The sequence below is a fragment of the Triplophysa dalaica genome, chromosome 10, assembly GCF_015846415.1.
Source record: "Triplophysa dalaica isolate WHDGS20190420 chromosome 10, ASM1584641v1, whole genome shotgun sequence".
Lineage (NCBI taxonomy): Eukaryota > Metazoa > Chordata > Actinopteri > Cypriniformes > Nemacheilidae > Triplophysa > Triplophysa dalaica.
The window spans coordinates 10198618-10482664 of NC_079551.1; the positions used below are offsets into that span (position 1 = coordinate 10198618).

The following is a 284047-nucleotide window of genomic DNA, read 5'->3' on the forward strand; positions in this document are numbered from 1 at the left end:
GATTGATGCTACAGTGTACCTGCTCAAATGTGACTGTTCTCTTCGCCCAGCCTCCCTCATTGTTAGACCATGGTTGACCACATGATCAACCAAAGTGGCTCGGATCTCATCAGAGATTACGGTCATTGGCCTTCTTCATCCTCGTACTTGTACTCCCCGTCCTCCTCCTCCTCCTCTTACTCTTACTCCTCAGGCTCTGACTCTGTTTCCAATGTTGGTATCCATTGCTCCAAAACAGAAGAGCGCACATATTGCCCTTTTATGCTAAAGCTCTGATTGCTAATTGTAAATCTGTGTGACGGGTGTTTGCCCTTGTGATAAGTCAGTGTGCATATTTGAATGGCAGTGTGTTCCTTATGAAAACAAGATATTTTCTGCATGAAAATTGTGCCAAAAGCAGAGAATTGTGTGTAGTGTTTTGAAAAAAGTGTGTTTTAGAACTGCAATTTGAGTGTAAAGAAGGAACTGTGCTTGTAGTTTAGCAGAATTGGTTCATGGGGTTGGTGAATTAGTTACATGTTGTGGTCATTGTGTCTCAAGTACCAGAATTTGTGTGTAAACAATTGAGAAAAACTGTAAACGATTTGTGAGTTATCGCAGATGATGTCTAAAACCTACTTTCGCGAACTAGTCGTTGGTTTTTCGACTTAACGGAACCAAAACAATGCAGATGACTTCTGTGGAGAGTGATTGTAAATAATTATCGAAAAAAAGCAGAAATTTCCTTTCACGGTCCCTTAGGGGCGGCCAAATTTAAAAATGGGAGGAGCCTATCACATTTAAATGGCCATAAATCCAGAACGGCTTAACATATCATCATGGGGCTCGGGAAATATGTGTATACCATCACTCCAAGTTCACCTACAAAATAACGTGGCATTTGCACACTAGGTGGCGCTATAACAGTAAAAATGGTAAAATTGTTGCGTATTTCATTGCTTAAGCAGTTGTGTATCACGTGACATTTGTCATTTACACAAACTAATATAATCATATGATAGTTCTCCTCATTCAGAACAACTTTGCCTCTTGATCCATTGATGTCAATCAAACAGTTCGCAAGTTATTGGTGATGATGTTAAAGACGTACTTTTGCATACTAATTTTAGGTCTTTCAAGCAATTTCCAAATTTTCACCACAGTACAATTCTCTGGACTCTCTAGATAATTTATGATCAAGGACATGTTGAACTTTTTCATAAATGTGACCATAACAGAGTCCTTTATTATATTAACCTCAAAAGTCTACCTGAAAGCTTGCTGCTCCTTAATGAATAATCCAACTGACTTGCCATATAGTACTATTATACATATTATGACACAAAAAAAGCATGCAAAATGTGAAGGTCATCGGAAGAGGCATGCCTTCATAACAGACAAAAAAGTGAAATATAATTAATTTCAATGGCTTTTTTAGAGTCACCAGATCACAATGTGTGTATTTATGGATATTATGTCTCTCTGTATAATAAGAGTGTGCATGTACTGTATAGTTCTGTGTGTCATGTGTGATCGAGACTGTGCATGTGTGTGGAATGAAATGTGTCTCACAGGAAGACAGTGTTAGAAATAAAATGTATTACACATTAAACGTTGCTCCATAATTACACATCTATAAATACAGCACATGTCTGGCTGCTTTTATGATGCTGTGTTGATATATATATATATATATATATACAACACACCTTTATTAGGTACACCAGTTTAATTGCATGTAAACCCAAATTGCTACTAAGCCAGTCACATGGCAGCAACTCAATGCATTTAGACATGGTAAACATGACTTCCTGAAGTTCAAACCTTACATCAAAATGGGATATACTGTATAATGTGTGTACAAAATAAGCACAATTTAAATGGCACGGCATTCTAGACTATTATGAATGGGAATCAATGTATCTATTTAAGATGCTCCTGGCCATAAGCCTTAAGCTTTTTTTATACATGTCTATCATAATGTATGGCAGGTGCCATGCCACATCCATAGCAACTAAACATGTTAACTTAGCAACCATTAAGCTAGACCTATATCTCTGGAACTGAACATCGTAGAGACATGAGAATTGGTTAATTTCACTCGCCCCTCAGGTATTATCGGTTTACACCTGTTTTTGCATATGAGTGTAAGCATGCGTGGTCTGTATTAACCGTTGATGACCATTTCTTTCATTTTTCTGGTTATGGGTAAGTGTCATCCCTTGCGGATGTGTTATGGTCCGATTCCTGACCGTAGTCAGCGAAGGCAGTCGACCTTAGTCCCCTTAGACTGCTCGAACCCGATGATTGCTGCTTGCAGCTATATTGTTATTTATAATTGCTCACAGAGCAGATTTTTCCCCCTAAAACTGATCGTGCAGCCCAAACCGTAAGTCCTAGAGACTTGATACTTGGTCAGATGGTTGTACTCCTGTTGGCTACTCGGAGACAGAAAGACAGCCAAATCGGCCGTTAGGGGGCGCTACAGCGATGACAAACGCGTTTAGGCTTATAACTCCTAAACCGCTTGTCGTACACCCAAGTGTTTGGTATCATTGGAATTGTTGGCTAAAGCCGAACAAAACGTATATCTCCGTTTTTATTTGCGCCCGGAAAAGTTTTCCGCTAATTAGCATTTTATGCACCTAACACGTTTTCAAACTAGTCCCTGGTTTTTCGCCCGATTGGAACCAAACCAACGCTGATGAATTCTTTGGAGTGTGAATGTACATAATTATCGAAAAAAAGTTGAAATTTCGATTCATGGTTGCAAGCAGGCGCAAATAAATCAAACCAGGAAGTGGCATTTTTTAATGAAATAGCCATAACTCAAGAACTATTTGAGATATGTTCGTGGGGCTTGGAATATATGTGTAGGACATAACTCCGATATTACGTGTAAAAGAAGGCGGGGTTTGGACACTAGGTGGCGCTATAACACCAAAAATGGCAATATTGATGCGTTTTTCAGTGCTTAAACAATTGTGAATCACGTGACATTTGACATTTACGCAAACTATTGATATCGTATGATAGCTCTCCTCATTCCGAACAACTTTGTCCCCAGAAACATTTTTGTCTATAAAAAAATATAAAAAAACGGAGTTTTCTCTTTTTGAATGAAACTCTTCATAAATACAATTGTAAATCATTATATTGTCACTAAAAACATATGAGCAATAATAGGTGTAAGCTCAATCATTGTTCATGATGGATTTTTAAATAATTTAAAAAAACTCAAGTGTGACTTTTATTTTAAAACTGGCGCTTGTTTGACGTCGCTTCACTTCACTGATTTGAGATGGAAGTTTACCGCGAGCAGGTGATTTCTTTCAGCAAAGCGGATTAAAAGGCAAATATAACTACCATGCTTGTTTAAAGTGCATGAATGATGTTTTATCTAAAGTTGTAACACTTGTGTAAAAGTTATCTGGGTAATTTTATCGTGATGGTTGATGATATTGAAGCTGGTGATGTGTGTTTGGACATTCAGAAATCTGATGTGCTTTATTGATTCCGTGTTGAAACTGATAATTTGATGATTAAGTATTATTTCAGGATCAATTTCTTAATCAATTTAAAGCTTTAAGTGTTTATGTTGTGTTCCTTGAGAATTTACATGTGTATTTTCCCTTGTTTTACTAGTATAGCGCGATCTGCCTGTCTCCGTTACTTTAGTCATGTAGTACCGGCTCACGTGATGTATGCGGAAGTCTTTCACGCAAGCGGCAGTGGTAGCAGCAAACTGCGAGTGCTCTCAGTCTTCCGTTTCTAAAACGATCTCTTTTTCTTTTCTCCTCTTTGCTAAGCAACGTCTGTGAGTACTTCTTATCATTTAATATTAAGGTAGTCTCTATTTTGTTACCGGTAAAGTTGTGGCTAAGTTAGCTTCATGCCTATTACTGCCGATTGTTTATCAGCTCGATTGCATCTAATGACGTAGATTACCCCTGTTGTTTTTGACACTTGTATTTAATATCAATATGTAGAATTAACTCTTCTGTATTGTATTGCAGTTTCATAATAATCTCAGTAAACTTTATGGAAATTAATCATCCGCGTCGTGCAGTTTTTTTGGATTGTTTAAACTGATTGGAGCACAGTCCATGAAAGTTTACATTGGATAATATACATATACTAGCAACAATTGCTGATCACACTATAAACCCAAACGGAAATGTTTAAATCTGAATGTCATATTTACATGGGGGTTGATTTATCCTTCATTCTGGCATAAAGTATTTGATCTATAATCAATTGACAACTGCCAGTCCACTCCAAAGCAACCAAATAGCACACATTAGAAACCGCTTTGCAAGCTCCATGTAGATGCATCATAACATCATAGAGACTTGGTGTATGGATTGTTTCACTTATTGGTCGGTGAATAATTAATTGGCAGCTACAATCCACTGCCTAGCAACCAAACAGAGTACATTAGCAAACACTTAGGTAGACCTACATCTCTGCTTCAGAACACAAAGGAGACAATAGGGCTGTTTCGTTTCACTTGTGACATGCGTATTATACGTTGGAAGTTGCAAAGCCTCTCCCTAGCAACCAAACAGAGCACCTTAGCAACCATTTACCGAGACCTATATCTCTGCTTTAGAACATTGTAGAGACACAGGGGCTTGGTTTGTTTGACATGTGGCTTAGCGTGTTATCAATTGTCTGGTGTCATGGCACACCCATAGCAACCAAACATATTACCTTAGCAACCGTTTAGACAGACCTGCATCTCTGCATTAGAACATCGTAGAGGCACGGGGTTTAGTTTGTTTCAGTTGTGGCTTAGTGTGCTATCAATTGGCAGGTGCCATGCCGCAACCAAACAAGTTAGTTCAGCAACCGTAAAGCAAGATCTATATCTCTGGAAAAGAACATCGTAGAGACACGAGAATTGATTCATTTCACTCGGCCCTTAGGTATTATCGGTTTACACCTGTTGTTGCATGTGAGTGTAAGCATGCGTATTCTTTATTAACCGTTGATGACCATTTCTTTCATTTTTCTGGTTATGGGTAAGTGTCATCCATTGCGGATGTATTATGGTGCGATTCCTGACCATAGTCAGCGAAAGCAGTCGACCTTAGACCTCTTAGACTGCTCGAACCCGATGATTGCTGCTTGCAGCTATATTTATTCTTATTATTATTATTTTTCCGCCTTAAAACCGGTCGCCCAGCCCAAACCGTAAATCGTAGAAACTTGAGGCTTGGTCAGTTGGTTGTATCTGTGCAGGTTACTCAGATACAGTGACCCAGCCAAATCGGCCCATAGGTGGCGCTACAGCGATGCGTAACGCGTTTGTGCTCGTTACTCCTAAACCGTTTGTCGCACACCCAAGTGTTTTATATCATTGTAATCATTGGCTCAAAACCTAAAAAACGTATATCCCCGATTTCATTTCCGGTATGCAAATTTTCCCGCTAATTTGCATTTTAGAAAAAAAAAAAAAAATGAACTAGTCCCTGGATTTTTGCCCGATCGGAACCAAACCAACGCTGATAAATTCTGTGGAGTGTGAATGTAAATATTCATTGAAAAAAAGTTGAAATTTCGATTCAGGGTCGCTAGGGGGCATCAAAACGTCAAACCCGGAAGTAGCCTATTTCATTAAAATGGCTATACCTAGAGAACGGTTTGAGATATCTTCACGGGGCTTAGACCATATGTGTCGACCCTCAGTCCGGGGTCACAATAAAAAAAACTCGGTGTTTGGCCACTAGGTGGCGCTATAATAGCAAAGAACTCGAAAAGGGCTATAACTAACCAACCGTTTGCCCGATCGACTAATTATTTGTTATGGTGTGTCTTTGTGTCATGAACCTTGACTGTATAAAAGGACTTTGGCGTTTCTCAAAAATCATGTCTGCCAACGGTCAACGAAGTTTGAGCACTCATTAGACCGGGTTAACTGAGGCCGATCGAAACGACACTTGCTGGACTTGTTCGACTCATGGTCCTGAAGGTCTATAAGAAACGTGAACTTATTCGGCCACCGGGGGGCGAAATAACGCTTTTGGAGTGCATAAACAACTGTGTATCACGTGACATTTGACATATACAGAAACTATTGGTATCATATGATAGCTCTTCTCATTCTGAACAACTTTGCTTCTTGACACGCTTCTGTCAATCAAACGGTTTTTGAGTTATCGCTGATGATGTCAAAACCTACTTTCGCGAACTAGTCCTTGGTTTTTCAACCAATCGGAACCAAACCAATGCAGATGACATCTGTGGAGTGTGAATGTAAATAATCATTGAAAAAAAGTTGAAATTTCCTTTCACCATTGCTTAGGGATGCCAAAACTTAAAATGGGCGGATCCTATCACATTAAAATGGCCATAAATCCAGAATGGCTTAACATATCATCATGCGGCTCGGAACATATGTGTAGACCATCACTCCAAGGTCACGTACAAAAGAAGGTAGCGTTTGGACACTAGGTGGCGCTAAAACAGTAAAATTGACGTGTATCTCATATCTTAAACAATTGTGTATCACATGACATTTGACACTTACACAAACTAATGATATCATTTAATAGTCCTCCTCTTCATTCTGAACAACTTTGCCTCTTGATTCATTGATGTCACACAAACGGTTCACGAGTTATCGGTGATGGTGTTTAAAACTGACTTTTGCTAACTAGTTCTTTGATTTTTTTTAAGCAATTTCAAAATTCTCTATTGCAGGTACATTATAATTGATCATAAAGATTATGAAATGACCATGCCAGTAAACATTCATAACATTTAGTTTGATAATTATTCAAGGGAATGTATTCAATTATACAACAAATCTCTTAGATGGTGTGTGACTATGTTCCACATTATAAATGTGGTAGCGAAATGGCCAGGCTCTGTGCACGACTCAAGTATCTTCAGAGAGTTATGCACATTATTTGGACGTGACAAGTCAAATAGACTTTACAAACTAACTGGATTACTAATTTTGGGCCTTTTTGGGCCTAACAGAACTGCACTTTTCTATTATACAGGTGACTATGATGGAATCCTGCTAGGGGACAAAGGCTACACCTGCAGGCAGTATTTTATGACACCATTACCTGACACCAACCAACTTTGAATAAGTTTATTTTGTTGTTTTTATTAAGGGAAAACAGCTAGTCATGAGTGTATAATCATGCAACGCTACTTTGAGGTGATACTGATCATTTCTATAATTTTTCTGTGTGTGGGACTTTGATCCATCGTGGGTTCATTGGGGTTTGACCCCTTAGCCTGTTCGTGGATGCATAACTGCATTGAATGGCGCAAATTCTCGAAACCCGCTTAAAGGCTGCTTGCAGCTTTAATTAGGGTTCGAGCCCGAAGGGCTAGAAACCTATTGTATTTGTTGGTTTTATTATTATTATTATACTTCTTCCCTAGAACTGATACTGCAGCCCAAACCGTAAGGCCGACAGGGCTGAGACTTGGTCAGATGGTAGTAGTCCTTGTCGCTACTCAGATACACGGAGCCAGCCAAATCGACCCATAGGTGGCGCTACAGCGATAAAAAACGCGTTTACGCATGTTACTCCTAAACCGTTTGTTGCACACCCAAGTATTTTATATCAGAGTAATCACTGGCTCAAAACTTAAAAAATGTATATCTCCGAATTCATTTCCGGTATGCAAATTTTTTCGCTAATTAGCATTTTATGAAAAAAATAAAAAATGAACTAGTCCCTGGATTTTTGCCCTATTGGAACCAAACCAACGCTGATGAGTTCTGTGGAGTGTGAATATGAATAATTATTAAAAAAAAGTTGAAATTTTCATCCCCCATCGCTAGAGGGCGCAAAAATGTCCAAAACGGAAGTAACATATTGAACTAAAATGGCCATAACTCCTTAACTGTTTGAGATATCTTCATGGGGCTTGGAACATATGTGTAGACCCTCAATCCGGGGTCACAGTAAAAAAAATGCTGCGTTTGGCCACTAGGTGGCGCTATAATTTGAATGAGCTAGAAAATGGCCATAACTACGCAAAAGTTTGCCCGATTGACTTATTAGTTGGTATGGTGTGTCTTTGTCTCATTCTACATGAATATCTAAAAGGACATTGGCGTATTTTAAAAAACATGGCCGCCATTGGCCAATGAAGTTTGAGCACTTATTAGACCGGGTTAACGGAGGCCGAACAAAACGACGCTCGCTGGGCTTATTCGTCTCATGATCTTTAAGGTCTGTAAGAAATGTGAACTCATTCGGCCACCGGGGGGCGAAATAACGCTTTAGGAGTGCTTAAACAATTGTGTATCACGTGACATTTGACATATACAGAAACTATTGGTATCATATGATAGTACTCTTCTTTCTGAGCAACTTTGCCTCTGGAACAACTTCTGTCAATCGAATAGTTTGTGAGTTATCGCTGATGAGGTCAAAAACCTACCTTCGCAAACTAGTCGTTGGATTTTCGACCGATCGGAACCAAAAGAATGCAGAAGACTTCTGTGGAGTGTGACTGTAAATAATCATTGAAAAAAAGTAGAAATTTCCTTTCACCATTGCTTAGGGACGCCAAAACTTAAAATGGGTGGAGCCTATCACATTTAAATGGGCATATATCCAGAACGGTTTAACATATCAGCAAGGGGCTCAGAAAATATGTGAAGACCACCACTACGATGTCACATACAAAATAACGTGGCGTTTGGACACTAGTTGGCGCTATAACAGTAAAAATGGCTAAATGTACATGTCTTTTGGTGGCCTAGACAACTGTATGTCACGTGACATTTGACTAATACACAAACTATTGATATCAAACGATAGAACTCCTCATTCATAACAACTTTGCCTCTTGAACCATTGACGTCTATCAGAAGGTTTGTGAGTTATTGGCATGATGTAAAAAACCTACTTTTGCAAACTTGTTTAAGGATTTTCAAAGAATTTCAAAATTTCCACCACAGTGCATTTCTCTGGACTCTCTAGGTCAATAATCATCAAAAACATGTTGAGTTTTTTTTGTTTTGTGACCATAACAGGGTCCTTTATTATATTAGCGTAAACCGAGTACGGTGAAGGTCGCCACTCCTTAATAAATAATCCAACTGAATTGCCATTAAGTACTATTACACATATTATGACACTGAACAAGCATGCAACATGTGATTCTTATCGGAAGAGGCATTCCTTCACAACAGTCAAAAAGGTGAAATATCATACATTTAAATTACTATTTTAAACCTGTCTTTAATAAATATATCATTTGCTAATCAAATTGCTAATCAGCCAGTCACATAGCATAAACTCAATCCATTTTGGCATCTAGACGTGGTAAACACACTTGCTGAAGTTCAAACCGAGCATCAAAATGGAGAAACAATTGGATATATGGTATGGGATATATTAGATAACACATACCACCTGAGGATTGTTGCCAACCATGTCCATGTTTTGATGGCTACTTCCAGCAGTAAAAAATGGACCATGTCAGAAAGCTCTAATGATCTCAAACTGGTTTCTTGAACATGACAATGAGCTCACTGTACTCCAATGGCCTTCAGAGTCACCAGACTCAACCAAATAAGCATCAGTTAAATGGCAAGGTCTTCTGGAATATTGTTGCAGACCATGAATGTGAATCAATTATCTACTTAAATTGGTCTTATTTTTTTTAATCAATTTTTCAGAACACAAAATGAGCTATTTTGAAGAATGTGCATTGTATTAACAAAAAAGACCTATATATGTGCAATAGAATGTTTTAGAGACACAGGAGTTGCTCTGTTTTGCTAATGGCTTCGTTCTTTATCAATTGACAGCTGCCAAGCCACACCCTTAGCAACCAAACAGATTAATTTTTGTGCTACCGTCTAGCCAGACCTACGTCTCTGCAGTAGAATATTATAGAGACACGGGGCTTGGTTCGTTTGACTTGTGGTTTGATGTGTTATTAATTGACAGGTGCTATTCCACACCCATGGCAACCGAACAGGTTAGCTTAGCAACCGTTTAGCCAGATCTATATCTCTGCAACAAATCATCGTAGAGACATGAGAATTGGTTCATTGCACTCGTCCCTTAGGTATTATCGGTTTACGCCCGTTTTTGCATACGAGTGTAAGCATGCATGGTCTGTATTAAAAGTTACCGACCGTTTCTGTCATATTTCTTGGTGTGGAAGAGTGTCATTCGTTGTGGATTTGTTACGGTGCCATTCCTGAGCCTAGTTGACAATGGCAAGGCCAATAGAGGCCTTAGACTGCTCGAACCCGCTAAATGCTGCTTGCAGCTTTAATTATTATTATTATTTTTCCGCCATAAAACCGGTCGCCCAGCCCAAACCGTAAGTCGTAGAAACTCGACACTTGGTCATTTGGTTGTATCTGTGCAGGCTACTCAGATACAGTGACCCAGCCAAATCGGCCCATAGGTGGCGCTACAGCGATGAAAAGCGTGTTTGCGCACGTTAACGCTCGTTACTCCTAAACCGTTTGTCGCACACCCAAGTGTTTTATATCATTGTAATCATTGGCTCAAAACCTAAAAAACGTATATCCCCGATTTCATTTCCGGTATGCAAATTTTCCCGCTAATTAGCATTTTATGAAAAAAATAAAAAATGAACTAGTCCCTGGATTTTTGCCCGATCGGAACCAAACCAACGCTGATAAATTCTGTGGAGTGTGATTGTAAATATTCATTGAAAAAAAGTTGAAATTTCGATTCAGGGTCGCTAGGGGGCATCAAAACGTCAAACCCGGAAGTAGCCTATTTCATTAAAATGGCTATACCTAGAGAACGGTTTGAGATATCTTCACGGGGCTTAGACCATATGTGAAGACCCTCAGTCCGGGGTCACAATAAAAAAATTGCGGCGTTTGGCCACTAGGTGGCGCTATAATAGCAAAGAACTCGAAAAGGGCTATAACTACGCAACCGTTTGCCCGATCGACATATTATTTGGTATGGTGTGTCTTTGTGTCATGAACCTTGACTATATAAAAGGACTTTGGCGTTTCTCAAAAAACATGTCTGCCATCGGCCAATGAAGTTTGAGCACTCATTAGACCGGGTAAACAGAGGCCGATCAAAACGACACTCGCTGGGCTTATTCGTCTCACGGTCTTTAAGGTCTGTAAGAAATGTGAACTCATTTGGCCACCGGGGGGCGAAATAGCACTTTTGGAGTACATAAACAATTCTGTATCACGTGACATTTGACATATACAGAAACTATTGGTATCATAAGATTGCTCTTCTCATTCTGAACAACTTTGCCTCTGGACACGCTTCTGTCGATCAAACGGTTCGTGAGTTATCGCTGATGATGTCAAAAACCTACTTTCGCGAACTAGTCCTTGGTTTTTCAACCAATCGGAACCAAACCAATGCAGATGACTTCTGTGGAGTGTGAATGTAAATAATCATTGAAAAAAAGTTGAAATTTTCTTTCACCGTTGCTTAGGGACGCAAAACTTAAAATGGGCTGAGCCTATCACATTAAAATGGCCATAAATCCAGAACGGCTTAACATATCATCATGGGGCTCAGATGATATGTGTAGACCATCACTCCAAGGTCATCTACAAAAGAAGGTGGCGTTTGGACACTAGGTGGCGCTAAAACAGTAAAAATGGCAAAATTGACGTGTATCTCATATCTTTAACAAATGTGTATCACATGACATTTGACACTTACACAAACTAATGATATCATTTAATAGTCCTCCTCTTCATTCTGAACAACTTTGCCTCTTGATCCATTGATGTCACTCAAACGGTTCACGAGTTATCGGTGATGGTGTTTAAAACTGACTTTTGCTAACTAGTTCTTTGATTTTTTTAAGCAATTTCAAAATTCTCTATTGCAGGTACATTATAATTGATCATAAAGATTATGAAATGACCATGCCAGTAAACATTCATAACATTTAGTTTGATAATTATTCAAGGGAATGTATTCATTTATACAACACATCTCTTAGATGGTGTGTGACTATGTTCCACATTATAAATCTGGTGGCGAAATGGCCAGGCTCTGTTCACGACTCAAGTATCTTCAGAGAGTTATGCACATTATTTGGACGTGACAAGTCAAATAGACTTTACAAACTAACTGGATTACTAATTTTGGGCCTAACAGAACTGCATTTTTCCATTATATAGGTGACTATGATGGAATCCTGCTAGGGGATAAAGGCTATGCCTGCAGGCAGTATTTTATGATACCATTACCTGACACCAACCAACTTTGAATTAGTTTATTTTGTTGTTTTATTGAGAGAAAACAGCTAGTCATGAGTGTGTAAGCATGCAACGCTTCTTTGAGCTGATACTGATAATTTCTATAATTTTTCTGTGTTGGTGGGAGTTTGATCCGTCGTGGGTTCGTTGGGGTCTGACCCCTTACACTGTTCGTGGATGCACTGCTCCATTGAATGGCATAAATACTCGAAACCCGCTTAAAGGCTGCTTGCATTTTCTGTAAGAAATGTGAACTCATTTGGCCACCGGGGGGCGTAATAACGCTTCTGGAGTGCATAAACAATTCTGTATCACGTGACATTTGACATATACAGAAACTATTGGTATCATAAGATTGCTCTTCTCATTCTGAACAACTTTGCCTCTGGACACGCTTCTGTCGATCAAACGGTTTGCGAGTTATCGCTGATGATGTCAAAAACCTACTTTCGCGAACTTGTTCCTGGTTTTTCAACCGATCGGAACCAAACCAATGCAGATGACTTCTGTGGAGTGTGAATGTAAATAATCATTGAAAAAAAGTTGAAATTTTCTTTCACCGTTGCTTAGGGACGCAAAACTTAAAATGGGCTGAGCCTATCACATTAAAATGGCCATAAATCCAGAACGGCTTAACATATCATCATGGGGCTCAGATGATATGTGTAGACCATCACTCCAAGGTCATCTACAAAAGAAGGTGGCGTTTGGACACTAGGTGGCGCTAAAACAGTATGTTGACATGCATCTCATTTTTAAACAATTGTGTATCATATGACATTTGACATTTACACAAACTAATGATATCATTCGATAGTCCTCCTCTTCATTCTGAACAACTTTGCCTCTTGATGCATTGATGTCAAACAAAAGGTTCACGAGTTATCGGTGATGGGGTTTAAAACTGACTTTTGCTAACTAGTTCTTTGATTTTCAAGCAATTTAAAAATTCTCTATTGCAGGCACATTATAATTTATCACTAGAGATTAAAAAATGACCATGCCAGTTAATATGACGCGATTGTCTCCCGGCTTCCCTAATGTGATTGGTGCCATAGACTGCACACACATTGCCATCAAGGCACCCCCAGGCCACAATGAAGGGGATTTTGTGGCCCAAAATGGGGTTCACAGTATAAATGTGAAGGTGAGTTTCATAACATTTAGTTTGATAATTATTCAAGGGAATGTATTCAATTATAAAACAAATCTCTTAGATGGTGTGTGACTATGTATCATATTATCAATGTGGTAGCGAAATGGCCAGGCTCTGTGCACGACCCAAGTATCCTAGAGAGTTATGCACATTATTTAAACGTGGCAAGTCAAATAGACTTTACAAACTGTGATAGACTGTGCATGTGTGTGGAATGAAATCTGTCTCACAATACGACAGTGATAAAAATTAAATGTATTAAACATTAAACATTGGTCCTTATTTATACATTTATAAATATAGCACATGTCTGGCTGGTTGAAAGATGCTGTATTTATGTACATAACAAACGTTTATTACGTACACCAGTTTAATTGCATGTAAACCCAAATTGATACTCAACCAGTCACATGGCTGTCATTGTTCCGTCATTTTTCTTGGTGTGGGAGAGTGACATCCGTCGTGGATTGTAATGGTGCGATTCCCGAGCCTAGTCGACCCCTTAGACGCCTTGGACTGCTCGAACCCGATGATTGCTGCTTGCAGCTATATTTCTTCTTATTAGGGTTCGAGCCCGAAGGGCTAGAAACCTATTGTATTTGTTAAGATTTTTATTAGGGTTCGAGCCCGAAGGGCTAGAAACCTATTGTATTTGTTAAGATTTTTAGGGTTCGAGCCCGAAGGGCTAGAAACCTATTGTATTTGTTGGTTTTATTATTAGGGTTCGAGCCCGAAGGGCTAGAAACCTATTGTATTTGTTGGTTTTTTAGGGTTTCGAGCACGAAGTGCTGAAAACCTATTGTTTTTGTAAGGATTTTTATTAGGGTTTCGAGCACGAAGTGCTGAAAACCTATTGTTTTTGTAAGGATTTTTATTAGGGTTTCGAGCACGAAGTGCTGAAAACCTATTGTTTTTGTAAGGATTTTTATTAGGGTTCGAGCCCGAAGGGCTAGAAACCTATTGTATTTGTTGGTTTTATTATTATTAGGGTTCGAGCCCGAAGGGCTAGAAACCTATTGTATTTGTTGGTTTTATTATTATTCTTATTATTATTCTGCCCTAAAACTGATGCTGCAGCCCAAACCGTAAAGCCGACAGAGCTGAGACTTGGTCAGATGGTAGTAGTCCTTGTCGCTACTCAGATACACGGAGCCTGCCAAATCGGCCCATAGGTGGCGCTACAACGATAAAAAGCGCGTTTGCCCCCGATACTCCTAAACCGTTTGTCGCACACCCAAGTGTTTTATATCAGAGTAATCATTGGCTCAAAACTTAAAAAATGTATATCTCCGATTTCATTTCCGGTATGCAAATTTTTCCGCTAATTTGCATTTTATGCAACAAAAAAGAAAATGAACTAGTCCCTGGATTTTTGCCCTATCGGAACCAAACCAGCGCTGATGACATCTGTGGAGTGTGAATGTAAATAACTATCAAAAAAAAGTTGAATTTTCCACTCACGGCCGCTTGGTGGCGCTAAAACGTCCAAACCGGAAGTGGCATATTTAGCTAAAACGGCCATAACTCGTAAACCATTTGAGATATCTTCATGGGGCTTGGAACACATGTGTAGACCCTCAGTCCGGGGTCACAATAAAAAAACTGCGGCGTTTGGCCACTAGGTGGCGCTATAATTTGAATGAGCTAGAAAATGGCTATAACTACGCAATCCTTTGCCCGAATGACTTGATATTTGGTATGGTGGGTCTTTGTCTCATGCTACATGAATAACTAAAAGGACATTGGCGTATCTCAAAAAACATGGCCGCCATTGGTCGATGAATTTTGAGCACTCATTACACCGGGTTAACAGAGGCCGATCAAAACGACACTCGCTGGGCGTATTCGTCTCATGGTCCTTAAGGTCTGTAAGAAACATGAACTTATTCGGCCACCGGGGGGCGTAATAACGCTTTTGGAGTGCATGAACAACTGTGTATCACGTGACATTTGACGTGCGATTCCTTAGCGTAGTGACCAAAGGCAGTCGACATTAGTCCACTTAGCCTGCTCGAACCCGATGATTGCTGCTTGCAGCTATATTTATTATACTTCTTCCCTAGAACTGATACTGCAGCCCAAACCGTAAGGCCGACAGAGCTGAGACTCGGTCAGATGGTAGTAGTCCTTGTCGCTACTCAGATACACGGAGCCAGCCAAATCGACCCATAGGTGGCGCTACAGCGATAAAAAACGCGTTTACGCTTGTTACTCCTAAACCGTTTGTCGCACACCCAAGTGTTTTATATCAGAGTAATCACTGGCTCAAAACTTAAAAAACGTATATCTCCGATTTCATTTCCGGTATGCAAATTTTTTCGCTAATTAGCATTTTATGAAAAAAATTAGAAATGAACTAGTCCCTGGATTTTTGCCCTATCGGAACCAAACCAACGCTGATGAGTTCTGTGGAGTGTGAATATGAATAATTATTAAAAAAAAGTTGAAATTTTCATCCCCCATCGCTAGAGGGCGCAAAAATGTCCAAAACGGAAGTAACATATTGAACTAAAATGGCCATAACTCCTGAACTGTTTGAGATATCTTCATGGGGCTTGGAACATATGTGTAGACCCTCAATCCGGGGTCAAGGTAAAAAAAATGCTGCGTTTGGCCACTAGGTGGCGCTATAATTTGAATGAGCTAGAAAATGGCCATAACTACGCAACAGTTTGCCCGATTGACTTATTATTTGGTATGGTGTGTCTTTGTCTCATTCTACATGAATATCTAAAAGGACATTGGCGTATCTTAAAAAACATGGCCGCCATTGGCCAATGAAGTTTGAGCACTTATTAGACCGGGTTAACGGAGGCCGAACAAAACGACGCTCGCTGGGCTTATTCGTCTCATGGTCTTTAAGGTCTGTAAGAAATGTGAACTCATTCGGCCACCGGGGGGCGAAATAACGCTTTAGGAGTGCTTAAACAATTGTGTATCACGTGACATTTGACATATACAGAAACTATTGGTATCATATGATAGTACTCTTCATTCTGAGCAACTTTGCCTCTGGAACAACTTCTATCGATCGAACGGTTCGTGAGTTATTGCTGATGATGTCAAAAACCTACTTTCGCGAACTAGTCGTTGGATTTTCGACCAATCGGAACCAAAACAATGCAGATGACTTCTTTGGGAAGTGTTTGTAAATAATTATTGAAAAAAAGTTAAAATTTCCTTTCACGGTCGCTTAGGGGCGCCAAAATAAAAAATGGGTGGAGCCTATCACATTTAAATGGCCATAAATCCAGAAAAGCTAAACATATCATCATATGCCTCGGGAAATATATGTAGACCATCACTCCGAGGTCACATACAAAATAACGTGGCGTTTGTACACTAGGTGGCGCTATAATAGTAAAAATGGCTAAATGTACATGTCTTTTGGTGGCCTAGACAACGGTGTGTCACGTGACATTTGACTAATACACAAACTATTGATATCAAACGATAGATCTCCTCATTCATAACAACTTTGCCTCTTGAACCATTGATGTCTATCAAATGGTTTTTGAGTTATTGGTGATGATGTAAAAAACCTACTTTTGCAAACTTGTTCAAGGATTTTCAAGCAATTTCAAAATTTCCACCACAGTACATTTCTCTGGACTCTCTAGGTCAATAATCATCAAAAACATGTTGAGTTTTTTTTGTTTTGTGACCATAACAGGGTCCTTTATTATATTAGCGTGAAACGAGTACGGTGAAGGTCGCTACTCCTTAATAATTAATCCAACTGACTTGCCATTAAGTACTATTATACATATTATGACACAAAACAAGCATGCAACATGTGATCCTTATCGGAAGAGGCATGCCTTCACAACAGTCAAAAAGGTGAAATATCATACATTTAAAATTACTATTTTAAACTTGTCTTTAATAAGTACATCATTTGCTAATCAAATTGCTAATCAGCCAGTCACATAGCATAAACTCAATCCATTTTGGCTTCTAGACGTGGTAAACACACTTGCTGAAGTTCAAACCGAGCATCAAAATGGAGAAACAATTGGATATATGGTATGGGATATATTAGATAACACATACCACCTGAGGATTGTTGCCAACCATGTCCATGTTTTGATGGCTACTTCCAGCAGTAAAAAATGGACCATGTCAGAAAGCTCAAATGATCTCAAACTGGTTTCTTAAACATGATAATAAGCTCACTGTACTCCAATGGCCTTCAGAGTCACCAGACTCAACCAAATAAGCATCACTTAAATGGCAAGGTCTTCTGGAATATTGTTGCAGACCATGAATGTGAATCAATTATCTATTTAAATTGGTCGTATTTTTTTTATCAATTCTTCAGAACACAAAATAAGCTATTTTGAAGAATGTGCATTGTATTAAAAAAAAGACCTATATAGTTGCAATAGAATGTTTTAGAGACACAGGAGTTGCTTTGTTTTGCTAATGGCTTCATTCTTTATCAATTGACAGCTGCCAAGCCACGCCCTTAGCAACCAAACAGATTATTTTTTGCAATCGTCTAGCCAGACCTACATCTCTGCAGTAGAATATTATAAAGACACGGGGCTTGGTTCGTTTGGCTTGTGGTTTGATGTGTTATTAATTGACAGGTATTAATTGACACCCATGGCATCCGAACAGGTTAGCTTAGCAACCGTTTAGCAAGATCTCTATCTCTGCAACAAATCATCATAGAGACATGAGAAATGGTTTATTGCACTCGTCCCTTAGGTATTATCGGTTTACGCCCGTTTTTGCATACGAGTGTACGCATGCATGGTCTGTATTAAAAGTTACCAACCGTTTCTGTCATATTTCTTGGTGTGGAAGAGTGTCATTCGTTGTGGATTTGTTACGGTGCCATTCCTGAGCCTAGTTGACAATGGCAAGGCCAATAGAGGCCTTAGACTGCTCGAACCCGCTAAATGCTGCTTGCAGCTTTAATTATTATTATTATTTTTCCGCCATAAAACCGGTCGCCCAGCCCAAACCGTAAGTCGTAGAAACTCGACACTTGGTCATTTGGTTGTATCTGTGCAGGCTACTCAGATACAGTGACCCAGCCAAATCGGCCCATAGGTGGCGCTACAGCGATGAAAAGCGTGTTTGCGCACGTTAACGCTCGTTACTCCTAAACCGTTTGTCGCACACCCAAGTGTTTTATATCATTGTAATCATTGGCTCAAAACCTAAAAAACGTATATCCCCGATTTAATTTCCGGTATGCAAATTTTCCCGCTAATTTGCATTTTAGGAAAAAAAAAAAAAATGAACTAGTCCCTGGATTTTTGCCCGATCGGAACCAAACCAACGCTGATGAATTCTGTAGAGTGTGAATGTAAATATTCATTGAAAAAAAGTTGAAATTTCGATTCAGGGTCGCTAGGGGGCATCAAAACGTCAAACCCGGAAGTAGCCTATTTCATTAAAATGGCTATACCTAGAGAACGGTTTGAGATATCTTCACGGGGCTTAGACCATATGTGTAGACCCTCAGTCCGGGGTCACAATAAAAAAAACTCGGTGTTTGGCCACTAGGTGGCGCTATAATAGCAAAGAACTCGAAAAGGGCTATAACTAAGCAACCGTTTGCCCGATCGACATATTATTTGGTATGGTGTGTCTTTGTGTCATGAACCTTGACTGTATAAAAGGACTTTGGCGTATCTCAAAAAACATGTCTGCCATCGGTCAATTAAATGTGAGCACTCATTAGACAGGGTTAACTGAGGCCGATCGAAACGACACTTGCTGGACTTGTTCGACTCATGGTCCTGAAGGTCTATAAGAAACGTGAACTTATTCGGCCACCGGGGGGCGAAATAACGCTTTTGGAGTGCATAAACAACTGTGTATCACGTGACATTTGACATATACAGAAACTATTGTATCATATGATAGCTCTTCTCATTCTGAACAACTTTGCTTCTTGACACGCTTCTGTCAATCAAACGGTTTTTGAGTTATCGCTGATGATGTCAAAACCTACTTTCGCGAACTAGTCCTTGGTTTTTCAACCAATCGGAACCAAACCAATGCAGATGACATCTGTGGAGTGTGAATGTAAATAATCATTGAAAAAAAGTTGAAATTTCCTTTCACCATTGCTTAGGGATGCCAAAACTTAAAATGGGCGGATCCTATCACATTAAAATGGCCATAAATCCAGAATGGCTTAACATATCATCATGCGGCTCGGAACATATGTGTAGACCATCACTCCAAGGTCACGTACAAAAGAAGGTAGCGTTTGGACACTAGGTGGCGCTAAAACAGTAAAATTGACGTGTATCTCATATCTTAAACAATTGTGTATCACATGACATTTGACACTTACACAAACTAATGATATCATTTAATAGTCCTCCTCTTCATTCTGAACAACTTTGCCTCTTGATCCATTGATGTCACACAAACGGTTCACGAGTTATCGGTGATGGTGTTTAAAACTGACTTTTGCTAACTAGTTCTTTGATTTTTTTAAGCAATTTCTAAATTCTCTATTGCAGGTACATTATTATTGATCATAAAGATTATGAAATGACCATGCCAGTAAACATTCATAACATTTAGTTTGATAATTATTCAAGGGAATGTATTCAATTATACAACACATCTCTTAGATGGTGTGTGACTATGTTCCACATTATAAATCTGGTGGCGAAATGGCCAGGCTCTGTTCACGACTCAAGTATCTTCAGAGAGTTATGCACATTATTTGGACGTGACAAGTCAAATAGACTTTACAAACTAACTGGATTACTAATTTTGGGCCTAACAGAACTGCATGTTTCTATTATACAGGTGACTATGATGGAATCCTGCTAGGGGACAAAGGCTACACCTGCAGGCAGTATTTTATGACACCATTACCTGACACCAACCAACTTTGAATAAGTTTATTTTGTTGTTTTTATTAAGGGAAAACAGCTAGTCATGAGTGTGTAATCATGCAACGCTACTTTGAGGTGATACTGATCATTTCTATAATTTTTCTGTGTGTGGGACTTTGATCCATCGTGGGTTCGTTGGGGTTTGACCCCTTAGCCTGTTCGTGGATGCATAACTGCATTGAATGGCGCAAATTCTCGAAACCCGCTTAAAGGCTGCTTGCAGCTTTAATTATTATTATTTTTCCGCCTTAAAACCGGTCGCCCAGCCCAAACCGTAAGTCGTAGAAACTTGAGGCTTGGTCAGTTGGTTGTATCTGTGCAGGCTACTCAGATACAGTGACCCAGCCATATCGGCCTATAGGTGGCGCTACAGCTATGCTGAACGCGTTTGGGCTCGTTACTCCTAAACCGTTTGTCGCACACCCAAGTGTCTTATATCAGTGTAATCATTGGCTCAAAACTTAAAAAACGTATATCTCCGATTTCATTTCCGGTATGCAAATTTTTCCGCTAATTTGCATTTTATGAAAAAAAAAAAAAATGAACTAGTCCCTGGATTTTGGCCCGATCGGAACCAAACCAACGCTGATGAATTCTGTAGAGTGTGATTGTAAATATTCATTGAAAACAAGTCGAAATTTCGATTCAGGGCCGCTAGGGGGCATCAAAACGTCAAACCCGGAAGTAGCCTATTTCATTAAAATGGCTATACCTAGAGAACAGTTTGAGATATCTTCACGGGGCTTAGACCATATGTGTAGACCCTCAGTCCGGGGTCACAATAAAAAAATTGCGGCGTTTGGCCACTAGGTGGCGCTATAATAGCAAAGAACTCGAAAAGGGCTATAACTACGCAACCGTTTGCCCGATCGACATATTATTTGGTATGGTGTGTCTTTGTGTCATGAACCTTGACTATATAAAAGGACTTTGGCGTTTCTCAAAAAACATGTCTGCCATCGGCCAATGAAGTTTGAGCACTCATTAGACCGGGTAAACGGAGGCCGATCAAAATGACACTTGCTGGGCTTATTCGTCTCACGGTCTTTAAGGTCTGTAAGAAATGTGAACTCATTTGGCCACCGGGGGGCGAAATAGCGCTTTTGGAGTGCATAAACAATTCTGTATCACGTGACATTTGACATATACAGAAACTATTGGTATCATAAGATTGCTCTTCTCATTCTGAACAACTTTGCCTCTGGACACGCGTCTGTCAATCAAACGGTTTGTGAGTTATCGCTGATGATGTCAAAACCTACTTTCGCGAACTAGTCCTTGGTTTTTCAACCAATCGGAACCAAACCAATGCAGATGACTTCTGTGGAGTGTGAATGTAAATAATCATTGAAAAAAAGTTGAAATTTTCTTTCACCGTTGCTTAGGGACGCAAAACTTAAAATGGGCTGAGCCTATCACATTAAAATGGCCATAAATCCATAACGGCTTAACATATCATCATGGGGCTCAGATGATATGTGTAGACCATCACTCCAAGGTCATCTACAAAAGAAGGTGGCGTTTGGACACTAGGTGGCGCTAAAACAGTAAAAATGGCAAAATTGACGTGTATCTCATATCTTAAACAAATGTGTATCACATGACATTTGACACTTACACAAACTAATGATATCATTTAATATTCCTCCTCTTCATTCTGAACAACTTTGCCTCTTGATGCATTGATGTCAAACAAAAGGTTCACGAGTTATCGGTGATGGGGTTTAAAACTGACTTTTGCTAACTAGTTCTTTGATTTTCAAGCAATTTTAAAATTCTCTATTGCAGGCACATTATAATTTATCAATAGAGATTAAAAAATGACCATGCCAGTTAATATGACGCGATTGTCTCCCGGCTTCCCTAATGTGATTGGTGCCATAGACTGCACACACATTGCCATCAAGTCACCCCCAGGCCACAATGAAGGGGATTTTGTGGCCCAAAATGGGGTTCACAGTATAAATGTGAAGGTGAGATTCATAACATTTAGTTTGATAATTATTCAAGGGAATGTATTCAATTATAAAACAAATCTCTTAGATGGTGTGTGACTATATATCATAGGATCAATGTGGTGGCGAAATGGCCAGGCTCTGTGCACGACCCAAGTATCCTAGAGAGTTATGCACATTATTTAAACGTGGCAAGTCAAATAGACTTTACAAACTAAATAGATTACTAATCTTGGGCCTAACAGAACTGCATGTTTCTATTATACAGGTGACTATGATGGAATCCTGCTAGGGGACAAAGGCTATGCCTGCAGGCAGTATTTTATGACACCATTACCTGACACCAACCAACTTTGAATTAGATTATTTTGTTGTTTTATCGAGAGAAAACAGCTAGTCATGAGTGTGTAAGCATGCAACGCTTCTGTGAGCTAATACTGATAATTTCTATCACTTTTCTGTGTGTGTGGGAGTTTGATCCGTCGTGGGTTCGTTGGGGTTTGACCCCTTAGCCTGTTCGTGGATGCACTGCTCCATTGAATGGCGCAAATACTCGAAACCCGCTTAAAGGCTGCTTGCAGCTTTAATTAGGGTTTCGAGCACGAAGTGCTGAAAACCTATTGTTTTTGTAAGGATTTTTATTCTTATTAGGGTTTCGAGCACGAAGTGCTGAAAACCTATTGTTTTTGTAAGGATTTTTATTATTATTATTATTTTTCCGCCATAAAACCGGTCGCCCAGCCCAAACCGTAAGTCGTAGAAACTCGACACTTGGTCATTTGGTTGTATCTGTGCAGGCTACTCAGATACAGTGACCCAGCCAAATCGGCCCATAGGTGGCGCTACAGCGATGAAAAGCGTGTTTGCGCACGTTAACGCTCGTTACTCCTAAACCGTTTGTCGCACACCCAAGTGTTTTATATCATTGTAATCATTGGCTCAAAACCTAAAAAACGTATATCCCCGATTTCATTTCCGGTATGCAAATTTTCCCGCTAATTTGCATTTTAGGAAAAAAAAAAAAAATGAACTAGTCCCTGGATTTTTGCCCGATCGGAACCAAACCAACGCTGATAAATTCTGTGGAGTGTGAATGTAAATATTCATTGAAAAAAAGTTGAAATTTCGATTCAGGGTCGCTAGGGGGCATCAAAACGTCAAACCCGGAAGTAGCCTATTTCATTAAAATGGCTATACCTAGAGAACGGTTTGAGATATCTTCACGGGGCTTAGACCATATGTGTAGACCCTCAGTCTGGGGTCACAATAAAAAAAACTCGGTGTTTGGCCACTAGGTGGCGCTATAATAGCAAAGAACTCGAAAAGGGCTATAACTAAGCAACCGTTTGCCCGATCGACTAATTATTTGGTATGGTGTGTCTTTGTGTCATGAACCTTGACTGTATAAAAGGACTTTGGCGTATCTCAAAAAACAAGTCTGCCATCGGTCAATTAAATGTGAGCACTCATTATACCGGGTAAACGGAGGCCGATCAAAACGACACTCGCTGGGCTTATTCGTCTCACGGTCTTTAAGGTCTGTAAGAAATGTGAACTCATTTGGCCACCGGGGGGCGAAATAGCGCTTTTGGAGTGCATAAACAATTCTGTATCACGTGACATTTGACATATACAGAAACTATTGGTATCATAAGATTGCTCTTCTCATTCTGAACAACTTTGCCTCTGGACATGCTTCTGTCGATCAAACGGTTCGTGAGTTATCGCTGATGATGTCAAAAACCTACTTTCGCGAACTAGTTCCTGGTTTTTCAACCGATCGGAACCAAACCAATGCAGATGACTTCTGTGGAGTGTGAATGTAAATAATCATTGAAAAAAAGTTGAAATTTCTTTTCACCGTTGCTTAGGGACGCCAAAACTTAAAATGGGCAGATCCTATCACATTAAAATGGCCATAAATCCAGAAGGGCTTAACATATCATCATGGGGCTCAGTTGATATGTGTAGACCATCACTCCGAGGTCACTTAAAAAAAGGAGGTAGCGTTTGGACACTAGGTGGCGCTAAAACAGTAAAAATGGCAAAATTGACGTGTATCTCATATCTTAAACAATTGTGTATCACATGACATTTGACACTTACACAAACTAATGATATCATTTAATAGTCCTCCTCTTCATTCTGAACAACTTTGCCTCTTGATCCATTGATGTCACACAAACGGTTCACGAGTTATCGGTGATGGTGTTTAAAACTGACTTTTGCTAACTAGTTCTTTGATTTTTTTAAGCAATTTCTAAATTCTCTATTGCAGGTACATTATAATTGATCATAAAGATTATGAAATGACCATGCCAGTAAACATTCATAACATTTAGTTTGATAATTATTCAAGGGAATGTATTCAATTATACAACACATCTCTTAGATGGTGTGTGACTATGTTCCACATTATAAATCTGGTGGCGAAATGGCCAGGCTCTGTTCACGACTCAAGTATCGGAGAGTTATGCACATTATTTGGACGTGGCAAGTCAAATAGACTTTACAAACTAACTGGATTACTAATTTTGGGCCTAACAGAACTGCATTTTTCTATTATATAGGTGACTATGATGGAATCCTGCTAGGGGATAAAGGCTATGCCTGCAGGCAGTATTTTATGATACCATTACCTGACACCAACCAACTTTGAATTAGTTTATTTTGTTGTTTGATTGAGAGAAAACAGCTAGTCATGAGTGTGTAAGCATGCAACGCTTCTTTGAGCTGATACTGATAATTTCTATAATTTTTCTGTGTTGGTGGGAGTTTGATCCGTCGTGGGTTCGTTGGGGTCTGACCCCTTACACTGTTCGTGGATGCACTGCTCCATTGTTATTATTATACTTCTTCCCTAGAACTGATCGTGCAGCCCAAACCGTAAGACCGACAGAGCTGAGACTTGGTCAGATGGTAGTAGTCCTTGTCGCTACTCAGATACACGGAACCAGCCAAATCGGCCCATAGGTGGCGCTACAGCGATGCCGAACACGTTAACGCTTGTTACTCCTAAACCGTTTGTCGCACACCCAAGTGTCTTATATCAGTGTAATCACTGGCTCAAAACTTAAAAAACGTATATCTCTGATTTCATTTCCGGTATGCAAATTTTTTCGCTAATTAGCATTTTATGAAAAAAATCAAAAATGAACTAGTCCCTGGATTTTTGCCCTATTGGAACCAAACCAACGCTGATGAGTTCTGTGGAGTGTGAATATGAATAATTATTAAAAAAAAGTTGAAATTTTCATCCCCCATCGCTAGAGGGTGCAAAAATGTCCAAAACGGAAGTAACATATTGAACTAAAATGGCCATAACTCCTTAACTGTTTGAGATATCTTCATGGGGCTTGGAACATATGTGTAGACCCTCAATCCGGGGTCAAGGTAAAAAAAATGCTGCGTTTGGCCACTAGGTGGCGCTATAATTTGAATGAGCTAGAAAATGGCCATAACTACGCAACAGTTTGCCCGATTGACTTATTATTTGGTATGGTGTGTCTTTCTCTCATTCTACATGAATATCTAAAAGGACATTGGCGTATCTTAAAAAACATGGCCGCCATTGGCCAATGAAGTTTGAGCACTTATTAGACCGGGTTAACGGAGGCCGAACAAAACGACGCTCGCTGGGCTTATTCGTCTCATGGTCTTTAAGGTCTGTAAGAAATGTGAACTCATTCGGCCACCGGGGGGCGAAATAACGCTTTAGGAGTGCTTAAACAATTGTGTATCACGTGACATTTGACATATACAGAAACTATTGATATCATATGATAGTACTCTTCATTCTGAGCAACTTTGCCTCTGGAACAACTTCTGTCAATCGAACAGTTTGTGAGTTATCGCTGATGAGGTCAAAAACCTACCTTCGCAAACTAGTCGTTGGATTTTCGACTGATCGGAACCAAAACAATGCAGATGACTTCTGTGGGAAGTGTTTGTAAATAATTATTGAAAAAAAGTAGAAATTTCCTTTCACGGTCGCTTAGGGGCGCCAAAATAAAAGAATGGGTGGAGCCTATCACATTTAAATGGCCATAAATCCAGAACGGCTTAACATATCATCATATGCCTCGGGAAATATATGTAGATCATCACTCCGAGGTCACCTACAAAATAACGTGGTGTTTGGACACTAGGTGGCGCTATAACAGTAAAAATGGCCAAATGTACATATCTTTTGGTGGCCTAGACAACTCTGTGTCACATGTCATTTGAGTAATACACAAACTATTGATATCAAACGATAGATCTCCTCATTCATAACAACTTTGCCTCTTGAACCATTGATGTCTATCAAATTGTTTGTGACTTATTGGTTATGATGTAAAAAACTACTTTTGCAAACTTGTTCAAGGATTTTCAAGCAATTTCAAAATTTCCACCACAGTACATTTTTTCAGATTCTCTAGGTCAATAATCATCAAAAACATGTTGAGTGTTTTTAGTTTTGTGACCATAACAGTGTCCTTTTTGATATTAGCGTGAATCGAGTACGGTGAAGGTCGCTAGTCCTTAATAAATGATCCAACTGACTTGCCATTTAGTACTATTATACATATTATGATACTTAACAATCATGCAAAATGTGATGCTCATAGGAATAGGCTTTCCTTCATAAGAGTCAAAAAGGTGAAATATCATTTATTTCAATGGCTTTCTTATAGAGTCACCAGATCACAATGCATGTAGCTTTGCTTAAGGAACGATAAATGTGTGCAGGATAAAGGTGTGTAGTGTGCATGTGTGTATGTTTCTGGGTATCATTTCCCTCTTTATCATAAGAGTGTGAATGCACTGTATAGTTCTGTGTGTCTTGTGTGATCGAGACTGTGCATGTGTGTGTAATGAAATATGTCTCACAGGAAGACAGTGTTAGAAATATAATGTATTACAGATTAAAAGTTGCTCCATATTTACACATCTATAAATATAGCACATGTCTGGCTGGTTTTAAGATGCTGTGTTGATATATATATATATATACAACACACCTTTATTAGATAAAACCAGTTTAATTGCATGTAAACCCAAATTGCTACTCAGCCAGTCACATGGCAGCAACTCAATGCATTTAGGCATTTAGACATGGTAAACATGACTTCCTGAAGTTCAAACCAAACATCAAAATTGAGAAGAAATGGGATATATCATGTGAGGTGTGTCTACCAAAGAAACATAATTTAAATGGCACGTCCTTCTAAAATATTATTGCAGACAATGTCAATGTCCTACTGACCACAATGTATTCATGAATATGAATCAATGTATCCATTTAAAATTGTCCTAAATTTTAAATTCAATTTTAATTCTTCAAAACACAAAAGAGGCTATGTTGAAAAATATGCATTAAATTAACAAAAAAGACCAATATCTCTGCAATCGAATGTCATAGAGACAAAGAAGTTGCTTCGTTCTACTCATGAAAAAGTGTATTATAATATGACAGGTGACAAGCTATGCCCATAGCAACTAAACAGATTAGCTCTACAATCAGTTACACAGACGTGTATCTCTGCAGTTGAATATTGTAGAGACACAGGGGTTCGGTTAATTTCACTTCTGACTTAATGTAATATCAATTGGCAGGTGCCATACCACACCCATAGCAACTAAACTGTTAACTTAGCAACCATTAAGCTAGACCTCCATCTCTGCAATAGAGCATCGCAGAGTCACTGGAGTTGTTTCGCCACTTGTGGTTTGATGTGTTATTAATTGGCAGGTGCCATTCCACGCCAATAGCAACCAAACGGATTAGCTTAGCAACCTTTTAGCAAGATCTATATCTCTGCAACTGTATTAAATGTTTCTGACATTTTACTTGGTGCGCTAGAGTGTCGTCCGTCCTTGGTCTGTTATGGTGCGATTCTTGAAACTGATCGGCGATGGCAGACGTACCTTAGATGCCTTAAATCGCTCGAACCCGCTAAATGCTGCTTGCAGCTTTAATTATTATTATTTTTCCGCCTTAAAACCGGTCGCCCAGCCCAAACCGTAAATCGTAGAAACTTGAGGCTTGGTCAGTTGGTTGTATCTGTGCAGGTTACTCAGATACAGTGACCCAGCCAAATCGGCCCATAGGTGGCGCTACAGCGATGCGTAACGCGTTTGTGCTCGTTACTCCTAAACCGTTTGTCGCACACCCAAGTGTTTTATATCATTGTAATCATTGGCTCAAAACCTAAAAAACGTATATCCCCGATTTCATTTCCGGTATGCAAATTTTCCCGCTAATTTGCATTTTAGAAAAAAAAAAAAAAATGAACTAGTCCCTGGATTTTTGCCCGATCGGAACCAAACCAACGCTGATAAATTCTGTGGAGTGTGAATGTAAATATTCATTGAAAAAAAGTCGAAATTTCGATTCAGGGTCACTAGGGGGCATCAAAACGTCAAACCCGGAAGTAGCCTATTTCATTAAAATGGCTATACCTAGAGAACGGTTTGAGATATCTTCACGGGGCTTAGACCATATGTGTAGACCCTCAGTCCGGGGTCACAATAAAAAAATTGCGGCGTTTGGCCACTAGGTGGCGCTATAATAGCAAAGAACTCGAAAAGGGCTATAACTACGCAACCGTTTGCCCGATCGACATATTATTTGGTATGGTGTGTCTTTGTGTCATGAACCTTGACTATGTAAAAGGACTTTGGCGTTTCTCAAAAAACATGTCTGCCATCGGCCAATGAAGTTTGAGCACTCATTAGACCGGGTAAACGGAGGCCGATCAAAATGACACTCGCTGGGCTTATTTGCCTCATGGTCCTGAAGGTCTGTAAGAAACATGAACTCATTCGGCCACCGGGGGGCGAAATAATGCTTTTGGAGTGCATGAACAACTGTGTATCACGTGACATTTGACATATACAGAAACTATTGGTATCATATGATAGCTCTTCTCATTCTGAACAACTTTGCCTCTGGACACTCTTCTGTCGATCAAACGGTTCGTGAGTTATCGCTGATGATGTCAAAAACCTACTTTCGCGAACTAGTTCCTGGTTTTTCAACCGATCGGAACCAAACCAATGCAGATGACTTCTGTGGAGTGTGAATGTAAATAATCATTGAAAAAAAGTTGAAATTTTCTTTCACCGTTGCTTAGGGACGCAAAACTTAAAATGGGCTGAGCCTATCACATTAAAATGGCCATAAATCCAGAACGGCTTAACATATCATCATGGGGCTCAGATGATATGTGTAGACCATCACTCCAAGGTCATCTACAAAAGAAGGTGGCGTTTGGACACTAGGTGGCGCTAAAACAGTATGTTGACATGCATCTCATTTTTAAACAATTGTGTATCATATGACATTTGACATTTACACAAACTAATGATATCATTCGATAGTCCTCCTCTTCATTCTGAACAACTTTGCCTCTTGATGCATTGATGTCAAACAAAAGGTTCACGAGTTATCGGTGATGGGGTTTAAAACTGACTTTTGCTAACTAGTTCTATGATTTTCAAGCAATTTAAAAATTCTCTATTGCAGGCACATTATAATTTATCAATAGAGATTAAAAAATGGCCATGCCAGTTAATATGATGCGATTGTCTCCCGGCTTCCCTAATGTGATTGGTGCCATAGACTGCACACACATTGCCATCAAGGCACCCCCAGGCCACAATGAAGGGGATTTTTTATGGCCCAAAATGGGGTTCACAGTATAAATGTGAAGGTGAGATTCATAACATTTAGTTTGATAATTATTCAAGGGAATGTATTCATTTATACAACACATCTCTTAGATGGTGTGTGACTATGTTCCACATTATAAATCTGGTGGCGAAATGGCCAGGCTCTGTTCATGACTCAAGTATCTTCAGAGAGTTATGCACATTATTTGGACGTGGCAAGTCAAATAGACTTTACAAACTAACTGGATCACTAATTTTGGGCCTAACAGAACTGCATTTTTCTATTATACAGGTGACTATGATGGAATCCTGCTAGGTGAAAAAGGCTATTTTATGACACCATTACCTGACAACAACCTACTTTGAATTAGATTATTTTGTTGTTTTATCGAGAGAAAACAGCTAGTCATGAGTGTGTAAGCATGCAACGCTTCTTTGAGCTGATACTGATAATTTCTATAATTTTTCTGTGTTGGTGGGAGTTTGATCCGTCGTGGGTTCGTTGGGGTCTGACCCCTTACACTGTTCGTGGATGCACTGCTCCATTGAATGGCATAAATACTCGAAACCCGCTTAAAGGCTGCTTGCAGCTTTAATTATTATTATTATTTTTCCGCCATAAAACCGGTCGCCCAGCCCAAACCGTAAGTCGTAGAAACTCGACACTTGGTCATTTGGTTGTATCTGTGCAGGCTACTCAGATACAGTGACCCAGCCAAATCGGCCCATAGGTGGCGCTACAGCGATGAAAAGCGTGTTTGCGCACGTTAACGCTCGTTACTCCTAAACCGTTTGTCGCACACCCAAGTGTTTTATATCATTGTAATCATTGGCTCAAAACCTAAAAAACGTATATCCCCGATTTCATTTCCGGTATGCAAATTTTCCCGCTAATTTGCATTTTAGAAAAAAAAAAAAAAATGAACTAGTCCCTGGATTTTTGCCCGATCGGAACCAAACCAACGCTGATAAATTCTGTGGAGTGTGAATGTAAATATTCATTGAAAAAAAGTTGAAATTTCGATTCAGGGTCGCTAGGGGGCATCAAAACGTCAAACCCGGAAGTAGCCTATTTCATTCAAATGGCTATACCTAGAGAACGGTTTGAGATATCTTCACGGGGCTTAGACCATATGTGTAGACCCTCAGTCTGGGGTCACAATAAAAAAAACTCGGTGTTTGGCCACTAGGTGGCGCTATAATAGCAAAGAACTCGAAAAGGGCTATAACTAAGCAACCGTTTGCCGGATCGACTAATTATTTGGTATGGTGTGTCTTTGTGTCATGAACCTTGACTGTATAAAAGGACTTTGGCGTATCTCAAAAAACAAGTCTGCCATCGGTCAATTAAATGTGAGCACTCATTATACCGGGTAAACGGAGGCCGATCAAAACGACACTCGCTGGGCTTATTCGTCTCACGGTCTTTAAGGTCTGTAAGAAATGTGAACTCATTTGGCCACCGGGGGGCGAAATAGCGCTTTTGGAGTGCATAAACAATTCTGTATCACGTGACATTTGACATATAATGAAACTATTGGTATCATAAGATTGCTCTTCTCATTCTGAACAACTTTGCCTCTGGACATGCTTCTGTCGATCAAACGGTTCGTGAGTTATCGCTGATGATGTCAAAAACCTACTTTCGCGAACTAGTTCCTGGTTTTTCAACCGATCGGAACCAAACCAATGCAGATGACTTCTGTGGAGTGTGAATGTAAATAATCATTGAAAAAAAGTTGAAATTTCTTTTCACCGTTGCTTAGGGACGCCAAAACTTAAAATGGGCAGATCCTATCACATTAAAATGGCCATAAATCCAGAAGGGCTTAACATATCATCATGGGGCTCAGTTGATATGTGTAGACCATCACTCCGAGGTCACGTAAAAAAAGGAGGTAGCGTTTGGACACTAGGTGGCGCTAAAACAGTAAAAATGGCAAAATTGACGTGTATCTCATATCTTAAACAATTGTGTATCACATGACATTTGACACTTACACAAACTAATGATATAATTTAATAGTCCTCCTCTTCATTCTGAACAACTTTGCCTCTTGATCCATTGATGTCACACAAACGGTTCACGAGTTATCGGTGATGGTGTTTAAAACTGACTTTTGCTAACTAGTTCTTTGATTTTTTTAAGCAATTTCTAAATTCTCTATTGCAGGTACATTATAATTGATCATAAAGATTATGAAATGACCATGCCAGTAAACATTCATAACATTTAGTTTGATAATTATTCAAGGGAATGTATTCAATTATACAACACATCTCTTAGATGGTGTGTGACTATGTTCCACATTATAAATCTGGTGGCGAAATGGCCAGGCTCTGTTCACGACTCAAGTATCGGAGAGTTATGCACATTATTTGGACGTGGCAAGTCAAATAGACTTTACAAACTAACTGGATTACTAATTTTGGGCCTAACAGAACTGCATTTTTCTATTATATAGGTGACTATGATGGAATCCTGCTAGGGGATAAAGGCTATGCCTGCAGGCAGTATTTTATGATACCATTACCTGACACCAACCAACTTTGAATTAGTTTATTTTGTTGTTTGATTGAGAGAAAACAGCTAGTCATGAGTGTGTAAGCATGCAACGCTTCTTTGAGCTGATACTGATAATTTCTATAATTTTTCTGTGTTGGTGGGAGTTTGATCCGTCGTGGGTTCGTTGGGGTCTGACCCCTTACACTGTTCGTGGATGCACTGCTCCATTGACTGGCATAAATACTCGAAACCCGCTTAAAGGCTGCTTGCAGCTTTAATTAGGGTTCGAGCCCGAAGGGCTAGAAACCTATTGTATTTGTTGGTTTTATTATTATTATTATACTTCTTCCCTAGAACTGATACTGCAGCCCAAACCGTAAGGCCGACAGGGCTGAGACTTGGTCAGATGGTTGTAGTCCTTGTCGCTACTCAGATACACGGAACCAGCCAAATCGGCCCATAGGTGGCGCTACAGCGATGCCGAACGCGTTAACGCTTGTTACTCCTAAACCGTTTGTCGCACACCCATGTGTCTTATATCAGTGTAATCACTGGCTCAAAACTTAAAAAACGTATATCTCTGATTTCATTTCCGGTATGCAAATTTTTTCGCTAATTAGCATTTTATGAAAAAAATTAAAAATGAACTAGTCCCTGGATTTTTGCCCTATTGGAACCAAACCAACGCTGATGAGTTCTGTGGAGTGTGAATATGAATAATTATTAAAAAAAAGTTGAAATTTTCATCCCCCATCGCTAGAGGGCGCAAAAATGTCCAAAACGGAAGTAACATATTGAACTAAAATGGCCATAACTCCTTAACTGTTTGAGATATCTTCATGGGGCTTTTAACATATGTGTACACCCTCAATCCGGGGTCACAATAAAAAAAAATGCGGCGTTTGGCCACTAGGTGGCGCTATAATTTGAATGAGCTAGAAAATGGCCATAACTACGCAACAGTTTGCCCGATTGACTTATTATTTGGTATGGTGTGTCTTTGTCTCATTCTACATGAATATCTAAAAGGACATTGGCGTATCTTAAAAAACATGGCCGCCATTGGCCAATGAAGTTTGAGCACTTATTAGACCGAGTTAACGGAGGCCGAACAAAACGACGCTCGCTGGGCTTATTCGTCTCATGGTCTTTAAGGTCTGTAAGAAATGTGAACTCATTCGGCCACCGGGGGGCGAAATAACGCTTTAGGAGTGCTTTAACAATTGTGTATCACGTGACATTTGACATATACAGAAACTATTGGTATCATATGATAGTACTCTTCATTCTGAGCAACTTTGCCTCTGGAACAACTTCTGTCAATCGAACAGTTTGTGAGTTATCGCTGATGAGGTCAAAAACCTACCTTCGCAAACTAGTCGTTGGATTTTCGACCGATCGGAACCAAAACAATGCAGATGACTTCTGTGGGAAGTGTTTGTAAATAATTATTGAAAAAAAGTAGAAATTTCCTTTCACGGTCGCTTAGGGGCGCCAAAATAAAAGAATGGGTGGAGCCTATCACATTTAAATGGCCATAAATCCAGAACGGCTTAACATATCATCATATGCCTCGGGAAATATATGTAGATCATCACTCCAAGGTCACCTACAAAATAACGTGGTGTTTGGACACTAGGTGGCGCTATAACAGTAAAAATGGCCAAATGTACATGTCTTTTGGTGGCCTAGACAACTCTGTGTCACATGTCATTTGAGTAATACACAAACTATTGATATCAAACGATAGATCTCCTCATTCATAACAACTTTGCCTCTTGAACCATTGTCTATCATGTCTATCAAAAGGTTTGTGACTTATTGGTTATGATGTAAAAAACTACTTTTGCAAACTTGTTCAAGGATTTTCAAGCAATTTCTAAATTTCCACCACAGTACATTTTTTCAGATTCTCTAGGTCAATAATCATCAAAAACATGTTGAGTGTTTTTAGTTTTGTGACCATAACAGTGTCCTTTTTGATATTAGCGTGAATCGAGTACGGTGAAGGTCGCTAGTCCTTAATAAATGATCCAACTGACTTGCCATTTAGTACTATTATACATATTATGATACTTAACAATCATGCAAAATGTGATGCTCATAGGAATAGGCTTTCCTTCATAAGAGTCAAAAAGGTGAAATATCATTCATTTCAATGGCTTTCTTATAGAGTCACCAGATCACAATGCATGTAGCTTTGCTTAAGGAACGATAAATGTGTGCAGGATAAAGGTGTGTAGTGTGCATGTGTGTATGTTTCTGGGTATCATTTCCCTCTTTATCATAAGAGTGTGAATGCACTGTATAGTTCTGTGTGTCTTGTGTGATCGAGACTGTGCATGTGTGTGTAATGAAATATGTCTCACAGGAAGACAGTGTTAGAAATATAATGTATTACAGATTAAAAGTTGCTCCATATTTACACATCTATAAATATAGCACATGTCTGGCTGGTTTTAAGATGCTGTGTTGATATATATATATATACAACACACCTTTATTAGATAAAACCAGTTTAATTGCATGTAAACCCAAATTGCTACTCAGCCAGTCACATGGCAGCAACTCAATGCATTTAGGCATTTAGACATGGTAAACATGACTTCCTGAAGTTCAAACCAAACATCAAAATTGAGAAGAAATGGGATATATCATGTGAGGTGTGTCTACCAAAGAAACAAAATTTAAATGGCACGTCCTTCTAAAATATTATTGCAGACAATGTCAATGTCCTACTGACCACAATGTATTCATGAATATGAATCAATGTATCCATTTAAAATTGTCCTAAATTTTAAATTCAATTTTAATTCTTCAAAACACAAAAGAGGCTATGTTGAAAAATATGCATTAAATGAACAAAAAAGACCAATATCTCTGCAATCGAATGTCATAGAGACAAAGAAGTTGCTTCGTTCTACTCATGGAAAAGTGTATTATAATATGACAGGTGACAAGCTATGCCCATAGCAACTAAACAGATTAGCTCTACAATCAGTTACACAGACGTATATCTCTGCAGTTGAATATTGTAGAGACACAGGGGTTCGGTTAATTTCACTTGTGACTTAATGTAATATCAATTGGCAGGTGCCATACCACACCCATAGCAACTAAACTGTTAACTTAGCAACCATTAAGCTAGACCTCCATCTCTGCAATAGAGCATCGCAGAGTCACTGGAGTTGTTTCGCCACTTGTGGTTTGATGTGTTATTAATTGGCAGGTGCCATTCCACGCCAATAGCAACCAAACGGATTAGCTTAGCAACCTTTTAGCAAGATCTATATCTCTGCAACTGTATTAAACGTTTCTGACATTTTACTTGGTGCGCTAGAGTGTCGTCCGTCCTTGATCTGTTATGGTGCGATTATTGAAACTGATCGGCGATGGCAGACGTACCTTAGATGCCTTAAATCGCTCGAACCCGCTAAATGCTGCTTGCAGCTTTAATCTTCTTATTATTATTCTTCCCTAAAAGTGATCGTGCAGCCCAAACCGTAAAGCCGACAGAGCTGTGACTTGGTCAGATGGTAGTAGTCCTTGTCGCTACTCAGATACAGGGAGCCAGCCAAATCGGCCCATAGGTGGCGCTACAGCGATGAAAGGCGCGTTTGCGCACGTAACCCCTAAACCGTTTGTCGCACACCCAAGTGTTTTATATCAGTGTAATCATTGGCTCAAAACTTAAAAAACGTATATCTCCGATTTCATTTCCGGTATGCAAATTTTTTCGCTAATTTGCATTTTATGAAAAAAATTAAAAATGAACTAGTCCCTGGATTTTTGCCCGATCGGAACCAAACCAACGCTGATGAGTTCTGATGAGTGTGAATGTAAATAATTATCAAAAAAAAGTTGAATTTTCAATTCACGGCCGCTATGTGGCGCTAAAACGTCCAAACCGGAAGTAACATATTTAACTAAAATGGCCCTAACTCGTGAACTGTTTGAGATATGTTCATGGGGCTTGGAAAATATGTGTAGACTCTCAGTCCGGGGTCACAATAAAAAAACTGCGGCATTTGGCCACTAGGTGGCGCTATAATTTGAATGAGCTAGAAAATGGCTATAACTACGCAACCCTTTGCCCGATTGACTTGATATGTGGTATGGTGGGTCTTTGTCTCATGCTACATGAATATCTCAAAGGACATTGGCGTATCTCAAAAAACATGGCCGCCATTGGCCAATGAAGTTTGAGCGCTAATTACACCGAGTTAACTGAGGCCGATCAAAACGACACTCGCTGGGATTATTTGTCTCACAGTCCTTAAGGTCTGTAAGAAATATGAACTCATTTGGCCACCGGGGGGCGAAATAACGCTTTAGGAGTGCTTAAACCATTGTGTATCACGTGACATTTGACATATACCCAAACTAATGTTATCATATGATAGCTCTCCTTATTCTGAGCAACTTTGCCTCTTGAACCACTTCTGTCGATTAAACGATTTGTGAGTTATCGCAGATGATGTCTAAAACCTACTTTCGCGAACTAGTCGTTGGTTTTTCGACTTAACGGAACCAAAACAATGCAGATGACTTCTGTGGAGAGTGATTGTAAATAATTATCGAAAAAAAGCAGAAATTTCCTTTCACGGTCCCTTAGGGGCGGCCAAATTTAAAAATGGGAGGAGCCTATCACATTTAAATGGCCATAAATCCAGAACGGCTTAACATATCATCATGGGGCTCGGGAAATATGTGTATACCATCACTCCAAGTTCACCTACAAAATAACGTGGCATTTGCACACTAGGTGGCGCTATAACAGTAAAAATGGTAAAATTGTTGCGTATTTCATTGCTTAAGCAGTTGTGTATCACGTGACATTTGTCATTTACACAAACTAATATAATCATATGATAGTTCTCCTCATTCAGAACAACTTTGCCTCTTGATCCATTGATGTCAATCAAACAGTTCGCAAGTTATTGGTGATGATGTTAAAGACGTACTTTTGCATACTAATTTTAGGTCTTTCAAGCAATTTCCAAATTTTCACCACAGTACAATTCTCTGGACTCTCTAGATAATTTATGATCAAGGACATGTTGAACTTTTTCATAAATGTGACCATAACAGAGTCCTTTATTATATTAACCTCAAAAGTCTACCTGAAAGCTTGCTGCTCCTTAATGAATAATCCAACTGACTTGCCATATAGTACTATTATACATATTATGACACAAAAAAAGCATGCAAAATGTGAAGGTCATCGGAAGAGGCATGCCTTCATAACAGACAAAAAAGTGAAATATAATTAATTTCAATGGCTTTTTTAGAGTCACCAGATCACAATGTGTGTATTTATGGATATTATGTCTCTCTGTATAATAAGAGTGTGCATGTACTGTATAGTTCTGTGTGTCATGTGTGATCGAGACTGTGCATGTGTGTGGAATGAAATGTGTCTCACAGGAAGACAGTGTTAGAAATAAAATGTATTACACATTAAACGTTGCTCCATAATTACACATCTATAAATACAGCACATGTCTGGCTGCTTTTATGATGCTGTGTTGATATATATATATATATATACAACACACCTTTATTAGGTACACCAGTTTAATTGCATGTAAACCCAAATTGCTACTAAGCCAGTCACATGGCAGCAACTCAATGCATTTAGACATGGTAAACATGACTTCCTGAAGTTCAAACCTTACATCAAAATGGGATATACTGTATAATGTGTGTACAAAATAAACACAATTTAAATGGCACGGCATTCTAGACTATTATGAATGGGAATCAATGTATCTATTTAAGATGCTCCTGGCCATAAGCCTTAAGCTTTTTTTATACACGTCTATCATAATGTATGGCAGGTGCCATGCCACATCCATAGCAACTAAACATGTTAACTTAGCAACCATTAAGCTAGACCTATATCTCTGGAACTGAACATCGTAGAGACATGAGAATTGGTTAATTTCACTCGCCCCTCAGGTATTATCGGTTTACACCTGTTTTTGCATATGAGTGTAAGCATGCGTGGTCTGTATTAACCGTTGATGACCATTTCATTCATTTTTCTGGTTATGGGTAAGTGTCATCCCTTGCGGATGTGTTATGGTCCGATTCCTGACCGTAGTCAGCGAAGGCAGTCGACCTTAGTCCCCTTAGACTGCTCGAACCCGATGATTGCTGCTTGCAGCTATATTTAAAGTGTGTTTTTCTTATAAAAAATTATGTTATTTTGGTTAATAACCTTTTTGATGGAAGGACATTATTTTGTATTTAATTAGACGTGGTGAACGTGCCATAGTCTATAATATTGTGATATATGAAAAGTATTTGCAATTGACTTGTTTTCTCTTATGTAATTCAGTTGTATTGTGTAAGTAAGCTATATTTTTGTGTGTTTGTTTCATAATCAAAACAACCCAATCGAAAGTTTGATATATATATATATATATATCATTCATATATATCAAAGTTTGATTATACTGTTTTATGTGTGTGGTTCTGTAAGTAGAATCGTGTCTTTGTAACTCAATTCATGCCAATTTATGTTTTTTTTTAGTACAGCAATGTGCAGTTCAACTCTACTCTACTCGTTTATATTATATTATATTATATTCTAGAAGTGAAGGAAGAATGAGTTGTGTTGTTTGGAGAGGTGCAAACCCATTGCAAGATGTTTGGGGAAAACACTGGAAATAGACAAAGTTGACAAAACTGTAAATATTGTTTTTTTTTAACAGCTTATGTCTATAAAAAGCATGTTATTGAAGAATTGCTGTTCAGTTAATTCAATAACTTTGCTAGGCTGATAGTGATTGGCAATGGTCTGTAATGAAATACATCTATCAGACTGCAAAATATACATTTAACACTAGAGGGAACCCACAACCTATGCATTCCCAATCCTGGTAAGCGTGCATTTTTGGATGAATGCAGAGACTCAAACTGAAATCATTAATTGTGTACTAATACCACACTGATTTATATTCTGTAGACACCTGTAGTGTTATTAATGTTGTAATGAGAGAAGCTGCTCTGCTAACAAAGCCTAATCTCTCATTAATAAGTGTGTGCCAGATTCATAAGACACTGAGCACTTTGTGATGTTTAATTTATTTATTCAATGGCTCAAACCTTTCCAGTTAATTGTGTAAAAGCTATGCAGGCAGTTATCCTACGCCGGAATTACAACACAAGCAAAAAAGTTTTGGAAGGATGCCCACACGCTTTCATCGTATTTGTCTTTCGGATGTGATTTAATCATGTGGGTGTTGAAAGCTTAGTTGACATCAGTCTGTCACTCCCGACTGATGATCTTTGCAATAACAGGAAGTTTATGGCAGGTATAACATTCATGTGTTTAAATATCAAATGCCATACTGTCAAAAAAAGTAATTCATATTTGATGCAAAGGCTTTTTGAATGCCAACAACACGCTTTGTCTTTATATGACAAATTCTCCTTAGAGACGTATATGAATATATTCCTCACTGTCTTCCTGCTTTTTTACCATACTGTATGTTGTATAACATACCTCTAGAAAGTTAGGAAAACACAGCAAATTGAAAGTAAAATTGAAGGATAAGATCAACGGAGACAGTTCACCAACAGTTGAACAAAAAATCTCACCATAAAAGCTGCACCTGTACTGAGTATTGACTTGTTTAGTTTGGAACAGTCTGTGTTGAATCACAAGTAGTTTTATCCTTTGGTTGTTTACTGAAAAAAGATCAATCACGTCGGCAACTTGAGAAATCATTATGCAATTTGGCATCAAGTTTGATTATATCAAAAACATTTTTCAGTAACACTTTACAACATGGTTGTATTTGTTAACATTAATGATCTACATAAGTTAACATGAACTAACATTAAACAGTACTGCTTAAGCATTTATTGATCTTAAAGGGACAGTTCACCCCCCAAAAAAATTCTGTCACACGTCTCCTACTCAAGTTTTTTCAAATCTGTATAAAATGTATTTGTTCTGATGAACATAGAACGATATTTGAACGAATGCTTTTAACCAAAGAGTTCTTGGCCACCATTCACAACTATAGGATAAATGACAATGGTAGTCAAAACTGCCCCAGAACTGTTTGCAAAAACGATGAAAAAGATCAAATAGAAGTGTGCCCATTGGACCACTTTGTGTTTCAAAGTACACTGGTGATGATATTCTGTGACTGTTTTCACTTTTGATGGTATGTGAAAAGAACCATCTGCTCATGTGCTTCATTGATCTTATTAATGGCTGGGATAGTTATTTATAATAGCTATTTTTTGAGATGTTAGAAGTTTGGAGTTCTCCACAGAGAGCGACTTCACTGCAAGCCATTGTAACAAATTTGTGTTCTTTAAATTTCAGCCACAAATGGCAAGAATATTTATATTCATGAACCCAACCACTTTCTGCATCACAACCTTAATCAACTCAACAATGTACCTGCTGATCTTGCAGATAATAGTTAAGGTGTCTTCGATTTGTACAATTATAATGAGTAAGAGTACATTGTAAAGCTCCACACCTTATTGCTTTTGATGCTATCAAACTCCACCCAGCAACTCTTGGTTTCAGAACATCAATGAGAAACACATTCAGGTTGACTTCAAGGATGACTGTCAGGGGTCTTATTAAAACAGTCAAGCTGTGCGAAACTTTTATAAATGAATTACGCTTCCAGTTTTTCACCCTTAGCCTCATTCCGAGGCCCGTCAGTGTGAACAAACAACAGAGAGGAATGGATCACGACGTTTGATGAGTAACATTGATAACATCAAGGGAAATAAAATTTTCATGAAGGGAATATACATCGTGTGCCGATGTATAAAGGTATTCAAATGATCTTTATGCGCATCTCCCGCTGTCATTTTGGATAAGTTAGAGCTGTGCTAATGTAAGTTTTGCTTTTTCTCAACTGTGACTTAAAGTTGGCTTTTTGAAAAATTCTAGTGAGTTCCCATGGATTAGTAATTCTGGCAACCCACCAACTAGTCATTTTTTATGTAGTATTGCACATTATCAAGATAATACCTCATTATTGCCTCAAACTGTGTTTTAAAGCCCTTTGGGACTGACTTTTGAGGGCCATGCATTAAGTATTCATGGTGAAGCATTGCCAGCAAGTCATTTATCATCGCTCAAACCTACTGTCATGTTAATGCACTCATTGCCTTCCGCCTAATGGTCTCGCTGTGTTTATTTACCAAGTAGAAGATATAATGAGACCGAGCAATTCATTTGATGTTGGATGCTTGGTTAGGCCCTATGTTTTGCCTATTTTCCAGACCACCTCAGATTAATATTTTATGTACATTTCCACTTGTCAAGGTAAAGTAACCTGGATAAGGATGCGTTCGTGGAGGTGAAATTCCAAGAGACCACATATCAGCATGGCGTTGTAGCTATCCACAAAATCTTTACATAAAAAGCATATATACACATACATAAATAAATTGACAGTAGTGCAGTTGTATTGAATTTCATACTTGTATTCAATATCAGCACTTGTATTAGTATAGTAATGAATTTGGCAAGTCACAAATGTGGTTTCTTTTGACAGAAATAATACTTTACCAAATCAAGGCAGGTGTTGTGTGTTGCAAAGCAGTGACTGTCTGAAATGTCACAAACCAACAAGTTGATTGATTTTAATAAATGATCCAAAGCTGCTAAATAAAAATTTCAGCACGTTTACATTGTGTACTCTTGTGTAATCATATTGACTATATGAACTAAGTATTTTTAAGATGAGGCTTTCTGCCTTTATTCTGAGAAGATAAGTAGTGAGACAGGGAGACATAGGGAATTGAAGATTTATTGGATTTAATGGGAATTGTAATGGTTTTAATGGAAACTATAATGTTGTCTACTGGTCTGTGATGGATTATTGAATATTGGAATAATGGCCAAAACACCCTACAAAAATTTATTTTATAATGATTTTAATGGAAAAAGCCCATAGATCATAAGAGTGTTTTAATGAAAACCATAAGAATGTCTGTGATGGTTTTATTGTTTTTTTTCTTTGAACAGCTTTGAAACACAAGCTAGGACTTAGTTCACCCAGAGTGTTATTACTTTATAGAGCAGTTTGACTATATATATTATTAAAATTAAGACAATTAAGTATTTTTGTTTTAAAACATGCCTATCTTGAGATAAAGCAATGGCACGGATATTTACTATTATGCATTTGGCAGACGCTTGTATCCAAAGCGACTTAGAAACAAATGTATAGGATAATGCATTGTAAGTAAGTGCAATCTCCTGGGATCGAACCCATGATCTTGGCGTTGTTGCGTCATGCTCTTACCACTGAGCCACAGGAAAGGAATTTGGCTTCAAGGAGCAGCTTGCATTAACCTATACATTTACACTTAGATATGTGCAATCCCCTGTGATCAAACCCACAACCTTCCGTTGTAATAAACACCCTTTTATAATGCTCTTACCACTGAGCTACCCCAAGACAGAGCCGGCCCTCCCTATAAGCAGCTAAGTGGCTGCTTGGGCCTGCCGTCACTAGTGGGCCCCCAAGAGCACATAAAATTACAGCTTCTTTGGTGATATATTCACAACACACATCCGCAGGGACATGCACACTATTTTTTCAGTGGTGTGTGTCAAAATTTGTGTTGCTTCAAAAGGGTGTTTATAAAAGAAAAATTATTTTTAATTTTGCAAATAGTTAGATTCAATGAACAATATATTCCACAACCTTTGTTTGGTCTGTCCTCAAACACTTGTGATGCAAGGTTTATGTGTTTTTGTTTTAATGACATTCACGCATCCCAAAAATCCACGGAAACTCTCCACTCTCTCCACTGGGGTCCCGTTGATTGTGATTGGTTGGTAGTTCCTACTCTCCTGCTTCAGGAGGAGATTGTTTTCCTGGCCCCATGTCTCAAGGTTAAGGTGGGCCATCTCGTCGTTGTTGGAGATCAGGCCCAACACAACCGTGTCGTCATAAACTTGACAATGGTCAAGTTCTCGATGTCATAAATCGTATGACTGCCCTAATTTAAAGATGTCAGTGCAAGTTGCTTTCAGTTGTTTGACAGCTCAAACATACATTTTAGTCTGGGACTGAGCTTAAACCTTGTCTGTGAAACCGGCGTATGTGTCTCACTGAACTAGAACAAATTAATTGGAACTAAATGTTGTATAACTCTATTTGATGCCGGCGATTCTTCTGATTCTCTGTTCTCAGATCCATCAGAAAAATCTCAGCTGTGCTATGCTCTTATTATGAACTACAGGAAAGAATCTGAGGTGGAAAAGACGCTGACCTTGACAGGTTGTGTGAGATGTGAACTCCAAGACAGAGCACGCCCTCCCTATAAGCAGCTATCACTGACTCTTATTAATGTACTGGTGATATGTGTTGTGCTTATGTAAAAGCCTTGTGTTTTAAAACCTAAATTGACATCCGACTCAGCGTGTTTTGGACAACATTTCTCTTTCCGACAGTGGGACTGCCCATTAAAAATAAGAACTTTTCCTGTCTTCCTTGACAGTAGTTTCATTTCAAAATTAATTGAATGTAGACCAAACCCAGTTCAAACCACACAGAGAACCGGTTGTCATGTCTTGTTTGATCTATTTCTTGGCCATTTCATGTTGAGGAAGTATCACTGGTTAAATATATTAAATAAAACGTCATAAATTATGTAGACCAAATAATATGCCTTTCATTAAAATCTTTGTCAAACAAAACCAATGAGAAAAGCAAATATATGACGCTAGTTTGGAGCCCTGAACACAATATATGAAAGCATAATTGGACTTGTAAATAGGACATTGGTTTTTCCTTTACCAGTGTACTAGTTTGTTGAGTTTAAGAGAGGAGTTCTCCCAATGCTTCAGCTCAAAATCCAGAGATTGGTGTGTATCTCATCGTCTTGTACCTCTATTCTGGGATACCTATGTATCTGTGTGCCTTGTAGGGCAGATGTATGCAACGAAGAACAGCAAATATAAAGCTGAGGAAGTCTGCTTAATCCCTATCTTTTTCATCTTGCAATTCAATTGGAGAATTTATATTCCCATCAGAAATAACTTTAGCTAGTTCCCTCCTAATGAAAAGCCAACATCAGTCTTCAGAAAACGTTATATATAATCCTGTTTTTTGTCAGTTATCGCTGTTGAACTTTCTATGGCCCTTCTGATTTATAAAGTCTATGTTTTTTACCACCACAGTGCATGTTGATGGGTTAATCTACAAACTATAAATGCCAGCTGGCCCATATCCTAGATTTTTCTTGATCCACAAAGTTCAGACCTTATTAACATATTGTCTAAATATAGTTTTAATCAGCTGTTACCTTCCAGGTCACATTAAATTTGTAGCTCAAAAGACATGCAAGTATACCGCCGCTGACAATTAAAGGTTTACCCATTCTGACAACGATGCAGAAGATAGAATAAACGAAATGGACTATTTTATCAGTTATTTGCACAAACATGAGATGAGTTTAGAGTTTGGAAGAAAAACTGGAATTTTGTGGAGATCTCAAATGCCCAAACTTTCTTTTTTCCAATTTCTGTCATTCCATCCAGTAAATCCTCAAGTTTGATTGACAGTAAGTCTTCAAAGAATTCTGACAGATGGTTGGTGACTATTGACTGCACCAATTTGACTTTCAAAAGCATTTCTGACTTTGAAAAGTTCTCAGTTTACAAACTTTCATGCAAGTCGGTTTCCTTTTTGTGTCTGCCAATGAAATTAAAAGCTGGATTGAGAGCTGGAGGGTGAAAACAAACCAGACGTTTATATTTACTTGCGGTTGAATTACAATATTTGTCTTTTTTGAATTATTATTAGTTTGAGAGCATTGATTTTTTTAAAAGACCTTCTCAAGCAGCATCTTCATCTATAGTGTTGTGTTGGATTTCTAAACTTTATTTAAGCCAAGGATTCTGCATTCACTAATATAAAATTCCGCTCTGGTTTTCGTAATTTTGTGCGCTCTGAGCCACAATTATATATTGAATTTGAATGACAGTCATTCCTAATGAGGAAAACCAACTGACCTTATCAGCTTCAAAGGATCGGCAGAATTCCAAAATGAAAGTTAATATTCAGATAACTCTCAATTTACATAAAAAAAATCATTGTACAAATATTTGTCCTTTGAGGAAATAATTTATTTCAATAGAAGGAAAAAGGCAGTAATTGATAATAAAATTGACATAAAATATAATAAATCCTAATGTTTAAATATGCGGCAGCCCTCACAAACACTTGTACACGTCTTGTGGGTGTAATGTGTGGAAAAATACTTTCTTCTTTAACTTCAGAAAAAAAGTTGTAGTCAGTTGGTATGACAAATTGTTTACAAATCTTGAAATTATGCAAACACTGCACGACTGATGCAATTATTCAAACCGTCGATCCGTCACAGACGCTGCTCTTGTTAAAGTTTTCCAGCTTGCTGGTAAATAGAAGACTTTTTTCAAAAAAAAAATTAAAAATAATATTTCTGCTGTTTCTGTCTGCCTCAAGGACAACATGTCAACTTCATAAGCATAATCCTCCTTGTTGAAATTATGAGCGATAGGTGTCTAAAACAGTGATCTCCTAATGTACGTGTGGAAAAAATAGGTTGAATGAATTCAACAAATTGTTGTCTAGCTTTTATTTGCAGAGGCATGTAGTGGCAGCTGGGGCTGTGTAGACAATCATAAACTTTTCCAAACGTTTTTTAACCAAGGACCTTTTTAAATGTAATATTTGTAAATATGTTATGTTTTTAATATCAATATTTTATGTTAGTATTTTAAAGCATTATTGTAATTAAAGCATTTAAATATCTTTAATGTGTTTTTTATAATAAACTAAACTAAAAACACCAGATGACGCCAGCTCTGGATTATCATCCAAAAATCCATACATACATCCATTCAAGGATTCAAAGGACTCAAAGTATTTATTGTCATATGCCACCTCCCTCCCGTAGGCAGCTTCATCACTGCGTTGTCATCAGCAAACTACATACGTACTACATACATACATACCATGATCATGTTTTCATTGCTTTAAAATTGAATTCTTTATTGTCATTGTGTTTGTACAACCTTCGTTGTATAAACATAGACTGATGTCTGGACTCTATCATTAGGGGTTGAGAAAAAATAGCAGATGATTTGAATTATTGGTATAAACACATCTCTGAGAATTTATATACAAGTTTTACTAAGCCTGTCACCTCCATAACACTGGTATGCCTACATTGTGAAAAGCACTGTACAAATAAATGTGAATTGAATTAAACTAAATCTATGTGTTACATTTCCATATTGTAAAAACAAGCAAATACTGCACACCTCTTGAGCATTTCCATTCTGTCTATGGGCCTAACAGGTCTAGTTGTTGGTAGGCATCCTCTGTTATGAAAGTAAGTCTGTCAGTAAACCAACAGTGCATCAATATGTACTGCCTTGGGCAACCCCTGCCACACTGATAACTTAGATAATTTAAAGACATCATTGCCAAAAAATCTATTTGCAGTGGATATGAGACTTATCAGTATGGTCTGTGGGCCAGTCCACCTGAGCGTGCCACTATCTACACAGGCCACTTGGAGGACATAAAAATTCATACTATATTCTGGTGCCAGCCTTAAGCGTCCGTCAACTCACAAACAGCAGAGGGATTTCTGGGTAAAATGCAGATTGCTTATCACACACATTTCATGTCCTTTTTTAGATTTACAATGTTTGATGAAAATGTGACATTGCAAGAAACAAATGAATATATTAGAGGGTAGATTGATATTACATGCCTCCAATCTTTGTTTAAAGTGGCTGAAAAGCAATCTTGTATGTTATTAGTTTTGGGAATGGTTTAGAAGTAAAAGGTGAAAAAATATGAGCGTACAATCCCACACAACAACAATTATTGTAAACGTCATTGTCTTGAGTGCAACAGTAAATGCTTGATTGACAGGCTGATTATAATACGAACGAAACGTTTCAACACTCTGATCTACATGTTAATCTGTCATGCTTTTGCTAAACTGCTTTTTTGCATTTCGATTCGTCAGACGCTGACAAACGATAAATGGACTGATTTTTAAAAATGAGCCGCCAATTCAAGTTCATGCTAACATTGCTCCTTGCTAACAATCAGTACAGTTAAAAATGCGAACAAAATTACTAACTATACTTTTAAAGGTGCCCATAAGGTCCTGTAAAGGTACAAAACCTTTGTTATGACATTTAATAAGAAATCACTTTATAATAAGGTGCTTTTTGTTAACAAGTTAAAGCATTAGCTAACATGAATAAACAGTGAATACTTCCAAAGCATTAATTCATTGATTAAATGTTAATTTCAGCATTTACTAATACATTCTTAAAATTAAACCATGTCACTGTTAACATAAGTAAATGCACCATGAACTAGCATAAATAACTGTATAGAGCTTGTTCATTAATGGTCATGCTGCATTGAATGCGGCGCCATCTTGGAAGGATGGCTAGTAGTGCATTTAATGCAGTGTTTTGTTTAGGTGGGTGGTGTTGTTGTGTTAAAAAACTGAAATAGCATTATGCAGATTTGTTCACGAAATGCCTATGGTTATTTCTCTTTCGATTTCACCATATATCACACAAAACAAGTAACGGTACATATCAAAACAGTAATAGCAGTGGAGTACTTTCCTCCCAAGATGGCGGCGACACAGCAACAGGCAACAGATATCATCTTCACATTCTCTTTTGACATGAATTAAAAATAACAAAAATTAATGCTAAAAACCATATTGTTCATTGTCAGTTCGTGTCAGTTAATGGATTTACTACTGTTAACAAATAGCACCTTATTGTAAACCGAAATCACTACTTGAAGTCACTTCAGTTCATAGTGCGACTTGATACTTTTTCAAAGGAGTAACCTTTTCTTGTTTAGCAAGCTTCAGTTTCACAGCACCAACCCCAACATGACCATCTCGTCCATATTAAACATCTTTTTGTGCATGTCTGATTTCACTCACGCGTGTTCCATCAGCCGCAGGGCTCGCTTCTCGCTCATAAAGAGATGAGAGCCGAGGGACGCTCAAGGCGAATTGCACACAGAGCCTTACTTCCTGTCAAGTTTCTGCTGTTTGAATGCTAATCCACGGCATGCTGACATGCCGTCCGGAAAACAGGTGTAGGGGGACATGCAGCCAAGGCCTCCTGCTTGCGTCCTGACTGCATCCGGCTTGTCTTCTAATTGACTTGCAAAATGAGCTGCGTCTTGGTTTCAACCTGGCGTCATTATCGCAAACGATTGTGCAGCCTGGTCTGTGACACGCCAGTCGATGTTTAATGCATGAAAACAATATGGTGTATATATATTCATAAATATGTGTAATAAATCTGCATTGGTTCGAATCCCAGGGAACACATAGTCTGTAAACGTATACACAATTGCAATGGCAACTCTCTTTAGATAAATAAATAGCTTCTAGCCATTTTTTAACTCTTTTCTGTTTGAAACATAAAATTGCAGGTTGCCTTACGTACATGTATTCAAGTCAAAGTCGAGGTAGGGGGAGTAAACTGTTTTGAACTGTCTATTCAAAGTCAAACTTCATTACGTTGCAGGTACACTTTGAATAAGTAACTTTGTAAAGATACACACGCCATGAAGACTTATTTGGGTCAGGGTATTCCATATTAGTGCCGTGTATCAGACCTCAAGTCCTAAGATCATGCCAGTCAGAGCAGGCTCATTAATTCATCGAACGAAGCAAAGGAGCGTTACATGCCCGCCGGGGCGTTCCGTTTCAGTCTACAACTGCCAACTGGCTTAGAAATGTTTGCTATGGGTTTCCTTACTGTTAATCCAAGTTTTGTGCGATGCATCACTCGTGCAGAAATTGGCAGGCATCAACTGACAGGTGGACACGAGGAGCAGAACTAAAATCATCTCTGAATCTTGCACTGTTACTTCCTATCAAATTCTGAGAAATTAGTTGTTGCTGATGGGCATGAGCAGTCACATGAAAGTTTATGAGAAATTCTCCCGCAGATGGTTCAAGGAGTTTCCAGCTGCTAAAGAACGACCTATTGGTTTTGACAAAATGTAAATGGCCTTGGGCACATATGTGTGTGTCTATATGTATTTTCCCCAGCTTCCTAGGGTGATACTTTAAAAGGCTTGGTGAAACATTCGTGCATTTTCGCAAATCCTAGAGAAGGGGAGATTACAGAGAAGATGCTAAAATATTTTGGGTTTTATTGATTTTTGTTTAGTTGCAACATTTGACACAGTGTAATAGACATCTTGAAGACTTGTGTGAGATCTTTATCATTTAAAATGTATGTAAAACTAACCTAAAGATGTTAATCAGATATTTCTACACAGCAGATGTTTTCCAGACAGACATACCTGTGCTATCTAGGTTACAACATGGAGTAATTCATTTCTAAAAAAAATTCAAAACTTGAATTCACCACTGGTACTTTTCATTCCTCAGTTGTAAATAAGTGTGTCAGGTGAACTTCAAAGGCACGTTTCGGAAGGGAGGGGATACGGCCGAGGTGCATCTAACCCGGTCCATCGCTAATCGTTGCCAGCGGATTCAATTTGCACCCGCACCGCTAGGGAGATATCCTCATCCGCACCGTTGCCCTCTGGGAGCTCGACGGCTCTCTCTTAAAAGGCCTCTCAAGGACGAGCCACTGGATTACCATGAATAGCAATAAGTTTCACATAAGTGCAAGCGCACGTACACACGATGTTAGCGGCCTCTTTTGCACGCTAACACAATCAACTGCGTCTACTCAGCAAATATGAATGACAGCAAGTTGGTATCCTCGGTTTCATTGTGCCACTGAAATGCATTTTGTGTAATATTCTTGACATTTGTCCACATTCTTTATTAGTTGGGAATGTACGGTGAATTATAGAAGCGGGGAAGGTCGGTCCCCCACGGATCTGACCTGCGGGGAAGCCACGTGCTGACGTTGATAAATTGCAGCGTGTTTGATCCAGTGGCTGCATGACAGCCGCTGATTAAGTATCGGCACCTATAAGGAAGCAAAACGACTCCAATTTAATCGGGCGTAATTAAAAATATTCGGTCGCTTCAAAGAGAACCTATGTAAAGGTTAACGCTTTGGTTTCGCTGATGTCCTGCCAATGTGACAAGAGAGGGACGGCCTATCAGCATCAAGTTTATAGGACCATGTTGTTTTTTTATAGCACACCTCAGCACCATTAAGAAAATGAATGCGGTTCTTTTCTCTTTTTTTCTTCTAATCTCGTCTTTTTTTGCCAGGCATCCATCCAGACTTCACACATCTCTTCCACCTTTTGCTCTCCCCTGAGACCCAGTGTTCTCTCCTACACCCGTTTTACTTTCTCAATCTACCTTCCTCTTGCCTTTTATCTTCCTACTCAATCTGCATTGAAAAACCTGCATGCCACCGGAGGTTTGAAAGTGAATGCGGGAGTTTTATCATTTTTGGGCTGTGGTGGCAAATTCTTAAAAGAACTGAAATAAACATTCAGTCTTGATGCACTCACCCTCATGATACTTTAGAAATTGAGTCTTAACCAAATTACATCAGTGTACATTTTAATTGTTTTATTTTTATTTTATTTTTTATTTTAATATTTTGCGTTATGTGCTCGCAAATACAGTTGTTGAACTTAATTAAATTAAGGAAAACTTTTCCAGGAAATTTTGTTACATTTCTCCAACAAATTTTTGTTTTTAAAACGATTCATTCTAATCTTGTTGTATGAACTTAATTTTTTTAGTAGTCTTGATTGAAATTAATTTGTGTCTTACCTACACTAAAATAAAATGATATGTTCAACAGTGTTTTAAATTATAAATTTTTAACGTTAATTTGAAATTATTCCATTTAACTTCAATAATAAGATATTGAGTTAATAGAACTTAACAGGATTGCAAATAAAGGATTGTAACCGGCAAGGACCCAACAAAAGGCGACACTTTTCTGAACAATGCTAACCACAAAACTCAAAAATAAAACTCTTAATCAAAAACCTTAAAGGTAAATGAACATTAAATGAATGGATTCAGTTATATGACTAAACATAAAAAATCATGTTGTGACCACATTTTCAAACGTAGATTTAATTTAAGCAAGTTAGGTAAATTGAACAAGCATCAGCATTTTTGAGTGCATCAGCAGGCCTGAGAGCATCTTTATACCCTCTCTTCACCTTCAAACGTGACATATATTTCCCTAATGTGCTTTAAATCTGTTTAACTCGCTCAATGTTTAAACTGGAATATGTAAAGGGGCTTTTTATAGTTTCCCCTGATAAACCATTGAGGCTGATAGTGAGCACAGAGTATTCATATCAAACCATCTTGTCATATCATTGTTGATGAGCTTATGTCTCTGCAGACATGAAGACAGCTCTCCATACTTTGTTTTTCATGATGAAAGGCACTATCTCTCTCTCTCTCTCTCTCTCTCTCTAATGGATGGTCTTGTTTGAATGACAGCGTAATCCTATGTCACATTTTCAATCTTCTCTATTTCCATCCCATCACCACCAACAGAATCTTAAACATTGTCTTTGACTCTTAGACTCCCTTTTTCTCACTGAAATGCATTTTTACCACATTGTTATTTAGCACTTTCTTCCTCCGTTTTGGTTCTCATATCTGCCCCTGGTTTCATTGCACATACAGTCTTATTATATTTTTATCGTTTTATTTCAATTTCTCTACAAAATGTTTTTAGTTTTATAGTTTAATTAATGAAGCTTAAAGAATTGGTGTATGAGATATTAGTATTGGTACACTAGACTGTCTCCTATATGTCCGCACATCATTCATGTTCTAGACATCATTTAGGACATTCTGAGCATCCTGGTCTGAAAAGGGTTCATAATCGCTATGATACATAATTAATAACTTATGGACAAAAACATTTCAGAAAAGTAAATATTTTGATATGTCGGTAGATATTAGAACATCAGATCTACCCCTGACCATGCGGTAAAAAACATTTCGCGTCACTGGTTCCGGTCTACAAAGTGCTTTCAAATTTCTACAGATTTATGAAACAGCAATACAAGTTTGCACTTTGAAAATGTCAAATACTGTCAAATATTACTACAAAGAGTCGCAAAGCATATTGGACTTAAAGAAGCAACGTGGAGATTTTAGCGACATCTAGCGGTGAGGTTGTGAATTGCAAACGGTTCACTCCCCCCTCTCTTTTGAAGCACTATTGTGGCTGACAAGGTGTTGTCACGTTGTTGTTTTTGTTTTTTGTCGAAGGAGATAACATATTTTTGAAACACGTAAATAGTATTTCGATTTTCAATTTCAATATTTTACAGCACTGGAGCAAAATGATCTATTCTTGATTATACTGTCCTCATTTTAAAATATAGGCCTATGTGACATATGTATGTAGTGAGCGAGTCAGCGGACACAGATATACATTAAACATGTTATGTTCTTTCATGCAACCTCACTTTTGACTTCATAGCGGCAGTGAGATGTCTTGATAGACATGAAACAGAGATAACATTTTTATACTTTCCTTCTTTTTCAACATTTACAGCTAGTATACTTAAAAAAGAAAGTCTCAAACCATTGTGCTGACTAATTAGATTTGTCCAAAATTGTGAACAGAGCCAAAAAGATACGCTTTTGTATAAGCAGTGAAGCTTCTGTCCTTACTCGGTCAATTAAATCCATGGATAAAATGATTTTAATAATTCATTTCCATCTTTAAAAACTATGCATTTTCAATTACAAATTTCTTGTAAATTTTTGTATTTATTTTGTATATTTATGTTATTTGGTGGTTTAGTAAACAAAACAAAGTGGCGATAAAGAAAACGTTTACTATATTTTGCAGTGTATTTTAGATTTTAGTATTGGTCACACAATATAATAGTATAAACAATATATCACATTCCCCATTAGGCTAACAGACCCTCAAATAAATGGTCTCAGGTAGCTTTACAGCGTTTTAGCTACTTATTATTAGCATTAGATTGCTAAGCTGATTTCTTGTAGAGGGCAAAGAGGAGAAACAGATTTAAGATGCCGTTGTTTTGGGGGGAGAGTGAACAATCTCATTATTCTAAATGAACAAAGTCACTGTAACCTTCATTTGTGACTTTCTTTCTTTAAAACAAAGATGAAAAGATAAATTGAAGTGTTAAAATTAAATGGATGTATTTGCAGAGTTTTTAGGTCAACGAGGATCTGGCGCCGAATTGGACAGTTGCTTATTGAAGCGTAGTAGATTAAATGTACGGGTCAAACTCTCCGGCCGTGCCTGATCTAATATATGGAAATGCATTCCTCACAAGTCACTCTTTTACTTTCCTTGCAACTTCTAGCCTTAAGAAACAAAATGTAATTTTTTCACTTATTGTCAGTGCTGAAATGTAAGAGGAGAGACTGCTGGAATTTAGAAAAGGTAAAACGAAATATTGGACTCATTTTAAAAGGTTTGTAATAAAAAGCACTTTTTAATTTAGGATGTACGTACAGGTGCCCCAAGCAAATAAAAAATGTGGCGTCTCGTTCGTTCATATTCTGCTCTCAATCAACAGCAATTACTTTCCTATTGTTTGCTTGAGATCAGCTGAAGATAATGAGATGAAGCAGAACTTCAGAGAAATACGCATGTCAATATCTCCAACGTCCAAGCTTGTGAGTGCAATCCTTTTTTAATATCTTGTTTGTCTAATAAAAAATGATGATCGTGCTTCAGCCTAAACAAGTGTGTTGAAATGATAGTTCACCATAAAATGCTGTCATCATTTATTCAACCTCTTGTCATTTCAAACCTGTTGACTTTCTTCTCAATTCTGCAGAATGCAAAACTAGATATTTCAAAGAATGTCAGTAACCAACAAGTCGGTACCCATTGACTTGCATTGTTTTTGTGCCCATACAATGGAAGTCAATGGGGGCCAATATTGTTTTGTTACCAACATTCTTCAAAATATCTCCTTTTGTGTTCCGTAGAAGAGAAAACGTTTACAGTTTGCAGCGACGATCTAAATATTTGTATTATCTATTTACAGTTTATCTTTCTTTTTCAGCATGGCACAAAATGACTAGCACTAGCAACAAACTCAACTTTTACTTGGCAACATTCGTGCGGCAGGCACTCAAAACGTTATTAGAATTTCATTCCTCGTGTACATGAATGTGTTGAGTCATCACATTAAACGGAACACCTAAACACACTTAAGCTCTCAGCGAGTCAAACTTAATCAGGCCGATGTGTAGCGACTTTCCAGCCGCTGTCATTTCCGTCAGATCGCTCGTGCTAGGAAGATGCACTCCCTGCTGGCACGAGCCCAGAGGTCATACAATCACAACCAATGGCAGACTGGCCATTTGCAGCCTCAATACTGTGGAGAGATAGCAGGTCAGTACAAAGAATTGCCGTCTCTGACTGAAATTTCAATCTGTTTCTTAAAGCTGTCATGGGGCTTCAAAATGTAACACGTGTGTCATTCGGCCACTTTACTGATGCTTTTATGTTGCTTTTTTGCAGCTCCCGATTCACTTCCATCATATAAAAAAGCACTTTTTCGTGTCCTGAAAAAGAGTAAAAGTCAGATTGGTTTGAAATGACAGGAGGATGAGTAAACAATGACAGAATTTTAACATTTGCTATTCATTTTACAAGGGATGGCATTCACAATGAAAGCGAGGCTTCGCTGTGTTTTCCGATGGTGACTTTTGCGGTTGACTCATAACGCGGTAAGAGGCGAAGATAAGCCCGAGACGCTGGGTGATATTTCAGACCTGTTGTTGTCTTTCTGATGGACATGATCATTATCAACGCTGGGGGCAGCCGAGAAAGGTCATTCTCCTACTGATCAGCCTAATAGGACAGCTTTAAGATACATTATTTATCAACCTAATGAGACTAAAGTAATGCCACCAACACACGGTTGTAATTTCTTATTGTCGAGCCTGGTGGACGGTTAAATGGTTATCTGCTGGGTCAGGCATTCAGTGCCCAAAGATTTCAACATCCAATTCGCCGACCTGTGCCGCTCAGTCCACTTGGTGACTTTTTTTCTAGATGTTTTTTTTTTTTTGCTGGGGGCTGTGAGGGGGTCCTGTCTAAAATACCGGGTTAGATGCGATAGTGCCTTGAAATCTCACTGTGAGCCCCGAGGAGGCTGTGTAATTTTAAATGTATTATTTCCTCTAAAGACCTAACACAAAACAAACAGAATTCAACTTCGAGTTGAGAACATGCAATTACTTTCAATAGCCAGCCAGCCTGTTGAAGAGAATAATGTCTTTTATGGCAAGTAAAAGTGTATGCTGTCTATGTTTGACTGTGTAGAGATTGAACTTTTGAAAAAGTATGTTTTATAAATAAGGTGATCAATTATTATACACTCCCTAAACCCAAGGTTTATGTAAAATACTTTAAAAAGCAAAATTTTCAGTAGTTTGCCCAATAGGTCAAATTATTCTTCAATTTAGTTTGTGTTTTCAAAAAAAAATGCCATTGAATTACAGTAAAAATGCGAGTGTTGTGGTGAGAGAGAGTTTCAATCAATTGTGGCTAAAGGAGCAATGTGGAGGTTTTTGTGACATCTAGTGGTGAAATTGCAAATTGGAACCAACAGTTCACTCCACCCTTCCCTTTCGAAGCACTACGGCGGCTCTCACAGGACAAAAATGTCGTCACGTTTACACTTCTTTGCTGAGGGAGATAAATCAAGTGTAAAGAGTTAGTTCGGGCTGGTCACGTGAGTCATCCTTGCATCAGCTGATCCTCCTCGACCTATAGAAATATGACAAAACCACACCATCCGTTTCCATTCAGCTAATGGCAGCTTGTCAGGAGCAAATTACCCTCCTCCATCCCCAGCTCCACTTCACATTTACAATCGGGACTTGACTTCTGCTATTCCTTTCATAACTCTCAACTACATTTGAATTATGTGTTACATTTAAATGTCTTTAAGAACATTGTCAATCATTTTTGACGGTAGTAAACCTGACAGAACTTATTTACAGAATAAGAGCTCAGAGCAATTTGTCTGTCCAGGGCTTTTGCAGAAACAACATTGCGAATTGCATACTGTGGTGCATGTAGATAGAATAGCTCATTCTAAGGTAATAATAAAATAATGCTTTATTATGTAAGGTCTTTATACACTTCTGCAGACATAGTTATGTATATTATATTTCATTTTTGTCAAAAGATCCTCCTAAAAATTACACACAACACCTTTAAGGCAAAGGTTTAAAGTGCTGAATTGTTTACGATATGAATATTAACTGTATAAAATGAACAGTGTCAATAACATCACGGTTATTGACAATACCAGCATGCTGTGACGCCCCTAAAGAAACGTCTTTCTAGTTTGATGCTTTGGTCCCCCGGGTGCCCATCATGACCCTGGTAACACAGTGATCTAACAATAAGCTGTTTTAACCACAATCTCTTTCTTTCCTTCAAGCATGAAACATGTTAACAACAGGTCATGGATGCATTGAAGTGTGAACATGATCTCCAAGCTCTTCAATAGTACCATTCTGATGCTTCTTTGCCTTAGCATTTTTTGGTCTGTTTGTTGAAAAAAATGTTTGATTGAATGAGTTTTCCTTGCCACGCTTGACTGATGTGAGGTAATTGTGAGCCCAGTTCACTGACAGTGGATGCTCCATGCAGTTGATGCAAAAATAGAGCAGCGATCGCTCCTTTAGCGCCTCCGTCTCGCTCTTGTCTGTTCATTATTTTAAGGTTTCATTTCATCAGCCTACAAAAGCGACGCTCCAGCGGAGCCTGGTCTTTAGATGCGAAAAAAAGGCATCGCAATCACTCGCGTAGGAAAGCTTTTTCTGAGTCACGAGGCCTACGTATTGTAGTTTATCATGTTTTTTCTGCCACCCAGAAAAAGGCGGCGGAAGTGTGTGGGCGAGCTCCTCGCATTCCTTTTTGAAAATTGTTACGGTTTTGTTTTAAGGTCCATCAAAGTGCCTCTCTAGCCTCTTGAGAAATCTGATGGGGGCGTGTCGTCGGCAAAGCTTCAGTGTCACATCTGGAATTGAAAAGAATGTTTGCAAGGAAACTTTGGAAAATAATAAATGTCATTGAATGCTTGGCCAGCGTGCTTATAAATATGGTGATAAGGCCATTCTTCAGCCTACAATTGAATAATTGAATTTACTCGTGGTTATGGGATTTGGACTTCGACAATCGACAGCTGTGTAGGTGCAACAGCCGGGGGAGCGGTTTTGCATTCAGAAAGTGTTGTGAAAATATTCAGCCCCCTCTTCAGCCCCCCTAAATAATCAAGACTGTGAAGAGGCTGCCATGGAGTGCATTAGGCTGGGTCACAGCAGATAGAGATTTTCATTGACACCTCTTTGCTGGAAAGCTAAGTAGCTCAGCATTACGCCTAGATTTCGGAGTGACTGAGCATCTGAAGCGGGCAGTCAGATGCAGCGCTTCCCTCCTGATGAATCCCTTCATGATCTAGTTTTGTCAAAGCATCTGGGTCCTTGCTTTCTATCTTAAGAGGCTTATTCTATTTTCTCTTAAATACCTTCAAGTGTATGTATGATAATTCACTTGAATAGCTCTTTGATGTTCACTTGTATTCCCAGACAGCCTGCCGGATGCGTTTAGCACACAAAAGTGAAGACGTTCTTCATATAGTAAGGAGGGATGTGATTGAAACCTTATTTAAATGCTTGTTAGAAAGAAAGATTTATAGATCTAAGCTATGTTTCAGTATGAGAAAAAGATATTTGTTTCAGATATTGCTCGAGTGATATTGAGCCTGAAATCTCTATGTACAAATGTCAATATTAGAGATTCACCAAAGATCTCATTTGAGCTCATTTACAAGTCTACAAAGAAGTTCATATTTTTGAAGATTTCAGTATAAACTCTTTCAGTATGAACTCTTCAGTATGAATTTTTTTTCTTAAATGAACCCAAATATATATTTCCTATATCCACATTCATTTTAAACCTCCATAACATAATTACACCGTGTCTACACCTGACGCAGCATGGCGCAATGTAGTGTAACCTTGCGCAGGTTCTGTCCTGTGTAGACACGCTTTTAAGGTATTTTAACAATTGTCTCATTTGACTCATAATTTGTTTGGCAATTAATTAAAAAATAATTAATTTACAGCTTTTAGAAATGTGTGGGTGACTATATTTTGGTAACGGGTTTGTTCTTTCTACCCAACAGGGAGCAAAACCAGACAAATCAGAGCAAACTGTATATATAAATAACTATATATATATAATAATGTTTTTTCTCAAAAGTTATTTTAGGGTTAGGTATTAGCTGTGTATAAAATCAATAGAGGTCCATGTGTTCTTGTATAGTTTGCGAGGACAGAATGTGTATAATGACATGTATAACAACCTGAACATGAACAGATCACTTAAAGAAATAGATCACCTTCAAAATGAATAGTCTGTCATTATTAACTGACCTTCTTGTCATTTAAAACCTGTACGACGTTCTTTCTTCTGCAAAGCACAAAAGAAGATATTTAGAAAAATGTTGGTATCAGAAAACCGTTGATCCCCATTGACTTGCATTGGTTTGTGTCCATTCAATAGAAGTCAATGTGGACCAACAGTTTTTGGTAACCAACATTTTTCCAAAAATATGTCTTTGGGGTTTTACACAAAAAAGAAAGTGGTATAAAATGAAAACAGGATGAGTAAATGATAACAGAATTTTCATTTTAAAGGTGAACAAATCCTTTAAAAAACTGTGTATAATTAAACAGTTATATTTTTTCATAAATAAAAAATGGCAAAACTTTTCTTTAATAATTAGGTGTAGGGTTTGGGTGGAGAATAGAATAGATTATAATAATCGAATAAAATAATATAAATATCATTAAATCAATGGAGAGTCCCCAAAAGCCACATATGCGAGTATGCTTGTGTGCGGGTGTATACTCCCTTACTAGCCACTGATGAGAAACAATTAACCCTCTTAATCCACCCAGGTTGCTTGTGGGCCCAATTAAAGGTCACATGGAGGAGGTTCGGTGAAGAAACTACAATGTGTCTTTATCCGGTACTAGACATCCAACTCAGAATCTGTAGACGTAACTTTAGTCAAAATCAAGGTAAAAAAATGCGCTAGGCAATAATCTCTACCATGAACCCAAAAGAACGCAAGCTGACTCGACTTCATCTCTAATTGATTGACTCGAAATCAACATTATACGTCACACGGTGCAGAATCGCCTTTTATATTATTTTATCTTTTGCTTGTGCTCAGCATGCTGCTGGCCCTCTCTCTGTCTTTCATTTCCTGTTGGTTCAACCTCACAAAGTTCCCTCATTAACACCAAAGCTGGTCCCTCCCTCACATTTTAGCCTAACTAGGATGCCCGGCGGCGTTCATAATTTCTTGTTTCTTTGATTCTCAACGATAAGAGTGCCAAGGCATTTTAATGAATCAAAATAGGGAATTGTATTAAAAAATAAGACTCCAGGAGCTTTTGTCAGGGTGGGAGCTGCCATGCTGTAAACTAATGTATGTATGCATATTTGTAACTTTATAGGCATCCTTCATTTAACTCATATTTGTCAAAGTAATAAAAGTAATTGTGTACAGGGTTTGTTGTGGTTATGGGTAGGGAATGGGTTACAATTTTCTAAGTATTTATTTCTTCTTGTTCCAGGACCAACTTTAGGACCAGTCTATATACCAGTCACATACAAAACCATACGACATGCAGTGAAATGCTTTTTTGACTGTCCGAACAGAGTAGAACGGAGATAGGAAAGGAAGGAAGGTTATACTATGTATAAACAATATATAAATATAAATAGTGTAGGGAAGTGTCCAAGTAAACTGCAGGTGCAGTGCAATGCACAGTAGCCTTTGTATATCCAAATGTTTGTCTGTTTACACACAGTTACACGAACAGAACATGTGCCACCTAGTGCCACCTAAACAGCTCTGCATTTTCTTTAAAGCTTAATCGGAAGCTAAGCTGACAGGCGCGTATGCGATATTTTAAGCTTATATACCGAAACTATAATGGCTTTCCAACTTATTGACTGAAACACAGAAAAGATTGGATTTTACAACCAAATTTAATCAGAGCAAGGAAAGGGTGACATGTCACACCTCCATCACAAAACAGGTGGCAGGGCAGAACTTTTTCAAGCTGAAAAGTCAAAATGTCTGTTGCCAGGAGACTGTTCGGCCGACCTATCCCATAATAACACCCAATTTGTAATGCCTGCACAGTTTTGGTGTGTGGTGCCCGTCAAAAGAATGGCGAGACATTATATTCAATACCGTGTCTGGGTTTCGCTTAGCTGAACAAGAACTCATTAGTTTTGCGGCGAGTTAAGTTCATACTTTAGTTGGTTGGAGCATCTCTTTTTGTGGCACTTTAGAAGTGGTGAGCATACTTTTGCTTTACACGATTATAATGGAATTGCCAGAGTTTTTATAATATTTTAAGGCATAATAAGCTTTTATGTAAACAAAACGTAAGCAGGTATTTTTTCGTTTCGTCCGAGAAAGCTGCTCACAGATTTAGTTCTTAAACAAATAGACCACAGGTGTGTGACCTGGTTAGGTCACAGACAGCGGGGTAAATGCAAACCCCTGCGTCCTGAATCGCACACTTTCATACTATATAGTAGGCCAAAATGAGTTTGAGTCATGAGGTGGATGATGAATACAGATTGATGTTAATACATAGTAGGTCAAAAGCATACGGGTCACATGATAAAACATGGCCGATGCAGTAAATCCAAAATCTATTCATACTACCCCCACACATAATATTTAGAACGTACTGTTTTAAGGTCCATAGGTAGGTAGGCTTCTTCATTTAAATGAGTATGTCATGTCATAGAATTAGATACGGATATTTCCCACCTCAAACCCGGAAATAAGCATCTGGAACAGCATTTAAAGGGGTCATATGGTGCCAATACGTGTTTTTCTGTTTCTTTGGTGTGTTATAAGTTGCCCATGCATGTACTTGACACGTAAAATGGCAAAAAATTAAACTGTCAGAACATTGCATTAAATCTAAAAGCAACGATGATATTCGTTTAGCCGTGTCTTATGAACCCTTTAAAGACGCTCATCCAACCTCTGAACTCTGAATCGTGAGACGATCACAAAAATTCATCATCTGACGTCACGCCCAAAATGCGTCTAGTAAGATAAGCGTAGAGCTGATGTGAAAACATAAAGATAAAACTTTTAAATATTTTCACAGAACGCAATGAAATAAGTTGGTCCATTTTATTAACACATTTCAATGATAAATATGGATTGTCGCTCTTTAATGTGCCATGACGCATTATTGACTGAAACCCGTTGAGGAGTTAATAAACTGTGATGTTCCCATGCCCGGTGTAATGCCGAGAAATGCTACCCTGCCAGATTATGCATCCCTCCTCCCCGCAATGGTTGAGGATTAGGTGTTAGGGGAGAAGTTATGATTAGCCAATCGGACAGCCGTGTTATTGAAAGGGGTGCATTATCTGCTTGGGGTGAATTTGTCGGGACACCGGCTATGTCTCGAATGTGGCAATAAGATAGCAAATTGAATGAGTATCAACTTTTCAAAGTGAAGAGAAATGATATCAAAGCCTATGTGTCCAATCCATTTTGTAACACAGTATTCTAGGACAAATTTACCTGTCATTTGGATGAATCTAGCGAATCAGCGATGTTACACAGAAGCCAGTATAGTATGACAGATCACGTGCAACGCAATATGTTATCAGCAGAAGAACATGAAAAAGATCACAGCTACAGTAAAAAAACAGCTTCACTTGCATTATGCTGAATTATAGGCTTTATTATTCATAATAGACGTTTCGCAACCAAACATCAAACATGTAAAACTTTTCTTGTTACTGTTTCCTCTTTAAATCCTCTAAAATGTTGCTAGGATCAACTGTGTTAAGTTCCTTCTTCGGTGGTTCTCAATCTGTGTTTTTGTAAGGCCCCCTCCCCTCTGTGTAGAGTACATCGCTTTGCGGCCCCCAAATAAAGATTTATAATCTTAAACTAACCATTTTAATTCAACAAAAACATATTCAGTAATACAATGCTGGAACCTCAATTGTTTTGGTTGGTGGTCTTACTTTTCTTATGATTGATAGCATAAAATCTATGAAAAATGTATATATTTATTAAAATACCATATATCTGTGCCCCCGCTGGACCCAGTTAAGGCCTCCCCAAGGGGGCCACGGCCCCCAGTTTGAGACTGCTCTACTTAACGTGCAATGTAAAATGAATCTGAACCAGCTGAGAACCACCACGATTAAACAATTCTGGCAAACATTAAAGAAAGTTCAGGAAGTTAAGACACACCACATGGGCCTTGATGTACTGACAACAAAGCTTCCAACTGGGCCAAATTGTGACGACAAGTAATTATACAGAACATTGAGTCTGGATCTCTAGTCAGTTGGCTCATTACTGGTCTCTAGTGCCGTCTCATCTGCATGCCCATAAGCTCCTAGAGAGAATTCAAAGACTTCTTTTGTAGTGTTGCAAGCTTAAAATATTTATATATTATGTGTTGGATAATACATAAATAACTAAACATTAAGCTGCAGTTAATTATTGGAAAGTTGGCATCCGCATGATAAGGTTTGAGGTTTTAGGTTAGAAGTTTAATTGCACAAATGTGTGTTTTGTATGTTGGTTTTACACACAGTTTCGCAGCGTAATTTTTCATAGGACGAGGCAAGTTGTCACATGCTTTAAGTGTTTAAAATACAAGTAATTAAGTATTGTTTTTTATAGGGCAGTATGTTGTGACTTACAAAAGGTCAACATGGGTTAAATGAAGTGAACTTTTTACTGGCCAATTACACAATACAAATTCTTAGAAATGTGTGACAACTAACCCCAGTGCCGCCCTAGATGACGTGGCATTCAAGAAAATAAACCATCAAACCGCACAGTTCCTTTAAATAGAAGGGTTGTCCTTTATTATCAGCTATTCTGTGTGTGTGTGTTTGTGTTTTAGGTTTTTTCGATTCCTTTTCACGGCGCAGCATTAATCACATTAAATGTTAAAGTGTGACATCATATCCAGAGTCTCAGAGGTCAAAGTTTTACACTTATTGCACACATTTCTATTTTTTTTCTTTAGAAAGAAATACATTTTGAAAATAAAGTCGTTTTAGCCTCTTTAATGTAATCATCAAGCTTTCCTGCTTTTCTTTTGTTGTAAGTTTACCCACATGGTACTGTAACTTATTATCTCCCATTGATTTTTATTTTTTATTCTGTTTGATAATTCAAAAATGAAGATACGAAGCCATAAAATGATATACAGTACATTTGTTCTTTGACAAATATTTTATGACCAATGTGTATTCTTTCTAAAGTCCCTGAGCATATAGAAACAAAAACAAGCACTTCCACAAATATTTTTAAGCTTTATGTCACCTTGAGTTTAAGGAATAGCTCACCCAAAATTACTATTGCAATTATGCTTTTATTTACTGATTCATTTAATAAAGTTACAAAACTCCTTGATCTCCATCCACTCTCATTGTATGAGCCGATATGTAAAACAAATTTTCAGTTCCATGAAGAAAGTCATGCAGGCTTCATTTCACGAGGACCATGAAATAATTATATATATATATTTTTTATTAATAATTACTTTAACTGTTATTAGAAATAAACTATGCCTTCAAGTCTCAATATTGTGATTCTCTATATACTAAGTATATATACGTATTTAAATTAACAATTTAGAAACACAGTTTTGAAAAAAAAATTGAAAGAGAGAGATGATCACATACATTGCACAGTTTTTCCCTTATTACTGAATTCCTTATGATAATGTTATTTAGCTCAATTTTAAGCTGTTTTATAGCTTCAACTTTAAAAATCAATACATTAGACTGAAAGATGAATGAAGTGCAAAACTAACTGCAAAATGTACAATAAATTAACATTTGATAAATGCTTCAACGATAAATTTACCAGTGACCCACATACACACTTCATTTTTTATATCTCATAAAATAACATGAGGCCAGACCCCTCTACTACATCTAAGCTGGTTCTTCTTTCTTCAAAGGTGGAAAACACTGATGGATAATTTATTGTTCCTTTGATATCTTGGTTGGAATCTTTAAACAGTGTTTCTAATAGGCTGCCTGAAAATAAAAGGTGAATCAACCCACTTGAATTCCAAATGGGTTTGATAGGACAAATTGAAAACCAGCGCAGGTAGATCACAGCATCCAAAGATGTGGGGGAAAGAAGTGGTGAAACAAAAGTGCAAAAGTGATTCTGCACGGAAACATAACTGGGGCAGCTCCCAGAGGAGAATACTCACGCATGCTTCGTCCTGTCAATCAAAAACGGGGGGAAATGAACGAGAAGGATGCGCCTTTCCCCTTTATACACAATCACACATCCATCTGCACCAGGACCAGAACTGGAGGTGCTTCGGCCACCTTCGCTTTGCGCGGGAGTAGCCGAGCCATGCTGCGATAGGACGGTGTGGCCCTCCACAAAATCTCTTTAAGCCCGGCCCGAAATTCCTGCCTGATCAGGCAGTAAAGCACGGGATTAAGACAGCTGTTCGTGTGGGCCAAGCAGACGGTCAGGGGGAAGGCGTACGCCTGGGCATTGTAGAAGGCCTTGCTGAAAGGCACCAGGTCGAACTTGATAAGGACGCCCCACAAAGTCAACGCCTGATTGGGCAGCCAACACAAAAAGAAGGAAAGCACCACAATTACGACCGATTTCGTGACCTTAGAGCGGCGCTTGTGCCGACCCGCCTCGCTCTCCGACCCTGCGACCCCGCTGATCCTTCGGCTCAGCACGATTCTCAGCAGCAGGAGATAGCAGACGCTTATCACCACTAATGGAATCAGAAATCCGAGCAGAACCTTCTGCACCTGGTAAAGTCCAAGCAACAGTTGCGGGTCCCAGCTCCCCTTTTCGGGAAAACGGACCAGGCATAGCTCCTCATCCGCGGCCACTTGAGCTATAGTGGAATATATGGCGTGTGGAAGCGTGGCGACCAAAGACACCACCCAAATGCCCAAACTGATCCATTTGGCTGCGGCGGCCGCTGCACGCCGACTGTGCATCTTCAACGATGAGACGATGGAGTAGTACCTTGCAACGCTCATTGCGGTCAGAAAAAACACACTTGCATACATGTTCATAGTAGTTACAGAACTGATGATTTTACACATTACTTTTCCAAAAGGCCAGCGGAAGTCCAACGCTGTGTCCACGGCCCAGAACGGCAGGGTTAGGACGAACTGCAGGTCAGTTAGTGCCAAACCCATCACAAAGCAATTGATAGAAGACTGCTTCTGCCTGTACCGAGAGTGCAGCAGGTAGAGCGCGAGCGAGTTCCCCACGAGTCCCAAGGCGCACACTACTGAATAAATTAGAGCGATCATAACACGCACAGCCAAGCTAGACCCATCACCTTGCAACGTTGAACTAGACTCTTTTGTCAACAAATCGAGCCAGCAGCGCAATGAGAGGTTCCCGTTGGCACCGTCTGTACAATTGTCCAGAGATGCGCTGGGATCCAGCGTGTGCTCGCACTCACCAAGCGCGAGAGTTTGTGTGGTGTTATTCCTCTCCATGACTCGCGCTCAAAGCATTGTCGTGGTGAAATGTTCCATTCATTTAAATAATCTCGAGCTCATTTCGACCTGTGCGATTTTTTCCCGGCGTAGATAGTTGTCATGGAACGGGAGCGCGGTCTCTTCAGTCCCGCTGCTGCGCACCTCTGTGCGCTCTTGAGGCGCGCGCGCGTTCTTTTATACGCCTGTCCGCGCAGTGCCGAGGAATGCGCCGCTTTGGTAAGTCAGAGCTTTATTCAAAGAATATGTAGGCCTACAATATACTGTCAAATTTGTTTTTGTTCATTCAAGAGAACATTATAACGGTGACCATATTTTCAGCTATTGCCAGTTTGTTTCCCACAATGAGAAGTTTTGACAGAATTATTCATTTAGAAAGGAGTAAATCGGCGCATTGAAGATGACTGTTTGGATTGATAAAGTAAAGAAACCATTTGCGAATAGTTTTGCAATGCTTTAAAGTGTGATTGGTGGGTTTAATAATCTTACACCTTAATATCAGTATTTACATTTACATTTAGTCATTTAGCAGACGCTTTTATCCAAAGCGACTTACAATTTGGGTAGGTAATGGAAGTATAGCCTACTTGGAGCACTAGTGTTTTTAAACGACCGTTAACGTTACTGTTACACATAACCTGTTACATAACCACATCATATCTGAAACTTACAGGGAAGTTTCTCGTTTATTAAATGAAATAAAGATTCAGACGTTTATTCAAATTAAAAAATTAAAAAATACGTGACAGTGATATGTAAAGTGAATTTTCCAACTTAAAAACATGCTGTATATTTTATAGGCAATAAAGTGAATTTGAATGCACTTCTACAAATATAAGCCTACATGAACAATAATTGAACAATTTATTATAATAAATTATTATAGTATGTTTTTGTCAGACTGATTACCATTTGTATTATTTGTATGTTTTAGTAAAAAATTATACTGTAGTTTCTGTAGTAAGAGAATAATAATGGCTATGGGTTTTGCTACAAACACAATCGTTGAACTTTGTTTAGAGTAAAACTATGGCTAATAATAATGAAAACAATGAAATAAAAAATTAATAATGGTTAACATTTTAGTTAAAAAAAAATAGTTTTATCTTAAAACAGTATGTGGGACACCAGTCTTGATAAACAACAAGTAATCGATTAGTCAGCTTTAACGTGCTTGAAACTTCCAAACCTGCTAATAGAAATTGAATGCATTCTCTCCCTTTCTCATTTCTCTCTCTCTCTCTGGGACCTTCGATGTATTAACTCACCTCTGATCACAAATGTTTTCCCCATTACTTTTAATTGCAACCCGCGGTTCTTGAAAATAACAACAAATTTACATATTAAAAATGATCGAAATTGAATGAACGTATTGATTTCAAACAATAGTGTCATTTATCTTTGTTGGGGAATAAGATATGTCTTTATTTCTTTAGGAGCGAATAGTCCAACGCTTAGTCAGATGAAGTTTGTCCATCAAATCAACAGCATATTAATCGAATCAAGATGCAGCTTGACTGCTTCAGCTCTTAAAGTACAAGAGGCGCGCAGACCAGAGGCCCAAGGGAGGAGTAAAATCGAAGAGCTGCATCACAGTCCAGTGGATAAAGGAGACAAGGTGCCAGGTGTGTCTCTCATAAAGATTAAAGCGGGGGGGGGGGGGGGCTAGAGAGAAGCTTTACTGAACTACACTTCAAGTTTGAAGAATAAACCTCTAGCCGGGCTGCATCCAAAGTTGCGAAATTAGCTTATGCGCAAAATTGGAATGTCGCATAAAACATTTGCGAAAAAGCACCGTTTCCATTCAACTAGTCAACGGCCACTTCCTAATAAACTGCCATAAATATTGATAAGAAAAGTAATAGAAGCCACTGAATATAATAATGTCCATCGCCATGTAGTATAGTGCAGTTACGTGACTTTTGGAGGAATTTGGTGGGAAAATGGGTTTCCATCTCCAATTATTCACAAAAGCATAACCCCGTTTCGCAAAAAGGAAAAAAAATACGACACGGTTAGAACGAATATTATCGTTTGTTTTAGATGTAATGCAATGTGTCTACACGATGTAAGGTTAAAAACGCTGTATTTTCCACATATTGTGCATGCTTGAATATCTCCTCCCCGACTCTCTGAAACGCGATCTTTTACAAAGCTCATCGTTTTGAAAATGGAGGTGTGCTATGATTGGCCAGATAACCGGTGCGTAGTGATTGGTCGAATACTTCAAATAGTGTGTGACGGGAATGTAACACCTCTTACCATATCTGGAACATCAGGTTCCAAAGCAATTTTTCTGACAGTTATTCGCTCACATTTGGGCATCCTTAGTCAAATCATACCACGAAGTGACGTACATTTGTGGGGGTGTGGTTACACTATAGGCGTTCCAGGTATAGCTTGGGGTGATGAGCATTCGCTTTTAGATAGAACGCATCTTGTTCCGAGTCCGACACTTCATCAACCTGATCGCACCCAATTGCGTATAAATAACACGCTGTTGCATTATCGTCTAATACGTACGCCAAATAGCGATTTTGAGTGCATATGATACGCTAATGTTTGCTTGTACCTGGGTGGAGAGCAGCCATTTTAAAACGTACATGAAGAGGAAACACTGAAATAATTAAAATAATAAGGTTAGGTTTAGGGTTTGGGTTAGGGTAGAGGTTATAATGCACGGACACTAACATTAGGTTTAGGGTTTGGGTTATGGGACAGGGTAATGAGACAAATTGCTGTTTAATATGCAAAAAAAGGCGTATTTATCCACGCAAAATCATAATTTGGCGTCCGTATTATATGACCCTGAAATTTCAAAATGCAAATAAAATCAGAGTGATGGAAACATGCTTATTGATGACAAGTTTGATCCTTCCTGCAATCTTGGTCAAGGTTTCCCTTTTACACTGATTAAAAACTAGATTCAATCACCAAACCATTATTATCCTTAAATTATTATGCAGATATTTTAAAACCGATCACAGATTAGTGTCAAAAGGACATGCTTTACGAAAACCTTCCATATCTTCCCACGAGTAATTACTTTGTCCATATTTATGCCACAAAGGTCCAATGATGTCCATGACGTGCGTTTTGTACATAATAATAGTTTGTGTATTCTGTTTTGTGAGATGTAAAACTTTTTGACACCTTTTAGACAACTTCACACCCTTCCCTTAATAAGTCTGAATGCCAAAGAGTGAATTAAATTCTCATTTTATGTTTTGAATCAATTCTAGGACATAAATCTACTGTTATATTTATTAATGTATGCAAATTTTGTGATTAGCCAAAAGTGCCCTTCACACTGACCTATTAGTAGTAAACCAACTAGTAAATGTGTGTTTATCAATGATCTTGTTTATTTTTTCGGAGAGTTGTTGTTCACCTGTGTTTGTAATCCATGGCCTCATTCTGTCTCTTGTGATGTCCAAATTGTGCTGAAAAGCATTATGGGTTGATGTCATCCTTTGTGCACAACCCTGAGTTAAAAAGATGATTCTATTTTATAAGACGGGCTTTAAACTTTAATTAAATAAAACACAATAAATACTGTCAGAATAGGTCAAAAGGTAGGAAAACGTCATGATTTCATCCAAAACACATTCATAATCATAAACTGCAGTATTCAAGAAGCACTTATAAGTCCTCAGGTCATAAAACATTTATTTGGGCTTTCTATGCCCATGAACAAGACAGTTTTTTACAGAAAACTTGCAGAGATCAAGGATTCGATATGTGAAATTTAAAGCTATATTGCTGTTGATCAATCTTATAACATACTGTGAGGTCCATAAGTGTAAAACCACATTGAAAAATCTGGGGGTTTTGTTCCTTTAAACTTAATATTTAACAGAATTAAGTCATTTGTGCCACTGACCATGTTAACATTTAAAAAAAATCCTTTGAAGCATGTTCTGGGAAATACTACAAGACGTTATAAAATTTATAATTATTAAGATTAATAATTTTTTACTCCAAATTGTCATTCTGCATGCTAATATCATTTGTAATGTAATATTTGTATTGATTTTGAAAAAATTTACAACAGTTTTATATTTTGTAATGTTTCTTTTGGACCCCACTTCTAAAATAAAATGGACAGTTCCATAAGGTTTACAAGGTTAAAAAAAAGAAAATACATATTTGTAAGAAGAAAAAAAAAAAAAAGGAAATTATTATGTATGGGAGGCATATGTAATAAGTTTATAAAGTCTAAAAAGTCTACAAGATTAGTTCAGCAAAAAATAAAATAAAAGAAATAAAAAGAGCCTCCAGCCATGTGAGGTGAAATCTCTCCTAAAAGCGCTGTTGAAGGAGTTTTGACAAATCCCTGGATAAATCCCTCTCTGCCCTTCACATATCATCCGCGTGTGGACTCCGCCTTGAGCCACGGCGAGGACTCAAGGTCATTGTTGCCACATGCCCGGTGATGGGGTCTCCATCATAATAGTCCTCATGCTGGTCAAGACTGTGGTTGTGAGATTCGGGGTCGTAATTGCTATATCCCGCTCTCCTGCGAAGTTCTCCCAGAACAGATGATATCTCCTCTATCCTTTTGTCCCCAGAGAAGCGAGGAAGGTCTTCCACCACCGAGTATGGATGTTCCAGGGAGCGCAACGCGCGAGAGGACTGAAGGTCGTGCAGGGATCTGGATTGAACTATAGGAAAAAAAGAACGTGAAGGAGAGTTTCAGGCTTTCAGAATCTTTTTTCTTCCTCAAACATTTTTTGAAAGATGTTTTTGTTGTGGCAACAGTTCACATCAGTGTGCGCTGTGAGGGACTACCCAAAGGAAAATGTTATTGCTCAGAGATTGCTGTTTTATAGCTCAGGAGACTTAATGGAGTTCTTGGTTATGTTTTATTAAAGTGTCTTGTGGTTCAGCAGGACAGACGCTATAGCGATGGCAAGGTCATGCAAGCTCCCCGGGACTTCACATACTGATAAAATGTTAAATCTAAATGCACATGTTGGTTTGGATAAAAGCGTCTGCCAAATGATTTTCTTTTTAAGACAAATGTGTTTATATGAGAGGATTTCTATAAAATCTCTTATTGACTGTCAACATATTTTAAATATATTAAAATTGAAAAAGAAATGTTTAGAGGTTGCTTGGAAATTTGATTGAGTTGTTTCATTTACGTATCAACAGATGTTTCTCCTAAAATTGTTTAGAAGAACTAAAAAAGAAACAAATGAGACAATTGTTGAAATACTTGAAGAATATGGAGGTGTTTAATCAATGCAGATTGTAGCGTTAAAATAATCTAGATTTGAGTAAATTTGAAGAGAAATGTTTGAGTTCATATTGAGACCTTCAATTACTTTGCCTGTTGATTTCAGATTAAGTAAATTTGAGTTCAGTTTTCAACATGGTTGAGATCTCTTGTGAAACTCTTTTCCGCGTCTTCTCTCAGGAGAAATATCTGAGACGGATCTGAGAAATATTGGAGATTTCCATTTGATTTCCACTTAATTTTATTCATGTCTAGGAGAAATAATAGAGAAAGAAATCTAACCTGTGATTTTTCTCTCATTTGGGACTGCTCGACATGTTTAGATCTGTTCTAAAACTCCAGACTAAACAAACAGGATTAATTAACTCATATTTTTTATGAGAAAAGATGAATACCTCGAACATTTAGCATTTCCATTTAATTTGCATTTGCTGCTCATTTCATTTTATTCTTGCCTAGGAGAAACAATTTAGAGATTAAGTTTTTAAGAGAGCTCATATGTGATTTCTTTTAATCTATGCATTTTTTGTACTCATATTGCTTCCATTAAATTATGTTTTTTGTCTGCATTAATTCATTTGTCAAGCATTTCAAGTTTAGTGAATTCAAGGCAATATGTGCTTTTATTGAAAATCAAAGCCATGGCTTTTTAAAACTCCAGCAGCCGAGCTACAGGAACTACCAGGATGTAGATTTTCAAGTTATTTTATGTCTGTGCATGAAACGAAGAGGCCAGAAGTCAAGCTGTGAAATGCTTTACCCTACTTTTATTTGTCCCTGAACTTCAACCAATCACTTCAAAAGAGCCTCAGAGCTCAACGAGACGTTAATCGAACAAGACTGTGACCAACTGCATCAAACTTTAACCATGACCTCCGCTCAGCCCGCCGAATAAAATTTGATTCCCCTCAAAAGCACTGACAGCATTTTGATGAGGACAAATTACTTGCTTTTCTTCCACGCTGTTGATTCAATGTGAGGGAAACGACCAAGCTGTTTGCCATTCTTCTGGACCTTGTCACCTCCTTCAACACTTCCAATAACTGTCATAAAGTTTCAGCGTTGGTCTAATGGCTTGTCAACCAAATGATGCATTACGCAGATTGCTCAAGACCCCCGGTTCTCCAAGCATGACATTTTAAATTCAAGTTAGGGATGACAGATTGTGACATACACGTAGAAAAGAAAAACCACAAAAGGGAGCTTGTTTCTTTCTTGACTGTTTCTCCAAAGCATCTGTGACAGTAAATTGAGACTTAAAGGGAGTTCACCCACAAAATGAACATTCTTTTAATGTTTATTCACCCTCATTGTCACCAAACAACATTGGACCTTACATTATATGGACAAAAAACGACATAATTTCTCAAAATCTCTTTTTGTGTGTTGCACTGTAAAAATAGTCATAAACAGGTTTTAAATGACATGAGGGTGAATGAATAATCCATCCATTTTCTACCGCTTATCCGAACTACCTCGGGTCACGGGGAGCCTGCGCCTATCTCAGGAGTCATCGGGCATCAAGGCAGGATACACCCTGGATGGAGTGCCAACCCATCGCAGGGCACACACACTCACTCATTCACTCACGCACGCACTCACACCCTACGGACAATTTTTCCAGAGATGCCAATCAACCCACCATGCATGTCTTTGGACTAGGGGAGGAAACCGGAGTACCCGGAGGAAACCCCCGAGGCACGGGGAGAACATGCAAACTCCACACACACAAGTCGGAAGCGGGATGAATGAATAATGACATGATTCATTTTTTTAAGTCTCTTGGTTCTCAGATTTATCTCTTGAAAAATGAAATTCCTGGAGTTTCAGAAGAGATTTGCTCTCAAACTGGATATCAAAGATTGTCTAATTTGTTTTACTTTTCATTTCTCCAATGGCATTCATTGTGTTAATGGGAACATTAACCATTTTCGTTTGGGTAGTCATTATGGATATGATGTGGTCTAGGAGATGTTTGGTCCAGATAACTCACCTCTCAGTGGGCTAAAGTCTCCATGCTGGCTGACCTTGGTATCTGTGAAGGGCTTCAGACTGGGCAGGAGAATCAGGGTAAAAGAGAGAAGCAGAACCTGACGGACAGAGACAGATGGCATATGAAACTATATATAAGCTTCATAAATTTCTCTGGCAACTATAGATTGATAGCTATGAAACTCTATACATCTATAGATGGTTTCACCGAATGCTCAAGCCTGGCACAAAGTTAACTTCCGGTCTGTGTTTGTTGATCTGTCTGGCAAGGGGCTAATAATAAAACTATTTAATTTAATGTATGTTTATATTAATTACTATTCACATTTTGTTGCATACTAATTGTATTAAATAAACAATTTGTTAAAAAGTATTGTATATTAATTTTATTAAATAAACAACTTGTTGAATGGGTCGTGTGACTTAGCCAAATAACGGTTCTTCTACAGGAACCCAAAATAATACCGGCTAGACAAAGTTTTAACTTGCTAGCTAATGTATTTACTTGTTATTTCTTTAGCTGGTTATCAGAAATAATCTGCAGGGACATGCGGATGTGAACCGGAAGTTATGTTTGGGCCACAAAAGCGAGGGTGCGCAAGTTTGTTTACGTTGTTGCTTTGAAACGGTCCATATAAAGTTCTCAGGTAGCTTTAGAAGATGGCAAAGAAATGTTTTTTATGTATGAAATAACATGCATCGATGAACTGTGACTAGCTAAGAAATGTGTATTAAGAAAGTAAATATGGACAAGCTTTTTAGTAAATGTATGAAAGCAAAAGATTGGTTTGTGTGTGGTTGTTTGTGTGCGCTGTACTCCTGAATCCTCTTTAATTTTTTCATGAGTGTGGTTTCTTTCGAGCCTCACCAGCACACAAGCCCCGGTCTGGGCCGGTTTTTTGGATCCGTTCATGACCAGCGCCCGGAGCCTCCGCAACTGTTCCATCAGAGACCTGTGATGAAAAGATCAAGTACGAAAGTTCAATTTTCAGGGGCCTCCACGGGCCCCACTGGAAAAGACAGAAGCAGAACTGTGAGGATTACCAAGTAAATGATTCCCTCACGTGTTACATTTCTCCAGCTGGAAGACTTTCCTCTGCAGCTCCTCATTCTGAGCATTGCACGAGGCCATCCTACAAAAACAAATTTCCCAAGAAAACCCAATTCATTTCAGGTAAAGAAAGCAGAAAATATCTGTAATCATATCCACTGTCAAACACGGATCTTTTATCGGATTATGCTACCCTTGCTATTTTGCCAAGGGGGGTTTGTGTTCAGTAGCTGTAAATTTGATCGGTTTGGATTATGATTCTTCTTTTATTCCATGCACACTACCCATTCAAAAGTATAAAGTCACTTCTGCATTTATATTTTACCCACAATTTAGAGTAATGCAAAACTCGTAGACTATAGATTGACACAATGGAAACTGTACATTCTCTTGATCTCTATATATAACCTAACCTAACGTAATCTAATCTAATTTTACTTTACTTTACTTTACTTTACTTTACTTTTGTATATTATTTTATTGTCATATATATATTTTTTGTTTTATATTTTAGTTTTTTGATTGAATTGAATAAAAGTAAGAATACAAACTATATAAAAACTAAATTATATTTTGCAGTACTAAAGAAGATCTGTTGATTCTGGGCTTTTATTGGTTGCTTTTTCTTCAAATTGAGCTCCAAGGCCTGTATTGGAAAGAAATCTTGAGACATTAAATTATGATTAATGTATATTATTAAAATACAATAAATTTATGTTTTAATTGATATAAATATATATTTATATGAATAAAGATTAATTAAATATTATATTGTTATAATCATATTATTATTTACTCCAAATAGCTAATTTCAACCTTTCAGACCTTTCATATCAAAAGGTTTTCTAAGATGTTGAAAACACTTCAGTCGAGTGACCCTAAACTTTTGAACAGTAGTGCAACTTCTGCATTAAGCTTGATCCTTTCCATCTTCCGGTCCGTTTGTTCAGGCGCAAAAGTCGATACCTGCTTTCCAGGCCATCGGTGTACTCTTTCTTCTTTTTCCGGCTCTCTTGGGCTGACTGCTTGTTGCGAATCTTCCTGCGAATTTTCTTCAGAATCCTTTCCTCGTACTTGATGGTAGGGGGTTAATCAAAAACATTGAACATCAAAGACAATCTCCCGCTCTACTTTTATGGCATTATTGCCAGCCGAGGGTTCTGTACCTTGGTGAGCGGGAACTGGCTTGGCAGCGCGACTCCTTCCTTGGCGAGAAGTCGTTTCTCATCTTCCGTAAGAACCAGCTCTTGGTAGGACTGCTGGGACGCCTTTGTGGGCTGCGGGAACGAAGTAAATATCAATATAACATGAAAATAACAAATCCACATTTCTCTGCGCCTGGATGGTCCGGGTGGATGGTCCGGATCACATCCCAGCTGAACGCAATTCCTGTCATTAACTTTATCTGCACTAAAGAGTCTACTTTTCCCCTATTGTGCTCGGTCTCTTTTGCCTATAGCGTAACGCCCCAGTGAAAACTCACGGGTTCTGGTGTGCCAGATAGCAGCAGGTCCTTGACAGTGAGGGGGAATCCGGTGGCCGGTGTCACCTGCGGTGCTTCTGATACCCGCTGCATCCCTCCCAGCTGGTTTGAGAAGAAGCCAGTCTCCCAGCCATCTGCAGCGGCAGATAATGCTATTTATCCTTCTTTGTTTGTGCACGGAGAGATTCACAAACCTCAGGAAGCTTATCACCAGAAAGTGTTCAAAACAAGGATACATAATGCTGTGAAACAATAAGCGGGTTGATGTTTGTGTTCCCTTTCGGGAGACTAACAATCATCAGAGCTTACAGTGCGTTTAAATCACCATGCGAAAGTTCATTTTACGAACTCACTCTGATCGAATGGAATGATGGTTTCAAGGCCCTGGTCTGGCCGCGTCTGGGATGCGACAAAGCGGGTACCCGTGGGGGGGCTTCCAGTGGGCAGGGGGGCTGTCGATGTGATCCGAAGGAGGGTCCTCGCTGATTCCGCTGTCACTTGGAGAGGGCGACCAAACCGGAGACCCGTACACAGAATCAGACCCACCTAGAATTGCGTTGTAGAAGTCCTTGCTACCTTGGGCAGGCATCGTCATCTTTAAAATCACGAAAACAAGCCAGTGAGAGTTAAACATGGGTTAAAGATGTAGAAACGTTTTGTGTGAGTGTGCGGTCATACGTGAGGATCTTGAACAGGCCAAAGCTGATCCTTTTGTAGTCCCGTGTCCTCATGCCGTAAGATACCGTCATTCTTATCGAAGAGCAAATCGAGCAGATCTAACCCTTCACAACCCTAACAGATAGCGAATACAAAATCTGCTGTCATTGGGATTCAATGGAAATAACAAATATAAGATAAACATTTAAAATAGACAACAAATGATAACTTGCTCAATTGTATGAACTTTGCTTTGTGTGAATTATTACATGGGCGGGCAAGATAACAAAGGTTACGTTTGTTACACATTTAATTTGTAAGCATACAAAGATAAATAAAATACACAATGTTAAGACTTACCTGATCTGAATAGTGATCCATTTCAGTGACCCAGGGTTGACACGCTTTTAAATATCCTTGATTGAAACGAGACAGAACCAAAATGTCTGTTATTGGGTTGACTTGACTTGTCTGCGACTCTCAGCTCAGTGAGGACAAAGTACAAACTCCGACTTAACAATCAGGTCATCAACAATCATTTTCTGGACTGTTTTTTATTGGCCCTGCTCTGTTGATGTCATATTGAAAAAAGGAAAACAAGTTTGCAACATATGAAAAGAACAGTGCAATTTTCATTACATCAAAACATAAATTCCATACTGCTGGGTAGTATGAAACATTTGTGGAGTTAAATTTAAGAGAGGGACAATCGACATCTAGCGGACATTCAAAGGGCCACCTCAAAAATATGACATGATATTTTTCAACTACCAAATGTCGGCCCTTTCCCGCTCACAGATCACTACTGTGTTTTTTATTTTGGCTTCATGATCAAATAAGAGTTCAGACATGCCTTGGTAAACCATCTGATAGAGGGTTCAAAGGTCATATTTTCCTTTCCTTATGAAGTCAATTGACCTTTTACACAGTTAACATTACTCACAACCATTATTTCAGTAATAAACCAAATGCGTTTATACTTTACATAGACATATTTATTAATAATGACAATATGTACTCTTTAAATAAACAATATTATTTATATTAGATACATACCATAAAAATAATAAAAATGCAGAATTTTCTTATTTTCTTTAATTATTTTCTTCTTAAAATAATTAAACTAGGGTCTAATAATAATAATAAATAATTGCTATGATTTTGAGAGTAATAAAAAAATGATGTGATATTAAGAGTAATAATAATAATAATTATTATTATTGTTGTTGTTGTTATTGTTTTTATATTAATTGTTATACTTTTCATTATTTTTATTATTATTGTTTTTATAGGTAGTAGTAGTAATTGCTATGCTATCATGTTTCGATGAAGACAGGTGCCCACACTCCACCAAACTTCAGTGCATTATCACTATTTCATTTTAATGAGTGATTCATTTTCTGTCTGTTCACATGTTGATCCTGGCTGATGACATGCAGGCACAACTCTCAACTCATCGAGCACAGCGTAACTTCCCTAAAGTGGGTACACCTTCATCCACGCTTATCCTGCGGCTGTTTCATCACCTTTCACATAAAACTTTAATCTCAGAGAACATCTCCAAAAGATGTTGTGATTTATGAGGATGGCTTGTCTTAGCTTTAAAAAATCGTGTCAGGGGCTATTTGGAGATGTTGTACTTAGACGGGACTTTGTTGAATTAACCTCAGCCGTGTCTTTGCTCAAGCTTCATTAGCGTAAACAAACTTAAATCAAGGGCCGGATAAACGCCTCGAGTCATCGATGAAGGCAACATGGCATTTGTATGCAGAGAAACCTTAAACAGACATCAATTGCACAGTCGGATTTACGTATGTCTGCAGTGCTCACTCACCATCAAAGTTGAGAATCTTTCACGCACGCGGTTCAAAGCATCAGCAGCCTTAGAAAAACACTCACGTAACACACGTATATTCAGGGCGGTTGATACTACATGGCATTCCGAGTTCCAATTTCAAGGAAAACTCAAGGGCGGTCAATATTCCCGGATTTTTTCCAGTTCTCTTTCATACATCAATGTATTTTTATATAAAAGAATTGTTTACAAAGATGAAAGCCCTTTTGGGACATCAGAGTTAGCGAAAAAAGTGCCGTTTCAATTAAACCCTAATGACCAAAGCAAGGACACCTTTGCTGTTTCAAAACGTTGGGGCTGGTCGCATGCAGGCATTTAGCGGGTGGCATTGAAGACTACTTGATCAAGTCAAGCAGAAATAAATAATGAATATAAAGAGAAAAATAAAAGCAAAACCTCAATGGGTGCACAAACTGAATTCATTTCACAGACTGCGACTTTTTTGGCCACTCAAAATCTTCAAAGGCTCATGCGTCTGACCCAGCTGTCACTTTGATTTCATCTCAAAAAAGAGTGATGCTGTCATATTGTGGCACTGTCAAAGGCTGTCTGCTCTCGGTTGGGTTAAAATGGTTGTATTCAGTGACCTCAAGTGACCTTGGCTGTTGTAATCTCTTCTGCCTGCTGTACATCTCTCCTTTGCCTACCTACAGCGATTTCACATGCTTTTTTTAACAGCTTAACAGCCTTTACGTGACCAGCACGGTTACTATTTCGCTGATGCACTCAGGCGTTCGTACGGCACTTTGCATGCAATCAGGGCTCACTTTGGTTACCATCTGTGTGGGCCTCGTAGCCATCTGGATGGCGTGCCGGTTCCCGACGCTAATCTGTAATCGTACTGAATAAACCCAAAGGTAGAAAAATAGTGAAAGTGATGGGGATGAAACACTCTGAAGTGCAAAATCTGTTATTATAGTTGATGGCACGCTTTATGTTTTTCTTATGCCCTTGGCTTCAAAGCAAACGCGTGACCCGAACCAAGCTGTGCAAGGTGCTGATTCATATATTCAATTCAAGTGTAAGGCACAGGCGGAAGGCACAAAATTCGTCCGCATATCATCACTAGATTAGATAGAAAAGCAAATCTTGTAATAAAAGTTTACGCATTTCCCAAAACAAAGGCTTCATTTTACAACATGTGCATTGGTATTTCTCTAATCCAATATAGAACAAGAGACAAAGGTTTGATCGCTCCAAGGGTGTCAAAAATTCATGAGGCTCGGGACAATCATTTTACGGGTGAGCCCCATCTCCCTCGGCTAAATAAGAAGGGTATAGCATCGTGACCCTCAGTGCGTCCCACTTATCACAAGGCCCGGGATATTATTCCCTAGAATCCCCTCCTGATGACAGCGCTGGGTCATGCAATAAGATAAGAGGTCCTATGGACAGTTAGGGTATTGGTTAAAGTAGATTGAATTTCATGACTTGAGTGCATGTCACCAGGGTCAGCTTCTTTACCCACAATTCAATGCAGCCCAAGTCAAAATGTCAAGAGTGGTCATGCTAAAATTAGAAAAATGGAATAGAAAACTTGTGATGTTAGTGAGGCGCCACCTGCTGGATAAATGACTATTTCACAGTTCAATGGAAAAAACGTGTTTTTGTTTCTTATTGTTTTCTCTTCAGGGGGAGGGGTTGACACATACGTTCTGTGAACAAACAATGCAAATTTCCTTAAAGGCAAACCTACCATCGTAATTACGTAAATTTTCAAACAACATACACCTAAACATCATACTTATATATTTAACATTTTTAAATATAAATACTGAGATGATCTATGTATTAACAAATAAATGCTAGTTTTAGTTAGAAGTGTAAACGTACTTGTAATTTAATCAGCATTGCTTTCTTGTCAAGCTTCATATTTGAATTTCGAGTCCCGTTCCGACGTCATCACGTAAAGAACGTAGGAAGCGCGCTCTATATATATTCAAGCGTGTTGACGTAATCGCTCTTTACCGAGCGTACGTCTAGGGCGAAGGAGTCGGTTCCTCGTTCAGCGAAATCATTAAACATCTTCCACAATGGTACGTCAAATTATGTTTATTTTGACTTAATGGATTAAAAATCACCTCATATTTCTTCTTAAATTGCGATTTCGGCGTTTTCTTTGGTAAAATGTGACTTCGATGACTTGTTTTTAATCTGCGCTTCGTAAACTACCGCTTTCACGTTTCTCCGCATGTGTACTTCAGTGATGTTTAAATAATTGTTAAATGAAGTTTTTGTTTTATTAGTGTTTTGATGGTGTCTGTTATACTGTTTTCACTGGTGCAAACATCGTGTTGGCTCAATACATTTGTTTAGCGTTTCGTGTTAACGTTTTCTTCGTCTATTTCTGTTATTTTATTATCTAAATACCTCTACCTTTCCCCCTCTTAGTTTATCTTCAAAGTACACCAAACCAGTGCCATCATGGACAACAACCCGTTGAAGCCACGAGGAAGGACCAGCGTGGAGGTCAGTGTGAGAAATGAACTATAACTGTGCAGTTCTTTGTGCATCAACACAGTCCCAGTGCTACAACTGCTCTCTATGACTGTACATTTGCTTCTTGGGCCATTTAATGATGATTTAAACATTCTTCACTTTGACCTGATTTTCTTGTGATGATAAACTTCAGTCTGATATAAATGGCTATACATTAGTGGGTTTATTCATATCCATAGATTTTGTGGTGTGATAACCTTTGTCTTTGTTCAGGTGCTTGATGCCATGTGAGCTTCATAAGGGAGGAAATTGCAAAGCTTAATAGGAAGCCGGACATCAAGCCACTGCTGAAGGCCACGATGTGCCGATGGCTGCAAGCCGAAGAAGCTGGAGAGTGCTTTTAAGGTTTCCAGCTCGCAGCTGAGCCCAGGAGCCTGTTTACCTGGTGGAGATGCAGGTGTGTTTTGCATTCAACTGTCATACCTAAAGTTCAGTTTCTTAATCTTTATTGAATTAAATATTTTTTTATAACATTTCTACCTTCCTCCTTCAGTGCACACCCTCACGAAGATGCAGACTCCCACGGAGGCTATATCCCAACCTTCCCAGAGTGGCTGGATGTCACAAAGAAGTTCTGGCACTTGGACAAACATTAGAATTCGTATTAATTTCCTTTTTTACAAAATATCCAATTTGATTTGAAGGTAGCTGTATAATCTTTCATGTAGCTCATTGCGTTAGAGCATGGCGCTAGCAAGGTTATGAGTTCGGTCCCAGGCGATTGCACATACTCTGATATAATGTATGGTGTGCTTGTCGCATTGGATAAAAGCGTCTGCTGAATGCGTAAATGTTACCAACAGATAAATCTGCCCTGTTCCTTATAGAAAGTTGTTTTGTTTAAACTTATTCAAGTATTTGTTCTATGTGAATTCATGGCAGAATTTATAATTTTTGTGAAGTTGTGTACTGTGTACATACCCTGTGTACTAAAGCATACAGCTACTCTGTATTCATACTGTAATCGCAGTAAATGTTATGGTTAAACATCTGTATCCAAATTCAGACTTATGCATTTTGGATCAATCTATGGAAGACTTTAAGACAATACAAAACAAATAAACAGCTGTTTCCTGTCATATTGCTTTCCCTGTCGGGAACTTGTTTGAATTACCTGTTAATTTCCAAAAGTGTTTTTTACAAATTAAAATCTTTGAAATCCAGCCGAAGTCTTAATCTAATCGAGATTTGGAACAAGCATTCAATCGTTGACAATCATTAAAAATAAGGTTATATTTCACACATTTATGGAGTAAATATTTCTACTCAGCCTTGAATTACAAAAATTTGAACTATCTCCAACAATATATTAAGAGATGTGCGATGAACCTTTCCAAACTCAATTTTGCCCAACTTGTAAAACAAGCTGGAAAATATTATTTGCATAATGCAGGTTGGACATGAACCTAAAGCAACCCGCCACACCACTTGTGGCTACATGTTTAGCATGAACAAATACAATAATCCAGTCTTCTGTTTTGCATGCTGCACAGACCCATCCACTGAGATTCAAACAAGGGGTGCAGACTTTAATTAAACACAGAACCAAGACAAGAACAATATATTTACAGCGCTTACAAGGTAAGCATTGATACATTCATGAAGCTGTTTCCTGTTCATCTTACTCGTCTTTGATCAACATACAGCATGTCAAGAAAACAATATTTTGAATCAATAGAAATGTGTTCAGTATTTTACTGCAGTCTATACTTTTTAAGAGCTTTTGTACATGGGTCATGAATGCAAGTGCTTAATAAACAAGAAGGCCAACTATGGTAAACAGCAACTTAAAACATTTACTGATCACATTGCCTTAAAGGAATTGTTCCGTTCTACAACGAATCAAACGTTTCTCTAAATGTAGTGTATTTTCTGCAAACCTGCTCTGAGAATCGAGGTGTTAAGTGCGTTGGTGCGTTTTGAAGGATTTAACAATCGGGCCAAAGGTGTAATCAAAAACAAACACCATTTTCGACATAATATTTGACAGCCAAAAAAAATAACGTACCTGTAGTGGTGTCCTACATGTTCTTTAACGTGAAAATTGGCTCATAGTAAGTTTTCACTATGCGGTGTGCTACTCGGGTAAAAATGACAGCTGTACCCTAAGTACACTGACTGAATTCTCATGCTTGAAAACGAAAGCTCTTAGAAATAAGAGATCAGTATTTGGTCGCCAGTCTACGGGAAGACCGGTGAATTGGCCTCAAGATGCGATGCAAGAGTCTTTAATCGTCAGATGATGTTGTTTGGTCATTATGTGTAGAAGATGACTTCTGGTATCTGTCCGTCCTCTACAGAAGTGCCATTGTTGTTTCCTGCAGCGTAGCAGAATGTGAAGCAGGTCTTGATGCCAGTGGCCGGGGCTTCATGAGTGACTTTACGCATTCCCTTGGTCCCATAATGAGAGTCCGGTCCCTGCAAAGCATAGACTCATTAAAGATTCATGCATAATTCATGAAATATACATGAATGATATAACAATTCACACTTCTAAGATCGTGTAACAGTGGAACAAGATGAACAACTTTCATAAAATTTTGTCATTTTATAATTTATTTGTTTATTTTTATCTCGCTACAAGTTCAGTTTATTTCATAGTTTTTGTTTAATTCACTTTTTATTTTATGTCTTAGGCTTTCATGTTAATTCTTTTGCAACTTCAAAATGATTTTGTCATTTTATCATCTATCTGTTTATTTATATCTTGCTATATAAGGTCAGTTTAGTTAGTGTCTCAAACTTATTTCAGTTAATTGCTGAGGCAACATTTCTCATTTTTGTTAAGTGTAAGTATTTCAAATTATATTCAGCTCTTATTTTATTTGATTCAATGAATAAAAATGTTTTAATAGTTTTAGTCAATCCGAATAACCTTGGTGTTGATATATTTAGAGACTTATTAACTGAACCAAAATTTGTATACACCCACAAGTGCAGGATGAGGTCATCAACATTGTTGGTTGGTTTTTTACAGAATAGAATACTGTATGTTTTAAACACATTCCACTATTAAAGATTAATGATGATTCATTTTAAGAGTACAATCACAACTATGTTTCTCATGAGGTCGGACTATTTCACCTTGAGCGTGGCGCAGGCGATGTAGTTGACACTTGGGAGGATTTCCACAGGCTCCTTAAACATGACTCGAAAGGTACTGGCTGTTCCATCACAGCTAAAGCCTGTATCGTTCTGACCCAAAACTGTGTTGCTGTCTGTATGTATGATCTATATCAGAGAAAAAGCTCGCAATTAATAGTCACATATTGTCCCATTTTTACTTTGATAGCTGTGTAAGGCCAGCAGTTGTAATATTTCTGTTTTGATTGCAAAATTCATTGACACTTGATATGCTGTTATTCATAAAAGTTCTCACCTGGATGTTGACTTGATAGTCAGTTGGACCATGTATGGACCCGTAAAGCCCAAATCCAACCACAAATATTCTTCGGTTCACTGAAAACCTTAGGGATTAGAAAGCAAGCATTAATTCACATTCATATATAAAACCTACATAATTATTGTTTCTGAAACCGTATACCTCTCCATATTTCATGATTTTTGTCATAAATCAGAATTATTAGTCTTTATGTTTGTCACTGGGTTTTGCAAATATCTAAGCAAGAAGATGTTTTTATTTTGCTCAGGCCATTGCCCCATGCAATACCAATAGAGCCCACCAGGGGGCCGCAGCACTGGGGCTCTGGTCTAGAGTCATCTTGGCATGACATGTTCACATTTTCAATGGATGATTTACAACACACTCACCGGATCCGGTCGCTGGTTCCGCTGTAGCCCCACCGGCTCTCCACTTGACTAAAGCGTGTGATACTGCACTCTTTTCCCCGGAGGCAGCAGCGTGGACGGTCGATAAATTCGACGTGGGGTTTTGGATTGACGGTAAAATGTAGAAACAAGCTGACCACCTCCCGGTCTGCGAGTATACCGGATTGAGCCGGACCTATCACACACAAACACAAAGTTTAGCGCATGGCACTGCCATCAAGAGCCATTCAGTTTTGAATGTCGGAGGAACAAGTTGGCTGTACATCTGGTACACCTCCACGTAGCTTTGGGTGCAGTAAAAGTACACAGTGTTCAACCAAAAGGAATCATTAAACAAACAAAGTACCAATTCTGAACAAATACTTATGCAAATTACCTGCCGCAAACTCCTCAATGGTCATGAGAGGGAAGCGAATAAGAGAAAGAGCTTTTCCCAACACCCTGCGCTTGTTTTCCGGGGTGGTCTGTAACTGCTGTCTTTGAGCCTCGGCTTCCGCCCAACGCACCGCGGCCCCGAAGAGACGGACTTCTCGTACCCCCAGCGTGTCTCTCTCCAGGACTGCCACAAGTGTGTCTGCACATAAGAGATAATTAAAACACTAAGCGTTCTGATTTGTAGTTGACACTTGGTAGATGAACAGATGAGAAAAAGAAGTACCGAGGTCAATATCCGTAAAGCCCTCGGCAGCCAGTGCGTCAGCAGTGTTCTTGTCGATATTTTCCAAGCAGAGACTGGCCAGCTGGGGCTCGTCGAAAAGCCGAGCCTGAAAGCAGAGGAAATCGTGTTTGTTGTGTTTTTTTTTCAACAACAAACAAACTTGATATGCTTGAGGCTACGTTTGCATGAGTTTTGAAGCGAGCTGTCAAACAAGCGGGTTGAGGTTGTGTTTTCGGTGCCAAGATCAAATGTGACCGAAGCCCTGCGATTACCTGGGTAAGCAACATAAACGCATTATCAGCACGTAGATTTTTCTTTAGGAATTCGACACAGTGGGCTTCCAGAGCGGGCACTGCATACTTTTTAGCGGAGTATAGGGTGGTCATAACTGTCTCTGGTCCAATTTGCACTTCATCCGAGTAGAGAAACCTGCATTTAGAAAAAGAAGACATTATAGACCGAAAGATATTGACTGACAGAGATATAGATAGACAGACTGACAGGTAGGTAGGTAGGTAGGTAGATATATATGTTTAAGGTTAGTTATTAATTCATCTCATAAAGTCTTAAACATTTATAGGGACAGTTCACTAAAATAATCTGTCATCATTTATTCACCTTCATGTCGTTCAAAACATATTATAACTCTTTCTTCTTTGTAACACAAGAGAAGATATTTTGAGAAATGTCTTGGTGGTTTGTGTCCATATAATGTGATGTGAAGTCAAAGGGGTTCAATGCTGTTTGGTTGCCAACGTTCTTAAAGCAACACTATAGAATTTCTGCTCATGATTCCCCCATGTGGTTGATAAGCGCAGTTAGCCCCGCCCCCTTAGTTACTGTTGCTATTTCGGCCAAGCGACCGTAGTTCCTTATGTCTTTCAATGGCAGCTGTAAGTGTGAAAACCTTGTCCGAAGTAGTTTTTGCTACATTTAGGACACACTCTGTGCGAGGAGAATTGAAGCGCACTTAAATATGACATTGATGGATATATATATATATTAAGAAATTAATTTGGAAGTGAGGTTAACGGATCACAATGCAAGCGGGAGAAGCCTCATGTTACAGTCATCACGATCACAAATGACAACATCTACGACCAACTGTTCATGCATTGCAGGGTAGGATTAAATTAATTTACATTTAACAAGTTTAACACTGGAGATACACTGAAATGTAGATCTTGGTTTATGACCTACAATGTACAGTGAGGGAAATTATTATTTGATCCCCTGCTGATTTTGTAAGTTTGCCTGCTTACAAAGAAATACAGGGTCTATCATTTTCATGGTAGGTTTATTTTTAACTGATAGACACCACCACCATGGTCAAGACCAAATAGGTATCAAATGATCTCAGGGACAGACCTTGAATAGGCTACAGACAGAAGCTTGGTGAGAAGGAGACAACTGTTAGTGTGATTATTTGGAAATAGAAGAAATACAAAATAACTATCACTTGCCCTTGGTCTGGAGCTCCCTGCAAGATTTCCCCAATGGAGTACAGATGATCATTAGAAAGGTTAAAGGTCAGCCCAGAACTACACAGTAGATTGTAAATGATTTCTAGACAGTTGGGAACACAGTTTGCAAGCAAACCATTGGTAACACGCTATGCCACAATAGATTGAAATCCTGAAGCACCCGCAAGTTCCTCCTGCCCAATAATGCCCGTCTGAAGTTTGACAATGAATATCAAAATGATTCAGAAAAGGCTTTGGATTAAATGATGTGAGACCAAAATTGAGTGGCTACAGAGATTGAGTGGCTGAGGTACGGGCCCATTTGCCATAAAATCTTGGACGAGAACCTCCTCCCCATAACTAGATCACTGAAGATGGGTCGTGGCTGTGCCTTTAACATGATAAAGACCCAAGACATATTGCAAAGACCAAAGAGGAGAAAATCAAATGCACATTAAATGTCTAGGCCATTATCTAGACCCTTTTCCTACAGAACATCTGTGAAAGAGGCTAAAACTCCAGTTTGATGAGCGACAGCCAAGAAACCTTAAAGATTTACAGAGGAATGGACTAAAATGTCTTCCGTCACATGTGCAAATCTGTTGACTAACTATCCGAAATGTCTTACCGCTGAGCTTGCCAACAAGGGATTCTCCACAAAGTACAAAGTTATGTTTTGTTTGGGGATCAAATACTTTTTTCACTGACTGAAATGCAAATCAATTGATAACCTTTATATAACATTTTTTCCAGTGATATTTTTATCAGTTAAAATAAACCTACCATATAAAAGATAAACCCTTAATTTATTTGTAAGCAGGCAAACTTACAAATTCAGCAGGGGATCAAATAATTATTTCGCTCACTGTTCATGCTGTGAGAACAGTTAGCTTTTAGGTTTGTACGTTAGCATGGACTAGCTAACTTAACAAGTTTTAGCCACAGATATGATACTGAAGCACAAGATGACATTAACGATCTGCAGATAAAAACTATAACTTAGTGAAAGTATGACACTTTGTGCAGACACTTTGCTCTTTTTGTGTGGGTTTAGTAAATTAAATAAATTACATTTCTCATCCTCCCAGGACACCTGGTATAAGCCTCCCCGTGGGCAGCGCAATACACTTGAATTTGTTTACTAAGCTGATGGAACCGGCGAATGCAAAAAACGTTGTTTCGAACCATGTCGCACTCCTCCACAGGCAGGGGATGGGCGGGGCTGTGTGTACCGACCTGAACACAGACGGGCCGGACTGACCGGTAGGACATTCTGTCAAAGTCCAGAACGGCCTTCCCACCGACGGCCTACGGCTGTGATCAGTGGCGGACGTAATATAAACGCGAATACACCCAATGTGAAAGGCATTAGCGAGTCGGACACGTATACATGTAATGCAATGCACACGCTACATACAACACCCCCCGTTGACAGAATTGGTGGAGGGCCAATGTGGGCAGAATAATCCAGGGCAGAATTTGTTTCCCAGTCCGCCACTGAACACAGAATTTACAGACTATGGTAATAACCGCTATGAGACTGTTCAGGTAGCAGCGGCAGTACAATTCGTCCAGAGTTTAAATAGTTTTAGAGACATTAATTTAAGATTGAAATAACTACAACATGTTGCTTTAAAATATCTTCTTTTGTGTTCTGCAAAAAAAAAAGAAATTCAAAGAGAATGACATGAGGATTGAATTTTGGGCAAACTATTCCTTTAAGATTGTTACAAAAATATACCTTTGTAACCATAGTTTCCGACACGATATCATAGTTACTCGTCTGTAATTACAAACGTTTATTTAGCAATAGCCGTTATTTAAAACGTCGAAAAGAGTGAGAGCTTTCAACACTGATTTAGAGGGAACTGCATGAGTTTTAATGGAGAGTATAAATAGTATTTTGTTGTCTTTTGGGATGTTATCGGGCGGATGGAAACCAATATTTAAGGGATAATGTACAGGCAGCCGGTTGTTATCGCAGAAAGGAGCCCCGACAGTGTGATCAGGTGATCACTTGTAATTTTTGCCATTTACTTTTGGTTCTAAGGTAAGAAACGACGTTCAAATGTCACAAAAAGGCAATTCGGTTTAATCATTTATAAAAAAAAATGTCAAATATGTCCAAAAACCTGTGAGAATGGTTGTCTGTTAGTTTTGAGAGGTTGTTATATGCGAATATCGAAACTGCAAATGTCTCGACTGGCCAAACCGAATCAAGCATTCTTGTACTAAAACACTATTAAATTAGTCAAAACAAACTACATAAAGGAAGCTTGTTATGGTTTCAATAGTAAACAGCTGAGGGTTCATATTGTTTTTTTGTTTTTATAGAAACCAATAGAATTTGTATTGTTTATTAAGCAGGGACAGGAAGGCATTCTGACAGGAAACACGGTTACAATGGTCCATTTTTATAAGGCCCCTCTGTCTTGCATTTCGTTGGCAGAGGGCACCTGGAGGACATTATGGCAAGAGGGGTCAACACACAGCAGAGCGGCACATAAAGCATCAAGCGTGCAGCGAAGCCCATTCTTACTTGAGAAGGGCTAGAAATGCAGCCGGTTCCACATCTGGGAGCTCAATTTCGGTCGACGTTGTGGCCATGCCACCGTTGAACATGGCATCAAACACGGCACTTCCCACAGCGAGAGCAAATCTGCGGAGAGCAACGGGATCGGACTGTCAAATACGGGCATTTGGTGATTTAACGTGGCTTTATCAGCGCCGAACAAATGCCTTATGAGTTTATTCGACCGGATCTGATTTTAAAAACCATGCATGGCATTTACGTATGCATATTTACCATGAGGCTACAAAAATGCATACTTAAATCCTATAATGTGGCATTATACGTTTAATAAATAAAACTATTTTTTTAGTTTTGCCCAGCCAGCAATCAAGCTTCTATCCATTAGCTTGGATTAATGCAATACACATAAAAAAAAGAGTCCAGTAAAACATATAAACATACCGCTATTCATCCCTACCTGTGGGCTGGAATGCGCTGCACTCCCATTCCCTTCCCAACCAAAAAATGGACGTCACTTAACACTTCGTTGTTAAACAAAAAGGCAAACCTTTCTTTCACTGTACTTTTTGTCGCTTGCCAATTGTAGACCGGCTCTCGATAAACCAAAACCGAAGCCGGGCTGCTGGGAAGCGAAGAGACGGCGGCGGCGGACGCATCGGATGCGGTAGATGTCGAGGATGAAGAAGAAGATGATGATGATGTCGCCGTCATATTTGACGCAGCGCCCGTTATCGCTCCGCTCGCAGACGCACCGTGAGCCGCCGCGGCGCTCTGACCGATAGACTGCCGCGGAGGGTTCTGGGTGCTCGGCGCGATTCTCACCGAAGAATCGGCGCCTCCGCCGTTTTCCGGGCCCGACAGGGGGTTCGAATTCCCCGCATTTCGGTTCATTCCCCCGGCCGCACCAGCCGCTCCCCCGTTACTTGCGGGCGAGGAGTGCGCGACGTTGCTCGGCGGCGCATTGCCCAGCGGACCCGAATTGGACAAGTTTAGACACGAGGATCGGCTATTGCTCTCACCCGCAGCCATCTTGGATGGTGAACACTGCAGGCTTCGCTGGCATAAACATACACAGCAGCGCATAACCAGAAACACTGGCCAAATGACTGCCTTCCTAAAGGCTGGATGATGGGTTGAATCCCATTGAGCTTCATTTAATTTGATTTCTTTCACGACCTACAATTCATTTTGTTGTCTTGTCATATATATATATATATATATATATATATATATATATATATATGGTGTATAAGGTGTATATGTACATTCCCTTTTTGTGGGATATTTTGTTTAATTTAATTTCCACATACGTCATATGAGAGAGAATTAGTGAAATAATACTGTACACGGATTTCCAGTCACAATTACAGAATCAATCAATCGACGACAAGGAAGAATCCCCATAAAATATATGACGTAATGGTGTGCGTTCATAATAACATTGTGAAAAAGTAAACTCAAAACTGACAAACTTGTGTAGCGATTAATCAAGATAGCTCAAAACTGACAAACTTGTGTAGCGATTAAATTGCATTGTCGCAAAAAAAACACCTTAATAATGTAACTCAGTTACAACTTTATTTCTTTTCATGCAAATAAAGCACATGCTATTCGCCCCGCCCACCACACCCCGCAAACCAATCAAAACCATTAAGGAACTGTCTATCGACACAACGTTTGCACATGAGCTAGCGTTTGAGTCAAGAAAACACACAACAATTTAGGTAAGTCGACATTTTTTATAAACCGTGCGAGTTTTGTTGAAACACAAACAGTTACCATGAGAAATAAATATGTAGAAACTATTGTAATGTAGACGCAATTTGTTTAATTCATTTAAGCATAAACAGAGGCTAGTTAGCCCGCTATGCTACTTTAGCTAATGATAATAATTGGCTGCGTTAGTGCACGCTGATGCAGTCAGAAAGCATTCAATTATTATCCAGAAAACTATTATGCATGCGTGTTTTAAAATGCATTGTCTAATACGCGTATCAGAATAACAAAATGCGTATGAAATAAACAACCATCGATTATAGTGGCTGTGTTTTTTAACTTGGCGTGCTGCCTATGTTGACGCGTTTTTGCTCGCTCCCTTGATGCAGAGCCGGGGTTTGAAATACCCTTAATGTTGGCATTTTCGTCATCTTAAATAAAATAATAAAGGAACTTTTATGATATGTAAAATGTTTGGCTGTTTTAGGACAGATATTTTGTGACCCTATTGTAATTAAATGTTATTGAAAAAAAATGTTATAGTGTTTTTACTCACTGTGTTGTTTTATTATGGTAATTATTTCAATACAAAATAATATGCTAATATAAAATAAGTGAAATTAATGGGTAATGTATGTTTTTAAATGATCCTTATCAGTGCTTATCTGTCCTAAATTCAGGATAAACTTAAATAAAAAAAAAATTTAATTTTGAAACATGACACACAAATTTTCTGAGATTTGGCGCATAAACTATATTTCATTTCATGGTTTTGTATTCCTACAGTCTTTGTTATGGGGGGTGTGAAGCAAGAGCAGAGTGATGCGCCTGCATCTAAAGATTCTCAACATATTGACTCACAGGAAGAGGTAAGATTATAACTTCTTTGCCATCAATAAGCAACCATCATATGTCTATTATATTTCAAAACACAAATATGACAGCTAAATAATTTAATTGTTGTAAGAGGGTTTGTGGTCTGAGTTCTATTTTAGACCCTTACCGAATTTGATTCCTTTCAATTCTCTTATAGAGCAACCAATCGTCTTCTCAGCCTGTTAAGAAGCGAGGCTGGCCAAAGGGAAAGAAGAGAAAGAAGGTGTTACCTAATGGACCCAAGGCTCCTGTTACTGGATACGTGCGCTTCCTGAATGAGAGACGGGAGCATATCCGGGCTCTGCATCCTGATCTCCCCTTTCCCGAAATCACTAAGAGGCTCGGCGCAGAATGGAGCCGTCTGGCCCCTAACGACAAACAGGTACTGCTAACTTTACTAATGGGTCATCATGGATAGCTTTTATGTCGGATTCCAACATAGATGTTTTTACTCGTTTCAGAACTTGTTCCTTTCTATAGTTCTTTATCTTGATGTTTCTGATGATATAAACTATTTATTGTTTAAGCGTTATCTAGACGAAGCAGAACGGGACAAAATGCAGTACGCACGAGAACTCCGAGAGTATCAGAAGAGTGAGGCATACCAGATCACATGCGCTAAGGTCCAGGACAAGAAAATCAAGAGAGGTGCTTGTGCTCTACATGCTTAGTTCTTGCAATGTTTCTCTGTTTTGTGCATTACTGACTATTTTGTATTTAGAATGTTATACAATAAGTAAGTGAAAGTATTACCTTATAAATTATTGTTGTTGTTTTTTTCAACAGAGGAGGTGACGTCTGTCATAATCAATGCCAACAGTTCTGGATCAGCAGGTTTTAAGGTAAGTTCCAAAGGTAACACAACAGATATCGCAGGTTTGGCGGATTGCATGTGATGTTCCTCATTTGTAAGTCGCTTTGAATAAAAGTGTCTGGGAAATGTAAATGTACCCACCTTTGCTGCTGTAATGGTTGTCTTCTATGTACAGGGCGTGCATATTATACTTGTGACCTTGCTCACGAAAAACATTTCTTTCAGACTTCAGAGCTCTCCACCAGATTTGATGTTCCTATTTTCACAGAAGAATTTCTAGACCAGAACAAAGGTAAGTTGGGTATTTTAAAGAACTAGCTATGAGAATTAAAATTGTTTAGCTGGTTTCTTATCAAAATTAATTCTCAGCTCGAGAAGCGGAGCTGCGACGACTACGTAAAGCAAACGTGGAGTTCGAGGAGCAGAATGCTGTTTTGCAGAAGCATATAGCCGACATGTTCAGCGCTAAAGAACGATTGGAAGCAGAGCTGAGCCAAGATGACCACCGCACACAATCTCTACAGCGCCACCTACTTACGATTAAACAGACATTGGTCAACAGCTTGGCCACTGTGCCATTACCAGGTCAGCATCACACAGTGGCTTCCTATGCATATGCCGTTTGTTTAAATAATATTAGCGAATTTAACAGATTATGAAACGCAACTTTTTTTTAGGCACAGGTGAGACGCCATCTATCGGAACTCTAGACTCATACCTGAGTCGCTTGAGTTGTGCATTAGAGAGTAGACCGCACGAGCATCGCACGTTAGTTCTCAAGCTACAAGAGCTTCTTTCTCACCTTGACAGGTAAGATATGACCCCTGTTTGATCTTGGGTAATGGCCACACAGACTATGTGACATCAGCTGCCTTCAGGCCATTCAAATGCCAGCATTGACAGAGAAATCAAATTGTGTAATGTTTTAAAATCCTAATGTTTTAACATCCTAATATTTGAACAGAACATCTTTGTCAGTCTCTGACAAAATTAGTCTCAAACTGCAATGTTGCAGTGTCCGTCATGGACATGCTATCAGAATTAAAGTTCTCATGAATCTAATAATAACATATTTTATCTTCCTTATCCACCTCCAGTGAGAAACTTTGAAAGAGTCTACGGTTGTGCTGCAATTTATGAGTTCTCCATCCGCTTGACCAAGGCCTTTGGAAGGCCAGGGACTGTGACGTGGGGCTTGGTCGTGTTGCCTCATAAGGTGCAATGCAGTTTCATTGAAAATGTGTAGCTCATCTATGAGCTAATTATTGTAATGCTGGCCAATTCTAAATGCATTGGCATTTATCATCTAAAACTTCTGTTAATGCTGTTTTTATCATTAAAGCTGCTCAATGAAATCCGTTAGTTCATGTAGAGCCATGGACAGCATGGTTTTTAAAGGCATGCTAAAATGTTTGCAATATAATATTCTCTTTACTAACCAATTGTAATGAAATGTGGAAGTGTAGTATTTTATATTGAATGACCTAGATTCTTTTTGCACAGTGTTGTGCATTGAAAAAAGGAAAAACACATTGTAAGTAACATTATATTTTTGAATGTGTTCTTTAAGTAAAAATATTTTGGCAGTTGATCGATATGATAAAGGGTGATCGGTTCTAGCGTTGACATAACTTACACTGCTTAAGTGATGTACTTGAATGTTTTTTGGGGGGGATTTCATTGAATACAATTTATAATATGATTTTTTTGGGGAAAAGATGTTGAAAAAATAAACTCTTGCAAAACAGCAGCACTCCCCTTCTTTCCTGTAACTGGTCTGGGAATCTTATGTGGATTCGCATTCCACATTATTCAGTAGATGTCATATTCATATCCAGTAGAGGGTAGCATGGACCACACCACTAAAACAAGTTACATTGTATAAAATATGGGAGTGTTCCCTTGTGCAAAATAATTATACTTATTTAAAATGTGTGGAGAATGCATCTCAATGGACAACATTTTTATAAAAACGTAGATATGCATTTGTGTATTATAGATGCATCGGACGCGCGCGGCTGGGCCAAATGTAATTTTCCGTCTGTGCTTGGTTTTATGCTGCCTTCATGTGCTCTCAGTAATTCAATAATTGCCACTTAAACCCGGAAGTTACGTCTGGATTTAGTAACATGTCACTAATGATTTAAGGCTAAAATAAACTACAAAATTTTGCTCAGATTTTCAGTCTGCAGATTTTATCAATAAGTGTGTTTCAATCTGAAACTTAAAAAAGAGCTCCAAGTGTATAATGTCTAGTTTTAAAAAATCGGTTGAGATTTGATGTCTTGTAGTGTATTCCAGCCATTAGTAGCATTACAAGTATAACATTAAAAGAGCGCCGTTCCATAAATTATCGCATTTCCGAGAGCACGTGAACGTAACAATAATGCAACCATTCACTTTCTACTTTAATGTATTTTTTATTCATGTTTTAAATTATTAATATATATATATATATATCGTATATTCATTGTATTAAATTACATTAAAATTGCTCAAAAGTTTGATTCTTTGCAAGTCTACCGGAAAGATTGGGACAAATAACGTTTAGCAGTTATAGCAGCTTTTTATCACTTGTTACCCAGTTACTTTTGAATAGAAACACAAATTGTATTACAAATTGTAACATCCTAGTTTATACAAATAACTGAGAAGAAAAAAACGGGAGCTGTCCACGTTTTGCTCTGGAAAAAGCGAGGGGGGAGGGGCTTCCGCGTGCTCTGCCGCTGTCATCGCTCGCTCGCGTGCACGAGTCGGGCAGTGACGTCACGGTAGTAGCTGTCCTCGCGGCGGCGGTGCTGAACAAGATGGCTGTGCGTCGCGTTACGAGCGGCTGAAAAAAGGAGCGCTTATCACGAATCGCACGATCGACAGCCGTTTAAAACGAGAGGCTGGACGGAAAACACCCGCTTGTTAAATTTGATGGAAGAACCGTTCTCTGTTTTTTTGTTTTGACTAGAGTTTGATAGACGTTACTCAACAAAAAATCTCAGAAATCGTTTTCTGTAGCAGTTTCCTTTGGTAAAATAACGCAACAGGGCGCGGATAATCATCGTTAAAGGTGTTCGTATTTGTGGTGAGAGATGTCACTGCTGTGTGTTGGAGGTAAGTGCATTATTATGTCGTGCATTGATGCGTTACTGTTTTATGACAGTCAGCTTTTGTTTGTCTTTATGCATTATGTACATACATCATCAAATCTTTACTAGTTTTAAGCTTTATGCATTTAGTAAAATTAGGAAATACGATGCTTTTTTTACTTTTGCACAAAGCTTTCAGTTGCATTTGATTATAATGCACGATAGTTCTCGCGCGCACAATTTTCAGTCCATTGCTGAATTATTAGAATTTATTTGTCTTCTGATGGGTTTAATGTTATTATTAGTTTACATATATTGTATATATGATGTTTATTTATTCACAGTATGCGAACTGTGGGGTTTACTCTTCGAAATGTAACGCAGTGTGAGTGGTCGAGATAGGAGTGCCGCTTCTGTGTCGATTGCCTTTTTTACTAGTTTGATATAATACTTGCTTTATCCTTCTTAAATGATCAAACTGTACATGTAAATGTTTTATAGATTGCACGCAAAGCGAGATGAGTGTGTCAAATCCGCCCTGAAGTCTATGCTTTTAATGCTAACAAATTCAGGGGTGTGTTCACTTGATAATCCAAATGGAGCATTAAAGGATCCCCCGCTCAGGTGGGAACTGCTTTGATGTGTGATATCTATTTATAACCCCTTTACAGTATGATAAAACATTAATGAAAAATTCTTTAAGAATCAACATTACACGAATTCTTGTCAAAAACGTTGTTTCTTCCTTGGCTGTATGCATGGAGTTAATCTGCAGTACATATACTGAAGGATTAAATACAGAGGCATTGAGAAATAAAAAAGGGTAATTTTGAATGTTCGTGTGGGTCTGAATTCAGGGTTTTGAACATCTGAGCATCCAAGAAGCTCCTGCAGGAAGCTCTTGGAAAGATTTATAAACAAAAGGGATTGTCTCTTAAAATGTTCACATATTCGTGGTGGCTTGATTTATGTTACGAATTGCACCTGTATTACAATTTTGTCATTTTAAATAGTTCACTCATAATAGGAATTTCTGTCATCATTTACTCACCCTCATGTTATTACATACCTGTATAAATTACTTCGTTCTGATGAAACGGAGAAATATATTTTGAAGAATGTTAGCAATTTTCAGATCTGGAACATCATTGACTACCATAAAATGAAAAATGTCCCCCAGAACAGTTTGTTCTTAAGAAACAAAACTTTTTTTTCTACTAGTCAATGATTACCTTGAACTGAACATTAATAACGTTCTTCCAAATATCTTTCTTTGTGTTCCACAGAACAATTTATACAGGTTTTAAATAATCTGAGGGTGACAGATTAATGACAGAATTTTCATTATTGGGTGAATTGTCCCTTTAAATTTGACACAATCTTGTACCCATTCTTAGTTCACTGTGAAAGTTTCCAGCAGTGGCAATTTATAATCATTACTACCTCCATAAGTATATTTTTAGAATATAATTATTTTAACAGATAGATTTGTTGTAAATCTTTAGAACTGTGTTTCTCAACTTTTTCGACTTCAAGGCCCCCCATTGTCCACAACAATAGCTGAAGCCCCCCACCACCTAACAAAATATTGTGGAGCTTAACATTGCTAGAAATGTTGGTTTCGTTTTTAAAATGACTGAACATCAAGAAGTAGTTTTAGATTATTTATATCATTTTTATTTGAAGTGTCTTCTGGTTATCTTAAACCCACCTTAAAATTCTTAAAATTCCCCTGTTTGAGAAACACTGCTGTAGAAATGAAGAAAATCTCCAATATTCTGCAAAGGTTGGAAACCTCTATAAATCAAATCACGCATATACACTCAATTTCGTAAAACCGACAAAGCTTTCTTTTGGTCATTTGTTTGTCGATAGTCGCTTGCCCATGTTCTGGCTCGGTTTATTTCCCGATTGCCTTTTAACACTCTGGGTCCAGAAAAATTCTGTAAACAGCATTTTTTGAACACATCCCACATAGACACTATGATCCAAGCCGTGTCTGTAGCTGCTCTGTAATTAAACAGGCAGCGGATTCACAGCCACAGTCCAGAAGTGACAGTGGGTGTGTGTGTGTGTGGGCGAGTGTCACAGAGACTCTTATCACTCTCATCAACCTGAGCACATAAACTGTAAGACTTGCCTAAATCCCACTCGATGTGTTTTGATGTTAACAGTGTGAAATTCCGCTTACATAACTATAATTTCATCTCTTTCTGGTAAATTTTTTAAACGTTTTTTACGCCACCGTCAAACTGTGTTGGTTGGTGTATAAATGCATGCAGACATTAAATCTAGTGATCTAAATAGCCTCAACTCATTAGTACCACAGGGACTTCAGGTTTGGTTACATTTGTTTGATATTAGTCTAAAGAGCTAATGTATAACTGTTTTTTGACGTGGAGGCATTCCAAAATCGTTTAATGCTGGAAATCTTGATCTTCTTTATTCTGACATGTAATTAGTTTCACACCCCAATTTATCACCGTTGGATTACCTTAAACACCTGCTTTGAAGAGTGTTTTTATATCCTCGCTGTTTGCCGAGCTTTAGCCCCTTGAGTGTGAGTGAAAGGTGAGTGAAAAACCTTTCACTCACCCTAAACTTGGTATTTTTAGGATATGGCGCGCTCCACACAGAGATTAATGGAGCGCGAGAGTAAGAGGGGAAGAGATGGAGGCATCACACGTGCGTGCCAGCCACATGGCAGGAAGTGATGCGTGGGAGCAAAGAGAGGAAACCCGGGCAGAGGCGGGCAGGCGCAGGGCATCTTAAGCGGGGGTGCAGCAGTTGTTCTTTAGGATTCTGTAATCGTGATCTTTCCAACAGTTTAATATGGTTTTGTGAAAATGAACTGTTCTTGTTATTATTATCAGATTTTTAGAATGTATCTGTTTGGTTCTTTATGTAAAGACTGTGAAGGGTTACAGTGTTAGAGGGGATAGCTCCGGTTATTTTAAGGGCACTTTAACTGTATGATGTTATCTGCTCGCACTGAATGGGGGAATATGAATTATGAATGGGAGCATTGACGTCACAGTGGCTGTTATAAATGAGCTCAGTTTGAAGATGGATTTATTCAGACTTCCCCAAAACAGAATTGACAATGACTAACACTTTGGATATTTCAGTTTCATAAGCATTTTAAAGGGATTTCCAAAAATGAAAATTCTGTCATTTACTCACACACTTGTCATTTCAAACCTTTATGATTTTTTTTCTTTCCTCAGAATACAAAAGAGGATATTTTGAAGAACGTTGTTAACTGGGACCCATTCACTTTCATTGGTTTTCTGTTCACTCAACAGAAGTGAATGGGTGCCGGCGCTGTTCGTTTACCAACTTTCTTCAAAATATCTTCTTTTGTGGTCTTCAGAATTTTGAGTATTTTACAGAATCCATTTTGGGGTGAACTATCACTTTAATATCGAATATCTTAATCCATCAAAGAAACCTTTATGGAGATTGTTTTATCTTATCCGGGCGCTTTGCATTTGTTGTTATTTGGCAAAAAGAATACCATTGTACTTTCATAGTAATTTGTTTCAATTTTTGTATTTTGAAAACCGTGTTAGTACTGTTTGTTTTACTTCTTACTTCAAACACAGGTTTGTTTGAATTGACGTTTTCGAGAACATAATCAAATCTCTGAACTTATGTCAACAGCCTGAACATAGAAATGTATCTGTAACACATCTCCATAAAATGGAAGGAAGGAGGCGGGAACCGGCAAACATTCAAAACATTTAATAAAGTAATATAACAGCCGGCGGCCCCTCACGGACGACCGCCGGCGAACAAAACATGAACATAAATATAAATATAAATACAAACATAACATAAGTTCGGGCCCGGTCCTCTCTCTTCGACGGTCCGGTCGCTCGTTCCTTTTATATGCTCCCATCTCCTACGTGATTCGAGGCCGGTGTGCGCACAGCTGGCGATAATTCACAATTACTCACCGGACTCGAACCACGGTCTCGCCCCGCCTACTCTACTACAGTATCTTACGCCACTCTTTCCATGACAGAAGGTATATTATGGTAAACTTAGGTCTAAAGCCTTGAGGTATTTGTAATAATGCAAATAAGCAACATTGAATCTCAAATGAGCTGCCTGATAAGTAAAGTGTGATTATTTTCATTCCCTCTGTTTATCACGTGTTGAAATATATGTCTTTCTTTCTTTATTACAGTGAAGAAAGCCAAGCTCGATGGACCGCAAGGTATAAAGTTCAGTTGTTGTGAACATTCAAAGGATGTTTTGGGTTTATTTTTCCACATGGCTAAGATGTACCGTGTCTTGTGTTGTTTTTCGTGCAGAGAAATTCAACACTTACGTGTCGCTGAAGGTTCAAAATGTGAAAAGCACCACCATAGCCGTGCGAGGCAGTCAGCCATGTTGGGAGCAGGACTTTATGTTGTGAGTTCTTATCTGTCTAATGGATGAGTTACTGTACAATTGCACAAACTCAGTCTCATTGTCATGTTAACCATAACCCTTAAAAATAACAAGGTATGCAAATCCAACCTTTAAAGGTGCAATGTGGAAGTTTTAGCAGCATATAGTGGTGAGGTTGCAAATTGCAACTAACGGCTCACTCGACCGCTCATGCCCCCCTTTCAAAGCACTACGTTTCCTGACACAGATTAAAGATGTCGTTGCATTTTCACTTCTTTGTCGAGGGAGATAACGTATAAATGAAACACGCTCTGTAGAGCAGTTTGTCCAATTCGGCTACTGTAGAAACAACATGGAGAATTCCATGTGAGAGGACCCGTGGTGTATGTAGATAGAAATAGCTCATTCAAGGGTAATAAAAACATAACAACTTCTTTATTTAAGGTTTTTATACACCTATGAAGATAAGATATTATATTTAATTTCTGTCTTTACATACTCCTGAAGATTACACACAGCACGATTAAGTTTGATTTTGCAAAACTTCGCTACCACCAAAAACACTCTCTTGATACCTTTGTATTTCTGTTAATTCGATTATTGGTAAACAGTTTATGTTATATTACTTTCTGTAGATATGCATAATATGTTCACATTCAGCTCGAGCTGATGGGATGAAACCCTCAATGAAAGGCATATTTCTGTGTTATTATATAACAGTGGGTTTCCCCTAGTCAGTCAACATCCCTAATGGTTTTGCCCTCAAGGGCCGAGATGTTGCCTAGCATTGCTTGAAATCAATCCTGACTTCCAAATTTAAGATGAATCATTTTTAGTTCTAGTAAATAGCTGCAATAAAATCCAAATAGCAATGAACTTAATATAAACCATTTATGAAACCTTACAACCGCATAGTAACACACTGGCAAACCTTAAAGGACTACTTCACCCAAAAATGTTAATTCTGTCATGATTTACTCAACCTCAAGTTGTTCCAAACCTGCATTCATTTTGTTGTTCTGTTGAACACAAAGAAAGACATTTACAAGAAAGTTAGCATCTGGGGCACTATTGACTTCCGTAGTCTAGAAAAACTCATACGGTGGTTAATGGTGCCCCAGAACTGTATAGCTTTCCACATTTTTTTAAATATCTTCTGTGTTCAGCAGAATAAAGAATTTTATACAGATATGGAACTACTTGAGGATGAGTAAATGAAGACAGAATTTTCACACCATAGAATCATGTGGTTCTGTGGTTTCACATAGGTTAAAGCTTGCATTTTCTTTATAGAATGTAAAAATGTAGGTGCTTATAAATCTATACACAATAGGTATCTAATAGCATCTTTCTTGAACTCTTAGCAGCCTCATCTTAAGTCATCCATAATCTGATTTAGTTCCTTCTTGTTTTTCGGTCTAATGCGTCAGCCCGTCTCAGCATCCTTAAGATTAGCCCCTGTGGTCAGTAGAAGAGGGATTGGGTTTATTGTCAAAGCAGAGGCTATTATTAGGATTTGGAGCTTCACTTGAAGTGTGTCACTAGAGATGCCCAACGCACAGATGCCATTGTTACAGCCTGTACCATGTTCGATATTTCTTGTTTTATATTTCTTCAAACCATCATGTTTTATAATCCTATCGTGTTCATACAATACATGCTTTTTCTTTGTCATTTGATCTTAATTTTCCCCATCTCTTTCTTTATCCAGTGAAATTAACAGACTGGATCTGGGCCTGAACGTGGAGGTATGGAACAAAGGCCTGATCTGGGACACCATGGTTGGCACGCTATGGATCCCTTTGAGCAACATTCGCCAGTCAAACGAGGTACAGCCCAGATGGCCTGCCTGGCGCCCAACAGCTTGCAGCTTTTCTCATGCTCTGTAGAGCTATATGTGGAGATCGGTAGCTGATGGCTGGCATTGGCTCTTATTGCAAACACTTCCAGAAACTTTTTGCATTTAAGCTCTTTACTACTTTAAATCTCAATTTGAATGTATAACTGTTGTATTACAGGAAGGACCAGGACAATGGATGACTTTAGACTCTCAGGTCATCATGGCCGAAAACGAGATCTGCGGCACCAGAGATCCCACCTTCCATCGAGTGCTTTTGGACACACGATTCGAGCTCCCATTAGGTGCCCTTGCGTTTTTTCTCCACTTTTCTGCATCTATCCAAAGTTCTAGTGCTTACCCGTTGTTTTCATACCTTCCAGATATACCAGAGGAGGAAGCTCGATACTGGGCCAAGAAATTAGAGCAGCTCAATGCCATGAGGGATCAAGATGTGAGTCTCTTCATTCAACACAAGTCTTGTTGTGTTTACAGTCTTCCCCGGAGCTCAAGGGCAGGACATGCTTTAATTCACTGACTCTGTCGGATAGACATCTGAGGCCAGAACAGTGTGTTTTCTTGTCTTAGCTCTCTCCTGAACTACTAACCCGTTACAAAAGAGACTCACAGGTTTTACCTATCCTGATAGACTCAGTGTGTGTTTCTTGTTTGCTCATTTTGCAGTATGCATACCAAGAGGAGCACGAGAGACCACTTCCGGTCCCGTCAACCCAGTGTTGTGAGCTCTCAAATATTACACAAATGTTTAAATTGATAAATTTCTTTCTATCTTTCTTTCTTTCTTTCTTACTTCTACTTTCCTTCCTTCCTTCCTTCCGTATTTTCTTTCTTTCATCCTTTCTTTCCTTGCTTCCTATCTTTTTTTTTCTTTCCTTGGTCCTATCATTCTTTCCTTTCATCCTTTCTTTCCTTCTTTCCTTTCTTTCCTTGCTTCCTATGTAGCTTTCTTTCCTTGGTCCTATCATTCTTTCCTTCCTTCCTTCCATTTTTAACAAGATACCGTTCATGGTCAGATAGAGACATATCTCAGCCAAAACTGTATTTTTATCAAAACTACTAACCGCTTCCATTTTTCATTAGGTAACTGGAGTCTATGGGGCGACCAGCAGAGTAAGTAACTTGAATGTTATATGGGTTCACTTATTTTGGGTCTGGAACAACATTCTCATGATCAGAATCATATTTTAGGTTTAGGATTGATTTTCTGAAGACTTTAAGGATCAGGGCCCGGTTGCAAGAAACCCCTCAGGGTAAGGAAACCCTTAATGCTAATTGTAACAGAATTCTTACTAAGGGTTTTCTTGTAACCGGTACCCAATTCTTTGATTGAAATGCTATTCTAGGACCCTGCTGGGGTTTTTGCTAATTCCTTTGTTCTGATCATTTTGTGCTTCTTCCTCAGATGATGATCCAGACAGCGCTGTTGATGATCGAGACAGCGACTACCGCAGCGAAACCAGCAACAGCATCCCACCTCCATTCTACACCACCTCCCAGCCCAACGCGTCCATGCACCAGTACCCCATCCGAAACATGCAGCAAGGCTCGCTCTACAACGACATAAATGACTACGATTACGATAACCAGAGAGCCATTAGGTAAATGACCCTGGAGCCCCTATCTCTTTGCTTCCTGGGAATTGTGTGGTTACTAATGATAGTGTAAATCTGTAATCTTCTATTTCTTGATTGACAATTTTCTTTTATTCTTTTGCATTGGTCACAATATAAAAGCCTTGGATAAAGCTCATGTACACTTCATGGGTTTGGAGCCAGACTGTCTGTGATTTGAATGCAGCGCTTCCCATCTATTGCTCATTTTGGCCGAGTTCAAAACGAGCCTCAATTTCCTGTTTATTTTGTCTTGCGTTATATTCCTGACATTCTTCCATTGCATGCTGGGATTAGTGCATCCCAGAGACTGGGTGCTCTGAGACCCTGTTCCAAATGGTACCTTGTGTCCTCTACACATTGACTGTACATAATGTTTGGGACATTTGGGACAGGGCCTCTTTCAAAGCTTCCTAAACCCTTCATAAAGTCACTAATGGCCATCTAGTCTCTTAGCAGCTTGGTAATCCAATGCCTTAGGTTGGGTCATGTTCCGTTCATTGAGGTGAGATGAATAATCAGAACAAAACAACATTACTCATGCTCCTCCTCTCCCTGCCTCCCCATCCCCTTCCCTCCCACCAGACACTATGATAGTTTAGACTCCGCCACCAACGGCCGCAGCGATCTCGATTCGGCTTCCGGCTCAAGCAGGCGTACCAGCCGCCAGTACTCCTTAGACAGTAGGCACTCGCTCTCCGATAGGTGGGTCTCCGTAGCTCCTACACCTCCATCCTTTTCCTCCTACTTCTGCTGTTAATACCGCTCCAGCCTGTGAATCCGTCCCGCTGTGATGTCGTGGAATTGGACTTGTCTGGTCCTGTGATCCTCGCTATGCTTGCAATGCATGCGCAACAGTCCTTCTTTTTACATACATGGTCTTTTAATATATATTTATATATATTTGATCTGTGTATTGTATAAGAGTGAGCGGTATGACCGATAGATTATATCACACTATGAAAGCTTTTTGCATGATGAAATATGCGATTTAATGCCGTTATTATTTTGCTGGTACATCATTTAATGATGTCTGTATTTTTTTGTCTCACTCTTGTGTAAATACTGTAATGTTCTCCTGTTGTATAAATCATTTAAAGTTGTCCTTCGGTATAAACAACACAGCAAAATCTCAACGCATGTCTACCGTCACACGGTATACTGTACACTAAATATACTGTCATACCGCCCAATCCTATACTATTTCTATACCTTATTATATATGTATCTATGTCCTTATGATTGCTGTATATTTGTGAATAGCTTGTCACGTGTTGTTGGTAACCGACTCATAGGTGTCACAGGGTTTTTCTTCTGTCTTTTGTACCGTGTAATTGGAATTGGGTGCAATCGGCGTTGGGGCTCAACTGGGTTTGGAAGAAACAGGATTTTTTGTGAAGTCTGTTATTTGCCTGCTTTATGCCTGACAGAGTCTGTGAATAACGCTGTAATTCTGAAAGCCTAGCGTGCTCTAATTACATAGCCTTTAGACACACTATGCTCCGTGTGGGAAGCGGGCGGGTCCGTGTAGATGGCTGTGACAGATGCCGGAGAAATACGCATCAGTGGTTTACATTTAAAGTGTCACAGGAAGTCTATGTGGCTCTTTTTTAAATGAGACTTTTTAGTAGATGTGCCAAGGAGGAAAGAGAAAGTTGCACTTTGGTGTGAGACAACAGTGTGTGACAAGCAACGTGTGAAATGTACAATCACCATGTGCCAAATGTAGACTAAAATCCTGACCTAACCTGAAATAATTATTTGCCAGTTGGATGGTAATTTTATTAGGAACAATTTTATTGTTTATAAATTTGATAAGTGTGTGTGTTTTCCATTGCTCTTGTTTTCCTCTTCCTTATCTAAATCCAAGACTTTTCTTGGCTCTAAGCCTATTATACACCCTTTCTCTTTTGCTGCTGGTTTTTCATCCATTACTAAACCTTACATCCCATGTGGAAGTGTGTGTGTGTGTGTGTGTGTGTATGTGTGTCAGTGGGTGTCAGCTCCTCTTTTCTTTCTTATTCTCTTCTCTGACTCTACATCAAATTGGTCTTTTCGGAGGTGCCACATGAAGATGCTGTTTCTTTTTGTCAGCTCTGTTCCATCTCTTCCTGCGTTTTCTTCATGTTCGCCTATGTTCTGTCCTTTCTATCTTCCTCCTGGACGTGTCGTCTTATCTTGCCTCTGGTTTCGAGATTTCGAAACAGGCCGATTTCTCTTAAAAGAGCTAAAGTGTTGTGTCTTGATTTCTCTACCATCTTACCTGCTGTCATTTATCAATAGAAATAAAATATTTACCATTGAAAAAATACATTTCAATTAGTTTCGGTTGGTCTTGTGGTCCAAATTGGTATCTAGGTAGCAAAAAATCCTGAACGCCCTTATAACACAGTCAAAACCACATCAGCAGAACAGCTTAATCCAAGTCTTGTTTCATTGTCCTGTGTGGATAATTGTTTCTTATTTCTTTGCCTGTTTACGCCCCAGTAAACCATCAATTGCCTACTTCTGTATTGCTTTTTAACTGATCATTTTTTACTCCCCCAGCCCCACTGGCAGTAGCCGCTATGCCTCTTCAGGCGAGCTGAGCCGTGGAAGCTCCCAACTTAGTGAGGAGTTTGGCCCCGAAGACGGCGAGAGCTTCCGTGGATCAGGAGACTTCTACGACGAGAATGACTCCTACCACTCCTGCCATTCATCGGTTAGCTACGGTAAAGACTCACCCGTCTGGGACCCTGAAGAACCGCAGGGCGTCTTCAGCGATGAAGGAGAATACAACAAAGACGGAGGTGAGGAAGCTGCACTCTACGATGAAGATGTTGAGATCTACGAACAGGACGAAGGGGATTATACATATGAAGAAGAGGGAATAGTGTATGAAGAGGATGAAGACCTTTACCCGTTGGATGGAACGCTTAGTGAGGATCCACCCTATACCCCCACCTCAACAGGCACGGCCCCAGCACTGGCCCCTGAGGCACCCACCAGCCGTCCACCGCTGGAGAAACAGGCTTCAATGCACCAGCAGCAGCCCTCGCAATCTCAACCACCATTCCAGACTATGGACCCTAAAAAGGAGTCCTCAGCCCCACAGCAGCCGCAGGATGTCTTTGCCAAGGTGCCCCATACAACGACCCCACCACGGGTCTCAGAATTGGAGCCGTTTGACCATTTAGAGAAGGTCCAGATGCCTGCAGGCAAATATGAAGAAGAACACGTGCCTACCCCTGTCACAGAGGTCAAGCCTGTAACAGAACAAGAGAAGAAGGAGGTTCTACCTGAGAGGTATGCAATTGTGTGGTCTGAAGTCTCATAAAATATTTCTGGATGGAAGTTAAATCTTATAATATTCCAATCTTTCCCAGCATACTCAAATCGGAGCCACAGGTGGATCCTGCTTTGAGGGCCAAAGCCAACTGGTTACGACTCTTTAACAGAGTTCGACTTCAGCTTCAGGAGGTACGTAATTCCTGAGCGTATGGGTTTTATATTTGTTTCGTCAACTTCTGCAAAGCTTTTAGTATTGCGGTATAATCTTCAAACACTGCATTTCGCCTACTACTTATGTCTGTTGGGTCCATTCTGTTTGGCAACATTGGGTCGCATTTTGTCTTTTTCTTTGTCTTGCCTGTCTTTTTCCTCCATGTTATTATACTTTTAGTTTTACTTCAGTGTCACATGTTTGCAAACCAAGCGTTTGTTTTGACATTGATTTTGAGGCTTGCCCGTGCCCTTTTTTGTCTTCCACCCCATTCGTTTTAGTTTTTATGTGTTTTTTCTTTCAGTTTTTTGTTATTGCCATAGCGATTATCACGCTCTTCCCGGCTTTGCCGAAGCTGTACAAGCAATCTGAAAGGTGGGTTGGGCCCCGTGTGGTTCCGTAAATGCTTTTGACGGCGGCTCGCTTCCTCTCTCTCATGGAGACATAATGACAATATAACCATGATGGAGATAAAGCGAGTCCATGACTTACGTCAATGACTACTGGCTGCTTTAGTATCCAATTAAAGCAGACTATACTCGATACTATACGATACTATGGAAATGACTTTGTGAGGTCTGAATGGATATTAAAGAGAAGTTTGATATGGTTTAAAGGACACATTGAATTTGTTTCTGACCAAGCTCTCACTTCTTGTCCGCAGGCTCGAGGCGAGATTCCGGGACTTGCGTCACTGTTTTTGCAAGCAGGGTGAGCATTGTGAAGTGCCACATTTTCATTGCATCCTTGAATTTATTCAAGCATTAAGATTTGGGAAGAAATGTATAAATCTAGTTCAAATGTATGAGCAACATTGAGCGTCTTCAAAGCATCACATTTTGGTTCTGATTTTAAAAGAGAGAGTTCACATGCTGTACATTCTACATAAAACAAAGGAGCTTTTATGGAATTCAGTTAGTTTTAAATCATACATTAATAAGATAAAAAAAAGCTCTGCTCCTTTCATCCTCAGCCCTGGAGGTGCTCTCTACAGCATAGACAGCATGCCTGACCTTCGCAAGAGAAAGGCCATCCCTCTCGTCCGAGATCTGGTGAGTCACGCTTCCACAAAAACAATTCTGGATCCACTATCAACTTTTCAAAAGCTCTTCCATATGTATTACTGTGGTTATTTTGGGAAGCACTCTGAAAGCCAGACACTGGAGTTCATGGAAACTTCCGTGGCACATCAGTTTGTGTCACAGCTACATGGTCTGACATTATTAGAGCATTAGTCAGCCTGTCTGGCCTTCGACTGATGAGTCTTCAGTGGTCCAGTCAGCCTCTCCTGTGCAATCCTATTAGTTTTGGTCTCCGTATTTCATCTCGAGCTGACTACCTGCAATGCTGACCTTATTTTATCTCTCTTTTCCGGAGTTCATTGAACTTTTATACTAGTAGTTAATGCTTTGAGAATTCTGGCGAGGATGATGCTCAAGTCTGTTTTAGCCTGTTTATTGACAAATCTTATAATACATGAGTTCATCCCATTTACTTTATTCAACCACCTGTCATTTAAAATTCAAATTTCAACAAAGATTCCTAAATCCTACATTGATTTTGAATTACTTTAATATATCGCATATATCGCTGCTGTCCTTCTGATACCTGGTATCTCTATATTTCGTTATTTATATTTTTTGCCATGAATCATTATTATAAGTCACACAAAAATGTCAACTTTGACAATACAGTATTTCATTTATTATAGTGTTTTTTTATTTCCTGAAAAACAGTGAATTTGAACATCTGGTGTTTCAGAAGGACGTAACGATATGTCAAATAAATTTGTCAACTCAAGTACTTGACAACTTACTCATATACCGTAAAGTGTTATACATGTGTCAGTTACATTTCCTTCAAGACTCATCTGCTGACTGACAGGAGAAATTGTTTCGAGTTGATTAAACAACTGAACAAGAGCCAAAAATTAATTCGGTAGCTGACGGCTGTCGTGTAGGTCTGGCCACAGTTCTTCAGCCAACAACACTCCTGGCAGGCTTCGCTGGAGAGGTGTCAGAATAAGCAACGGCACCAGACTGTCTCTGACTCTTTGCACTGGAAGATGAAGGAGAAATTACCATACTGCACTAAAGACTTTTGCAGTTTGTCTGATTTAATCCGACTTACCGTCACCCGTACCGACATTCAGAGTCAGGGGGCAAAATACTGACTGGAGCAGAATTAAAATGCATGTCAAAAACAATTTAACCAAGAGTTAAAATAGCTCCTTCGTGTCTTTCTGTTTTCACACTTCTTTTTGCATTGTTTATTCTTATTCCTGCATTGAACTTTATTCAGGCTGCATTCACGCTTATTTAGTTAAATATTTGGTATTGCCTACACTATTTAACTACTGAAAATATATTAGATTACATGCTTTGATAAAATGCAATATTGTGATAAAATACTAAATCATTGTTTTTTTTTTTTTAATTCTTTTCACAATATTGCAGTTTAACGCAGTTTTACAGTAAACACAGGGAAGCAAAGTACAAGCTAATCATTTTTAAAGAATGTAAAATGTATGGGATATATGATGTTTTTACAAAAAAGGAACTAATAAATGTAAAAAAACAAATATATACAAAGGCATAAATCAAAACATGTCACAAATGTGTATTCAATACTTACTGTAAAAAATGTCAAAAGGACAATAGACGGAATATTTAAGTAATAAAGCTATTTAAAAATAGATGCAAACCATTATTCAATAGCAGATCTTTGCCAAGATTCTCATTTTTCATCTCTTTCTTATTTCAATGCCTCAAACTTCTGCAGGCAATGGTAAGTACCAAAGTCTAAGATAATTCAAAAACATAAATGTTTTTAAAAATTTACTTTAAAACTTTCTCTAGTAATATTTAAATTTAAATATCATATTTTTTATAATAATTGTATATTTTTTACTATATTTAATTTCGTTATATTTCTGATTGATCTCATCTCTTTCTCTTATTCTTGGTCTTCAAGTAGAATTGATAAATAAACTGATAATATATCTCATAATTCATTTATTCTGTAGTAACTCTAAAACAAACACATACATGCTCTCTTTTTTATTTTGCATCCTATGTGTTGGTTTTCTCTTTTAGTCTCTTGTCCAGAACTCTCGAAAAGCAGGTATCACTTCTGCGATGGCCTCCAGCACCCTTAACAATGAAGAATTGGTATGTCGTCTGCTTCAATTTGGACATGCACATTTCACCACTCGGGGCAATTTCCATTTACCTGTTGATTTGTATTTTGCAGAAGAGTCACGTGTACAAGAAGAGCCTTCAGGCGTTGATATACCCCATTTCCTGTACCACCCCACATAACTTTGAAGTCTGGACGGCCACCACACCCACCTACTGCTACGAGTGCGAGGGGCTTCTTTGGGGTATCGCTCGGCAGGGCATGAGGTGCACCGAGTGTGGGGTCAAATGCCATGAGAAGTGTCAAGATTTACTCAATGCTGACTGTTTACAGAGTAAGACAGCATTGGTTTCGGTTCTTTTTAGCTTTGGTTACCTTGAAGGAGCTAAGTGATGATTTACATTTTGTCTGTCATCCACAGGAGCAGCAGAGAAGAGCTCCAAACACGGAGCTGAGGATCGCACGCAGAACATCATCATGGTGTTAAAGGACCGCATGAAGATCAGAGAGCGAAACAAGCCTGAGATCTTCGAGCTGATTCAGGAAGTGTTTGCAGTGATCAAAGCCACGCACGTGGCACACATGAAGCAGATCAAACAGAGCGTTTTGGATGGAACGTCAAAGTGGTCAGCAAAGATCAGCATCACTGGTAATAAACCACTTTAGCTAGAAAGCATCTTAACTCATGATTTGAGGATAAACTATTATTATTTTTTATTCCTGTTTCCAGTTTTATGTGCTCAAGGCCTGCAGGCGAAGGACAAAACCGGCTCTAGTGACCCCTATGTAACCGTCCAAGTCGGCAAGACCAAAAAACGAACCAAGACAATTTACGGCAACCTCAACCCCGTGTGGGATGAGAGCTTTAATTTGTAAGTAAACTACTTTTTTGGCATTATAAAAGTTGTGGGGTTTCGTTCAGAGTTTTTTAACCCATCGTGGTGCAAACTCTTTATCTAGCGAGTGTCACAATTCGTCCGATCGGATCAAGGTGCGTGTGTGGGACGAGGACGACGATATAAAGTCGAGAGTAAAGCAGAAGTTCAAACGGGAGTCTGATGATTTCTTGGGTCAGACTATCATTGAGGTGCGAACTCTGAGCGGTGAAATGGACGTCTGGTACAATTTAGGTAAGTTACCAAGCCAAGTAACAAAGTCATATTTAGTTCAATTCAATTCAAATAAATTTCACAAAATTAAATTACTTAAATTCAAAGCAGATAATTTAATATACAGACGATAAATGTATAAATAACAAGAACTGTTAGTTATTATATAGAAAAAATATATAGCAATCATAGTTAATATATAAATAAATTATATTATTTCTTTCTATGAACATATATATATATATATATATATATATAACACACACAGCCATCAAAAATATTAAGAGGCCACTCAAAAATTATTTTCAATTCAACTTGCAGGAATATGTTTAAGTAAAATGATCGTTTTTGTTTTCTTATGTGATCCAGTGTTAGCATTTCTACCAAATTCCATATCTTGAATACTGCAATTAAATCAAGTTCATATTAAATTTTAAGCTATACAACAGTAATATTTGTACATGTATTTAGGAAAAGTAAAAAAAATATATATATCATGATTTTATCATAGTTTTCCATGTGTCTTCTCATGCTGTCAGTCTTTCACTTTGCTGTTGGATTTTGTTGAATAAACACTTGACTCGAAAGGCCACAATACATCTAAAAATGCAGCTTAAATGAACATTTGGAATGATCTTCCTTTTATAAAAATATCTACTTAATATAAAAAGTAAATAATATTACATGGCACTTTGTGAAGGAGTTTTGTATTGCGGTTGTATAGTTTGTTTTGAGAGACTAATCCTAACAATGATATCATGGCCTTTCAGACAAGCGAACAGACAAATCGGCCGTATCAGGAGCCATTCGTATGCACATCAGCGTGGAGATCAAAGGAGAAGAAACCGTGGCCCCATATCATGTCCAGTACACTTGCTTGCATGAGGTCAGTCATTTATCATCTAGCTCAGGTCTAATTATAATCCCTGCTTCCAAGATCTAATTATATCAATGACCAGTTGATGAACACCTTCTTCCGATCTCCCCACAGAACCTTTTCCACTATTTAACAGACATCCAGAATACCGGAGTGGTGAAGATACCGGATGCCAAGGGTGACGACGCCTGGAAGGTTTACTTTGAAGAGACGCCCCAGGAGATCGTGGACGAGTTTGCGATGCGTTACGGAGTGGAATCCATTTATCAAGCCATGACGTAAGTTGTCAAGCAATCATTTGGAGGTCACACAATAGCCATGACTGATATAACCAATAGTAAATAATGTATATGTTCGGTTTTAGACACTTTGCATGCTTGTCGTCAAAGTACATGTGTCCTGGAGTTCCCGCTGTCATGAGCACTCTGCTAGCCAACATCAACGCTTACTACGCTCACACGACTCAGGCCACCAACAATGTGTCTGCCTCCGACCGCTTCGCTGCCTCTAACTTTGGGGTGGGTCTAAAAATACTTTGAGCATTCTGTGTCTGGTATTTAGACTAGTGTCGCACTCGCATTCAGTGGACTTTCAACCCCGCCCACGTTCAAGTGTAATGTCAGAAGCCGCACCCATGCTGCCAGAAGCCACACCCACTTGGACGTTGGCAGAGTTTGATGTCTTGTGGGCCGGGTTGGATATTCACCGCAGGATGCAGCGAGAGAACTCGAATATTTATGGTCTCATATTATTGGTGCTGTTTCTGTGCAGAAAGAGCGATTTGTCAAGCTTCTCGATCAGCTCCATAACTCACTGAGGATTGACCTCTCCATGTACAGGGTATTGTGTCAAACAAGGTTTCTAACAACATTTTAAGTAAAACCTGTCAGCATGATGAATTGACATCTTTGTCTTTTGTGTAACAGAACAATTTTCCAGCCAGCAGTCCTGAGAGGTTACAAGACCTCAAGTCCACTGTTGATCTACTGACCAGCATCACGTTTTTCCGAATGAAGGTCTTTTTTTTAATGCTTGATAATAAAAAGATAAATGCCTGTTTGAGCACTTTTCTTCAGTCAAAATCTGCACATAAATCGACCGTGAACTTTTCTTCACAGGTCCAAGAGCTCCAGAGTCCTCCTCGTGCCAGTCAGGTGGTGAAGGATTGTGTAAAAGCGTGTCTCAATTCCACATACGAGTACATTTTCAACAACTGCCACGAGCTGTATAGTCGAGAGTACCAAACTGACCCGGTAAGTCGACCTTACGTGACTCAATGATCGCCTCGGGAGAAGTCTGGTCATCTGTTAACCATGTATTTCACCTCAGAGCCTTTGTTTACGTCTCATTAAAGCCGTCATCGACCCTCTTCATGAATATCAAACACTCTTCCCTTTGAATTAAACATCTAACCTTGCTAGATTTTGCTGCTAGTTCGTTGTATAACTTGCTTCCCCGGAGTGTTTGGCATATTTCGCCTCTTAGTTTGCTAGTTAGAAGTCATTCCTACTTTGCATCTTAGTAGGTAATTTTTTAGTTAGGTTGGCATATTGAGAGACGATATGATGAGACTCAAGGTTGGAAACTGATGTGTTTTTTACAGAGTAAAAAAGGAGAGGTTCCTCCGGAGGAACAAGGTCCGAGCATCAAGAATCTTGACTTCTGGTCTAAGCTCATCACCCTCATTGTGTCAATCATTGAAGAGGACAAAAACTCATACACTCCTTGCCTTAACCAGTAAGTCCAACACTTAATGCCACATAAAAAAAGCTTAATTTTAGCTCTGCCCCTTAACTCAACATGGGTGCGGCGAAAGCAGATCGCACTCGAAAAAAGCGTGGAGTACGTCCTGAAAAACGAAGCCAAAGAAAAATTTGAACGCCCACGGTGACTGGCTGCAGTAAAGATCCTAAGCCCCGCCCACTCCATGTAAACGGACGGGAATCACGGCAAACTGAAAAATCCAGTTGCTCTTCAAATATATATTTGCCAGAGAAGGTTTCTGCAATTTTAGTATGTTCTTATCACGCTGATAAGAACTGATCAAGTGTTAGTTTTTAAAATAAGTTTGGTTTTAGGTAGTTATAAAAAGTGGGCGTGGCAACATGGTCGGCTCAATTGCGATTGAGACATCGGGGATATGTGCGCAACCTTTATAGACAAATTCATAGGACGCACGTGCCTGGCCCGAAGTTAACTTACGGTATTTGTTTGATTATAATATAACAATTTAGTTTATATTTAATTTATATTAATATTTTATTGTATGTGATATGTTACTACTCGACGGTTATAGATTCTTTGCGGAGGTCTTCCAGATGTTAACTTTGGGCCACACAACATTTGTCTACGCTGTTGCCGGCGAAAGTGTCTATACCTCAGCTCCACCACTGCGCAGACTCTGGCTCCAAACTACATCATAAGCACAAAATGTCAAGTCAAGTCAGGTTGAGCTTTTATTGTTATTCCACTACATGTGGGAATACAGTGGAACAGAATGTTGTGCCTCACAGGACCACAAATAAATGAACCACCATGTTAAAAAGTTACGAATCACTTTGAGATTCTTACGTAGTCCATTTTAGGATGCTGATCTTATTTGTGGTCCATACAGGTTTCCCCAGGAGCTCAATGTTGGAAAGATAAGTGCAGAGGTTATGTGGAACCTGTTTGCACAAGATATGAAATACGCAATGGAAGGTGAGTCTCAAATACGGATCTTTACTTCATAGGTCATTGTTTTTTTATGGCATATATCAATCTTCATAAAGATCATTTCATTTTCATCGTGTGATGCAGCTGCGATTTTCATCATTATTTCAAACCACACGATGCTTCATTATAAAGTTTCAGCTGACTTTGCCAATAGATGAGATACAACGAAAAGTTTGAGTGCATAGCAGGGCTTCCCCTTAAATTTCACACTTGGTGAAATGTCGGCAATCTGTAATCTGCTGATTCAGCGGGGATCCTCAGCTCGGCAAAGAGGAATCTGTCATTAAATTCCTTCTACTGATCATGAAGTGCTTTTATCTTTACCTCACAGAGCATGAAAAGAACCGCCTGTGCAAAAGTGCCGATTACATGAACCTGCATTTTAAAGTCAAATGGCTCTACAATGAGTATTGCAAAGATCTGCCGTTCTTCAAGAGCCGGGTGCCTGAATATCCTGCGTGAGTAACTTCCCCCATGCCCTGTAACTTCAATTATGTGAATCATACACACTCAAAATGTCACTCAGACCCCAAGGAACGATGGGTAATAGAGCTTCAGGTGGTTGTATTTCTCTGCAGGTGGTTTGAACCGTTCGTTATTCAGTGGTTGGATGAGAATGAAGAGGTTTCTCGAGACTTCTTGCACGGAGCCCTGGAGCGAGACAAAAAAGATGGGGTAAGATGTATATCCTTTTGAAGTCCATATAATGTTGATTTAACTGATTTTATTGTTTATAAATCAATAAAAATGCCTGTTTAGCTATATACCAATTTCGTATATGAAAACAATGAATTTAATTTTAAGGATCTTAAATATTTGTTATTACATGTTTATTTGATTTGTAAATTAAATACGTAAAAAAAGTTATTTATGTAGAATAATTGAATTAATAAATTAATGCATAGTAATTAAATTGAATAATTAAATCTGTTTTAATTATTAGTTTTTGTAAAAGAAAATATTGAATATTTATCTTCTTTAAAGTCCTAAATAAAATCCTGAAATCCTTAGTTTTATTTTCAACATTGAGTCAGACTTTTTATTCCCCTTTTTTGATTCCCATTTAGATTTGTAAATATCTTAAGCATTTTATATGCCGGCTCATAATAAAAAAATATAATTAAACAATAATTACTAATATTCATATTTATTAAATAAGTTAAAAATCACTAAATGTATTATTTACAATTGCAATATTATTATTATTTTATTAAAAATAGAATATTGCTAGCGTTTAATCTTAACAGAAATAAACGAAATTCTAAGTTTTAAAGATGAAGGTTCTCAAGTCAAAGCTGAAGGCAAAACTACTATTTTATTTACAAGGAGGTATAAGTAAGAGTAACAACAAACCTCCACCCTGCAAACACGTCAAAATGTGATATATGAGCGGTCCTCCGAGCATCTCGGCATGTTCCCGACCCAATAAGTGCAGTCTTTACTTCATTAGTCCCACCGAAAACCCCTTTGGGAAACCGCCACAGTCTCACCTCAACCCAATTATTTCCAGACGAAAGAGCTTGCACCTGACGTCTGGTCGCAAATAGCTCATGTTGGCCCCTCGTTCCTCTTGTTCCAGAAGTTTCTCTGACGGCACATCTAACTTTCTCTCTCCTACAGTACCAGCAAACTTCAGAGCATGCGCTCTTCTCCTGTTCGGTGGTGGATGTCTTCTCGCAGCTTAACCAGAGTTTTGAGATCATTAAGAAGCTGGAGTGTCCCGACCCGCAGATCGTGGGACACTACATGAAGAGATTTGCAAAGGTTCTCAGTTGACATTGCAATAGAGCTCTTATTAATTATAATATTATTTTAAGACTTATTTCTAATAGTGACGTTCCAGATTTTTCCAGATGTTCGGTATCTTTCTATTTTCTTTATTAATAGTTTTAACTGGCCAGCATAGGTTAAGAGTTTTAGATGTTGGTTTGCTGACGTCAACCACTAAGAATTGAAACTTTTTTTTGGTCAAGCACGTCTTGAGAAAGAAATCCAGGTTGTGTACATCGGGTCTTAAATTCATGCTGTTCTATTTTTTAGCAGGATTTCAAAATGGGTCGTTTGAAAACACTGCAAAAAAATGTATCTTGTTGCACTAAAAATATCGTAAATTCTTAAATCAGGATACATTTGCTGTATAAAGAAGAAAATGTATTAAGATATCGAGCCTTGTTTTTTGAAAAAAATCTGTGAGTAGAAGACACATGGAATGTCAATTGGTGTAAGAAAAATATAACCTTAAAATAAATTTGCCCTTTTCAAGAAGTAATTAATTTAGGATTATTTTCCTCAGCCTCTTGGCAAATATTTTATCTGGTTTGAAGCATAAGTATAATAAATCATTTTGAATTGTAATTTTTTATATATTTGTTCAAAACGTAATATTTAAGGTAGTTTCACCTTTAAAGTAAATGTATCTTGATTTAAGAATGCTTCGATATTTAAGTGCAAGTGAAACTGGCCTGACAGTTGATGTAGTAAATAGCTTTATGTCGTCTTGGGACTCTATTTAAGACACCGTTTTACCCCACAGACAATCAGCAATGTTCTGCTCTCATATGCCGACATTATCTCCAGAGACTTCCCCAACCACTGCACCAAGGAGAAAGTGGTAAGAATCAGACACACCCGGTTGGAATTTGTCCTAAATTCGTCCCAATTTTGTCTCAAGCCTCATGCTGTGTTCTTGTTTGCTTTGATTCTAGAATGCAAAGGACGGGGCTGTAAAGGTATGGTTTAAATAACGATAAGCAAAGAGCTGACAAGTTCATCTTGCGTTGAGCTTCAAAAGTATTTTGACTAAAGTGCATGTTAGGTTAGGATGCATCTTCACAGTGTTCTATGTTTCACACAGCCATGCATCCTAATAAACAATATCCAGCAACTCAGGGTCCAGCTTGAGAAGATGTTTGAGGCCATGGGAGGTAAAGATGTAAGTGAACCACAGAAGCATCAACATCATTATTTGACCATTTCCAGATCGGCGTTTTAAGAGATTAATGTCATATTACAGCTGAACGTAGAAGCCAGTGACATCTTGAAAGAGCTGCAGGTGAAGCTCAACAATGTCTTGGATGATCTCGCGAGGATCTTCGCCACCAGGTAAGACACTGAGATACCATTCAAGTTCTTTTATTTGTATAACATCTGCGTTCTGCTCGGTTCCCGTTTAGTTTCCAGCCAAACATTGAAGAAAACGTAAAGCAGATGGGCGACATACTTAGCCAGGTGAAGGGAACAGGAAACGTGCCAGCGAGCGCCTGCAGCAGCGTGGCACAGGATGCTGACAACGTCCTGCAGCCCATCATGGACTTCCTTGACAGCAAGTAAGACACTTATATAAATAGACGTTTTCCTGGAAATTTCACGCCTTCACTGCTCTCATCTCGCCTCACTTTGTTTTCACGTCAGCCTCACGCTGTTTGCCAAGATCTGTGAGAAGACCGTTTTGAAGCGAGTGCTGAAGGAGCTTTGGAAGCTGGTGATGAACACAATGGAAAAGACCATCGTGTTGCCGCCACTGACTGACCAAACGGTAAGAACTATTTCCCACGACAAGATAAGATCTTGATACTTTCCGTACAATGTAAAGGGGTTTAAAACCTCCGTCAGAGCAGTTTTATGTAGACAACTTACAGAAAACGAATCAACACGTCTGCAAACGTGAAGATTATTCATGATGGTGTGTTTTATCCTTCATGGAAACTGAGAGAAACTGGAAATCTGAAACACGCTTCTTTCCCAAATAAATCACCTTGAACAAAACACATTCTTCATCTTTTAAATATTGTTGAGCAAGGGAGTGCACCATATCATTCAAACGCCTCTCAATACTGCTCTCTGGTCCTGTAGTCACACAGTAATGAATTTTTGAAATTATTATTTGAAAAAGAAATTAGTTTGGGTTTTTAATTCACCTTAGTGATCTATACACATACTGAATACTATTTTGAGTGCATTTCTACAGGAGCAGAGATGACACTGTTACTGCTTTTAATTCGTCTTGATATAACTGTTGTTCTTTATCTGTTTTGTTTTGTATTTGTTTAGTTTGACAAAAGAGACCCATGTCATTACTTTTATTTATTTAACATGTGGATGGGACCCAGTTCTCCCTATTGGAACCTTCTTAAAGTCAACATGAAAGCTAAATGAATTGCTCCGCATCTATTGATTAATAATAACTAATGAAGCATTAAGATACTGTAGTAGGAAATAGATTCATTCTGAAATATTGTCAAAAAAGTTTTACTTTCATTTTAAAGATTATGTCAATGATAACATTTAATGATAGATTTGAAAAGGATTGGGATACAGAAAGGCTTTCAAAGGTGAAAGTCAAATCTCTTCCAAATTGAACGTAATGGTGTTTAAGGACTGAAGTGAGCCACAAAAAATTTAAAATATCACATTCAGATCATAGCTTTTGATTTTATATTGTTAGTTTTTTTCATTTTTGTTTAATTTCTATATATTTTACGATTTTGTTATTTTATTATTTATTTATGATTTTTTTTGTACTGCTTAATTTATCGTTCCGTTTTGATTAAGTTTTTATTTATTCTCAGTCCATCTTTATGCCTTCATTTTTTTCATTTTTTTGTCATTTTATTATGTATTTCTTTATTTATATACTGCCCTATAAGTTTATTTTTTATTTAAGTTTTATTTTTTATTTAGATGTAATTTGATTTAAGTATTATATAATTTTTTATATTGCTCTATAGTATTAATTTATCTTTATTTTAGATTTAGTTCAATTTGTATTCATTTTAAGTTGATCATCTTTGTTCATAATTTCAGTTTATTTCTCGTTTTTATTTAAAGTATATATATTTTTTATTAAGACCAATATTATATTTGATTTCAATTTCCGAAAATGTTTTAAAAGTCTTAGTAAATAACAATTACAACAATGGAAGTAAATTTTCACAATCCAATCAATAACCAAAGAATAAATTTGTCATTTCAGTAAAAATCCAGTTTCCTGTGAATCCGTAGCATTACAAACATTAGAAGAGTTGCGAATACCATTTCATGTTAACTTTAACTGGCCACCAAAAACATTGTAGGTTCCTCCAGGTAAACACCCCTGGGCGGAGTTAAATGTAAATGCTACTTTGAATTGATGTGGGGCTCTTTGTAGCTTCACTGACCCTTCTCTCTGGTTATTATTACATTCTCGCTCTCCCCCCGCTACACCTCCAAAGATGATAGTAAGTACAAGAGCACTTCTGTCTGTCCGTCTGTGTGTCCCGCAGTCCATACACGCCGGGTAACCTCCTCCTCCTCCCCTCCCTTCTGCTCTATGTGGCTGCCAAGTCCTTCTTTCCTTGTCAAATGCATCTTCATCCGTCTGTCACGTCTTTCCTTTCTCTCTCCCTCTCATTCATCTCGTGGTACCTTCCGTTCCCCTGGCCACCTCACCGGTCTGTATACCCGAGGTGGCTGTAGCATGGTGCATTTCCTGATTGACTTGGACAAGACCCCCTTCCCCACAAAACCTCCGATATGATGTCCGCCCCCAATTCTGACTGCCAACCCCTCTCTTGATATCCTTTCTGTTCGTTTTCCTGAAAGTGGGACACGAGGTGGGTGTCTAGATTAGTTTATCTTGCATCCTGTTGAGGGTCTGTTCTGCGGGTGTCTTAAGGTGTGACGTTAACTGGTTTATCGGGAGGCCCCGCCCTCCTCTACTCTGGCTCCTCCCACTGTCACCTGTTTGAAACCTTTCCTGTGTGGATTGTGGCTTGCATCTGATCTTCCGAGACTGCCTTTAGCCTCTCTGCAGACATTATTCTGTCAGTCTGTCCTGGTATTTGGTTTCTGTCTTGGCTTAGTGAAAGACCAAGTTCTTGTACTGTGTCTTCGGGGACGTTTTTTTTAACTTTTTTTGACGCTTTATTGAGAAATATTAAATGTGGTAGTGTGTCATCAGTTGTATGAATTGTAGTGTGCATTTATCGTTTTTCTACAATTGCGGTGCCGTTGTGTTTGATTTTGTAGCAAAAAATAAAGGAATAGAGTTTTCTATTTTAAATGTTCTGAGTGTAACGCAATAGCCACAGAAAATAATTTGTAATGACACACAAAATTGTGTTCACAGCAGTTAACTTACAAAGGTGATCTATGGGGCCATCTGTAATTGGTCCAAAATCAAAGAAAACATCTATATTGCTATAACAGCAAACTATGTTGCTGAAATAAAATATCAGACTTTTGAAAGATTTTCTTTTTTATCATTCGACTTTTCCAATGGTCAAGTGATTGGCCCCTTGGCCTGTCAATTACTGGGTAATGGACACTGTCAGCCAATAAAAGAGAGTCAGGACCAATGCTGAAGTTAATAACACTATCTTTTCTTCACAGGGCAGGGTGAAGCTTGCTTGTCACAGTGATGTAAGAACTAAATCCATTCAGCTCAATGTGTTCTGTCTTTCTCTCTCTCTCTTTCATTCTCAGTGTCTTTTCTCTGTGTGACTTGGGTCCCCCTGTTGAAACAAACCGATGAAAACAACGATTCTGAACCCTTGTTTACTAGTGCAGTCGTGCACTGTGAAAAATCATTTCTTTGATCAAGATTTCCTAAAATCTTTTTTTTAAATCGTTTTGCAGTAAAAATATTGTAACATTCGAAAAACTTGCTTCATTTCATTGAGATGAAAAGTTGTATACGATTAGTATTATATTACTGTTTATTTTTTAAGTTATTTATTTAGTTTTTAGTTACCAATCGTTTAAATAAAATTTGGTGATTTTACACTTGCAGTTAAATATATATTTAATTTACGACTAGTGGTCAAATTGATTAATTGGGATTAACCGTGATTAATCGTGATTAATCGTGATTAATCGATTCCAAAATAATTTTGTTTTTACAAAACACATGTGTATATATATATATACAAATCAAAGTTAAATATAAAAATATATGATGTATATTTAAATATAATTTACATGATCACTCTGGCACTAAAGGTGTTTTTGGCTCGTAATCATGTGGAGAACCACTTTAAGTGCTATATAGAACCATATCTTGGTGCTTCAGTGGTTCTTCAGAGGTTCTTGACCGGTTCTTTGGGATGACTGAGATGCTACATGGAACCGCTTAAGAACCATATAGCACCTCTTCCGTATAAAGAACCTCTTCAGCCCCTGTATGGTTCTTCAGCGGTTCTATATAGCACCTCAGTATCCCAAAGAACAGCTGTGGAACCTCTGAAGAACCAAGATATGGTTCTATATAGCAAAGTGGTTCCCCATATCATAACGTGCCAAGAACCACATTTATTTCTATATGAGTGATGTATTAAAACATATTTCTTAAACATATTCAAGCATGTTTGGGTGTGTTTATCCACATTTAAATTTCCACGCCACACACTAATATATTATGAGCGCAAACATTTATTTTGAAATCGATTTGGCAGCACACATGTGCTGAAAATATGTTTGTACATCTGCAAAATTAGCTTTTTAAGTAAATTAATTTCATTTTAAGTAGGTTCATTTTTACTGGAAATCAAAATGATGAAAGATTTACACCATAGCTTGAACCCTCACATAGTTCATTACAGGTGCTCCGACACAACAAACACCTTCAAATCTCTGAACCAGGTTCAATAATGCATGTATGATAGTCGGTTCAGATTTTGATCAAGAACGGCTATTATTTCTTCATTCTAATATTCAAGACTATTTCTGTTTGCTAACTTTGTTCCTAGAAGGAGTGGTATAACCTTATATATTATTTATGGCATGGTATGGTACATTAAAATGATAAAAAAAGGTGCACAAGCCTCATTCACTTGATATATCCTAAAAGTAGAGTATCAGCCAGTCGTAGATACTAGATATATCAACAGTGTGTTGTTATTCAGGCTTTGGACCTACTTGGTTTGTAAAACTTTCAACTTTGTCTCGTCTTATGTGCGTAGCTGGTTTACTGTCTCATGTTGCACTTCAAAAACTTTTGTATCGGCGCGCGAATGCGTGTGTGAAAGCGAAGCACGCTGGGATTGTGTGTGTGAAAGCGAAGCACGCTAGGATTGTGTGTGTGACGCTTGAGATTGTCTGTTTCTGCCCTTTGTCACGTGACATTTTTTTCTACATCTTTGTCGACCTCTATGACCTGACTAATGGTCTCTCTTTCATCTTTTTTTTGCCTCCTCCATTGTTTTCTCTTATTTCTCCAGGGCACTCAGCTCATATTCAATGCAGCGAAGGAGCTCGGTCAGCTCTCCAAACTAAAGGTACACGTTTTTTTGTTACCAAGCTGGAAAGAGCTTTTAGCAGCGTGAGGTGCAGCACCAGAGATAAACAGTGTAAAATTATCATTCGTTTCGTGCGAAAAGCGAAGCTGTTAATTGTAATTCCAGGACTTTTATTGACTGACATCTTAGATAATTTAAGAAATTGTCTCCTCTTAGGAGCACATGGTTCGAGAGGAGGCCAAGGCACTGTCCCCTAAACAATGTGCTGTAATTGAATTAGCACTGGACACTATAAAGGTGGGTATAAATGTGGCTTACATATAGACTGTAATATTTTATTTATTGTAATATAATTTTTATTATTACAATATCATTTTTTTTTAAACATTATATTTACACGTTAAAGGGATACTCCACCTTTGGACTATCATTTAAATTTTTCTTACAATGGTAGTCAATGGTGCCCCAGAAATCTCAGTTGCTTACATTCTTCCAAATAACTTTCTTTGTTATGAATAACAGAACAAATAATGTTTTACAGATTTAAAACAACTTGAGGGTGAGCAAATGAAGATAGAAATGGAGTGTCCCTTTAATGTAGAGTATCCCTTTAAAGAAAACATTATATTTGATAAAATAATTATATGTATCGTTATATTTATAATCAACACGATTGTAATTTAGTCGGTTGTGTCATCATGATGATACTTGTTGGGGTTTTTGTAGCAATACTTCCATGCTGGAGGTGTGGGGCTGAAAAAGACGTTCTTGGAGAAGAGTCCAGACCTGCAGTCATTGCACTACGCTCTGTCCCTCTATACTCAGGCCACCGACAAACTCATCAAGACCTTCGTACAATCCCAGAATGCACAGGGTAAGGCACGGTGTTAATGACTTCCCAAGTCACTCTGGAATGCTCGATTCTGATTTCAAACCAATGTTATGTCTCTAATAATTTACTCTTGTGATAAGCTGGCTCGTGTACATCCAGACGGTTGTTTTTACAAACTGTAATCATGGATGTTCATTTATATATAGTGAGTTATACATATCTGGGAGCACACGTAAAATGTTTCATTGTTGTGCATTTTTCCAATTCCAGCCATTTATTATTCATATTTTTTTTCTAGGGAAAATGTTATGCAGCATTTAGTATTTAAAATGTCCACTTATAATTCACAATCGTTTGTGCATAAATATACAATGATGTTAATATGGTCAGTATAACCATTTTCCATACTTTTTAGTTTGGCAAATTTTGTCTCTGTATTGCTCTTCCTCTCTCACATTCACACAAACACTTTGGGAATCCTGACACACTTTAGGTCGAGATGGCACTTTAATAAATGATCATTTATACTTATATTTATATTACACTTCATTTAAGTACAGTATATAAGCACACGTGTGTGTGCTTTTATGAAGTCACAGTGCTGTCAGCCAACTTAAAGCCATTATTTAGATGAAACAATTCAATTAATAATTAATAAACAATAAGCAAAATTGGCAGCTTTACTTTTACATGCTTTTTACTTAAGTGTATAGTTCTGTCCTCTTTATTCTCACACCTTCAACCTCTCTTCGACTCTCATTTCTATCGCTGTGTGCTCTCAATTTCTCTACGTGCTCTTCTTTCACCAGTTCATGGAGGGAAGGGGGTAAGGTACTCCCATAGTGAAGACGTGTACCCGGAGAAGGGTACGTTCACGTGGGGCCCATTCCAACAAGCCTATCGCATGCCCCACGACCACCCATATCTTCCCACAGAAACGAAGGGCCTTTTTGATTCCCTTGCATGTGCGGGAACCTGGGAAGAGTGTGCTGTATGTTTACATACATTGGTTGGGAATGTATCTTGACGCTACAGCAGCGAACAAGCCCAGGGTGAAGTGTGTTTGGAATGAGGAATGCACACACTTCAGAAGTGCGCATGCGTGCACCGCGGATTAAAAACGTGTGTGTGAGTGTTAATGAGTGAGAGATCATGATGATAAGTATGACTGACTCGACTCGTCCGCAGGAAGGGTCTGCTCAGCTCTGCGCAGCACAACTGTGGTTTCCCTCATGTCAAGCCTGGAGCGATACTGTCTTACTCAGCCAAACAGAGTTAGTCCATGGGGTCAGGTGACTTGCTTTCTGTCAGTGTGCATCAATTCTAAAAGGCCCTGAATTGACATCGGAGGATCCCATCAAAGAATCACGTTGCTCTAGTGTAGTCAAAAAAATACGTACAAATAATCATTCTTTATATTAAAATTCCTGAAAAATGATAATAAAAAATAAATTAATAGTCTACTAGAAATGTATTTAAAAATTGATTTTCCTTATGCAAGTTATTTGTATCCCTTTTCTTTGTGTTAAATGTAACATTTTTGAACAGTTTTCGTGACATTGGTTCGGAACAGTAAGAAGCCGTCAGCATCACTGTTAGCGTGCCACTGTACGGATCTTTTACATCTCTGCTTGCTCAGCAAACTGCATCCTCAGCCTGTTTCTCTGACAGACACGTACAGATTTAACAGCTGACCAATGCAAAGAATTCATTTTTACTTATCGACTTACTGCTGTTGACCTCGATTCACCACAAACATTATATTTTCTAGGCAATTTTGCCGTAGAATTTGTTGACAGGGCAAATATGTAGTTTAGTGGGAGGGGACTTTTATTTTTTTAACTGCACAAAAACAAGTGTTGTCTAAACCCACGCTCGCTTATAGACACTTCGTATACATTTGCATTAATTTCTAATTACTTATGGTTTAGAGCTAACAAATGTGGACAGAAAGTCAAAGAATGCAATCTGAAGTTCAAAAGTGTTGCCCTGAACCTGTGTTCCTGCGTGAATTCCTCTTCGATTGAAGCGTAAGATGACCCAGGGGTCCGCCATTCACACAACCGCACTTCCTTTCATGAGTGCGAATGGAGATGAGTGGGAGTGTTTTTTCCGCATGTACCTGCCTGCATTGAAACCGAACGAAGGACAATATCAGATGTTCTCCATCTTATTCGACCCTTGAATGACTGATGACGGATAATGCAGCTCTCACTCCCACCCCCACCCCACCAACCAAGTTACAAACCCTTCATGAACCTCCAGAGATCATGTTTGCCTGCATGTGTGTAAACGGTACGCCCGTGATAGTCTGGGGAGACACAATCCTGTATCGAAGCGGATCCAGTGAGGCGTTACTTTATTTTGGTTGTCTGTGTATTATGAATTCATTGAATTGAGGCTTACAAGTGATGCTGGCTGGTTGATTTGAAATGACTGCGTTTGTAAATACCATAGCGGGTAATACATAGACACCAGAATAAAATCTAACAGAAAGCCTCACAAACTTAAATTTAGAAATGTGTTTCTGAGATCACTTGTTAAGAAATCAGAGCTTAATAGGGATAGAGATACAGATGCTCCCTGCTGGAAAAAGTGGTTCATGAGGTCGTAGTTAGCCAGGTGATGTCCGATAAATCCCATTTGACTTACTTCCAAGATAGCACATGTACGTCTGTAAGATGTCTGCTTAAGATCTGGAATACATATGTTGCGTAAAAACATCTGATAAACGTCTTATAAAGAGCAGTTTTATACACGTCTCTGAGACGTTTCCTGTCAGATGTCATATAGACATCTGTCAAATGTTTCTGATTAAGAAGAAAATGTCTTGCACATGTAATTGCAGACATCGAATAGACGTTTCCCAGATGTATATGTGCTATCAGGGTTAGACCGTTTCAAAGTTTGCCGTTTAAGTTGGATTTTCTAGCAGGGCTCATAAACATCATCTCCATCAAGTACACAGAGTGTATTAAGAGTGCTAATATATACAAGTTACAAAGCACTAAGTAAATATCCTGCCTAACACATTTATTCGATCATTTCAAACTCAATGCAATCCACCTAGGACGTTTTAACTCAACTGTGTGTGTACACAACAGTGAGCTCTGAATTTCTATTTAACAAGTGCTCTCATGAGTAAGATTTACCGCAATTGCTTTCCATATTGTTAATGATCTCTCAAGCCCGAATTAAGACTATTGATGTGTTTAAATGCCTGTGCGATCCGGTCAGCACAAAGCATATATTCTCCTTTTATGAAATATGAAAAGCATAGCCAGAAAGAAAATACAGGTTGAATAGTCGAGGTATTCTGCATTGAAGCGAGTCTGATTTGTCATATTATTGTCTGCAGGCACTGGTGTTGATGATGCGGTGGGAGAGGTGTCCATCCACGTGGAGATCTTTACTCATCCCAACACTGGCGAGCACAAAGTCACAGTGAAGGGTAAATTCCTGTTCGGGATGCTTTAATACTAAATTTCACCAGCGATCGCCGATTATTTAGTGATATCTGCCGATATAGGTTGTGAGATTACATTCATATATCTTACCTGAACATCAAGCTGGTGATGTTTCTTCGCATTTTTTATGTAAAGAGTACAAATTTGTTGTATTTTCTGTGCTTTCTTTTGATTGACTGGATATATCAGCCCTGTTATCGACTGTTTTTAAATTAGCGACAGTTGTGTCAAAAAATAGCTTTTATTCACTGATACCAATTACTGGGCGATATATATACTCTAGTTCCTATTAATGCACAACTGAAGCAAATTTAAGCTCTGAAGTTAGGAGAACATGTTCGCCAAGTAAACATTGGGATGGGTCATCAGACAGTCATTTGAAGAACGAAGTCAAAATTGAGTAAATGTTTGTTTTAGTGGTGGCCGCGAATGACTTGCGATGGCAGACCTCCGGAATCTTCCGTCCCTTCGTGGAGGTCTACATTATTGGTCCTCATCTCAGCGACAAGAAAAGAAAGTACGCCACCAAGTCCAAGAACAACAGCTGGGCCCCCAAATACAACGAGACCTTCACATTGTGAGTAAAACACACATACGTTCAGATATTTCGAGCACATTTTGGTTTGGTCAACTAAAAAATCCTTCTGTTGCTACTTTTCTCTCAGCACGTTGAGTAATGAGGTTGGTCCCGAATGCTACGAGCTGCAGGTGTGCGTCAAAGACTACTGCTTCGCCCGCGAGGACCGCACCGTCGGCATGGCAGTGCTGCAGCTAAAAGACATCGCGGCAAAAGGCAGCGTGGCATGCTGGCTACCGCTAGGTAAACGCATCCACATGGACGAAACCGGCCTGACCGTACTGCGGATCCTCTCCCAGCGCAACAACGACGACGTGGCAAAAGAGTTCGTCAAGCTCAAATCAGACCAGCGTTCTGCCGAAGAAGGGCGGAGCTAGGAAAGTAGCTAGTCTGTGGTATTTTATATTTGGCAAAAACACTGCCCCCTGTTGTTCAGATGTTGCACTAGCGCATAAAAAAAAAACAAGCAAGGTAGATATTTATCTGGATTTATTACTTTAATGACCAATCATTTACATAACAAAGCAGTTATATGTTTGTACTTAGTGCACTGCCATTAGACCTGCCAGGAATGGCTTGTCTAACAAGCACAATATGGCACATGAGGTGATGCGAATGCTTAAAGATGTTTGTGATGTCTTTGACTTTTATAATACATATTCCAAGACAAAACCTGCCAAAAGGTCCTTAAATACATATTTATTCTATTTGTTCATACAATCGCAAAATATTTAAAGTATCAGCACACATGTCTTAAAGTTTAGAACCTGAAAATACTATTAAGTTATATAGTACTATAAGTAACGTTGTATCTATTATATTTATTAAATCAAATTCTAGAATTAATATTAAAATAATATATAATTAAAACCTTGACATTTTTCAAGCTGTGTGTAAACATGACAGAGTTGCTACATACGGTGCCATTTCCTGACCTGTAATGATGTCGCATAAAAACCTATTTTTGTGCTGCCTTCGATCGTACCTGCATCCTTTGATGGGTGCTTTATTGTCAGGGTATTGTTTCGTCAATCAGTGTAACCATTTCACCGATAAACCCAACTTAACTTTCAAGGAACGCTCTTTAATAGGGACCAAAACCCTAAGGGTCAGATCTTTGAACATTATGCAAACTTTAAGAAGCACAAGTCGGTTTTTAAAAAAGAGGCTCGCGGTAGCTTGCTTTCACAAGTCTTTCGTGTATCCAATATGGTTCATTTATCCATAAGCATGAGTGGCCTGTCTATGCCGTTTAGCAATATGCTTTGGCACTATGGTGTAAACCGAGGGCATGTGCTCTATTAGACACCAGAGTTGCCTGTTTTAGTGAAATCTACGTTTATCTAAAGAAATTCTATTAAGCGTGATGAATAACACCTAAATTATGATACATTTACATGAAATTCTGCTGTCTGACCCGCGCGCGTAAAGAAGTAATTCAGAACGTATTACACAGCACACGTTCCTGTTTAAATGCAGATAGATGGAGCACAAAAAAACGTAATCTCACGGGTCTCAAAACGTTTAAAGCTCACATTAAATGTTTCATATTTCAACAGCCTTGAAATGTCGCTCTACCCTATACCGACTTGTCCAGACTATTTCCTAAGTGACGTTTTAAGAAAGATCATGGGAAACATAGTCTCTTTGTGTTTTCAATCTCTGCATTCAAACCTCTGAGAATTACTCCTATAGAGTTGCCATAGTAACCTCCGATAAGTCCTGCCGTTTCACTGCCAAACCATCCACCATATTAGAGTAGCACAAGATGTCCATTTCTTTCTGTGGCGGAATTAACTCTAAATGACAAACCTGACATACTCGGTGAAAATCCGGATAGCATCACTTATCAAACTGAAATGTTTAGCACCTTGAGCTATTTCTGTGTTCCACCATCTTGTGTTTGTAAAACCCAAGTCTATGCATCTGTTCTGTCATCAAAATCAGTTTCTAGCGATTAGAAGCCTTGGATTGTTTACATTATGGATCGACGCGAACCGTTTTCGCTGAAAAAGGCCGTAACAGGAAATAGCATTAATGAATGTTGACTGATTCTTGTTTCGTCGTTTTGCCAACAGGGCAGCAGGGTAGGAAAAAACGGCCGGCTGAAAATGCTCTTCTGCAGTCATTTGGACAATAGAAGTGTGTAATATTATTGATATTTGCAAACGGTGACAAAGACACAATATGAGTATGTAATAGACAAGCACACAATCAAGTGCATACTGCTAGTAATAACTTGACATGCACACTCAGTCAGTGTCTTGACTGTATATAAAAAGCAGTGCATGTTGGAAAAGATTTTCTCTTGTGCCAGCATGTATCTTTATCGTGATATTGGATTGTTGTCTTTGTCATTTATTTTGATATTGGGGTATTATTTTCTATTTTTGAAAGGCTTGTGAATATATAAATATGTATTACTGATGTGTGTAGTGGTACAGAGTACTAGCATGAGAGGTTTTTTTATACAAAGATGTTTCTAATTTTCGTTTTTCTAAGTATGATCGTTCTTATTGGGGATGGAGGTAAACGTGTGCCAGGCCATGGTTCGTTTCAACTTCCAATAAATGGATGATAAAATACATCTTGTGCAGAGTTTTTCTTTTACACTGTGTGATTGGTTGATGCATGTTTAGTCAACGACTCGTGACAGTCCCGGAAAAATTTAAAACTTAAAATTAAGATTACGATAAACAACTTTTTATAATAATGTTCAAGACTAGAAGGGTTTATTAAATAAACTTGATTTCAAATGTACTATTTCTATTCCTACTAACAATTTTCTTTTAAATGTTATTAGAAAGCGTCTTGCATTCCTTTATAAAAACCTCAACTAACATCTCATTCTTATTTAAGTATTTTAAGTAAAGTTATTAGGGAGACTAAATAAAAAAATTGAAGTTCTACAGCAGACGAATGTCCTCAGATTCGGCGTAGGAATGAGATCTTGAGGGATTCTGGGATTTTGAGCTGGGCGGCGCTGACTGGTGCTGGCTTCTGATAAGGGAAGGTGACAGGGAAAACCCTCCGGACATCCCTCAGAAGCTGTGGAGGTTGCCCTTCAGACCGCACTTTCAGCAGCCCCTTGGAAACCCCACATTTAAAACAGCATTAACACCCTCAGGAACACCACATAAAACCCCCTGCTATCATTATTATATTTTAGACAGATCACATGTGACCGGAACAAGGGTTTATTTCCTTACCTGTACTATACGAATGAAGTTTAGCGTCACCCTTTCTTCAGTATCACTCTGAGGAGTATACAGGCTCAAAATCTTCACAATCTAAAGTAAATAGCACAGGATTAGAATATTCAAAACATCAACATTTTCTTAATTGAATGTGTAAGATAGCAGCAGCTCCACCTGCTGGTTGGTCAGTGCGTTGCAGGTTTTGACCATTGCTTGTCCATCAGCTTCAGTCTTTTTACCCATTTGAAGAAGCTGAGCCACTTGTATCAAGGGTTCGAGAGCGGTCACAGCACCCCCTGTCTGCAGTGAACGACTGCGCAGCCACTCCTCCAGCAAACTCACATTATACCTGAAAGAGATAGTGACTAAGCTGTAAGTATTTATAGTATATAAATAAAACTGTTACCTCCCTATCAAATGTAAAAAATAACAGGACATATTTCATAACTTAAAAAATAAAGTATACAAAATTTTGCGGCCTTTTTGTATAGAATATTTTCTCTTAAAATGTGTATATTGCATTGCAATTGCATTATATCACGTCATTTAGAGTAGCAAACAATATATTTGCTAAATATTTATTTCTATAGCAAATGGGGATGGTTGCAAAGCAGCTTTAAAGAAAACATTTTGGAACAAACAGTAACGACATACCCATAAACAGGACAATTACTAGTACATAAATAAACAAACAAGAATTTAAATAAATAAAATGTTTCAAAGGATCATAAAACCACCCATAAATTATAGACCACTGGTCCAGGACTTCCGGTTTCATATTTTAAATCTTACATAAATAAATAAAAAAGCTTCTTGTTTAAACTAAACATTTTGATTCAGTTAGTTATAAATGTATAAATGGTTGTATTGTGTTCAAACATTTGTGTAGTGTTAAAAAACTGAAACGGAAAGTTCTTCTGGATCAGCATGATTACATCTTCCAAAGTGGTCCATAGTCCTTAAATTGAATTTCAAGCTCTGTAATGACGAATAGAGCAGCTCTGACCTGATCTGAAGGCCACGGTTCCAGCAGCACATGTCCTTGCGCAGCAGCAGGCTGTTGAGGGTGGTGGCGGCCAGCAAGTAGATAAGCTGATGGAAGGCTTGTTCTAGGAGGCCCGAAGGCAGATCCTGACGGGACAGTGCGGTGTGTAATGCTCCCAGTTCCCTCAGAACTGCCGACATACTAGCCCCTTCTGCAGGAGCGCGGGGATCTGATGCTGCACGCTTGCGACCGCTGCTCATCTTTACTGATGATCCAGACAGACCAGAGATAGTCTCACTTTCAAGCATGGCAGGTACTGAGGAGCACATACGTATGTTACATACTGGAAACATGCAAGATAGATAAGATAATATAAAAGTCTCGTTTAGGTGTTTGCGTGAATGTACCAATGATGGGTTGAAGGCGACTCTCTGAGATGGACAACAGTTGCTGATATGCCTGAATACAAAGATCACTCAACGCTCGGACAGACTCCTGAACATCTGTCACGAGAGGCACCAGCTCCTCTGAGCCCTTCATATCCTACAGGAGAACATATAAATCATATATAAATGGTGTTTATCACCATTAAAGTTCAGTATATACTTAATGTAAACAAGCTTAAATTTAAAATGTTTTTAAACATTTTAAACATTCGCCATTGGTCGGACAATGACATTGTCCTGCTCCATTCATACGCTATTGGTCGGTGTCGACTTTTAAATTTGCATAGGCTTAAGTATTTTAATTAAAGAAATGGCCAAAACATGAATTTGTAAGTTAAATGATTACAGAAATGAAAGAAAACATCAGTATTTGATGTACAAATGATTGTAGATGAGCAACCTTTCGAGGGGAGTGCTGCTGGAGCAGATCTTTGAGCAGGTAAGCGTTCTTCAGCCACATAGCAGTCATGTCCAAATCATTGCCATGTTTCTACAAGAATCACAAGTATAGTGAAAGTTAAATAATATCAAGTATATTAACCATAATTCAAAAAAGATTGAAAAACGTTTTAATTTAAAGGGGACATGTGGCGTGAAACACGTGTTTTCTGTGTCTTTGGTGTGTTATAATTTGCCCATGCATGTATCTAAAAGCGAATGCTCACCCAGACCTGCCTGAAACACCTCGTGTAACCACACCCCCACAAATCTACGTCAGTTCGTTGTATGATTTGACGCACAAATGTATACGCAGGTATGGAGGGTGTATCTGTCAGTACAATTGAAGAGGAACCTGATGTTCCATATATGGTAGGAGGCGTTACATTTCCGTCACACGCTTGCAGTATTCAACCAATCACTACTCACCGGTTAACTGGCCAATCATAGCACACCTTTCTTTTCAGAGCGATGAGCATTGTTAAAAATCCACGCGTTTCAGAGAGGAGATACAAACACGGACTGTGTTTGGAAAATAAAGTGTTTTTGAAGCTTAACTCGTCTATACACATTGCATTAAATCTAAAACAAACGATAATATTTCTTTTAACGGTGTCACATGACCCTTTAAATGTAGTTGTGTCTCATTTTTAATGTTTGTTTTGAGTGTAAATGAATTAAGCTGCTAAATTAATGATTATAAAACATCGTATATATGTGGTGAACTATCTATGTATAATATGTCAATGTTTAATTTGCACACTGAGTAAAAACACAATATGGAGACACATGTTTTACACTGTACACAAGTCTGTTGCTCACCTTCAAGCCGTTTTTAATGCCGCCCACAGAAGCAACACAAAGCCCCTTGACTCGCGTCTGATCGCCACTACAGTCTACCTGTCGTATGCACAGGAACAGAACCCTCGCCGCCAGCCCGGACGGCAAAGATAGTCCGACCTCCACCCGTACATCTGTCAAACACACATCATCACCACCCTTTCCCTCACAATGAAAAGGCGTGAATAACATCGGCGATCTTGCATGCTAACTGTTTGTTGTTTGCGCATATACACGTGGTTCACCTGTTATCAGGTTTTTGATGAGTTTGTTTTCATCTTTCTTCCTGCACTCCAGCAGTCCGGTGAGCATCTGGTTCTTCTCAGGGGCTGGAGATGGATCCTGAGATTCTACCATGGCCAGACCTGAAAAACCAGACATTAAACATGCATTCAACATCTTAATTAGCAATCTACAGTGTAAATGTGATCGTATCATGTTTGTGAATGAGGTTACAAGACGCGTTTTGTGTCTACTGAATGTTTCATAGTAAGACTTACACAGACCTGCGTATGATAAAATTCTCCTGAGCGTCACAGTGTGTTTGAGTTCTTTAAGTTCACGTCGTAGTCGAGAACATTCCTGATCTCTCACCGCCACCTGCTCTGCCAGGTCCTTCAAAAACACACGGGCATAAAAATGAACGTTCAACAAAGCATGCAGAGATGACTGAATAAAACAACAAAGTGAGAATTTGAATGAAGGTGGACCTTTATCTCAGCATCTCCAGCTGTATCTCCTCTGTCTCGAGCCTCATGAGGTTTCATTCTGAGGGCAGATATCTCTTCCTCCCATTGTGCTCTCTGAGACAACAGCTGCGTCTCTAAAAACCTGAAACCACATGAAACAATTGCCACAATTGCCACAATTTCTCATGACCTCATAAGACCTCGAATGCTTTGGTCCGAGAATGGAGGAAACTGACTTGTTGGCCACTCGAACAGCGTCATAGGCGTGTTTGAGATCTTCTCCCTTCATCTTCTCTGCCGTGTCCTTGGCCACGCCCACATTCTCCATTAGGACATCCTACAGGTATTTCCATTTGGTTAAAATGATGCCGTTTTAAGAATAAGATTTTACTTGTTAGTAGACCTGCTTATCAGGTAGACCGCAACATCTCAGTGTATAGATATGTATTTGTATGCCAGTTCGACATATTGTGATTCATAATCGTACCATGGGTTGTTCGGAGCTCCAGGGTCTCCTGTCAGTAGGTGATGTCACGCTGACTCTCCTCACCTCCTCGGGCGATGGGAAGATGGGTGAGCTCGAGAAGGGCGTGGAGACCGGTGAAAGGGCCTCCAAGGACACGCTGGAATCTGTTCGCCTGTGTCCACGTGAACGCTGCAGGGTAAGACACACGTTACTGCATTAAAGATCCAGTGTGTAAACGTTAGTGCCATCTAGTGGTGAGGTTGCAAATCGCAACCAACAGCTCCCGTCACCCCTCCCATTCGAAGCACTACGCTGGCTCTTACAGGACTTCACAGTTTCTCTTCTTTTCCAAATAAGATAACGTATTTACGAAACGCGCACTGTAGAGCAGTTTGTCCGTTTAAGGCTACCGTAGAAACAACATGACGAATTCCATGTAAGGGGACCCGCGGTGTGTGTAGACACAAAAGCTCATTATAACAGGTCTTTAAACACCTCTGAAGACATAGTTAAGCATATTTTATTGCATTTCTGTCACTAGATCTTCCAACTAACTTTAAGTAAGGACTAAATATTATATTATAATAAATATCTACCCATGTATCTATGATGTACCTCATTGTTGCTAAACATGCTCATATCTCTCAGGTTGTCATATCTTTGCTCCAGTCTTGTAAACTCTCTGAGTAAACTCTGATATCTCCTCCTCTCCTCCTCCAGCTCTGCCCGCACCGATGCATCTGCCTCATCCACAGTCTGCTGATGTGTCTCTGTAACATACATGCATTCATTTACATGGGTGCAAAAATACTGAGTATGCAGCCCATATGACACAAACAAAAAAAATGATGCAGATGCTAATTTAATTTAATGATAATATTTTTGTATTCATCTTTGATTCTAGTTCTTCATATTATTATAAGGCAGTGCGCTGTTCCTTTATATATTGTAATGCTAATAATGACTATAAAAATAACTAATAACTACCCTGCCGTGATTTCTCCTGTTCTTGTAAACGAATGGCAAGATCATCCTTCTCTTTCTCCAAGGCATCTCTCTTATCTCGGATGGCCTCGATTTCCTAAAATAAACAGGAAGTAAATGAAACAAAGATGGTGGATATCAAGGTAAGAAAAGGCACACTCGAGGTGGCTAATGTTTAACAATCCATCCGAATGTTCACCTGTTTAAGGTGGAGGATCTCTTGAGCATGTCTTTCCTCTGCTCTCCTCCTCTCTTCCTCCTTCTTCTCTGTGATCAAGGGCGCTGCGATGACGTTCTCCCGCAGTTGGGTCTGGAGTTTCTGAAGGCTGGAGCGTAGCTGTTCCAGTTCAGTGCTGTAAGCTTCTCGCTCGGCCTTTAGGGTCTCCCTCAGAGACGCGCTCTCTCTCGCCTGATAGATGAGAAAGGGTAAGTGTGCACTTTTTGCAATGTCAAAATAGCTTCTCAATAAGCAGACATATCTACAAATAACCCATTTCGTTGATTCCCTTCAAAAATGTATGACCAATGTGATTCTGAAACATTGCTTTTAGACCGACACAGCAACAAAGGCTTATACATTCCATTATATTTACTTTTTCAGTAAAAACTGTATTTATTTAATACAAATTTTATATTATACTAAACACATTTTTTAGGGCTGTTAAACGATTTATTGTGATTTATCGCATTCCTGAATAAAAGTTTGTGTTACATGATATAGGTCTGTACTGTGCATATTAATTTTGCTAAACGTATACTATAATATAATAAATACTACAGTATAATAAATGTAAACACATAAATTTAAATATCAGAAATATTTACATTTGTTTAATTTTATTTAAATATAATTGAAATGATTTATAAACATTTAATTCATGTTATATTTTTCTTAAATATATGCATGCTTGTTGATAAATACAAAATTAATATGCACAATAAAGACATATATTATTTAACACAAACTTTTTTCTGAATGTAATTAATCATGATTAATTGTTTAACAGCCCTGATAATTTAGATTACTTTTCAACATTTTTATTATTTTTCATGAATATTAATTTTTCGCAATAAAATCAATGCACAATAAAAAAAACATGATGTATGAAAATGAAAATGAATAAAAACCGAGTTATCTGTTTTTTGCAAATGAACTCCTCATTTATAAATTTGTTTTTCATTATAAATCTACAAGTTAAAATCTTATCCATGAATATTGAAAAATCAAACCGCCCTATTCATATATACAGTATATTGTAACGAATACAAATCATACAAATACATCATTCTGTTCCCCCACCTGTTGATCGGCTCTGAGCTGTAGCTGCATGAGTTTGACCTCCATGCCTTTGTTCAGTTCTCTGTATTTCTCCACCGATCGCGCCTCAGCACGTAATTGCCGCAGCTCTTTACGGGCCGCCCACCTGCGCACGCAGCACTGCAGGTACACCACCGCACCTCTAATGTGCCTGAACCTGCATCGGGCCAGCCATCCTCGCACCCGCGCCTGCAAGAAAACTACTGCCTGCTCTACCAGCATCTGTGAACAGATCAATTTGTTCATTGATCAGTTTATTGGTTATCATTACATATTCAAACAGCTTTATCATCTACCAAATCTCATCTTTAAATCATTTCACCTGTCTGTAAATACGTCGGGCCTGGGTGCCTCTGATAAAGGACTGGATCTTAATGGCGGCCTCTCTTATGGTCAGATAAAGCTGTCGAACAGCAAGCATGCGGTAGGTCTTCTGGATGATTAAAGCAGCTCGGGTGTAACGAAGACTCCACGCCAACCTAATGGTTGTGCAACATTAAGTAGGCGCTTCAAAATGAGTGTCTGCTTAACACAAGAAACTACACAATTGAAGTACAATGAAACACTTTTTTTATTACATAAAATGAAATTCAGTTTTTAACTCACCTGCGAGCCAGGGTTCCCCTAGTATATCGCTGCACAATAAGAGCAGCCCATCGGAGCTTCTGATACTGCTTACGCTGAAGCCAGCCTCTCACCCAGCTCTGGATCAAAACCCCCGCCGCATGCAGTTTATCCCCTCTCAGCTTCTCCAGCACTGCAACCTGCCCGGCCCGGAAGAAGACCTTGGTCTTGCCGAAGCAGTACTGCTCCGGGTCAGGGATGAGGTCAGAAAGAGTTCTCTGGCAAGAGCGCCTTAGGTCATCCGTGGAAAGCGACCCATGCAGCAGAACACGGTAACGGGTGAAAAACTCCTCGTACGTCCACCTGGAGTAGAAAAGTCAGAGATGAAGGAACAAAGGCATGTGTGAGCTGTGATAGGGAAGCTTGATTATAAATTTGCTCTGGGGTACTACAGACTGGTCAGGGACATGCCTGGAGGGGTATCCTGCAGCGCTGATGCGGATCGTCTCCAAGACTCCACATGCTCGCAACTGCTGCACCGCCCGCTTGGGGTCGAATCTGAGATGAAAAGGGATGAGATTATGCACGCACACACAGACAGACACGAACACGCTGAATAGTTAAGATTTGTTTCTTACAGGAAGGGCTGTTTGAGGTCGTTGGGTTTTATGCAGCGGACGTAATGTGGGGTGGTGCTGTTCAGGGTTTCCATCAGGAGCTGCAGAGACTGCCGAAACTGGACGGAAAGGCATGAATATGAAGTAAAAACTCCGACCTGGAACACGAACTCGATTAAAGACTGAAGTTTTTAATCTGTTTTAGTATTTCCTATTGAAACAGGAAGTTTGGGTGAGGGATTGGTTTACGTAACAGGTTTGAAAGTTTGCTGTTTACTATTGTTAGTCAGAGGAAAGTTGTAGTAGGGGGAGGGACGTTGAAGTTGAATACAGCATCTGATTGGACAAATTAGGTTAGTGCAGTATGAGTCATCAATATTTTTTTGTTATGTTTTTGGACATGCTACAAAGTGAATAACGTTTAGCATACTGTAGAACTGCAAACTTGGAGCTAACAAACATGGACAAAATGCCAAATAATTGTACATTTTGTTTTCATGTTTTTTTTACAATGCATCTAGAATAAATTAAGCATAAAAATCTTAAATAAATGGAAGTCAAATATTAAGCAAAATTAGCACAGGCAAAAACTTTTGAAGATAAAAGTAGGGGATAGGGATAGTTCACCCCAAAATTAATATTCTATCGTGATTTAGTCAATTATTTCCAAACCTGTATAAATGTTTTGTTGTATAAATTCAAAGAAACATATTTAGAAGAATGTTATTAACTGAGATTTCTGGGGTTGTCACAAAATGGTAGTTAAAGGTGCCCCAGAACTGTTTGTTTTCCTACATTCTTCAAAATATTTTCTTTTTGTGAACAGAAAATCTACAATAATTGTTCCTACAATGGTAGTCAATGGTGCCCCAGATATCTCAGTTGCTATCATTTTCCAAATATCATTATTTGTGTACAACCAAACAAAGAAATGTTCACAGGTTTGGAACAAATTGAGGATGAGTAATTCTTGACCGAATTTTCATTTTTGGATGAACTTTCCTTATAAAATACGTGTCAAATTTGTTTTCAGACAGGTATCAAGAGAACTTGTTCACCTGAAAGCCGACGGTAAGTTTGTGCTCACGGTGAGCTCTTTTCCCTGAGCGCAGACTTCCGTTCGGTAGAGAAGAGTTGGGCAAGACCTCTCCTGCCGGCTCTTTCTGGAACAGTTCAGCGACCAGCTCTGACTGAAAAAGATACGATAAAGTAAAACAGTAATTACAAGCACTACAACTCGGAAATTAGTTAATTATGCAAACAATACCTGACTGGCTCTTAAAATGTTAATGGGCTCTTCAAATGCAGTGTCTCGGTTCTTGTCTAAAAAGCCGTCACACTCATACTGGACCTAAAAAATAAACAGTATCATAATTAATATAAGAAATAATTAGTATAAGTATAAAGTTAAAGCATGCCATATCTTTTCTAACCATATCAGCAAAGTGCAGAACGATGAAGGCGTTGTTAGACATGCGCGGTTTCCGAAAATGTGCGCTGTGGTTCAGGTGCTGATCATAAAGCTTCTGAGCCCAGTTCTCATCTGAGCCTTTTGGCATCTAGAACAGATTATTTAAACCTACTTAAACCTACAACACATAAGAAGGCCTTAAAACAGGCATCTCCCATATGGTGCATTATGGGATATTATGACATTTAATGGAGTTTCTGAATCAGCGTAACGTTTTCTCACTTTGCACTCTTCATCCAGAAGATCAAGTAGACCCAGCTGACCTTCGATGAGAGCAATACACGGCTGGTTATCACTAAACTCGATGCGGTTCCAGGGAAGTTGCTCACGTAGATATTCTTCCTGCTCCAACTGAAACACATGCTGAGGAAAAACGAATTAAAGGGATAGTTCAGCAATTTAATTCAGTCATTATTTATTCACCCTCATGTGGATCAAAACCTTTATATGACTCTTTATTCTGTGTAACACAAAAGAAGATATTTTGAGGAAGGGTTTTGAGTTCATACAATGGAAGTCAATGTTGTTTGGTTAATAACTTTCTTCAAAATATCTTCTTTTGTGTACTGCAGAAGAAAGAAAGTGATACAGGTTTGGATTGACATGAGGGTGAAAAAATGATGAAACATCCACAGACATACCCTGTTGAACTGCTGCTGTAGCTTCTCATTGGCGTAGTTTATACAGAATTGTTCAAAACTATTCCTGTGAAACGTTTCAAACCTATAAACATAGAGAAAGCCATACGTAAAATTTGGCAATTTTTTCCATTTACAGTTCATTTTATTACCTTTCTAGATTTATTTATCTCTCACCCGTATATATCAAGAACACCTATATAGGACTTGGGCTGTTGCCTGTGTGCTCTTAAAGATGAGTTGAGCCTCTGTACGGTCCACGTGAACAGTTGCTCATACATATGTTTGCCCAAAGCGTCTCGTGCCTCGATAGCCTGTTGTCCGGTCATGGGCTTCACCAGCATCTCCCCACCCACCGCCAATCGCCTGTGGCACAGCCATTGTGCCATCTGAGCACCTTCCACTCCCAAAAGCTTGGCAAAGATGGCCAGAGAACGGTCATGGGCCTGCCAGTAGGATGGATGAGAACATTTTCCATATTAGCATATCACTGCTGCCATAAATCATTATTAGTCACCCTTTATGTTTCTCACTATGTTTTGGCAATATAAAGCCTGACCAATAAAAAGTATTACAAATTGCTTGTCAACTTTGACAACAGTATTAAATCCTTTAAAAAGCCTGAAAATCAATGAATCTCGACACCTGAGGTTTTGGACAGCGACGATATGCTAGGTGTTAACAAACTAACAAGTAGCCCCTTGATAGAGAATGTGAAGCTGACGTCACACCTTATGTTGCATGTAGCAGTGGCGCCGCCATCTTGGGAGGATAATACTCCACTGCTATTATTGTGTTGATATGTACCGTTACTTGTTTTGTGTGATATATGGCGAAATCGAAAGTGATAGAACCATGGGCGTTTATTGAACAACTCTGCGTACCACTCTGGCAGTTTTTAAAGAGTACATAACTAAGGATTTATAAAGGTCTTTACTTGGTTTACGGCGTGTCCAACAACAAATTTATGTACATAGAAGGTGTAAAAACACTATTATTTTGTAATGATAGGTAGTTATTCTTACCTTACTTCTTGACTGACTCTCAAATGATTCGTTCCGCGATTCATCTGACTAATCCCCTCCTTTCCACGAGCCTTGTCTGATGTAATTGGTCAGATGGTCTAGTCTGCTGTGATTGGCCTACCATGAATGAGGCTCTCAAGCAACAGTCCCTGCATTCCGTTACTGTACTTGTTATATGTGTAATGACAATAAATTGAATCCAATCCAATTCCATTTCGAAGGGCTCATCCCTATGCCCTAAGCCTTTCAAATGGTTTACCCTACTTAGGGAGAGCTTTGAAGGGTTAAAGGGTGTATGGAACCAAACAACTGTTTCTTGAAGTGGCCTTATACATCATCATTCCGCGCCCATAAGGAGGCGGCGTCACCATGCAAAGAATTATGGGAGCCCAAAGTGAACATCAATTGTATCCTTCGAAATCCTTCATTCTGAAGGGCCCTTTGAAGTGGCCAGCTATGAGCACTTAGGTTTGGAATGACCCTTCAGTATGGCGGCCATGATTGTTGTCAGTTGGAACGCAGAGAGTGTTTGGGGGAGAAGAGGGAAGTTTTCGCGGACAGCCATCCTCTCAAGATGGCACAACATTCAACATGGCGTGACGTCGTTTAACAAGCTCTATATTGCCCTTTAATTTGTACGATTTTATGTATATATATCTGAATGTAGTGACATCACCAAGAGCTCCACATTTGTACTTCCACCTAAAATGATTAGTGAGGGCTAACAAATGCTAATTCAGGATATTTCACAATTTGAGAAAAAACGCTCGTACGTCAACGTAGCTGCGTTCTCCGCCACGACCACTGGCTTGTATATTGACGTTCCCAAGATGAAGAATCGCCGCCATTACGTGAAATATTTCCATCTGCTGGTCAGGCTGCACTCCTGCAGGAATAAACCATTTATTCAACGAAAAAACATTCTAGTTTGTATTGATGTTGTGGTGTACATTAACATACCCAGTATAGTAAAAGCATTTCTTGTGCGTTCTAGTTCAACAGCATCATCTGTGTCTGGAATGTGTAAATTTCGCCCTTGGTTGGTGTAACGGAAGTTCTCCGCAGAATCTAAGCAAAGCGTTCAATAAATGTTCAACGGAAATAACTATCAATATATAAGTGTTTGCTAGACGTAAATGTAGGCTTTACCAAGTTTTAGTGACCTAAACTCGGGCAAATCCTTGGAGGCACAAAGCTGATAGAAAATGTGGTAGTTTCTCTCTTCAGCTGCCTGTGATTAAAAACATTGAAAATGTATATAAATACTTGAATGAGACGGATGCATGTGACATTTTTTATATAAGCATCATCCTACTAAGCACTTACCTGAAAAACAACTCTAGATTTTTCCAACAAATACGTTCTCATATTTGCTCCAATGATATCCCCTTTGTGCCCAAATCCTATCTCAATATACTTTCCAAAACGGCTGCTGTTGTCGTTTCGGGTTGTTTTTGCATTACCAATGGCCTGCAGAGGTTAAAATGACCATTTATGTCTTAAAACACCTTTTAGACCCTGGAACATCAAAGGAAAGAGGTCAGAGGTCCAATACCTCCATGATGGGATTAGATGCCAGAACTTTCTCCTCCACGCTGGTTTGCTGGGTCGCACCACCCACAACAGCAAAGTAACGCATTGTAAACTTGGCAGATACTGTTTTCCCTGAACCTGACTCTCCGCTGATTATGATGGACTGATTTTTTTCCTCCCTGCATATATACATAAAAAAACCATGAAACCATCACATAACTTTGTTGTAAATGAACTGGTCATATTTCTCGATCTTGACCTGATCATGGTACGGTACGCATCCTCGGCAACAGAAAATATATGAGGTTCCATATCAGCCATGTCCTGCCCACTGTATGCATCAATGACCTCCTCTCCATAGATGGGCAGCTGTTCATAAGGATTTAGGGCCACCAACACAATTCCTGTTTCATAATGAAAGAGATGGATCTCAAAACATGCATTTACATATAGCATTATATTATATTAAATGAATCCATAAACATTTTGCTGTGGATATTCCACAACTAAAGTCAGTAATTTGTACACTCATGTTCTTTTACAGTAGCCAATATAACGGTGAGTAATGGTCATTGAATTTCAGGCATGTGAACTTTACACCCTGTAAAATTCAGGTTATTGGGCTGTAGATGTAAAAAAGCGTGCCACTGTTTGTACTTTAACTCACCACAGTAGGTGTAAATGCTACTGTAGTCGAGAAAGCGCACTCGCAAGTTGTGAAGTACAGCTGGCTCATGGAGAAAAGTCAGAGCCGTGAGGTCATTCTCTCCCTCTAAAATATCAGGGTTTCCAAGAGGAGGAAGACTCGAGGGAGGCATCACCGGATACTCCGTCTCCTTATTGAAGAATAGAGATATGAATTAGTAAAATAGTTAGATGGATTGTTCACCCAAAATGAAATTCTGTCATGTCATTTAAAACCTGTCTATGACTCATTCTTCTGCGGAACACAAAAGAAGATATTTTGAGAAATGTCTCTGTGTTTTTTTGGCCATACATTTCCAATGGGGGCCAACGTTGTATTAACAATAATAGAAATTTGCGTTTACTTAGGTAAACAGGTGCATGTAGAGAAGCATCTTACCGTGCCGTCAGCGTGTTGGATCAGGATCTGCTGGTCTCCAGGACGATATTCTCGAAGAAGCTGAGCAGACACCCACACTGCTTCTGGATCCGGCACCCACACACATGCCCCCTGAGAAAAAAACAAACTTCTTACATCGTTCACTCCAATCAATAATATTTTTCTGATGCATGAAGTTTTTAACTCAAAAGTTACATAGATAATTCGTTTTGTGTAAAAATTCACAATAACAACGTGATTACTATTGAAATATAGACAAAAATAAAGGGTTACACATTACAATCAGATTGTATTTGTTAACATTAGTAAATACATGAACTTCGATGAACTGAGCATGTATTCATCTTTGTTAATGTTAATACGGTTATTCATGTTGGTTCATTGTCCAATAACTAATGTTAAGAGATGCAACTATTGATTTTAAATTGAAAAAGTAAATGTTAAAACGAACACGAACTAAGAATGATGTTTACGTTTTGTTCATCGTTAGTTCATGTCAATTAATGCATAACTATGTTAACAAATCAAACCTTTTTTAAGTCATGTTTATTTAGTTTTGTCTTTGGTCAATGAATCACACTTTAAATAAACGTATATGTTTTGTATGTTTAGTATTGACAATCATAACAGTACATATGATATAATTACATAAATATAACCATTATTGTCAGTACTGATTTTTTGCATGTTTGGTTGTTCCTGTGATACTTTATGTTCTTCATCAGCATATATACACTCACTACAGCATTAAACATTAACACCAGCTCTCCTCTCTCGCTGATAAATTTCTAAAGAGAAAAAAGGACAAAACTATCTAATCCCTCTCTAGTTGAACAATGCTTAAAATTTCATCTCATAAAACAGACAAAAAAATCTTGTAATACACCTACCTTCGTGTAGAGCTCTGTGGTTGCCATCGGGCCAATTTGGCAAGTATATTTGTGTTTTGGCAGACTAAAGAAAACAAACAGCTCTGTTCTCTCACTTTTTCTGCGTGTGTGAGAGAGAGTCACGGGCCCTCTGCCCTTTGTTCTGTTAAAGATGGAGGCATTATAACTGTGTGGTAAGTTAACGGTTAATCTTTGTGCAGGCTGCGTATAAAAGGAGTTAAAGTGATAGTTCACCCCAAAATGAAAATTCTGTCACCATTTACTCACCTTTGTGTTGTTGTAAATCTGTATACATTTCTTTGTTTTGATGAACACAGAGAAAAAGATATTTGGAAGAATGCTTGTAACCAAACAGTTCTTGGACCCCATTGACTACCATAGTAGGAAAAATAAATAATTAAGATTGTAGTCAATGGGGTCCAAGAACTGTTTGATTAAAACTTAACAAATGTATAGTTTTGGAACAACTAGAGACTAATTCATAGAGACTAACAACTAGAGAGTTAATTCATGACAGATTAATTTAATTTATGGGTGAATTCATCCTTTAAAACCATACAAAACCATACAAAAGGAAAAGTCTACAAGGAACCATGAAACTGGTTTTTATTTTATAGAAATGATCTTTTCATATTTGTTTTGATCAAGGAAGTTGATCAAATAGCTATTAAAAGATCAGGCATGACAAGACATTGGTGACTTAACATTTCTGACGCTTATCTAAAGAAAAAACTCAACCGGGATGGTCAACAGACAGGAACACTTTATTTTGAGAAATACAGAAGTAAACTTGGCGGTTGGCATGCTTATATGGGCTATGAACAAAGACGTGGAATAGATCTTTTTAAAAGTCATACTTTCCACCCGGCGACGTGTTTTTTAGTTGCTGAACCACAGGATGATTTTTAGACATCACTTTGTACGAATCAGGCATCATATTATATGAATCACCATTCATATTTCAATATCAAATCTGATTTTTTTTCCATGGAAATGTGATTCAGTGTCAAGTATGAATAGCTTATAATGAAAGGCAGGCAGTTTCACAAGCACCATATGAATTAATGATTGAATTCAAAAAAAAAAAAAAAAAAGAGTAGATTTTGACTAGATCTACACCATTTCTGCACCACAACTAGTAATATCTTATTTCACCTAAAACAAGATCATAAAACACTTGGAACCGTGGATAACAAAGAACCAAATCTGAATATGAATCAGTATTAAACTGCACAATACTGATTCAACCCCTTTACACTGTTATTTAGAAAATATTGTGAAAAAAATGCTAACGAATAGAATTAATACATATACCAAAATATCTCTTTTGAGAACCTTGAAACACTTCAACTAAATTGAACGAATTCTCTTATGTTTACTTACAAATCTATTTTAATCGCAGGGATGGCCGTGCATAAACAGAACCGTTGATGTCAGCTGTGATATTTTTTTAGCACCCACTGGAGGATTGTATTTTTGACAGTCATATCTCCATATCAGATCTAAACACCCCCTCCAGAAAAAAAACACTTGGGAAACACTTGATGCAGCTCATCTAACTATTTCTTTGTCAAACATTTTCTTTTATAAAATATTCAAAATAAAAAATACAAATTAAAAACTTGAGCCAACAGTCTCTGTGAGATCCCAACTGGTGGGTGCAAATGAATATTCGGCAAAGCTGGGAGATGGGTGCCATGGTAACTTGGTGTGCTGTTCAACAGACCGTCTTGCTGCAGTTTAAGGACTGTGTTTGGAAACTCATGTTCAGGTAATTGAGACACATCCTGATGCCCTGTGAAGAAACATATGACAACAATACTCATTTAAAGAGAGAAACGTCAACTTAAGCCAAATGCAAAAAAATGTACGATTTCTTTGCTCGCACCTTTGCTATACTTCCTGTTTCTCATCATTGCAATTTCCCTCCTCATTAAGTGTGTCTCCATCGCTGGACGTTTCTTCCACGTGAGCCAACATGTCTGCCATTAAAGCCTCTTCCAGGCGTTTCCGAACGCTGTACACCAGCTCTTCTTGCTTCCTGAGATGTGTCAGAAATACCAAGTCAGTTACATTCTATGTAAATATGACCTCTTATGACATTGAAAATAAGATCTAAGAGCAATTCATAATATTGATATCTAAAATACCTGATGTCCTCATCTGTAACGATAAAGGCCTTACAGAGAGGCTGAGCCGTGTTAAGCCAAACTCCCGGGTTCTTCTCTACGGCGGCGGACAGCTGGCCCGTGATGGGAGCCGCACTGGTATGCAGGGCGCTGGCAATAGCCGACAACAGAGTCTTATCTGTGCACCCAGGGCCCACTCCTTTATTGTGAAACATTATGAAATTAATTCATGAAATGTATTTGTAATCATGCAATTATAAGATTGTTTTTTCACATTTCACTGTGAAGATGTTGCAAACTAAAAAATTACACAAAAAAATACTCTTTTTTTTATCATTAAAATAAAATGTCTCATTCATTTAACTAAAAATACATGTAAAATGAAAAAAAATATATATATAAATATATGTTTAATTATATTTAATTATAGACGGTTTCATCAGACGCACGCGCCTGGCCCGGATTGATATAAAAAATATTTTATATTTCCTTTATTTAAATATTAATTTATATTTTATTCTGTATTCATTTTTTTATTAAATCAAAACAACTCAATAGTTATTGATTTTTTGGGGAGCTCAACCAGAAGTTCAGTTGGAGCCGCATAAAGTTTGTTTATGTTGTTGCCGCTGAAACCTTCTATAAGTATACATCAAATAATAAACTAAATAATACCAAACTAAATAAACCAAACAAACAAGGACAAACACAATTTAATGTTTTAACTTATTTGTATGTGTAATCATTCGGGGGTTTTTCGCGTTATCTCATGCTTTTATTTTGATATTCGGTCTTGTATTTTGAAGGTCTCTTGTCTTGTTTTCCCCCTTGCCCTAATTATGGTCATCTGTTTTAAGTTTCGGTCCTTGTGTTTGGCATTGTTTGTATACCATGGCTTACTTTGTTGGGGCTTTTGTTTCTTTATCTTGCATTCTTTGGACGTAACGTCATGTCTTGCATGACGACTTTTGTTCTAGATTTTTTATTTTTTAACTTTTCTATATTTATTGCATAACATAGACCACATTCAACCACTTGATCCAGTAATATATTACAGTACCTTGTAAGCCTTTAGGGAGGTCCATTGTTTTCACCAGCTCTTCTGCTATGTCAAAGGCATTGAGACCACCCAGCTTCTTCTCCCAAAAAAGCTGTTAATAAACATATTTTAGCTTAATGTCGCTCAGTGTACAACCTTCTAATTTCTTCTGACAAATATGAATACAGCTACAGAACAGAAATACCTGTCTGGGTTGGTCAATGGCCTTCTGTGGGTCTGTCTTGACTTTATTACTAGGGTGGTTGGTTACTTTTGTGACGGGTTGTTTGAAGATGGAGGCAGTCTGTCGTACTGGGAGAGATGTGTTCAGGTCAGGTTTGCCCTAATAAAGATGTGCAAAAAGAGAAATGATCCTGTTGTAAAAACAGCTTAGAGCAATTAAAAACTGGTTCTATATGGGCAATTCTGATTCGTTACTTAACCAACTAGTTAAGCTGGTTATTGATGCAGGTAGACCCGCTTGACCAGTGTAGCCGTGATAAAATCAGCAAGAAAAAAATCCCTAAATATGCTTAAGGCCTCCTGGGGACTCCCAGCAGCTATAAATCCAATACATGTAAACAGGGAATAAATAATAGAAGCCTGTTGTTGTCCTCTCACCTTAGTCTGACTATTGTTGTCATATCGAGGTCTCTGTCTGTTCTTGTTCAGCTTGCTCATGAGCACCTTTCCCGTGCGGAAATCAATGGAGCTGAGATCCATGGAGTTGCCAAGGTAACGGGCCAATTGAGGCTTGCTCCGGAACTTCTTCCCAGTTGGGCTGTGTGGGGGGCGGGAATAGGACACTTTTTAGACATCTGACATACCCATTTTGATCCGTGACAATTCAGTTTACAGATACACACACAATGCCATGCAATGACAATTTGTTATTATAGCCTAACGGAGGACGAAATCGGAAAAGCTGAGATGACAAAATGGCAATGTATTTACAACATGAACACTGTGGTTACTAGAAATCTTGCTATTCTATATTTTCACAAACAGTTATGATTGCATTAAAGTCACATCCGAAATGTAATTTTAATGCTTAATGTTGACACACGTGAATGCACAGAATGTCAGTAGGTATCTACTTGGGCCTTGCATACTGTCTGCGTACACATAAAAATATTTCACTAAGTATGAGGTAGGTATAAATAAATAAATAAATATTGCATATCAATTTATTTAGAAAATGACTTTCTGTAGTCAAATAACAATCCTTTAAGCAGTTGCTGTCTATCTGTCCTGCAAAGTGTGTGCATTTGATATGCTAACTATGACTATCTGCAGATTAAGATCATGGTATTATTGTTCGTCTAGACGCGCAATTGTCGTGTACGACAAACTGAGAAGCCCTGGTGGAAGGTCACGTCTCTTCTGTCAAAGTCTTTCAGATCCAGAATATTAAAATGAATATAAAACGTTAGTGAACAGTTGACACGGGTGTGATGCAATGATGAGTTCACTGAATATTCTGTATGGTAATACCATGAAGATTTCGTGCATGTTTAAAACACATGCACAAATCAGAACAAACTCTTGGTTTTGGTCAATGGCTCTTCAAGCTTGTCAAGGCGTGCAAACATGTAACACTGATGTTTTTTTAATTGATTAAATAGTATGATACCACAAGCTATACAAACGGCCAGCCTCCCCCCTCTCTCGCCTCTGTTCTTCCTCTTCTTCCTCACCTCTGCTAGAAAGAGAACAGTCATGTCTATTTATGACGTGTCGTGCTCACACAAGAGCCCTTGAAAGTAGGTTTATTAAGACCACAATGCAGTCTAGTTCTAGTTTACATCATGATTAAACCACAAAATAACAGAGTTGCCTTTCCGTCTGACGACCTGTGTGCATTGCCCAAGACGGCACAGGTTTATCTGTAAGATGTCTGTTAAACAGATGGAAAATATTCCACGGTGTTAAAACATCCGGTGGTTGTCTTAAAAAGAAACGTAGCACGTATACGTCTCAGATATGTATTGCAGATGTAAATGCAGACGTTTTCCAGATGTCACACTCTAAAAAGTAAAAGCAGTTATTACCCTGACAGCACACATACAGTATACATCTGGGATACGTCTATTTGATGTCTGCTTTTACATCTGCAAGACATATTTGTTGTGTTTTCCCATCTGTAGTAGATCTCTGAAACTCTGAGACGTACACAGGCAATCAGAGTATCAATGTCTGATCGAAACCCTACTTCTATTTTATTATAGTACAAGTATAGTAACCATGGGTTTAATTGCAGGATTGACTATTTTGGATATACAACAAAAATCATAGCTAAGCAATGACTACTCTAGTAAAACCATGGCAAACGTGTAGCTACTATGATTTTACTACAAATAAACCAAAAACTATAGTTAATGGTCAATGTTCATTATGTTTCGTAAGGGGGACTGAATCTTTTCGATGACTCAATCATTACATTTACATTTAGGCATTTGGAAGACGCTTTTATACAAAGCGACTTACATTGCTTTTATCCTATATCCTTTATCCTATACATTTTACATAGGTATTTGCAATCCCTGGGATCGAACCCACAACCTTGCGCTCTTACCACTGAGCTACAGGGAAGCTCAATCAAAGTGATCAACCTCAAATGTAAACAAAACTTTGTGTGGGAGCATAAATGTAAAGGTGAACCATAACTAACTAACACTTTATTACATTACATTCACTACTAAACAAAGTCCTGCTAATACCACTAATTCATTTGGATCATACAATAAAAAAAATGGTAATAATTATTTAAAAAAACTCAATTCTCATTTGAAATGCCTGCATCAATTCGTATTACAATTTTCTTGTAAACCAAATAAAGCTGTGCATTTTATGTACATGCATATTTATATATATGGACTACAAATAACATTTCACTTAAATATGTCACATACTGCGCAGGGATATCTATTGATTTCTATTAAATGATTGATTACCCATATTTGAAACGGTTCATTGAAACGTCTTTTATCAAACAAATTAATTTATTAAGATTATTCTTTTGTGCACTTCTTTCAATGCCTTTCACACGCGCCCCCATTAAAAACGCACACATCTAGACCTACTTTTACATGACAATCCCTCTCTATACTCAGTACCTAACATAACACACATGGCTTTCCCCCCGCGCACAATCCGTTTCCGAACAGACCACTCCCACATTGTACTCCCATGATGTTTTAAAATAGTCGGCAAGTAAGCGATCTTTATGTTCATAAAAACAACGCATAATTCGAGCAGAACTATTTGCATAAATGCGCAAAATTAACTGATGCTTTGTCGCAAATCATTCCGCCGTAACGTAGCCTCATCACTTAGGCTCTTGTGGTCAATGAAGGATTCATCCGCCTGGAAAAATAGGCTACACTCACACCGAGCAGCATGCACGATGCTGTCTAATATAAACCTGAAGTGTCAATCATGTACAAATATAGATATGTGAACATATTGTTGCGGTTATTCTTTAAATTAAAAAAAGCCGTCAATGTAATTTTACTACAGTATCGTGTATGAGACTTTTTACGCGAGGAGTGTTTACGCGAGTGTAAACAAATACATTGCCAGAAAGCAGGTAAAGCGAAGACGTGTTTGGCTAAACGCGTGACAAACCCTTTATAATTTGAAGTGAATAAAATAAACAAGATTCCTCGCGACTCGTGTGCGTTAAAAATAGCCGTTCGTGGGACAAAAGCGGACGTGTGCTACACCTGGTCTCGGGCGACGGAAAAACCGGTCATAGATTTAGCCAAATCTGGAGCCATTGTCACATTAGCAAAGGATAACTCGCTGCTCACGACACCGTTTCATCCGTGCGTACCCGCGGTCTCAAATTTGGGTTCGTTATTAAGGTGGTATAACGAAATGTATAGCATTAGCATGTGGTTTACGTAGCATTTTCCCTAAACCATCTCGGTTTGAAAGCACTGCGCAAAGCGCGACACTAGTAACCCCGGCGGATCGGACTACACCACTCGTATTAACAAAAGAGAGTCGACTGGTCTGCTCGTAAAACATCGCAGCGAGAAAATGCACGCGCGATTCTCAACGTGCGACCCGATATATTTGCCGTTTCAGACCGGTTGTACTTACTCGTTTTTCTCCATCGTGCATTCTCTGTTTGTGTCGCCTTTTTGTGAATGTTAAATCCCCCTCTCTTCCTCTATACTTTCACTCCCCTCCCCCTTCAATGAGACAAATGAAAGACATTATGCCCGATTAGGGTTGACTTAACGAGACAAAGCCTGGCGGTAGTCGGGTAACCACATGATGGCAATACAATGCAGCGCTGTCTTCAAGAAGGCTGAATTTATTTGAATATATATGTTATATTATGATACACGGTGAATTGTTATCTGCCTGCTTTGAATCCGAACGCGTGGCTCTTGTGAACGCATATGTCGTGTAGTAAAACGTAACATTAGTTTTTTTTTCCCCAAAAGAGCTACCAGTTGCTATATTAGTAGTTAAATGTATTATTAAATAATCTTGTGATTCAAAATGTAGGATTGTTTATGAATATGTGTTGGTGTCGTGTTTGACATTGATAATATTGTTTTTGCATTTATTTGAGTGTATCTGTGGTAACCAGCATTTTGGCGGAAAACGTGGTTACCGTGGTAACGGGCCGTAGAGAAAGAAAAGCACGGGGGATGCTAAACTTACGTATTTGCTCAAAAAGATCCCCTGAAATACATCTTTGTTGGAATAAAGACTGATAGTGGCTTTGTTGTAATCGTGATTGACATTTTATTGGGAAGAAGGAACACAAACACAGGTGGCAACCTATTTTTTCCACATTAAACTAGCCAAAATGAAAAACAACATGCATAGAAAAATATGAACCTATTACAGGCGTTCAACTATATTTACATTTTAAACTCAATGTGCCCATTCAAATTCATTGGTGTGTTGACTCATGAAGCACTAGTGACCGCATCCATTTTCAGGTATCAGCCCTGTACAAACAAAGAAGCAAATCGTTAGCAGATCGGAGTTGTTAACAGTTGTTTTTCACAATAACAACCTATTACACTTTACACTCCGCAAATATTAGGCAATAAGTGTAGTCTTAAAGGTAAAGACAATCTTGTGCCAGTCTTTCGCTAGCGCCATCTACTGGCAAGAACACCTCAAACATTGGTGCTAGGGGGAAACACGTCAAGTCAATTTCTTGATTGTCGCTTTGAAGTGGTTTTCTTGACATATTAGTCATATTTTCCAATTCTCTATGTTTGATCCGTTTTCACTATATTTCTCATCTTTTCATACGTCGTTTTAATGAGATAAATGGTTATTCTCATCATTGAGTGACATTGCAATACATTTCTATAACAATGTTTAAATCTGGGCTGTTTTTAGATGGATCTGGCAACACGTACACCAACCTATGCTCTATTCAAAATCCACGATACAGAGTTTGGCAGCTAGTTAGTCGTCCTTCTTGAATTTCCCTCTGATATAGGGCACATAATCCAAAACCACCCGCCAGTCTGTGAAATAGACAAGAGTCACTCCACCTACTGTACCCCAACCGACCATCGTAGGAACCCTGGATTATAAGAGAACATTTGTTGTATGTTATATATAAATGCACACAAAGGTAGACACGAAAAGACAGATGGATAGAAAACGCGTGGCGTAGTTTTCTTTGCATATAACAATAAGAGAAAATGCGTTCTTGTTAGCATACCAGAATCATAAGGGAACCCTACCGAAGTGCTAAACGTGGGAGGACCCGCCCCTCGTAGATACCAAAATAATAATTATAACGGCAAACCACCAAATAAAATCACCTTACCACGCTCTGACAATGGAGACATATTTGGGTCCTATCCGTTTTATCACGTTTTGCATGGTGTTGTCAAGCTTTTATTCAGAATACACCAAAAACAACTTCAACGACTGCGATAGGACCCGTGGCTGCCCATTATTAAGCCTGATAGAAAATTCTAGAGTGGTGAAGGAAGCATATTTTGACGTAACTGCGTCGACGTGATGATTTCTAATGTACAAAATATGACATTAAAATTAACTTGTTTTAAGTTATGTCACTTAACAAACATTATAAACGCTAATGGTGTAGCAATATTTTTCATTTAAATTAGGATTACACAAATGCACGAAGGCCTCACCAATGATTGGCTGGCTGGCACGTAAATCTGCTTGAATCGTTTTATTATTACATTTAGTTTTGTGCATTTGGTTTGAAAAAAATTGCATGTTATATTTTCCCCAAATAACGAGTAATGAGGTTTTTTTACAATGTTTTATTTAACTCATTTGAAGGTATACAAGATCCAAAGCAAGACATTGAAAAAAATGTATAATTCTGTTATTAAAAATGGCACATTTATTGCTACATTACTGTTATATACAGGACAGTTCTCAATACCTACTTTATATATATATTTATAAAAACAAAGAAAAAAGACAAAAACCGGAGGCACTCTGAAGACACAACAGCAGTATTGATCATGTCCCTACTGCAACTGCAAGACACCAGGTTCTGTAAAATTCACACACATCTTTTATAACGATGGAAATCACGGGCAGCGAATTTACGTCGACGTGGTGCTCGATGAACATTTCATTCAACGGTTCACTCAGTTGGACATTCAAGAGAAAATGCTGCAGCAACCAATGGGATAAAAACCAATTTGATTGGAGCAAAGTCATATCGGTAAGGAAAAAACATTGCAACCTTCCTCCAGCAGCTAAAGTATTAAACAAGAAGCAGGAAGCAGGGGGCTAAATAAGTCCAACACTTTTTTTTCAAAATGACCACATGTAGCAAAGAAAATGGATGCTTAATGTATGCTATGGCTGGGTATGAGAATTATTTTTTAAGTCTAGTGTTCCAGCCCCGTCATTTGATGAATCAAAGACCTTTTTCCATTTCTGGTTCGGTTTACGGATCACGGGGCTAGAGACACTAGCATCTCAAAACCAAAAACCAATTCCACTCTAGTCAATGGCTAACACGTATCCCAAAATTGCCAAAAGGTGCACAAACACAGCATTATAAATGAATATGAAAGGTTTACACTACAATATTTCTAATAGCTGATTAAACGCTATACACCAATACTTCCAGAAAAACAAAACTGATGAAAGGAAATTGATGGATGACCCATTTTTGCATTTTCAAATAAAAAAGGTCAAGTTTACAATAAAAGTAAGTTTAGGCACTAACAAGGCATCACTCTCAAAAAATGACAGTCTTGAGAATAAGAAGGCCACAATATAAAAATGTTCAACAACTCATTGTTTTATCTTCATCAAGAATTGATAACGTTTCCATCATACTCCAGAACAACCGACTCGGGACAACAACACTGTTCATCCCCTCACGGTGAAATGTTTTTACCTTGAAATCCTATCCATTGTGGACATCGTGACAATAACAAAGGCTTTAACACCAAATTGATCCTACATACAAATCAAATCATCTGGGAGGTCTTCTCACGCAAATACATGACATCCAATGAACGAATGAAAAGTTAACGAAGCTGCACGCTGACATCTGTATGATAAACAGGTTGGAGACCTTGAAATGACAAATGAACACACAGTTAGCCAGTCTGACGGAGACGTTTGAGTACGTGCTCTACATTTGAATCTTACATTCAAACAAGTTGCATTGTGTGCATTGGTGAGATCGAACTAGACGGGCAAACACTGCCTGATGCACGACACCATTGCCTAAGAACACTTCTTGTGGCATAAAGCCTCTTCTTCCCTGAAAGCAGGAAGGTTTGGAAGTGAACACAACTTTACTACCTCAATCCAATCTCTCCCTAGACAACATGGGTGGACCCTCTGAGTAGGCTATAATATATAGGACCCCCAATGTCACGGGACCTGGGAAACCCTCCTGCCCAGATGAAGGCGTTGTGCATACTTTGTTACTGAAAATATAGGCGTGGTCTTTGAAAACGTACGGCCCATCATACTTGTCTCTGAGCATTCACTATAGACTCTACACTTCAAACTAATACGTTTTTTTTTTGTCATTTAGAAATCTACAATGTATAGACTAACAAAAATATATATTTATATATATTCTTACATTTTTTTTTTTCAAATCGAAATAACATCCATATATGTGTGAGGTGGACATGTGTGAAGGTGAACTTTTGGCAACCATGACAACAGCCAATCAATGTGGGACAAATTAAAAGGGAATACAAAAAAATATGAAAGATCAACTTGGCAGTTTTGTATGAGCTTAGAGACACAATGTTCAAAATCCAAGCATTATGTTCTTATGTATCAGAAGCTGATGTGAACGTGGCAAATCGCAGCCTCGAAAATGTCTGTTCACGTTTCTTCCTTGTGATTGGACGGACGAGCCGAAGTCAATGGCATCATAAGAGCTGAATAATATTGGATGATGCGTGGTGATGCAAAACAAATCTCCCGTTTCCAAGCACGCGATCGGGTTCTAAACAGTCCGGAGGGCTGTGATAGCCCATGTGCTTTTCTCTCATTCTGGAAGAGCCCTGGCCCACAGAGCAGAGGCATGCTGGGATACATAGTCCTCGAAAGCACCACAGGTTCTTTCCCCTTTCTCGCGGGGTTTGGTTACACAACGCACATAAGACTGTATCTTTCAGTAGGGAATGAGAAACCACAATTAAAAAAAAAAGTTTGCTCATATACAAGCAACTCCCAAACCACATTGTTCCATACAAGCAGTTTTCGTCTTATATAAAATGTAACAATTAGGCACAAATCCATGATTAAACTTGATGTTTGTCGACATTTGTCTCGTCTCTCAATGTAACTTTCTCTCTTTGCAGCGGAAAAAAGTCAGTTGTGGACAGAACCTGCCTATTCCTATGATCCATCATTGTACGGAAGCAGAAAAAAAAAAACGGAGAAAGAGTTCTTCACATTTGTGCTGGTAATTGTGGTCCGGAGTGATCGCCACAGAAAATCTGTCAGTTTCGCCGGTAGGTTTGTGTATGATTTCCATGTTTTCCAAGTCACTATATGCACAGAGAGAATGAGAATGGAAGAATTCAAGAGTCACTTCCTCCAGGAGCCCCAAGAAATTTCACTGGATCTAAGGATGAAGAACAGAGACAGTTTTACAACATTAAATGTGTTTAGACACCCAAGTCACACATTAAGATGTGCATTACTTTCTAATAAAATGAAACTTAAAGGTCCCAAGTATGAAATTTAGCAGCGAGGTCGCAAAACGCAGCCAACGGGTCACTCCACCCTCTCGAAGCAGTACGGTGACTGACACAGGGCCAAGATGTTGTCACGTTTTTGCTTCTTTGCTGAAGGAGATAACGTATTTACGAAATGCGCTCTGAAGAGCAGTTTGTCCGTTTAGGGCTACTGTAGAAACAACATGACAACTTCCATGTAAGGGGACCCGAGGTAGATAGATGTATATAGAAATAGCTCATTCTAGTGATAAAAAACATATTGCTTCATTATGTAAGGTCTTTATATACCTCTGAAGACAGTAATGTATAATATATTGCATTTCTGTCAAAAGATCCTCAAAAAAGTTACACACTGGACTTTTAACACTTTAAATAAAACAATCCACTTAACTGTTTGTCTTTAATGATAGGTTCCCCGTTTCAGATATTACGACAAAGTAATTGTCCACAAGTTTTCACTACCCGTGTTACACATTTGAAGGTCATTTTGCAGAACAGTTCCTTACCACATTATCACATGCGTCCATCTCCACCCAAGCCTGGATGAGCTCCAGACAGCTGCATCTGAGTGTCTCCAACCACCCCAGACACCTTTTCCTCCTCGCGTCGCTTCAGACAGGCTGCTTTGGGGTTCAGATTGCGTTCTGGATGAAAGTGATCACGAAGGTTGACGTTAACAGAGGTCGATACATTTACATGCAAGTGCATGTATTTGCATTTAGCTGTAAAACTAACAAAACATGTAGAAAAGCTAGACTTAAAAAAATATTAGATTCTAATGTCCACAAGATCAGATAAAAGATCTGAAGCTAATTTGAAATGTATATACATGGGTTTAGCTAAAATGTAGATTAATTGAGGAGGATCTAATAAACTGGTAAGTCATTATCTTAGTTTTATAGAACTACCAATGAGGCCCAAAACATACCACGGACTTGTTGCTCCAGATTAAGGATAACGTTGACAGCCTGATGCAGTATGAGCAGTTTGGTCTGGGGTTTATCGTTGGTCAGGTGAAGCTGGCACATGCGGCCCAGCTCTTTGAAGGCCTCGTTGATGTCGCGGACACGTAGTCGCTCTCGTGCATTGTTGGCCACCCGCCTTTCCTTCTCCCTTTCCATCTTTAACTCCGGCGGCAGGTCCTCGTCATCTTCGTTGTCCAGACTGCAAAGAGACAGAAATGTAAATGCTTAGTTATATTTACATCAATGAACTACTGTAATTTGAATATGTGCATGTTTAAAATTGCCAAACTGTTATGTTGGTGCTTGAGTGATGTCCCCATAGGGTGTGCTTAAGCATGATTAAGTTTCAAGTTAAATGTGACGGACTTACCTGTTATTTACATTACAAAAATATGTTTGGAAAGTTGAACTAATCTGACGTGAATGCATTTTCTAAGGAAATGTATCTTTATATATATTAATCAATTTTTTTATTACAGCTCTTTGCTTAAATACTTCGCATGAACTTTTTGCAACAATTTCTTAAGTGTTATTTCATAGTTTGTTACAAGGATCAAAAAAGAACAAATTAAATAAATATTAGAAAGGTGCATTTAACTTAAGCCTATTACTGTATTAACTTAGCCCTTAATAAAATCATAGCATTCATTTTTACATGTAAAAAAAGTTCATCTTTCATCTTAAGACGAAAGTGCTTCAGTGTTTTGACTGTTACGCAAAAACTAAATACAGTTGATACAATACTATCAAAAAGCCATCTAGCAAAAAAGTCAGTAGGAGAGTTTGCCCCACATTTATTATGTGTACTAATAACACTCATTCAGTGTGTTAAAGCAGATGCGTCAAAAGCTCCTCCTGGAGAGCCGCTGTCCTGCAGATTTAAGTTCTTTTCCTAATTGGACACACCAAGAATACTCAAACTTTACCGGCAAGTGTGTAAGAGCAAAGATGGAGGCTAAACTCTATAAGACAGCAGCCCTTCATGAGCCATATGTATAGACTCCCCGTGTTGTGATCAAACAAGGAGCATTTTTTTTTTTCAAACATGCACTCTATGGTGGGAGACAGACTTACTCATCTCCCGGGTCTGATAAAACTGAAAGGGCTTGATGGGTAAACACCTCCTTTCTGAAAACAATGTGAGAGGTTGGGGAAGAGAGAACACCTTAAAACATTGTACAATGGGTGCCGGGGAAGCCCAAACACTTTGAAATCAGGCCTGGCCCGACATGATATATTTGTACAAACTATTCTTATAGATCATACAAAACAGACAGAGTATACAAATTGTAAAAGACATTTACTCATTTTTGATGTCAGATAACGATTAAGTTAACAAAAAGCTGGTTAAAGGGACAGTTCACCATGTCGTTTCAAGCATTACTTACTTCCTGGAACACAATCGCCAAAATGTTAAGGATTGACAGCTCACCATTCACTATCATTGCTTTTATTAGACATCTATACAAGTAATATCTGACGCTGTCAGTCACTACCATTCTGTCACACACCTCCCCTTTTGTGTTTTTCGAAAGAAAAATAAGCCATTTTAAACAACTCAGAACTCGAATTTTGGGTGACCTGTCCATTGAACCGATTATGGGCTTGAGGACACTAGAACACTCTGTACCTTGCTCTGGTGCGTGACTGTTTGCTTTCCTTCTTCTCGTCCTCAGACTTGTCAGCCACAGAGGAGTTATCATCATCCTCTTTGTCTTCCCTCTTGATATCGGACTTGTTTGAGGAATGCGTCGCATGACCCAGACCTCCAGGCAAACCTGAAGCCAGAGGCAGGAAATCAACAAACATCCCACAGCAACTCTCAGCTTTACATCTGTCGTTCATGTTTTGTAGATTCAAAACTAAATCGAGTAAAACTTTCTCACTACTGAAACTCTCGGATGCTCCTCCTGGTTGTGAGGCGCCTGAAGCATGAGCCGACTGCAACAAGGTGCTGCTGGCAGGAAGGCACGCGTGGTCGTCATGGTGGCTTCCAGCCTGTGGTGCAGCCCAACCAGGAAGAGTTAACACATATGAATACCCACAGGTGAGCAATTATTGGTTTGAGTAACAAGGTACTGCCACATACAGCTCTTCAAAGCTGCTTTCAAATCAATTACGAGTGACTTGGCAAACTAGTTGTATTTAAAGTAATTAAACAGTAATTAATCTTTTGAAGCGTAATAACAAAAAATGTGGTTCCCAAAAGCACTTTCGTTCCCAAAAGCAGTTTTGTCATGCAACCACATGTCCACTAACCATGGCTGGGTGTCTGTTGCTGAGGGGCAGTCCAGGGTTGGAGAAGGCTTGAGGGATACCTCCCATGGCTCCACTGGCAGAAGAGACAGCGGCCAGTAGGCCGTGCATGTCGGCGTGGGCTCCAGGAATACCCGGAACCTGGCCAACCGCATGGCTGCGGAGTACTTTGATGGCCTCCTCCAGCCGGTCTTCCATTTTGTTCTGCTGTGGAAAGAGATTTCGACATTTACCTTGTAAATATGTACAGATTTTTAATATAAAGGTAAATATAATCTGATATATCTAATATCGTATATGCTAGGGCTGGAATAATAGTTTTTTTTTAAACAGATCATTTCAATATCGATTCTCAAAAGCTGTGAATCAATTTTTTCTTCTTCTTTCATATTTATATCAATGTTATTGCTAATACTATCCACTAGATGTCACTTTTCCTTTTACAACGGGTGGATGTAACAACAGGGAGCTTATACTTCATTCATTACTTAATTATTAACATGGCGGATGCAGGTGTGTCATCAAATTTTACATCACCTTCATATAAAAGGCATCTGTTCAAATGATTGCAGCCTCTATTTACAGCTAATTTTGTTTGCTATACGGTCTCTTAAATTAAAAAATAACAGTTCTGTTTCAATATACCCAAATGTGTTTAAAGTTTAAAGAGTATGTAGCATGAGATCATGAAAATGACATTTCTGCCAAGAAAATCTCTGCCAAGTTGTAAGTCCGAAGGTGAATAAATAAAGTTATTTGCTTGTAAAAAATGGAATAGACTCTGAATCACACAAACGAGACGTGGAATAGTTCACCTGCGTATCTACGTCACTATACATAGTCCCCGCCTACGTTTTGCTGAGACTTCCACGACTTATCTCTCCTCCCCCAAACATTGTCGCTCGTTCGTGATGCGTGTGTATCATGTCTAGAGCCTGTGTTCTACGGTGTGAAACTTCTACGTCTTATTTCAACTACCAAAGGAAGAACGTCTGAGGGAAAAATGGCTACAATTCATTTTTCCAACGATACCAAAGGAGTATAAACCCAGGGTTGTGCTGTGCGCGCGTCATTTCACCGAACATTGGTTTAATAATCTTGGCGCGTTAACTGCAGGGTATGTGAAACGACTATCCTTGAAAGAGGGGGAATACAAACTCTATTTGGACCTGTTAACTCCACCGAATCCCAACCTGTAATTGTGACTATTCATTTTTGTCTTCACTTCAAGAAATATTTTCGTACCTTATGTCTGTGTATAGCTTATGCATATAACGCTAACATTAGCATGTACCGTTATTTCTGGGGTGTTACAGTTTATTTATCTGGCTATCAACTTTGCATTTTGAGACATTTGCCGCACGTGCACCTATATAGATATATTTGGGTTTCATATATATCTTTTTCATAACGTCCACTTTCTGAAATGCTCTATGTACCATGGCAACGCACAGTTAAGACGAAATAATACTATTACTAATGCATTAACACTATTTAAAGGAAAATTAATATTTTATTTCATTGATAAGAAAAAGCACAACATGCATGTTGTCACACTGGGAGTTTTTATGACAAGAGCTGTCACTTGCCACTGACAAAAATCCTGGAGAAATCGTGGAGGAGTTTGACGAGGAAGAAGACGCTAATCCACAACAGACTCGGGCTCAATTGGTACGGTAAAATCGCAGCCATCTCTAGCTACACATATAATATACATGATATCCAACCACATGTAAACCGTAATCCTATACTGATGGAGTGGGGTTCCATTTGCGACAAATGATGAACGGGTTTGACAAATAACAACAGACTACACCATCTGACCAATCACATGACACAAGGCTAGCGGGTAGGCGGGGCCCAGACAGGTGAATCGCAGAATGAATCATTTGAGAGTCAGTAAAGAACGTACGAATAACTGCCTATTATAACGACATTACAGTGTTTTTACACATTGTATGTACATAAACTTGTTGTTGGATACTCCATTAACCAAAGTAGGACCTTAAAAACAATATGCTAGGTACTCTTTAATAAACAGGTTTGTGGCTCTTCATTTCATTTTTTAATTCACCATTGTAATGTGACATTTACTGATATTTTTAGAAATATCTATCGGATTTGTATTCAATCTATACCCAGATAGCAAGCAACCATTGAATTAATGTTAAAAAAAATTGTTTGTTTGTAAATGTTACTTGCATTGAATCAATATCACTTTTGAAACTGCAACTAATGTTGAAAAAATGTTGAAATTTCAAGAAGTCACCATGATAGTGATGATGTTTTGACTTTTGTCTTGTAACTGGTCATGTTTTAAAGTCTACTTTTCAAAACATCTCTTTCTCTATTAATGTATAAGTGTTCTTATTAAAGCACCACTGTAAACATTAAAAGTAGTAAAAGAGTTGCCTGATCACAATAATTGCAAGTGCAAATGTGATATTGATTCAATGCAATGCAAAATTCTACAATTTAAATGTTCCCTCCGTTGTTCGGAGTGTCTATGAGTGAATGAGTTGCACACTTTAGCATGTCACAAGCGTGACACTTTTTTGTCTGAATCTTACAATACGGAAACATGAACATATGGACTTCATCCACAGAGTTGTGCTTATTTTACGAGCATTTCAATATTTGGCGATCCGCCAAAATAAAAGTCAGCTTAATTTAAACCAGATGATAATTAACTTGTAGTAAACACTATAGTATACTAATTATTTACTATAGTACACTAGTAGTTACTGCAGTAAAATGCAGTAAAATTCTTTAGTATGCTACAGTATTTTTATGGACAATGTAATTACTACTGTATAGTAAAGCATTGAAAATACTGAACTCAGGAAAAAAAACGCATTAGGAAAAGATCAAAAAATTATATATCCTAATTTATCCATTTGAATAACGTTAATATCCATTTTCAGTTGCCTTTCTATTTATGTGATGACCTCCACTTGTGCTTTTAAAGATGACAACAGACAAAAGTTAACGTGCAACCCTGTTATATGCCAGCAATTGCAAGTAGTCCAACTCACCAATGCATGTAGTCCACCTTCATAATTAGGAGACAAAGCAGCCTGGCTAGAGGGTCTTGGCCACTGAGCTGTACCTGACAAGAGGAGCGAAACATGTGATTTATATTTGACTATGACACCAGAGGGCGATCATGATCTTCACATTTCTGCTTCAATCTGACTGCTATCAAAGCCAATCAATCTAAAGGGAATAATTAATGATTCTTCTGGTTCCTTAGCATGTTTGAGTCTCAGTAACTTAACACAAACCAGATCTAGGAATCTGATCTAGTTTTATGTAATAAGATGGCAGAAATGACTTACTTGCAATGCCCTGAGGGGAGCCCACAGGAGTGGAAGGAGAAGAAGAGAAGTTGTTGCTGTTGTGGTCCGAAGGATAGATCTATGAAACCACACACGGTACAAACCACATGATGCCATCAGCACTGGGAATCTTTATGCTCGCATAACAAGATAATAGTAATGTATAATTATAATAAAAATATGGGTGAAACTCAAAAACGGAATATGAAATCCTCACTCACCGATGCAAGAGCTTTTCCAATTTCATCACCTGAGCTGCCCGTGACGGTGCCTCTACCGGCTGTGAGAGAGAACGAGAGAACTTATTAACGTATTCATTACCTCGCACGTTACGTCAATGTCATTTCTATTCAGCTTAAAAGGAACATTTAATGTCTGAATGAAAGATGGAAGACCATTTTCTCTAAAAGATGGTTCAAGATCAAGCCAGTCAAGAACAGAATTTGAATCAAATGTGAACATAATTACAGGTTCATTGTTAATTCAAGGCAGACCTAGAGAAGGTCATTTACCCATAAGGCTGTCTGTTCCATTCATGGAGGACGTGTGGCTATAGGCCGCAGAACCCGAATGAAAACCATTGACGTCCGCTCCATGCAAAGGGTAGTTCTGTGGAGACAGAGTCGTGTCACAAATCATTCTACAAGCTACAAAACCTAAAACTAACAAGGCGATTGATCGCATCCAGAATAAAAGTTTGTGTTATAATAATATACGTCTGTGTACAGTGCTTATAAACATAATACAAAAAGAAATATTTCTATACACTTAAATTTATTGATTAATATAAAGAAGTACATGTAAATGTATAAACATGTGTATGTTTTTTTGTTTATAAATACAAAACAAATAAGCACAGACATATTATGCAAACACAATTTTTTTATTCTGGATGCAATTTATTGCGATTAATCGTTTGACAGCCCTAATGTCAGACATACCATCCTGTCCTGTGGGTTGATTGCAGAGAAAGAGCCGGGCTGACTGATGTGTGGTGAATTCCCCAGCATAGCCGTGTAGCCCGACTGGCCTAAGGATCCAGCGGGGGCCCAGTGGTCCGAAGAGGAATGGAGGCCTTCTATGAACACATGGGCAGATGGGGTGGATCAATATTACCCGTCTACGTGATATTATAAGCCATATAATCATTTGTCTTCGTTATTTGATTTGTCTTGAGCGTGTACAAACAAAACTACAAGATTATTTAGTCATTAATAATCAGCATGCGTAAATACATTGGCGTCAGACAAAAACAAGATTTGGTTTGAAATGTAAAGCCAAATATTCCTATTGAAATGCACACCTTGCATGTAAAAGGATCCTGGGTACACAGAACCAGGTTTGGAGCCTGGGTAGGCGGCACTGTCGCGGATATAATCCTCACCAGAGGTGGCGGCATAAACCTGAAGTTGTAAACAAGGTACATGAAGAACATAAAGACACAGTAAAAGTGAATCATTTACACATGAGCGAGCAACTGGTACGAAGCCCTGAAGCTGGCAAGCGGTTCACAATTTTCGGTACGAATGACGTGTACGCGTGTTTCCATAGTGCCCCCTCAGATAAAGTGGCAGGGACAGAGAACAGAGCATGCTGGGAAATGCGCCACGGCCATCTCATGGCACAGTCGGTGCTTCCTCTCACTCTCCCGTGAGCCAAAAAGGGAGAGGGAGGATAGCGTTGCTAAGATCGAGTCCAAATCAAGCAAAGCACCCTCGGTAAGAGCATATTCCACAACACTCGGGTGGAAAATAGGACAGGTTTTTAATACACCTTTCCTAAAAAAAACCTAGTAATTAAGTAAAAACTCAATCGTTGAACAAAGACCCGAAATTCGCCCAAATTCAAAAACCATGATTTAAACCTTCACTCCCCATCCCGCACGTTTTAACGTGTATGATATGATTTGTATGTTTGTGCACATACATGCGTGAGCGTTTGGGAGGGAGGAGGTTGCGGGTGGGTCTCGGGCCAGAGGAGAATACAAATCCAGCAAAGCGATATTTCTCTTTTGCCTGTAATTTGATTTAACAGGGAGAAGTGGGATGGGAATGGAGAGATGCACTTCTAATTACGGAGCCATCTGCCTGCTTCTGGAGCCCGTCCAACTCCACAGGCAGCTGGGCTGAAGAGGGGAGGGGTGAGAACGGTGGGGGGAGAGGTCTTGCTGAAGGAGCGCTACGAAATAGACTGGTCGATTATGTGGAAACCGCATAAAAAGAACAAATAAGGGGGGGGAAGAAACTAGCAGCTTAACTGCTGGAGCATAGCGCTTGCGATGCCAAGGTCGTGGGTTCGATTCATAAGGAACTTACCACTTTTGAAGCACTGCCACTTTAAATGGAAACGTCTGCCAAAATGCATACATTTAAATAAAAAAATGCAAATGGGCCTTTCGCAAAAGTTCGCCAGGAAAGAAACATCTTGTCGCATGACACGTCAAGGATCAATATGCCATATTTTGAGTCAGACTCGTCTGAAGGTTTTTCAGACCAAAAAAAACATGTCTGTAGGTAGCGGGGGGGGGGGGTAGAGTCAGAGTACTAGAATCCTGCAGCTGCACAAGAGGAAGTTATACAGAGTTGTGGAGTGGGATTCAGCAGTCGAGAGAACCTTAGCTCATCAGCAGCCATTAATCTGAGCTAAGACAAGCAAAAGGGAGAGAGAGAAAGAGTGGAGGGCGCAAGGGGAAATGCAACTGGGTCATTTTGGTGGTGTTTGAAGGGGGGGCTGGCACAGGCGAGTCTGAAATAGTGTTTAGAAGTGGGGGTTTAAAGAACAGGGTTTTAGTTTCGTATGGATCTGTACCAAAAAAAAGACAAGTTAGCGCTTCGATGACAGAAAGACATGTGACATGTGTGCAACTAAAATGTGCTCAATGTTGACTGGCATACTATTCAGGATTAACAATCTTTATTGTAGTATGTTCCTCGTACAACATATACACTCCAGGTCAAAAGTGTTTGGACACTTGACTGAAATGTTTCTCGTTGTTTTAAAAAACTTTTGATATGAAGATGTATGCTTTAATGTCTGAAATTAGTTAAGTAGACAAAATTTTTTGCAAACAAACATGTTTTTTTCATGACAAAACTAAATTTTTAATTAATTAAAATGTTTTTGAAATTGTTGACTTAGACTGAATAATGAAGAAAGAGCAGCCAATAAGAGCACAGAATAGATAAGAGGTCCTTTATCATTGTTTAAAAAGCATGTCAGGGTGAGATCTCAAGAAGCTGCTTGATAAAATGACAAGTAAAACGTTTCTGCAAAGTCTAGTAATTCGAAAGGTGACTACACTAAAGATGATCAAATATAACATGCTAATTATTATCTGTAGTTACAACATAATTCCCTTCGTTTTATTTCATAATTTTGATGTGTTCATTATTATTCTAAAATATGTAAAGATATGAACACATAAGTGAGTAAGTGTCAAAAAACTTTTGATATAGAGATATATATATATACATATACACATATATACATATATATATATATATATATATATATATATATATATATATATATATATACACACGCGCATATAATAAAACTATTAGTGCTTTTTTAGTAAGACGCCAAGTCCCATAACTGACATTTTACCACTAGAATACTAAAACTTCATAGGCTGATAAACTATCCTCTTGACTTTCCTAAAGGACACAAATTTGCTGACTGTATAATTCTAGATAATTCAATGACCCACAAAATTAACATTTTCATGAAAAATCTCATAATTGGTACAATAGGAGCGTTTATGAAATCACTTACAGAAGATGGCAGTCCCGATGGCTTTCGAATCTTTTTTGGTTGGGGGTCTGCAAAAATAATCAAAGTTGTTCATTTATTTCATGCAAAGGCATATTTATGTTATTGCAAGCCTCGTGCAAGTTACTTTACCCATTGCTCCATCCGAGGGGCGTCTCCGAGGGTTATTGGGGTATGACGAATAGAACTGAGAGCCGGACTTCAGGCCGGATGGTGACATGGCGTCTGCGGATGGCATAGTGATGTCTGATGGCAGAAACCCGGGCTAAGGGGAACAACAAGATTTGATTTAAAGGTCAATGATACGAGTCCAAGACTGTATTAGATTCCATAAACTGTAGATCGGCCCTTGACACAACTTACCTGACCCCCGAAGGAAGAGTATGGAGCCCTTTCATTCTTACCTACAGAAAAGGTAATAGGTCAATGTCTTATGTTCAAACACGTACTTTGCATCAACAGCAGCGATGATAATAATAAAAACCAATGGCAACTTATATAAAGATCAAGTATAAGAATGATTAGAAGAAAAGGTAGACAAAACCACTATGTGAAGGCTAATATTGTTTATTTGCGGCAGGAGCCCGTCTACCTCCCGCTGAGCGACCAATGGGGGAGTTTCTACACCAGCGGCCTTGAAATCACCCAACCAGACACTTAGTAAAACTCACCGCTAATCCCTGTGCCAAGAAATGGAGAAGACAGTCCATCATGGTCGTTGTAGCCCTCTCCATAACTCTGGAAAAGCCAAGACAGATGGATACAGTTAGAAAAGACGCAACGTGTCCCAATCACACTATTAAAACAGTAATAACGGATTTGTGCTTACCCGTACCTGGCTGAAAGAAGGACTGTTCTGATCACCGCCAGCCCAGGGACTAGTACGTTCATCCATACCTTCGAAAACAAAACGATCAAATAGCCGTCAGAGCAAATCTCTGATTCAACGTACGCCAGACCTACATCATCTTAATTCTTTGTGAGCCATTGAACGTCTGGTGGCCGGGTCGCCGTGCATGTCGGACAGACTCTGGATCTCATCCAAATCCATCACACCACACTAATATCCATGTCATTCAGCAAGCTTCAACATCACTGACCATAAAGGGAGCATTCATTCAGTCACTGGATCTCATTAAGACAAGTGTAGGGCGGGGGGATTGGGGGGGGGTGGCTTGGTGTGTATCATGGAAAGCAGAACAAAAACAAGGCTGATCAAAGATTTGCAAAATTAGCATCATTGTGTAATTGGGAATAGACACACGGAGAGAACATAGGTTGTAGTTCACTGCTTACAGGATATGGGATGTCCATAAAAAAACGTCATCACTATGTTATAGTTGTAGAAACATTTACATTCGAAAAAAGAAAAACATTGTGGGAATGTTTTAAAGTGTACCGGAGCAGAAATTTCTCATAAAGCATTCCCCTCTCCCTCCTGTGTTATGCCTTAATGCAAAGCTCTCCAAAGACACATGGCTTAATTGCATGCTGATTTGCATAATTGTGCATATTAATGTGGTTGGTTTATGAATATTCATATTCTCCTTTTGATTTTTTTTTCCGAGGTCTAATTAAAAATGTGTGAGAGAAGAGGGGGTCTCAGCCAGAGCGGCCACTGAACGCCGAGCATGAGTGATGAAGCTAACAAAGCAGAGCAAATAGCGACATCCATGCTGACAGCCGTGATCTATGGAGCCCACGCAGGCAGCATGGGAAATGAAGTGGGCACTGAGTGAGTGAGTCAAAGAATCTCTCCGACAGAATGATCTTATGTGGAGAAAATGAAGTGGCAGAAGGATTCAGAAGGACTATATACGATTTTAACACGGGTTTTGGATTGGATTTGTCAGTGGGGCTGTTACGGTCGTGGGTTTTCTATGAATTGTCATACAAGCAAACTGAACTGGTGCCTTCCTGGCAAATTTAGTTATGTAGACACAATGCGGACTTCTTGGAGGATACAATGTGATTTATCCTTGAAGGAAACATTACTTGCTGATAAAATGCATTAAAATAGCAATTCAAGAAAAATATTGGACATGCAGTGCAGTGATGCAGGAACTGATTCTATTTCCTGCGCTGAAAAACGATATTTTCCTTTATACTCTTTCACTTATGACAGCTATACATAGCATGATTTAAGCTCAAATCTAGCAGATATAAAAAGTAAAACCATAATAAAAGTCGTGATTTAAAGTGACTGTTCGCTTAAAAACAATGTCATTTTAAACCAATATGGCTTTCTTTCTTCAGCAGAACACAAAAGGAGATATTTTGAAGTACAACTGATTTCCAATTGAGTTTGTATATAAAACCTTTTCTCAAAATATATTTCACAGATGAACGTTAAACAGGTTTGGAATGACATTAGGTTGAGTAAATGATAAAAGAAAAAGTCAGCTACGTCGCTATTTTATAACACAAACCAAACTACAATGCAATGAAGGTTTTTGATCACAAATTACTTTAACTTTCTACATTGTCATTTATAAAACCTCAAATAAAATCTGTGAAGACTTAAAGCTTAAATCTTCGAAAAAGTCACGCAAATAAAACAATTTCCTAAAAGAATTAAACCTGAAGGTGTATGTGTAAATGTGCTAACATGCAAGTGATCGTGCAGGGGTGCGACCAGGGGGAAATGGGCTCTGTCCTGTCCTAACGCCATCAACAGTGGGTGACGGGTTGGGCAGCTGCAGAGGTGAGCGAAAGGACGCCTAGTGAAGCCATCCCATGCAAGAGCTCTCGCGATCACATCCGCTATACCCGAGAAGGGGGGAGGAGATGGCTTAATGCAATTAGCACCCTTCGGAGCACTTTTGTTTTGGGGAACAGATGCACTGCAGAAGGCCAAAACTTCATCTGAAGACACTTTCTGGATTTTCAGTTTGCAGGTCATGGGAGGCAATAGAAGCTCTTGAAGTTTCCTATATTTGGGGCCATGATACAGACAATGCAAGACAAAGTATAACATGAAATGAAAGCTTGCGCAGATGGAGGATTGTTTGGATGCATATTATTGGGAAATGTGACTATTAACTTAAAACACAAGTCACATTTTATTCTCTAAGAAAGCCACACTGCGTCTACAGAAATAAGTGTCCAATTATTGGCAATGCCAAAAAAACAGACAATGCAAAATTGCTTTCGATTAACTTCAAATTCATCCAACATTAAGTCTCCATACAATTTTTTTTTTTGAGTTGACAACATTTGAAGTGCTTTAAAAATATGATCTTTACATCTTATGTGTCAAGGACCTTTTGGATGGTTGCAATAAAAAAAAAAAAAAACATGAAAAAAGATGAGCCAAAATCCAACTGATAGAGCTTAACTTTAACTAAAACCTCAAACATTCCTTCAATGAAATACCACTGTAGAACTGTCCATTACACTTTTGTTTTTCAACAGTGATTCCGAGAACGTGTCATATCCTGTTATACCGAGTTCATAGGGTGAAGCTAATGTTGACTGATGTTGGGATCTTCTAGCAGAGTCTCACAAGTGACAGATTTAAGAGTCGAGGGTCACCTCGGTGTCAGGTGGCTCTCGCAATAAAAGTCTCAAACCGAGACGTTAGCTCAACCCCGCTATGTAATAGCACTTTGGCCCGCCACAGGCCGAGAGCGGAGCTGGTGATCTTCCACAATGTTTCTTTCGCTGTTTTCATGCAGGCCTCCTGCGGGGTGGTGGGAGGTATGAGAGAGCTTTGTTTCAGAGTGGGTCCATTTCCTGTCAGTTGGCAGGGGGAGAAAGTGTTTTCTTGTGTGGGGGGAGGAGTGTTTTACGCCGTGGGGTGGGGGAATCGTTTGGAGACCGTAAGGCCTTCATTGAAGTCTTTGTTCTCAGATTGTTCTTGTTCGGAGTAATGTTTGGAGTGTCGATTGGAGACAGACGAGCGGACTAAAAAGACTCAAATACACTGGAAGTTCAAGCCCTGGAGAACTTCTGAAAGGACCTATGATCATATGAATGGAAGCAACGCCAGCGAACAACGGGTGGCAAAAAGGAACATTTGCAAATATTTTGTGCAACTGGTTATTGAAGGAACAAAGTAACAAACTTTGTAGTTAACAATATGCTATTAATATTTCAGATTTGAAAACGAATCCAGATGTAAAGATGAATGAGAACTACAGGATAAGTATCTAAACTACTTGCACAGTAAAACATAATTCAAATGAATAAAAAATAAGTATAGACCGGACAAAACCGTCTAAAATAGATCCATCAACACAACAAATCCACCCCTCTTCTCGACCTAACAAAGTTTTTACGACGTAAACTCCTACAAGTTTGTGCAATAGGTGCTTTTGAACTCCGCAGCCAGTTCAAAGAGATCCGACTGCCCCAAGCTTTGACTCGGGATACTCTGAAGGTATATTCATAAAAGAGGGGGTTTAGGAAAACAAGAAGTGGCATGTCCTTTTTCTCTGTTGAGATGAGCGAGCACTTAGCAACTGCTCCAAACACCACCATAATTCCCCTAAAGAACCCCCTCTTCAACTCATAAAAATGTGTTTTAGAAACATGGCAAATTAAAGTATTACATAGGACATTTCTGTCCAAACAAACCTTGATTTGAAAGTAATGCATTTGGTTCTGAAGGCTTACCTGAACCACCGAATTGACTGCTGGCGAGTGTGGTTGGCCTGTTCTTCCCATTGGCCACAGGGGGTGCAAACATCTACGGCAAAGCAAAGAGACAGAGAGGCAGAGTTTAAGCATGGCGGTGGATTACGGCACAGCTTGTTTCAAATAGGCGCTCGCAGACAGCCAACAGCATCTAGATTTTATGAAACCGTTTCTGCCGAATTACAATATGCAACATCAGCTCTGTAGTCTACATTTAATGACCTGTCATTTTGGTCATATACAACCCAATAACATATTTCTCTTGGTTAAAAAGGACCAGTTACAGGGACGGATGATGCATCTTTGTTTTTGAAGTGCAGAGAGTGCATGGTGCACGGAAGGGACTTTCTGGTGTGGTAGTCGGTTTTAAACAATGTGAGGTGTTTTTCACAACACCAGTAAGGTTCACTGCTATATGCACACTAAATAAACCATCAAGAATATGTAATGAGTTGCGAGATTGTAATTCATTTGGTCTGGCACATCTGATTATCAATGTATTGTCTCAATTGATTTGCTGCTTCAGTTGGTGGCAACTTTCCAACGCAATAAATTAAGCACGGTCCGAGCTATTCACTGAATTGAGCGATTAACATTTTATATTTGCTACTTTTTAATGCTATTCAGAGCGGCATGACTGCCAAGAATGCATTTTAACAACAAGTGAAATGAGAGAAAATAAGAGAGGAGGATTAACAGAATATTTGTGGCAGGACGTTAAAATCTGAGTAATGAGCAATGGTTACAGGATTTAAGATGTTCCAAATAACAGTCCCATAAAGTTAAACCCTCCAATTCTTGAGCAATGGACATCAAACCGTACATCTTTTGGGCCTAGTCGTGGGACAACACGAAATTACATGACCCATTAAAATGTTTATAGCCACCAACAACTCTCTCATACAATCAATACAATCAATGGCTGTCATGAGTTCCAATAGGAGCAGAGGAAATAGAAAACTGATATAACGGCAAAAAAACCTCCTTGAGGTCAGAATCAGGACGAAGAATTCAAATGATTTTCTTAGAGATTTTTGGCTTTATAACTAATGGAAATGACCTTAAAGTAACCTTACTCTGGTTCTTACCGCACTAAAATCTAACAGGTCGTTGAGTTCCTTATCTGTTCCAACCGTGGTCATTCTCTGCTGTGGCTCGGTCATACCCCTCTGTCTTTAAAGAACCCTAAAGGAGAAACACAGAGACACAGCTGAGTCGAGCCATCTAATCCAGAGAATCGAAAAAAATTGTCCTTGTGTGGAATAGGAGCTAGATGCACAACTACGCTGTGTGTATTACACACAACAAAAATGAAACATAACAATAATTGGAGTACATTCAATAATATTTGTGTAGCCTCACAAAACCAAACCATATGGCGCAACCACCATATACACTACAGGGGCATGTCCCCCACAAATATTCAGGTCACTGTGCTTTTAAAACTCCGATGACTCCCCTTATTTCGAATCCCAAATGACAAAACAAAAGTGTTATTCAAACACGCATTCGATTTAATGAGCTACCATTGCTCACCCCAAAAATGATAATTCTGTCACCATTTACTCGCCCTCAAGTTGTCCAATCCTGAAAACATTTCTTTGTTATGTTGGACACAAAGAAAGATATTTGGAAGAATAAAGGAAAGCAGTTCTGAGGCTCCATCGACTACCATTTTAAATTTTCCTACCATGGTACCAGTCAATGATGTCCCATAAATTACCGTCATTCTTCCAAATATCTTCCTTTCTGTTCAGCAGAACAAAGTTATTTATACAGGGTTGGAACAACTTGAGGATGAGTACATTTTTGGATGAACTATCCCTTTGAGGATGCTTGAGGAAATACCACTATCATTACACCGGAATTCAATCTTAGCCCAAAATTTGCCTGACAATTAATTTATCTGAAGACGTCCAGTCCTTTTTACACACTACTGTTAGTCCTCTATGACTGCATAACATACAGAAGGTGGAAAACATGTATCTGGATATAATGCATGTTCATTTACTTCATAACAAACTATTTTAAATGGGTGTTACAAAATTTAGCCCAAATAAGACTTTTAAGTTGATCATTAACAGGTTAAGTCCTTGTTTATCTGTACTAAACCAAATTATGCTCAGATGTCATATTGATCATTCCCATTTGTAATAGTTTTGTTATGCAACACAAGAACAGCAATAAAACAAAGAATCACCAACGCAAGTCAATCAGCTCCCATGAAACCCTATCACTACATGGAACATGCAAATCTAAGTCCTTAACTTATTAAACATCTATATCAGGTCTATGAGTTCTAGTTCGGGTCCCAATCGATTTGCATAAAAGGAAACCACCGAACATTGATTTATTTAAACAAGCCAAAAAAAAAAATGCTCTTTTTCGCCCTCCATTGCAATAAAGGAAAACTTTCGTGAAGGGTCTTATATGCTGCTGCATGCCAACAGGTGGTGTGCTTTTGCGGTCTCCTATATTTACCAGCAATTAATTTCTTTCAACAGTTTGATTATAACACCAGTAGGAGCCAGTAACTAAAATATACGTGTTATTACACCTTGCGAGAACATATTTGTCCACGAAATGCTTTCATGACGCCAACGAAAAGAGCCAAATGAAAACTAATGGAAAAGTGGCCCCTCGGTGGAAAGACAAGTAAGATAACAAGGGGCCCGAATCTGCCTCCAACTCGAGACACGCGTTAAAAAAATACATTTTAACGTCAGCGAAACCACATCTTTTCATGCAAAATGTGAAAAAAAGCAAAAACGTCGAGCTTTTATCTGATAGGAACAACAAGGGTCGTCGTAAGAGGTGAAGGCCACGGCAACAGCTCGCATGCACGCGATAAAGACAAAAAACGGTCCTTAAAATAACAAACGCGCTTAATACGTATTTTATTCAGTAATGTATTTTAATTCAATGCCTTTACATTCGTGGTCAGCGGTAAGCGAGCGCAACAGGGTAACCGCTAACCACCAAATTATTAGCCCGAGATTAAATTGGCGTTACGGATGAAATGCCACCAAAAACTCTTCTTTAATAATGTTTTGAACTCATGTTTAGTTTAGCATCTTTAGCTTTTTGTGTAAGCAGGCTTAAGCTTCACCCAGATTGGAACAATGTCAATATTTATTCACAGTTGTAAACTTATTGTATTCCGATAGCCAACCATTTAAAAAGCCATAGGCCACGGCAACAGATCGCACGTAGATCCTGACGCGTACATTTGAAAGCAGATGTAAATGATCAAATTAGGTGTCCGGTCGATATTTAATTTTTTATATAATTCATGCGTAAAGAGATAAAAAGGGCGAAGATAAGGCGCGCGTGCCTATCGGGTTAATAAAAGTAGCGCTACAAAATGTCAACTTTTCCTCAAGAGACTCGCAAATTGATGAAGTCGAGTGAGTGGGGGTGGGGGGCACGAGGAATTTCCTGCCAAAAATATGCAACAAAGTAGCTAAATAAACCGCGAAAGTGCAAAGCAGATATTTATACAAAGTAGCAGAACTCGAGACTTGAATCTAGTGAGAAGCAGCGTGAAATTAATACAAATATTAAACATCATTTTAAAGTAACTTTTAGGAGTTTGCCAATAAGAGATACGTTTCGAACTGACAGCTCTCGCTTTTAACTATTCAGCTAAACACCGTGGAACCCGCAAGTGACGGTCAGGTCCCCATAAAACTAATCCTCACTTTGATAAAAGGACAAAGAAGTCATTTCTGTTAGAATTGAAGTGGGTTAAAGACCACCGACAAACACACCAAAAAAAAAAACTGGGCAGGACTTCCCACCGCAGCCACCACGTAAAAAAGAAAAAAAAAAGTCTGCATCCCCCCACTTCCATAACCAGACATCCCGAAAACTTGTTAAATGGGCGATGGAAGTTCAACGTGCATTAATGTGACTTCTCGGATCTAAACCGGAGACTAAAATGTTGAGCTTGTTGTCGTGTAAAACGGCACACGGAAGCATTACCTTTGTTTATAAGATTCCTCACATCCAGTAGTAAAAAAGAAAGGTTGAAGCTCGTAGAGAAAAACCATAAAACTTGGACGAATTTGAAGCTCGGCACATTAAAAGCGTCGGTAGGGCGAAACAACGTGTCTTATTCCTCCTCAGACACGGCTCTACAAAACATCAACGCCATAAATACACTGTTGCAGGTCTGTATCCAGACAATCCCGCGCCACGACTTCCTTTATGTTGTTACAATTGAGGTGAATTCATTCTCCTAGTAGACATCTTGACCACCTCCATCCACATTGTGAGCAGCAACAATGTATTCCTCCGCATGGAAAGAGGGGCCTCAAACGCAAGGGGTGTCCAGTTTCACGAGCCCGGCAGAGTCAAGAGTTTGTGCGACGGAGTCTGCGAACGGAAATGCAGAAATTAGTCAAAACGCTCGGTGTAGTTGTTCATCGTTTGTTAATCGTACCTACTACGATAATGGTTTCCGCGAAAAAGGATTGATATTAGGAACTATAATTTCCGGCGGAGGTTGACGGCAGAAAAGTAAGCGGCATTTATACAGGAGCGACGAGAGATAAAGCGATAAACCCGCATGCTGCTAACCAATGGGAACGCGAAGGCACGTGACAGGCGGGTCGAATGGCCAATCGGAGCAGCATTTTCACTCCTGGCCGGCCCACTTCGTGACGAACGCTGTGTGTTCAGTGAGGCTGACTGAAGGGGCTAGAGCACAGCCTGCGTGACATCATTTTATTATTCTGGTTAACGGAGACGCCCGCGCCACAAATCGCGCATTCAACGTCTCCCAGGGTAAGTTAGGCCCGCTCTGAAAAAGTAATTAATTACTAGTTACTCATTACATATTCAATTGTGTAATTAGATCGCTGTACAAATGACTCTCTCCAAAAAGTATTCAATTAATAATTACTTTATATGTCAACCGTGATTAGTTAGGTTATTCAAGGGCAGTCACGAAATGGCTTAATTCATTCAAATAAATAATGTAAAACTTCATAAAGTACTCTTATTATCTGACTAAAGTAAAACAAATGCGAGAAAGATACATTAATGCAGCCATTTTAAAGTTAGACTTTGAATTGCAATGTCTATTTCACTATCGTATACGTTGCACAGTATTAAGTTCAATTACATCCGAAGTAACTGTAATTAAATGACAGAAAAAAGTAATCCTTTATTAAGGGAAAATCAATTCAAGTACAGTAACTAATAGTAACTAGTTACACCCATCACTGAGGTATTCAAAGCTTTTTTCGTAAGTGTTCGCAACTGCATTGACATTCATTTCCTACAATCACCAGCAACCTATGTTACCAGCTTTGTTTATTTATCAGCACTTTGCCTTTGTCAAAATTGATAGCGATTATTAGTTGTTGATATGTAAGAAAACCTACAACTTATTTCTAGGACAGAGTTTAAGTCTATGTATTTTATTGATTTATTTGAATAATAAAAAGTGTGACTATTCTAGGCATCCCCTGTAGACTTGCAAAATTGATATTGCAAGTTCAACCATTATGTTGCGACCACCCCCTATCAAAAATGTATCCCAAATTATATTTCACACACAAATTTTTTATTAGATAAACTTGTGTGTGGAACCCAAGCGACAAAACTACGTTAAACGTCGGTCTACATAACCATCAGTCACCCAATTATTTTCCCCTACTGAACACCTGCTTTCTGCTCAGAATACGACCACAACCAGAGAACCGCTTCAGTCTCTCCCTGTGGCTGATTCATAGAGCTGGTCTAGTGAGGGGGGAGAGCGGAGCACGGGATCACAGAATACAGGGATCATAACAGAGTGTGTAGTGTGGGGGATGGGACGAGAGGCCAGGCAGCATGGCCAGAAGAGAGAGATGATCGCAGGAAAGAGCAGATGAAGAACAGGCAGTGCTCCACTTTCGGCGCCTGTATGCGTGTGTTGTCGATGTTAGATCTTTATAAATTCCACAGAAAAGAACAAGATGATTGACAAAACTGAAGTGCAAGGAATCTGTCGTCTAAACATTGTCGAAGATAGTGGAAAATATTCACAAAGGGGTCTAAATTCGCAGTGAATAATGAAAGTAAAAGCAATTGCTCAATTTAATGTAGGAGATTAAAAACCAGGAGGAAAGCAGGGATTCAAATTAATATAATTTTTTAATAAATTGCACTTTTAGACTTGCACACAGTTACAAACCCTGTGTATGTTGTATATATATATTATGTATTATATGCAGTAGCGTTTGTATAGAAAATTCTGCGTGCATATGTTATGTTATGTAATAAATAATTGATTAATATGACATGAGACTTTATATATTTTCCAACAACCCACTAAGGCTGTAACTTTCTCACCAATAAACATGATTTCTAGTAATAACTAAAAGTCTATAATAAAGAAAGCTAAAGAGATTTTTCTAAGGAAACAAAGCATGGCAATTTAAGAGGACGGAGAAAAACACAGGTCATAAAATGAACAGTTTAGATACCCACAGTAGGGGGGAATCAAAATTAGTAAATAATAACTAGGATCTCCCTTGGATCACAAAAGGCACAGTAAATTGTAATAATTAGCCCCAAGGGCCCTATGTGGTGGACAATGGTGCTGTATGGCAAGGGAATACAGCAGGGTAACGCATACCTTTACTAACACAAAGGGCAACACATGCAATTACTATTGCCGTGCTTGATCGCAGATAGATTTATATACACGCAAGCGATATATCATACGATTAAGGTTCGAGTTATTGAAGTAAGAGCAAATTGTCGTGGGTCAGGCTGTGGTTCACGCCGAACAGTGGGATTTCAAGAGAGAAATTAGCTGGCTTGTAAGATCTCCAAGTAGTTTGTAGTAACAGCTGGGCCTGACATGGAGAGCACGCAGTGGGTCATGTAGAGAGGAGGGTTAAAACAGACAAAAGAAAATCTTGGTGGAAAGAAGCATCGCCGTTTAGAAAGACATCCAGGGATTATGGGACAAAAAGATATGGAGATTTTTTGTGATTGAGGCATCACTTTTGAACAATGGATTTGTCATGAGAAGGAAATCTGAATAAAGTAAACAGGAAATCGGCGAGAGCGGCCGTGAAATGTGGCAGACTTAGGAAAAAAACGCTATGGTTCAGTATAATATCTTGTTTCCACGCATGGTAGGATTCATTATCTAAGAGATTCTGGTGAATCCTCCTTCCAGCCATCTCCCGCCCTCTGTCTGTAATTAACACCAGATGTAGAAGTAAAATTAGCATATGTTTCACACGTTTCTGCTAATCATTCATACATTTGTGTGAGCGTATAAAATATTTATCCACGTATAAAGTCTGAATAAAGACTATTGTTTTGCTATTGTCGTGTTTCCCTAGCATAATATTATACCACACAATTTGATTTATATAATGAAATTAGCATGTAATTATCATTAAATTGGTGTACGGAAATGATTCGTGACAGCGTGCATTTATTTGGCTTAACAGAGCGTTAAGTATTATTTTCATGTTTTCCATATGCGTTCATGAATTATTTTTTCGTTGATTCAAAAAGCACTTGTTTGGAGTTTAATTACTTGGTTTATTTTACGTGTGTTTGTCAAGGCGCATATTGGAAATGCAAAGCTAAAGTAATCAAGCAAAAGAATTATGTTAAATGTCAAATTTTGAGCCACTTTGGATAAAAGCATCTGCAAAATAAATAAAGGGAAATGTAAATGAAAAAATTAAGAAAACAAAAATCCTGTTTTTTTAACAATTCAAAATCCACTTACATTTAAAGAAATAATAACTTAAATAATAAGCACATATATATTATTTAAATCGTAACATATTTGAATATCATGGTTGTTAATTTATGTTAATTCTCAAGATAATTGTATTATAGTAATGAGAATCTAATGACAATCGTCTTTTAAGAATAACGACAATTCCAACCAAAAACTCATAAGTTAAGCATCTGAGCATATTACGGTAATGACAACCGGGGAATGAATGTGCCTGTGAGATTCGCTCGAAAACAAAAAACACCAAAGCAGCAAAATGCTATCAGTGCAAACCCTAACTGTGCCGAGCACCTGCATTCGGTCGGTTTCAACCCGAATCTTCTCGCCGCACGCATCTCCAGAGTTTTCCATTTCCAGGTCATCTTTGCACACAACCCACCTTTTATCTCTGCTTGCTCTACAGCACTGCACAGTATGAACCCCTAACCTTTTCATGCATTCATCCTCTCCACCGAACTCTCTAATCTCTGATTTACTTCTTCTTTTCACATCGCTAAAAGCCATGTGAGCTCTTCAAAGAAACTCCTGCGTCGCTGCCGCATCACACAGATGTTTGGGGTGCACCGTGCTGCAGTACCTGCCGCAGAGGGTAAGATCTTTGGTGCATACGGTAGTGATCAGACATGAAACTAGGCCAAGCTCTGCAACCCCCAGAAGCCCCACCAACCCCCATGTCTTCCCATCGATTTGAACCGTGACGTTTTGTGACAATCCAAAGCAGAATTTTTTGTCTATAATAAATATTTGCAATGTGGCGGCGTTTACATTAATTCTAAATATAATGGTGTAAGCCCCTTGGAAGCATTTTCAGAAACTCTCCTTCACAGATTGATGGCTTTGGCCCGTTGCCCATGTTCTGGGTCTATTTGAGCAGAAGGGGAGCAGTAAGGCAGAGCGTGGACTATCTATCTGTTTTGCTTGCCCTGCACAAGGTAAACTGACCCCCGCTGACTTTGCTCGATTAGATGCCAGTCAAAGGACACGAAAAGTATAGGCGCCCACCGTTCCAGTACCCCTACACCCTGGGGAAAAGACCATCCATTCACCATGTTTAGTAGAAGTAACGGAAATACTAACCGAATGCCTCACCTCAAATTGATTGACAGCTGAAAAGCGAAATGAAAGCATTTCCAGGTTGCCAAAAAATGTGCATTATGTCTATTTTAACAGTTCACCAAAAAATGAAAGTTCTGTCTTCATTTACTCACACGCGGGTTGTTCTGTGTAAATGTCTTTGTTCGGATGAACACAGAGGACGATATGTAGAAGAATGCTTAAGTTGTAACCAAACAGTTATTGGATACCATTGAAAACCATAGTAGGAAAAATAGCTTTATACATTTATTTGATCTTCAAAATTTTTTTTTTTTAAGAATGTAGTAAAGCACACAATTCAGGGACACTATTGACTAACATTTTTCCTACTATGGGAGTCAATGGTGCAAGAACTGTTAACAAGCATTCTTCTCAATATCTTTCTTTGGAAAAGAACAAAGAAATGTATACTCGAGTGGGAGTAAATGATGACAATTTTTTAAAACTATACATATTTGTCATATTTTCATAAGAATTAGAAGAATTAAGAATTAATTTGTTGTCTCTATCAATACTAATTCACATTAGTGTGATACAATATCATTTTGTGAATTACAGAAAATTGTCATAATTCGTTTTATTCAAAATATAATTTTCCCTTTTGATCTCATGGAGAAATATTTCATGCACGTGTTCCTGACAGGTTTCCCCCCTCACATCAAGAGCTGGTGAGACCCCCAAAATTAGAGCAACATGACTGCTTCTATGTGTTTCTCCAACCATTGAACACTCAATCTCTCAAAGGTCTCGTAAGATTATATCACGTGTTCCCCTATCTCTGACACACCTGCCATTTTTGGATCTCAGCGTTGCACATTTTCGGGCAGCCCCTGCTCTGTCACCCACGCATCAGGTACAGTGAGTGTAGCGTAGACTTCCTGTTTACAAACCCCAAGACCTCCAGCTTCCCGCCACACAGATCTGCGGTCGCACAAGCTAAACGTGACACAAAGCGAGATGCAGTATGTTCATTAACTCTTTTAGAATCCTGTTATGAGTTTGTGAGACGATCTTTTGCAAACGGTAAAATACAAATACCTTCAAAATAAAGGAATAGTTATGAGACTGGATGTCACAAAGAAAACTGATCACAATATGTCACTAATATATGGTCTAGATATAATTTATACGGTTAAATATTATTTTTATTTCAATATATATTTTGTTTTGGAGGGGTTTCTTTATTGGTTTTAATCATTTATTTCAAGACATCTTTAAATTGGATTTATTAAGTTTTATACACCAAAATAAAATTCCAATATTATATATTTGGCTATCGCTCTTGGTTAAACGAGTCTTCACAATAAAAGCACACTCGAATAATTTCATATGTATTATAGGTATTCTTACAATCATTAAATATAATATATAAAAAGTTATATAATTGTTTATCATTTTGCTTTATATGATTTGTGTTTAATGAATTGTATGAAGTTTGTGTATTAATTGCTCTTGTGTTTAAATTCAGTAAAAAGTCTATGCTGTGTAATGGCAGGGTCCATTGTGACAACTTACCTCTATATAGTTTGATCAGGTACCACGCTTTTTGCAGCAATGACGGAAATTAACTGAGAAATATTTTCTGAAGTTAAAAGAGTGACAACTATCCCCAGTCCCTCTTTACGCATGCAATACTCATGTCATCATTGAATTAATTTACCTAACAAGGAAACAGAATGTGATAGAAAAAAGAGCGAAAGAAAGGAGGAGAAGTGGATGGGTGGAGAGGGAGATTGTGGGTGTCATGGGATTACTTCAGTAACAATAACAGCATGTTTGTGTGTGTCTGCGAGAGAGAGAGAGAGAGAGAGAGAGAGAGAGAGTGGGGGGTGTTTTCGCTTGGAAAAGTGATGAAATAACATCTCCTATCCACAACACAGCTGGTGCTGCCAGACAGCAATGCTACCTGACCTCTCTTTCTTTCTCAGGAACGCACCTTCGCTGCGATATACCATAAAACAAGATGTCCGTTATAAGGACACGCGACACTGCTCGACTTTCAGCGCTTAATAGTACAGCGTCTATTGTGTAGTCTTTCAAAGGGCCTGTGGTGCTTCAGGGCTTTAAATTTAGCCCAATCATTTCAACCGGGGTCAATTGTTAGCATTGCTAGCACATGTTTGTCTGTCAGCTATCCCCCACGAGGCTTTCGGTACATGACTCAGGATCATGAATTCCATCTCTGTATCGTTCATTCGTTATCCTACGTGAACGTACGAAACTGACTTTTCAATATTTTTGTCTCATTCTTTCATCCTTTCTGCCTCGTTCCCCTCCCCCCTTCTTTGCACATTAGAATTCATTAGCAATCAAAGAGCCTCCAGAGAGCTCCAGCTCTTAATTACCCACTCATTTGCATTTTTGCATATTAATGACTGCAGAGTTTTGGTGGGGATTTTTGCCGCAGTGGTTTAAAGGTACCCCGCTCTCGGTCCCCAGGGACCCGGAGATGTCCAGAGGCGAGGCTCGGGGGCTGCAGCACGCCCTCTGAAAGCATTCCGTGCGCCGAACGGGGTTGGGGGGCACTGGCTATACGGAGATGTGAGGTTCAGGGGTGAAAGGTCAAGGTCCCTAATCAACATATGAAAGGGGGGTCGTCCCGAGCGGCACCAAATTATTGACATATGGAATAGTTGCCGGCATACCCCGACTTGAATAGAGACCGGAATGCAACGATTACCTTCTTCCTAATTTAAACGTGGCTGGCAAGTGTGACTGACAGCCGAGTCCAAAAACCGGCTTCGAAATCCAGATCTGATTTTAATGTCATTTGACTTTCAGTAATAATAGGCTGTCACCGAGACCGATTAAGACATATTTTCTCTTTGAGACATACCTCCTGGAGTTCATTGTTGAGAAATCTGCAGGGGTTTTATCTAGTCCTGTCATAGCGTGAAATCTTGCTCTCTCTCTCGCTCTTCGCACACACATTTTGCAAGGATACTTTGAGCGGGCCCTGATATCGCCGAAAACTCCGAAGGGGTTTCTTTGATCCCGTGACCCTGTTTCCAACTCAATCTGTTCGAACGGAAAAAACCACCCTGAGTGACAAAACAAAGTAACCCTTTTGCCTGCTCTGTTCTGTTTAATTATTAATATCCCCAAATTCTCTGTTTTCGTCCAGTTTTTGCTGTGTCTAGGGCATTCGGAAGAGAAAAACACAACTCATAGCTGCACAGCACTTTACCTGAGAGAAAGAAATCATGCCAGTGAAAAACAGTTGTGAGGAAATGTTAAATCTAGGACAACTATTAGCAGCCTATTTCCATACAGAAATCAAATGAAGCGTTAAGATGCTTCATGCCGTCCTTCAGCGCTGCAACCTGAATCCAAGTTTAGGCCATAAAAGATGATTTGCATGTAGAAACGACCACCATTCAGAGCACCCAAGATTTTATCGTTACACACGGTCTCAGAAACACACATAGAATAATGCTGATACTTTAATATCTCCATAAATCTATAGTTCAATACTTACATTGAATCTGGAGAGTTTGTGGTGTAAGAACAGTTAAGATGTAGTGACATCTTGTGGCGATGGACTGCATTACATCCACATCCTTGACAGCGCCTTCACTGGGTAAGCCAGAAAACACACGTTAAAAATCTATTTTCTTTAGAAGTTGATGTCACACGCACGTGTATTGTTTTACAGGCACATTTCAAACAATACGAGCAGAAACTTTGTTTTGAGCACCAGATTATTGCTCATCTCGTCGTCAGTGGTCTGTGGTCATTTGGCTCCGCCTACTTTCATAATTGGCGCGATCTATAAGCTTAGTAGCCCATGCAACTAACGTTTTCACATATAAATGTACATTGCAGGCTTATATTAATACTCAAATATTGTTCTTTAATTTCACTGCAAACGACCAGGCTCATGTAACGTTAACTAAGAAAAGGTAAGTAAGTATTATTTGAATCTGATACACAGCGTGAACAATTTCACGTGGGCTAAATATTCGGTTATAGATTAACGTTACTTAACGTTATATCTTTAAATTAAACCTTTTTACATCCTAAGAAATATAAAGGCGTCTCTTTGCAGAAAGACACAAAAGTTGATATAGGCTTTTGCTTTAAACTTCATTATAAGGTGTTTATGCACAAATTCATGGTTTTATACCTGTGTTCATTGGTATAATACATAAATTGGATATATGCAGTGTATATATTTATTAAATAGTCGGTTGTGTCAAATATAAAATCGTTGAATACTAAAGCCCACGGTTAACGTTACATTTGTGCAGCATTAAGATTGTATTTAAATATTTTTTATAGCTACTTACATTACTTAAAAATAATTTAATTTAATTAATTAATTTAGAATGTAAAAAATACATTCATTATTTATTGTTTTTAGGTATTCCTTTCGTATATTATTAAAGCATTGTTTGAATTACTTCAGGTCAGGTACACAAAAACAGTAAACGTGTCAGTAGGACCACTAGCCGCCATGTTGAGACCACGTGGCAAGGTGTACACTTTTACCTTTATCTGTACATGATATTAATAACAGATGAGAAATATTTTTGTAAATGAGGTAATATCTACCGCAGTGCCCAGTACCTGAAAACATATCGCTTGTGAATAATGTTTCCTATAACTTTAAACAAACATAAAAATGTTAGTATACCATTTAACCAAGAAAACAAATTATTATTAGAAATGAGTAACAAACGCTATCAAACATGACACGGGGAGAAATAGACAGGAAGTGTTTGTCCTCTGTAAAGCATTCCAGTAAAACACTCATTCACATCATTTTAAAACAGGAAATCAATTTAGTTTAGAAAAAACAATAGACACACAAAGACAGACAGGTCGTAAACATTCTGTTTTTAATAGAAATGTCTTATTTTTTAAACGTCAGACATTTTGGATATATTTTGTAAAAATAAAAACAAAACAAAAAGTACAGAAAAAATAGATCAAAATGACAAAGGAAAACAAGATGGAATTGTTTGATTTAGACGATGTAGGTTTAGTGGTCTCATATACAATACAAATTCTTTTCATCGCCAAAAGTGCAAGTTCTCCCAAATTCTCCAATACATCTCTATAGCTTCAACACACACTGAAAGACAATGGAAGGTACAGGACTTGATTTAACCAAAAAATAAAACAGGGTTTCTGCTGTCCAAGCCTGAGACACTGGGAATTTCTCTGCCGCCCCAAAGTCTACGCAAGTGTTAGAAAGTGCCCCGAAAGCCTGAAAAAAGAAATTGTTGCATCTGTTCATCTGAATACTCGCTTGAGGAATTATGTGTACAGATTCCATACATGAAATGTACAAGAGCTTGGAATAAAGCGTGTAATGAGTCCCTTATAAACTTCTGGAAAGTTGCAAAAACAGTTTCACTCTTTAAAAAACATACACATGATGCAATGTGGGATTTAGATTATGCTAATGGTTTTCCATCTAACAACATATAATGAAAGTAATTAGAGATATCGTATCTCAACCATATGCAAAAAAGTTTAATATTGTTCCAACCTGACTGCCTTAAGAGGTTGGACTGCAAGGTAAAGCCCATAAATATTGTTTGGGTTGTTTAGGCCCGAACAATGCAAATAATCTAGATCTACTTTCTTATAAATTCTATGTCTATTAAGCAGAATAGTGAAAATCCATGAGTTAGTCTTTATATCTTGACATTAGGGTTTCCATGTGAAAAAAAGACTACATGTACGACATCTTGAATGTACGTCATTCCTTATTTTGCTGTGTCTTTACGGAGATGTGGTATGTACGGGGCGGCAGTTCAAATGGACTTCAACCCAAATATATCGCATATTCAAGTTTCTTTTCTTTTCATGTAGTATTTGCATTTAAATAAATCAATACATCCACTTTGAGATAACAAAAAAGCATCAACAAGAGAAAAAAACAACAATAAAACAACAACAGTATTAATCAAAGAAGACAGCACACAATATTCTGGATGGCCTTTCGCAAAGTGCTTTTTGTTACAATCACAGAACTGCAATCAGCTTTATGGCTTTGTAAAGCCCGACACATTCCCTTCTCTGGACATTCGGGATAGAGGAATAAGAAATCCAAGCTTTAACAAAGTCCTTTTAAACGTAAAAAACACCTCTTTTTCCTCTATCAGCATCTGTTCGTTCTAACAATTATTATGGTTAAGAGGAAGTTATGGAATGCATCCTTGACTTGTTGAAGACCCCAGACTTTACAGTCTCCGTCCCACAATTCACTGCTGTTATGGCTTCCTTCGAAAGCCTGTACAGTCCATCCACCCTCATTTCTAGAATGTTAACACATGTCCATAAACTGAACATCGACCTTTTCTAGACAAGAATGTACAGTTATTAGGCAAACAATGAGGGTGTTGTGGTCACATGGGTGAGTTGGCTTTGATATAGTATCTTCAAAACTCATAATATATATTCGGTTGGTGTACTTTCAGTACAATAAAGCTTTGATTACATAGAAGGCAAAATTTGAGCTTAAACCAAAGAATAGAAATGGACATGGACTGATATTTAACCTGAGAAGCATCGATGACGGCCCATAATCCCCTGAAATCCCACTGCCTCCTCCGACCACACACTCTGACATTTGCTCTCCAGAAGATCCCCTTGATCGGTGAAACATAACCAGCTGAGGCAGTCAAAGACTTAGATGGCTATAATTCCTTAGGTACACATAATGGCACAGCAATACCTGACGTGGCTCTCCCAAGCACTATAAGCCCTGTTTCCCTGCCCAACCTGCACAAACAATGCCACCTGCACTCCCCAAACTGTGCAAACTAGTACCCACTGCCCACAAGCAACTCCTGGAGTGGGTCAAGTCAAAAGAACTATGCGAAACTAGCCGTGCATTATGGTGTCCTCAGCTAGTTGTGCTTCGGCCCAGCCAGATAATCTACAAAACATTGGTTGAAGCAAATGATCTTCCATGATTATTACAGTCATTGTAATCTTTAATGCTTTTGTCCAATAAGTTAAACAAAGACACAAAGAAGATTAAGATTTGGATATTTCATAAGCTTCTGCAGTCAGATATTTGCTGCAGCTTCTGCAGGGTTTCGTGACACCTTCTCTGCGTAGTGTCTGTCAGTGAAGTTATCATTAGGGCGGAAGCAATAAACAGCGCAAAATGGAAGATAAAAGAATCTCATCACTGCAATGAACATTTCCCAGCGGACGACTGTGATTATTAGTTAGTATTTACAAGTTGAGGTGTGTTAGACAAGCTCTGGACGAACGTTTTTTGGTTCTTACAAACGTCCACGATAAAACCGTGTTTGATATCTGACACAAGTATTCAAGAATAATTTAGAAAGCTGGAATGGAAGCCACCATTTGAAGAACCCTCCCATTCTCCTGTTATGTTAAGGCACATTCTCTCCACAATCCTTCTCCAATTGTCAAGCTTCAAGACTCTGCTCCTGAACTCCTTTTCGGACCCATTGAGCCACCCCAGAGAAAGCCAATGACTCCCTCTGGAATCTAGACCTTTAATAACTCCACCAATCTGCTTTGTAGAAACAGACGCTTAACGTTTGATCCTGTTGGATACAAGCCATTCCGTGAATATTGTTCTCAAGTAGCTTACTTCTGGGTTGTTGTGGACACTTAATCTATACTAGTCTAGGAAATCATTTAGCTTTGCTATATACAAGTGCATCTGATGCAAAAACCTAATTGACTAGAAACTTCAAGTTATCCAAGTATTCCCATACTTTGGTTTTCAAAAGGTTAGTCGCAGATGTATGTTGTGGGAAATGAAGTGGAGACTATTTAATGCATTTACTGAAACTTAAAGGTCTTGTCAAAGCTCCCCCCCCCTTTTTCCAAGGACATGAGTGACATTTAGTGCAAAAACTCTTTCTCAGCTAAAGCACCATTTCCAGTGCTATCAGGCTTTGTACCCCCTAATACCCTCCCACCCAATATCCACCACCATTTAACCTTGACTCCTTGCTAAACCCCACCCACACAGCTAGCGTTATCTTAGCTAGAAAAAATAAATCAGACGTGACACATTTAACAATAAAACATCAAGAAAGCATTGCAAGTTTAAAATGTAAAAGTCTCACACTAACGATCACAGAAAATGAATAACAAACAATATCAAGGGAACTCAGGTATGTTTTCGTCCCAACAAATTTCGCTCTCACTGCTGCCTCTGTAATGAGGGAGGATGGATTCGGGCCGTGACAATGGTACAAAACATCCTCAAAAACTAATTTAAAAGCTACATTGTATTGATGGCAGGTTGCGAGTGACAGTTGATAAGTGTACAGGAGATAGCCCAAGTCAATGCGTTACCGCATAAACTCAAGCAAACGTGTTTTGGGGTGTGAAACGACACACACTGGAATTTCCAGCTACTGCTATATTATCCAGTCATACAAACCTTTCAACCGCTCAAATCTTTCCTAGCTAAGGTGAACAACAGTACGTAGGTGTATTTTCAGGGACCGCAATGTACTGACAGACACGTGACGATTTTAAACAAAGTACATGGCTGAAGTTAAAACCCTGAGTCTTACATACAGCCACGTTTCCTGCCACTCTTCTTTGTATTAAGACCAAATAGAGAACTTTTTAACCTTTTTATCAACTTTAAGTGCAATTAGTCATTAGGCATATTAATACATTTCTTAGGGTATTTACTCTTTTTTATGCTAATATCATATCAACCAACATTTTCGGACAACAAAATATCTTCACCCTGCCCTTCTTTTCTCGAGTGACTGTGTGCACCGTTTTGGCAGCTAGATGTCAAAGACGAACAAGCTAAAAAACAAGTCAAAAGAAAAAAAACATAACAAGCTGAGCATCGCCATTCGAATGGGCCATATTTTAGCACATTTACTTTTTTGTTTCAACGTACCCGTTTTCTTTTTTACTAAAAAGTGCCCTTCTCAGTAACAAAGTGCATTCAAATCTTGCTTCTTTCTTATTAAGGTGCACAAGACAAGGGTACAGCATCATCGTAGGTTCGATACAGAAAACTGCATTCACCATGAAAAAACTAAATTGCGTATCCTCAGCCACTGAATGGGCTAATATCCCAGCAACGATAGAAAATAACCAGCGATTAAGATCTGACTAAATCAACAACAAAAGACTCTGCTACAAGTCTCGTCCTGGTATATGTACTAATATAACCAAAGCACCTACTTTTTGGCAGAGCCTGTCTTGACATGCCCAAAAAAACCTGCCTGATGATGCTCCAGACCCCTTTCGCCCAATTGTGGCTGAAGGCTGTTGCTGCACCCTTTCTAACCAACACAAGGAAGCACATATTACTTTATGGTAAAAGTCTCTGTCTTTAGGACACATACTCTCTTTCTATCAATCAAGATTTTTCTATATTTGATCCCATTTGCATGTATATAAAATGCATTAATAAACAATTTTCGTGTTTCAAGTGCTAAAAACGGGACCCCCCTTTAACTCAGCCACAGCTGTGTGCTTATTCGAACTTCCATGTTGGACATTAATTTATTGCTCACCTTATCGCTTTTCTTGACTATGGTCCCTTGGGCAAAGAAATTGAATAAGCACTTTGTATCCCAACCCAAACGGCCTTCTTAAATAGATATTTCTCTCTCTCTGATATCTTTAGTTAAAGCTGTGCAAATGCATAAAAAGGTGCTCATCTCTCTTTTGCCAATAAAACAAACATACAAATATAAGATTCCCTGCTTAGCTTGTTCACCAGCTGTTTGTATAACAGTGGCGGCCTCACTTCACTGTTGCATACTGTTTCACTCATCTGCTGAAGCATTCAAACTGTAGCACATTTATTACAATTCATACTTTAGGTGGAAACTTTAGGGTTCCATTAAGTGCAGTTTAGGAAAAACGGGTTTTTCGGTTATAATTCTCTAAAAGGTCACAAAGCGTATCCCACCCGCAAACACAACCCATTAAGAAACCTGGAGTGAAGCTAAGGAAGCTGTAACCCTTTCTATGTGAAATATATATCTTATAAAGGGTCTCATAACATTACAACCCAATATATACACACATATACAAATGTAAAGTGTCAAGTACCCAAAAGAATCAACTAAAAAAACATCAATAACAACAAAATAATAAGACAATCCCAAAAATAAGACTTATGATGCAAGTAAGACTGCCAAGAAGGAAACGCAGGCCTGTGAGAGGTAAGATTTAACATGATTGTGCCCAGTGGCGATCGGATGAAGGTAGTGCTTTAGAAACACAGGACCTCATCCCTTCTCTTATCCTCTTCCTGCCCCCAAAAAAAGAAATTATGAAGCTCTGTATGTGGATTCAACTTAAAAGTTAACCATTAAACCCCATTAAGATTATAATTTAAATTTTTCTTTTGTCGCAAAACAAAATAAACTTTTAATGAGAAAGTAACACTTAAAATCAAACCCCTGTCTGACAGCGTTTCTACACCGGATGCGATGCGACACGTGGCTTGTTCTAATGGGATTTCCGCATTGCGCCGCGTCCTGCGAGGACAATATTTAAAATTACAATGGGTTCTAATGCTTTCTATTGTCTCGTCGCATCGCGCCGCAACACTTCCGGTGTAGACACGGTGTGACTCTTTCTGGAACATTTAGCGAAAAAAAGGTGCTGCATCAGAGTATTGCATATATTGCAATCTGAGACATAGTGTATGTACACGTTGCATTAGAAAAAGAGGTTGCCTATCACATCTTAGACCATTCGTAGCTAACCTGTTGATCCAGCAGCCAGCCTGGTGTTTGACACCTTACTTTTTAAGTCGAGGCCTTGCAGATGTGACCTGGAGATGAACTTGTTTCAACTGCATAGTAGCTTTTTCTCGTACACACATGGCCAATGTTACAAAGAAGACCAACAAAAAAAACTGAAAGATGGTGACGGCGTGGGTAAGTGATTTGAAATGCTCTTTGCTCTTCGACAGACCAATAACTCGTTGGTTAAGTCTCTATATGGAATGCGAAAGCTAAAAAACAGCAAAAAGAAACTAGGAGATTAGATTTGCGTGACACCCTGATTTGGTTTTTTAAAGAGGACCATGTAGTTTTAAGTTTTTTTTTTCTTATATTTTCCACTGAATTCTTCCTCTGCTTTTCGAGTAAAGCCCTCTCCGATAAAGTCTGGTTTACGTAGTCGCGATATCCCTTTGTCCTAGGCTCATATCTTGACTATCTTCCCCATCAGGAACCGGACTGTGCGTGTGACTACCATGATTTTCCTCCATGACTGACATTCCGCTCCCCCCGTCTGGATGCCGTCGCCCTCTCTCGATGTCCGCTTCTGGGCCATGGAATTCCAGAGGACCTTCTAAGAGCTCAGGATCTCGTATGCGTGGCTTGCGGCCTCGTCGGGAAGGGATTCCATTGCAGCCGTCTTTCTTGAGATGACGATGGAGGTGGTCCGAGCGCACAAAGGTTTTAAAACAGCTGGAGCACTGGTAGGGACGTAAGCCTGTGTGCACACGCATGTGATTCTTCAGGTCGTAGTTGTGGGCGAAGGCTGCGCCACACTGGGTACACAGGTAAGGCTTCTCTCCTGTATGCTTGCGCATGTGAACCTTTAGTTTGTCCTGCCTAGAAAAGAGCATACAAAAATTTTAAACCAGCAGGTTTGTGAGAATTACGAAGTGAATGCATATTAAAAGATTCAACAACAATTTGGGGTTAAAAGATTAGCGAAATAATAGCATGATAGACTGAATTGATATTTAATTTACTACACCTATAATTCTTTTCAATTATTTGACATCCAAGAGAGGCTGTTAACACCTCTGATGTTGGGATGTGTCATTAACTATGGCCTGATGTTGAATAACAAGATGCAGAGGTAAAGTTAGTCACATAGACTATTAAACTAACCTCACCAATACATTACATAAAGGAAACCTAAGTGGATAAATTAAAAATGTGTGTGTTCTTACACAGCAGAGACAACATGCAAACATTCTCAAAAAGAGCCTGACCTCCTTTATCTTTATCTTTCAGGATCAAAGCCAAGTTTATTTATCATTGGTTTGGCACTGAAAGCACCCAAGGTCATATGAGGTAAGAGAGCAATAAAGCTCACAGCTTTATCGCCATAATTTCTTTTTAGGCCAATGAGGCACTTAAGGGCTCAATGTTCAGTTCAGAATCATAGTGGACCCTGAGTCTCCCAAAATGGGTGAAGTTTTATAAGAAGACAAGGCCTCTTGTTTTACAAGTAAAATCTGTCATTTTCATTGGAAATCAAGTTCAAATCAGGACAACGTTTATGAGAAACAACCAATGTAAGACCAAATCAAAAGGTGTGCTGGGTTGAGGATCAGGTTTAGAAGAATCTGGTTTAACCTTTAATGTCCTTTAGTTCCATAATAAAGTGGCGTTGAAACTATACAGTATCAACAATTGCAAATTCTGTGTATTTTCCAAAGCTAAGCAAACTAGTCTAAATAGATCTTAATGGTTAAAGAGTAGGCTTTCTATTACAAGAGATGGCATAGTTATAGTGCGGTGTCAAATACAAGGCCTTCTGTTGTAAGACTCCGCTCTGAGCTTACCCCTCGCCATCCCTCCCCCCAAGCTTGTGACCAGGGCAGAGTACGGCTAAACAAAGTAGGATGGTTGACCTGTCCGGAACTGTGCAAGCTTTCTGCTTGTTCACAGACATCTAGACACACATCTGATTATGTTAACACGAGGCCCACTTGTATTTTAACCATGTGTATGCACCTTAAGATTCTCTTTCTTATAAATTTCCCACCTTCACTTAAATTCTCATCAGCCTTTATGGAAAGGGTACAACATACGCATCTGCACAAGTTATAAACTGTGTGTTGACACACATGCAAGCAATGTAACAGAGTTGGGCGCAGACAAATTAATTATTTAAAAGACCGGATTGATTTATTGCAGTGTGAGTGAGGTGCACTCTTAACCCTGAACTAACAGGATTAAGATTACAGTACCCCTTCCCAATTGGTGGCGTATTTAGAAGGCAAATTTAGATCCACCCCTACGCAAATAGCGTGCCGGATATTTTCAGTGCAGTGTCTATTTCCAATGTGTGTCCTCTGATTAATTCATTAGGGCAATGGTTTCAAGGAAGAGGTGATGCCCTTAAGGGCAGAGCAAGACACGCTAGCAGCTTGCTAGCTGAGGTTAAGTCTTGTAGCACACAGCAGTTTCGATCAGCTAGTTTTCTGAACAAGGGGATGTATGTTCCAGGGGCAATAACCAACGTAGCACACAGGGTCACAAGTTCGGCTGACTCGCCAGCGAAGATAGGGCACCATGCAGTAATCCCTGTCAGTATTGGCAGGGAGAGTTTTATAACAGCTTTGTCCCTGATAACAGTCAAATAAGCGGAGCTACCACAACCCACTTTTATTGGACCCCCTTGTTAAAATTCCAGGACTTTGTCATGCAATCTTTCAGTCAACATAAAACGCTTTTTTAATAGCGTTCGGTCCTTATTTTGGTAAACTGAATACCTTACAAATTAAATACTTATATTAGTTTTTGATATGCAATTTATACATAAAATAACAACACGTTTGCATGCATAACCTCTACAAATGTAAAAAGTAGACAAATTACCTGGTGAATCTCACTTTGCAGATGGCGCATTCATAGGGCTTTTCTCCCGTGTGTGTACGGATGTGCCGTGGAAGCTTGCCTGCACCCTGGATGACCTTGGAGCAGATGGGGCACTTCTGGAAGGCCTTAGAGCGCATCTTCCTCTCTCCACTGTTACTCCCTCCACTTGTTTGGTTCCCACCTCCGCTGCCTCTCATGGACCACATTGGTAGTAGACTTGGTGAGATGGGGGAACTGGTGATCTCCTCTTGCTGTGCACTATTAAAGTACTTCAAGTAAAACTCCACGTCTGGCTCTTCACTCTCCGGCCTGTCCTCCTCACCCACACCAGCTATGGCCTGCTCCCTTTTATGCTGCAAGGAGTCCATCATCTGTTGTAGCAAAGCACTTGCTGAGCCTTGCTCACGCTCCCCTGGCACTTCCACCTCTCTCTCGGATTTGGGCTCTGCCTGATGGAGGTAGAAATGTCCATTGTGAGTAGGAGCATAAAAGGACATCATAGCTTCAGCACCTTTTCCTCGAGCTCCATTCCGGCGATCCTCGTCGACATAGTCATCTTCGGGGTCATGAGGTGGTTGCGCTAGGGCCTGGGCAAGTGGCGAGTAGTAGTCAGGAGGGCCGGTGGGCGTTCCATTGCTGTCAGCGCCGTTCCGTTGGCTAAAGTGCAGGTGTGCGGGCAGGTCCCTGAGCTCTGGCGTGCTGCAGCTGCTACCCCAATGTGCCCCCCTCTGGAAATATTCCAGGTACTCCCGGGCACGCAACCGGATGCCCTGCTCTTTTCCATTTTTTTTTCGCTCCTCCTCTTCCTCGTCGTCTTCTTGCTCACTGCCCGCCTGAAAACAGTTAGGGGATATTTACCATAACAATTCATTCCAATTGCCAGAACAACCAGACACAACAACTGTTTTTTCCCGCAGGCTATACTCAGCCTGAACAATTATAAGCTTTTACCTCACACTGTCCATCACATTGCACACTTGCATATAGCATTTGGAAACTGTACATTGTAAGAAAAAATATGTTAAACCTGAAAATAACACATCTGCACATTCATTGAAACAATTATAAGTTTGCTTTTTCTATTTAGTGCATTATTTTTATTATTTAATTCTTATTTTTCTATCTTAATGTATATTTGCACTTTGTTTGCACCAAGCTCCTGTCGCCAAGTCAAATTCCTTGTTTGTGTAAACATACTTGGTAATGAAGCTCATTCCGATTCGGATTTACAAATGTTTTTGCAATCAAGTTTTAAAAAACAATTTATAGATAACCCACCGGCGGGGAGAGCACTTTGGTGTCCAGCAGGTGTGTGCAGACTTCATGGACAGGTGAGATCTCCAGCACACGGGCAGCACTTAGGATGTCAACCACACTGTTGCGACTGACTGTGAGTGTGGCCGTGTAGGCAAAGTCAAGGAGGTCAGCCAGCGTCTCAGGTCGCACAAAGTCCAGCGTATAGACCTTCTGACGGTCAGCAGCGAGACCCGAGGTGAAAAGCTTGTGGAAGTAGGTGCTACAGGAAGCCAACACAGAGCGGTGGGCAGGGAATTCTCTCTCCTGGGCCACTAGCAGTACATCACAGAGCAGCCCGCTTAGCCGTTGTCGGTTGAGACTGCCCAGCAGGTCAGCACTGTGCTCAGGGAAAGGGATACCGACTGGGCCTTCTTCAACCTCACCCGCACTACTGCAGGTCCTCCCCTGCCGTCTTCCCCGCCCACCAGCTCCCGACGACATTTTCCACCAGCCTGCCGCCGAGCCGCCAATCGCAGCCGCCGCTCGTCCGTCCGTCCTGCCGTCTGCCCGTCTGCCTGTCTAAAAATGTACATTTTATTTATTTCAATATTTCATTAATAAGGTATCAATTATTATGGCCAAATTAATTAATGGCTATAATAAACAAAATAGGAATTATTATTACAAAATAAAAATATAATGAATTAATCGCTATATAAAAACACTTTTTCAGGTAGTACTTTTAAATATTTATACTGTATTTTCTCTCTGCTTTAATACCATCTAGAGGAAGATTACCAGGTCATGTATGCAAATGAGACTTACAGATCTAACAGATAGTGGCCAAATGGTTGCTAATATGAGATGAAAGACCACTGATCTTAACCAGAAATATAAGCTTAAAGTTGAAGCAGATGTTTAATTATTGTAATAATATAAATGACAGTAAATACACAATGTGTTAGTTTAAACAAATGTTTCACTCCGTTTCTCAAGAAGAAGCTTGATGAAATGAGCCAGTATAAGAATATGGGTAAAGGCTGTACATTTAACAAAATGTGCCGTTTCAGTACACATAACACGCACATATAAAACACCTAAATAGCACTCAGTTCCTGTTTCTAGTTTCTTTCTTGATACTTTAAATGTTACATTAACTAATCGTGTTAAAAAACATTTAGTTATAATGACAGAAAGTTGCTTTAAATATGCCTAGTTGGAAAACAGGAAAAAGTTTCTTTATTACTGTCAAACAGAAAAACACAAACCCCACAGTTCAACTGTTGTGTATAACACCTCGTGATGCTGTGAAAAGCTGCTGTTATTTTTACATATTTGTTGTTGTGACTTTAACACACAAAACTGAAGCGCCTAATACTTTACAGCAATCAGTTCAGGGTGTTGACTCAACCAAACTGAAACAGCGCGTCAGAGGGTGGAAAGCATGCTGGCATGATGGCAGCGGGGAAGGAGATTCTGAACAGTGCAACTTTGCTGGGGGGAATGCATGGTGCTTAGTGTAGGGCTGGGCATGTGCACTCGGTGTGTCAGTTGGATGCAGGGGAAGGGGGTGGGGGCAGGGGTTGCCAGCTATAGACCTGAGTGGAAAAAAATACTAGAGGACTAGGAGGAAGAGTAGGAGGACACACGTAGGGCTGCAAGGGAACAGTATTAAATAGGGAGGTTGTCAATCCGGTCTGAGCCGGTTACCCCACCCTGCACTGTGTGCCAAGTTTCAGGAAAGGCCTGTCCCCTTGATCACGTGTGGGGGGAGATTAAAACGATCGACTGCAGTACAGGCAAGGGTAAAGGGAGGGGGGCTTTTGGAAAGCAACTCTTCTTGATTTGTCCATTGGAAAACACGCTTGCACACGAAATCCCAATAGCCTAACTAGCCCCCGCCCCTCCATCTGCTTGCGTGACCCAGCAGGGGGTGAGGCCAGGGGGGGATTATACTCAATAAGAGCAATGCATTGAAATGACATTCCTTTAGATCAAGCCCCTTCGTATGAATGCAAGACCTGCTCAACCTGACTGCTAACTCGCTCTAAATAAACTGCCTTCTTCCACACCTAGAGTGCTGGCACAAAGTCAGGTCACTATTGGAGTTACTCTAGAAAGGTAGTGGGAAAGTAAAATAGCAGCAGGCAGAAAACAATCCAACCCACACTACCAGTCTCGCTTTCATTATTATCTGTAGGTGACATTTAAACCCATCTCAAGCGCAATGTTGTCATATTTTATCTAGCTAAGTACATATAGTGAGACAGTTCTGAGTTGGAATGATGGAATTGTCATAAACTAGGGCACATATGGACTATACACTCCTATATAGCACACCTCAGTGAAGCCATTCCAATAATAGTCCCCCCTGCTGGACCACGTCTTGACTTGTTTAAGTTGGTAATGCCTGTAAGCCAATGGCTTAAGCCCTTCTCTCTCTGTCTCTTCCTTCACCTTTGAGCCACCTGATGAGCACCAAGCCAAGCCTTGATACCACAGTTTTCTTTTTCTTTCGTATCTTTGAAAAATCCCCATCTGCATGACAAACAGGTGCTATCTACATCATTGTTTTATTGCAGAGAATTTGAATAAGTCATTGTAAAGACTAGACTCAGTATGAGACAAGTAACTCATGAGTTAAGGGAAATTGTAAAGTATAATAAGATCAAAGGTTTGTGAATTTTATAGAGGGGGCACTAAGGTAATTTTGCTAATATAAGGAAATTATCGGAAAGGACATTCAAAACCAGAATAAAGATTTCTGTACTTCAGGTTGTTGGTGACATCAGGGCACCAGTAAAGCAACATCACTGTCCCTGAATAAACCCAGGTCAACGCTGAAAGAAAGAGGAAACAGTGCAAACAAACCTGATCCTGACACCTTCTCAGGGCTCCCTACATTCATCATCACTTATTCATGGCACTGGGTGACAGGGGCCATGCAACGGCCCCAACGTCTCATTTCCAGACCTCTATTGCCGTCCGCACGCACAGGCCTCAGCTACTTTGCAAGTCAAACCACAAGTTACTGCGAATACCCACCCTGGCCCCTAACCTGTCCTAACTGCCACTCCCAGGCGGTGTGGAATAGATCTAAAAGACTGTCTTAACAGACTACCTCAACTGCTTGAGTCATTTTAAGTTAATATAGAAGAGAGTAAAAAAAATGCTTGAAATTTCAATAGGGCAAGTTACCTTCAGCTAGCATTTTTACAACATATTATGATACAACTGTTGATTTGAAGTATTTTAATGTTGTGTTTAGACATAACAAGGTCAACTCAGTACATTTGTTTTACAAGAATCTCCAGGCATCTAATGTCATCAAACGGTGCCAAGGGTATTTAATGTGTTTGGTGATTAGGTTCTTAGAAATCAACAGCTTCACTCCTCAACAAACTCTGAAGCCATGCTAATCCAATGGAGGACACCAAACATTAAATCTACATGCTTACACAAACTGAAAACAGACACCTCAAAATGAAACACGAATGGCAAGCACTTGTACAAGCATTCTAGTATACACATGACATAAATCGAAACAAACGGCAATCTTTTGAAGAAACACGTTAGTGTCTTTCTATTAATTTCGTTTTCAGTATGGCCACTGCCTGTAGTTTATGATTAGCTCCATGTAATAACATCTGAGCACAGAGTGCACCTCTCAACATACATGTCCACTTAATATGTGCTGTAAGTGTGTTTGTGTTATTAGCTCCTCCTGCCACATGAGGGAGGAAAGGGGAGTCACCACAGGTTGACAGGGTTCAAGGTCAAGGCCGAGAGGATATTACCGGATAATCATAAACAGTATGAAGAGGGGCTGACTGGTTGCAAGAAGAACTGGATTTTAAGCAAGGCCCTGCAAATGAGTCACCCCTGCCAGCGTTGGTTAGAGAAACATGATTGGTTGCAAATAAGTAAGCAGGAAGTGGGCAAAAAACTGATAAAACTGGAGTTGTGGTGCTGGGCTGTTTCACTGGAGATATGTCAGCAGGCTGCCAAAAATCCAGACTTGTATTCACAATGTCCTCTAAAAGCTATTGGGAGAGGCTGTTTTGTAGCAAATGCAAACTTGTGAGTCGACATTACTCGACATTAAGTCAATAAAAGCTCAAGTACAAAGAAACTGATTTCTTGTTATTTACAAAAAATCTAAGTTCTTGGTTCCAAAAGCATATAAGCTATTAGCAAAGTAGATTGTAAAAGGTAAAGGAGGAGTAGCAGGATATTTATCTTTCAAAGCAACATCCCTCTAGACTAGCAGCAACTTTTCTGGAAGATAAAGCACACATGTGAAAATGCCATGACGCCCCCTCAAAGTTTGACCAAACTTTTCCAGGCCTAACTCCTGAAACTGTCTAGGAGCTGCCCACAGCTTCTATAAGTCTTTTGGACAATCCATAGCGGAGCCCAAAACCAAGGAAAGACAGAGCGAACCGACGCATGACAAAACAAAATAGACTAATGGAGGCGACTCTACCCCAGCCCTTCCAATGTCCTTGCGCTAAGGCCACAGCCCATGTCTGAAACTCTTTTGCTGCTGCAGCAGCCCAGCCGGTTGGGCGGAAGAAGACTTCCTGCGTGACTCTGGTGATGGTGTAACAAAACCCGCTCTGTTATCAGATGACCAGCTCTCCCAGACACTGCACTGCACACTCCTTCACCAGTCCACCACAGCTTCCTCTTCTGCCTTTGCTGAAGAGGCAAAACGGCCTGACAACCCACCCATGACTTCTGTTTCAGCTTTACCTCACAACTCATCTTTGAACGATCACACGGAGGTAAGTGTGTCAAGGACTCCTCCACCTGCTGGAGGTCGAGCTCCACAATAGAGAATGGGGGCGAGAGCATAAACTTACAGCAAATGGATTCCACATTACTGTCAAGGAAACCGAAAAGAAGGCCTCACTCATCGCATCGACAGACTCTCGTCAGATAAGGAAAAGGGGAAGACGGTATTTTAAATAGTGCAATGAGAGAATAATGAGATGAGCTCTCTGATTACCGATAGTGACGCTAGCTTGTGACTGACCATCTTCCAGCATCATTTCATTTGATCACTTAAAAAGCGCTTCACAACTGCCCACCCAAGCACTGCCTCCCCGAATGCAATAAAAATAAACCTCAAAGAGAGAGAACTTGAAGTGTGTTTAAAAGGCTGAGGGATTAGTGTAGACTGAATTTGGTCAAAAGCATTTACTGGAAATGTATATTGCCCCCAGCCCCTAAACATTCAGTCCTTCCTTTGTGAAAGGAGAAAACACATACTTTATGTTCAGGAGACAAATATTGCACATAACTATTCCAGAGTACTTAAACTGTTTCCATATAATTAATGATGCATTTAGATGTCCATTCTATGTTTACAACATGCAAGTGCATCAAAACTAATTCTAAATGAATTTAAACCAGGCTGAAATATGGTATAAAGACTAACATTTAATATCATCCAGCATGTTCACATTTTTACATATTATAAGTAATCAGTGAAAAATATGGCAACAAATTGGGTAACAGAGAAAAAAAACACTGCTTGACATGTGACATACCTTATTATGATATATGCTCACCTGAAATGACCCTTGCATGTCATTTAACTGTACACAGGGTTAACTGGTTTATGGTGGGTACAAATCTCTTTGCCACTTAAAGAGCAAAAGACAATAAAGAACGGCCTCACCCCAGTGAGACAAGGAGCCTTGTCTGTGCATTATTCAGACACTGGGCGTCATTGGTGAATAAAAATACCCCTTACGCCCTCCCTGTACCCGCAGTAGTGAAAACGAGTCGAGCAAGTATGGGTTGGAAATGATCTGCATACATCTTTGAATAAAAAAGAGAGAGAGACACTGCAGTTTCCTGCAACGCCTTTATGCCCAGGACACACACCAAGCTAATGATTTGACAAGTCAGGAGACCCTGCTAAAGACCCCTGGCTACTTGATTGTGCGTAATGGCATAGCTATAAAAAGAATGAGAGTGCAGAGCAGCCTGCACAGGATCTGCCAAGAGAAGAGGCAAAACTTTCCAAAGTCCAATATTCTTGGAAATCTCAAAGAGCAGGATGTCTTTGAAGAGAATCTAAGTTCTAAATAGTTTTGTAGTCCACCAGAGGTGCCAAGCCAAACTTTTATCAACCATGAAACTAAACTTAGCATTCGCTTAAAAGAATACCTTGTGTATGAACGACACTTTGGACTTAAACAGGTCGGATCAGGTAAAATAAAAAAACTTGAAACAATGACACAGGTCAGTAAAATAAGTACTTGAAAAGCTTAACTCACCAGACAGAACCTCGCCAAGACATACCTTAACACAACAAGGCTGCACTTCCTACTCCATGCCATATGTAAGTGGGTCAAGTGCTCCGAACTCAATTCAAGCAAAGTCCCTCTCTTTTCCCTCTTAAGATTCTATTATTTCTCTTCTAGCCTGCCTTTCCATTCTCAGACACCAGAGAGAGTGAGAGTGCATTTGTAGCTCTTACCGGCTGGACAGAATTTTACTTCCCTCTGGGACAGCTCAGTCTTCTGCCTGCCTGCTCGCTTGTCTGCCTCTGTGTATGGCAGGGTCCTGCTCCGGAGCAATTGCAGACAGGAAACTTCTGAGCAGCCCTGGTTACACAGGCAAGCCCTTGCCTGATCCCACACAGGCAGACACCTACCAACTCCCCCACTCTATTTTCAGCCCACTGCTCTGGCTTCACATCCCCCTGCGATTGGTCTGCTGGCTGCTCAATCACCACACCTCCCCGCTAGGATAGGCTACCGGCTGTTCCCTTTCCTGTATGGCCAAAGGCAAAGCACTCTGGGATGTGGAGTTCATAAATGCTACAATACCTACTTCCAGGCTGCAGCTATGAACTACAAGTCCCAAAGTGTCTGCTCTTGCCACCCCGACCATCTCTTAGCTTGCTTCAACGTAAGCACTCAGAGCTGAATTATACACTATCGTGTATTGATAGCTGGATGCCAGGTATTAAAAGTGCAGACCAGTCAGAGAAATACTAAGCTCTGTACATATGAAAAAATAAATGGATCCAAACACAGCTGAGGAAAACATCTAGAAATAAAATTTGAACATTTGTCACACATTACACAAAACTTCAGCATTCTTGACCCAAATTACACTTTTTTCCATAATGTACTTCATCATTGCCAGCATAATTCAAAATGCAGAGAAAAAAGCTGCGGAAATTACCACAATTCATTTCCGAACGAATGACAACAATCAAAAAACTGGACCATAGTGCGTACCTCTGCACCTCGTCCTGTGGAATTATTTCTGGTACCTTTCCTCAAGTACACTACCTACCTTCAATCCTTCAACCCCCCTTCCCGGCCGAACACACCCCTTAAGGGCTGCCCTCAAAACAACAACAAAAGTTAGCAGCTGGAAGGAAATGATAAAGTTTATTAAAGCGATGCTAGTGAGCAAATGGTGAACGTTAGCAGTTGTTTTAAAAGAACGCAAAAAGAGGAATCATTTCTCACTGGCACTGGAGCCCCCTCCCACCCCCCACACTCTCTCTCCTTTCTGCCCCCCTCCCTTATTCCTTCCTCCTCTGCCCTGCTCCCTTCGGTCGACAGGCCCTGGGCAGACAACACGGGGGACGAACGGGCTCACCTGCGATGGCCGTAGTGGTGCTTGTTATGGGTTAGCTCTGCCCTCCTCTTCTCTCCTCCTCTATGGAGCTCGCTCTCCCTCTCTTAGCTGTCCCTGCTTTTCAAAGCTCCGTATGCGCTAACCAAGCACCAGCAGATCAACTCAATTCCCTTCCTGGTTTCTGGAGGGCAAAGAGGTCCCTCCCTTTCTCTCTCTCTCTCTCTCTCTCTCTCTCTCTCTCTCTCTCTCTTAAAGAAACAGCATTCCCCCATGCTGCTCTGCTCTCTTCTGCTCCTCTCTGGGGAATACAGTAAAAGGCTGTTATCATACAATAATGCACACCATCACTCTCCATACAAACCTAATGGTAGAGTTCACAAGGGTGTCTGGAGAAATTGGATCACAAAGTATCACCCGCATGTAGTTTGGGTGAGAGCATGTGCCCAAATTATGAAAGTTAACAGTATTGCTCTCCCCTGTGTGCGCGAATGCAGTCGCACCCACCCATCCCATCGCCTGAGGTCATGGAGTCCCACCCCAGAACAAGCCATGGCACATTCCAGGACACTCAGGGTCTGCCAGCAGTCCCCCCCCGCAACACATATACACACACACACACACACCCTCCACTGTCTTCGGTTAATACAACCTACAGATTTCACCTACTCTCAAGGGGTCATCAGTGAAAAGGGACACCATTATATGGCTTTTTGACACATCTTCCTTCACCTCACATAATGAAACAAACTCTATTCAAATGAACACTTCGTAATTTAAAAACAAAAGTAATCTCAGTAACATACTGAAATTTCATACTCACCAAAATCATACTGAGTAGGGCGATGAGTACAGTCGAACAGCAGGAGACATGGATTTCCGTCCACCACTTAAGAGACACGTTCGCCGGTTTACCTGTTACCCGACTGAGTGTTTCTCAAAAACAGGATCAGTACATGACCTCCCTGCGAGTAACTATACAAATGAAGACTCTCCCATAAAACAGGGAGTGGACGCAGAAGAGTGTAATTGTGTATGGCACTGAATTGCGCTTAAATGCAAAAGTATTGAATCAGAGACAAGCAGGTTGAACTAACACAAAACAGCCACAGAGGGCAGTATAGCAGTGGCACTCATTTATATTTTAAGGTTCATTAGTAATAATAACTTAGACGTTGAATCAAATTTACTAGTAAAACACAACCTTTGCAGAACTGACAGCAAAAAAGATTGCATAAAATGTGTTTGCAGTTTGATTTCATGACAACACACTCATTCCTACTCGATGTGTGGTTAAACAATGGCTGACAGGTTCTCTCACAGTCCTAATAATGGACTGTTTTACACTAGATGTAACATTACTATGAGTTTTATTCCTCTAAATATCCTAAAAATGATATTCTATAAATAATACTGCTTATATATTATTGCCAATTTGTTATCTCCAGTTAGATTAATTAATACAGCATCCCATCAAAAATATAAAATAAGGTTACAGGTACATGACACTTCAAACAGGGACATTTTCTTATCCAGCTGCTGTGTTAATTACTCACAATAGTTACAGGTTTAGCTATCAACTGTGTCTTTAGCGTCAACCAGAAGGACACCACTTCATACATTTGCCTAATTCATTATAACTGTTCACCTTAAAAGCATAGTTTGCCTCTGGCATTTACATAACCCGATGGCTTTAGTGCTTAATTGTTTAAAAATATTAAATAAAATTCAACTTTGTAATATGCATAAACAATATTATAAATACAATATTATTTCCAATAATTGCAGGCAAAATAATCATTCACAAATAAGTTTTATTTTTATATTAGAATTGTATTCAACACATTCCATATGGTAATAAAATGACTTATATCCTCTTCTTTGCACTAGTCAAAAAAAAAACATAAAATGCTATTTTTTAAGACTGAAAAACAGTACCGTGTGTACTGTACATATTTTTATACACATAAGTGTGGTGACGCATTCACTCAAAGCTGAATGCCAGTGTGCAGTAATACAGTTTCAACCGTTACTGAAAAGTACTAGAGAGAAAAAAGAAACACCAAGCTATCCAGAACAAGTAGGCTTTAGCCACATTTCACCATGCCCATCAGTAACACCCGTGTATTTATAAGACCAACTAATACATCATTAATCTTCTGAGGTCCATTTGATCTGCATAGCACTATACATGGCGGCCTGAGACGTTACTTTGCACTTAATATACCAATGAGTTGAGACTTCATAGTGTACATGTCCTATACCTGGTCGGAATAGCTTAGATGTGATTATAAGGTTCACAGGGATTTTAAGGAAAAGCACTAACGTCTTGAGTTTAAAAAATCTAAGATAACAGAACATTGAAACAAATTAAACACGTCTTTCCAAATAAACCTTTCTGAGGATCATTTTAAAGTTGAAATATAATGCAAGAAACCGTTAGATATTTAAGAGGACTACAAAACCAAAAAAATATAAGAATGTCAAAATTTAGAAAGATGATGAAAGCATTTGATATCCACTGTTGGGGGAATACAAGTGTTGATAGAATATCAATCAAATATATGATCAGGATCAAAATTTTGAACTTACAAAGCATTTTCATAGATGAACACCTATACCTGGGGTGTTGTTGATTTGGCCTTGATATATTTGTATAATCGCCTTCGTTATTAAACTTGTATGATCCACAGTAGCCCTCTTTGGTTGTAATTTTTTTTATGCAAATCGCAGTTGATTCTCAAATGTCTGCCATTGAACCAGGCTATGCATTTTACACAGTGTGACGCTAACTGCCAATAAATAGCACTCAAGCAATAAAGCATAATATTATAAATTTGTAAATCAAACCTGAAAAAAGACAAAATTAATGAAACAGCTATTGAATGAACGAAAACCTATCTGATATTTACCCATTTTGGACACATTTGTGAATAATCTGATCTTAAAAAATAAAGCCACTTCACTTTCGTGACTCTAATCTTAGTATTCATTTAAATGACTAAGTGTTCCAACCCTAGAGGCTCCGTTATAAAACAATGCCCCCAGAAAGCACTGCAGCAGAAGGGAAGAGCAAGCAGAAAACGGCAAAAGAGTGCACAGCGGTGTGACGGAGGCTTACAAGCATACAGGCCTGTGAGAGAAGAAGGGAGCAAAGTAGAGCGGAGGATGAAACCGGCATGGTTGGCTATGTTGTGAACCAGCGTTCATTCAGCGCTATGAGTGGGTGTGCTGGGCTGGTGAAGACCCATGGTTTTACACATCCATCCAGCGAAATCCACCTCCTCAACCTCGGCCCTCTTGATGAACGTGTGGCCCTGGATACAAATATCATGTGATTAACTGCTTCAGTCAAAAAAATACATATTTTCATAAAGTCATAAATACCAGCCTTGATAATGATCCTCATCAAGTAATGTATTGTCTATTAGAGATGATCTTACCTAATATACAGTGATATTCTTGTGTAAGTAACTACAAGCATCAAAACTGGCTCAAGCACCCAAATGAGTGGGAGGGGGAGAACATATTTCAAACTCAAGTCTTAACTCGAGTTACTCGTTGTACAATCATGGCCAAAAATCGGCAACCACACATTGCTGAATGTGTGTTCAAACCATGTCTTTCGCTCCAAAGAGAGCGAGACTTATCCAAAAGCATTGGCTGGAGCACATTCAAACTTTGCTAATCCCCTTTGTTTTGTTTCTAGATATTGTTGTTAAGGGTGCTCTGAAAACAATTTCATACTTTATATGGACAAAAGTATTGGGATGCCATGTTTGATTACTCATATGAAGACATATCTCAATGCTACATTATATAATGATATTCTAGGGAATGATTTGCTTCTAAATTTATGACATCTTAGACAGGGCCCTTTTCGATTCAAACATGACAATGTCTCTGTGCACAAAGCTCAAGATTCAAAAATAAATGATTGATTCTGTCTAGTCAGGAAGAACTTGACTGGTCTGTATAAAGCTCCAGCTGAACACCTTCAGTATGACAGAGTTTGAGCCAAATACTCATAATCAAAACCCATCAATCCCTTGTACACTGGGGTACAATCATTTTGGAACAGAAGTTTCCAAAACTGTTGCAACAAAGATGAAAACAAAATTATTTAATATGGTTTTGTATAGTATTTCACAGAAAAGATGAACAAGTTTGTTAGAAGGGGCCATCCCAATACTTCCATATAGTGTATGTTACCATGTACCTTAATTTAAAGCTACAATGAAGAAAAATATACGTACCATTAGCATCTTGAGGTCAGCCCTGTCAGCAGGGTTCTTCATGAGGCTGTGGAACACAAGAAACAATCAATAGGACAAACACAAAACCTCAAAATGACACAATTGTTAAATCAGAAGTCTATTAACATCCAAGAAATGCACAAACTTTTGAGGAGTTTTTCCGACTGAAACCTTTTTTTCTAATATTTCTAATATATGATCTCTGGAACAACTTTCAACTCACATCTCTTTGCGTTTTAAACTCTGATGCTAAGTCAGTCATTGTGATTAAAAAAACAAACACATTGCAGAGGAAACAAATACAGGTGCTTACCATTTTGTCACAAACTCCTCAAAGTCAGTGGTGTAGACACCATGGGGCAGCTTGGGTGGGGGCTGCAAATGAAAAGACAGGAGAGAAACACATAAAGGACGGACAAGACTGTTGCATGAAATACATACTGCTATATAAAAATACTATAGAAGGCAAAAAAGACAAAAATTAAGCAAGCTGCATGCTAAGCATTTTATCTGACCTCATTGACGATGTAGTCCAGCAGCTCAAATATAGCCATGGCTGGCCTACTGTCCACTCCTTGTCCTAAGGGAAAAGAATATGCAAGAATTGACTAAAATGTATATTTTACGTAGATATGGTATCTGTGAAGTATTCTTATGCATTTCTTATATAACACAAAATTGTACTAAAGGCAATTCTAATATTGCATCAACTTCACTGTTCTGAAGTGAAAAACAAAATTAGGTCCTACCGCTGACCGGTCGTCCTGGAGGCCTCGGTCTCGGAGACATGCTGTGGCCTTCTGCCCCACCTGCGTCCAGTACTGGCCGGCCAAATATGGCCTCCAGTTCTTTGGCATCGGGTGGGGGGATGGGGTAGCGTCCAATAGCCAGCTCAACCAGCGACAGGCCCATGCTCCACACGTCTGACTGAACCGAATAGTGTGTGCCCTGGAGTCTCTCCGGCTGTCAAGGCACAGAGCAGAGAGCAAGTCAAAAGCTGTACCAGGGTGGGGCGCGCACCCTGCAGGTGGCCAGGAGGAGTGGGCTTAAACTTGGCAGCGCCCTCCTCCTCACCACATGGAAGAATCCCGGACACTGGCTCAGGTCTTGGAACGAAAAGGGCGGGTGGTTGGGGAGGGAAGTGGGAGGGTGACTCACCGACATGTACGACCGTGTTCCAACGAAGGAGTTGGCCATGGAGTCGATGAGCTGGCCACTCACGCCAAAGTCGCACAGTTTGATCTCACCGCGCGAGTTCACCAGGATGTTGGAGGGCTTAACGTCTATAGGGACCAGAAAGAGACCATGTTAGATGGGGGGGATGATGACACTGGGGGGAGGAAGAGAGGGCCAGGGTCCAAATCTCAGCAGCACCACCTGCCTTTTCTTCCTTAAGCCCCACTCAACTGCCCTTTTACTTGCACGCCCAGCAAAAACATTTCACAAGATGCTGCGCATACTGCAAACTAGCTCCGACAACGCAGTTGGAGCTGAGTGGAGAGGAAAGACGAGAAAGCATTTTCACTTTCCACCTCCCTCCATCTAAACATAGGGCAAGAAGAGCAAATAACAGTGTGGACATGCAACGACTCCACACGTGGAGGGTCCTCCTTCTGCCCTGACACCCACTGGGAGGGGACAGAGGGGTGAGGAAAAGAAGGGAGGGGGTTGCAGGGTGCGGCTGCCATGTAATCACATCCGAGAGGCTGTAATTACCGGCTAGGCTCTTCGACAGCTCCTTGCAAGAGAGCGAGCGTTCTCTGCCACAACAGCACAACTAAAGGACCTGACCCTCGCTGTCTTACCCAGCACTGCTCCACCAGACCCTCACAGGCTTAGCCCTTTTAATGCTTGCTTCAAAAGAGTTTTACATTTCATCTTCAGTCACACTTTATTCTTCATCTGTTAGTATGCTCCAAGACATGGTGCCGGATTCACAAAACATTCTTAAGCAGATTATTATTCTTAACTGCCTTGTTTTCTCTTAAATTCTAATTTAAGAAAAAAGTTACGAATGTTATGTATTCCCAAAAGAACTTCTTAAGACAACTCAAACTTTTCTTCTCAAGACTGAGCTTATAAAAAAAAAATCAAGAAGAATCCAAATTCTCGAAAACAAAAGCTGTCGTCAATATCATCTTAAAATCAAGACAGCCTCGCGGTTGTCTTAAATCTCAAAAGGTAAAATGTTGAATACGTGTATTTGGTTGTTTCACATGTGACGTTTATTTTAATGAGCCAGAATCATAATTTTGAGGTTTATTTCCCATTAAGGAATATTTATTTAGATATAAGCTTTCGGGAATCCGCCACTGGTGCTCTACTTGAAATTAAAAGTCCCTACATAGTCCAAGTTTGATGACGTAACCGGTGGGCGTCAAAGTGAAACCAGAATACTATTTATAAAAGCACAGACTAATCTCTTTATAATAATCATTTTAAAGCTTCTTAGGAGGTTTCAATAGATGCTTTAATGGGCCTACTTCCTGCCCGTGTCTTACGCATGTACGTACATGTGTGTTCTCAAAGATATTAGCTAGGAATGTTGCTCTAAAAGTACCTCTGTGCATTATTTGGTGCTTCTCCCGAAGATACGCGAGACCTCGGAGTACCTGTGGAAAGACATGTGACAGCGTGATATGCAAATAACATTAACATTGTTTATTGTTCTGTCAATGTGGCATCTGACTTCCTTTATCAACAGAACATTTCAGATAGGCTAGTCTTTACAAAACGTCTTTGTACTGTTTACTGTACGCATCGTAAATGAATGCACCACAGAAACGGATCTACACATATTTTTTGGTCTTAGAACTAGTGTCAGTTTTGGTAACTGGCTTTTCCACATATGCGGGTGTGGTCATGGCTTTATTATATTGCGGTTTGTGCATAGTAGTGTTGGGATGGGGATTCTGCGTAATTTTATTATTTTATCTATTTGGTTGGATGACAAAAAACAAGAGCAGTTTGTTATCTGTACATTTTACAAGTAAATTTATAGCACAATTTTGATTTTAAAATGCTATTCAACAGCCATGCCTGATGAGTTGGCAGTATCAAACTTTTTAGGTTCATCAACTGCAGCCTATAACGTGCCGTAAAATGGATTGGTCTATTAAAAAGGTTAACTGACAAATACCTAAACTAATAGCCTTTCACTATTCAAAACTATAACAGGTCTCACAAAGAGATTTAAGCGATTTAAGAGCATTATGCACAATAACTAACTTCTCTCAGGAAGCAATTTAAAGAAAGACATTTACGGTCTTGAAATGTATTACTAAAGGAGGTAAACTTGTTACAAAAGCATAGTTTGGACAGCTGTAGCGGCAGGGCTTAAAGACGATGAATTTAGAACAACTTCTGAGAAGGAGTTAGACGGTCTACATGTTAAAACCCTCTCCGAGAATACATCCCCTTGAAAGCACCACCACTTAAATAGTGAACATTGAAAAACTACACATACGTGATAATTGCTGAACAATACACTATTATTTTTACTAAGTGAACAAACTGAAATGGCTAAAAAGAAAAAGGAGGTAATACTTACAGCTATGCTAACTTTGCCAAGAATTTCTTCAGGGATTCTTCTGGCTTCCTTAAGCACCTGATCCAATGAGCCTCCATCCTGCAGAACGACAGATGTTGGGTTTTAATGTGCATAGCGTTATATCAGTTTATAAACGACCCCAGTTTTGTTTTCTCACCATGTGCTCCATACAGATGCTGATTTCTCCGTCGCTGTAGAAGGCCCCATAAAACCCTACAATGTACGGTGAGTTACACTCGTGTAGAACCTGCAGCTCTCGTATAATCTGGTTCCTGATGGCCGGTTTGATTTCCAAATGTATAAGCTGTGAAACACACAAAGTCGTTCAGTCTCTGACGACATGACATTCCAAGAAACGCAGCAGGTGACCACATACCTTCCTGGCCATGACTAGTCTTGAGGGCTTGTGTCGGACCTTGTGTACCACCCCACCGTTGCCAGCGCCCAATTCGCATATGGGGTCGAAATCTTCGTCTTTTAGCTCGCCCACCTGGGCTTTCTGGGTGAGAAAAGCTTCAAGACGCTTCCGCTGCTGTTCGTCCAAATCCAGCTCCCCCAACTTCCTCTGCAAGGCCTCCAGGTTTGCTCTGAAGACCAGAGAACAGTTTAGGGTGAGACATGATGAAGTAACCAAGCAAGAGTCAAATATAACAGACCATCTACTTACTCTGCGGCAGCATCTATGTTGGTGGACTGTCCCTCTCCTGTGGGGGTTATGACCAAGGGGAGTGGTCTCCTTTTGGGTGCCATATTTGCCCGCTATCAATATCAAAGAGAACAACAAGGGGTCTATGTTTACATGCAACCCCTGAAATTGCAACTGTCAATTGAGCACTCAAACCTTTGCTAAACTGAAGTTTCTTAGATCGTTCAGTCCCAAATTTCAACACCCTGTCATGCCTCCAAAAGCTGTATTAAACAAAATGAAGGTGACCGTTCAAAAGGGCAAGTGTCATATGCGCAAAAGTGCATGAAGGGTTTAGAAAAGCAGTTTATTATAGAGCGTTCATGTCTCTTCGGTACGGCCTCTTGACTCGCGAGCGCTCCCACAGACACAAGGCGGCAAAAAGACAAGTTAGGCCTCGCGTTCGCGGCCACAGGACTGCCGACGTAAAGCTGTCCGAAATTGTTTGGACCCGAGGACGCGTGGTTTCGTTGCTTGAAAACTCGAGTTGAAATTTCCCTCAAGAAAAAAAGGAGGGGTAATAAAAGTCCGATCAGGAAGCCGCCGCTCTCCAACCAAGAGGAAGCGTCCACGAGCTCTCGTGTAAACTGTCGTCAGAGCGATTCAACTAACGCGAGATTTGAGTCGCAAAGCAGCGATTATTTGAGCGAGCGTAACATCTAGTGGTTGATTGAGGAACTGCTATGTTTCGTTTTTCGACACCTCATCTTATTGGTAAATCTTATGGTCCTCAATATGAATAGACTAGTATAGATAACAGAGTTTCATGTATCTTTTAGTTTCCTCAAGAAAAGTCACCATGGCTTTATTAGTAGCCTGATTATTTCATGTGTAGTAAAATCACAGTAAACACTAATTTACCATTGTATCACTTAAATGTGTCTCTAATGAACAAACTAACTTACTATTATGAGTTAAATCATGCGTTTCATATTGGGAGAGATCTCAAACATTCTTTCAGGGGTGCCACGTATTTTGACTATCATGGTCTCAACAGATTACTTAAATGTGACCCTGGACGACAAAACCAGTCTTGTGGTTCAATATTTTTGAAATTGAGATTGTAACATCATCCGAAAGTTGAATAAACATTTTTATATTTTAGGCATTTGGCAGTCGCTTTTATCCAAAGTGACTTGCTTTATCCTATACATTTTACGTAGGTATTTGCTATCCCCTGGGATCGAACCCACAACGCAATGCTCTTACCACTGAGATGCAGGAAAGCTGATACTACAGCTTTCAGCTTTCCATCAATGGAAAGCTGATAAACAAGCTTTCCATTGATGTACGGGTTGTTAGGATAGGACAATATCTGGTGGAGATACTGACGTTTAAAACTCTGGAATGGAGGGTGCCAAAAAAAATTTATATTGAGAAAATTGTAAACAGGCCATAAACTCACAGAAATAATGTTTTGATATATTTACGGTAGGAAATTTACTAAATATCTTCATGGACCACGATCCTTACTTAGTATCATGATTTTTGGCATAAAAGAAAAATCGATAATTTTGACCCATACAATGTATTTTGGGCTTTTACTTAAAATGTTCCCGTGCTACTTAAGACTGGTTTTGTGATCCAGGCTCACAGTATTTCCTCATTTTTATGACAATGGTGGATCAAATTAAATGACCAGTTTTTATTTTATATAAATGAATACATATTATATAAACAGAATATACTTTTCTTCACAGGTAATATATAAAAAAACAAGTAATTAAAATCATTGAAAGACAAATTCTAGATTTATTTTATATCAGTTTAATTGCACACATAATTGACAGGTGTTAAGAGTTTTTACAGTTTTGTTGTAAAGTTCAGACAAGGACAATTTATTCGCTCCTATGCCAAGCCCCAGATTACGGACATTGTAGCAGACGACCAATTTACATTTTTCCTATGAAGGGCATCATGTAGCCAATAACAACGTGTTTGTGCCCAGCAACTGGAGGCAATTCAAAATTTGATAAAATATTATTCATTTTATTGGCTTTTTAATATGAACATATAAAATGACACAAACAAAACATTTACAACTGCAAGCCACTGCCCATGCTGTCTTAAGCACTGTAACTAAAGGGTATGCCTCCATTCCCCAAGAAATAAACCCTTTGATTTTAACCACACCTGACTACACAGAGGCAATTTGCGTTACCTCCGAGCAGGAAATATATTTTGTTATATCAATCACCATCCATCATCTTTTAAACGATAGAAAATTTGCATTATCCACATTTTTCTAACTGATTGATCTATGTTTCTAAAGATGGAAGTCTATTAAAAAAATTCCTTACCTTAAATGGGAATTACAAAAATGTGGTCAGATTAAGGGGTACATATTACATCAGGGGTGTATAATGAAAGTGTCAACTGCAGCACTTACTATTTAAGAAAAAGTTGGCCATATTATAAGGAGAAAATGGAAGACCATGCTGACCCAAAGACAAACCATAAAATGCACGTAATTTCATCTCATTCATGGCAATGCTTTTCTGTCGAGACATTCCCAAGCACAGATAGGATACAGTACTGTGTATTCAAGTCAGAATTCAGGATTAGTTTAAATAAAAGTTTGCAAGAAAGTAAAATTGCCAGTAGAAGATGTGCAGTGGCTTTCTCAAAAACCTTGGGGGTGCACCCTTTATATTTTCATATACAGTCAATTTTCAGAGCAGAGCAGTTAAAAATGCTTTATCTGTAACCTGATGGTCAAGGTAATATTGTATGTGACGCTGGATCTAAATTTTGTCATGCATGAAGAACTGTAAAGACAAGTAGAGCTAACAAGCCATCCCTGAGTCTTCCTCAACAGATCAACTGCCTGAATGTGCCATATTGGTTTGGTCATTTAGCGCAAGTTTTCTTTTGTGGTTTAGGTAAAGTCTGCATAGTCCTGCCTAAGCCCCTCGTATTCTGTCATAAATAACTGAATGTGCAGCTGTGAGAGGAAACAGCATATCTACAATCACGAACCAACTTTTTTTAAGAACTTCACTGACATAAATGAACTGTCTCAAACCAAACCATCTCTGCATTTAAAATTAAACAATAATTGCTGCAAAATGCACAAATAATAGCAAACACCATTCAAACAAGGCAAAATCGTTAAATCAATAAATACTTCTCCAACAAATGAAAGAAACTACTTTAAGAATGAAGCCGGACAGGAACACCCAAGTCCACAAGACAAATGACAAAACCTTTGCAACCTGTTGTTCGCGACACAAATGAACACAAACCACCCCGTCAATAGTCTGCATACAATAGGCTTCGCCGTTCATCTTAAAAGAAATCAAAGTCAAACTGCAAAACCAGGAAAACTGAAAATATTACTTTCATTTCTTTGTTCATGCATGTCACATGGTGTAACGCCAGCAACACAAGCATCCCCTGCTAAGATAACCTAATATTTACTAGTCAACTCTGGAAGTGAACAAAAGCCTCAAAGATGGATTCCACAAGGAAAAATTACACTGATGCGAAATTATACAATGCTCTTATAAATGATCAGAAATAATACATTATCATTATAACATGGTCTGTCATACAATATTTACTTGCTGACCATCAATGTCAATTCATCATTCCCTCTGAAGTCCTCACAGTTATGAATGCCGATTTGTAACAGTGCACCACATCGTCTGGTTTAAACTGTAGGCATAGAGCATGTTTGATGACATTGTCGGCTGAGAGACTTGACCAAAAACTGATTTATCGAGTTAGAACTATTTTTAATATGATGCCTAACGGGGCAACCACAAAATAACGCCCAATGCTGAATCCCCTCCAGTGTTTTTTAAACTCACAAAGAAAAACATAAGGGATCGAAAAACAAGATTTACGTCATGGATTTATCAGCCTTTATATAATCCTCTGGTCAAGTCTGCTTTTAGACTGAGGTAGGTTGTCAACTTCTACGGTCAAATAAAAAGGACAGAGATGGTTGAAATTCTTAAGAATTGCCTCAAATCATAATGAAACAAACATTGAATATAAACAGCTTGAGAACTAACAGAAAATGCATGGATTATGAGTGGTTGTCTGTACAAAAGGAATTTTTTAGATCCTGTGTCTTGTCTCATGTCACTTCTATTTTAATCTTGCAACATTATGAAGGTTTAATAGGAGTATCGCAGAGCTCCATAAAAAAATTAAATGTAAGAGCTTAAATGACTAAGATTGTTGAAGTGATTTCTGTCAAAGCACAATGTGGACCGGAAATAGAGGATTGAAGGTGGTGGTCTTATTCTTCCATGGTCTTTAAAGGGAGAATACAGTTTTGTGACGCAGGGAATGGCTTAATGGGGCATCTATGGATATTCCATGGATGTGAAGACGATGCCCATCTGCTCCAGAGGTCAGCAGTGCATGTGTGCGTGCATGAGTGTGTTTTCTTTCAAAAAGGACATGGGGACATATTTCTTGCAAATTCCAAGGCTCAGATCCCATCTATACCCCCTATAAGTCTAAATGTCCTGTAAGTCTCAGTATGCTGTAACCAGGTCTTTGTCATAATCGTATCTGCCCCTCTTAGGGGCAGGGCTGTCTTGGCTATCGTCAGTGTCCTCGCTGTCCTCCGCCCCTCCCCCTCCCTCCTCCTCCGACGAGTCGTCCAGAGTCAGGTCCACCACCGCCGCTCCCCCTGACCCGCTGCCGGTCCCACCGGTTCCTGCCGACGTGCCACTTGATCCAGACTTCCCAGTCTGGTTTGTGCTGCTGTGTGCTGGGGAGTGGCCATTAGCCTCAGGAACACCTTAAAAGTTAAACAGTTGCATTTTATTTAAAATGCTATTCAATAAAGAGTCTCTAAACTTACAAAAAGTCTTCTTACATATATCCACAACTGGGTAGTCAGGTGTGCAACTGCTTTCTCGATCTCTTTCCTTTTCTTTGTCGTCTCTGATTGGCCGCCACGAGCCATCAGTCAAATATTCAATCTCCTCATCATCCTCTGGCGTCTCTTTAAGGATCTCGGAGAGCAACCTGAACAGCGCACAAATCACTTCCGGTGAGCATTTTAGCCAGTACCCAATATATAAGTGTAAAGTATGTAGAGTGCTTACCCATCAATAGTAAGAAGCTCAAAGGGAGCAGGTTTGTCACATACAGGGCAGGTCCACGTGGGTTTCTTTTCATTCATTTGCAAAAAGAAAACGGCGTCAAAACACTGCAGATGGGCGCATGTCAGCACCCGACATGGCACTCCCAGCCTCATCTTCACCAGCTGAATTATAAAAAGATTCATTAGTCATATTAACAATCTACATTGCGAAAAGTATTAACAAGTGCACAAAAAGATATAAACAGAACGCTTACAGGGCAGATGAGAGACACGCGCAGTCCTGTAGTGGCAATTTCACTTTCAGGATCAAATCGCAGCTTGTCCTGAACTGTGTACAAACAAACCAAATTATTCTACAAAATATCAATGTTTTGATTGGCTATAAGTGTGATTTTATTCCTGATGTATATTTTAGATCATATTTTAATTCATAAGTTTAGGAGGACCTATTAAAGTCGAAAAACTTACTGCGTTCACGACAACGCTCGGGACTCTCAACCGAGCAATGCTTCAGCTGGTTGAAGAGCTCTTCAGATGTGAACACCCTTACCAGGTATACTGCCACGGAGTAGCGCTGGATCCAAAACAAAGACCAAAAGAATTCATTTTTATTTTTATAAACATATCCATTTCTGTCGAAACAAGGCATTATTTTTTAACTGCATTCAAAAGTATGTCAATAATAAACTATACATATAGTGCACGTGAAACCTTAGTGAACCTATTTACCTTTCCGAAGTTGCCCCACGTGATTGTGACTCTGTTAGTGACTGAGGAAAGGTGTAACCAGGGCGTTATGTTGACGGGTCTACAGGGCCGGCGTGGCTCAACGCCGGGTTTGTTGGAAGGGTAGTAACCCTAAACCAAAAGAAATAAAGAGTACATCTTACAGCAACACAGCACAACAAAGCATACAATTCTGAGATTTAAAAACAATTGAAAGGGCTCATATAAATAACACACACCGACTAAATGCCACAAAATATTCATGCACAACAATGTTTAAAAAAGCCTGACTTGACAGGGCTGAACACTAAGGATAATCCCAATCACAAAGTGATTCGAGTTTTTACTGGCCGAGCCAAAATTTTCACTGCCCCCACCTCAAAAAGGACAAAATAAATAATATTGTCTAGTTATTCGTTTGATTGTTGTTTTTTTACTTATGTAATCGAAGACAATAATTGAAGACAACTAATCAGCAAGTATTAAACTAAAAAAGTGGTATGTGCAAAAGCAATAGCACAAGTAAATGTAATAAAAGAAAACATACAAATAAAAATAATTTCTAGTTTTTTTAGGTTGATCTAATAGTAGTTCATCAGGTACAGAAATTAAATAACCAAATGTAAAATAAGCCTTTATTGTTTTCAACATACAAATTAAACCTTACAAAATGTATATGAAGTCAGCCAGAAGCAGTGAATGTTTTTACTCTTTGTCCTTTTTTGTTTGATGAACATTAAAAGATATTTATCATGCTACTGCCCCTTTAAAAGATACACTGTGAAATGCACTATGTCATAAACTGTAACACACGCTTTGTTTACAAACTGTTTCTGTTTACTTAAGACATAAAGATTACTTTTACAAGTACAGCACCAGGCCGATTGGTCAACTGACAGTTCTCTCAACTGGCCTGAAGGTCTCCTATGCTGGCCCCGGATAGTCCTTATTGTAGAGCCCTGTTTGACGTTTTTACAGTCACCCCTCACACGTAACCACAGCCTCTACTCTTTCCCCCAATCCAATTTCACATCACTTACCGGTACATGACAGTAGGACTGATTCACTTTCACAGCAATATTGGGAGGATACTGGTCCTCCTGAACACCAATAGAGTCTGTGTAACAGATTCTAGGAGAAGAAAGAAGTAGAGAGATATTAAACACCTTTAACTAAAAGCTTTTAGCAGAACCTGATATTTTGATAACAAAGAAACTGTCATACCTGAGAACCACCTGAACCGATTTCATCCCTGGGCGAAGTTCACTGTGCAGGCACAAAAAAGGTAAATATCTTATATATATATATATTTTCCAAGTAATTTTCATTTATTGTTACTGCAAAGGCTTTTATGAACTTACCTGGCGTTTCGGATCTGTTCCACTTGGCTTGGTGTTAATTCGAAAACACACTGACTCTCTTGCAGCTTCTCGCTGTTCTGAGCAACTGCGAAGAGCAACAAAAACAGAACTAATTTGCATACATTCTCACCAGCTGGGCACAGATATTGTAATTTTTTTTAATTCAACATTCGTGTTGATGTTATAGTGAAGTTACTCACTAAGTTCTGTGGGTGGCAGTAGCGTTTCTAAGTTGTGGTAGAACGGTAGGGGCACCAGTTTGACTTCGGTGGCAGGAGGTGGCGCCGGTTTGGGGATCCCGTTGAGGTAGTCTGTGCCCTGGGCTGCGTTTCTGGGCGAGGAGTTGAGGGCAGGGTAATTTACGGGTACAGACTCCGGTCGTCGGGCAGCCAGCCAAGCTGATGCTTTGGGGTATCGCGTCTCATAGAGCTGCCGGACATTCTTTAGCAGCTCTGGACTGTACTCCGTTTGCACAAGCCTAAGAGCTCGCCCTACTAAGTCTTGCTTTAACCCGCTTTTACTGCGACCCATGGAGGCCAGCAGCGTCTGCAGGTCAGAGACCCGGAAACTTTTCACCATGTTCTGGGAAGACAAAACAGGGCAGGAAAATGAGAAACGGGGACAAGATGATCAATAAAGCTTTTCAAATGCTCTGTATCCTGCACTGTTCGCTTTAACACATTCAGTTTCTTTGTTTGTCAGTAGTGTGGTGATCTGGATTGTTAACCAGAAGGTTCTGGGTTCAACTCCACTTGGGACATTTCTTTTGAGCCTAAGGTGACTGGTCCTGAACCAATCAAACTGTATTAGTATCTCGTAGCTCTCCTGCCGAAACTTTGGATGTCCAATTTTATTGTTTGTAGGAAATTTAAAAAAACGTGAATTTTGAAATGATTAATTATAGTGTTGTCAAAGTTGCAAAGCACTTTAAAAATACTTTCATTGGTTAGATATTTGCATAACCCAGTGACATGCATAAAGGGAGACTAAAACTGATGATGAAACATCACAAATTATGGAGATTCAAGGTTTCAGAACAATAGCAGCAACATCATGTGACATTAAATGTTTGACGTTTTTGTAATTACATTGTAATAATAATAGCATGATCCTGCTCATGTACGTTATGTGAACGAATTAAGATGACACACCACATAAACAAGGAAATTGTTACTGCGAAACAGGTAAAGCAATACTGTTCACCCACCTATCAGAGAAAGCAGTCAACGGTGGGCACTAAACACATATTAAAATTATGCATCATGCCAAGGGACCCACATGAAAGACTGTCAACAGTGCATGTGACTATTCACCTTTATTTATTGACCTGCACCACTCTTAACTAGCCGTATACAAGTCTATTGCTGTGCTAACGTTACTTCTGATGGTTTTGTTGTGCTTAACCGGTTGTCTTTCCCAACCGGTTACACATGTACCCTTTTACAACAGCCCACCACATGGATATATGACAAGTGCGAACTAGTCCATGAAATTACAGACAGAGATTTATTTTGACGCCTGCGTTGAGCAGGCTAGTCTTTCTTTTTCAGAGGCTAACCAGCTAGCCTGCTGTGTCCCTTGCTCCGGAGCGCGCTCGCAGACACGCGCACTGGCTGTGTCTCATAACCTAGTGTGCTGCCTGCCTAGAATGTTTTGGGAAATCACTGGTGGGCTCCGAAAGTTCGAATTTCACTTGAAAATGTGAACATAACGTCGGGATGCCCCGTTGATGTTGTCTTTGTATGCAGTTGAATGGGATTTGAAACATGACCATTCATCATATACAAATTGCCAACGCACTTTACGGACTACCGGCGGTCTCTTACGAGCGCAAAACAACACGCTATGAACATAAACTCGAGTTGTCTTTATACGAGCGTAATTTAATCTATCTTGGCTCGAATGGGTCGTTTAACTTCCACTATTCTTAAAAATCTCATCTACTCACCATCGCTTCTACCAGTTCGGCCGCCATCTTCGCACAGCAGCCCCGCGAGAGCCTGGAGTGAAAGGCAACGGCGAGCCAATGGGATGCCGAGAGGGCGTTCAATGACTGCCGCCCGCGTCCAATCAGCGCGACGGACTGTGTAGAAGTGGGAGGCGTCGTTTGGTGAAAGGCGTGACTGCGAGCTTTAAAAGTGACAGTGCGCTCAATAAAACGGGAACTTGAAGTAAGGTCTACCCGTTCTGATAGGCCTCTGGTGCTTGTAAACCTACCCACCGTCGCCTGAACTTCACAGTCTGATTTGCCCGCTTTAATAGTGTGGCGTTAGAGCGAAAGCACGCTGCATTTTCCATTCAGATGTGATGTGAGAGGAGGGTATTCTGCGACAAGTGGTAGAGGAGCGCATGGCTCCGTCCGATCCATTCCGTAGCGAAAACTCCATGTCGTGGCTTGTAAAAAGCCAGGATTTGAGGTGTTAATTCTTTGTCTAATTTCTGCCCTACGGTTACAGCAACATGCTAATACAGATCACACAAACATCCACGCGAATATCACGTTTACAATGTATCGTGGAATAATAATACAGCGAACACGGCTGGTTGCAGACAACAGTCTGGTAAAACAGGACTTAAAACGGTAAAGTCCACATGGGGTAGACTCCATGTTCCCAAAGAAACTCCATCCCGTGTTTTTCATTTATTACAGGTGGTGGGGGAGGGGTGGGAGAAAATAGATCAATTTGCTTAGGTAACAAAAAGGGGGTGACAGATGTTGTTTGTAAAAGAAGGAGGTTTATTAAGAGGCGAAGATTGCAAGATTGTAATTATATCCAAACCAAAATAGCATTTGTAACATATTAATTATGTAATCATATTTTGGTTGGGTGTCGTACATTTTATTTTATTTTTTAAATGAAATTGATCAAAGCAGTTCAGTAAACTTGATACATTTCCCCCCTTTAATTTGTACAGCACGAGCATGAACTGATAATCAAATATCTGCCTGTTCTTTGGTTTTCCTATTCTGGCTGAAGGTGGCGCTGTTGTCTAATTACGGTGTCGTAACCATTCTGCTATTTTGAGGGACTTCCTTAAAGTGGTCAATTATTTGGATGTCCGAATCGTACAACTTCTTATTAAAAGAGGTCATATTTGTATATTTTATGGAGGATTTTTAGGCTGTTTTATCAAACAGGTAGGTGATACACAATATTGTCATCTGTAAATGTTCAGCACTATAAGGTCATGAGCTATTCCCTCGGTTATTAACATATTGATCTGGGAATGCTGGGGCTGATCCCATGGATAAATTTCTATTTGTGTCATTTTTATAATTTCAAGAGTTGTGTGCACGTAGGCAATACATGCGAAACCAATTGATAACAACTTGGGATGCAATTTTAAATGCACTTAAATATAAAATACAAGACATACAAACAATACATTTGATTATTTAGGTATACAGACACTTAAAAAATCCATATTGTCCAGTCGGAAATGGGATTCAGATCAACAGGAATGTGTATTTTTAATGTATTAAAAGGCTTAAAGGTATAATATGTAAATGAGACGTGTATAAGGTTTCTGTATACACTGAAATTACTTCCCAGAAACAACACTGGCCAGTGTCAGGTCAACGACAGACAAACAACCGCACCAACAGTAGCAAACAGAAGCCTTAACAGGAACTTAGTTTTACCTGTAATCCGATTACTTCCTTTCCTTGTAATTAACTTATTGACATTAGTTCAAAGTAGCTCCAAGCTCATTTTCGTATTTTATTGGGCACTCATTTGGATAATCTGAAACAAAGACACCTCCATTACATACAAATGACTGCCATGGTTGATGGTGTAAAATGCATTTTATCTTAAGGAATTGAAACAGGATGTATAATTTATGTTAAAATCATTGTTTGTTCTTACTATTTGTCAAAATTAAAAAGCATAATTTCACTAAGGAACTAATAAAACGTAAATAACGAACAATGTTCTTCTCCAATGGTTCAGGGCCATTTAATTGAAAATGCGATGATTTCACTTCATGGTGTTTGAATGTAATAAAATGTTTGCATTTAATGCTCCTTACTGTGAGAACAATGTTCAATGCATTAAAATGTGTTCAGTTTGAAATTGGTTTATCAATGTTCGTCTTCATCACTATTTAGTGCTCAAATATTATGACAAATCAATGCGTATGTAAAAGAGAATACTAGAACTTTCAACATGACATTAACATATGAAACATGCCAAACTGTAATATAAATTTACAGCAAAATAAAGCACAGAAAAAATAATTTGCTTTTTATATTATAACTTTTATTAGGTTACAGTAAAAAGTATAGAACTCTTGTTTTAATGCCAAAGAATTGCCCCAAACAGGAAAGGCGCACCCAGAGGTAACTTTGTATCATTGCAGCCATCACGCTAGACAATTTGTGTACAATAATCTGTGTAATCTCTGGTAATTACAAAGATTTGCTCGGTTAATAAAAATAATCCTCCTCAGTTAGACCCCCTGCCTCTAACTCTCCTGTACCCCATGTTGCTTCTTAAAGTGAGGTTAAATATGCGGTGCATTCAAATGGAATAACACCAACTAATCAACATTAATTGATAATTGTAAAAGAAGTCCATCAGGAAGATTCGTAACCCGGGTTGATTAATGGTTTAAAACGGCTTAATCAACAAACACACAATTTAACAAACACATTTACTGGTTTACTTGATACACGCATGTCTCGGATTGACGTCACACGCTATACCGATTTAACAGCTTGTTTTTGAGTCCCAACAACACCAAGGACTAATCTTTGACAGAACATTTCAAAAGGCCGGCACGTCGATCGAAGACAAAGAAACATGAACCAGGACATTGTATGAACTAGGATCGGACATCTGAATCTACATTCAACCATCAGATTCCAAGATTTAACAACAATGGAGGATAAGAAGTCAAGCCGTAGTGATCAAGAACAATTGGGGCTTCACTTCACTATTGACTACCTGTTGTACGATAAAGGACGCAAGACTGACCGAGTGAATCCAGAGGACCGTTCCCTTCCATCTGAAGGTCTTCGAGCCAAAGTCAAAGAACGAAGTGAAGAAACTCTCCCAAAACTGGATAGTGGAAAATCCAAGGACCAGAAAAATGAAGAGAATGGAAGTGAAGAGGAACAAGAAAAGCAGAATGCGAAGACTGAAGGAACAGAGGAGAAACCAACCCAGTCCTACATTGCTCTCATTTCAATGGCCATCCTGGAATCAGAAGAGAAGAAGCTGCTGCTTTGTGATATTTACCAGTGGATCATGGATCGCTACCCTTACTTCAAAAGCAAGGTATTTTGCGTCCACAAAGCAACTGGAAAAACGTCCTTGGCAAGTTGTGGTTAAGCAATTGTGCTGTTGTTTAGCAGAAATCTCTTAAAAAGTTAAACATCACAATGTTTTGAACAATTCAACATCTAATTCTTCAATACATCCTGGTGGTCTACAATGATTACATCCTTGAGACAACTTGTTTACCCGCTGCCAAATTATTTAGGTGGTCAAGAATATTTACAAAATATTTTTGTTTTAGGGACCAGCTTGCATCTAGATCATAGCATGAGGCTGTTGGTAATATTAATAGTTTTTAAATATCAAATTTGGGTAACACTTTAGTAAAGGGCCCAATTGTTACTATTAACTAGTTGCTTTTAGCAATGCCTATTATAGGCATATTGGCAGTTTATTAGTACTTATAAAGCACATATTCTGGAAGACCATATTCTACATCCATAATCCTACCCAATACCTTAACCTAACAACTACCGCACTAACTATGAAAAAGCAACAAATTAGGAGTTTGTTTAGACAAAAGTCATAGTGAATGGATTGTAAATAGTGAGAATTGGACCTTAAAATAAAGTGTGAACAAAATATGTTTATTAAAAGGATAGTTCGCCCCAAAATGTCCATTCGTTCATGATTTACTCACCCTCGTGTCAATACAAGCCCGTATAACACAATAGAAGATATTTAAAAGAACGTCGGTATCAAACAACCCATTCTGGCCCCCATTGACTTTTATTGTATGGAGACAAAACCACCCAGACATTTCTCAAAATATCTTCTTCTGTGTTACACAAAAGAAAGAATCATAAACAGGTTTTGAATGGCATAAGGGTGAATAAAAGGTGACAGAATTTTTATTTTTGCGTGAACGATCCGTTTAATACTTGTTGATTTACCTTTACCTTTCAAACATTTCACCTCAAACAAATGCATCAGCAGATGTCTGAATGTAAAACATGAATTTCTTTTCGAACAGGAAAAGAACTGGAGAAACAGTGTCAGACACAATCTTTCTTTGAACGAGTGCTTCATCAAAGCCGGTCGCAGTGACAACGGTAAGGGCCATTTCTGGGCTATTCATCCGGCCAACTTTCAAGATTTCTCCAATGGTGACTACCACCGACGCCGGGCCCGGAGGAGGATCCGCAGGGTAACGGGACAGCTTCCCTTCGCACTGCCTGCACATTATCAGACCCTCAGTCGCCTAAAACGGATGCCTTGCTGGTGCTGTCCAACGACCCGTCCACTTATGTGTGTCACACCCAGAGTTTACATGAGCTGGGCTGCAGACTTCAGACACCCACAAAATCCCTTCATACACTGATATGATTTATTGTAATCTAGATTCACTCCAGATTATAATTTTGGCACCTGAAAGTGCTTGTATTACTGAATTTTGTAAATCATCTTGTTAACTGTTCAAATCTGTCATCAAATAAATGTATATAACCAGATTGTGTTGCAGTTTCTTTTTTGTTATGTCTTTTTAAACCAAATACCAAACAAATTAACAAATATGCAAAAACTAATCACGCAATAAGGATGATAAAAAACAATGTGAAAAGAACGTGGCTCAAGAAAAAAACCAAAACATTACAAGCAGTCCAAGACCAGTGATACAATAATGCCATTTAAATTTCTCACTAAGCTGTCTGGGGAACAAAAAAGTGAACACATTCTTCACATCTGCAGCCACTTCAGATAATAATTAGACAGAAGAGCTCAGAAGCCAAATCTTTAGTCTCAAGAGATTTCGGCAGGCTGCCCAAAGCCGACTCCTGGATAAGTACCCAGATAATCCCATAAATCTCATGCAGTTTCGAAAAATAGGAAGCTTATCACACAGCGTAATCTGGTAAGTGTTCCTCGGGTGAAGACCTACACTGCTGGTGTGGAACAGGGAGGGAGGGGCGATTTAGGGAAGTGTGGTAAGCAAACTGCATTACCTCAAACAAAACAAGAGGGTAATGAGCTAAGAGGACATCTGGATGGAATAATTCATGACTAAAATATGACTTTGGGCCTCATCCTTTCTGATACCTTTTGATGGTCTCCTAGCGGTGGTCCGATTCCAAACAGCTTCAGGTTAACAAAACATTCTTGACCCACTTTACTTCACTTTAAAAGATGTAAAGTGTAATTTATATCAACCTGATGCATCTTGGGAAGTGGAACGTTTACAACAGAATTCATATATACAACAGATATTTGTGTAATATTTGCTTTAAAACAAGGTGCATTTAAATGAAGAAAGTTAAAAACATTACATTTAAAAAAAAATTGTACAAGATTTAGCCTAGTTTCAAACTAAATATTGGTATATAACGTAAAACAAGAACCTGCAACTGTGCTTTAGGTTGCTCATAAAAACAATTCATTAAAAAAGTTATTTTATCAGCTAAATATACAAAACATATACTTATATTATATTGACCACAATTTTAATAGGGAAGATTGAGAACAACCAAAAACAAATCACTGTAAACTTTAATTAGGGATGCACGATACATTATCAGCGGTATCGGACGATAAATGTTCATTTTTAATGTTATATGTAATATAATAACATTCATGCTGATATATTAAAGCTGATAAATCTTAAATAATTTCCTCTGGTTAAACTACTTCCTCTGCACGCTGCTCAAAATACAGTACAGTACTGTCTTTCTGTCTTGATCCTTCACTTACTGCTATTTTCAAAACATTGCTGATGTAGGTACAGTATAGATAAAGTATTTATGAGTGTGTAAATTATAGGAACAAAAGCATATTGTTTGAATCAGACTGCTGTGTGAATCCTTTCTGCCTTGAGACCTGTTAGACGTGCATTGAATTTTTTTTCTGGAAGAACATCTATAATTTGTTATTAAATATACCAGAAAAGTTTGAAGGTTAAATAATCGTTAACTAGTATAAAGTAGGCTTGGTACATAATTTTCAGGGGGGGGGGGTATTAATGGTCACCTTGTTTTCCGCAGTGAATGTTTTCAAATAAAATCAGTTATCCAATTTTTGCCTTTTGTTTCAGTCTTCAGAATTAAATATTGATATTTCGATGCTGTATATCATCAGATATATCGGTTATCGGCTTCCAATGTTATAGAACTATCGGTTACAAATTTTACATATCGCTGCACCCCTTATTTTAATTAATTAAATGTAATTTTCTTAATCAAATCTTCTATTTTCATTAATTTGCTTAATCCCGATTGGCCCTCGGAGTTAAACCCTATTGTCTTTGGCAGCTTTAAGGACTTTATTTCTTATTGCATATGTGTGCCTTATGGTTTAAATACAAGCTGTTGAACAGGTTGCAATCTGCACTCTCTCCCTCTTCCCAACACACCCACACAGCACACAGTTAACTCTTTATTGTTAATGTGCAAATATTTTGTCAAATTATAACAAACACAAAATTACATGAATATGACTGTTCATCTGGTCCAAACATGCACATGTTAATTACTTATGTTAATTTTCTCATTCTAATCAACCCCCCCCCCCTTGATGTGTTGATCGCCTCAATCTAATTAGATACATAAGGGGGGGGAGATTATCGGCGGAGACGTGGGTCTGATTAACGGATAGCGGGGTTTAGTCGTGGGGGGCACAGGCCGATCAAAACCTACAGGCCTTGGTTTAGTTCTGTTTAGTGTTCCAAAGCCGATCTGATCAAACGCCTTCATGGTCCCAAAGCGTCCCGCTACCTGGTGATTAACTGTCCAGCAGGTCAGGACACTTGGTTAAGACAGACTTGCCCCAAATCATTTGCGGAGCTTGAATAGACAGATCAAGATCATTTCAAATTGTGATTTTCATAGACACTCATATTACTGTTGGTATCATAGGCCCTACATTTTCAATGTATGCTTCTCTATAGTGAAACTTGGCAGTTGAACTCAATGGAGTGAGGATACACCCACAAAAATAAATGTTCTCCGCGCCCTGTGAAAGTCACTCGATTTAGCAAGGTGTATGTCATAAAATTGATGCCAAATAGTTGTATAATATTGGATTGCGAGGTGTATTGGATTGTACTCATTTCACATACCATTTCAGCATCTCACTATCTAACCACAAGGTGGCAAAGGAAGCTTTGATTTGAGATTGACTAATTTTTCATTTATTCTTCTTAAACCCTAAAAACATGAATGCATGAATAAATTAATGAAATAAAGTAGTAAATGTTAAACAAACACATTCGGTCTAATTCAGCAATTCAGACTGTCTGTTAGTGTCCAGCAGGGGGAACCTAAATCCACCAAACCCTTGGTCCATGAGACAAAGAGGGACTTGGCAAGCTCACAGGCCAGATCTCTTCTCCCCTCCATCTTCATCTTTCGCCTTTGGTTTCCATGGTGACTGCTCTCGGACCTGCCTGAGAGTGGTCCCAGTTGACCCCTCAGGGTAACCTTTGGCCTAGGGGGTCATGGCCAGGGTCAAGAGGTCAGAACTGGCCAGAGGGCAATGGAAGCACTTTTGTGATTGGCTCTCTTAGCAGCCCACATATTTTTGGCTTCTCGCTTGAATTCTGTGAGCAAATACTGTAACTGTAGACTTTCTGTTTTCTTACAAACACATTTGCCTTTTGTAAAAGAAGCTTAATCATTCACATCATTCACTCTATGTGCATTTGACTACTCACTAGGTTTATGAAAGCATCGGATGAGAAAACATGGCATCGATCATATTCCCCCTGTTGAATGTGCAGGCGCGTTTTTATATGAAACTTCTCATTGTGAGCCAAGACTACAACCGCCTGCAACGGCGAGTCTGCTTTACATTACCAACCGGCCTATTCATTGAGTCTCACACTTCGCTCTTTATCAGCACCGAGAAATGGCAATGAAGTGCTCTTAAAAACAGTAATGCGTTTTGTCCTCTGCCTCTCATTGAAAGGACCTCATTTCGAGTCGCCGTGCATAATGGCGACGACTAAATGGTTGAAACATAATGTAAGACCTGACAGTCACGTGGCCACGGCCGTCCACGGTCCCGTAATTCATCCATCAGATGATGGGTCGTCAATATTGATTTATGAGCGTAATGGTGGTGTACTGATAGTAGGCTAGGATGGGGGGATGATGAGTTAAGAGAAGATGGAGAGAGATAGAGGAGAAGAAGATGAAGGGGGTGCAGAGGTGAAGGTGGTCACTGTGGTTGTAGAACGGGGAAAACATGGTGCGGTTCTAACAAAGGCACCAGGGAGATATATAGGAAGGAAACGGAACAACTTTGTGTTCAGTACAGTTTTACAGATTTACTGTAATCAAATAATTTTCTGTTACAGTTTTATGTTGTGCTTATGTAGCATTACAAACAATAAGGATCGTTTGACGATAAAATCAGAAAGCAGCTTACTGACCCTCATGTTCTTGCAATAATTTTCTTCAAGGAAACACAAAAGAAGATGTTATACAGAATAACCTATTCACAACATGGGTGCGAGAATTTTTCAATTTTAATTTCATCCCCTTTGAGTACATTTTGTCTCTCTGTATTGCTCAAGGTTCTGTAAAACACATGGAAAATGAGACCTGGCTCTGTCTTAAAGGTTAAATTCACCCAAAAATAATAAGTCTGTCATTTCAAACCTGCATAACTTTCCTTCTTCTACACAAGACAAAAGAAGAAATTTTGAAGAATGCGGTACCCATTGACTTTGGCTTTGTGTCTGTAAAATAGAAGTGAAAGGGTACCGCCGTGGTTCAGTTACCAACATTCTTCAAAGTATCTTCTTTTGTGTTCTGCAGAAGACTGAAAGTCATACAGGTTTGGAATGTCATGAGGATGAGCTAATTTATCTTTTAATTTGGGCAAACTATCCCTTTAAATAAATGTCCTAAATACATATTTAGAGGCAAGGTAAATTATAAAATATTTAACTTGTTTTAACATATTTGTGTATAAATGTACAGTAGTATAATATTTCCATATTTTACAAAACCGTTCCATATCATTTAAAAGTGCAGGTGGTAAAATACCTTCAAAGGAATACACCTCTTTCAGGTTAACAAGCACTGGTCAGCTCAATGATATTACATAAGATTTCTGAAGGACTCTAAAAGGCATTTTAACAGGAGGTTTGACCTTCCTGCACTGACCCCAACTGCCTGACCCCACTTACAAACACCAGCGACTTGCTGCTGTCTGTTAACTTCCTTCTTCCTCTGGATCTAGTTAAAACAGCCATGTTAACTACTTCTCTTAAAATATTAATTGTCTTTTTTAGTTGCGTGTCTGTTCTCATGGTTTTCATTGTTCCATTTTTATTTCTAAAGATCTGTTACAAAGACAACAAAACATTAAGAACAGAGATGAAAAAGTCCTCTTAAACATTCAACTTCACATAAAAACACTTCACAACTTCACAATATTCCTGTTTGTTTATAACCCCACCCCATATCTTTCCACCATCCTGTACAACATCAAGCTCAATTTTACAGTAAAATAACTGTAATTTTACCTAGCATAATACACACATGATATATAAACATTTCACAAGTTGCCTTGCAATGAATGTGTATTATTAACAAATGTTTCGCGAGGTTTGTCTAAATACCTAACAATGCAAATTCACAAGTTTTTCAATTTGATTGAATTCAAGGTCCTGTGTGTGAAATTTAGCGGCATCTAGTGGTGAGGCTACGAACTGCAACAAACGGCTCACTCCACCCCTCCCTTTCATAGCACTACAGTGGCTGACACAGCACTATGATGTCATCACGTTTTTCGGTTCTCTGCCAAAGGGGACAACATATTTATTGATTCGCAATCTAGAGCAGTTTTTCTGTTAAGTATAGTCGGTTTCATCTGAACAACATAAACAAAGGTTACTGCGCATGCGCACTTTTGTGACCCCAACTGAACTTCCGGTACACATTCAAATCAATAGAGTGCCTGTAGATGGAAAGAACCGTAACTTGACTAAACTTCAACAAATTGTTAATTAATAAAATAAACACAAAACCAAATTCAACAAATTGTTTATTTAATACAATTATTATACAGTAAAATAATAATACAAATGAATATTAACATAAATTAAATAACAAATATATAGTTATATTATCAGACACTAGCCAAACCCAAACCGGAGGGTCCGATGGGACGGTCTATATTACACTGTGTCTACACAACTTTACAAAAACCAAGGCCGGCATTGTGCGTCAGGAGCAACTATACGGCTGATGAAAACATAAGAACTGACAGAGGTTAAGAGATGTCAAGACTCTTGTAAGGAACACAAGGGCTCTCTAAAACCAAAACGAACACCCTGCAAGACCTCTTGGGACATTAGCTCCAGTGTCATTCACTGAAGAGCCTCATGCAATCACACACGTATTTAACACAAGGCCAATACAACATGTTGCGGCAAACACAAATCCCTCACTTGAGATGCTATGACACCTCCATTTCCTGTTCCCTCTCCCTGTTTCTCTCTCGTGAAAGCTGTGACCCTAACAGCCGATGTCTGCTGTTTCACTTGATTAAGCAATACCGCACAATGTATTGTTGAAGGTATGCTTCTCATACACTATTACCAAAGGTGTGAGAAGCTTATTGGTGACTCATAGGAAGGCCAGACACTACAGAAATGGATTTGTAACACATTAGATAAGTCATGGGCATATGGACAGGGAGGTGCAAGATTATGTACGGCCAGACAATCTCGGACAATCAAAAAGAGAAGATGTAGGAAATGTAACGTCATGGTTATCATGGACAAAATCATATATGTGACCCTGGATGACAAAACCAGTCTTAAGCGTCACTTTTTCAAAATTGAGATTTTTATATAATCTGAAAGCTGAAAAAATGAGCTTTCTATTGATATATGGTTTGTTAGGATAGGACACTGGCGGAACACCAACTGTTTACAAATCTGAGGGTGCAAAAAAGCAAAATATTGAGAAAATCTCCGATGAAGTTGTTAATGTGAGGCACTGTAGAAGGCCATTCACTCACAAAAATAAAGTTGTTATACATTTACAGTAGGAAATTTAATAAAAAGATAAGCAATTTTTATCCATACCTTAAATGTTTTGGCGATTACTAAAAATGTTCCCATGCTACTTAAGACTGGTTTTGTTGTCCAGGGTATTGTGATAACTATTTAAATGTGTTTTTTCATGATCAAAAAATGTTATCAGACAAAATATGTTAAATACATTTTTGTATCCTTTTTGGCCAATAAATCTGACTTAAATTTTGAATGTAAGGATGAGAGAGAGCGCGAGAGAGAGATAGTTTGTAACCATTGTGGCACTAAAGGCAAAATTTGACACAGGTACTGAATTATATACGATATTCTCATATGTGCAGAACTAACATCATATCTATAAATGTGGCTTTTATATCACGGTTATTGATGGTAGCGGTATATTGTGAAACCCAACTAACCTACCCTTAATCTACTCACTCTCTTGTCATTTGAAACATGTACAAGTTTCTTTCTGCCGCAGAACACAAAACGTTGTTGGTGATGTTGGTAAGCTTACAACGACGATACCCATTCCCTACTATTGTATGGACATAAAATCAATTCAAGTCAATGGGTCCTGCTGTTGTTCTTCAAAATATCTTATTTCGTGTTCTGCAGAAGAAAGTCAAACATGTTTTATATGACAAGAGGTTGAGTAAATGATGACAGAATTTTCATTTTGAGGTAAACTGTCCCGTTAACACACAGAAAACTGAACTAACAGAAATTATATTGTGGACAGAACTAACTGGTGGGGTATAAATGAGCCTATGTTAAAAATGTAGAATGAGTGTAGATTATGCCACTATAAATATGTAAAACCAAGAAAGGTGATGACTCCAGGTTGCAACAACAATGGAAATCAGTTAAAGACAATGTTAAAACAATACAAGGTATCAAATCTCAGTGGAAATTACGCAGCTTTCATAAATCCATGTAGCCAATTATCTTAAGGGGTCAGTATCTGCGGCCTTCTAGGTCAGCTGTCAAATCCCAAGACTATTGGGGATCTTGTTGTGTAATTCCCTCCAGTTGCTTTCGCACAATTTGTTGTACACTGAACTAAAAACCTTTGACAAGAAAAAGCAAAGAGGCACTTAACATTCATATGTATATCTCCAGTATTTTTGTTAATGTTCTAATCGATGAGTCCTGCAAGCCAAAACAAAAAGCGAGAGAGATAAAAAGGCCTGCGAAAATATAGACCTACACGCAATATTCATCAATCCATCTTTCTATCTGGGCTGTGAAGTAGAAAATGCAAAGACGCAAACAGCGGATGACAGTGATAAAGAGAGGAAAGTACAGATAGCGTCGTTGGGGCGCTGATGATGATCTTTCTCCGCACCTTCGCTTTCTTAGCCTCAAAAACGTTTTTATTAGCCCTGTCAGGTTGCAATTTGCCTAACTGCAAATACACAGCAGGCTTAATTAAGATTTTTTGACCAGGGAGACTGTCAAGTCCGGAAACATTAAGGAGATGAAACCAGGTGTCGTAAAGATAGATGGAGACAAAAATGGAAGGATGAGGGATGCACAGAGGAGAAGGAAAGGGGGGGGAGGAGTGGTTGTGGAGTACGACAACACCGTATTCTTCTGTTGCTCCGGGCGTCCAATTGAGATGGGGAGGAAAACATGGGGACGAACGATTTTTTTATGCATTAACAGCCTGCTGTTGGAGGGCAATAACAAGGACGAGATCGTCGCTAAAATGTTTGACATCCTGCACGTAGATCAATGCAAGTCCAGCTTTGTGCATTAACGTGCCATGCATGTATCCGCCTGCGATACCGGCCCAGATAATGCAGACCGTACCCCAAACATGGGAAGGTGCTGCCAGACCGACCTAAGCGACAGATCAATTGGGACTCAACGTTAAAACGTATAAAGATCATGCACACATTGAAGATGAAGTTGTATTTGCTTAGCGGCTTCAATATTGCACTACAGTTAAAACACAAAGAACAGTCACATTAGACGTGTTTACATAGCATGTTTTGCAAACGTACATTCTGGTCTGTCTGTGCACACCCGCAATCCAACAATGCACTGTGAACTCAAAAAGAGTGCACATGTCGGGAGACAAACAAGATCACCTGCTTCCAGTATGAGCATTCATCTTCCGAGCAGAAGATTTCAAAAACCTGCATTTTACATTCATCCCCCACCTCTCTCGCTCTCTCTCTCTCAATTCCCCCAACTCCATCCAATGAAAATCAATAACCTATTGATCAGTTCCCTCCATTTCCATTATGCCCCAACGACAAAAGAGGCTGCGATTGTTGCGGCGAAATTATACGCTTTTAAACCATTTTGCAAATGACTAACTTGCGAAATTCATAACGTACTTGAATGGAACTGTCTGGTAGAAGTTAAGCGCACGTCAAATCGCTCTTAGGAATCGAGGAGATGTTAAGGAGTAACGCTGATGAAGCCGACCGCGTGTTAGCTGGTGATCGAAAGGATTTATTAAAAGTGGAAGAAACTGTACTCGGGCGCGTTTTTTTCAAGGCTTTAATGTTGGCACCCACACCCCCCATAAACCGCATCCAAAGGCTCTCTCTCACACGCACCATAGACAATGCTACAGGCAAAATCAATATTTTGAGAAAGAAAGGGAATATTTTTAGCAGCATTTGATAAAAAACGTTTGGATAAATCATGATTGTGGAAAACGAAGGGAGTGTGAAGTGAAAATGGCAAGAAATAAAGGAAGGATGGAAAAGTGAGAGGGAGAGAGTCCTCCAGACCAGAGAGTGGAAATTTCAATGGGTTACCATCTGGGGTCAGTTGGAGACCAATAGTATGTTGTACATTATGCAGATGTATTCCACAGCAAAACTGCACTGGATAAGATATAAAAAATATTGGTTTTAGCAGACTTTAATAGATGGTTTTAACATAATAAAATTCTGTCCTCATTTACTCGCGCTCATTTCAAAGCTGTACGACTTTCTTTCTTCTGCAGAGCACAAAAGAAGATATTTTGAAGAATGTTGGTAACCGAACCATGGCTGTACTCTTTAACTTGCATTGTTTTTTGTGCATATAATGATGTTAAAGGCTACCGCCGTTGTTTGGCTTGCAACATTCTTCAAAATATCTTTTGTGTTCTGTAGAAAAAAAAGTAATTTTATGTAATATAAATATAACTTGTGAATGTTTTTTGGTTAAAATTACCCTTTAACATTGTATGTGTTATATGGCAACAGCCTCTTATCTCTTTCGCAGGTAAATCTCGCAGTCCATGCAGAAAAACAACCCATTCCACTTTGATTGACTCCATGCACAGTTGAGCACTGTCACGCTTTCAATCCACCCTCAAACCACCTCCAATTGGCCCAGGATGTTCGTGGACCCAGTGACACCTTTTCTGATTGGCCGAAAAGATGGAAAGGGGGAGGAGGACATTGATTTATCTGTGGTTTAAGGCGATCAATTAATCCCTATTGTGTGTGCCAGCACGGATAGAAACCAATGTCTCGTTGCTTATGGCTTGTTTCTGCATGGCAAAGATAAGAAACCCATCATGTTCTACAGCCATAAGCATGTCCGGCACAGAAAGTCCAAGTTCCTGAAACTCAAACGCAAAACAGCTTCAAAACTGCATCAACAATTGTTGCCGTAAAAACATGCAATGGTAAATCAAAAGAAAGAAAGAAAGAAAGAAAGAAAGCACTTACAGTAGGGGGGTCCAGTGGGGGGGTGCTGATTCCTACTTTTCAGTTTAAATAAAGATTGGCGGTGGATAAGGGCCATTAATGGAGGAATCAGACAGGCCTTGCTATGTAGGACAAGAGCTGACTGCAGGGAGGTGAGTGGAGGGATCGATACACAGTCGATACACTCAACACTGCTCTGTGCAGACACACACTGTGGGGTGTGAGCGCATGTATATGTGCGCGCGGGGGTGGCGAGGGGGGGATCCGTTCGGATCTGTCGAAAGGGGCTGTGAATTGTAAAACGCACAATGCAAAAACTACTCCATCAATGCGGGTTGTGAAGCAGGTGAAGGGACAGGCTTGAGGTCGAACAAAGCCGATCCAAGTATGTAGGGAAAGTCGCGAAACACGTCGCGATATTTTCAACTGAGCTTAAAGATTGCAGCGTGAATTTCGCCACTAATTCTGCCTCTCTGCATCCACTCTTTCTTCCTCTCAGTCGCTTTCTCTGGGTCACTCTCTCCTTTTTCCCTCACTCTCGCCGAAATTGATCGACTATGCCTTTTCAATCCATCTCTGCTGTCGCCTAGCAACCAGTGCTTTCTCGACTGTGGAGGTTGGGAGCGTTTTCTCCTCTCTGTTTCTCGCTCAGTCTTATGCCTCGTATTGAAAAGCTGGAGGTGCGCGCATACACACACTAGCATGCAGGCACCACAGCGCAGATATTGATGACTCTAAATTCACTGTTGTACCAGGAGTTATTACATGCAATAAATGAATGCGAATTGCAAAATACACAGTATGTTGACTTTGCATAACAGTATAATGCTGAATATCAGTGTTTCAGGACCGGTAAACCACCTGCACTTGTTCATTTCAAGACGTAGTATGACAATTCAAGTAAAGAAATGTCAAACTTGTTAGTTTATGAAGAGTGTAAACGATGCATTTTATTTGATTCATGTTTCCGAAGTTACAGAGATCTTGCAAACAGAGTAATGCGATAACTATTTTTTTTATTTTTGTGTGCATTAAGTACAAACAACATTAACAAACTATATTTACAAGGTTAATACATCATATTAAAGCTCATGATACATCAACGACAGGTAAAGAACAAAACGTCTAATAACGGTTATCAGTACTGAAGGTATAATGGTTGATAATATTATCAGTAACTGCGCCAAAATGATGTTGATAAACAAAGTTCTAAACAAAAGCCTATTTGTTCAGTTATTTTATAAATTATATTATATATTTTATATATTCAGACATTTTTAAAACATGCGCATGACTTGGGACAGATGCTAGTGATCAGGCAAAAAAAAGGAAAACATTACTGAAAACACAACACCAGATTTGATAGCCTTTGAAAAGATATTTAGGGATATATGATGTCTAACATGTTTCACCCAGGATAAACAAACTTTGGTCAATTGCATGAGATACGTGCATCTGTCCCAAGTGTGAGATACATTGCTTGTGAAGAAGAGATATTCACTACCTTCAGCGGTTGCTGTGCGTATGTTGTAAACTCATTGTGGCAAGACAACGAACAAAACTGTTTTTTATGTCATTTCAGATCAAACTAATACAATTAAAATTAAATGTTCTATAAAATTAAAAGTTTAAAATGACCCTACTTGCCATTGTGACTACATTTACATCTGATCCAGTCAACAGGCCATGTTGGATAGCCTATTCTCTACATAGCCTACTTTTTATCTCATAATAGTTAATATGAACGCGGTCTTTAATTAAAAAAATGCAGGTCGGCTACGAAAGGAAAAAGTTTATGACGTTGGCGATATCGTTTATATTAGAAGGCTGCAATGATCGATATATTCGATTATATTTTAACGATGAAGCTTGCCATTTGTTAGCCTGAAAAGCAGAAATATTTTGGAGTGTATCATTCATTCTTTTGCATGACGAGTTACAGCTGTTCAGAAAAAATACTACATTACATTTCAGTACAATTCAAAACATTACAAATATTAAGAGCAAACTTTGAGAAAACTACAAAAAAATAATTGTACCATTTCCAGTTTTGAAATTAGGACGTATGCACAAATTACCGCAAACAAGCAGATGACTAATCTAAATTCCAAATGTTAAATTAAACTACCAGAAATAGAAAAAGTATGATTTTATTCAACATTAGGCCTTTAAATTAATCTACACACACGAAAATCAAGAAAAAGCACAATACGATAATTTTATGTTTTCGTATTATTTTATTATATTTTTTGTATATATAAAACAATGATTTGTTTTATAAAAATATCCATATATATTTATTTAAAAAATAACGTTATTGAACTCACTTTATTAACAGTTATTAGACAATGTTGTAACACACGTTTACCGAGACTTGGGCTTCGTTTTTTGTGAACACTCTTGTCTTCTTATATGAAGCCTTTTCTGATAGAAAGCTCTGTAGAGATCCCTGCGATTTTTCTGCAATACTAATCGATCAGAATGCGGATATATCGATCAGAGACCAGAGCAATATATCACATGCTCTCTTTCGCAGAGAGGTTTCAAATACACAGGTCTCTAAATACACCGCCCAGATTCTTATGAAATACGAGTAACACAGAGCAGAAGTCTGAGAGATGCCAGCAATACTTAAATCAAAACCAAAAAGATATTAGCTTATAACTAAATAACAGTGTTTAAAACAGACATGTACACTTTCCATTCTTAAAGGGCTCTATCGGATCAGTATATTTTAGAAATTGAGAGCAATATTGAGAAATACTTTTGAATGATAACATGATATTAAATGATGTGAAAAAAATAGCCTGATGCAAGAAACTAAGTTAAATTGTATTTCAGCAAATAATTTTGCAATGGGCCTATACGTGATAAAAAAATTGTAAGTCAACTAAGACAATCCCAGATATATCAACTTTGAGTAATATTAACTTTGTCTTAAAAGTGTCAGAAAACTTGCTCTGCAGGATGCACAGTTAATTCGGACTGTTTGCTTGAAATTGTTTTTTTAAACATTATCAATACTATGTAGGGCAATTTAAAAGGCAAATTAGCTTTTATAGTATAACCGAAGAGAAAATGAAATTTCCTTTCGAAAAGCGAGTCGCAATGGTCAGTTTAACGGGGCAACTTGACTTCTGCCAATAACCCGATTCAAGTAAATTTACTTTAGGATGTGATCGATCAGTCAAGTGATACTTCTAATGCAGTCAAGCAATTTTGAGTCCATCTTTGTCACACTAGGCTACGTAAAAGAAACAGATCGCACCTAAAAGACTATTTGGAGTGTTGTAACACACTCTAAATAAAATTGATTTACAAGCAAAGTATACAGCATTGAATTAAATATACTAAAGTCATTAAAATGCATACAAACTTCAAAACACAAAACAAAAAAATACCTAGTTACAGGGTAATCAGCATAAGATAAAACGTTTGAAATTGTGTTAAAAATAATCAATTAAAAAATAAAAAGCTAAAGAAAAGTTATGTTAAAAGTAAAGTGTTTATTATAACCTATTTCTTTCAAAGACTAAGATGCAACTCCATCAATTCACAGAGTAATTCGTTCGGGTACACCATTGACAATTATTGACTATTGATTATTGGTCTATTGCATGTTAATTAAATCATAGTAATTTATCATTATGTCACTGACTTTCAAGCGTTAGTGTTGATCAGTTTTACGTTTAAATGCCTATTGTGTGTGTTCTACTACATTACAAAGCAACCGGTGGATTATTATGGCATCTGCACCATGAAAGTAATTGTGTATGTAGACATAGACTCTCAGAGATGTAAAGTACTCTGTATGGTAGGCTATCCCTTTTCTCTATTTGGATATCGACATCGTTAATATTTCATACTGTGTGAGCCACAGGGTACGTCTAGCTAATTTAAATATTCGAGCGAAATTAAATCAGGGCCTGCTCTCAAATAATTTATGCAGCAAGTGAAATGTTACAATATAAGGCCTGATATATTATTTAGAACAAATATAATTTTTGAACGAACTAAACACAAATCTTTCTCCTGTGCAGTAGGCCTATTCAAATTCTAGACAGACAGGATGGGCTATACCTCTAAACCCGCCAACCTTAGAAAATTATCTTTAGAAATACAGAAACAATATATTAAAATACATATACAGTATAAATAGGTTTTTATACACAGAATTTCAAAACAAACGTTTTATATGATGAATTCAGTTTGGGAATTTATGGAATTTAGAACACCTGTTAGTTTAGTTTGTAAACGATAGAACGAAACAATCTGACTCGAACAGTTCACCAAAACAATTTAAAAATGTATTGTCTTATTATTGATGATATTATATTGATTTGTATTAGGCTAATATTTAAAATCAAGAATATTCAGACTTGCATTGTGTATTATCATTCAATCAGTTACTTTATGACTTTCTGACTTTTTTTATTTCTAGCCAATATCAGTATAGCCTATTAGTAATTATATCCTGGTTAAATAATATACAATGTGGATTGCTTAAGGTAAATTAAAATAGTTTCATTTTTTTTATTGTAGAAATTTCGCTGTCTTGGCACTCAAATCAAACGTATCTGCAGAGATGTTACAGTTCATCTCTACATTAAACTGCATTCAATTATCCTGTCATAGCAGAGCATGATTTTGTAAATAGCAAGGAACAAATCAATGCAATAATCAATTGTGGTTGTGTTCGGATATATGAGCCAGAAATGTCTGAAACCTGTTTTGGTCGTGTTGCCCAAACGGTGGCCACAACATTATCGTATAAGCAACCACTGAGCTCACTTCGATATTTGTGATTAATATAAAGATACATCTATATATATATTTATGTCTATATATCCGATAGCCTATATTACAAATATTGAGACTTATGTTTCTGTTACATTGACAAACAGCTACTTTACACCAACAGTGCCATATCTACTAAATACATTATATTTTGAGTGCTGTCTTTTGTAATTGACAAGCAATATCGCATTTGTGGGCGCACTGTCACATGAAGTTGATGAGCACTGCGTCTCGTGCGTTGGGTAGGCCTAATTTATTTTCAATAACACTGATTGCAAGGATCGATAAGGGAACAGCAATCCCAGTGGACAAGGTTGTGTTTTAATGACATTGCCATATTCATGATTAAATTAAATATTTAATTCTCTACATTATTTCCGATAATTTGCGATGAAGCTAAATCTGTTACGCTAAAGTTGAATAAACTATATTGAAAGATCGTTTATTGCTGATATTTTGTTTAAGGTTTTGGCAGTTCATAAGCTTAATGGAGAGCAAACGATATCCTATATATTTAAGTCTCAAATCATAACTTAAATGCATATTTCTTCCAGAGGAAAATATGATTATGTCTAGGGTTTTAGAAACCTAAAAAAGGTTAATTTAAATATTGTATTTTTGATAATGTTTTCTTTAATTTGGCTAGATATGTTATTCATTTCATTGACAACAATAAATGTCAAATAAATTTGGGCCTAAGACCGTGTCATTATAAACCGGATTCGCAATTTGCCAGCTCATTCTAAGAGAAAACAAATATATTAAATTTATATCCCATCGCATACTGAGTGATCAATTTATTGATCGATGACTGAGTGCATTAATAATCGTCGTAAACCGGAAGTGATCTTCTGAAAAAGGCGGAGATGAGCATCAGGTTAAAGCAGCAACGAGTATCGACCGAGGTGAAGGTAAACTAGTATCCTAAAAATAAAAAGCCTTTCATAATAGAATTCCTAAGTGTTTAAAATAAATAGGGCTATATGCATTAATACATACTGTAATTATGGAGCATTTATATGCCTTTGTCAAATTAAAACTGATAAAGGTCACTTGGTTGTGTTTTTTTTATCTCTGCTTCCTTCTGCACGAGGGCCTAAAATTTAAGTTTAACATTTTATGAAGAAATTAAACGGACTAAACGGATGATGCTGATGTGTCATTCAAATTGTGTCATTCCAGTGGCATAAGTATGTAAATATTATCACATTCATTTCTGTCACAACTGAAATGCAAATGACTCTTTTGGTGACACAATCAAATATTGTCAAAGGTATAATAGAATACATATGATTAATTATGTTATTTTCAAAAGAGGTTTGACTATCTTATCTTCTTGGGGTTTGGGAAATCCATTAATATTTAACCATCAGGATGTCGCGCGCTGGCGCCAAGTTAGTCAACTTTATCAGAAGAAACCGATGAATCACGTCCATAAAGGAATCCCCAATAATTCCCAACAACACCGCCGGTGTCAAAGTGTGCAAATAGCACTGCCACACCATACGAGTCAAAAACACTATTTAGAACATTATACCGTGAAAGCAAGTTGTCTCTCCCGTGTAACCAACAGACAGTAGTGGTGACGTCAAGCCCTTCACAGTCTGGTTGTAACTGTGTAAGCGTACGGCGCGCGCGCCCGCGCACACAGGCACACTCACATCTTAATATATTGCGCGGGCACGAGGCAGACACTCTCACTCGCTCAGCTTCTGCTGTCAGAAGTAAGAGGCGCGCAAAGGCGATAGATACTAGCGTTTACGGACACCAGGCGTACGTGCATGTGCGTGCTGGGATTGAAGCATTGAGAGAGCCTAGTGCAATGCTGGATTGACTTACAGTGAAGATCTCGGGATCAATGGCGCGCGGCTTTGAGATCGTTTAAAATTTATTGGAAGGGAGAGTGTGAGAGAAAGGGAGAGTGTGACGGGACGAGTGAGAGAGAGGGGAAAACAGTATCTTTCAACAATGGAACTTACAATGGATAACATTGGAAATCTTCACGGGGTGTCACACTCCCATCAATCGGGGGACTTGATGAACTCTCCGCACGCGCGGCAGTCGGCGACACACCGGAACTTGGTATCGTCGCACGGGAGATCGGCGATGGTCTCCAGCATGGCCTCAATACTGGACGGGGCCGGGGAGTATCGCACGGACCATTCGTTGACCGGTCCTCTCCATCCTGCCATGACCATGTCTTGCGATTCGAGCATGAGTCTGAGCAGCACTTACACCACGCTGACACCGCTGCAGCACCACCTGCCTCCCATATCCAACGTCTCAGAGAAATTTCACCATCACCCGCACGCTCACCATCACCCCGCGCACCAGCGTCTCGCCCCCGGGAACGTCAGCGGCAGCTTCACACTGATGCGGGATGACCGGGGCCTGGCGTCCATGGGCAACCTTTACGGTCACTACTCCAAAGACCTGTCCGGGATGGGACAGTCTTTATCACCTCTCTCCAACGGCCTGGGGTCTTTGCACAACTCTCAACAGACTTTGGGCACTTATGGTCCCGGTGCGCACCTGGGGAACGACAAGATGATTTCAACGGGAGGATTCGAATCTCACGCTGCGATGCTTGGCAGGGGCGAGGAGCACCTGACGCGGGGTTTAGGGGGACACGGGCATGGTATCATGTCTTCTCTCAACGGTCTCCACCACCACAGCCACTCGCACTCTCAGGCGAACGGGTCGGTGCTCTCGGAGCGTGACAGGCAGACAGCAGGAGGCGCTGGACAGGGAGGTGGGTCAGGACAGGTGGAGGAGATCAACACCAAAGAGGTTGCTCAGCGAATAACGGCGGAGTTAAAAAGATACAGCATTCCACAAGCAATCTTTGCTCAGAGGATCTTGTGTCGCTCGCAAGGAACTCTCTCTGATCTTCTGCGGAATCCCAAACCCTGGAGTAAACTAAAGTCGGGTCGAGAGACTTTCAGGAGGATGTGGAAATGGCTACAGGAACCAGAGTTCCAGCGCATGTCGGCCCTTAGGCTCGCAGGTGAGTGAAGGTGACCCAAGTCTTCGCTAGTAATTTTTACAGCCAAAAAGGAAATGTATTATTTTCCTTATTTAACAGGTGATAAAGCACGTAAGGCCTGCCACAGTCAATCAGTCACGAAATCTATAATGCTCTGATATTCGTGAATTCTCCTCAACAGCTTAAATAATAATAATAAATTGTACACCTGACCAAGACAACAGTCATTACATGTAGAGACATCTGATCTGTGTGAATGTTAGTGGATCTTGAATACGCGTTGTAATGTTTTTTTGTGGGCACGGCGGACTGTTTGTAAACAAAAACGACTTGAGGCTACGCACAAAAGTTATCACCATTAGAAATAATCCAAGGACATTTTTTTAGATGGTAGATTAATAAAAACGTATGCTTTCTGAGGGGGATAATTCCATGGACATCATTTTCGTGTTGCAAAAAAGTCTCAAGGGAATTCGTGACATTACGAACAGTAATCTATAAATCGTGTTCGAGGACACGAATTTCCCCATATTTTCGTGTCGGCCAGCACGACCTTTTTTCGTGTCACCCCGCACGACTTTCAGCCTAATGTATATTATTAAAACGCAGTATACTTCATATGTATATCAACACAATCTGATGGAAATCCATACCTATTTTACAAGGGGGCTCGTTCGTGTTAATTCCTATGCCCTACGATTTTATTCGTATGTTTTGAAATGATTTAATGCAAATGCAATCCAAACTGTGCAAGCAATTTAGTTTAAGCATAGCCTATACACCAAACACATCACTAGTTGCCTTCAGAAGCTGTTTTTATAGACATACGAGAAAAAGTCTAATAGAGTCCTGACTATAACTTAAGGATGCAAAAGACTTCAAATTCGTCGCTCACATTTGTCCAGAATGGTTTCTGTTCTGAAAAAGAAACAAGAAAGGCATTACTTTTCCATCGTATTGCATTCTTATCTTCTCACTTTTTTTTAAATTGGCTTAGGTCCTGAGCAAGCTCTATCTCTACTTAAATCTGTTTAAAAAGTGTAGATAAACAATGATTGTTTTGAACACTACCTTGAGTTAGCAGAGTCCTTTGACCGGTTCAAACCTATCTCCGCATGTCGTATTTCAGTTGTGGATTCAATTAACCAGGATATAGTGGCATATTTTAGTTCCGGTCAATGCCCAGTTGAAAAGCACTTAATGGAATGTAAATTGTTCCTTTGCGCATTTAAAGTGTTCTGGTAAATAAAGATTTAAACGCTATTCAATTGTCTTCTTAAGTGCCGTTGCTGTTAAAGCTAATTGGGCATCGGGATTTTTTATATCTTCCACACCCTCTTAAAAGAGAGTTTGCCTGGATTCTTTGCTGATATAGGTAGTAACATTTAGTGTAATCAAGACGAACTTATAGTTTTTGTTCGTAGGTCCACTTTTAGGGCCTAACACGTTACGCATTATAAATTATTAAATGAAATTGAAGTTATGGGTAATTCATAATCTGTAGTATGAACACTGGTATTGAACGTGTGAGCCAAATTAAAAAGGCAAAATTCTGCCATATTGATATTTGAACAAAATACGTTATATAAAATATTGTTTATATTTCTTTTTTTCAAGGATTCTAAAAATATATAGTTTGTTCTACAATTGAAATCTTCCTATAACAAACTTGTATCTAGTGCATAAAAAGTTCACCATCTGCAGTAAATCTAGGAATAACTATAATTACTATGCTATGCAAATGACACATGTAAGACTTTACTTAGTGCATTTAAATGAGCCATTAATGCACGTGCGCATGCATAAATTGGGGGTTGTGTTTCATAGAGACTCTGGGAATACTCGTTCACTACATCAGTCAATACATTCAAATTACGATTCCAAATTCATCACAGTCGCAAAAATCAATGGCGTGGCACAGCTTGGCTAATGCGAAAATGCCCGTGTATGTGGGATCATTTGGTATTGTTCTTCAAGGGCGCTGAACCGTTAGTTCATAGTAGTTCAAAATACAATAATATGATACAATGCATCGATAAACCCGCTGACTTCGCGATTTTTTCTTATGAATTTATGAGGCTACTCGCACGAAAAATCGAGGTTTTCTCGTGTAATTAAAAAGTGAGTGAAAAAATAATAATGAATATGATATTAAAAACAGCATGTCGGTTATGAGCAGAATATAAACAGCCTAGCATACCAGACATGACTTGAGGTAATTCTGAAAGAAAAAAAAGAAAGAAAAGCGCAATGCCGGCGACGGTGCGTTTGGTGATGGGGGGGCGTTTTAACATTGCATTAACGATGAAAAACAATTCGTCTCAGCATCTGTGCTGTATTCTACACTCCATCTCAATGTATTTGGTCCAATCAATACAGGGATCGATAAAGATAGCCAGTACATCTATCAATTATACCGGCTCAGCACTCTCTCCCATTGGACTCTGTATTTACCTACTGTTTTGATTGGGAGGAAGAATTTCTAGTGCACCTTATGCGACCCTCTTCTAGTCATATGAGCGCGAGAGAAGTAAAGGAGAACCTCAAATTAAAGTCAGCATGCATTTCTATACGCAATGCACCAAAGAGAATGTGGATTTCTACTTGTTCTATTCTAAAACTTAAAGCACAAACTAATTTAAAGAAATGTCCTTTTTGTAGTCTGCATGTCCACCAGAGGAGTTTTGTAAACTGAGAAGTGTAAACTTCGCTCTCACTCGGTGTAAGAGTGTAAAAATCTTGTAAAGAAAATAATTACTGAATCAAATGTTTTGATATCCATATGCCTCCTGACAGTTTTAAGTGTACTGTTTGCATCTCTGTCAACATCATCATCAAAAATTACTTCCAGTCTCGCCTCCAGTTTCCAGCCCACGAGGATGGACGCGATTGATTTAGGATTAGGGAATCGAGGCATTTTCAGGCAGACGGGTTTTGGTAGGCCGAGAAAATGATCGATGCTGTCCTTAATAATTGATAGTGCCAGAAGAGAAAATAAAGATGCGACTACCTGTTTGGTTAACAAATATACAAGCAGTTTTCCCACATTTGATTGTCTGAGAAGTCTCCAATCTTTACGCCGTATATGTCCCTATAGATATGGATCTATACAAAAAAACAATGAATTTGCATCCCTTGGCCTACACCGCGTTCAAATGTAATTTTAAAACTAGCAAAAATGTTTAATTAAATAAACCAGTCTAGAAATTTTGAATCTTAAAATGTCATTTGCAAACAACAAAGATGGTCGCTTTTGTTATAGGTGTTTGTTGCAAGTGGGTGTTCCCTGTGGCAGATACAATACATACAGATAAATTGTGCAACGCTCATCGGATCTTACAGCACTATAGCAAGCCGTTTTCTTACCACTGTACAGTAAATGCACAGGATGGGAATATCAAACGACCAAAAGTAATTAATGTATACATTGTATTTTCTTATGAATTAATAGCTGACTGAGTATAGCCCATATAGGCTATACGCGCCACCTTAGGATCTGACATTGTTGCTTCATAATGCGTGCACTACTGGTCTCCGCGAGCTAAGATTTTCATGATCAATCTCTGTGCTCGCCCGCCAAAATGGATCGATAAGAGAGAGTGACCTTTAAATCAAATTGCTAAGAGACCGTGCTGCCTAGGAGGAGAGCATCAAAGGGTTAAATTGCATTGCGTCACCACTAAATTCTACCAAGGGGGGATTTAATAATTTTATCAGGACCGATATTATATAACAACGCCTCCAACATGCTTGAGTCATGGTACAAGGCATTTGGGCATGTTACTAAACTCACCCTGGTCTTACTGATTTTATTATACATAGTAAACTATACAAGCTAAACTTTCTCTCTATGCATGCGACTCACATGGGGTCATATTGATATTCTTTAAAATCAAAAAACGTTTTCTAATTGGAACTACTATTTGTTTTTCACATAATATAAAGGAGTATTCCATTCTGATATTTAACGCAATGCATTAGCCTATTATCGAATGTTAACTTAATACGACACAAACATCAAATTACACAACAAAAGCACTACGGCCAAAAACATGACATGTTATTAGAATAAAAAACGAATAGAAAATGACATTTACATCAATATAAGATGAAGTACTTTTTTGCGTTCATCAGTGCGTAATACGCATGGCTATGTTGATCTCTGGCCTTTATCATTTGAAATTCATAAGGCAACTTTTTACCGCAGTTTTAGTGGCATGCATTTTATATTAACTGAACCCCCAAAAGCATACGAATTAGACAATGTGGTTAAAGCCACGTTCCCTGCAGAGGCGGAGAGACAGAGAAGTCGGTTTTTCACACACCCTGTGGCATCATGGGTCATTTAACCGAGCTCTACTGGTGTTCAATTACAGACGCACTGTTCCCACAAAATTAGTTGAAATCGTGCTACAGGACAGTTGAATGTTGGATAAGAAGGTTTAATGATGTTGAAGCCTTAACACATTTTGAGAGTGATCGTTGTTAGGTTACCCTTTGCGCAATGACAATCCAATCAACGCAAAAAATATCCCCAATTACTCCTCTAGGGGTTTTAAATGTACTATGAGAGAAATGTTCTGGGTATTAGGTCAATTGCCCCTTCCGACTTGTTAAACTCACTTCACTTTAATTGCAGGTCAAGTAGTCTTTTGGTCTATCTAGGCTTGAGTTTGGCCCTATAACAGATGTTTGCTTTAACAACAGTGTTATTAGACCATTCACCTATTGATCTCATTCTCAACATGACAATCATCTTGTGGACTTGTAAACAAGAACCATATAGTGGATGAAACGCTTTAAAGAATTGTATAGTTGTAAAACCTATAATTTTATACACATAAACAGTAGCAATGACTTGTCATAGACCCTGCACCTCACCCACCACAATCCTCTACTGCTAACTCAGCGGAATTGGCTCCTGTCAAACATCGACCTTTGAGACGATTAGCACCAAGTCACGCTGATAAAAACGGCGGACATCCAATAAATCAAATCAGAGAGAAAGATAAAATCAACCAGTGATAAGTCCTGAAGAAATACTAGTAGTCGGGCAGTGGGTTGTTCAACTGACTTGTTGAGTCAGACCACCTGATAAAAAGAGATGCAAAAGGTAAACAAAGGTGTAACCTCATAAACAGCAACAGGCCTCACCCACATCCCATTAAGGCCTAAAACATAAATATTATAAAAACATAAAACGATGGCATGTCGTATGTTTTTAGTTATAAGACAATCTTTTAACGATTATTATAAGTTGACAAACTCGGGATTTGTCGGTTTATATAACGCGCTGCTTCAAATGTATACAAACATGTGTCTAGCAAATAATACATAGCTCACTATTACAATGCAAATCAATTAAAAACATCACTACTTGGATGTATCTATTTTTGCAATATTTTTAGACATTACAATCTATCAAGCAAGGATGCGCTAATGCCAAGACTCGGATGTACAGAGCACACACGCTTAGGAAATAAAAAGGTCTGAATGTAATAAAATCGAATAAAAAGACAACAATCATGTTAATACGAGGACAACTTCATGACATACTGACTTTTTAACATCGGAAGGGCCTCCACGGGAGCCACCCCGCTCCCAATTTCAGCTCAGCCGCACTCTGAGCATCGATCCGAGCAGACTGGTCGGCTAAGCGGCGCGGCCAGTCATCGATCTCTCCACTCCCCCGGTCCTCCCACTTGAAATCCAAGAGAGCGCACATGTACCTCCAGTTTTCACGTGAGACTCCATTTATTTATATTTTATTTAGACTTTGTAAAGCAAGTGCAATCGAGAGCCCATGACGGTTATTATTGCTCCAATTAACTGTAATGACGAACCCAAGTTTAACCCTCAAAGACAAGAACTTGCCATGGGCCTGTACGCCTGCAAGCGAATACAAATGTAGTAAACTTCAAACGTTTATGGGTGCCTTTGATGAATGGTAGGCTACATGTATCGTTTGCGCTTTGCGCATCAGTGTACCTTCAAAGAAATAGGCTACTGTACTCTGTGCTATCAATAATTTATCGTATGGCAACGATTCCTATCATAGACTTTGAACATAATACATTATCTAAAACCTAGATGGACGGACTCCAGTCTATACCTTAACTATAGCATTATTATTTTGTTTATTCAGTTGTTTTGTAATATTTTATAAAAAGCCCGAAGCGCATTTTAATTGTTTTGGTAACGCCACAGGACTCGTCACTAATTATTTCCCATAATTTCTTGGTTCCAATAACGGATTTAGTTAACTGCCTGGACTGTTATTTCAAATTACCTGCACATTAGCATACTGATCTTTTCTTATTGCGTTACACGAAACTCAGTCGAGTATTTAGAGACAGGGAGCCCCGAGCACAATTTGGCTTATAAGAAGAGCTTTACCAATTACCAGCACGTAACTGTCAGAGTCAATTGTTTAAAAGAAAGAATAAAAGCAACAAAGAGAAAAGAAAAGTAAAACGGAACGAACTAACTTTTCTAATAAACGATGATTTCTCGGAATCTGTTCATGGTGTGTATATAAAATGTGATCGGATTGCTCATTCTAGACTCTTTATTTTGTTTTTTTAAGAAATAAGACAATACAACAAAAATAGAACGCAGTGGAACACAAAATAAGCACCGGATTTATTTTAACAAAAAGGTAAAAACGTGGTTGGTCGTCCTATCTCAAAGGCTATTTTCATACTCGTATGGGTCACGACGAGAAACCAATTTTTTTATCTAAAGTCATCAATTATTATAGTCTATTCATTTTATTTCTTCAAATACATTTAAAACAATATATTACTTTTTTAAACCATTAATTAGATATAATATTTGCGATGAAGGTGCACATGAGATGAAACTGAGGCTTTCATAGGCCGTGCGTAGGTTTTCTGGACGTTTGCGAGCGTATGGTGATTTTATTTCAGTCATTATTCAAAATCACACTGCGGTAGTTCTCATTTGTCATTCCCAACACTGCACAGCACGCGCAGTGCTATTAAATTGGTATTATTTCGAATTTCGACTCCGCGCCCCATTGGCACAGAGCAGGCCTAAGATAGTTTCTGCCTCATTACCAGAACAATTTTCATGGAACTATAATTAATTAGATGAAATGAATTTCAAAAACGAATGATTTACAGATGTATCGACCGGTATTGAACACCACAGGGCAAGCCCGATGTCCAGTGTTTTGCAAGTCGACTATAAGATACTCGAAAACAAGGTACAGGCTCTGTTGTTATTTGTCACAAGTGCCTTTATTTACACCTCGAGGTTTACGGCATCTTCGATATCTAAATACAGACACACTATGTGTGGGTGAAAACGTTTACTTTGCAGTTCACAATATCATGGATGTATAATAAGCGAGCTTTAGTCCATACAATAGCTTATAAGTATAGGCTATCGACATGCCAAAGTTTTTCCATCATAATATATGTAATATAGAATTATATGCCTATTTCACAGTAGCCTAAATAACATTTGTTGTCATATTGATACCGATTAAGAATAGCTTTAGCTATTTGTTTCTGAGCTCGCCCAATCATTATTTACAACGGAGGAAAGAAAAAAACGAGCGTCCAATTTTATTTATAATTTGTAAAACCGATTAAACGTGTTTACAATAAGTATTACGCGTCATCGTCCCCTTCAAAACGCTTCAATTCATCTTTATATCACTCATTGGCTTATTTGTTTCCTCTCTATATGTGTGTGCATCTCTGCTCACTGTAGCTCTAAAGTCTGCAGCCATCGATTTTTTTCCTTTTCTACGCCGAGCTTGGTTCAGTAATCAGGGCCCCCTTCCCAACCGATCGATCAATATCGATTACAAAATCTTACGCATGTAAACCGTTTACACCAGGGAATAGCGTCGGCGACACCTGCTGGTAGACCGATGTTATAACAAATACATCAAAGATTAAAAGGGACACCTCACCAAGACACAAAAACGCTTTCATTTACTCGCCCCCTTATATGTCACACATGTATGACTTTCTTTCTTCTGCAAAACACAAAAGAAGATATTTTGAAGAACGTTGGTGACCAAACAACATCGGCCCCGTTGCCTTTCATTGTATGGACACAAAACCTACGAGACATTTCTCAAAATATCTTCTTTTGAGTTCCGCAGTAAAAAGAATCAAATACAAGTTTTTAATCACATCAGGGTAAATATGATAACAGACGTTTATTCACATAGTCCTGTTTACAATAAATAGCTGAGGTTCGCTGTTTCCGGCGCCGTTTTTCTCATTCGAGTAACACGGACGACTTATTACAATTTAAAAGCCTTTAAAGCTTCATAACTCACTTTAGACCCAGACAACTTGATGCGATTGAAGTAATGTTATGCGAAAACAAATATTAAAGGCGCGTTAGGAGAGTGCCGACGTTTAAACTGAAGGCTTCAAGCGCAGCAAGCGTTTAATGGCATCGTGCGTGCGCGCGCATGTAAACGCGCAGTGTCTGATGTAGAATCTGAATATGATGGATGCGGTCCAGGCAGTTAGACGCCTGTAGTAAACAGATTTGACTGCGAGAGGTGATGTGATCAATGGGCCTCAGCTCGGTGTAATTAGATACAAGGCACCGCAGTTTGGCTCCAGTCACTCCGAACGCGGGCGCACAGACAGACCCGACTCGAGTTGCTAGCGCAGGTTATTGGGGAGACGTTGTAAGTGAATGATCCATTCAGAAAAAAACACTTAAAGAAACTAACTGCATAGATGGATTATATAAATCAATTACAACGGAGTAATATTTAAAAACATGGTACATCTAAGTTTCCCCAAAGCATTAATATGATTTGTGCACACTACAGTCGCTTCAGTAAGAACAAAACAAACATTAGCAAACTGTTCTTCACATAATAAAATGATTTGTAGGCTTCTTGCGAGCTGTAAATGAGCTAAAATAATTCTTGGCTTACTCGTATTTCCCAACACATCGGTGTGCAGCGCTCCGAAGTGTTTACTGCCCTCAAGTAGGCAGACAGGCTCTCTTTGCGTTGCCAGGACAGAAACACACAGGGAGGTGGTTCGGTTTTAAAATACCCGGCCTCTCACAGGTCTGTGCCCTCCAGTGGCCTCCGTTTGAAGTCGTAGACTGTAAGACCTGCTGGAGGGGCATTCAGACCGAAGTCTCTGTGGACAACCCCACCTCCAAAAACAGACGCATGAACACTAAAATAGGATGAGTCGATAGCCTCCTTGTGCTTTCTTTCTTCTCTCTCTCTCTCTCTCTCTCTCTCTCTCTCTCTCTCTCTCTCTCTCTCTCTCTCTCTCTCTCTCTCTCTCTCACTCACTCTCTCTCAAACACACACACACGCCCCTACATTTATATACTAGTCACTCACTCTCCTACTGTGAGTCCAAACTGCATTAATATTGAATCAAACAGCGGTGTCTCCAACGACCAGTCTGAGGTGCTCACCACTGCCTACTCTGTCTGCTCTCTTTAAAGGGATGATTTTTGACCTCTGGGGAGACAGAATGGATTTGTCTTAAATCACTATTAATCCACAGCCAAACAAGGGAGTCTGAAAATGTCTGCTCTTTGCAAAGCTTCTCATCTTTGGAATTTGCTCTCAAATAGGTCATTTCAGTATGCAGAGTAAATATGAGGCTAATGAATCTCTTCTCCATTATCTTTCTTCTCCTTATTCACCCTCCCGCCTTGACCCCCTCCCCTTGTCCCTCAGCCTGCAAGCGTAAGGAACAGGAGCAGCACAAAGAACGGAATCTGGCCCCCAAGAAGCAGCGCCTGGTCTTCACGGACCTGCAGCGTCGCACGCTCATCGCCATTTTCAAGGAGAACAAACGGCCCTCGAAGGAAATGCAGATGACCATTTCGCAGCAGCTTGGCCTGGAACTCAACACAGTCAGCAACTTCTTCATGAACGCCCGGCGCCGCTGCGTCGACCGCTGGCACGAGGAACACCATCACGGACACGGAGCCAGTCCGGGTCAGCCGGGCACCTCCGCCACCACCTTCTCCAAGGCTTAAGTCTAAACCCCTTTCCCCCTGGGTGCCGGACGATTTTCAGTCCATGGCCACCAGTCGCGTGCCAATCAATCCCACCGCTGCCGCCCAACGGCAACGTTTAACATAAATGCAACTTTTTTGGGACAGTTATGAACCAATTCAAAAGCACCTAAGTCCACACCACCAAACGGCAACTATAAACAAAAACCAAAAAAAAATCCCAGTGAGTCTGTAGTGGTCTGGCTTCATAGTCTTAATGTTCTTTTCACCGCGCTGTGCATAATGGCGCGGTCTGAGACAAATGAGCCATTTCGCAGCTCGCAGCACATAAGGCTTGTTACTCAAGCAAGGTTGTCAAAGAAAGCCACCACCTGCATCATCACGTTCTGCCCACAGTGGCACAATTCCCTAATGGCCAGCTGTTTCACGGAGACTCTCAGATCATATGCAAAGCTAATGAATTGAGAGACTAATCGATACGGACAGAAAAGCGAAAGACTTTGACCTCAACTGAAGGTGAAATGGAACAAGCTCCTTTAACAAGGACTCTCGCTTTCTCCCGGCATGGCTCTCCGTTCGGTTTATTTTGCACAGATGTAAACGGAGGCCTGCCGGGTGGACGACGTTTCACGGACGTGTTGGTCTGGAACTGGTGACCCAAAATGTCTCAATCTACATTCAGCACAGTGCAACCAAAGCATCCATATTGCAACTAGCGTTTCGGTCAACAACTGCCATCCAGGTTGGTGGCAAAATACCACTTCTAGCGTTGGAGCATCGAAATTCTGTTTTCATACGTTCGCGACCTGTGACGTTCAACTACGATGAGTATTTTTCATTCCGTATAAATCACAATAGGCCAAAGACAGCAAATACAGCCAAACACAACGAAAGGCACACTTTGAATGCAAATGGAAATATTTGTTACAAAATGGTACATCCACACACAACTGAAATCCTACCGACAAATCAAATGTTTTGTTTATCCTGCGACGTGGACGATGGGTAAACTCGGTCCAAAATGTTACATAAAATCTAGTGCCAATAATGTTTGCCTTAATATAAGAGTTCACACACCTTCAGCCAGAATTCACCCCTTTCCCCAATCTGGCATTATGTGCCATAGCAACCAACAATCATCTTTTAAGCGAATCAGAATCTTTTCTAAAAATGAAAATGTAAAAAAGAAGAATCAATGCTTTACAACATTCAGCTCAGCAAATCGATGGCAGAAAGGTAGAAGCATACGCAACAGAAACAAGCTCACTATAATTTCTATTGATCTGCTCTATCTTTGTTTCCCATTCTACTCTTCATCTATCTTCCACTTGCTTTGTCATCATAATATTAAAGCGGGTAATTGGTACGAAATATTTCTATTTCTTATTAAACTTGTGATCTCTTGTGCGTACGTAAGGCACCTTGTTGCTCACTTGGAAAATTCATGTGAAAAAAAGAGAGACTTTCTTAAAGGACGGCAAAACGTGGAAGGACTGCAGATGGACGTGGAACATCTCTGCATTGCATGTGAACTTTGCAGAAGGAACTTTCACGAATAAAGGCTGTGAGGATATATCACGCTCTCTCTCTCTCTATGTCGGAGAGAAAACAAAACAAGAATTCCACCCAAAATCCTCAAACAAACCCTGCCAAAATGGGTGCGAAACAAGGGCACAACCTCACCTCCATGGGGAGATGTTCAAAGTTTTTAAGCATCTCTGAACGCAACAGTAGCATTTCTGGAAATGTTGCAGGACTTGTTTAACAGATACGAGTGGGCATTGTTCGTACAGCCAAATTGTGAGCTCAACAATGCTGAGCATTGAGAGAAGAAAGCAGATTTGTGTTACGCAAATCAGCAGGCGACTTAATGTACATCTGCTGATGAAAAAATGACCTTTTGTTTGTAGTGAGAACCAGTGTGGCTACCTCACTGAGCTGGGTGGTTTGTGTAATGGCCACTGATACCAAAGATTCTTTGTCCTGCCGGTCCTGTGCTGCCAAAGGGAGAGGTGAACACCAAATACCATCAGCCCGATAGCAAAACCAAAGTTGTTACGGATGCAAACACATGTACAATGCATAGATTAACACACACACACAGCGCAGTCAGACTGCAAAGCGTCGCACGGAGGGATGCGGCTGCAATGCAGATTGAGTTGAGTGCCTTTTTTCTTCAACAACGGGTGGGACTGCTCTGGAGCACACACACATGCAGAAGTACACGAATACACTTACACGCATGCATTACATGCAAATTTACAGCGCTTAAGCATATTTACTTGGAAACAGGGTGATTACTAGAAGTTTTTTGAGCACTTTATTTTGCCAAATTATTTTATCGTTTTTCATTGTTTACTGTTATTATTTTATATTTTTATAATCAGTTGTGCATAGAGCCCTAAATTATTCTTACATTAAAAACAGCCTTTTTTATATTTAACTCTTCTTGGTTGAGAGCTCAAGTGTGAGAGGCAAAGTTCGTTACAATCTTTCAGTGATTTCCGATGTCATTCACTCTGATTCCAACTCAATACGTCTCAATGCTGTACCCACACATGGCCAATCTTCCCGGGCATGGTCTAATCCAACCAAAGTTATATCCTAAATCAACTGGCTGCCCTTAAAATTCTCTGTCTAATATGACCAATGTGGTGTTAGATTGGATGGCCCTATATAGCTTTTTCTATAGCTAACATTCTACATTGATTAAAGTATTGATCAATTGTATGGGATATAAGTGCCGCGTTTAGAATAGGAGGGGTCACATTTTAACAGTTCGGTCAAAGATATGAGGAGCTGAAAGGCATTTAAGGGAAGAGGCCATTTAGATGACACATTGTACCATTTCCCTCTCAATTTCTCCCAATGGAAGCCACATGGACTTGGCAGGCAGGTGTTGACAATTGATTCTGAAATACCTCAAATGTTTTGTGTAAAATGTATGTAATTTAGATTAAACTAATGCTAATTACAATGAGTACACTAACACTACTAAGACTAATAATAGTTAGTTTTTGAACTTGTGACTTGAAGCTTTATACTCTTACATTGTGTTTTTGTTGTTGAGATTTGGTTCTCTCATTTGCCAATTTCTTGTTTTATTCATATTTCTACCACATCATTTTATTTAAATTTATTATGGTATATAATTCTTTAAAAAAGAAAGACATTTGAATGTTTTTAATGAAAAGACGTGGTGTGAAAAAACGAAAAAGAGTGAAAAGAGCGAAACTCAAAGCTACTGATAATTTCCAATACATGCAATTTGGATTTGAATGATTAGAAACCAAATCAAGCTTTTTCTAATCATTCGACATTTCGCATTATTTAAATCTCTTGTTTTTTCCTCCTTTATATTGATTTGTTTTGTTTCTTCACTTTAAAATGTATTCTTGATTGTGTTAAGTGCTCCTAGCATTAATTCAAAAGATAAAAAACAAGCTCCTCCCATTTAAATTGGCGGAGACCTTTTTTTCTGCATGACTATTGTATAATGTATAGAGTAAACCTGGATCGACCTGGACATTGATGGGAGCCGATAGGATGAACAGACCACGGGGAGGTTGGAAAAGGGCGGGAAGGGTTAGGTGGTATTAAGGTTCAGACGTTGGAGGGGTCTTTGTTTTGTAGAGTTTTCAGTCACTGTTGTTTTTCACTGGTTGTGTGCATGTATCGTTGGAAACCCTCTCTGACCTCCTTGCATTTCTTTTATGTATATAACTTCTTTAAAGCGGGGCATGGCCGTGTGTCTTGGGCGAGCTGACCCTGGTCATAGACCCAAAGTACACGTCTTCTCTTCTGAAATGTAATCTCGTGTGCATTTGTTTACATGTGGCGTGTCTCTCGGTTTGGGTTGCACACCAATTCATGCAAAACTGGACAGCTACCAGCCAGTCTGTATTGCAATGGACCCCTCCAACCGCAAACGATCTCTCATCGACTGTAAAACAGCATCACGCACATCATGTTACTCTTGGGGTCTGTCTGCAGATCCAACACCCCCCCCCCCAGTCACACTGTGCTCTTCCTCTTCTGTTACCTGTCAATCAATCAGAACCAAGTGTCTTTGTGATGGTAGAAGACAATCAGTTTCAAAACAAGGAGAAAATGGTAGAGATAAGACGGGCTTGGAGGAGGAGGAGAAGATGCGGAAGGATGAAGGAAGGAGGCTCTTGTTGGGTTTGATAGGTGGCCCTGTTTAGCTCGCTGTGGTACTCATGGTGTGCAATGTTAGCCAATGTTCTTCAACTAAACTACAAGTAAAATTCGATAGTAATTGGAAACCTTTTTGAAGCAAAAATTTCCAAAATAATTTTTGATTTCAAGTCTAGTACAGACCTTTAGCGTTACCTTAAAACCGCGTTGGGTCAAAAAGGGACACACCCAACCTTTGTGTTATAAATGAATCAATGCCGGGTTGTTTCAACCCAAAATGCTTGGTAGTTGAGTCAGACATGCACATTTTCTGAGTTACTTAAACCCAACGATTGGATTTGTCCCTTTTTACCCAACAATGGGTTAAAAATATCCCAGCATTTTTAAGAGTGTTTGATGCTTATCGTGATGCTAACTCTAAAGGTCGCTTCTGTATTTAGCTATATTGTTCTCTCACCTGCACCCACACTGCCAGAACAGTTGAAAGGAGCTAGCGCGGGGCACACAGGTGCACCGGCAACGCTCTATAACAACCACGAACCAGTCAATACAGAGGTGCTGAGGCTGGTTGTCTTTGCACAGAGAACTATGCAAAACAGAAAAGGTCTTTACCTCAAATCTTAATCGATGCTGCTGGTTCAGGCTTCTTTCCAGTTCCTCGCTAACCCAGGATTTGTAATACAGGTCATTTGCATTACCTGCACCTATTACAGACCGGTCTTTTGTAGTGTACCTGCAAACATAGTGTAGAAGATCAGCACGGAATATTGAAACACATTGAAGGCAGGAGACGGTGTGCAAAGTAAAAGGGGCGTTAATTAAAACTGTTATGCACACAAACTACTAATAGCACATCTACTCAAGCCAAAGATTGATCGGCGGGTAAAGACAATCGAACAAACCAATCAATGGCGTTTTCGAATATGTTGATTTGTAATCCTGGCTGACTGTATTTGAAGCTTAAGGCAAGGATTTCCAACACACTGGATGATAATTGTAAGAGAATCCAAACAGTGATGGTAATACAGAGGATGTAGAATAAGGAGAAACACACTCATGTTCAGAATCGCCCACAAGCGAGTCCAGTTTTTAATATCCGGATGATGTAAAAAAAACTCTATACAAACACACTCACAAACTCATTCTCAGGCAGCTGTTGTGTTCAAGGGCGTGTCCTTGAGAGCCTCTTTCCTCATCCTGTCCAACAGGGGGAGCCAGAGAGCCTGTGGAGCACTTTTCATTTGGTGCAAGTTGACACTCTTGAGTATAGGAGACTAATCGGAGTAATAACTGTTACAGAAAAAAGCTATTAAAAAAGGTAAAATGGGTAAATTGCGTGTTTTGAAATAAAATAAAACCATTGTTGAACACTTTCATACAATTGTCTCTTTTTTTTGGATCAAACCTAAATAACAAACACTTTGAATTCTGACATTTGTACATTTATATCAGGCATTAGCAAAACAAAACATCTACCATAGAGTACATATGAGATTACGTATTCTTGTATGCAAACCCAGGAAGCGAGTCATTATTTTAGCACTTGCACTCAACAGTCACTCGAAAGTCTATGTTTTTTTTTTTTAATTCCCTGAATATGATCTGTGGTTTACAAAATCTCTAAATATTTTCAACTATGACACAAAACACGCAAGTTAAAGACTGCTTGTGATGTTTTAAAGCGTTACTTTGTCTTAAAAACGGGGGCTTAAAAGTTGTTAAAAGTGACTACATCTTTTGGCAGGGATGTTAGACATGGTAGCAAGTATAAGTCTCACAAATTATGCAACCTTTGTTTATCTTTATTCTTTAATCTTGCATAATTTTTGTTAATACATTGTTCAATTTATATTCATAAAGCAATTGATTTCCTTTAAAAAAATAAAATAAAAAAATTGAAGTAAACCATCCCTTTAAATCAAGGGTTTTCAAACTTAAAGATGCGATGGACCCCCAAATATGATGAATCCTTTGTGAGGACCCCTGTCCTGTCTTGTATGAAAAAACATTTAAGCTGTGTTTTTATAAGTAAAACATGTTATAATATAAAGACAACATATTAAATAACTGGCTAAATAAGAGTATTGTTGGATGAATAAATCTGAACAGAAACATTAAAAAACCTAGTGGGAGAAATAAAGTAACTGTAAAACTCACTACGAGGATTAAAGATAAACAATTCTGGAAAGTATGCATGTAACGCGTAATGTATTTATTTGTTTATCTACATGTTTAATTTCATTTTATAAATTTTTGAGCACCATTTTGATTTAGTTCTGTTGATGGTAATTCTGTTTAAACATTTGTGCAGTGTTGAAAAAAACTGAAACAGGAAGTTCTTCTGGGTGGTTGTGGCTAGAAGGGATACAGCTACAGCAGGAAGTGAAGCAAAATTTCGCCATAAAATGACAACAAATTACATTAGCTAATGCCTACACCTACACTAACCCTAAACTTATCTTACAATTATAAAAAGTAGTAATAAAATGTTGTCAGGCCCACAAAAATTATGCGGAGTGATGTGCGCATGCACACTGGTGGTAACGGTATCCCTTCTAGCCAAAATCCTCCATGACCTGCCTTGTTTGTGTTTTCTGAGGTCTATGATAAATACAATACATTATTTAATTTATATTCCTAAAGAAAGTTATTGAGCGTTATAAGCAAATAAATAAAAATCTAATAAAAAATATGAATATTACTATAAAGCTAAGATTAAAGGCTATAGGGTCAATAGGGAAAAACATTTTTAACCCTCTTGGACCAAATTTTTTTGAAATGTTAATCGTAGCTTCATCGAAATGAGATAACACTTAGGGACTTTTTCGCATAAGCTATGTGAACACAAAAATCAATAGTTGACATGATTTGTATCTTTTATAGTGTCACAAACAAAAGTCACACTTGGCTCCTTCCCGGTCAAAAATTACCACCATAGGAAATTAATGGGAAATATGAAAAAAAGAAAACTCCACAAACTACAAATCAGCCACGGTGCTGAAAGCGAATCAAGGGGTGACACCCTAAAATATCAAGAATGCAAAATAGTCACCAATGCATCCACACACACACACACAGGAATTTACTGGAAAGGCTGCAAAAGAGCAAATTTTGTGTAAAACAATGTCAATAAATTAAATAAAAATACAAAACAAGCCCTCACTCTCACACGAAATTTTCCTTCAAAAAAATATTTTAATGGCCTAGTCTAAAATAATGCATTTATTTATTTTAATTAAATATATATTTTTTTATTGTGTTCAATGGGTAATTTGTTTTATTAATTATTTGTATAATAAAATAATTATAATATATAATTATTTATATATATTAATTAGTATCATAAAATTCTCTAAAAATACGCAATACAAAAGATATATCATTTTGGGAACAAAAATGTATTCCATTAATTTTTATGAATGTCACTTTTGACCCCTAAATGAGTCCCAGAGGGTTAAACCTTGTTTTGTAGCAAAAAAGAAACGAAGGCACTGTTTATTTAAGATATATTTATTAGTAAAATATTCATATACTATACATAAAGTGCAACTAGGTTTAAAAAACATTTACATTACAAAACTAGAGTTTATGGCAGATAGACCACCTGTTCCGTTATTTGGCCCTAGAATTCTCACAGTGTTAAGACAAATGTAGCTGCTACATCTCTTTTGCATTAAAACTTACAAACCATCCCCAACAAGGTTCTCTTTTTGTTAAAGATCCATCACTTACTGCCATATTTAGTTTTTTGCACTTTTGAAATGCACCATAACCCCGGGCTTGTTGACCACAGTTGGTTACAACTTTTCTTCCTTTTTTCACATCTTGTTTACACTTTTGGTGCATTACATATTGCACAGATAATGCTTTCACGCCCTGTAACTACCATTCATTTCTATGCGTGCATGCTGTGGAGAACCTCTATTCAAATCATTTGGTGTAACCCTCCTATCCTCAGGGGGTGCTGCAGAGTGAAGCCCAACTCCGGTAGTGATTAACTTCCCGAAGCCTTTCCCTTGAGACACAGCATAAGATGAACGCCGACGGTGAGTGCCTCTCTGAAACCACGACTGAAGCACGACGGGCTCATTCGAGCTGTGGATCTACAAGTGCAAAAATGATAGACAATGAGTACCAGACTACCAATAATGTGGGCAAATTCTTAAAAATATCCACTGTGAGCCAGCCAACCTTATGTTTGTTGGGGTTTGTTAACACAACATCTAGGGCTCTCATGGTCATCGAAGGCAGAACAGCAACACAGGTAGTCACGAATATGGTGAGCCAAACCTCAGGGCTGCTGAAAGCGTTCGATGACGCTCCTGCAGATTCAAAGAGACAAACAATAGGGTTCAAGCTTTATGTAAATATGCACAAGGGAATACCACAAAGTATTTAAATGAATGTCACCCAAGGATTATTGTTTTTTTAAACATGAGACTTGTGATCCAAGATTTCACATATTATTCTTTTAAATCTGTACCTGTGAATGAATTGAAAGTTTATGTCTGAATGCAGCTTTAAGACTCTAATGAGAGTAAGCTTTCACTTAGTTTTTACTTCTTAATTCCTACATTCTTAAATGTTTTTTTCTTTGGAAAACTTGGCATATAATGGACACTTATATGGTACCATTTGAAACTGGAAAGCTTCATGTCTAATTTCTTATTCATGTACCATGTTAGAAAGTCAGAAAGGGAATTTCTAACAGGAGTAAGTAACAGATTTTTGAAGTAAACCATTCCTTGAAATCAGGGGTTTTCCAACTATAAAGTGTGAGGGACCCCCAAATATGGGGAATCTTTTGTGAGCACGCCCTTCCTTATATATATATACACACACACACATATATATATATATATATATATATTTACATATTTGTCTGGTATAAAAAACATATAAGCTGTGTTAGATAAGTAATACGTGTGATATTATAAAGGCAATATATTAAAGGGGTCATATGACACGGCTATACGAATATTATCGTTTGTTTTAGATGTAATGCATTGTGTTAACAACCGCTGTATTTTCCACATACCATGCATGTTTGTAACTCCTCTTTGCCCTGCCTCTTTGAAACACGCAGATTTTTTTACAAAGCTCATGCTCTGAAAAGCGAGGTGTGCTATGATTGGCCAGTTAACCAGTGTGTAGTGATTGGTCGAATGACGGCAAACATGTGACGGAAATGTAACACCTCTTACCATATTTGGAACATCAGGTTCCAAAGCAATTGTAATGACCGGTATTCCCACCTTACTTTCATACACATTTGGACGGTCTTGGTCAAATCATACCATAAACTGACGTAGATTTGGGAGGGTGTGTTTAGACGAGGCATTTCAGGCAGGCCTGGGAGAGCATTCGCTCTTTTGCATCTTTTGTTCCGACACTTTAATTTTTGCAATTTTACGTGTCTAATACATTCTTGGGCAACTTATAACACACCAAAGACACAGAAAAACATGTATTCGCGCCATATGGCCCCTTTAAATAACTGGCAAAAAAAAAAAAAAGAGTAGCCTATTGTTGGATGATTTTTGTACTGTAGCAATTTTCATGACATCTTTGCAAAGGCTATTTAAAAAAACCTAGTGAGTGAAATAAAAAAAGAGATAAACACTTAGAAACAAATTTAAACACTTCTAAACAAAACTGTATTAATGTGTAGTAGACCTTTAAAAAATTGCATTGTTATTTTTTTTAGACTTTCTGAGGACCCCTAGAATTTTATTCGAAGCCCCCTGGAACCCTTTGAAAACCCCTGCTTTAAAAGATATTTTACACATAAATAAAGTTAACACTACCCCCTGGTGGCATAAAATTGCAACGTATTTTGTTCCTATCAGATTTTAAAAACATGAGGTGGTGGGTAGAGAGTCTACTTGAATAGACTATCTTTGTTCCTTTATTCAGGTTCATGTGTTTTAAATATTTATCAGCAGAAATTAATACCCAGGAAAAAGTAGTCTTTCCGTGACGCAGTAAACAAGCGTGTGCTATGCAGCACAAATGTTGACAGAAAGAATGCGACCAAACTAAAAACGATGGCGGCAAAGCTGTATTTGGTCCAGTATTTGGTTTTCAGAATAATCTAGAGGAGACAAAAAAAACATTTTCACAACAGGATTATCTGTATAAATTATGATGTTGACAATTGCTTTCGACTGGTGTCACACCTAATACTTTCTACAGACAACATTTTGCATAAGGTCTTTGTATCAATCCATGTAAATAATGTGGTCATCAATCATACTCACTCGTGTAAGGAATCAAATGGGTTTGTGAATCAAGTTACCTCGACGGTGCTTGTAAACACCACCGATGTTTCCACAGTAATAGCAAGAGTCTGAAAATCCAGCGTGGAGTGCTGCAATATTCCCATAGGGATGAAGAAAAGGATAATGGAGCTATACAAGGAGTAAAGAAGTGTGAGGGCCACAACCAACGGATTGAATAGTTTCCTTTCCTGTCCGACCGAGTAGAACTCCGGCCAGCTGAAGCAGCTCTTGGCGCTCATGTCCTATCAACCAATCATATTTTAGATTGGTCCCTGTTTGCTAAAATTCAAAGGTGATTGGTAAAAAAGGTGAGCGATTGGCCTACCTGGTCAAAAATACCAAGGCACTGTACAGGTAAGGATGTGTACGTTGTTGAGTAGAGAGTAATAAACCAGCTTTCATACATGGGCTGGAACACAATGAAAGAAATGTAATTTACGATTAGAAAGTCAAAACATCCACAAAACAAACCCTATATGCACTTGACTGTGTTAAAAGGTGTACTGCAAATATTTTGCTGTGAGGTTGAGTTAATTGTTCAACCTGAGCACTGTAGCCATTGTAGAAACTGTACCAGACGTGAACCAGAGCAAATGAGGTGGTTTTGTAGAGAAAATACAGGAGAAATCCACAGACGCGGTAGTACGACCAGTGGCCGTGCACCAGCAGCAGCCTGCGAAGGAAGCTGAACTGCGCAAGAGCAAAATCTGCATTCTGCACCGCTTGACTCCCCTCCACACCGCAAAGACCAACACCAATATGCGCCGCTGTTACAGAAGAAAATAACATTTTGATCTATAAAATTTAAACGGTGAGAATTTAGATGATAGTAAAAATGTTTTTTGGTAAGATCAGGGTTTTATCACGTTCTTACTTTTGATCATGTTTACGTCATTGGCGCCATCTCCTATCGCCATGGTGATGGAAGTCGAATATTTCTTGACCATCTGAACTATTTCAGCTTTTTGCGCTGGTGTGACGCGGCAACACAACACGGACTGGCACTGGCCAGCCAGATTGACAAACCTCGCCCCCCACTCCGGATTTTGGGTAAGCTCCTCCTAAATACAAAAGCAATGCATAGATTAGGGCTGTGATGATAAAATAATCGCCAAACCGCAATTGTTTTACCAAAACGCAGGTATTTCAGATAACTCAGTGCTTACTGTTACATTCAAATCGTCTCACGTTACATTGTTACAAGTTGGATGCTTTACCTGATTCCATGTTTAGAGGACTGGAAATTTACCCCAAGCAACAGACCGGTTAAGAATCACAAACATGTCTAAAGTTAACAGCAACAATGTTTTTGAGTGATCTTTGCATACGTAAGAATGAAGCATTTAGCCGATTGTGATGAAGCTTACTTCTTCGACCTGTGTTTTTTACAGGTGGGCCGTTAAGAACGCAACACGCACGTCTCCCAGAAATCCTGTAAAATTCAACCAATCAGATGATGACTTCAAACATGCTGAAGTGGTTCAAGAAAATTGTGCCTTATGCATCAGACATTCAGCCAACAGTCCGTAGGCATGAAATCTGAGGCTCAGATGTACCGATATATCTGCCAATAATAGGTATCGGACGATAAAAGCACATTTTCATCCAATGGACGATAGTTTAAAACAGGGTTTTATAGATAAAGTTAAGAAACATCACCAGATTGATGCTCAATATTAATAGTCATTATATGACTTAATAACATTCAGAAAGTTAGGAAATATGAATTTAATCTTAAGAATCGGTATCGGCAGATATCACTCTGAATAATCGGCGAAAATATTTTGTATCGGTGCATCTATATTTATTTTGTGTTGATCAAATTAAATCCAAATTTAGCAGATGATACCATTCACATCTCTCCATTTATCGTTTGTAAATTTGTGACAATTATTGAAATGAATGAAGCACATTCAAAAAGCCCTTACAACAGACTATTAATCTGAATAATCAAAATTATTTATAAGACGATTGATCAACGGCCAAATTTCATAATCGTGACAGCCCTAATGTAGATACAGATTCAAATCTAGAACATAACTGAAAGCATTGGTTATCCGACACATGGACTTTGAAAAGTATAAATTACCAGTTACCAAATAGCACTTTCTTTATGTAACACAAACGTCTGGTTAATCTAACGGCATATATTTTCTGCCTTTAGATGCTCACCAGTTCAGGACCAGCGATGACTAGCGCAGTTTTGCTCTTCACTGATTTCCTCCCAGTGAACCAGACCTCAGGCTCTTTGGACATGGCACAAACATCTGGAGAAGGTGAATCAAGAAGCTGCCTGGAGATAACCATCATGTCGTGTTATATAGCATGTACGTATGTATTTTTGCAACTGATCATCCCAAACCAAGCATGATAAAATTCTGCTTCACAGGTTTATAAACGCATGCATTTTCCAACCTAAGCTCCTCCCCTTGAATAAGGGCAGTGTCAGGATCCATCAGTTTGCATGCGTAGCCCACATTCACTGCGGTTTCTAAAAAAGGTGAAAAAGTAAAGAAAAAACATTGAAAGGAAAATCTTCCTTTCACCAATTCCGAGTTTTTGTTGCACTCGCCGAAACAATGCACCTGTTTTATCTCCTGTCAGCACCCACACTTTAATCCCCGCCTTCCGTAGGATTTCAATGGTCTCGGGGACACCCTCCTGCAGACGATCTTCGATGGCGGTCACGCCGAGCAGCTGCACAAACACTTGTGTTACATAACAAAACAAATGCTAAATGCCTCTGATAATATGTTTCTGCTCCCTGGAGTCCACTTTAGCCATATTATCTTTATAATAACTCCCACCGAGTACCATTAATTCTCTTTCCATTTGATCATATATCTCTTCCAGCATGGTCTCTTGGTTACCCCCCGCCATGCTGGCCTTGTTGAGGGCGTGGCTCCACTCAATCCACAGGGATTCGGGCACAACCCGTACCGCCACGCAGAGAGTCCTCAAGCAGTTCTGAGCGAAAAGCTGCCATTCAGAAAATACACAAGCACATAAGACAACACAACCAAATGGGTTTAGACTCAAAGTCGTACATGAGTTACTTATAAGTTGACTTCACATCTAGAGCGCTCTCGGTATCCTCTTGAAGCGGTCGGTCCTTCTGAAGCCTCTCCAGAATGACAATATCCGCACCTTTACAGTACAGCTTTAACTCACCCCCGGGTTCCCGAACTATACACACACCCACAAAATCCCGTTAGCGCCAACGTTTAACTGTACTTTCCATTAGTTTAAAAGATTGAAAACTCACCCAACACGGACATGCGTCTCCTCTTGCTGGTGAAGTCCAAGATGGCGAGGAGCTGATAGTTCCTCGTGGTGCCCAGATCGCTGATAGTGAGGGTCTCACGTGTGCGGGACAGGAACACCCATCCGAGTTCTCGTGCTGCACACACCAGAGCATCCTCATCCGGTGAGGCAGCCTGATACTGAGGCAAACCTGAATTATCCGAAGAATAGTTCAAAGAAGTTCAGTTCATGAAGAAATTTATTAAGCAATTTTTCCTACTATGGTAGGCAATGGTGACCAAGATCTGTTTGGTTTCTTTCTCTGTGTTCATCAAATAAAGACATTTATAGAGATTTGGAACAACTTGAAGGTGAGTAAATGATGACAGAGTTTATATGTTTGGGTGAACTGTCCCGTCAATGCACATTAAAATAAGAATGTAAAGTAATCTTAGGCAATTTTATGTTTAAAACAGAGATGGCAATACAGAGGCAAAAGTTATCTTTAAGTGAAACTTAGTTCCTTCCACCACAAGCTCAGTTAAAAATAAATGTTGAAATTGCATCACAACTAACCATCCTTCCACTCGCTCATAACAGTGTGACAGAGGGCCAGAGCAGTGAAGAACTCCTGACATTCCGGACTGCTCCGCCCACGCAGCTTCTCCACCAATCGCTGATCGGAAAACTTAAATCCACCGCAGGAAAAGCGATTCCAGCTCAAGTCCAATGGCTAGCAGAAGACAGAAAGTAAAATGGGACCATTTAGATGGGTTGGGCGGATTAAAGTATATTTTTGCTTTTTATTTGAATTCTTACCTTGCATTCCTGCGACATGTCACCTAAACATACAGAGCCCAAGCGTAAGTAAAAATGCATTTTGCATATTTGAAACATGAAATGATGACTGAAGTGTGTGTCACAGACCGTAAATCTTTCCGTTAATGTAGCACTGACGAAAGAGTAGGCGGTTTTGCGTGAGCGTGCCTGTTTTGTCGCTGAGCAGGTGGCCCACCTGACCCAGTTCCTCATTCAGAGTGGATGTACGGGCCTGGGCGGGGCTGTCGTTATCTTCCCAGTACATCTCTAAATCCCAGCCAATCAGAAGGCAGTGCACCACGTGGATCACCTCAAATCTGGTGCGGGAACAACCAATCAGTGCAAAGTGCAATGATGATAAAAATATACACTTTTTTGAAGACTGTAAAAACAATCATTACGTTATGTAGAGAGACATTGGCATAGAAGGACTTAGCAATATTATGTATCCCCAAAAGTTGAGGAAGCCAAGGTAGGCAGCTGAAGAACCTCGCTGCAGAGCAACAAGGACATCGAGTTGAGGAGCAACTTGTAACTCGAAAATCCCTGCCCCAATAGCCAAGAGAAGAGCCACCGTCAACATGAAGATTAGAATCTGAAACATAATAAAGTGAGTCAGAAACATGAAATATATATTTATTATCCGTGACCATGGGCGCTTTTCCACCATCTGGCCCAATCGTTCTCGTTGCTTAAAAAGTAGCTATTGCAATGTCCTTAAAATTAGATGTAATGTTGCTGTGTTTGGATGTAAGCAGCCTAGTTGTAAAGCCAAAAGTCAACGAATAACAATATTATTCGCTTCGTAGAAAAGGATGTGACTCAATCACGCGAATGAGTCGTCTGTCGTTCGAATTTCAGTTCTGGGTCGTATTTGCGTCACTCTGTGTAATGCCCACATACGTTCCATTTGCCACAATTCACAATGTAGACCAACCACAGCAGACTAGACCATCTGACAAATCAGATCAGAGTAGGCTGACAGAAAGGAGGGAATTAGACAAATGAATAGCCGAACAAATAATTTAAGAGTGAATCAAGAAGTGAGGTATTAATAACTGCCTATTGTTAGAAAATGAAAGTGTTTTTACACCGTGTATGTACATTAACTTGTTGTTGGACAATCCATCAACCAAAGCAAGTCCTTAAAACGACGACACTGTCACTGTAACATTTCCAGACCGTGCTTAGAACAGTTTGGCGTGATGGTGGAAAAGCACTCTACATAAGCAAAATATTTGTTTTATTGAACAGTCACTATCGACAAAAAAACGATATTAAACGGCCGTCAAGTTTCTCCATTTAAATTTGCTCATACCAACATTGTTGCATTATTTGAAGGATTTTTATTGTTATTGTTTTTTTTCTATTTTGGGGGGTTGTAGGAGTTTATACATTTAAAGCGATAGACTTTTGATTTTCATATTTTGTTTCTTTTGTTCCCTTACCACCAACACTGTTTTGTTCAGCAGCATTTCCACCTGTGTTTTCTTAAGTATTAGATGTCCACAGTTTTGTAGGATTTTACTGTCCGAGCCTGTTGAAGTCAAATACATTTTACCCAATAAATCTGGCAACCGAACTCTGTCTATTAGCATTTTGGATCTTTTAAAATAAAATGATAGCATTATAGAAATAAAAGTTATGGAAACTGGCCATTCCTGTGTATAAAGCCAGGCCGTATGCTGTGTCCGTGTTTCTCAGTACAGTTCCTCTGAGCAGAAGGTTGTCTACATCCAGCAGGTGGCGCTCTCCTTTCCAATGCAACTCGCCTTTGAAAGAGTGTAGGTTACCATTTGGCTCTTCGCACCAGACAACACCTAAAAAAATATATATTAATTTAGATTTGCAATTAAAGTTGAATTAAAGCATTTTTTTTACTTCTTATAATGTATGGAAAGAACTCCTACTAACCATTAAAAGCTGCCAGATCTTTCTCCGCTTGATCTGCTTTCAACTCAGTGTGAGTCATGGTCAGAGCCTGACGGAACTTCAGATTGGTTTCTCTGCAAAAATCAGATTAACACAATTGAAAAACACACAACTTTCATCCAAAGTCTGACTTTGATCATTTCAATTTCATACACTTGTTTCCATGTCAAGATCATTCCCAATCCGTGTCAAGAATCAACAGTATTCGTGTTTGAAAAGCACTTTTGCATACCACATGGACAATTTGTTTTATGTTTGCATGCAGTGTTGTCTTTGTCATAAGCATTTATCTGCTGTGTCTGACTGGAGGGAGATGATGTTACCCGTCAATGTCCGCAGTTTCCACGTAGCAAAGGCTGTGTGGCTCAGTGCTGCACAGGAGAAGCAGATCAGCCTGGAAGAATCAACAGAATATAAGGCTTAATACACATTTATGTGTACATTTAAGCATTTGGCAGACACTTGTTCTCTCATGCAACTCAATTCCAGAGTGCTTATGGGATATATATTTTCCCTAGGAGTAATTCCCAATCAATTTTAGCATTGTTAGCTCAATGCTTTACAAGCGGAGATGATCCAGGGACAGAAGTATCACAACATACAGTGAAAATCAGTTGCATCGATGATCAGTTAGTATAAAATTATGATTTTTTTGGGGCAAGGCTCTAAAGTCTCATTAGCTGCTTGTCAACCAGGTGCTTAAAGTGGTCTTATGGTGCGAATACAAGTTTTTCTGTGTCTTTAGTGTGGTATAAGTTGCCCATGCATGTATTAGACATATAAAATTGCACAAACAGAACAGTCGGAACATAAGATCTATCTAAAAGCGAATGCTCACCCAGACCTGCCTGAAACGCCTTGTGTAACCACACCCCCACATATCTACATCAGTTTGTGGTATGATTTGACTAAAACCGCACAAATGTATACACAAGTGAGGTGGGCGTACCTGTCAGAACAATTGCATTGGAACCTGATGTTCCAAATATGGTAAGAGGCGTTACATTTCCGTCACACGCTTCCAGTATTCGACCAATCACTACACACTGGTTAACTGACCAATCATAGTACACCTTTCTTTTCGCAGCGATGAGCTTTGTAAAAAATCTGTGCGTTTCACAGAGGCGGGGCTAAGAGGAGATACAAACATGCACGGTATATGGAAAATACATTGGTTTTGAACCTTAAATCGGGAATACACATTGCATTTCATCTAAAACAAACCCTAATATTCGTTTAAGCAGTGTCATATGACCCCTTTAAGAAACGAAAGTTATGGCAAAGTTGATTCCCCAAAAGTTCCCATTGAGGTAGATAAGACTGCAGTCTTGCATGACTGAAATAGCTGCCCGGAGGCGTTTCAAACATGGCCGCCATATGACTTTGATACAGCTCTGGAAAAATAAAGAAAACCACCTTTTTTCTGGATTTAATATGAACGGGTATGGGTTTTGGTTTTTAGTTTCATTTTGTCAACAACAGAGAACATTTAAAAAAAAAATTATTTCCATTTATTTGCAGTAAATGAAGTCAGGACCAACTGGTGCAAACAATAAAAAGTTCCGTTTTCAAAACTCGAATACTGCAGAGAAAACAAGCTTCAAGAAAACATCTTGACTTTTAAACAACACAATATTAATGTTTTACATTTTAGAACAACTATTTTTATAGAATAACCCTGATTTTTATTCAAAACTTGTATGATTGCTAATTGCTAAAATTGCTAATTCTAAAGGGTTCTATTAGCTTTTGCCGTGTCGCATTGCGCCGCAGCTAGTCCAGTGTAGACAGGGTGTGAGACCTTCTTGATGTCAAACTTTAGTATGTTTTGGTTACCATGATGAACTAAACTTTCAGATTCACATATTAGTATGATAGGAGACCTTTAAGAACGTGAGGGAATCAAATCAAATATAACAACACAGCCATCAAATATAACCTGCTCATTAACCAGCAATTTTATAAAATGGCTCAGGAAAAAAATGTTTTATGTTTAAAACACTACGGTAGGTTATCAAACACATACACACTTACAGGTATGACCTGGTTTTTATGAACCCGAAGAATGTCACCGGCACACACATCTTTCCACTTAACCGTTCTGAATCTGTACGGGAGATATTAAGTCATACATCCAATTTTAATTCAGATGATATCTTTGTTTTCTATCCCCAGGCAGCATTACTCACCCCTCTGGTGTAAGTACATCACATGGTCGCTTGTTAATCTGTAAATCACTGCGACGTCGGCCCTGCGAGACATCAATGGGGAAGCACTAAGATGATGTGAATGTAGAACAAGTATAAAAGATGACAGCGACTGCTGGTCTCCCGCATTTTGGTTTTTATTGGTTGTGCGGGTGACAGGTAAAAGATTCAATGTTCTTGAAGTCTACTCACCACATCCGTGGCCAAGTCTTTACATCCACGCACAACCAGAACAAACAGCAGTGGAAGCATGGTGGTGTACCATGGGATGGTGGCGATCATAGGAATACACTGTATTTTAAACACGACACAGATCATAGAACCTATTTTAGTGAAGTAATACAAGTGTATTGTGCGCATCGAAAACTAATATGCATCAACATTTTTCAGGATTTTCATTTTACCCTCATTCTATAACTTACTTTGACAAAACACGTTTGCATTTTGGGCGTGGAATGGCCATGGGAGTGTCACAATGTTTAAAAAAAATCTCTTCATGTAAATGTTGCGTGCTTTTCAAAAGAGCAGGTGTTTTTCGCCCACTTGTAATATAGAGCAAACACTTCATCATTCATCCTGAGCCCAAACAGCCACCTTCAACACTTTTCACAGGGAAAAATGTGCTGATCAAATATTCCCCATAGGCCTGATGTTTAAACATGCTTTAGCTTTCAAACTTTCCACCACAGAAGATTAAAGCCACAAACCTGAAGAATTACAATAAGCAGGAAGAAAAGGTTCGCTGCTCTCTGGAACTGTTCGTACAGGTTAAGGGGAAGAAAGGTCAGGGGGGTGTATTTGTAGCTTCGCACCACATTGTCCTGGCAACAGTAACCATTGGAAAAATGCAAATAAAAGCGTACATTAGCTGTCATAGCATTGGGACATACACAAAGTAGCATATAGAGAAGGGAGAGCTTACGGCATAACGCCCCCAGCGTACACATAGGATTGATCTGCGGCGCAAAGACTTGTGAAAAGTTTGGTTGTTGGCTTGGACCTCCCAACAGACTCCTAACAGGAATTCAAGGTCAAAGAAAGAGAAAAATAACTCTAAAAACCATAAATCTAAAGTCCAATGTGTAATATTTGGAAGATCTACTGACAGAAATGCAATATAATATCCATAACCATGTCTTCAGAGGTGTATAAAGACGTTACATAATGAAGCTTTATGTTTTTAATACCTTAGAATGAGCTATTTCTGTCTACACACACCAAGGGTCCCCTTACATGGAATCCGCCATGTTGTTTCTACAGTAGCCCTGAACGGACAAACTGCTCTACAGAGTGCATTTCGTAAATACGTTATCTCCCTCGGCACAGAAGCGAAAACATGACGACATCTTAGGCCTGGATCAACCTCCAAAGTGCTTCGAAAGGGAAGGGGAGCGGTGGGGTAAGCTGTTGGTTTCAATTCAAAACCTCACCACTAGATGCCGCTAAATTTCATACACAGGACCTCTAAAGTTGATCATTCTATAAAAATATGAGTTCCAGCTACACTCAATGCACTATATAAAAAAGTCACGCATCATTTAATCTCGAATTTACATACCTTTAAAAGTCATGTAAGCAATAACCCTTGAAGTACTCAGTTGTAACGTATTTTACATTATATTAAAAAAATAATCCTAGCCTTGAACGCAAATATGGGATTCAGTTTTTGGACTAGCACAGACATCAATATCCAAACACAAATGTCACTGAGCTGTTTAAACACACATGTAGTTTAAAACCATGCCAGCAAATACGAACCTTTCTCAGTTTTACTAGTAAGAACCATGGTGAAGTAATACCCAGAGACAGCCTGTTCTACAATAAAACACACATTAACAGAGCTTAAATTAAGCAGACGCATTTTCAATTCAAATTGTAGTCTTAGTATTCACAAATAGATACAGTAACATATAAATCTCAGTGCTACATCTGATTAACAGATCTAAGTGTTAAACTGTGAACACTTGGGAAATTCACCTGCAAAACACCTCACCTGCTTACTGTGTATGGTTCCTTGGTGGCAGGTCCCAAAGGAGACGCTTTTCATACGGAACTCTCCAGCGACTCATCCAGGTAAATCACAGCTCGAGCAAACAGGTGTTCTTACTGTGATCAACCCGTCAGTCTCCCGCAAATATTACGACTTTAGCTGGATCCACGTTTACCTGTTCGTCTGTACGTTCCCTTTTAACATTGAACGCAACGGAATCTTTATTGTGTCCTGTTTTATCTCCACCCCTCCGTCTCTCCTCCCTCTCTCCATTGAGCGTCTGGGGAGTTTGTGCAAATGTTCTCCGCAGGTTCAGAAGGGGACTGGAACACGATATGCACTCACACAGGTGGGAAAATAACAGGGATTGAAAAGAAACGTGGAAGATAATAAAAGTCCGTGTATATTTTGGCTGAATAAAATCGGTTCTTAACAACATAGACCAGGATTTTTGGACATATGATGGTGATTTAAATATGTAAATGTTATTGGTCAGGTAAACCTTGCTTTTACAATTTCCAGATTTAGTTAGGACGACATTTTAAATAAAATGTTGAGTTGTCATCAAAACATCATACAGAGGTTTGTTCACATATGCCGTTGTTTAATCGGTTGATACATTAATAAATACAAATACAGACAACTATTTAGAATATATAACTACACACATTTTTGCAGTATATGTGTAGCAGTAGTCAACCATAATCTGGACCACATACTTAAATTTTGCTGAAATGTGCAGTAAACACAAAACGGTTTACTTGCATTTTTAAATTTCGTTAGCTATTTAAGTTTTTTTTTTGCATAATAGTAATCAGATATTTTATTTTTAACACACGCACATGAAAAAAAAATCATATGTACATTGTGGAGGCCATAATAGATGATCAAAGATGGAGAATCTACGATAAAAATATTTTGAGGTGTAACTCTACCCCCCACAGAGTACATAACACGAGATCATGAAATTGACATTTCATGCAGTGTGTTATGCTGCCGTGTTTGAAAGTAAGCCGTATGCCAAGTTGTACATGCGAAGGTGAATGAATAACAAAGTTAGCGGCTCGGAAAAAGGGAGTCGACTCCGAATCACGCAAATGAGTCGTTAGTCCGATTCGCGAACCGCCGCGGATGCACGTCCCTATAGTCTCCGCCTACGTTTTGCTAGGACTGCGTTTTATTTGTATTGTATCAAAGCAGATGTGCCCAAAAAAGAAAAACACATGTTAGCCGAACAAATAAAGGGTATAACCATAAAAAGTAGTAGTATAACATACACAAGGAAGCTTTCCGCAACATCTCGCGAGACCCGAGCAAAACGTCTCATGTTTCACATCCAGAACATGATGCATGATGGGATACGCTTAGTGTGCGTTAAGCGCACTGCCCTTTGGCATTTGTACATAAACTTGTTGTTGGATACTAGACAAACCAAAGTAGGAACTTAAAAATCCCTAGTTATGTACTCTTTAAAAAGTGTCCCACCACGTTTGAGAGTAACACTTTATATTATACTTACTAAAAACATTCTGCTTACTTAAAGTAACATGCACCATAATGTCAAATTTTCTACTATAGAGTCTGGAAATGGCATAAATTAACTAATAGTAATAACTAGTTATTTCATATTGTCTCTAAACTCTGCTTTTTATGTTATGGTTTGCTATCTCTTTGAAATCAACGGTGTAACACAAGGGTCAATCAAGACAAAATGAAGTGACAGTTCGAGTTCAAGTTTTATACACTTGAAAACATTTTCAGTGAGTTAGTCAAATGTTTTATTACACGCTTGTTTTATTACATTTTTTTTGCAATTACATTTTTGACCAGAATGTGTCGCTGTTTTGTTCCTGTGGAAATGTGCGTCTGTTGAGAGAAGCATACGTGTTTCGGGATCTCTTGCGTGCTTTTGTTGGAGGTTGTGATGTTTAAATTAAAACCGTGATCCTTTAAAATACATGAATACAGGAAACTGATTTTTTTTTTCAGAAATAATGGATCCCAGTTAATTTACCTGAAGAGATCAAAGCTATTGTTGTGGGGACGCGCATTAACAGAGACGGATTTTCATTGGCTGCAGCTTACAGGTAGGCCTACGACGTAGACCAATCAGAAAGTTGACATCAAACAACAATTTTGTTGTTATTGTAATTTTTTATATTTCTTTAATGTTTATACCAACTGTTGTGATGATAGGTTTTATATGATGTCTTATGCCGGACGGGGAGGTTGCTAATCTAGGCTACCAAAAAGTGGAAAGGATATCAGATGGTATAGGGATTGAGTGTTAAATATTTTAACCGATTACGGTTTTTTGTACCAAACTACAGAATGTATTAAATGCTTATTCTGCCAAAAATGCATACAAAAAATTACTTTTCAAAAACGCTTCTCTGTATGTAATATGGCACCCCAAAACCTCAGAGCTCCAGAGAGCATTTCTAAATGCTCGTGTAAAAATAGTTTGTTAGTAACCCTTGTTAAATACAGGACTATCAATATTAAAACAGGACTACGTGACTGATGAACAGTAGATATTAAGTCTTACAACACCGTCCCCTAGTGGCCATATTGAGAAACATCTGTTGTCCTAGCTCATTTTCAAAATAATGGGAGTCTACTACATTTAATTTATATAAACTTGCCTTTTAATTATTACTTACGATCTCTTTTAATAATTATTAATAATCTATCCAATACTTTAAAATGACATGAGTACAGAGAAAGAAATCAGAAGTCAAAATGTTCAAGTGCGATGTGTGTAAACCTAAAACAAAGAATGTTATTCTGAATTGTGATTCTCATAATGCTTTTCATTTAATATAAAAGGGACATCAAATATCAATCTCATTCATTCATTCAAAATCTGATGTAAATTTTGTGGTCATCAATCATTTACATCAAAGTATGCATACATGTATGAACACAATTACTTATTCTAATGCTTATTTTTATAATATTGTTTCCCATATGTAGTAAAGTAACGGGGTGTATCACAAAAAAAGCATTAACGTTGCTTTAAAATGTACTTCTGAAATACTTAGTCATCATGGGGTGGTTTCCTGGACAAGAATTTTCTTAAACCTGGACTAGGCCATATTTAAATTAGTATAATTTAAGTATATTTAAGTTGTTTTTAAAAGCATAATTTACAACCAAACATAACTGGTGTGCATCTTAAGACAAAACAATGGCATTGATATATTTAAGATATGTCAGTGCAAGCTGTTTTTGACCAAGACACCTGTAACATTTCAATTAGTATGGGACTAAGAGTAAAGGGATACTCCACCCCCCCCCAAAAACGTTCTGTTGAACATAAAAAATTAAATTGCAAGAATGTAAGCACTCGCAATTCTTGTACATCATTGACTACCATAGTACAATTTTTTTTTTTTACATTTTACATTACATTTATGCATTTAGCTAATGCTTTTATCCAAAGCAATTTGCATTCCTACGTTCTTCAAAATGTCTTTATTTGTGGTCAAATGATACAACAATTTTTCGTATAGGAACAAATGTCAGCTGCTAATATTTTAAAAAATTTCTTTCTTTGTGTTCATCAGAACAAAGAAATGCATTCAAGTTTTTAACCTTGGTAAATCATGACGAAATGTTCACTTTTGTCTGAAGTATCCATTTAAGCCCTGTCCAGGAAACCACCCCCATAAATCTTCTCATGATTCGGATTATGCTATAGCAACGGATATAAAATGTAGGCCTAAGTAAACAAGTAACCCCGTTCTAGTATTTTCTGCCTGTGAATACAAAATATATATGTAATCCAAAATTATGTTTATATATAAACATGATACATAAAGTTGGTTCACCCAAAATGTCTAATTCTACAATAATCTATAATATATTTCTAGTTTGTTTCTATTAAGAGAAAAAACATATTATTGCTTATGGTAAATTTACATTGTATATACAGAGTACATAAAAGGTAACTATGTTTGTTCCACATAGTCCTGCAGTGAGTATGTCTCATAACCTGCTGTTAATATGCGCATCAATGCGACTCAATGGAAAATATGACAGAAATCAGAACTGCAGATCTCAGCGTCCTCCATGTAAGTGAAAGTATTGGTTAAGAGCGTGACAAGTAAGAGATCCTATGGTTCTCTACTTTTCCTCACCACGTCTGTGGCCAGATCTTTAAAACCGCTTACAAGAAGAACAAATGGAGTAAACACTGCGGTAAACCAAGGCAGGGTTGCAATTAAAGGAACACACAGCAGCAAGAAAGAAAAAATAAACCATATATTTCCACACTTGTGAAATGAATATGCTGAATTTTTTTAAAAGGATTTTTCCCTCAACCATTGTGTGGCTCAAAACCTGTATAACACAAAAGAAGATATAATATTTTGAGAAATGTCAGTGACGTCAGGACAGAGTTCAGTGTAGTTTGGTTGCTAACATTCTTCAAAATATCTTCTTTTGTGTTCTGCTGAAGAAAGAAAGTCATGCAGGTTTGAAATTACTTTTTATTTTAGGGGGAACTATCACTTTAAATCTAGGCCCTTCATAAAAAAGCGAACAGTTACAGTAGAAGAAGTCTCTCATCATTCACTTCTCTTAAAGTAGGTCTTTAAAATGGAGCACAGGTCTTTTTAGGTCAGATGTCTGAGGCTTTACTGCCTTGTTCTGTATTTTTGACATTTTGAGAATCTGTTTTTCATTTTTTCAATGCTCTACTTTAGATTCAGCAATAAACATATTTGCATAAATTCAATTCTGAATAATACTACATTCCCTCGAATCCCTCTTGTTATGCTAAAAAACTAAATGTGGTTCATAAGAAGTCATGTCGCTAATGCAAGTGGAGGCTCTTTATCTAAACGATCAAAATAAATGATTCATTCATGACGTTTCCCAGCAACGCTGTGCTTTTCCGTATTTCCCTCACCACATCTTTTAAGCCTTTCACACTAGCTGCACGGTATTTTCACTTATTCTGATATATTGATATACTTTAAAAAAAGACTTTAAAAAGCATCAACAAAAAGCAAAGGTTTCATTTGTTTCGGCAGACCGAAATGTTAGATGTCCGCTTTATTGTTTTATCAATCGTCTCTTGCTGTTGTTGTCCATTGTTTCACTTCTTCTTTTTCTTATTTCATTTTACAAAGTTTTAACATCACATAAATGCCACAACCATCTAACCTAAGCCAGGAAGTTTACTGGTGCTAAAACTGCCTTGGTGTGAAAATGACAAGACATCAGAGCTCAGAGTCTGTATGCGGTGCAAGAGAACATGTTGTCCACTGCTTAGCAAAGACATTGCATTTATTTGACAAATAATGCACAAATAATCAACAAACCCCTAAACTTTCGAGTACTTTGCAGCGCTCCATCTAGTGGCCATCTGGTGCGCTGCAGCTTCATCAGGATCCATCCACCAGCTGCAAGTGCAAACGATAAGGACGTGCAAGATGCCGGGTCTGTTCATCTTCGTCATTCCTCACCATGACCCTTAACATCTCGAATCAAACTATGCCCCTCGTGCAGGCCCCTCCGTGTGAAACTATCAAAGCTCGGTGGGCAGCTCTGAAGGCGTGTGGGAGGCCAGACAGCGTACGTGTGTGTGCATGAGATAACGCGTCTCAAGTCCTATCAAGCTCATCTATTTTTACACGTGGCTTCTCTCAGATGCAGGGTGGTTTGTGAAATGACACCAGACCTGCAGCGCCGTTGTGACCAGTTGACCAGGTTGCTGTTGGCAATGCTCCACTGGCGTTTAACCGTTGCCCCATACACGTCAAACCGCATGAGTCTCGCTCTGCATGTGTTATCGCGAATGTTCCACAGGTGCTGTTGGAGGCCTAAAATGGGGCTTGTCAACGTCCATGATGTTGTGATCGAATGGTGACCTTGGTCTGAGGCTGTGATTGATAACATGGTAAATGTATGTTTCATATGTGGCCTTGGCAGAAAACATCAAAACCAAGAAAGGTGTTGTATGAGATATGTGTTACATGTCTGTGTAGATAAACTGGTTAACAGGTCATACAGTACACCTACAGTACTGCATATGAGTTTATATTTAATATATAGTACAAATGCGATGATGTAGAAAAAAGATGATCCTTTCAATCTGCCAAAAAGACAAATTTACAAAGCATGGAGAGCACTTTTATTTGTAGAGCTGTAACAATTTTTTTTTTTTCTGCAAAATTTGTTTTGTTGGAGGGTAACGCAGAAAAACAGGCCCTTGATCATGTCATGGGTCAAAGGTCAACAGTAAGCAGAAATATATTTTTATTTTGTTAAATCACCTAAACCTTAAAGGAATAATTCGCAAAAAAACTTTTTTTCTTTCCTCATTTACTCAGCGTCCTATCTCCAACCTGTATAACTTTCTTTCTTCTGCAGGACACACACAAAAATACATTTTAAGGAATGTTGGTAATCAAACAACATTGGCCCCCATTGACTTCCATTGTATGAACACAAAACCTCTTTCTCTTTTCTCATTTCTCAAAATATCTACTTTTGTGTTTCACTGAAAAAAAAACCTGTAATGAGAATTTTTCCGGCAGCTGGGGCACCAGAAGTATTCCTTTAAAATTTCATGTTTTTCCTGGTTTTGTTGTAAATTTGCTATAGGTATTTGGACATTATACGTTAAAAATCTGTTAAACAAGTTGACTCATGACGGCCACAGATGCGTTTTTAAAAAATTACAGGTAATCTGTTCACTGTAACAACTAGCATATCTGCAGATTAATGGAAAAAAAATCAATTTGTTTGCTGGGAAGTGAGTAGGTGGCTGCACATGAGGTTTACGGGGTATACCCCGCTTTACTGCTATACAGTCGTTTTTTTTTTAACTTTCTGTTCCGACGAACGACAGCCAAAAACGGGAGAGGGTCTAGTTAAAATGAGGTCGGTGAGAAGAATAAACAGTGACAACTCAGACAGGAAGTGGTTTGAGTTTGCTTGAGAAAGAACACAGAGGGTGATTGGAGTTACTGTACGAAGGAACTAGGCAGCTGAACTGTAGACAAAGGTGAGAGGCTTCACAGTTTGAACCTCACTGCATCGACTGTGGTGAGCCTTTTTAATTCACACACTCACACACGCACACAAGTACACACACCTGATAAAACAGCAACATTTTTATTTTTACTTTTACTTTTAATAAACAGGTATGTTTGAAAAATACTCTTTGGTTCTTTTATTACTGACTCATCTGTGCTATTTTAATTTAATTTGTGTGAAAAATATAAACTTCAATTGTACATCTATAACAAAGTTAACAAAAATAGTATATTGCAAGTTTTTTAAAGCCATACATTAATATTGTGTATGAAAGAGACTAAAATAATAGGGACAGTTCACCCAAAAATAAAAATTCTGTCTTCATTTACTCAACCTCGAGTTGTTTTTATTATTATTTAATATAATTTAAAGCCATTATTCGTTGCCTTCATTGAACTTCAGAACCAGAGCATTGAGTAAGATAAAAAACACAGATCAGTTTGATTCATGAACTATGATTCTTTTAATTTGGCTCTTTGGCATGATCTGCTGCTAGTGTTCTCAGTTTCCACCAGAATGAACCCGGTGCTGGTTCGGAGCTAGTGCTACTAGTGCCACTGGTGAACCTGCTAAGAACGGGTTTGCTTTTCCACAGGTAAGAGAGCCACAAGGGAGCGAGGTCATATGTCACTGACTGCGTCGCGTCTTTTCCAGCAACATAAGTGCGGTAGCGCCAAACCTAAACAACACCAACAATGGCGGACGTTGCGTTGCTTGTGATGTTCATGACTTTGAGAGCGTACATGTGCATCCAAACACGGCGAATCACAGCGAAACCAGTGTTTTTTCCTTTTGTTTTGCGTACATCTTGAATTGAATTGAAAAAATGCTGGTCAGTGTTCGTCAGTGGTCACGGTAACCCCAGCACCTGACGCAAGCAGTCCTCACTTTCTAGCCCAGCAACGTTTCGGTGCTAGATAAGAACCACTTTTTTTGGTAAGACAAAGAACCGATTTTGAAGTAGGCTCTGGCTCCGAACCAGCACCGAAACTGCCTTGGTGGAAAATGGTTGTCCGACTCAATGATGAATCATGCCGGTGCCGCCATATTGGGAAGGGCAAGTTTACATTATCATAAACCAATTTTAGTGCAGTGTAGTACATGGAGTACCAACACAATCTGTCTTTATTTAATTAATAACTTTTTATAACAAACATTGTCTAACATTGTTATCACTGAAAAAAAGGGGCAACTCCTGTTTATAGGGCAGTATTGCTCCCCCAATATGGCGCCATCATCGAAGCGTTTCTAAAAGGCCAAATCACAAAATGCATTATCTGTAATGCCAAATGCTTATACAACAGACCTTAGTCAGGGCAGGAAACTTTATCAATATGCATGTAATATATATTTTTTCACTCCACAATGAATAGTATAAACAATATTAGAATTTAACCGCTGGGGTTCATGTGCATTTTGCAGTGCATGTGTTTTTGTGTGTGGTGGGGGGGTGGATGTTTGTGGTAAACACAACAGTACATGTGAACTTGGGTTATGTCCCACGTTGAAACACTTGAGTTCTGGGGAGCTTTGAGGTGCCGTTTTGACTCATCAGGTACAAAAAAATCACAGAAACATCCAAAACCTGTTCGATGAGTCAATGGTGAACACAGGTAGGCCTATACCACCTACCCTCACCGCTGCAGCCCCCAGTCTTGAGCCCGGGAATCTCATCAAATACCTGGACACCCCCAGATCACCACAACAACATCCTGTGCTGTACTTTCTAATGCGTGCCCCATTTTCAGTTGCGGCACGACAAACGTTTTGATGCTCGAAATGTCATGTGTGGCTAATTCTTTAAACCACAATCTTGTAACCACAAGTGATGCTGAGAATTACAAATATGTTCTCATAACTAAAAATCAATATTTTTCATGAACTTACACTTTAGACTTATGTTTGCAGCTTACTTAGTCTGGTCTTGACCTAAAATTGATTTCGTGTGACATGCGGCATCAATAAGTGAAGCTGGTGTAATCCTTTGACACAAACCAGCGATATGTTTTATACAGATGCAGATTTAGTCATAATCTCGTGATAACAATTTTCAGTGGAAATTTAAGAGGACATTCCCAGACGTCTTATTTTCATAAGTGTCATGATGTGTGTCATTCTGATCCTTTACAACGTTTTACGTGATTGTAACCAATGTTGGTTTTTAAAGTTGACTGAACCCATCACATGCGTTTCTTATACGTACCCAGTTAATATCACTTCATAAACAATATTGACGATATATGTCTCTGTAGAGCCGTTTGATCTTTTCTTTTGTTAACAAATACACACTGGTACTTTTGTTCAAAACAAATACACTGTTTAACTGTTA

At 38.9% G+C, this 284047-nt stretch overlaps 14 protein-coding genes, 1 long non-coding RNA gene and 1 other non-coding gene across 37 annotated transcripts; 6 read left to right on the top strand and 10 right to left on the bottom strand.

The window, feature by feature from the left end:
* Window positions 1-63868: 63868 nt before the first annotated feature.
* Window positions 63869-65967, bottom strand: rxfp3.2b (relaxin family peptide receptor 3.2b). Its single transcript, XM_056759375.1, has one exon. The coding sequence runs from the start codon at window positions 65925-65927 to the stop codon at window positions 64725-64727; it is 1203 nt and encodes a 400-aa protein (XP_056615353.1). The 5' UTR covers window positions 65928-65967; the 3' UTR covers window positions 63869-64724.
* Window positions 65968-69579: 3612 nt separating this feature from the next.
* creb3l3a (cAMP responsive element binding protein 3-like 3a) lies at window positions 69580-76848 on the bottom strand. The gene is given in 11 exon segments (XM_056757829.1): window positions 69580-70591; window positions 73163-73259; window positions 74030-74114; window positions 74226-74294; window positions 75179-75285; window positions 75379-75489; window positions 75696-75829; window positions 76049-76139; window positions 76141-76290; window positions 76374-76487; window positions 76713-76848. Coding segments are annotated over 11 exon segments (1284 nt in total). The 5' UTR covers window positions 76734-76848; the 3' UTR covers window positions 69580-70286.
* Window positions 76849-80164: 3316 nt separating this feature from the next.
* LOC130430317 (uncharacterized) lies at window positions 80165-81785 on the top strand. Its single transcript, XR_008907765.1, has 4 exons — window positions 80165-80243; window positions 80599-80676; window positions 80920-81103; window positions 81200-81785. It is a non-coding gene; the product is annotated as an uncharacterized LOC130430317 (long non-coding RNA).
* LOC130431087 (small nucleolar RNA SNORD37) lies at window positions 80779-80846 on the top strand. The gene has a single exon (XR_008908110.1). It is a non-coding gene; the product is annotated as a small nucleolar RNA SNORD37 (small nucleolar RNA).
* Window positions 81786-82209: 424 nt separating the features above from the next.
* On the bottom strand, window positions 82210-90326 carry btbd2a (BTB (POZ) domain containing 2a). 4 transcript variants are annotated; one of them, XM_056758779.1, is made up of 9 exons: window positions 89697-90326; window positions 89156-89275; window positions 85426-85582; window positions 85154-85259; window positions 84872-85069; window positions 84478-84670; window positions 84086-84173; window positions 83791-83937; window positions 82210-83124 (listed from the first exon to the last, which is right to left on the bottom strand). In XM_056758779.1, exons 1-9 carry the CDS (start codon window positions 90230-90232, stop codon window positions 82963-82965), a joined length of 1707 nt encoding a protein of 568 aa, XP_056614757.1. In that variant the 5' UTR covers window positions 90233-90326; the 3' UTR covers window positions 82210-82962. The 4 variants fall into 4 exon arrangements, with proteins under 4 accessions (XP_056614757.1, XP_056614756.1, XP_056614758.1 ...); XM_056758778.1 differs by having other exon boundaries at window positions 89607-90326; XM_056758780.1 differs by lacking the exon at window positions 89156-89275 and having other exon boundaries at window positions 89607-90325.
* Window positions 90327-90426: 100 nt separating this feature from the next.
* On the top strand, window positions 90427-94302 carry hmg20b (high mobility group 20B). Its single transcript, XM_056758782.1, has 9 exons — window positions 90427-90873; window positions 91652-91734; window positions 91899-92123; window positions 92269-92389; window positions 92528-92583; window positions 92781-92847; window positions 92925-93140; window positions 93233-93365; window positions 93653-94302. Exons 2-9 carry the CDS (start codon window positions 91660-91662, stop codon window positions 93663-93665), a joined length of 906 nt encoding a protein of 301 aa, XP_056614760.1. The 5' UTR covers window positions 90427-90873; window positions 91652-91659; the 3' UTR covers window positions 93666-94302.
* Window positions 94303-95347: 1045 nt separating this feature from the next.
* Window positions 95348-130495, top strand: unc13a (unc-13 homolog A (C. elegans)). The gene is made up of 45 exons (XM_056758055.1): window positions 95348-95660; window positions 99828-99857; window positions 99955-100054; window positions 101745-101862; window positions 102052-102175; window positions 102254-102324; window positions 102555-102609; window positions 102972-103001; window positions 103294-103489; window positions 104087-104206; window positions 106049-106786; window positions 106867-106960; window positions 107647-107693; window positions 107956-108034; window positions 109764-109769; window positions 110078-110152; window positions 110235-110454; window positions 110542-110769; window positions 110851-110992; window positions 111081-111250; window positions 112000-112115; window positions 112221-112384; window positions 112471-112624; window positions 112878-112946; window positions 113033-113122; window positions 113225-113359; window positions 113710-113843; window positions 114721-114806; window positions 115153-115279; window positions 115400-115496; window positions 116442-116585; window positions 117355-117432; window positions 117527-117550; window positions 117676-117753; window positions 117835-117923; window positions 117995-118147; window positions 118233-118356; window positions 121191-121220; window positions 123017-123073; window positions 123251-123331; window positions 123761-123908; window positions 124676-124732; window positions 127225-127317; window positions 127751-127910; window positions 127999-130495. Exons 1-45 carry the CDS (start codon window positions 95639-95641, stop codon window positions 128285-128287), a joined length of 5442 nt encoding a protein of 1813 aa, XP_056614033.1. The 5' UTR covers window positions 95348-95638; the 3' UTR covers window positions 128288-130495.
* Window positions 130496-130641: 146 nt separating this feature from the next.
* On the bottom strand, window positions 130642-145202 carry si:dkey-110c1.10 (unconventional myosin-Vb). Of its 4 annotated transcripts, none has more exons than XM_056758054.1 (35): window positions 145096-145202; window positions 144206-144316; window positions 143789-143957; window positions 143381-143525; window positions 143144-143300; window positions 142915-143058; window positions 142738-142819; window positions 142549-142656; window positions 142362-142474; window positions 140741-141009; window positions 140567-140648; window positions 140148-140288; window positions 139888-140013; window positions 139722-139805; window positions 139513-139644; window positions 138476-138573; window positions 138309-138395; window positions 137880-138200; window positions 137596-137752; window positions 137256-137495; window positions 136155-136364; window positions 135959-136052; window positions 135587-135741; window positions 134993-135160; window positions 134742-134842; window positions 134527-134647; window positions 134323-134431; window positions 134062-134181; window positions 133799-133950; window positions 132939-133028; window positions 132500-132635; window positions 132114-132408; window positions 131282-131456; window positions 131120-131200; window positions 130642-130997 (listed from the first exon to the last, which is right to left on the bottom strand). In XM_056758054.1, exons 1-35 carry the CDS (start codon window positions 145120-145122, stop codon window positions 130836-130838), a joined length of 4962 nt encoding a protein of 1653 aa, XP_056614032.1. In that variant the 5' UTR covers window positions 145123-145202; the 3' UTR covers window positions 130642-130835. The 4 variants fall into 4 exon arrangements, with proteins under 4 accessions (XP_056614032.1, XP_056614031.1, XP_056614030.1 ...); XM_056758053.1 differs by having other exon boundaries at window positions 134317-134431; XM_056758052.1 differs by having other exon boundaries at window positions 138476-138612.
* Window positions 145203-145836: 634 nt separating this feature from the next.
* On the bottom strand, window positions 145837-152668 carry mbd3b (methyl-CpG binding domain protein 3b). 3 transcript variants are annotated; one of them, XM_056759784.1, is made up of 8 exons: window positions 152371-152668; window positions 149897-149962; window positions 148885-149044; window positions 148469-148606; window positions 148285-148375; window positions 147246-147423; window positions 146984-147136; window positions 145837-146890 (listed from the first exon to the last, which is right to left on the bottom strand). In XM_056759784.1, the coding sequence occupies exons 1-7, from the start codon at window positions 152382-152384 to the stop codon at window positions 146989-146991; spliced, it is 795 nt and encodes a 264-aa protein (XP_056615762.1). In that variant the 5' UTR covers window positions 152385-152668; the 3' UTR covers window positions 145837-146890; window positions 146984-146988. The 3 variants fall into 3 exon arrangements, with proteins under 3 accessions (XP_056615762.1, XP_056615761.1, XP_056615763.1); XM_056759783.1 differs by having other exon boundaries at window positions 149897-149965; XM_056759785.1 differs by lacking the exon at window positions 149897-149962 and having other exon boundaries at window positions 152371-152662.
* Window positions 152669-154527: 1859 nt separating this feature from the next.
* On the bottom strand, window positions 154528-176959 carry tcf3b (transcription factor 3b). 10 transcript variants are annotated; one of them, XM_056758987.1, is made up of 21 exons: window positions 176416-176959; window positions 173508-173616; window positions 172411-172483; window positions 168623-168690; window positions 168465-168531; window positions 168157-168197; window positions 167926-168058; window positions 167797-167843; window positions 165326-165425; window positions 164964-165097; window positions 164535-164631; window positions 164244-164302; window positions 164023-164101; window positions 163720-163793; window positions 160688-160891; window positions 160315-160426; window positions 160059-160206; window positions 159503-159556; window positions 158392-158627; window positions 157970-158107; window positions 154528-157348 (listed from the first exon to the last, which is right to left on the bottom strand). In XM_056758987.1, exons 2-20 carry the CDS (start codon window positions 173592-173594, stop codon window positions 157977-157979), a joined length of 1944 nt encoding a protein of 647 aa, XP_056614965.1. In that variant the 5' UTR covers window positions 173595-173616; window positions 176416-176959; the 3' UTR covers window positions 154528-157348; window positions 157970-157976. The 10 variants fall into 10 exon arrangements, with proteins under 10 accessions (XP_056614965.1, XP_056614964.1, XP_056614966.1 ...); XM_056758986.1 differs by having other exon boundaries at window positions 160688-160888; window positions 164964-165100; XM_056758988.1 differs by having other exon boundaries at window positions 164964-165100; window positions 168629-168690; window positions 176416-176958.
* Window positions 176960-186103: 9144 nt separating this feature from the next.
* On the bottom strand, window positions 186104-204621 carry zbtb7a (zinc finger and BTB domain containing 7a). Of its 5 annotated transcripts, none has more exons than XM_056758997.1 (4): window positions 204515-204621; window positions 196126-196662; window positions 194848-195680; window positions 186104-192843 (listed from the first exon to the last, which is right to left on the bottom strand). In XM_056758997.1, the coding sequence occupies exons 1-4, from the start codon at window positions 204521-204523 to the stop codon at window positions 192396-192398; spliced, it is 1827 nt and encodes a 608-aa protein (XP_056614975.1). In that variant the 5' UTR covers window positions 204524-204621; the 3' UTR covers window positions 186104-192395. The 5 variants fall into 5 exon arrangements, with proteins under 5 accessions (XP_056614975.1, XP_056614976.1, XP_056614978.1 ...); XM_056758998.1 differs by lacking the exon at window positions 204515-204621 and adding an exon at window positions 203716-203875; XM_056759000.1 differs by lacking the exon at window positions 204515-204621 and adding an exon at window positions 203716-203867 and having other exon boundaries at window positions 196126-196658.
* An 866-nt stretch (window positions 204622-205487) lies between these two features.
* map2k2a (mitogen-activated protein kinase kinase 2a) lies at window positions 205488-212759 on the bottom strand. Its single transcript, XM_056759298.1, has 12 exons — window positions 212339-212759; window positions 212165-212256; window positions 211874-212084; window positions 211655-211801; window positions 211498-211575; window positions 210508-210559; window positions 209106-209230; window positions 208697-208910; window positions 208463-208527; window positions 208261-208322; window positions 207948-207993; window positions 205488-207008 (listed from the first exon to the last, which is right to left on the bottom strand). The coding sequence occupies exons 2-12, from the start codon at window positions 212245-212247 to the stop codon at window positions 206898-206900; spliced, it is 1194 nt and encodes a 397-aa protein (XP_056615276.1). The 5' UTR covers window positions 212248-212256; window positions 212339-212759; the 3' UTR covers window positions 205488-206897.
* Window positions 212760-214143: 1384 nt separating this feature from the next.
* Window positions 214144-221368, bottom strand: pias4a (protein inhibitor of activated STAT, 4a). Its single transcript, XM_056759636.1, has 11 exons — window positions 221286-221368; window positions 219538-219919; window positions 219338-219422; window positions 219201-219242; window positions 219017-219107; window positions 217980-218108; window positions 217719-217824; window positions 217505-217578; window positions 217252-217412; window positions 217020-217171; window positions 214144-216941 (listed from the first exon to the last, which is right to left on the bottom strand). The coding sequence occupies exons 1-11, from the start codon at window positions 221310-221312 to the stop codon at window positions 216673-216675; spliced, it is 1518 nt and encodes a 505-aa protein (XP_056615614.1). The 5' UTR covers window positions 221313-221368; the 3' UTR covers window positions 214144-216672.
* A 1073-nt stretch (window positions 221369-222441) lies between these two features.
* foxq2 (forkhead box Q2) lies at window positions 222442-225940 on the top strand. The gene is made up of 3 exons (XM_056758804.1): window positions 222442-222476; window positions 224057-224619; window positions 225593-225940. Exons 2-3 carry the CDS (start codon window positions 224221-224223, stop codon window positions 225938-225940), a joined length of 747 nt encoding a protein of 248 aa, XP_056614782.1. The 5' UTR covers window positions 222442-222476; window positions 224057-224220.
* Window positions 225941-243027: 17087 nt separating this feature from the next.
* onecut3a (one cut homeobox 3a) lies at window positions 243028-254059 on the top strand. Its single transcript, XM_056759485.1, has 2 exons — window positions 243028-244066; window positions 253755-254059. The coding sequence occupies exons 1-2, from the start codon at window positions 243028-243030 to the stop codon at window positions 254057-254059; spliced, it is 1344 nt and encodes a 447-aa protein (XP_056615463.1).
* Window positions 254060-261816: 7757 nt separating this feature from the next.
* Window positions 261817-274876, bottom strand: atp8b3 (ATPase phospholipid transporting 8B3). Its single transcript, XM_056758805.1, has 28 exons — window positions 274672-274876; window positions 274437-274493; window positions 273601-273692; window positions 273386-273499; window positions 272871-272969; window positions 272661-272722; window positions 272506-272578; window positions 270795-270865; window positions 270454-270545; window positions 270192-270359; window positions 269988-270076; window positions 268941-269134; window positions 268648-268856; window positions 268540-268562; window positions 268297-268453; window positions 267743-267931; window positions 267551-267663; window positions 267292-267456; window positions 267063-267174; window positions 266893-266968; window positions 266650-266770; window positions 265352-265538; window positions 265021-265244; window positions 264803-264886; window positions 264495-264719; window positions 264152-264290; window positions 262388-262518; window positions 261817-262299 (listed from the first exon to the last, which is right to left on the bottom strand). Exons 2-28 carry the CDS (start codon window positions 274462-274464, stop codon window positions 262066-262068), a joined length of 3471 nt encoding a protein of 1156 aa, XP_056614783.1. The 5' UTR covers window positions 274465-274493; window positions 274672-274876; the 3' UTR covers window positions 261817-262065.
* Window positions 274877-284047: the final 9171 nt, after the last annotated feature.

Coding starts and splice junctions, on each gene's coding strand:
- rxfp3.2b (XM_056759375.1), bottom strand. CDS start 65,927: ATGGAGAGGAATAACACCACACAAACTCTCGCGCTTGGTGAGTGCGAG.
- btbd2a (XM_056758778.1), bottom strand. CDS start 90,232: ATGCGCTGCTGTGTATGTTTATGCCAGCGAAGCCTGCAGTGTTCACCA. Junction 85,583..89,155: donor GCATTTCTAGCCCTTCTCAA/GTAAGAATGGGC, acceptor TTCTAAATGCAG/GTTTCTCTACTCGGATGAAG. Junction 84,174..84,477: donor GGAACCAGCGACCGGATCCG/GTGAGTGTGTTG, acceptor CTAATCCCTAAG/GTTTTCAGTGAACCGAAGAA.
- hmg20b (XM_056758782.1), top strand. CDS start 91,660: ATGGGGGGTGTGAAGCAAGAGCAGAGTGATGCGCCTGCATCTAAAGAT. Junction 92,390..92,527: donor GGACAAGAAAATCAAGAGAG/GTGCTTGTGCTC, acceptor TTTTTTCAACAG/AGGAGGTGACGTCTGTCATA. Junction 92,584..92,780: donor CTGGATCAGCAGGTTTTAAG/GTAAGTTCCAAA, acceptor CATTTCTTTCAG/ACTTCAGAGCTCTCCACCAG.
- unc13a (XM_056758055.1), top strand. CDS start 95,639: ATGTCACTGCTGTGTGTTGGAG. Junction 102,325..102,554: donor ATGCCATGAGGGATCAAGAT/GTGAGTCTCTTC, acceptor CTCATTTTGCAG/TATGCATACCAAGAGGAGCA. Junction 118,148..118,232: donor ATGGACTTCCTTGACAGCAA/GTAAGACACTTA, acceptor TTTTCACGTCAG/CCTCACGCTGTTTGCCAAGA.
- si:dkey-110c1.10 (XM_056758051.1), bottom strand. CDS start 145,122: ATGGCAACCACAGAGCTCTACACGAAG. Junction 142,820..142,914: donor AATCTAGAGTTGTTTTTCAG/GTAAGTGCTTAG, acceptor TTTTAATCACAG/GCAGCTGAAGAGAGAAACTA. Junction 134,182..134,316: donor TTTATCATACGCAGGTCTGT/GTAAGTCTTACT, acceptor CTGGTTTTTCAG/GTCTGGCCATGGTAGAATCT.
- mbd3b (XM_056759783.1), bottom strand. Junction 149,045..149,896: donor GGCCGTTTGTATAGCTTGTG/GTATCATACTAT, acceptor CCCCCCACACAG/CCCAACTGGGAAGAAGTTCC. Junction 148,376..148,468: donor CCATTGACCAACCCAGACAG/GTATTTCTGTTC, acceptor GTTTATTAACAG/CTTTTTTGGGAGAAGAAGCT.
- tcf3b (XM_056758985.1), bottom strand. CDS start 173,594: ATGACCGAGCCACAGCAGAGAATGACCACGGTTGGAACAGATAAGGAA. Junction 172,484..173,507: donor TTAGTGCGGTAAGAACCAGA/GTAAGGTTACTT, acceptor GCTTTGCCGTAG/ATGTTTGCACCCCCTGTGGC. Junction 168,532..168,622: donor CTTCTTTCAGCCAGGTACGG/GTAAGCACAAAT, acceptor TGGCTTTTCCAG/AGTTATGGAGAGGGCTACAA.
- zbtb7a (XM_056758996.1), bottom strand. CDS start 202,436: ATGGCATGGAGTAGGAAGTGCAGCCTTGTTGTGTTAAGGTATGTCTTG. Junction 196,663..202,373: donor TCTTGGCGAGGTTCTGTCTG/GTGAGTTAAGCT, acceptor GTACATTTTTAG/ACAGGCAGACGGGCAGACGG. Junction 195,681..196,125: donor CCAAAGTGCTCTCCCCGCCG/GTGGGTTATCTA, acceptor AACTGTTTTCAG/GCGGGCAGTGAGCAAGAAGA.
- map2k2a (XM_056759298.1), bottom strand. CDS start 212,247: ATGGCACCCAAAAGGAGACCACTCCCCTTGGTCATAACCCCCACAGGA. Junction 208,528..208,696: donor TCCAGGACGACCGGTCAGCG/GTAGGACCTAAT, acceptor CTTTTCCCTTAG/GACAAGGAGTGGACAGTAGG. Junction 207,009..207,947: donor CTGACCTCAAGATGCTAATG/GTACGTATATTT, acceptor ATTTGTATCCAG/GGCCACACGTTCATCAAGAG.
- pias4a (XM_056759636.1), bottom strand. CDS start 221,312: ATGGCGGCCGAACTGGTAGAAGCGATG. Junction 219,108..219,200: donor TCGGTTCAGGTGGTTCTCAG/GTATGACAGTTT, acceptor TTCTTCTCCTAG/AATCTGTTACACAGACTCTA. Junction 217,825..217,979: donor CGTGGGGCAACTTCGGAAAG/GTAAATAGGTTC, acceptor TTTTGGATCCAG/CGCTACTCCGTGGCAGTATA.
- foxq2 (XM_056758804.1), top strand. CDS start 224,221: ATGGAGGATAAGAAGTCAAGCCGTAGTGATCAAGAACAATTGGGGCTT. Junction 224,620..225,592: donor ACCCTTACTTCAAAAGCAAG/GTATTTTGCGTC, acceptor CTTTTCGAACAG/GAAAAGAACTGGAGAAACAG.
- onecut3a (XM_056759485.1), top strand. CDS start 243,028: ATGGAACTTACAATGGATAACATTGGAAATCTTCACGGGGTGTCACAC. Junction 244,067..253,754: donor GTCGGCCCTTAGGCTCGCAG/GTGAGTGAAGGT, acceptor CTTGTCCCTCAG/CCTGCAAGCGTAAGGAACAG.
- atp8b3 (XM_056758805.1), bottom strand. CDS start 274,464: ATGGTTCTTACTAGTAAAACTGAGAAAG. Junction 268,563..268,647: donor CATTAACGGAAAGATTTACG/GTCTGTGACACA, acceptor CTGTATGTTTAG/GTGACATGTCGCAGGAATGC. Junction 264,720..264,802: donor GCCTTGGTATTTTTGACCAG/GTAGGCCAATCG, acceptor ATTGGTTGATAG/GACATGAGCGCCAAGAGCTG.